A 286818-nucleotide genomic window follows, 5' to 3' on the forward strand; every position below is an offset into this window, starting at 1 on the left:
TCTCTACATTGTCTTTTTTGTTTTTTTAAGATAAATTTTTATTGATTTTTGAGAGAGGGAAGGGAGAGGACAGAGAGATAGAAACACCAATGAGAGAAACATTGATCGGCTGCTTCCTGCACACCCCGTACAGGGATCGAGTCTGCAACTCAGACATGTGTCCTGACCGGGAATCGAACTGTGACCTCCTGGTTTATAGGTTGACACTCAAACACCAAGTCACACCGGCTGGGCTAGCACAGCCTTTAGAGCCTCTCACGTATCTCATCTCCCTCAGGAGACCTTCTCTATTTAATAAGTATTGATCTTTCTCCTTCCTCACTGCTACAGCACCCGCATTTACAATATGGTGTATTAGTTTCCTCTTGCTGTTGTCACAAATTACCGCAACTGTAGTGGCTTAAAACAACACAAATCTACTATTTTACAATTCTGGAAGTGACAAATCTAAAATGAGTCGGCCCTGGCCAGATGGCTGAGTTAGTTGGAGCATTGTCCCGTACACAAAGGATGGCAGGTTCGATTCAATCTCTGATTGGGGTACGTATAGGAGGCAACTGATTGATAGTTCTCTCTCACGTCGATGTTTCTCTCTCTCTCTTTCTCCCTTCCTCTCTGTCTAAAAATCAATAAAAACATATCCTTGGGTGAGGATGGAAAATAATAATAAAGAAATACAATGAGTCGGCAAGGCTGTGTTCCTTATAGAGATTCTAGGGGAGAGTCCATTTCTTGGCCTTTTCTAGTTTCCAGGGACAGCCTACATTTTGTGGCTTGTCACCCACATCATTCCAACCTCTGCTTCTTTGGGCACCTCTGACTCTCCTGCCACCCTCTTGTACGGACCCCTGTGATTAGAGCTAGCCCACCAGAACACTCCAGGCCAACCTTCAAGACTCTTCCCTCAATCACACCTACAAAGCCTCTTTGGTCATGGGAGGTAAAGTATCTTCAGGTTCTGGGATTAGGACATGGGCCTCTTTGGGGGACCATGATTCTGCCTACCAGATATCCCTATGTTTGTGTATTTATAATGTATTTTAATCTGTAATTGTACTTAATTTCACTGTGGATTTTTAAAAAATTTATCTTTATTGTTGAAGGTATTATAGATGCCCTGCTTAGTTTCCCCCATTGATCCCCACCCCCTGGCTCCCGCCTCCTCCCACCCCCCCAGGCCTTCACCGCACATTGTCTGTGTCCATGGTGCTCTGTGTTTTTATTGTGCTTAATTATTTTGTGTGTAATTGTATTTTTCTTGCCCAAGTATTACTCCCTTAGGGGTAGATATTGTCCACAGAGCTGGGCACATGCCTTTTGGTTTTAGACTTTCATCCTCTTCATTTGGTGTAAACACAAACACCAAATCATTTTTATATTTAATTGGCTACAATATATATTTATTCCCTCTCCTTATTTCCTAGGTGTCTGAGTTCTTATCATGTAATAAAGAAATATCAACTCTTCTAATAAGCATAAGATAGAAAGCCATCTATATTAGTGCCTTTTAACCAAGTTTTCAAAGAGACTTAATGATATTTGGTTCTATTTGGTACCAGCTAATGGGATATTTGCATTATATAGCCTTTGTACAGTTTGTTTTATGTTAATCTTGTTTGATTAACATAAAAAAATTGCAACACACAGAAAAGTAGAAAGAATTGTCCAATGAATACCCATCCATATACCCACAACCTAGACTGTGCATCCTATACATATACACATGATATTTTGGCCAACCCACTTTAAGGTAAATTACAAATAAGTGATTTTTATTCAGTGTCATAAAAAAGCAATAATTCCTGTACATTTCCTCTGTTTCTTGAGACTCATCAAAATATAGTTGGAGTTGGAGAACAGCTTGTGCTATTGTAGGTTTTCTCTTTTTAAAAAATACATATGATGTGCTTCAGGTCACTGTGGACTGTGGCCCTTTTCTCACCCATGAGAACGTCTGTAAACAATTGCTTTTCTCTTTTAAAGTCATTAATTGATTTGAGCTAAATTTTATTTTAATAACCATAGCCTCCACATTCTTCTTAATTTCTTAAGTAGTTTTCTGGAAAAAAAATTGCTTAATTCCCATTTTTGGGGGGGTCAGATCTCATTCCAAATTGTACAGCAATGACTGCATGCTGGGAGACTGAAGGATAATTGCTTTGGTCTTGATGTTTTCTGAACTGTCACATTTGTTCCACATTTGTACCAGTTTTTAGCCACTTTGTTTCTTTCCCACAAAAAAGAATTTGGACCTAATTCAAGTTAATATCCACTTAGGCAGTGCCTTTACCCTTGCCTTTTCTAAGAGAATCGTGGATGCTCTTCTCTCTGTCCAAGAATTGTTGGCATCAGAACTGCCCAGTCTCAACTTTAAAAGTGATGAAAGTTTAGTTTCCAAGGAAGGAAAACATTGGTGTTTTTACTCTAACTCTCCCATTTCGAGTCATCTCTAAAACACACACATCTTTCACTTGAAAGTTTAAATTCAGCCAAAGTCTCAAAGTTAGAGACTTTATTGGTAAGTCATATATTGCTGGGTTGTCTGGATGAGCCAAGCATACTGCTCATGACAATACTTGGGAGATGGAACTGGCTGGTATTCTCCACTCTCTCCCTGTTTTTCTCCATGTCTAGGCGAAGACCCAGAGTGGTTTCACCCCATGCCTAGGGGAGAACTCTCGTGATCATTATTCTGAAATAATGATTATTTGTCTTTCTACATGTAAATCTGCTTCTATGCTTCATCCAAGACATTCTCAAACTCAGTTCCCTCTTTCTGTCTCAAGACTTGAGCTCGGCCTGGCGTGGCTCAGTGGTTGAGCATTGACCTATGAACTAGGAAGTCGGTGATTTGATTCCTGGTAAGAGCGCATGCCCCAGTGTGGGCTCAATCCCTAGTGTGGGGTGTGCAGGAGGCAGCCGATAAATGCTTCTCTCTCACCATTGATGTTTCTATCTCTCTCTCCCTCTCTCCCTCTCCCTTCTTCTCTGAAATCAATAAGAATATATTAAAAAAAGAAAAGTCTTGAAACTATTTAACCAATGATTATAGGAAAATTCTACCAGCATGGTCACTTAACATATTTTACAAAGTAATCTGAATCTTTTATTATCTCTGGTAACCCTTCTTCTTTTTAGCATATCTGTCTTTAATTAGTCTAGAAACCCTGAGTCCTTTTTGTTTCTAAGTGTCCTTGTGTTATCTCGAAAAAACCTAACCATATATATTAGCGTTTGAATCTATATTACCGTATATTGTAATCCCTTCCTTACTCTTCTCATTATTGTCACTCTGTCTCTAATACATCTTCCACATGGCAGCCAGAAAGTTAAAAACTCAAGCCTGGTCCTGTCACTCTCCTGTTGGCGGTCCTTCCCCGCCCCTGCTCTCCCTTGCACTCAGGATAGAGGTCCAACCGGCACCCCTTGCCCTGGGCTACCAGGAAGGAAGGCCCTGCATTGCCCCTCCCCACAGCCCTCCCTCCATCTACACCCCCTGGGCTCCAGCCCCACTGGCCTGCTGGCTGCTCCTTGAATTTCCTGTGCTTGTTCTGGCCTTTGTCCTGATGTGTCCCCATCTCCCCATGGCCGACTCACTCCCATCAGCCACATCTCAACTCAAACGACACCTCCTCAGAGAGTCTTCCCTGAACACCCAACCTGAGGGACTCACCCAGCAGCTAGGATTGCGTTGTCCTGTGTTACTTCTTCATGGCACCAGTTTTTCTGTTCATTTTTGAAATGCCATGTTTACTGTCTGTATCCCTGGACTGGGTATGGCATCCCCAAGAGCAGGTGCTGTCTGGGTCTTGTTCAACAGTGGCCCCCAGTGTCCGGAGCTGAGCCAACAGCTATGAGGAACTCAAGAAGTATTTGTAGAGTAAGCGAAGGGATGATTGAATGATGGTCTTGATAATGACACCTGATTCAGACAGAGATCAGGTTCCATCCCGAGTTAAAAGCGCTTGGTTGAAAAAGCACTCCAGTTAGAGCACTGACGATGGAGTTGGGAATCGATGGAATCGTATGGCCTGCCCATTTCCGGGCAGATTTTCTTTATACTGAAAGGATTGTAAAGTGACGGGTATTTCTCTCGGATATACAGGGTCTGGAACAACTCAAAGGCTGCCATAGCGCAGAGGGATGTCACAAATGACACCTCTGTGGAGCAAGACAAAGGCAGACTGTGGTGAGACCAGTTAGCCATGCGCCATAGGCAAACCACCCTGGAGAAAAGGGACCCGCCTTCCTCCTTCCTCTTTCCGTCTCTGACACACCTCGAATGTTACTTGTGAAACACGACTTTTCAGAAGCTCCAGTCCTTCCTTCCCCAGGCAGGCAGTCACCCCTTTCCTTCTGAAATTCAGTTACCTCGGCCCTAATGAGCAGCTGAGCGGAGGAGAGCTCTTGTTTACAGAACACAGGGCATGATAATGAGCCAGCATTAATTAGGATTGTTCCTGCGCATCAGAAACCTGGATCTCCACTTCGAGAGTGGGCACATTTCGGCGTTCAGACACCAGCACTCACTGGAGCATCAACTTGGAGAGAGCCTGCTGTCTTCATTGCTAGGGAACAATACCACTATCTTTCCTTTCAGAGAGGAAAGGAGGGGAAGAGAGAGATAGAAACATCAATGATAAGAGAATCATTGATCGGCTGACTCCTGCACGCCCCCTACTGGGGATTGAACCTGCAATCCCAGGCATGTGCCCTTGACTAGAATTGAACCTAGGACCTTACAGTCCACAGGCGGATGCTCTATCCCAGCTGTGGGCAAACTACGGCCCGCGGGCCGGATCTGGCTGTTCTATCCAGTTCTCTTGCTCTCTCCTCTGCTCCTTTACTTTGAATTTATGTTAGTTCACACAAACACTCCATCCATGCTTTTGTTCCGGCCCTCCGGTCCAGTTTAAGAACCCATTGTGGCCCTCGAGTCAAAAAGTTTGCCCACCCCTGCCTATCCACTGAGCTAACCGAGCCAGGGCTGTCTCTTTCCTTTCTTCTGCTGGGCCACGTCAGTGTAGCCAATCACGAGGCACTACTCTCCTGGTTGTTGCCACGACTGAATTTTCTGAAGAGACACAGGCAACCAAGTTTAACCACAATGATAAAACATATACTTTTAAATTCTGCAGGCAAGGGCCACGGCAGTGGGAGGGCTTGACACACAGATCATGCTTACCCTTTGATCATCCGTCATTCCGTTAGAAGAAAGCATATGCCCTCCTTTGCTCTGTTTTTAAAATAGATTCAGAGGAAGTGAGGAATTAATCTTAACCTTGAACACACTGAGCCCGTATTTCCTATCCAACTGGAGAATGCGCTATCTAGTTTCCTACACCTCGCCCTGGCTAAGTTTAGGTTCTCGGGGGCCAGCTGCTACGAAGAAAAAGGAGGGGTAAGGGAGCCTGGCTGTCCATGGACAAAGCATTGCGCTGGCGGCCCTCACCAGCCCTGGTGTTTCCTCCCCAGGCCACACCGCCCTCCCCAAAGGGACAGAACCAGGCAAGGCTGGAGCTGGGGACCTGGTGATTGGTCAGACGTCGGCTGCAGCCAGGGTTGGCATCACTTGCTTTCTCGCTGTGCTCCACTTGGCTGTCATGTGGTATGAACACCGGAAGTCAGCCATCGGCAGTGCGTATCTCGCCCATCTTGGTTTTCTCCGCAGAGCAACGTTTGCCTGGCTCTTTAGAAATGGTTACTAAGGAAGGAGGCTAGCGTCGTCGACTCCCCTGCTTGGCTGCAGCAACATTTGGAGAATTTGTCTTTGAAGATTTCTCTTCATTAGATGAACACTTCTACAGTGACTGACTTTGCAGACAATTCAAATAGTCAATGTTCTTCAACTCTTATTTTTAAAGTAAAATTTTTTTATTGATTTCAGAGAGGAAGGGAGAGGGAGCGAGAGCTAGAAACATCAGCGATGAGAGAGAATTATTGATCAGCTGCCTTCTGCACGCCCCACACTGGGGATCGAGCCCACAACCTGGGCATGTGCCCTGACTGGGAATCGAACTGTGACCTCCTGGTTTAGAGGTCAATGCTCAACCACTGAGCCACGCCGGGCGGGCGGGCAGCGTTCTTCAGCTTTTAAAGAGGACCAAGCTTCAGCCATCGCGGAGAGGGGCCCTTATTTATAGTGATGGCTGTGCTTAGCACTCAGATGCGGCCTGTGGTGGGTGCACAATGGAAGCGTTGTGAACTGAACTTGAATTAGTGTCTGCGTGTCCCTGGGGGTGCTGGTGGTCCCCTAGTAGGTGAGCTGAGCCCAGAGTGCAGACTTTCCCATGCACATCGGCGGAGGGGCTGCTCTGCGCTGTTTTTTTCACCCGCTTCAGCCTGCTGCCGGGTCTTCCCTCTCCCCCTGGGGCCTGGGCACCACCCCTCTTCTGCCAGGCAGGCTTCTCCTTCCACAGAAGCCCCGAGAGAGTCTGAGCAGGCTGGGCAGAAGTGCCTGGCCTCTGGGTCCCATGACTTTGAGGCATGGTGACTGAAGGGTCCCGGGTTTGATTCTGGTCAAGGGCATGTACCTCGGTTGCAGGCTCTCCCTGGCCCGGGCCCTGGTCAGGGCGTGTACAGGAGGCAACCAATCGTTGTGTTTCTCTCACATCGATATTTCTCTGTCTTTCCTTCTCTCTTCCCCTCTCTCTAAAAATCAATGGGAAAATATCCTCAGGTGAGGATTAAAAAACAAACAAAACAAACAAAGCAAACAAACAAACAGGAGCCACTATGGACTGTTTTGTAGGGATGCCCTATTTTCAGGTCCCTGGACTGGCAGTGCCAGAATGTTTCAGTTAAATGCGAGGAACGTAGCAAACAGCCTTTCTCCCAAGGCCTCGTGTCCCCCCATCAGTGGCTCGCGGCCACTTCCTTCTGCCCGATTGAATTTTTAAGCGTGTCCCCTCCTGGTGGGCCGCCTGTGGCCTTGTGTTGTTGGTCAGCCTGTCTGCCTGTGGCTCACACGCTCTGCAACTACAGATCTCCGTTGGGCGTTTGAAACCAACGAAGCTCCAGCTTTTCTTAATTGCGGTGTTTGCAGTGAATGTCCTTTTTCCCGGTGCGATGACCCATTTCCCCAGCCACAGAGCCCATGGCGGTGGGCTGCCAGGTCACGGGGGAGGATGGCTCAGAGGGGGAGTGGTGGGCAGCAACCCGCACACCCGATGGCCCGGGCCGAGCTCGCTTTTTTTGGACTTTCATTTTACAGATTGCTTTCTGAGACTGGCGCTGCTTTTGAGAAAGATAAGCTGATGTCATCTGTTTCGATTTACATGCTAATAAAATAAGCGAAATCAAGCGGAGTCCATAAACTTACCAGACCATCTCATGAAAATGACTCCTTGGCCAAATGTCGCTCCGTGGCTCGCATGAGTAATGATGAATGTGAATGAACCAGGAGAGGATGCGCCTTGTTTTTATTATGTGCATGTGCCTGTGGCTGCAGAGGGTTTCACATGCCTGTCTTTCCCCCACTTAGATGAAAACAAACTTAACAGGAAGGGTTAGAGACCTAGGGTTTAACATGAAATTCATTCAGAATATGTTTCAGATGTGCGTTCTAGCACGAGCTTCCCACGGGGTGGGGAAGCGATTGCACTGGCCCTTGGCACGTGTCCCCTCGCTCTCCTGGCTTCTCTGCGGGTTCAGCTAGTGGGGAGATGGAAGGGTGGGAAGCAGGGATAGCTGAGTGTATTAGTTTCCTATTGCCGCTGTAAGAAATGACCACAAACTTGGTGGCTTAAACAACACCAGTTTATTCTCTTACAATTCTGGAGGTCAGAAGTCTGAAATCAATCTTACGGGACTAGAACCAAGGTGTGGGCAGGGTGGCATTCCTCCCGGAGGCTCTAGGGGGAACCTGCTTCCTTCTTAGTAGCTGCCTGCATTCCTTGGCTGGTGGTCCCATTACCCTGACCTCTGCTCTGTCGTCACATTGCTCTCTCTGACTCACTCTCCTGCCTCCCTCTTCTGAGGACCCTTGAGATGACACTGATTCCATCTGAATAATCTAGGGCAGTGGTCGGCAAACTCATTAGTCAACAGAGCCAAATATCAAGAGTACAACGATTGAAATTTCTTTTGAGAGCCAAATTTTTTCAACTTAAACTCTATAGGTAGGTACATTGTTATTAACTTAATTAGGGTACTCCTAAGCTGGCCTTTGCTAAAAACTCAAGGGGCCAAAGAGCCGCATGTGGCTCGCGAGCCGCAGTTTGCTGACCACTGATCTAGGGTAATCTCTCCATCCTGAACCTAATCACTCCTGCAGAGTCCCTTTTGCCCTGGAAGGTGGCACATTCACAGGTTCCGGCGATTAGCACGTGGGCCTCTCTGGGCCCATTCTCTGCCTCCTGGGCCCTGGTATGGCTCCTGCTCCCTTGGTCCTGTGGTCAGGGGTGGCAGCGGCTCACTGTTGTTGCCTACTTCTGGGTGCCGCCGTGTCCGCAGGTTGGCTAATCAGCCTTTTTTGTCAGCTGCGTAAGAAATGTCCTGCGTCAGCTCCCCTTTGTGTGTCATACCAGAGTTAGTGTTTGGTTTGCCTGGTTTGAGCCTGACTGATGAGGGGAAGTGATATCTGGGGGATGATGGTGTCCTTGGGAGATTGGGGGGGAGGGGGGAGACATGGGATTGCCCAGAGCTTTGGGAGGGTATGTCAGGATCAGCCGAGGCCCCGTTATCCATTCGGCAAAGCCCTCTCCCTTCTGGGCCGGGATGTGCAAGCGTGGCAGAGCTGTCAGAAGGACCGCGGTGATTTGAGGTCCATGGGGCCTTGGTTAGAGCAGTTTAGCTCCTCGGGGCAGGAGTGGGTAGCTTCCCACCTGAAGATTCTGGACTAGGAAAAAGGACTCTTTAAGAGAAGCTGTCACCCTAACTGGTTTGGCTCAGTGGCTAGTGTGTCGGCCTGCGGACTGAAGGGTCCCAGGTTCGATTCCGGTCAAGGGCATGTACCTTGGTTGCGGGCACATCCCCAGTAGAGGGTGTGCAGGAGGCAGCTGATCGATGTTTTTAACTCTCTATCCCTCTCCCTTCCTCTCTGTAAAAAAAAAATCAATAAAATTAAAAAAAAAGAGAAGCTGTCAAAAGCATATGTGGGTATTTTTTCCAGTCTGAATGCTTAGCTTTACATTCTTCCACTTATTTTCGGCATGGTCTTGAACAAATCACCTTGTTTCTCAGCCTCAGTTGAATTTACTTTTACAAACATTTTTATTTACCAGTTTTATTAAATTTGTTCCCATTATTGCAGCAGTACATCCTCAATTATGGAAATGTGAAAGCTCGTAGGAAGAGAAGCCTCATAGCCCGCTTGCTCAGAGACCACTGTTAACATGGGGGATCTTGCCTTTCAGCCTGTCCTCTCTACACACTTCAGTGTCGTCGTGATTTTATCTTTCCCACAACTTCTTATCCAGCGTTCTTTCCAAGAACATTCCAACCTGCGCACTTTTCTGTTATTAAGAACTCCATCAGCATGTTTTTGTAAATGGTTACTCTAATGGAGAGAAACTTGACATTGTTAGCATACTTTTCTCTTTTGTCTTCCTCAGCCCTTGGCCTGCATCTCTTTGTCTTGGAGGGCAGGGTGACAGGGGGTTGATTAGTGTCAAGAGTAAGACTGAAGTCTTCCTGAGTTTCTGACGTGCCAGAAGAATGATGCTGCCGGAGATATGTTTGCTGGTCCTTTGGCTGGTGATGCTGGAGGATCCAGACCGGAGAGTTGTCCATGGCGTGGAGAAGAGGCTCTTAAGGGCAAAGATGAGGCTTGCTCATCTCTGGGGCATCCTCCCAGTTTTATAACTAGAGGGACTGAGAAGGCTCTGGGACGCTCCCTCCCTGCCGGGCCCTGGGCTGCGCTCACTGGCAGCGCAGAGAAGCCCACATTTGATCTCTTCAGAGTAAAAACGGCCACAGTGCTTAGCACTCAAGTGTTTGGGGAGACGGGTTTTCCTTGAAGCATCTTGAACACTGAGAAGTCATCACATCACATGATTCATCCACCTCCGAACAGGGCTGTCAACATAGTCTGAAAGTATTGCCAAGAAGAGGAGAGTACAGATTAGCCCCAAAAGAGTAAGCTTAATTTAAAAAAGGACTAAGCTATGTAAACTGCGGACATCCCTTCCACAGACTTCCCGAGCCAGAGTCAATTTCAGATTCCTTGACTCTTGCCTTGAGCACCAGTGTACTTGGCAGAGCAGCCTGGGAATGAAAGGCCCTGCCCAGTCCCGCCAGCAGCGGCCTTTTATCTTCCCAAAAGCCTGGAGCTGGAAGTAGCCCTGTAAGCTGACCGTGGGCACCCGGAGGCCGGGCGTTATTGCCCCCCCGAGGTGCTTGGGAGGATGATGACACACCTGGTTGGCAGACCGCCCTTGCCTTCCTCGAGGTGCGGAGTGGAAATCGTGTGTGAAGAAAGGGAAAGCGTAAGCCCTGGATGATTTCACTTTCAGAAATCAGAAGCTGGAGGAGATTGGAAGGGTGGGAGCATGAAGACGGACAGAAAACACCACGATGACGCTGTAGAGCAAATATCCACAGGAAGTTTCCTTGGGCTGAGGCACCTCTGGTAGGTCAAGTTCATGGGCGTGGTTTTCAGCTCGTGAACTTCATTTTTCCTTCCCTCGTTCCTCCTATGACAACGCCTCATGTTTAGTGGATGGATTGAATTCTTTATGCTTTAGTGTTTGTTAATTTCAGAATATTGAATTGTAAGATCAAATTTTAGTATCCACCAGAATTATCCAGAAGGCTTGTTTAGACACAGATAGCTGGACCCCATCCCCAGATTTGGGGCTCAGTAGGGCTGAGGTGGGTTGGAGAATGCTCAGGTCTAGCAAGTTCCCTGGTGACATGGAGGCTGCTGGTCCAGGATCCCATTTTGAGCCCTACTCTTTGGGGAAGGAAGGCTCCTTTGCCCGGAGAAAGCCTAGAAGAACGCTCTGATTTATTAATAAACAAAAGTGAGACAGGATTTTGAAATGTATTCAGGTGTTTAAGATACAATGAAGATAAAGAAAATCTAAACCAGGGGCTGCCGTCACCATCAAATAATACGAAGAGTGGAGGTAGCACTGCGCTAAGTGCTAGCTATACAAAGGAGCCCATCAGGCAGCTCCTGTCACCCTCGGGGAGGGCTGGGACCGGTGGCTGACCATCCTTCAGCTTCCTTCTCGTGGGCCTGCTTTTATTCCAGAAAACTCTTAGAAAGCATATCTGAAGCCGAGCTAGAAGTGGTCAGATATTCTGAGGTTTTCACCAAAACTATTCTGTCACTTTGGTGACATTTTAGGGCAGACGGAGGAAGTAGGCACCATCTTACCATGAGCAAAACTCCTATGACTGAGAATCAACTGACGATGAATCAGGTGGAAGTGGAGAGGAAGACCCAGGAGCTGAGTAACAGCAGCAGCGCCGTCAGGGTGGGGAACTGGATCATGTAACGAGTGTGAGAAACGGCAGGGCTTTCTGTTCGTTAGCAAAGTAGATGTCTCTCTAGAATTCTTTCCTCAGACCTCTGCAGTGTGCCGTGGCCTTCTCATCTTGATGATGGACAGCTGCCTCTGACCATGATGTCAGTGGATCAGTGGATTTTAGACAAGCCTTCCAGCTTCAGAGTGACTAACCCTCTCTGACCTTCAGGTTGCACCGTTCCTGAGGAGGCTGTTTCATGAAATATTGATAAAGACAATTACCCCAGAGCCACGCGCACAGAATGAATGGTGCTTTTTCAATGTGTTAAGCCACCTTCCTGCCTTAAAGATGGGAGGCAGAAAATAGCCATTACAATAAACCATTCTTAGAAGGACCGCTCATTTGATTGGCACTCCCACTTCAATATGCAGGACAGATTGCAGACCTCTATTCTCCCAAGTACCACTAACCCAGCTCTGCCCGTGTAACACCCCACAGCCCTGGCACTGCTGGTTGCTCTGTCGGCTGTGAGCAAGGAGAACACACCTGGATGACTGTAGTCACTGGTACCTAATGTGTCTGCCTCTGGTCGTCCTTGTCTCTCCTCCACTCTCTTCAGATCAGTTCTTTTCACCTGCTGTCCCCAGACCCAGAGGTGGACTTGAACCCATTACAGATAGCAAGCCAGATTTTTTCATATTGGGGGGGGGCAGAAGTAGGTTTACCATTGTTTGTATGGAAAATAATTCAATCATTAATAAATACTAATACAGGAATAAACTCTGTTCCCCACACTCAACTGTATACCTACTTTTACCCCACCTGGTATACTTTTTGAAGCCATTGTAAATTTTATTTTAAATTGATTTCAAAGAGGAAGGGGGAGAGGGAGAGAGAGAGAGAAACACCAGTGATGAGAGAGAATCCTTGATCGACTGCCTCCTGCACGCCCCCTACTGGGGATCAAGCCCATACCCAGGCATGTGCCCTGACCGTGAGTGGAACCTTGCTTGACCTGCTGGCTCATAGGTTGATGTTCAGCCCGTGAGCTGTGTTGGTTGGGCCGTACATTTTTTTAAAGAGTTTATAATTTTTGAACATTAAAAATTTTTATAACTGGCATTGTGCATCTTAATCTCTTCCATCCTTTTTCACCCACCTTCCCAATACCCCCTCCCATCTGGCAACCATCAGTTTTTTCTCTGTATTTATGAATTTACTTCTATTTTGTTTGTTCATTCATTTTGTTTTTTAGATTTCACAGTAAGTGAAATCATATGGCATTTGTCTTTCTCTGACTTATTTCATTTAGCACAATACCTCTAAGTCCATCCACGTTGTCATATATGGCAACTTCATTATTTTTTATTTCTACATACTATTCTATTTTATATATATATATATCTATATATATATATCTATATATGTATATATATATAGATATATATATCTATCTGTGATGCCTTTTGTATCCAATTTTCTATTGATGGGCACTGAAGTTGGTATAAAGCCAAATTTTGATTAGCAGGTGAAAAAAATTGGCTACCACTAAGTGTAACCATGGCAATAGCCTCACCAACTAACATTATATAACCCTCACTAGCTGCCAGGACTCCCAGGCCAGGAGGTCCTGGCAGCCTGTCAAGGCTGAGTCCACAGTGGGATCTTTTTTGCTGTTGTTGTTAATACTCACTCAAGGATATTTTTCCCATTGATTTTTTAGAGAGAGTGGAAGGGAGGGGAGAGATAGAGAGAGAGAAACATTGATGCGAGAGAGACACATTGACTGGCTGCCTCCCGCATGTACCCCAACCACAGTCGGAGATCGAGCCTGCAATGGAGCTATGTGCCCTTGACCGGAATCAAACATGGGACCCTTCAGTCCACAGGCCAACACTCTATCCAATGAGCCACACCAGCTAGGGCCACAGTGGCGTCTTTGAGCTGATGTCCAATAGATAATGGGCCTGTCTAGGATTGCTGTTACTTGGGAGCTGGGGTTTGTTTTAGCTTGTGACGGTTTTAAGCTAGAGACTGAAATAAAAACCACACCAAATGACCTAATGAATTATAATATCCGTGTGAGGAAAAAAGAAATAAATGCCTTGTTCACATTATAGTAGAAAGACTTGGGAGAACCCATAACACATCCCATAAAACCTTGCAAATTTATGGCAGGTTTATAATTAGGATCCTGTTCAGATGGCTCTCTGGTCTGTGTTCCAGCAAATAAAAGAGCATAATAACACGACTGTGTTTTAATGAAATCTGTCACCTTTCTCTTCATAGTTGACTATTCTTTCTCATCTGATTATTCATTCATGAATGAACGCTTATTGAATCTCTGCTTTGTGCTAGGCTCTACCTTTTACTGAGCAAATTATATTTTTATTGACCAATACAACAAAGACCCTAAAAGACGGAACAATTGCTATATGAGGTGATAACTAGCTGATTTAACTTATTTAAAAAAAAAATATTGGTCCTGGTTCCTCCTTAATTGCAAGACAAAGTCTTTAAAAATAGTGCGGTTCATGGCATTGTGTGCAATTGTGCTTCTTCCTGGATAGAAGCGAGGTCTGGGAGAAGCCAAGAAATAAAAATTACATTGGGTATGGCCAAGTCCTGGAGCCAGCGATGCCCTCTTTTCAGCTCTGATTCGGTTTTCAAGACGACTTCCTACTGCGAAACTGTTCCACTAGGGATACTGGTGTGTGAGTGTGTGTGAGTGTGTGTGTGTGTGTGTGTGAGAGAGAGAGAGAGTGTGTGTGTGTGTGTGTGTGTGTGTGTGTGTGAAGGTTGTGGGGGGGGGGGGCTATGTTCACAAGTCCATATCAAAGCCAAGATCTGAGCGATTTGTTTTTATTTCTATTTCTTGTGGGAGAGGGACGTGTTTCCTGCTAAGAACCCAGAGCTGGCAGCAGGCACTCAGCATCACGTTTTCTCTGCTAAGTTTAGTCTGTGAGGCTGAAAACTAGTCGTAACATTGAGCAGGTTACGTGTACGGCCTCCGTGCCAAGTGCTGGCACAGACGGGCTTTCTAGTCACACCAGGGAGGCCCTGGGCGCAGGCCTCTCCTCCTCTTTAAAATTAGGTCGTGACTCACTCAAGAGTTCCCCATGTTGGGTGACTGTGACTTTTCCACATTGGCTGAGGTGTGGCTCTGGGAAGGCAGGCAGCCCCAAGAACATCCTGCGGGCTATTTACAGAGAAAACAGCAAACACGGGCCGAGGACTGGCTGGCAGCTGGCTGTGCTGCGTCTGGTTGGATTTCGTGAGTGTGGATTTTGTGCGCGTGCTGAGTTTGGATTTGCTTAGAGGCCTGCTTTCCGAAGCTGTGTTTCCTAAGGACGAGGAGGCGGCTGCAGGCCCCGTGTGGCAGCCGTGTCCCCGAGGTGGGAGGCAGGACTGTAATCACAGCCGGAAAAGCCCAGCCATCTAGTGAGCGCCCCAAACAGGAAAACTGCTGCGTCCGTTCTTCCGACATCTCCTCCGGTTCTCCCTTTTGTTCCCGCAGCGATTCAGATGCAGAGCGTGAGCGTTGCTTTTCCAGCAGAGGAAGTCGCAGTCATATCCTGTGTGCACAAGCGGCAGATGCTCCTTCTCTTCCCCCCTTATCTCACATCCCGCCGCGGCCTTCGTTGTTTCTGTAACTCCCTCATTTCACTGTCCTATGGACATCTGCTAGGTTTGCAGGCACCGGGCATCATGGGCGGAGCTGGGCCTGGGAGATGAATGAGCATCATCCCTGTCTTCAGGAAGCTCACCGCTCCTTTGAGGAGACAGGCAGACAGGCTCTAGCTATCTAAGGAGGAAAATGCCTCTTTGGAGACATACCAGTAGACTATGAACAGCGGAGGGAGCAATCCCTGTATGTAGGAGGGTTAAGCAAGGCCCCGCCCAGCGTGGAGGGGCCTTTGAACTGAATGTTGGAGGAAGAGTTGAGTTTGCCAAGCCAAACAAAATCCTTTCCTCCGCAGGGGACTCCGCTATGGTAGTCATCACGTCACACAGTATGTGGTGGTGTCATGCTTTCTCTGTCTCTTAGCCAAGCATCTCTGGTTGTGGGATAGAGACCCCTGAAGCACAGGCCTTGCAGTCACAAGACTGGGCACCATGGCTCTGACCCTCCCTAGTTCCCTGACTCTAGGAAGTTTGCTTGTGCACAGCCTCTCTTTCTCCCTTAATAAAATGGGAGGCATCTCATAGGAGTGGGCTGTGGCTTTACTGAGATAATGACTGGAGTGGAGGGAGCACCTAGAAAGTCCTGCATAAACGTGACCTCCTCCCTACCTGCTTCTCCATCCACCAGGTTGTGAGGCGGGGCCGCCTGCAGAACAGTCTGTACTTGCCTCGGATGTAGCCACTAGATGGTTGGACTCGGTGGCCTCTAATTTCAGTACCTCCTCAGAGACGTAAACTTTAGAGTTTTCACAAACTGGATTACTTCACAGTAATTGAATTTATGCAACACGGACAAAAGCATAATGGATTCACTAAGCAATCAAAACAAACATATGTAGCTCATTATAGTCTTATATTACCATCAACAGGCTGCATAACTCTAAGCCGAGCTTTCACCAGTCCCGCCTCACTTGGGAGCTGGTAACTGATTAATGGCCAAGGGTAAGAAGTCTGTGTTTTAGTCCAATTCTTTGGCCTCTTAGCCTTTGGTCAACTTCTCCTCCTCTTCCTCCTCTTCTTCCTTCTCCTTCTCCTTCTTCTCCTCTTCTTTCTTCTCCTTCGATATGCCATGTTATCTTCTGATTTCATTCACTGAATTGACCATCAGTCATAACGGTATTTGTAGTCACATTAATAGGTTACTATGGCAGCAGATATTCTCTCCCATATTGCACAATCCTCATAAGCAGCTTTATTCATTCACTCATTCATTCAACCACTCTTTAAATATTGAACATATAGAAAATACCTACTGCAGGGCTGTAAATCTGGGCGACTCAGTTCCCAGCATTCCTTGCCAGCAGCAGTCTGCCTTAGGTCCGCCCAGGAGAGAGGCATTTGTGTGGGATTTGGAAGGCGGAGAGAAACAGAAGTTACTTTCCCTCCGACGATGGTAGGCACATTGTGTGAGTGTGTGTGTGTGTGTGTGTGTGTGTGTGTGTTTATAGCCACCTCCAAACATTCTCTTGCAAATCACTACCTCCATACAGCAGGTAGATCGGCTCAAGAATTTTTGCAATTTCTTAATTTTCTGAAAGATAGCGGCACATCTGAAAGCCACATGCCCTGTTCTCCACACTTTCTGATAGACTTGTGTCCGTCCCTTTGAGATCTGCCACTGCTTTGATTTCTTTGTCAATGGAAGTAGCTTGGAATGAAGCTGAACATTTAGGGTTATCCCTGAGCTTCCTGGAAGAGACTTACTTTTCTGAGTGCAAGGGAATAAGAGAGGGTCCTCAGGAGATGTGGGTGTGCCTTGAGAACCGACTTCTCATACTCAACACTTTTCCCAGGAGGTGGCCTGAATTTCCACGCCATGTGGGATCCAGGCTCCTGGGGTCCTCTATTTGCATTATGCAGGCTCTGATGGGCTAGTATGCAATGACCGCTGGTCTTTGTGATAATTTCCCTGAAGCTCTGTAAAATGTTGACGCCTCCAAAGAGATTAAAAACTCTCAGAGGCTAGATGTGAATCACACCCCCTAAAAAGTTTGTAACTTTTCAGGTGCTCCCATGCTGGACAGAGGAAGCCACGTGGCACATGGGCGGTGTGAGAAAACAGTGATAAGCTTTCCCAGGATGGCACTTGGCTTTGTTCCGTAGCAGGACGCTTATCTCTCTACATTGGTGACTCACTGGCCTTCACTGACAGCTGGGATAATAGTGGGTAGGAGAGAGAGGCCTGGCCCCCCAGCCAGAGATTAAACAGCTGGCTCAGATGATCTTCAGGGGATGTGTGAGCAAAGCGGATGACTGCTGAGTTTTTATCATCGGCTCTCGTCGGACACTCCTCTGCTGCTCCTCCGTCTGCGCTGGGACAGTGAAGCCAGCAGCTATATCGGTTGTTAGTTGTCGGCCACCACCTTGGTCGCAGTGAGGAGAACCATTTTCTATTGGGAATGGCCCCACCATGTGCAGCAGAGTCCAGGTGGACATTTCTGCGAGAAGGTGCTATTTATTTTGGGCATTTATCAACTTCAAGAGCTCCGGGCCTCGAGGATGTAGTGTTTGTGCCTGAAAAAGCAGAGACAGAGGACTTGGCGAGTTGCTTTGATCCTCACATGTCACCTTCTTTTGGATTTTCCCTTACATCTTCTCAGCTCCCTTTCCGGTGATGATACCTAAATGTGGCCAACCATTTTCAACGCTGGATTACAAATGTGTAAATACAAGTGCAGAATCTTTGGTATACAGACTTTAGGTCATGTTGGATATGTATGGTTTATCTTTGTAGCTATTTTCTTTGTGGAAGTAGTTACATGTGATTTTTTTTACTCGCCTTGGGGAGAGAACGAGGCTAATTTGTAGGCTAATTACTTGTGTTTTTTAAAAATATATTTTTGTTGATTTCAGAGAGGAAGGGATAGTGAGAGAGATAGAAACGTTAATGATGAGAGAGAATCACTGATTGGCTGCCTCCTGCATGCCCCCTACTGGGGATCGAGCCCATACCCGGGCATGTGCCCTGACTGGGAATCGAACCGTGACCTGGTTCATGGTTCAACACTCAACCACTGAGTGGCTTTCTTTTTCCATTTGAGGGTTTGTTTCTTGAACCCGAGTGTGCTCACATGTGGACGCCGCTGGCTGCGTCTGGGCTCATTGAACTGCTCCGTGTTACGTTTAAAGCGTTGTGCTGGTTTCCATGGAAATAAAGATGAGGAGCTCAGAACCGGCTAGCTTTGGATTAAATTATACTGCCGTTAGGAAAGATCGCCTGAGAGGAGACTCCAAGCCCCGGGAAGATCAGGGCCTGTTTGTCGGGAAAGGAAAAACTGGCACTTGTTGGGCACCTGCTCTGTCCCCATGGGTTTCATCAGCACTCTCTGATCGCCCCAGGTCTCCCAGGGAGAGAGGAGGGACCCCAGTCCTGTAGCTCCGCCCGGGTGTTAGGGAGCATAGAGCTACTGGGTGGGGACACCTGTGTGTGAGTGACAGTGGACGGAAAAAGACACACGTTTTCCTCTTAGTCTGATGCCCCTTTCTGCTCCATCTCAAGTCTCCTGGGGACAGGCTTCTCGCTGTCCGCATTCCAGTTCTTGGCAGAATCCCTACGCAGCTTGCATGCCTGCAGGTATTTAATGTTGGTTTCGGGTCTACTTGGGCAGAGTGCCTGCATGTGGTTATTCAAGGCCCCGCCCACTCTACTTCTGCAGGTACAGTGAGCTCTTAGTAAGTCTTAGGGGGTAATGTTTACTCTGAAGCTTTATGTTATTATAATCTTTCCCACTGCTCAGACAGGTCTTAATAGCAGGTGTAACCATATATTCTGCATTTCTGAGTCAGTCATCGATAAGGCTACTTACTTCTCAAGTTCAAGTTCTGCTTGTTACATTATTCATCCATGCACATAATCCCGAGGTAAGAAATATAAAGCACTAGTCAGTTCCTTACTTCTGTAACCAAGTTTCTGGACGGTGGGGGTGGGCGTGGGGTGGATGCACCTCTGCTGGGTAACCCAGCTCCAAGGAGGCTGTTGCTTGGCTCAGCTCTCTCTGTAGCTCTGGAAATCCAAGGTGAGACTTTTCCTGGCGTTTCACCAAGCGTGCCTGTTACTTTCTGGGCATAAGAAATTGATAAAGCTGTCCTACAAAGGGGAGAGGGGTGCTATACGTGATCCTATAAAAGGGAAATCACTCCCTGATAGGATGCTAGAAGAGCAATCATGGATGTTGCTGTATATCAAATTCTTGAGCGCACAATACCACGAAGCTCCTAAGAGCGAACAACCTGCCCACCCCCTCCTCCACCTCCTGAATGTGCGGCGTGGCAGACGCACTTCAGTAGCCTATGGTGCAGAACGTTCTTCCGTGTGGTGGAAAGACCAGTTCAGTCTCTGTGCTGCGGGATGAAGGAAGCATTGGGCAGCAGCTCTGTCCTTGCAGAAAATTTCCTTCTTTCCAGAGGTTGGTCAGAACTTAGGCTCACTCGTCCCTTTCTGGCTGACGCCAAAGGAAGCTGCCGGAGTCTTGTTTGGGGTGATTCAGCAGGAAAAAGAAGCTAATTTTACTATCTGTTAGGCGATGGGACCCGAGGGATCTGTAGCTGTCGTGTTCTCCAGGCATTCAAAGACGGCACTAAAGTAGAGTTAAAAAATTATTCCATGGATTAACAGAGAAGCCGGCCTGTAGCCCCTCCATCTGCACACTCCAAGTACATTCTTGAGCCGGAGCCTCAGGAGCCAGTGCTGAGTCTAGTTCTGACTGTTCGTTGATTTCATAGGGAGGGCACCTGGCCTGGTTCATTCTGATCCTGAGCTGTGCTGGTTAATGGTTAACTTGGCTGCACTGGAAAGCTTGTTGAATTGTTTGGGTAGCAAAAACTCTCCCTTTCTTCTCTCAGTAGGAAGTTCAAGCCTTTATTTAAAGCTTGCTTCCTGTATGTGTCAGAGACCACCTGCAGTATTCAACCTCTTTTTTTATTTTGTCTTATCCAGTTATTGCTTCTCTCATTCTTTGAACAGCTGCAGATTCAGACTTAGCCCCACACAGATCCTAATTCTTGCCCTTAACAGGAAATAGTATATTAGGAGCCACTAGCCCGGATGCCCTTTGCCCTGGTGTCAGGTGGGTCTATATCTATCTTTAATATTTCACTTCCTGGATTCAGACTCCCCACCTGTTCTTAACGTGGAAAACTGCGCCCCTATTACTAAGAACTAGCTAATTACGCCGGTATCAATCCTATTTATAGCACTGGAATCTGGTGGGCCAAGTTCTCCAGACAGTAAGAAAGATATTGTTCTTTTTTTGCTGGCTGCCATATAGAATAATCTCTCCATCTGCACGTAAAGAAATTTTCCAGGAAATTTCGTAACAGATGGAGTAAACATCGAATGCCAGACTGTGGTACTTCCATCGAATTGCGGCCATCACCCAACTGGGTTAGACATCGATGGGCAGAGCAGTTACTGTCTTACATGTCTTCGATTTTCTGTGTCCTCCTGCTCATCAGAGTTCTTTTGATTGTTTTCATTGAATGGTCCATATGTTATGCTGGGGAATAGATGCACTATTGTTCCTGAAACCTACTTATTTATACTTTGTTTTTTACTTTAATTGTTGGCTCTCAGTAGAAATATATAAGGAAAAAGCCAGGCCAGCCACATTGTAAAACATTTCTCTTCTCACAGCCTCGCCAGTTGTTGAGGATGGGGAAGTCTCCCCCTTTCCCTCTTAGCTCTCCTGGCCGGTAAAATTACTGGACTGACATGAGGTGGATTAACAGGAGAAAATCAGGTTTTAACACATACACATGGGGACTTCACATGGGCATAAAAATTTCTAAGACAGTAAGGCAAAATGAGGTGTGTATGTCATTCTGGACCAAGGGGGTGGAAGCAGGAACCTAGGTCCTCACAGGGAAGCCAGGCGAGTTTGCAGAGGATAAAAATAGGTCACATTAGTAAACACATGTTTGCTGGGCCCTCCTGAAGCAGTGGGACCAGGGAGCACTGTGGCCCAAAGGGCTTGCTAGGTCCCTCCTGTCCACCACACCTAGTTCAGATGAGACTCTAGTTATGAGGGGTGATGGTACCCGTTTTCCCCAGAGCAGGGCTTTAGGCAGTGAAGGGAAGGCCAGTTTCTCCCTGAGCTACCCGGGCATTGCTTGTTTCCAGCTTGACATAATCTGAGTGGCAGTGGCACCCTTTAGGGAGACTCATCCTGACCCCCACCTCCCCAGCTCTCCATGATCAAGCATGATCTGCCATCCTTATGAACCGGACAACCAATGGGTCTGGGCTGCCTGTCACTACTTGAGCCAATTCAGCAGAGACAGCATTTATCCCAATACTGCCAGCAGCATGGCAGTGTGGGAGAGCAGCAGCTCATCCATGGAAATCTGCTCTGCCCTCCCCCTCCCCCCCATGAACCAGCTGCTTATATTGGTTAGAAGGACAAAGATTACATGGGGAAGTAGGGTTTACAGGCATGGGGAAGTAGGCAAGGTGGGCTGGGTGGGACTCCATAGTTTGGGCAACACGGTTGTTGGGGTAGCATAGGACTACCAGCCAGGTTAAATGTCCTTTCTTTAACCAGAACAAGGCAGTCACAGTTAACAGAGCATGATTAATATTTCCCATAACCATAGCTAGTCCCCAGTATTCTATTTTTGCCCCTAATACTTATGCTGCCTGTTTTACTTATCAAATCCAAACCCAAACTGCAAAGCTTCAGTGTCACCAACGCTATAAAATATAATCTCCAGGAGAGAGGAGCCCGGTGGCTAAGGAGGTGACACTCAAAATGCCTCTTCATTGTTTGGTGCAGGAAGCTGGATGGTGCCTTTTATATGCTTACCTTTTCATATTGTATTTCTAACCAGCTAGTTTCTAAGAGGTAAAAACAAAGGAACAGCAAGAAAAGCAATAAACTCATGGGGGTGAGGAAGTGGAGCGGGGTCAGAGAGGGGGGGAAATGTTGGAAACGCAGAAGAAAAAGCCGATTGTTGCTACCGCAGCATTTTTAGAACTCCCCAAGAATTTTATGAGCAATTTCAGGAGCAGAATGTGGCTAATTTCCATTCATAACCGGAATTCAATGGGAAGGTGTGAGGCACATAATTTCGCTAAATATTTGTTTTGCAAACCAGGGGTGCTCCAGAGCAGAGCTGGTTTATGCAAATGGGGAAGTGGGCACCATTTCTGATTTCAGCTGAATCTGTGCTTTGTTTTTCAAATACCAGAGGTTGCACTTAATCTATTCCCATGCCTTGAAGTTCCTTAATGCTTTAGAACCTCAGATACCTTACCATTTATAGCAACCTTCATTGTCTTATACACAGTACTAGCCACTGGTCACACGTAGCTATTTAAATTAGTTAAAATTAAAAAAAAAATATTTCTTCGGTTACGACAGCCACATTTCAAGTGCTTAAAAGCCACATGCGGCCATGACTACCAGAGTGGACAGTGAAGATCTAGATTATCCCTGTCCACACAGTGACAGCCACATTTCAAGTGCTTAAAAGCCACACGCGGCCGTGACTACCAGAGTGGACAGTGAAGATCTAGATTACCCTGTCCTCACAGCAAGTTCTGTTGGGCAGCATGGGTACGAAATAGGTGCTCAACGACGCTGACTCACTGCCCTTCCCTTCCATCTTCTCCTCAAGGGCGTGGTTCGTAGAGGGTAACAATGCTCTTGAATTAATTTCAAGTGAACTCGTTGGGCTTATGTCCCAGCCTCCAAGGTTCACTTTCTTTTTTAAAAAAATACTTTTTTATTGATTTCAGAGAGGGAGAGAGATAGAAACATCAATGATGAGAGGGAATTATTGATCAGCTGCCTCCTGCACGCTCCCCACTGCATGCCAAGCCCAGCCCTGACGGGGATTGGAATCATGACCTCCTGGTTCATAGGTCAACGCCCAAACACTGAACCACGCCAGCCAGGCCCAAGGTTCATTTTCAACAACACCTGGAGTTAATGCGTCTTCCTTTGTTACCTCCTGAAGTTTGGAGTTTGAGGCCAGGATAAGGAGGAACTTGCTGACCCTGAGGCTGAGGAAGGGACCTGGCGGGGCGGGGGTGGGGGTGGGGGAGGTAAGGCTTCGAGGCTGCTCCTCAGGTAGAGTCATCTCCCTAATTTCATAAACAATCTTGCAAAGTCTCAGATTCACTCACTGTACATCTGCAGAGGAACTGTCCGCTCCTCTTTCATCCGTAACTGCTCTGCTCTTCCTGGCCATCCCTGCTCACTATGTGGGATGAAAAACCCAACTCACTTGTACTTTTCAGTGCTTTTCAATTTAACCTTGATCACTGAAGCAGCCCTTTAGGGAATTTTCAGTCTCTTCGGAATAATTGCTTCCTCAGTCATGTCTCCACTCCAACAGCCTCTTGGAAGGTGAACTAAGTGCACATAGCTGGTGCCTGCGCATGTTGGCAGCCAGGTGACGGCTTAGGTAAATGTAGGGTGGCACATTTCCCGAGCCTTTTATTTCCTAGATGGGACTGCTGATGTCCTAGAGGCCAGGAAGGGACAGAGCCAGGACCCAGACCCAGACCCAGACCCCCCACCATTCGTTGTCTCCGTTCATCTATTCCCTCCCCTCCTTTGATGTTCTAACTTCATCTGCTGTCCGTCCATCCCTGCACTGAGCGCGCTCTGTATGGCATCCTGAGCATGTGTGCCTCCGTACCCTGTAATTAATTATTGGCAAGCTGAGTGGGGCTTTGCAGAAACATTTCTGCTGTGCAAAAGGGTGAGTTTGAAGTGGAAAACCTGTATAGCCTTGCAATGGGGCATTCTTCGGACTTGATACACACCAGCCAAAAGACGGACATTCTTATGTTGCAGTATGAATATAAAACGCTGACCTCTTTCCCCCAGAGATGCAGCAAGAAGGCTCCCACGTGATGCCTGACCTCCTTCGAAGCCAAGGTGTGGGCCCAGTCATTCGGCTAAGTCACGAGGTCAACAGGTCAGGCCCTCCCTGCGTGTCTCCTGACCTGAGGGGCAGCGTGACTCAGCGCTGGCTGCTCTCCCTCCTGCTCCGGGGCTTCCCCAGCCTGGGGCACCGCAGGGAGACGGCTGCGACGGGAAAGCAGTCTGCTGGGGCCGCTGCCAAGTCCACCGCCTGCGTGCTCGTTCCTCTTGGCTGGTGTCCAAGCAACGGGGAAACATACAACAGATCAGGAGTGAGTGATGGGTTACTCAGGCTCTCGGAGTTTGTCTGCAGACAGACGGGAAAGATCTGGTCTGGAGGGCTCCCTGGGAGGCCCTGGGCTTCTCAGCCACTTGGGACCGTAAGCAGGACTGCTTCATTGATTCCTAGTGGAATAGATTTAATAAGGGGATTGCTTTACCCAGGCCCTTAAAGAATGGTTCAGGTCACTTAATGACTATTCAACTGCAGTGTCGCAGGCCGGCTGGCTCTGGGCGGCGAAAACGAACAGAAATTAGGGATGGCCAAGGAGGCCAGGATGCTGTTGTTACTTTCATTCCTGATAGCGGCGGCAGCAGCAATAGTAATACAGAAACGCAAGGCGGTGCACAGTGGAGGTGCCTGGGGAGACGCTCCCTCCAGAAATGCCCAAACCCACCCCTGCTCTGGATTTCAGTCGCTGCAGCCCCAGTGAGGCAAGCGCGCAGCTGGCTGGCTTTGGCGTCCACCGCGAAGGAACTGCTCAAGTGTTAGCACTGAGCTGCCCGTTCTCTCCTGTGCTCGGTCTCTCTGCTCATTTAAACTTAGCCTTCTAAAGTAGACGTGGGTTAAGAGATACCCGCGGCTGAGGCAGCGCAAGGAAAAGATGAGATGGGGCTTTAAGCGTGTGAAAGCTCTGTACTCAGCCTGGTGCTCAGACCGCGAGGCCTGCAGATGTGCATTGTCAGGAGAGGGAGAAAGGAGCTTTCAGAGGGTCACTCAGAGAGATCACTCAGGGAGAGACTCCATGTGCGTGGAGGGCGCAGAAGGGGGTGGGGGGGTGAACGATCATGTACAGGGAGGGGCAGGAGTGACAGGGGAGAGGAGGGCTTCCCTTAGACCAGTGGTCGGCAAACTCATTAGTCAACAGAGTGGCAAACCGCGGCTCGCGAGCCGCAGTTTGCCGACCACTGCCTTAGACCTTTCTGAATGCCCTGGAGAGAGGAGCTTTTCCAGTTTTGTAACTAAGGTGGAATACAGGAAACCCAACACTTGAGATGGATGGGGGCCCAGATAAGAAAGACTGTTTCCACAGTGACTCTGTGTGTGTGTGTGGAGGGGGTGGGGGGGGGGTAAATGAAATTTCCTTGCTTCAGCGTGGAAATAACAGTAAAGGTGTATTCCCAAGGCTGGATCCTATCATTTCATCAGTATCCCCGTGGGGTAAACTGATCTTTCCTCAACATTTAGACAATAACATTGCATGGAGGAGGTGTGATTTTCAAACATCAACAAAATGATGATATATGATACCTATGATTGTTGTATAATATACACTCATCGTAAATGTATACACACTTATTCATACTTTTATACCTAAGATCTAATATCTTCCTTTTTTTATAAAACAAAAAAGGAGAGAGAGGGGGAGGGAGGGAGGGAAGGAGGGAGAGAGAGAGAGGGAGAGAGGGAGAGTGGGGGGGGGGGGAGGGGGGGGGGAGAGAGAGGCGCCCAGGGAAGTTAGCAAGTAACGATGTGGCCCAGATAGCAGACCTGGCAAAGAATGCCAGGTGCCTACAATGAGGTCACACTGTCTTGCCACAGTTCCTGGAGTGATGGCTTTTTTGGCTTCCTTTTCCAGGCCTCCTTCAAAGCATGGGATAGCAGTGTTGCTCTACTTTCCCCAACCTGCAGGACTCTGAGCAGAGCCCGGCATGAAAACTTATATGTAAACCGGAAATTCAGTTCTTGCTGCAAATGCAGGGATGAGAGGAATGAGATGCTGACTTGAATTTTCTAAAGGAATCACCCTCATAAATGATAATACTTGTAATTATTCTCCCTCAAAGGAAAGAACTTAATATTTCTGGAGCCTTCCAAGACAATTCTAATTTTAACCTCTCTTTTCTTGCTGTTCGGAACAATGACCTTTCTCCATAAGGATGGTCACCTGTGAGTAATAGGAGAGGGGAACAAGGAATTCTTATAATTAATACAAACAGTCTCTAGAACCCACTTACACCTATTGCTCCTGGTTCTCCTGAGAGGAGAATGTCCTTGGCATCTCTTAAAAGAATCATGCCTACCAATCTGGCTGGATCCTATGTCCTTGTCTATGAGCCGTAATCTCTGGTTCCCAAAATACTAGTATTTTCTAAGCAAGTCTAATAAAAATCATGAAAGAGTAAACAAGAAATAGGACAATCATTTGATACTAAAATATGCACCTACTTGTCTTTTTTGTTGTTGTTAATCTTCACCCAAGGATATTTTCCCATTGATTTTTAGAGAGAGTGGAAGGGAGAGGGAGAGACACAGAGAAACATAGATGTGAGAGAGACACATCGATTGGTTGCCTCCTGCATGCACTTCGACCAGGGCTGGGGAACCTGTAGCCAAGGTACGTGCCCTTGACTGGAATTGAACCCTGGACCCTTCGGTCTACAGGTCGACGCTCTGTTCACTGAGCCAAACAGGCTAGGACCCTACCTGACTGTTTAAATGAAGGGAAATGTCCCCTGTGGACCCAGGAGGTCCTGAGCCCGTGAACCATCTCCATGGTATGTCTTTGGAATCTGGACAAGCTGAGTGCTCCCAGGGCTGAAGGACTATCATTCCTAGTTATATGTGATGTATATATTCCTCTAAACTTTGCAACACAATATAAGCACACTCTTTTAAGCTACCACGTAGCCACTGCACACTAAGGCTAGCTAATATAATGGACCAGCCCATATGCTAATGTCATTACCACCAGTAGTTCCCCATCGTATGTTGACTAGCAAGCATTTATATGGCTCTGACTAAGAGCCAAGCACTGTTTTAAGCATTTGCACGTTTATACATTGAACACTTACAACAGAACAGAGAGGTAACTTGCCTAAAGTCACATGGAGCAGGATTCACACTCAGGAAGTCTGGCTCTTAATTGCTACTCAATATTGGGTGAAGCTCTGTGGGTCTGGTTTCTATTTCTAACCTTGACTTTTTTTTTTTTTTTTAAATATATTTTACTGATTTCTTACAGAGAGGAAAGGGAGAGGATAGATAGTTAGAAACATCGGTGAGAGAGAAACATCAATCAGCTGCCTCCTGCACACCTCCCACTGGGGATGTGCCTGCAACCCAGGTACATGCCCTTGACTGGAATCGAACCCGGGACCCTTCAGTCCACAGGCCGACGCTCTATCCACTGAGCCAAACCGGTCAGGGCATTCTAACCTTGACTTTTACTAAAGCCCTCGAGTACCTGTGCTTACATGGCCCAAACAGATCTTGGCACAGAGTTGGGGGCGGGTAGGACTTTTTGCTTCTCTTTACCCACTTGCACGCACGTTGCTCTGTCACAGCCCTGTTCTTTCTTGAGAGCACAGATAAAGTCTCCTCTCTTCTTTTTTTAACATATATATACTAGTATACATATACACATATATACATATATACACGCACATATACATATATATTTTTATTGACTTCAGAGAGGAAGGGAGAGGGAGAGAGAGACAGAAATATCAGTGATGAGAGAGAATCATTGCTGGCTGCCTCCTCACACCCCCCCCCCCCCAACTGGGAATTGAGCCCACAACCTGGGCATATGGTCTGACCAGGAATTGCACTGTGACCTCCTGGTTCATAGGTCAGTGCTCAACCACTGAGCCACACCAGCCGGCCAAGTCCCCTTTCTTCTGAGACGTCTTTCTGGATTCTTCAAGCACCATTAAATTTCTCCTTTTGATAGTCCAAAAGCATTGCTAGAACCGCTGCCATTGCATCCATGGGAGTTGTTTATATTTCTGTCTTCCCAAGTAAGTGCGGTCAGTGGTGAGATGCTAGGGGACAGGGACCTTTCCTTTCTACCTCTGTAGTCCACTCATCACCAAGCACATAGTTGGCATCTGCTGTGACATGTTCTGTGGAGATTCTGCATGGATTTGTGTTGAAGCACTGGGTGGATGTGTGCTCTTCACGGCGAGGGTGGAAATGCAGAGGAAATAGCCAGTGTAATCCCATGTCCAGTGCGGAGGCCAAGGACTGCTCCAGAGATCGTCACCTTGGTCTTCGTGTAACTGCTGAAAAAAAGGAAAGAAATTTAAAGAACTCTTGGGAAACCCTAGAGGGCTTCTTGGCCATACCAGTCCTTGCTGCTTTCCTCGGTTACCCTCTGTAGTTGTGTATGTCACATTCCCCTCGTGAGCTCCTTGGAAAGGCTGTTCCTTTGTGTTCACTATGCCTAATATTGTCAGGTGCTCAAAATAGCAATGCGTAATGTTGATGTTCTGGTCATGTCAAGATGGTATCATCAAACACTGGAACACTGTGTTTATACAAATACTGATATTTATGGAAGCAATGAGTGCTTGCATGCATACCCCCGTAGACGGGGACTTAGAGATCATCTGACTGTAACTCATGATTTCATTGATGGGGAATCGGATATCCCAAGAGGTAAGGCCTGTCGGTGGTCTGATGGAGCCAGGATTCAAACCTGGGCATTTTGCTTCATCACCCATTGCACTTGATCTCAGCTACATGGTAAAATGTGGGCCTTTGGAAGGAAAGGAATGTTTCTTTTTTTTTTTTTAAATATATTTTATTGATATTTTACAGAGAGGAAGGGAGAGGGATAGAGAGCTAGAAACATCTATGAGAGAGAAACATCGATCAGTTGCCTCCTGCACACCTCCTACTGGGGATGTGCCCGCAACCAAGGTACATGCCCTTGACCGGAATCGAACCTGGGACCTTTCAGTCCACAGGCCGACGCTCTATCCACTGAGCCAAACCGGCTAGGGCAGGAATGTTTCTTTAAAAACCTATTGAATTACATAGACAATGGCGTTTTCTAGATAGGACCCCCGCCCAATCTCCCCCTCCCCTCAATTCTTCTAGCTTGCAGCCAAAAAACTTGGGGAAAATCATCAGTCCATTCCCTGCCTAAGCACTATAGTCTGAATTTAACTTAATCTTTCTTCAATAATTTAGAGTCTGGCAGTGCTGTGGGCTCATGTCAGCAAGCCCTGCTAGCAGTGTAATGGGATAGGTTTCGGAAGTCGGGTCAAATATTATCTTCCCTCACAGCAGACCTCAAGGATAAAGACAGCGGGCCCTGGTTGTTCTGTCGAGGCTTCTGCATGTTGAGAAGGTGATGGTAGCAGAGGGGTGGGAATGGGAGAGAAAGACCATATAATACAAAATACTGATGAATTGGGTTCCGACCAGTCTAAATTTTGGATGTTTCTATAATAATGTATGGCTGAATAGTCCCAGGTATAGATGCAAGTGACGTGACATAAACATAAATAGAATTTGGTAGTAGAAAGAATGGAGGTTTTGGAATCAGACAGCCTTGGCTTTGAATCCCAGCTCCACTCATCTCTGAGAGATAGGGCCGTTTATTTCACTTCTCTGAATTTCATTTTTCTTTCATAGAAGATAGAGATCATAAAAAGTATCTCATAGACTTGTGTAGGTTCCCTTCCCAAATCCTTCATCCCTTATCCTCCCAGCAAAAGAGAAGGTAGATTTGTGATGTAAATATACTACAAATCATGGTCCAAACAGAACCTGAGTTTTATATGTAACTGATGGCTGAACTAGAGTGGTAATTAGATTAATATTGCTTGGTAAAAAAGTCTTTTAAGGGAATTAGGATGACTCAGACATTTGTAGAGAAAAGACAAAATGTTAATGGGATATCTGGTTCTATTGATATTGTTATTTTTGACTACAGATGATGAATCTTACAGAATGGGAGATATTAAATAAAGTTGATTCTACGTAAGTTTCCTTTTTTTAAAAAATATTTTTATTGATTTCAGAGAGGAAGGGAGAGGGAGAGAGAGAGATAGAAACATCAATGATGAGAGAGAATCCTTGATCGACTGCCTCCTGCACGCCTCACACTGGGGATCCAGCCTGCAACCCAGGCATGTGCCCTGACCGGGAATCAAACCGTGACCTCCTGGTTCATAGGTCGATGCTCCACCACTGAGCCACGCCGGCCGGGCTCTACTTAACTTTTCTTTAGTAAATTTGAGGAACTGCCCTTGGGGTCATGTGTCAGCTGCCAGCAGAAGTCTGAGAGCAACTGCATGGAATGATAGCGATGTATACATTTACTACCACCACAGTGATCCCACCTTGCTGTGGCCCTCTGTCCGCTTCTCTTTGGGGAGATGTGGAAGGGGTAGGATTCCAGCTTGGGGCAGAAGGGGAGTCCTGGGCAGAAGGGGAGTCCGGGATCAGCCGAGTGCATTCCTCTGCGGGAGAGAGAGGAGTCCAATTTCTATGACGACCCACAGCAGCTGTGCCAAGACTGCCAGCCGGGGTGCCCAGCAGCGCTAATTGCCAGGCGGACATCCGCTCATTAGACTCTGACCTAGAATGACTGTCATCTTTCACAAGGTCAGCAATGAATCCTGGCCTTGGCCCTGGCTTGGTCTCCTTCATCCTGGTTTGATTTGGGTCAGACATGCAGCTTTGGCAGGTCATTACCCACCTTGGTCGGGAGGGAAGGGTAACTTTGAAAGCAGGCGACGGTCTTATTGGAAACAGAATATTAGCTAACAGTCCAAGAGCTCGGAGGGAACTGGCTGTAGTCCGCTGTGCCGGCAGCGGCTCTGTGATCTTGGGCAAACTGCTTGACTCCCATGAGCCAGTGGGCTCATCAGTAAAATGAGGACGACGATATTCTCACCCTCAGCGTGTCGCCCTGAGGTGTGGGCAGGGATGAGGTGGAACGGATCTCTGATACCTGTTGCATCTGGAATGAGGAAGTGAAACTCAATGAATGGAACCTCCTTGGCCAGTGCCTGAGTTCCCCTGACCCGCGGCCAGCGACCACCTGGACCATCGGTTCTCCCTACGTAGGCTGCATCCAACTGGACCATCGGTTCTCCCTACGTAGGCTGCATCCTTAGTAACTCAGTTTCTTTCCCTTCATCCTTTACCTTCCTCTGTAACCAATTAAAAGGGTTCAGTTTATGTTTTTGTGTAACTCTCATTTCAAGTTCTCATCTTACTTCTGGAATTGTAGACAGAGCGACAGAGGTTGAGTGCTTTACTTTGGTTAAGTTGAGATGGAGCAAGGTAGGAGGAGGGATGTTTGGGTGTATCCTACCTAAAGAACTAAACATTTTTAAAATCACTGATCGGCTGCCTCCTGCACGCCCCCCACCAGGGATTGAGCCCGCAACCTGGGCATGTGCCCTGACTGGGAATCGAACCGTGACCTCCTGGTTCATAGGTTGAAGCTCAACTACTGAGCCACACCAGCTGGGCAAGAACTAAACATTTATTGAGCACCTAATATGTGCCAGATTCTGACACTGGGGTTGTGAAAACATGACCTTCTATCAAGGTCACACAACAGTTGCTGAGTGAGGCCAGCTCTTCCATTTATCAGCCCGGCGCTGTCTCCTTTCTGAGCCTCATGTGTGTAATTTGCAAAATTAGACAGGGCTTGGCATAGGTTCTGGGCTCCTAGGACAGTGGTTGGCAAACTGCGGCTCGCGAGCCACATGGGGCTCTTTGGCCTCTTGAGTGTGGCTCTTCCACAAAATACCACGGTCTGGGCGAGTCTATTTTGAAGAAGTGGCGTTAGAAGAAGTTTAAGTTTAAAAAATGTGGCTCTCAAAAGAAATTTCAATCGTTGTCCTGTTGATATTTGGCTCTGTTGACTAATGAGTTTGCCGACCACTGGCCTAGGAAATAACAGCACCTGTTTTCTGAGCCAGGCACCCAGCGGAGGTCAAGTATGAAGTCACAGGGAACGAGTGCTGAGGGTCCTCCCGGGAGCGTTTCAGAGCGAGATGGGATTCAGCTCCACTCCCTTCCCATGGATCGTTTCTAAGCGGCAGCGCGATGGCAGACCAGTTTCCAAGTGGGATTTTATGGTGTAAACACAACTGGACAGTAAGCAGGGGAAAGACTCTTAGGAAGATTTTGTATTTTAAAATTTGTAGTTCCAATACCCACATGAGTTTAATCCTCCCCCTGGGGTTGCACCGTGACTTTGAATGAAATCAATTAATTCCCACTGTGTCCAGCTCAGCACCCTGTGCCCTCGATGCTGGCGTGATGCCGCCGGGCCTGACTCACTGGGAACTCGCGGGGGAGGCGTGATGCCTCCCGCATTGTTAGCTGTTGCAGATTCTGGTTTTGCTCTGTGTGCATGGCTCCTCGTCTCCTCTGAGCATGGGCATTTCCTCCTGCCCATACTCAAAACGCCTGAACATCAAATGTATTCCGCACCCCCCCCCCCGCGTTAAAAAAACACAATGATTGTCCAGCCGGGCGTGGCTCAGCAATTGAGCATCAACCTATGACCCAGGAGGTCACGGTTTGAGTCCGGGTCAGATCACGTGCCTGGGCTGCAGGCTTGATCCCCAGTGGGGGACATGCAGGAGGCAGCCAATCAATGATTCTTTCTCATCATTGATGTTTCTATCTCTCTCTCCCTCTCCCTTCCTCTCTGAAATAAAAAAATATATATATTACAAAAAAAAAAAAAAAAAGACAATGATTAACCCTCCTACCCCATTTTTTCCTGCTGGTGCTGTCTGCCTCCTGAGGACTCAGCTCCCAGGAGGGCCGGGCAGGCAGCAAGGCCCGGGTGTGCTCCCGGTTTGGGAGGGGTTCCGTGAGAGCCCTTCGGTTGCCACATCTGGGGGCGGCTGCGTGATGAAAGGTGGCAGCTGCGGTGATGAGCGAGGAGCGTTTCCGGGAGGCAGAGCCAGGCTCCTCTCTTATTCCTTCCACCTCCATCCAAATGCCATTTGTGTGAATCAGCTGCCACGGGGCCTCCAGGGATGTTGCTGCCAGATGCTCCCCTTCCCCCCTCTTGAGCCAACCCCCTCCAGCCCCAGGGTCTTCTAGGGCCGCTTGGTGGCCACACAGCCGCATGCTTCCTTCTGATGCAGAACCTGTGCAGGGCTTTGACAGTGACGCTGAAGGGCTTGGAGCTGCTCGCAGGTCGTGCCAGTGAGCACCTGGGCTACCCTTTCTCTGCAGGGTTGACACTTGCTGTGTCGGGTCTCTCTGCTGAGTGCATGATCTGTGCCACCTCCCCTCTGCTCCTGGCCACCCTCTGAGATAGATGCCAGCGTGCTCCTGTGGGCATCACCGCTGGGGAGGAGGAGGCTGGCTTTCCATCCAGGTCCACTTAGTCCTCTCCTGCGTAGACATAGACTCTAGAATGGAAGGCACTGGGATCCCGCTCTTGTAGGTCTGAGTGTGCAAGTGTAGAGGAACCAAGTGTCCCAAGGTTGGGGTCTCTGCCTAGCGGTGGAGGTCGGCGATGGTGGGATGAGTTGCTTCAGAAGGCTGCCATCTCTGGGAAAACTGCCTGGGGTGGGGGGGTGGGGTACCAAGTCCACCTGCCTGGCCCAGCTGCAGTGGCTGCCGCTCAGGGTTCTCAGCCTCGCCCATTGGCCGCCCTGAGTGACTCCAGAGGTGAGTGCACCTGGTGGGCGGACCCCACCTCATTGCTGCTCCCCTCACCTAGTGCCAGTGGTGACTCAGCTGGCCCGCGGGACTGCCCTCGCTCACCGCCACGCCTGCCACGGTGCTTCTCCTACCCTGGACCAGCACCCGACAGCCTCCGTGGGAACATGCTTGCAGAATTTCCCATGCATTCCACACCCAGCTTTGCCGCCGCCTCCTCACACCATCCTGAAGCGACTTGGAAATCCTGGTGATTTCTGTTCAAAGCTGCACACTTGGTATCTCTGGCCAAGTCCCCCTTGTCTGTCTTTCCCTTGACGTTGCCCTTCTGGTCATTAAACTCCCCTCACCAGATTTCTGAGATGCATGAACTGCGGCGCGCTATTTACGATTCTTTGGCCGTAAGCAAAAAGCCTGGCTAACTTCACACACTGGAGAAGGAGGGGAAGGGGGAGTGGGAGGGGGAAACATAGATGTGAGAGAGACACATCAGTTGGTTGCCTCCCCCATGCACCCCAACCAGGGCTGGGGATTGAACCTGCAACCTAGGTACGAGCTACGTGCCTTTGTCCAGGAATAGTGAGTGTTTTCTATGCGCCCAGCATTGTGCGAGGCTGAGGAGCTGGAGGTAGCAGGGGCTTATAAGGAGAAACGGGGCTTGTGGCATGGTGAGTTTTGGCATCTGATAGACCTGCGTTTGAATTCTGGTTCTGCTGCCCACTGGCTCGGTTGTGTGGTAGTGGGCAATGTATTGAATTGCTATAAAAAGCTTAATAAAATCCACCCTCCAGCGTGGTAGTGAACACAGTGCACATGCGTGTCTGGCATAAGGTGAGCCGGGGAAGAGAACCAGGATGAGGCGTGAAACAGTCCTGGGAGGGGGCGGGAGGAAGGAAGAGGATAGTTGAAATGGACAACACCCCATTCCCACTGGTTTCAAGGGCCCTTGTATGCTCAAGACCTTTATTTAAATAACCTTGCACTCTTTTTGGGGGGATGACTAGTCCTTGTTCTTTAGTCTTTCCTAAAGAATCATCACTTTCCAACCCTTTAGTCGTCATCATGGTTTTCCTCGGTAGCTTCAGACTTTTCTCTCTGGTTGTGGATGGTACTGGGCGTTTGGACGGTACTCTGTGCCCCTGGAGAGTGGAAGTAAGAGGGACATCACTCTTGCTCGCCCTTCTCTTTAAGTCTAGTCAAGAGAAAGAGAAGTGAACGCAGGTGACAATTTGTGTGTGTATCACTGACGAAGCCTGCTGTAGGGCGCCACTGTGATGGTGAAAGCACACACTTCTGGAGTATCTCTGTGTGCCAGGTACCTTCCAGGAACGAATGTAGGCAACCGAGGCCAAGGCTGGAAAGAGGAGAAGACGTGAAAGGATTTGATTAAGAGCAGTACCGACATGTGCTCTTCTGTTCATGCTCTGCTAAGTGATTTGACCTCTTCTCCGAATGACCTGCAACCATGTTAATTAAAAGTGTTCACAGGTAACACATGGCCGATAACCCGGGTTTTTCATGGATGATCTCCCTAGACAGGCGACTAAGCTCCTTTCAACAGCCCCGGGGGGACTTCTCTCTCTCAGACAAATCATGTAGAGGTCAGATGTGATGGAGAAAATCACCCAGCCTACACCTTGTGTCAGTGAGCTGTGACTTGGGCTTACTGAAAAGAACTCGCACTGCTATCACACACTGGTTTTAGGGCACATTTTTATTTGCTGATAATAATTGGTTACTAGTAACAAGATAGCATCCAACACCACAATTGCACTAGATAGTTTATCTTCTTTAGCACTTTTGAAATGATTTTGTTTTTAAATGGGGTGGATCGAACCATTTCCGAATTAGAGTTTTTCTCCGTCTCCAGCCACCACTACCCCCTACACCGCTCCTTCTAGGCTGTTTCTTACACTCTTCTCCAAACTTCTATTTTTTCTTTCTTTATTTTTAAAATATGTTACTTTATTTTTAAAAATAAGTATATTTTTATTGATTTCAGAGAGGAAGGGAGAGATAGAGATAGAAATATCAATGATGAGAGAGAGTCACTGATTGGCTGACTCCTGCACGCCCCACATTGGGGATTGAGCCTGCAACCCGGGCAGGTGCCCCGACCAGGAATGGAATCGTGACCTCTGGGTTCATAGGTCGATGCTCAACCACTGAGCCACACCGGCCAGGCTCTTCTCCAGACTTTTAGAGAAAACTGTTCTAATCAGGTAAAGTCTAGGCAACAGAGGGTTAAACAGGTGCAATAATGCTGGTCATATGAAAAGGTTTTGTAGCTTCAGATCAGAGAGAGCATGTGATCAATAGGTCTGAGACTGCTCATTCCTTTGTTCATTCATTCAATAAATATTTAGTGAGCTCTTGGGAATTCCAGATGAACTAGACCAGGGGTCCTCAAACTTTTTAAACAGGCGGCCAGTTCACTGTCCCTCAGACGGTTGGAGGGCCGGACTATAGTTTAAAAAAAAACTAAACAAATTCCTATGTGCACTGCGGGCCCGGGACGAGTCGGCTGCTAAGCAGGACAGGCAGCGGCACCTGGTGGGCCAGATAAATGTCCTCGGCGGGCCGCATGTGGCCCACGGGCCGTAGTTTGAGGACGCCTGAACTAGACAATGTATTTCCTTCAAGATTCTTCTTCAGACCAGTAAGAATAACTATAAAATGACCCTGGTGGGGATGGGTGGGTGGTGGTGGTGGTGGTGAAGCAACAATGAGGTTGTTTGTTAGACAGTATCAGGGAGGGCCTTCCTGAGGAGGCAGCTGTACCTGGGCTTGTGGCGTCTACTGTGGGCAGGGGAAGACACCCCGCCTAGCCGAACCCTCCCATCCACTCGTCCTCTGCATCCGCTGCAGGTCCGGCTCAGGTGAGAGCTGCATTCTTTGGCTGGGAGCACCGCAAGGCTTAGGTGGCTGATGTAGGAACTGAGGCCACGGGGCAACATTGACTTAACCGCTGCTCATTGGCCACAAGGCGCAACTTGAATGAAATGTCAGCTTTCTTCTTCACCCTGCTGCAAACTGGCCACCGCTTGGCTCGTTCATGAAAGATCCTTTGAAAAGTGGAACTCAGGGCTTTTGCATTTTCTCCAGTTTATCTGCAGAGTATGAAAATATCGTGGCAAATGTTGGGGTGGACTATTTGGAGGAAAAGACACCCAAAAAAACACAATGTATAGTTTTTATTTATTTTTTATTTATTTATTTTTTTTAAAATATATTTTATTGATTTTTTACAGAGAGGAAGGGAGAGGGATAGAGAGTTAGAAACATCGATGAGAGAGAAACATCGATCAGCTGCCTCCTGCACACCCCCTATTGGGGACGTGCCCGCAACCAAGGTACATGCCCTTGACCGGAATCGAACCTGGGACCTTTCAGTCCGCAGGCTGACGCTCTATCCACTGAGCCAAACCGGTTTCGGCGTTTTTATTTTTTTTAAAAAGTTTAAATTTTAGTTTTTAATGATAGTTTTCATTCAGTTTTACTTTGTATAGTTTCAGGTATACAGCATCATGGTTAGACAGTTAAGTAATTTATAAAGCGATCCCTCTGATAATTCAAGTACCCACCTGACACCATGCTCAGTTATTACAATACTAGAGGCCTGGTACACGAAATTCGTGCACTGGGGTGGGGTGCGGTGGGAGTGTCCCTCAGCCCGGCCTGCGCCCTCTTGCAGTTCAGGACCCCTTGGGCCCTATTCCCGGGGGATCTGGGGTCCCTTGCTCCTTACTGCCTGCCGGCTCGTTCCTTACTGCTCAGCTCGCCACTCCTTAGCGCCGCCGTGGAGGAGGCGGGAGCGGCTCCCACCTGGCTTCTGGCTGAGCGGCCCCTCCCCTGTGGGAGCGCACTGAGCACCAGGGGGAAGCTCCTGTGTTGAGCGTCTGCCCCTGGTGTCAGTGAGCATCATAGTGACCGGTCATTCCGGTTGTTCCGTCTTAACGGTCGCTTAGGCTTTTATTATATAGATCAGTGGTCGGCAAACGGCGGCTCGCGAGCCACGGTTTGCCGCTCTGTTGACTAATGAGTTTACCGACCACTGATACAGATTATTGACTATATTCCCTGTGCTGTACTTTACGTCCCCGGGACTGGTTTGTAACTGCCTATCTGTCCTTCTCAATCCCTTCACCTTTCCACCCAGTTCTCTGGCCCTTCTCCCTTCTGGCAGCCACCGCTCTGCTCTCTCTGTCTATGAGTCTGCTTCATTTCTGTTTGCTCATTTATTTTGTTCTTTCGATTCCACATTTAAGTGAAATCATATGGTGTTTGAAAAAAGACAATATCTTTAAACCCAGGTTTTCTTTGGATCAGTTTTCCCAAACAGCAAAACATTATCTATGTCTTTAAATGCAGAGACGTGGAAAGGGGTAGTTCCCTCTGACTTAAAAAATAATTAGATTTTTAAAAGACATAGAGCCTTTTCTTCACCGATGCTAGCTCTGGCTCTTCAGAGTTGAGAAATGCTTTTAAATCTAAAATGAAACTATTGCCACCTTCATAGATAGTCCTCAAGACATTATGAAAGAACAGTTTAAGTTTTCATCTCTGAATGTGAGAAGAGTGATGAGCATGAGAAAAACAATGAATAGGCAGGTGTCTGCCCTAATATGTCCAAACCGGATGGGGCCCTGAAGCAAAGACCTTTCCGATCATCCTCATTCCAGGGCCGGGGACCACTGGCTTTGGTAGCCTCACCAGAGCGGGGAGGCGGGGAGGGGGCACGGTGACCTGCCAATCACACGCAGATCACAGCAAGCAGCCGTGAAGAGAAATTTCAGCCGGCCGCCACATCTTCCCAGGCACTTGCATATAAGAGACGGTCAAAATGAAAGGCACTGATAGCCAGCCGCAGGGAAACCTCATTCACTTTGATTCAAGTAACTCGATTCCCCAGCTTGGAATAGGCTGGGGGCCAGCAGCCTGGGCTAGTATTGATCACCTGTCTTCCCAGCGGCGGTGGCAGCCCCTCACCCATGGTGTTGTGAGGAAGCTGAACCACTTAGCAGGAGCAGGGTAGCTTGGGAGATTAGTGCTGATCCTGGGAGGGGTGGGGTGGGGGTTCACTGTGAATTATGCAGGTGAGTCAGGGTTTTCAACATTTTGTAGTTCTTTAAAATATATATATATATATATTTATTGCCCTAGACTCTCGATTCCAATAATTACAGGCTGTTGTTGTTCCTTGTGATTAAGCCCCTAGCCTAGCCAGTTTGGTTCAGTGGATAGAGTGTCAGCCTGTGGACCAAAGGGTCCTGGGTTCAATTTCGGGGATATTATTCTATTGGCCTTTTAGAGAGAGTGGATGAGAGAGGGAATACATCTATGTGAGAGGAATACATTGATTGCATGTCCCCTACACGTGCCCCAACCAGAGCCCGGGCTGGGAAGGAGCCTGAACCAAGGTATGTGCCCTTGACTGGAATCGAACCTGGGATCCGTTGGTCCACAGGCCGATGCTCTATTCACTGAGCCCAACTGGCTGGAGCAGTCCCTCTCTATTTTAAAGGAAAAAGGCTGCGGCTGCCAGCTCCACAAACTCACTGCCATTTTCCTGGCGCCCTGGTTTCTGACACTTGAGTGGTTCCACATGAGCCCCCTCTGGCCACCGAGCTGTTGACTTGAAGAGCCCGGCTCTTCCTTCTCTTCTGGGCCTTCCATACAGCATTTTCCTCTGGCCCTTCCCTCCACTCGCTGGTCTACTGTATTGAGCTAGTTTTATGGTTTGAAGTTGTATTATATATATGTGTGTTATAATATAGATGGGCTGTAAGAAGTTCAGCAGCATTTATTTGGACATTGCTGCCTCTTCGGGAACTGAAAGCAGTGGGCGAATGTGAATGGAGCTCTTCCTAAGCGGTAGGCGCCCCACATGTTATGCGTTCCATTGGTGCTCCTCGGACTTTAATGCAAATCTGTGTCACGTGGGGGCCTGGTAAAAGGTAGGTTCTGATTCATTTGCTCTGGGCAGGGCCCTGGAGCTCCGTTTCTAACTGGCTCCTGGGCCAAAAGGCGGGGCCACAGGCTGCATTCTGAATAGCAAGACATTGTATCATTCGATGCTGGTGACACTGTGAGGTAACGCTTATTGTCCATTTCACATACGTGGAAGCTGAAGGTTAGAGGACTGAGATGATTTTCCCCAGGCCATGTTGCCGGACACCAGCAGAGCCTAGGGCTGCCTCCTGGGATAGTGAATGTTGTCTGGGTTGGAAATGTCCTACACGGGTGCTCTGAGGCGACCTGAAAAAGAATTGCTATGTTTAGTTAACTGTTTCTTTTCTTTTTGTTAATCCTCACCTGAGGATGGATGGATGTGGATATATATATATATATATATATATATATATATATATATATATATATATATATATATTTAGAGAGAGTGGAAGGGAGGGGGAGAGGTAGTGAGTGAGAGAGAAACATTGATGTGAGAGAGAGACAGCGGTTGGTTGCCTTCTGCACGCACCCCAACCGGGATGGGGGATCCAGCCAGCAACTGAGGTACATGCCCTTGACCAGAATTGAACCCGGGACCCTTCAATCTGCTGATGGACACTCAATCCACTGAGCCAAACTGGCTAGGGCAACCGTTTCTTGTTTTATGAAGCTTCTTTTCCAGTTTAATTCCTCTTTTTGCAGGACCTTGTGTTACATGGCGATTCAGATGTGTTGGAATTTGTTTCTAAAGATGAGATGTAGAGGGTGATGCGTTGGCCAGAATTCTAGTTTAGAAAACACCGTGTCACCGGCGCAGTCTGGACTGAGCGCAAGCGGAAATGGATGGGGAAGGGTGCCGGGGGAGGAAATCCTGGGGCTGACTGGCACTTGAACACTGGGGGCTCTCAGTGTGCTACCTCATCACAGGCCCGTGGAGGAGGCAGTCCCTGCCCACAGATCAGCGACACTTTTAAAAATAACATTTGACCTGCTTATAAAATTCATGTTTTGTAATAAAAAAATGGGAGCTGCAGAAATGTAATCATAAAACATGATCTGAAAACCAACTAGCAGGGTTTCCTATTTTACTTTTATTTTCACCTTTTAAAAAAACCTTTAAATGTAAAAGGCGGAGGACCACATGCACACAGAACACCAAGAGTTCAACGTGGCGATTTCTTGCCATAAATAATTTAACCACTATTTTTGGTTTTGAGGGGCAGTAGGAGTAAAAGGGGCAGCATTAAGACCCAACCCCCCGCCCAAGATTTAAGAAATGCCAGTGTGCAGCTTCTGGAGGCTTGTTCCAACTTTCACCGGGCGTCCCAAGGCTGGGCGGACCCTCCCCCTCCGCGCAGCTGGGGGCCGATGCTAATTGCTCTCCAACCTGGGCCCGGGTCACCGGCGCATGCGCAGTGTGGCCGCCGGGCTCCGTGGGCGTTTCGCAGGCCTATTTCTCTGGGGCAGGTTCTGTGCGGTCAGCACAAGGGCCAGGACCGCGACCGCGAGCAGCTCTGCACCTGAGCAGGGAATAGGAAGCCTCTCTAAGTGACAATCGCCTCGCGGCCGAATAGGCCCTGGGGCTGGGGGCGGGTTTCTGCAGGCGTGTGTGTACACACACACACAAACACACACGTTTACGGTGCCAAAAACATCCTCACGCGCTAGTAACTCCGAGGAAGAGCGATTACGGGCTGGGAGAGAAATTTAGGGGACAGAACGAGGAGGGGTGAGGGGTGCCCATCTCTCAAACTTTCAGCTCTGCGTCCTCCAGATGCTCTGCGCCCCGTTTGCATGTCTCTGGTGGGGGGCGGTCCGGGTGCCCCAATTCCTCCTCTGCTCTTCGCAGACCCTTTACAGAACCGCAACCGCTTTTGGGGGGGTTCCCAGTAGGAAGCCCATCGTGCCGCCGTCCCCCAAACCGGGAAGCCGCCCCGGAGACCAACCCCTGGCGCCCGGGGCTGTGCAGCTCCGCGCCCCAGGGGCCGTGGGAGGGGGGTGGGCGGAGGCGTGGGACGCCCCGAGCCGCCCCCGCGCGGCTGCTGACCCCGGGCCAGGGCGGCGCGCGCTCCAACCCGCGCCTCCGGGGACTCCGCCGCCGGCCGGGCGGCGCGCTGGGCATGCTCAGTGGCCGGGCGCCGGCTTGCGAGTCGGAAGCCTGTGCGACGCCGCCGCCGCCGCCGCTGCAGCGAGTCCCGCGCGCTCCCCGGCCGGTTCGGCGGCGGGCACGGAGCGGGGAGCGAGCCGAGCCCCGCGCGGGGCCCCGATACCCGGCCACCGCGGCGCCGGCCCCCTCGCAGGGAAGGGGCCGGCCCTACTGGCGTCGGCGGGGCGCGCAGGAACCAGAGCGGCGGCTGCAACCTCGCCGCCCGCCCCGGGCCGCGTCCCCTAGCCGTCGGGCATGGAGCCGTGGAGGCAGTGCGCCCAATGGCTCATCCACAGCAAGGTGCTGCCCGCCAACCACCGGGTGACCTGGGACTCGGCTCAGGTGTTCGACCTGGCGCAGACCCTGCGCGATGGAGTCCTCCTCTGCCAGCTGCTCAACAACCTCCGGGCGCGCTCCATCAACCTGAAGGAGATCAACCTGAGGCCGCAGATGTCCCAGGTGAGGAGGCCGGCGGGCGCCTCGGTCCCCGGCCCGCTGCTCCCATTAATCACCCGGCTAATGTCTTTGTGTGGATGCAAACCTCTAGGTGCGCCCGGCTTGCCCTGCCTCCCAGCCTCCTGCTTTGGGGACCACCTCGGCTTTTCAGACCTCGGCTGGGGAAGGTTTGGCTCTTTAGCTGAACGCTAAAGCCCAGCGTCCGGAGGTGGTAGGAGGGTTTCGGAAAGGCTTTCTGTGCGGCGGGAAACAATACTGCCGGAGGGCCCCCCTCACCTACTTTTGTGCATGTGTGTGTGCGTGCGTGTGCAACAAAAGGATTCGGAGCCAGCCCCTTTACAATAACGAAGGGGTGGGATGCACCGAGATGATGGGCTGAGTCTGCCTTCAGTGCAAGTCTCTTTGGCTTGCGTCTCGTCCCCATGTTTTCTTGAAAGAGGAACCATGACTTCGATGAGGACTCGAGGAAGTGGAGGGCGTTCCGGGACCGTTATCTGTACTGGGATGACCCTGGGCGAAGGGAGGCAAAGGGGGCACCGCAGGGAGGCGCCCCGAGAGCCCCCGAGCGCGTGGGGCCGGCTGGCGAGCGAGCGGCTCTGTTTACAGTTCTGGCTGAGCCATGTGAGAAGGAACGGGGCCAGCCTCTCTCGGCAGCGGCAGGAAGCGAGAAGTTTCGCTCGAGATTCCGCTTTCCCTCGCTCAGGGCGCTCAGGGCCGCCCGCTCTGCTGCTGCGGTGCAGGCTTGGCTCCCGCGGCTGCAGGCGCCTCTTGGTGAGGGGGGCGGGGGTGCACCCTAGAGTCAACTCGGAAGGCCCCGCTCAGAGGAACAGTGCTTTCTGGGCCCTGGCAGAAAGTGTGTGCACAGAAAGTTGGTGAACCCGACTCAGCACACCCATTTTCTCTTTCACAGTGTAAAAAACCCCTTTCAACTTAAAAGGGAGGGGAAAGAGGCCCTCCATGACACATCCTGAATGATAGGCAACCTTGGCTGCCTAGCAACCAGAGCAGTGCCTTTTACCACACATTGACTTTATATATTTACCAATTATGTGGTCATCCCTTCTTCCGGATGGCAGTGTCTTATCAGGGTCCCCCAGCACCTTGAATTCGGCTCCTTGCCTGTCTGCCTTCACCTGCTGGCTAGCTCTCCCCAAGAAAGGACAGGCGTGAAGCAGTGAGAGCCATGTGCTCTTAGAAGTGAGACCAGTTGTTTTCCACTCTGCCTAGTCCTGGGTGGTGATTGCTGACTCCTGGACCCCTTTTGAGCTGCCCCAGTTCTGGCTGTTCTGTCCAGGGGGTCAGCAGACATTTCCATTATACTGGGAGCCACCGATGCCCACTCTCCCCCGGCCTCCAGCCTCATGGAAGCAGAGCAGGTCAGGATGCCACAGCCCACCAGCAGGAAGAGCAGTGCTGAGTGCATTTCCTGAAACTCCGGTGTCCTGGAACCCCCGGGGGCTGTTCTCTAAGCTGTTCTCTGTAATCAGGTTTTCTGGACAGCTGTGGATCTCTCTTTAACTTTCTATCCCTTGTTCGAATGTCAACAATCATAGGAAATCTTTTCAAATGTGTTTTTGCTGTTCTCTTTGTAGCACATATTAGATATAATTGAATCCTTTTGAGGACTAAGGGCCGTCATTATAAGCATCACTAATGAAAATTGAGCCCTTATGATGTTCTACAAAATCTGTTCCCTGCGGGGGCGGGGAGGGGTACCACAGTGAGCACAGCAGGATCGAGCCCTAAAGGAATCATTACTGTGCCATCAGATAAGCCACCGGGCTTTAATGAGCTAAACAGCCAGTGGCCCTCCTTAGGCTGTTGTGCTTTTTGGTTCTTCAGTCTGACCCTGAGCTTCCTGGTTCCACCTTCAGTGCAGTTTCCTCTCCAGTGTCTTCCGGGCGAGGGCTTCTCCCAGAGGCGAACCCTGGAAGGCTGGCACCTGAGTGTGGTGGTCCGTTTTCTTCTTGGGTCTTGGCCTCCTTTCAGAGAGACGGTTTCTAAACAGCTGAGTGCTGGACAGGGGAGTCGGATTGTACAAGTTGTCATTAAACCCTCAAATGAGACTTCATTCAGCAAGCTGACATATTTAACACGCCTGCAGGTGTCCAGCACATACTGTGTAACTTAACAGATACTCACTACCAGCAAAATTATTAGAAATATCCCCCCCCTGCTATTGTCTTAGATTATAACAAATTTAAAGACACTTGCAAGGCTTACAGATTTTTTTGAGGGATGACATCTCCAAATATCACTGTCTTTACTCATATATCTTTCTTGGTAAAGGTTCTAGATGCTTCTGTCATAAGGTTCTTACTCTATCGGCTCTGTTCATACTCAATAGTGAATAACCTAGAAACCCTGACAGGCGTCCCAGCAGACTTACCCTTACCCTTCTGAATTTAGAGATGTCAATACTAGTACTTGTGGCTTTTGCCCTAACAGCCATTCTGTCCACCTGATTGAGGTTCTACTGAAGGTATTAATTTGAAATGGATAGAGAGCCCACGATCTTCTAATCCAGGAAATACCTGGAAGCTCTCACTTTCTAGGTTTGTGGTATTTGAGACTGCTTGAACAGATGTTGACAAATGAAATTTTGGTTGATTTTTAATTTATTTTTTTAAGATACATTTTTTTTATTGATTTCAGAGCAGAAAGGAGAGGGAGAGAGAGATAGAAACATCAATGATGAGAGAGAACCATTGATTGGTTGCCTCCTGCACACCCCCTACAGGGGACTGAGCCTGCAACCAAGGCATGTGCCCTTGACCGGAATCGAACCTGGGACCCTTCAGTCTGCAGGCTGATGCTCTATCCACTGAGCCAAACCAGCCAGGGCTGGAATTTTAGTTTATTGATGTTTGGCTTGAGCTGTGGGACATGCCCACGTGTCAAGGTTAGAGAGACAAGAACCTGGAAAGGAGTGGAGATGGAGAGGGAGAGGAGGTAGGAGGGAAACCGGTAAAATGTGTTTCCAGGAATCCAAGTGAGTGAAGTGTTTGTAGAAGGAGTGATCAGACATGTCAAATGCTGCCAATGGAGTGAGTAAAATGAATTGAGGATGGAGTATTGTATTAAGCAAAATAAAGTTCTTTGGTGACCTTGACAGACACAGATTTGGTGAGTGATGGTCAGACATCCATTTGCAGAAGAAGAGAGCTCGGGAGGAGAGGATGGAGACAGCAAGCATAGACATCTCCCTGGGAGTGATCTTGCTGTAAATAGAGCAGAAAAATGGGGCCATGGCTAGTGGGGGAAGAGGGATCGAGAAAGCATTATTTTCTGGTCACATAGAATTCATATTTTATACCTATTAAAAGAGTTCTTTTAGGTTGAGACAGAGTTTATCATGTCTACATGTGTATGTGTGGGAAAATACATATGTACACTGTATATATAAGAAAACATAGGGGAAATAAACCTGTGTTCCTAAAACTTCTCTTCCCTCACATGCTGTTCTTAAGACCATTTCCTCTCAGTCATCGATTTCCACTGATTATGCTTTTTTCATGTAATCTTTTATTCTGAGGACCAAGGGTTGTTGATGGGTAGCATTTCTAACAGAATACGCTACTGTTGTCCCCAAGATTCCCTTCCAAGCTGGGGTTGGGTTTTGATGCTGTTACTACTTAAGAAAAGTTAAAGAGAACCGTATTTCTGCTCTTCTGGTGACCTTGCTTCCGAATCTACTGAGAAAGCAGACAGAGGAGGGCTCCCACCTTCCTGCGCCTGCGCCCGCAGACAGTGCTTTCTCTCCTGTTCCGTGGGTGAATGATCAGAGCTCCTCACTCCCTCCCCGTGCTTCCTGCATCCTCAGCTCACCCCTGGATCTGCCCATGAGCATGCAATTATGTCAGTAGTCCCCTCGTTTGATTCAGGAAATGTTTCCAAGGTAGAGCCACAGACTTGCTGAGCATTGGGTGTGATGGAGAGTGACTCCTAGGGTTTACCAGAACTCCCGGGGCAGGTGTCAGCGTCAGCCTGCTTATAACTGTTTAACGGATGCCGTGGATCACGGGATGGAGTCCAGGCTCCTTCGCAAGCACGCAAGGGCCCCTGGTCTGCGCCGGTTTGTCCTCGAAGCTCTGCTCCACTCTGTGCTGCTAAAAGGCTCTGAACCTTCGCACATGCCCATTTCTCTGCTTGAGATGCCCCTTCTCATTCTTCAGGTTGAAGATTCTATTCAAGGGTCACCCCTTGCAGTGAGGGCTTCCGGACTTCTCCCCGAGGCGTGGCTGGTCTCGTGCTGCTTTGTCTGGGGCTCATGGGTGGAGCCAGCATTTCCTGCCCTATTTGGCAATATTTTCCTCATCTGTCTCCCTTCCAGGCTGTGACCTGCCTGAGGCTGCCCTAGGCGTCCTTGGTTATAATGCATCTGTAGACACTGACACAGGGACTCATCCATAGTACCCATGCATAAGTAGGCATGTACGAATCCATTGATAGTGGATTGCAAATGGAGACTCTGTATACTGCCTTTTCAAATGTACAGGGTCATTAAAAACAAAAACCACCTGTTCACTAAGTGGCATTACTACACTGCTTACCGCCAGGTGAGTGACCGAACCTGTCTCAGAAGTAGGCACAGTAAAAGAACCTCCCTCCCAGAGTGCTCCTGAGGACAGGGAATGAATCAGCCTGTGGCCCACAGGTGTAAATTTGCAATACAGGTTAACTATTTGTGTATAATTATGACTACAGCTGCTGCAGAAACAAACGAGGTTGTGTGTTCACACCCACCGTGCCTGAGCTAATGGTCACACACCGTGAGACAGGCTTTGTTATCGATCCCCATGCGTTAGATACTCTCCTGGGCTAAGCGGAGGTGGTAACTTGTACGAACACGCAGTTCTCGGTGGAGCCCAGATTAGAATCACAACATTCGAAGTGACGTGCGTTCCCATCAGCAAGGCACTGGCACCTCGAATGTGAACCGCAATGACGTTCTCTCTTTTCACTGGGTGGCTCTCTTGCCGTGCTCCCTTGGAGAATGTTCTGGTTGGTTTTGTGGCTGTCGAAAACAGCACCTCCATGCTACTTGGATATTGGGTCATAATTTTGCTTCAGGGTATTGAATGTACCAACGGGGTGATTTTATACACATCATACTATTCCGTGTAAAGTGGGAGGTAGACCTTTGACATGCATGTGATGGTTACAGGAAGTAAAACCAGATAGAAAAACTCAGAAGAGTTAATGAGAGAAAAGGACAAAATGAGTGTAACTGGTCCTCTTTGACCTTTTAATACTATGTCCCCGACAGCTGGCCTCTTCTTTTTCTTCATTTAAAATTTTATTTTTCAATTATAGTTTATATTCAGTATTATTTTGTATTAGTTACAGGTGAACAGCATAGTGGTTAGACATCATATACTTTATAAAATAACCCCCCTGATAATTCCAGCCCCACCTGGCACCAAACATAGTTATTACAATATGATTGGCTATGTTCCCTGTGCTGTACTTCACACCGGGACTGTTTTGTACCTACCACTCTACTTCTCTATCCCTTCACCTTTTACACCCAGTTCTTCAGCCCCCATCCCCTCTGCCAACCATCAATCTGGTCTCTGGATCTATGAGTCTGTTTTTGTTTGTTTGTTTGTTTGTTAATCCTCGCCAGAGGATATGTTCTCCATTGCTTTTCAGAGAGAGTGGAAGGGAGGGAGGGACAAGGGGAGAGAGAGAAACAATGATGTGCGAGAGACACATCCACTGGTTGCCTCCCGCATGCACCCTGAACCTGCAAACCAGGTTCGTGCCCTTGACCGGGAATCAACCCCTAGCCACCCCAGCCAGGGCCATGAGTCTGTTTCTTTTCTTTTTTTTTTTTTTTGCTTATTTTGCTCTTTAGATTCCACAGATGAGTGAAATCATATGGTATTTGTCTTTCTCTGTCTGACTTATTTCACTTAGCATAATACCCTCCAGGTCCATTCCAGTTATTGCAAATGGTGAGTTTTCATTATTTTTTTCTGGCTGACGAATATTGCATTGGGTATATACATCCACTCGTCATTGATGGGCTCATGGTTGCTTCCGGTGCGTGGTTGTTGTAAATAGCACATGACAGCGGCCCTTGAGCACATGGTGAGTGCTCTCTTGAGCTGGGTGGGCGGTGCCTGCATTTTCCTGGGCAGCAGGGACACTGGTGTTTTAAATGATATCCTTCAGACAGTGGTCATTTTTCTTTCCTGTATTATAACCATTCTTGTAAATTCACAGACACTTATTACTAGCTATTGTTTATTTACATATTTTAAACATTTTATCAAATTTATTGGGGCGCCATTGGTTCATAAGACCATATATGTTCCAAGTGTACAATTCTGTATATTCATCTGTATATTGCATGTTCTCACCACCCACAGACTAGTCTCCTTCCGTCACCACATACTTGACCCTCTTTACCCTCTTCTAGTCCTCCCTCCCCTGACCCATTTCCCTCTGGTAATCACCATACTGTTCTTCCTGTCTAAGTTTTTTCTTTGTTTTTGTTGTTCATTTGTTGCTTTCAGTTTTATATCCCACATATGAGTGACATCATATGGTGCTTGTCTTTTTTCCGTCTGACTTATTTCATGTAGCATGATGCTCTCCAGATCCATCCATGTTGTCGCAAATGGCAGTATGTCATCTTTGCTTAGGGCCGAGTAGTATTCCACAGTATATGTGCACCACTCTTCGTTATCCAGTCCGCTGTCACTTCGGTGTTTCCATGGCTTGACCACTGGGAGTAATGCTATGATGAACATAGAGGTACCTGTCTTAATGAATAATGTCTTCAAATTTTTCAGGTAGGTACCCAGAAGAGGCATTGCTGGGTCGTAGGTATTATTAACTGGCTGTTTAGGATACTGTAGGTCCTCACTTAATGCTGCTGATCGGTTCTGTGACCTTAAGTGAAACGACATATAAGGAAACCAGTTTTACCGTAGGCTGATAGAAATGAGCCGAGTTTCCAGGCATCTCAGCAATGGTATTTGAGGACCTGCTGTATTATTATATCCCTTTCTCCTCCATCAGCACAAACCCTGCATGGTGTTAAGACCCGTCACAAGTTTACCTCCGGCCTCTCCACAGTCTTGAGCATTTAGTGAAAGAACATTGAGCGGCAAGAGAGTAGCTACTTTGGACTTTTCTGGAAAGTTATTTAGAATTGTACCGTGTGCTGCTGTCAGACTGTGCTTTCAAAATCTGTGTTGCAAGAAGTGTAGTCAGCTTTTGAACTGCTTGCTTAACAGGAAGTCAGCAGCACATGTCGCTCACATGGGAGTTCTCTAATGGGTCAATTAATATGGAATATTTAATGAAACACTCGATACCCACCTCCCATGATTTCCAAAGTGCTTGTCTTAAAATAGATCTGAAACAGCTGCTCTAACAGACACGCATCCCACCCCTGTGCCCATGAGTGGCAGGAGCCTTCCCCGCAGTGTGGGGCAGCGTGGGGCAGGTTTAACAAAAGGCACCTAGGCTCCGGTCCCAGCTCTGAGGGACTCAGCCGGTACCTGCTTCTCGTTGTCTCTGCCTTCCATACTTACAGCTGTTCCAGCAAATACTTACATAGACAGCAGCTATAAAGAGCAGCTAATTTTTTTTTTACACGTGTTTAGTTCTCACCCGGGAGGCCTGTGGTTCCATGCAGAGTTTGGGACAAGGCAGACGTGTTGGGGTCCCATTTTACTTGTGGAGTCTCAGTATCCTCACATTATAGGCAGGAAATAGTCAAACCTTTGCAGCATCGTGGGGAGAATGAGACAGTATTTGTAAAATGCCTGGGGCATAGTAGAAATGACACAGGATTTTATTTTCTTCCTCCTCCCCCACTTCCTGGATCCTCACACGTCTAAGAGGCAGGAAAACAAGATCTTATCGCCCTTGTACAGAGGAGGAAATTGAGATGCGCACTGGCCGAAGGACGATTCTCAAGGTCACGCAGACAGGACGTGGTGAGGACAGGACTTGAGTCCAGTTGTCCTAATTCCAAATCCTGTGAGGTTCCTCGTTCCTGCCGCCAAGCTCAGTGGATAGATGGATGGTGAACGGCATGAGCAAACGGCGGGGAAGAGGCTTGGAAAAAGCAAGACCTGCTCACAGACGCTTAGCGTTTAGCGTACAGTGACCTGCATTGTTTGGCACTGAAATCGGCTGTTTAAAATAGAAACATCTGAAAGAACAAAACCCGGTTCCCTTACTATCTATCTGGTCTGATTATCTAGTCGGTGGGCGATTTGCTTTTTAGTGATCTCATCGCTGCTGTGCTTTCCGTGTGGTTCTGTCTTCGTGAGAGCCGGTGCATGTGATGTGATTGATTAATTAAATCAGCCATTTGGCTACTAAGTCTCAGCTGTCATAATGGATGCTGAGGGTTCACGGGTGGACCCTGTGTTGCCTTAGTCTACACGGCATGGATCTTACCTCCAACGTGGCCTTGCAAACAGAGCTGGGCAGGGAGATTGGAGTTGGAGTGAATGAGCTTGGTGGGTGTTGGATAGGTGGGAGATGCTTCTTTGGATGCATTGGTAAATTTCTAGATGGAAGGTATGACGCTAATGTCACAAAATGGGCTGTGTGTGTGTGTGTGTGCGTGCGCACTGTGGCTGAAGGTATTTCTGTCCTTCCAAAGACATTTATCTAGTGCCTCCTCTGTGCAGGGCACCGGAGGCATACAGATAAATCCTGTGAAGTTTCTGCTTTTGGGGGGTCAGGAACCAGACTTGACCTTGGAGGACGACTTTTGCAAGAACACAGAAGAAGTCAGTCAGTGGATGCTACAAGGCTGGTGCAGAGTGCAGGCAGCTGAGTGAGCCCGATGAGACCAGCAAGGGGACAGGCAGGCGTGGTTACTGGAGAGGAAGAAGGTTTGCGGAAGAACACGGGGTGGGGAGAGTGTGTGTGTGAGATGAGGAATGTGCAGAGACCTTCAGTCCTCAGTACTGTCCCCAACCAGACAGTCATTCTGAGCAATGATGACATTTCCTTAATAACCCGGGTGCTGGGATATGGCTGTACCCTTTGCCTTTGGCAGTGAAGATGCTAAATCACTTGTCTTTGGTGGGTGCCTGGGGCATCGGAGGATGGCCTGTTCTCTTGAGTAAGCAGTTAACTAGCAGTTAACTATGCAGCTTCACAGTTTAGAATCTACAGAGACGAAACTAATATTAACAGTAGCCGTGTCACATTCTCTCCTTAACCTGTGTCTCTGGGAGGACCTAAGTCTCATGCTCATTCTGAGCTCCAGACACCTCAGTTCCTGCTTCCCCCTCACGAGGACCAATTGCTATATTCTCCTGAATCCACGATAGTCGATGGGCAAGTACAAGATTCTGTGTCCACGTTCTCTGCCGTCAGGAAGAATCTGAAGCCAAGCATTTCTTGGGTGGCTGACTGTGCCCTGAGCTTACTAACTCTCTTAGCCAACAAATGCTTTCTTCTGTTTGAGGGTCCGCTGAGTCTACACTCTGGATTATCAATAAGCAACAGAATTATTGTAGATTCATTTTCCCTGTCGGCACTGCGTGCACGATTAAGTGAAAGTTGCGCTAGTTGAATGGTAACATCACAAGAAGAGAAAGTGAGCAGATACTGTGAGCTGGCTGCAGAGGGGACAGGTGGCCTGGGCCCTGCCGGGAACTGAAAGAGGTGACTCCAGAGCTTCTGGGTTCTTGGTGGATGCTCGCTCAGGCGTGCCAGTGGCCTCTGGAGACCACAAACCAGAGTAGCATCCAGCTTCTCAAAGTTTTCATGACACCTGGTCCTCTCTGGGACTCTAATGGACTCAATATTCCCTTCAAGACCCAGAACTCTTCGGGATGAGACAGCAAAAAAAACCAAAACCCAAAACAACAACAACAAAACAACCCCCTGTGCATTTCCCACCAGGGCCAGCTCCTTTATCTCGTGCGGTTCACTTCTGCAAGTGCGAAACTGCATTGTGCTCACCCAGAAGTAGGGTCCCTTCTTGCCCTCACTCACTCATTCAGCCAGCTTTTATTGAAACACCACATCCAAAGCTCTGGCGAGGTCCTGAGGCGTGACGCGGGACTCGGCCATAAGAGCAGTGTGCGCTGGAGGCTAACCTCACACTTCTCCGTGCTGCCCGGTGGAAGAACTTGAAGTGAAAGTCCTGGAGGTGACTAACCGGTTTGGCTCAGTGGCTAGAGCGTCGGCCTGGGGACTGAGGGGTCCCGGGTTCAATTCCAGTCAAGGGCATGTACCTTGGTTGCGGGCACATCCCCAGTGGGGGGTGTGCAGGAGGCAGCTGATTGATGTCTCTCTCTCATCGATGTTTCTAACTCTCTATCCCTCTCCCTTCCTTCCTCTCTGTGAAAAATCAATAAAGTATATTAAAAAAAAAAAAAAAAAAGAAAGAAAGTAAGTCCTGGAGGTGACTGGGCCTCTTCCCCGTCTTCTCTCAGGCCTACCTGCTTGCCCAGCGGGAGGTGGTTGTCTGGTCTCATTCCTAAGGGAGGCGCTGCAGAGCAGGTTCTGTCTTCAAGGAGGAGATGCACAGCTGACGGTTTGTTAGTTTACTTGTTTTGCTGGAGTGAGAGCCTGCATCCTCTAAGCTACATTTGCTAATATACATTAGCTCTTATCAATAAGAAGCTCCACTTTCATCTGATTCCTGTATGTGTTGTACCTATTGGGGTTCTCCATCAGTAGGAAAGGGGAGTGTTTATTACTTTGACCTTGAGGGGCTGTGAAGCATCTGCGGCCTCGCCCCCAGGCAAGTGGCTTAACCGGGCACAGTCATTTGTGCTGTGGTCTGGGCCTGAGCAAGTGCAGGGTGGCGGTCCTGGCTGGGCTTCGTGGGGGGCAGAGGCGCTGATCATTTGGGATTTGTGGGGTCAGCGTGGACAGGTGTTGTAGGTGAGGCCGAGGTTGGCCCTTTCTAGTCATTTGTGGAGGAATAGCATTTGCTGCTTTGACTGTGTTTTAGCCAAAGCTGCAGGCCGGGACTTCAGACTGCAGAGTCACCAAGATTTAAGGATCTTGTGTGTGGTTCTTCCTTTTAAATCGTGAGAATGTGGCCACGGTAGGGAATGAGAAATGGGCTTCACCACATTCAGTTCATTTCAGTTCAGGCTGAAGGAAGGCCCTGGGGGGACTAACCTCATGTGATTTTGTAGTTTATCTAAGATTTTAATAGAACACCCATCACGGGACCCACCTCCATGGACCACTCTGAGCAGACGGAGAAAGCGCCTTCTCTGCAGATGGGCGGGCCTCTGACGGGCCCTGGACTGGGCTGAGCTCCATACAGCCCTGGGACAGAGGCACGACTCGTTCTCCGGCTGAGTGTCCTCCACACTGAACATGAGTGATGTCTGCTCTGGATTTGTTGAGTATATCAGTTCCGCCCATTGGGTCATTGAACTGTGACCACCTACCGAAGAGTTGTAGAATTAAAAACTATTTCCTTCTTCAATGACAATTTACATTCAGTAGTATTTTGTGTTTGCTTCAGGTGAAGAGTTGTAGATTTTCTTAATAAGCAAATAAAAGGGAACGCAACTGTCCCAGCCAGTGTGGCTCAGTGGTTAAGCATTAATTAGCCTATGAACCAGGAGATCCCGGTTCAATTCTCCATCCCCAGTGTGGGGTGTGCAGGTGGCAGCCAATCAGTGATTCTCTCTCATCATTGATGTTTCCATCTCTCCCCCTTTCTTTTCTCTCTGAAATCAATACAAACATATATTTTTAAAAAAGGGAATGCGGCCATCCTCACCTTAAGCTGTATTCCCGGGTGGAATAGACAGTCCCCATGAGCCAGTGAAATAAATGCTTGCAAAGCCAAACATGAAGGTGATGGTTACAAAGGTCTGAGCCCCAAACCCTCTGATTAAGGAGAAACTACAGTGGTTGGAAACTCTGCCAGAGGGGACTGGCCTGGCATTGCTGGGAACTGACAGAGGTGACTCAAGAGCTTCTGGTTTCTTGGTCTTATCCGAAAAGGAACAGTTTAGAAGAGGATGAAGTAAGCTAGGACAAAGGTTGACACATCTGATGAGAGAAATGAAGGGGAAAATGAGCTCAGGCCAGAACAGAGAGAGATAGAGAGGCAGGGAGATCCCCTCCAGCGGTCCTGATAAGAGAGGGGAAGGGGCCTGGAGGAAAGGGAGTGTGATGGGTCTGAAAGGCTTCCACAGGGATCCAGAAAAGACTGCCAAGTGCTCCGTGGAAGGTGCAGCCAGAGTCTGAAAGAGGAAGAGCTGGAAATTGGGTTTTGCGTAGCTCAGGGCCGAGTGGGGGTTTGCATTTCGTGCCTTGCCTAAAGGTTTTTGCTAGTACAGGTTGAAACGCAGCTGACTTGTTTTTCCACTGTGGAACCCAGCCAGGGCTTATGTGTGCCCTGTGGGGACCCCTTCTTCTAGCATGGAGAAGCCCTCTCCCGTCCCACCGGGCTGTGGCCCTGGGAGATAGCAGTTCTAGCTGGGCACAGAACACTAGCATTGGAGAGGGATAGCCCTGAGTTTATTCGGGTGACCTTGGTTAATAAGATGATACAGGTTTCAGGGGTACAGTTCTATAATACATCATGTATATATTGTGTTGTCAGATCACAAAGGGTCTTGTTCAGGATTTCGGACGCCACCCCCAAGTCACCATGGACTACATTTGAAAAATGTTCAGTTGCGGCCTACCTATACCTTTGTAGGTGTTACAGTGATGCCTACGTTGTATGAAAGCCTCATCCTGAGTCTTTTCGAATTTTATGAGGATGTTGGATCTTCCTCTGAAAACCTTAGGATGAGTGTTCAGAGCTTTTTGGCCAGTGGATTATTATATTTTCTTTTTTTTTTAAAAATATTTTACTGATTTTTTACAGAGAGGAAGGGAAAGGGATAGAGTCAGAAACATCCATGAGAGAGAAACATCGATCAGCTGCCTCCTGCACACTCCCTGCTGGGGATGTGCCCGCAACCAAGGTACATGCCCTTGACTGGAATCGAACCTGGGACCTTTCAGTCCACAGGCCGACGCTCTATCCACTGAGCCAAACCGGTCAGGGCCATTATATACTTTCTTAGGCTTTGTGTGGACATGGTGGTCGGGAGGTAAACAGTTGTAGGCGTTCCCTACTCATTCGGCATTCAGCGTACATTTCATGAGTGCTTTCTGTGTAAATGGTGGAGGACACCATCCGTGTCAGTCTCAGCATGGCATATATGGTCCTTGTCCCCGAGAAGCCATTGAAGTCCAGCAGGAAGGAAGTGACATATAGCTGCTGTAGTCACTTCCCACATTCCTTGTGCAAAGGCCGGAGCGCTCCCCAGTCGGCATGGAGGGACCCAGTTAGTCACATGCTGGTTTCATCCCTGCCTCCAAAAGGAGGACCACCTCCAGGGTGGTGGTGGTGTTTGCTTTTTTTATTTTTGGTAAATAATCACATATATTTTGTGGTATCTGTTTTTCAAATCTCCAGACACTGTGGTTGTGTGGTCACATGCCCATTATTTATTGAAATAGGATTGTAGTGTGAATGATGGAGCTTTCTGGGGAGGGGGAAGGAGAATGGTGTGTACAGACTCTGTGTCACCCTCGCCTGGCAGCCTTTGCCCGCCTGCTTGTGAGGTGTGACCATCAGAGCTGTCCCCATGGCCTTCCCGTTTGGACAGCATTCGGAAGGCAGTGAGAGGGATGCCCTCTTGGCGTCCCTGCCTTTTAATGAATGACTGTGTACAAAGTCCCAAGATAGTTGGGGAGGGAACGCACTGGGAGGAGTGTCTATTCTGGGTGGTTAGAGGGGAGGTGCCAGCCCAGATTCCATCCTGGCAAGGCAGCGCAGGGAAGCCTGCTCCCAGGGCGTCCCTACTCTCCCACCCATTGCTTTGGCATCCTCAGCAGCCCTTGGCCCTCACACACCCAGCATTCTTCTTCAACTTGAAATTCAGGCTCCGTGCAGTAAGCCACAGCCAGGCTGTGGCTCCTCCAGGAGGTGGGCTGTGACTCATTCATGACTCACGTGGCCAGCTTCGGTTTCCTCCCCGTCAGTTCAGCAAATGAATGAAAGAATCAAAAGCCCAAAATGCAGAGTAAAGCGAAAGAAAAGGAGGATAGTGATTTGTGCACTATCTGCTGTTTCTCTAGATTGTGCTATTTGTTTTTTCAATCTGGAAGAAAAGTTTGTCAGTATTTTAGATCTCTTGTATCCTATATAATAAAGATGTAATATGCAAATGGTCATTACGCCGTGAAGTGTAACGACCGACTGCGTAACAACCGGATCACAGATCAGCAGGAGGGTGGGGCAGCGAGCTACAAGCGGGTGGTGGAGAGCTACAGGAGGAGGCAGGGCAGCAAGCTATGAGGGGGGGTGGGACAGCGGGTGGAGAGCTACTGGAGGGCGGCAGCGAGCTACTGGCGAGCTACTGGCGCACGGATTCGTGAGCAGGGCTACTAGTATAATATAAAATTGGAATTGGATTTACCTTTCTGGTTTTAATCTAATCTTACTGTGTAATGCAAATCCTGTGCACAACTAACTCAGACATTAAGTACAGAATTTTCAGTGGCGAAATGCAGTTTCCTTAAATTTAGGTCGAAGAGGTTTTTGAGTACGATTCAGAGTGTTTAAAGTTGCATTAAGGCATCAATTGATGATTCAAATTATTTTCATATTTACTTCCCAAGTATATTTTTTATTATGGCTATACTTTTAGGATATCTTATCTAGCAATTCACATTTAAAATTTTTCAGGAACTTTAATTATGTCCTTCATTAATCCCTCCCCCCCCCCGCCATAACTCATAGAATTATGGTACAGTTTCCAAGGGCACATACATGTGCCCTCAACTTGCACACATGAAAGAAACAAGTTTCTTTCATCAGTCAACCTCTTTCAGATGTAGCAACACAGAGTTCAGGTGTTGCACCTGTTCGGTGTCTCTGCTTCCTTTCTTTTCTCACGTGGGCTTCCTGCTTCTTGGTTCTCCACTCTGAGTAGAGTGACATGTTTTTTTTTTTTTCTGGAAACATTTATGTTTTTTGGTATTTCTTTCAAAAAATATTTTGTTGATTTCAGAGAGGATGGGAAAGGGAAAGAGAGAAACATCAACGATGAAAGAGAATCATTGATTGGCTGCCTCCTGCACGCCCCCTACTGGGGATTGATCCTGCGAGAATTCTACCGTGACCTCCTGGTTCACAGGAGTGACACTCAACCACTGAGCCACACCAGTCGGGCTTTTTGATATTTCTTGAGTGAAACATTTCAGGGTCCTCAGGAACACATCCAAGCTGGTTTAACTCCACAGAGTCCTGCCCACCCTTATGGGCTCCATCCCTCGCCTCCCTTCCCTACACTTGTCCCTTCCTCGACCACGACATCAGTGGGCCGTGTTTCCTTTCTTCTCCTTGTCATTGTAAACGTTATTCCTCTAACCTCCTGCCCTTTTACACCTCCCCTCTGGGCTTGTTGGTTATCTTCCCGGTGTTTATTATATGGAGGTAAAGAATGGCAAACTATTCCACTCTGTTCGGAGGGTTTTGGTCCAGATTCACATTTTCCATGATAATTTCTTAGCAGCTAAAGAACTTAGGATTCTGAGCTAAGTAGAGGTGTATCTATTTTTTGTCCTGGAGATGACATCTGAGAAAGCCTGGAGTTGTGCAATACTTACATCTAGCCATTTCAGAAGATGACTTCAGAGAGTTTGCTCTTACAAGTTTTAAAGGATATTCATATTTTTAACATGAAGTACGCCATAGAGTTCTTACCGTTCCAAGGTAAGCATATAAGGCCCTTTGAAAATTTCCCTGAGTAAATCCAAGTTTTTCTTGGATTGGAATGAAGACATAGAGCCTTCTGAGTATGGTCGTAATGATAATGTCAAAAACCATTTTGTACTCTCTGTCCAAACAAGGCTGCCCTGAGACCTGTGGTAGCGCTCTCAGATTTTAATCGGATCGCTCTGGCGAGCCAAGCTCCACTAAGGCCCAAGAAGGAAATGGAACACGTGCCCTCTTACTTAGGACTGTGGGAACATTGCTTTGTCTACAGACAGTGTGCTTTATCTTTTCCACATTTTTTCAAGCAACAAGACTCAGATTTTATGTCTCAATTAAAATTTAAAGCATTTGCAAATACAATGGCAGGAAATGGGTAGAGGAGCCTTCACTTTTTCCTCCCTCTAATCTCTGAACTCGGAAGTGAGCTAACGCATGTGAATCGATTCTGAGGACATTTGTACCCAGAATTTGACATGAACATATTTTAAGGAGAAGCGGGTCCAGGATACCCAAAACTCCTCCCAGTTGAACCCTATTACAAATGCAGGATGTTTATTTTATTTAAACATTTTTTCCAATTACAGTTTACCTTTAATATTAGTTTGCACTAGTTTCAGGCACACAGCATCGTGATTAGACAATCATATTCTTTACAAAGTGGTCCACCCCTGAAATTTCAAGTACCCACCTGGCACCAGTATGCTTATTTTCAAAAGCCATCAAATGCAAACAGAAGAGAAAGGTCACTTACAATCTCGCCTGCTCCAGATCACCCTTGCTTCCTTTCTGGGTAAAACAGGAAAGCAGAGAGCACTGTCAGTATTTCAGCAGGAAGAGGGTTAAGTGGGGAATGACACAGGGAGTGGGTATTGGAAATACCTGATACATGACTGCTGGGAGACCAGGAAGAGCCGGAATCACAGGAAGCCACCACCTATGAGCTCAGCGACCTGCAGCCCCAAAGTGGATGATTGCCAAGCCTGTCACCCGCAGCTGCGCAAACAGCCTGACATTCGTCCCCACTTCTGTCTGCCACTGTCGGGGGAGAACACTGCTTCTCCTTTTAGCCCTCTCACTGCACAGGAGCGCCTGTCGTCCACACAGCCCACACCGAAATCCCGCTGGCACGGAATCTGGGAAATGCAGTTCCCAGGCTTCCAGCTCCTGGGAAAAGTTGAAAGAGAGGCATGACAGTGAGGACTCGGCCAGGAAGTTGTTATGGAGACAGGGGTGTCCCGGGGGGCTAGGCACGAGCCCTTTTCATTTTGGAGTTCAACCCCAAACCATGCATTTACACATGAACATCCACTAATGCTTCATTCACGTTCGGTATCATTTTCGAGAGATAAGGAGCTTGGTGTGGTGGCGAAGAGCAAAATTAAATGGGAGAGCGCTGTGAGATTAAAGATTATGCCTGTAATGTTATAGTCTTCGTACTGTGTTTAAAGCAACAGCAAAAATAAAACTGCCAGTGAAATCAGATTGCAGTCTCATATCTCAGCATCTTTCTTAAAGCGACGTGACCTCAGGCCAGAGGCTTTGGCTCCCTTATCTGTAAAGTGAGGGCGATGTTATCTTTCCCCACCGGGACTGTCAATTTAGGGAACCCGAGGTAAAGCATGTGGTACACCCTCACTGGGAACCCGGCACAAAGCACGTGGTACGCCCTCACTCAACAAATGCCGACTAAGTAGTTCTAGGCTTCTGATTCTGACGGATGCTGGCACTCGCTGCATTCCCTGGGGGGGCGGGGGGGGGGGCGTGTTCTGTGTTCTGCCTGGTGCTAGACCGGGGAAGTGGACCAGGGTTGCTCTCTTCCTGCCCCACAGAGATGGGGGGGATGGACTGAGACTCTTGGAGTGGCAGCTCTTGTGGGGGATTCTCCATTTGGTTGGGTGATAAGGACAGCTTTCTGTTTCATGAATTGCATTTGAAGTCTGAATTCACGAAAGTGTCTGAGGAGTGGTAATTAGAGAGCATGAAACCAGGGTTTTCTCACCGTGAATTTCCTGAGAACCACATTGATGTTGTTACCTCCCGACGTCAGCTGGAGGAAGCAGCCCTGAGCCCTGTGCTTGATGAGAGGGTGTGGAGACCCACACGGCCTGTTATTTGCTCATTTGAGTGCTGGGAAGAGACAAAAGTATTGTTTAAGCTGTGGAGGGGAAGAAAAAAAAATCACATAATATCCTTCAAGCAGGTTGAAGCATAATATCTATGGACAATGAGCAGTGTCTCTCTGTCACAGTAATGGAATAAGAAATTACTTTTTAACTGCAGAAGAACTGAGTTAGGCTTTACGTTAGGAAGTTGCTAAAGCTGATTGAGTTAGGAGGCACCTCCGATATTTCAGGTAGTTTTTTGTTTAAGTAGCATGAACCATAGAAGCAGCACCGGTACGTTTTGAATAGGTTGGTAGGCCTGCCCAGAGGTAGAAGGCAATGTTGATAGTTTCCTTTCGTTTTTTAGGACTTTCTTTCTTTTTTTTAGGTTTATTTAGACGGGGTGAGGCCTCTGGCTTGTCATGCAGCCTTTGCTAGATACTAGATTTTGTACAAATAAGAAACCCAAAAGGTGTTTCTTACGTATATAGTTAAGGGGATATATAGGATGGTTTTCATTGAAATAGCAATTTGAAATTTAATTATAATAATTCCTACAATAATAATCACTGAGACTCGCCTGAGGAATGTAATGACAAGTTCTTGTAAGCAGTTCCTGGGACTATAGACAATATGCCATGTATTTGGATCTTTCTGTCTATATGTCTGTCTGTCTTCTTCCCTTCCTTTCCCTTCTCTCCTTCCCCTCCCTTCCTCCCTCTGTCATTAAAAACAAACAAAAGAAATTCATTGAGAGTCCTGAGCCAGGTGCTAAGCATGGAGACATGGCCTCAGTCTGACAAGACTTCCCAGTTGTAGAGCTCACTTGGACATGTGACATGTGCCGCTGGCCATTTCCAGCAGCAAGAAAAGAGGCCTCAGGACGCAACCTGTGGTTGAGAAGCTCTCGCTCCGTCGCGGCTTGTGGCCACCTTAACAATCCTTTGCGTTTCCGGAAGTGGCTGTGATGGGCTGTGATAATATCCATTCTTAAAGGGTATTAGTACGTGGCTGCAGGGTCCCTTCCCGGCCTTTGGGCATCATCAGTGCATCTCCTAGGAACGGGCACTTCATCAGAGGTGCTAGGACTTCAGGAATCAGAATATGATGAGCAACTTTAAAAAAAATATTTTTTATTAATTTTTTTTTAAAGAGAGAGGAAAGGAGAGGGAGAGCGAGAGAGAAACATTGATGTGAGAGGGAAACATCGATCGGCGCCTCCCACACACCCGCTATCAGGGATTGAGCTGTAAACCTGGGCATGTGCCCGAACCGGCAACTTTTTGGTGCATGGGCTGACGCCCAGCCAATTGAGCCACGTGGGCTAGGACACGATGAGAAACTGATCTGGGAGTTTTCCTTTTATAACATAGCAACAATCCTTAGGCGACCTCAACACCCCAGTGGCACTTTCGTCTTCAGTAAGCTCTTGACTTGTATATGAAGCAGCTTCTACACACGAGTTTTTGTCCAGTGCTTACTTGGGTGGCCATGCTTGACTTTGAATATATTTGTTAGGTTTTGGATTATTACATGAATCTTTAACCTTTTCTTCCTCGAAGGCAAAAAAGCAAGCAAGCAAACAAACAAACAAAAAAGCAAAAAAAAAAAAAAAAAAAAAAAAAAAAGGCAATACTTTATTTTTTTAATTTTTTTAAAGAAGTGGCTTCATTTTATTAAGATTATAGATTTTCTATCTTAGAAAGCAGTATTAAAAACCAGCAGCAAAACTTTAGTATTTGAAATGAAATATGAATAAGTTATTTCTTAAAATCAATAACTTTGATTTAACTGAGAAACCAATGTGCTTTATAAATATGCCTTTGAAAGTAGTTTCCATATCATCGTGGTGAGTATATTGGCTTGCAATCTGAATGCAAAGTATGCAGTTTCATTTATAAAAAAGAATTCTGGAATTTTACTTTGAAATGTCAGAGGCCGTTAGCAGCATCCTCAGTGAACAGTTATGGGCTTGCTGTATAAAGGCACTTAGGGAGGGACTGGGAGCATTGTTGTTTGAGAGCTATTTCAGTCTAGTTAGAGGTATACCCAAGGCTTTATCTAGAAAGAAAAAATACATATAAGCATACGGTAGCATATGCCAGTGGGTACCTGTATGCAACTTGGAGGCTAGAGAATTGGACGAGGGCCCTGATTTGGGGTAGGAACGCTTCATTGAGAAAATGGTGTATGACGTGAGGGCGGACCTGAGACAGGTGGCGAGGAGGAGGGTTCTAGGTAAGGCTGGCATGTCAGGTTGTGCCATACACAGGGCACTGCATTCCAGGGGTCTCATTCCATCCCCAAATCGATGTAATTTATTCTTCCTGAATGTGAAGCAAACATGATGCAATCCTCTTTAGACAAGTGGTATAGAATGGATGATGAGCAAAGTCTACGTAAGGGTGGCAAGTGTGTGGTAACAGTTCTGGGCCCATCTGTTACCCTGATAATGTCAAATGGTCGTGAACATGCAATCACAGGTAGCCTTTTTATTGCTCACATGAGCAACTTAGCTCGGAAACTAGGTCACACCTTTGGAGACCACACTCTGTTCAGTCTGCTGGCCTTGGCCTTGGAGGTTGGAATCACGGACAATCTCTGCTTACGGCACATTTAGCGCCTGTGAATTCCTCCCCATTTCACCACTGGGCCCCAACAACAACAAAACAAGTCACCCAACAGTTAATTTTAAAATTACAGTTGATGCACAGTATTAGGTTATTTCAGGCACACAACCCCGTGATTAAACATTTACATAACTTATGGAGTGATCACCCCGATAAATCTAGTACCCACCTGCTAGCATTCAGAGTTACTACAATATTATTGGCCATATTCCCTGTGCTGGACTTTACATCCTGGGGGCTATTCTGTAACTACCAAACTGTATTTCTTAATCCCTTCATCTTTTTCACCCATTTATCCCCCCAACCACCTTCCCTTCTGGCAACCATCAAAATGTTCTCTGTACCTATGAATCTAAAAACCCTAGCATTTTTGTTTTTAAGTTGTTAGTTCTAGACAACTTCATGGTTGTTTGGGGAAAAAAAAAAATACAGCCCTAACCAGTTTGGCTCAGTGGCTAGAGCATTGGCCTGCGGACTGAAGGACCCCAGGTTTGATTCTGGTCAAGGGCACATGCCTGAGTTGTGGGCATATCCCCAGTAGGGGGTGTGCAGGAGGCAACCGATCAATGATTCTCTCATCATTGATGTTTCTATCTCTCCCTCCCTCTCCCTTCCTCTCTAAAATAATAATAATAATAAAAAAGTATATATACATATATATGTTTTTAAAGAATACAGATAAATTGAAAGGAAAAAGGTTTTACTTTTAATTTCCTTCTTAAATACCCATAGCTACTTACCTGTTGGGCATGGCACAACTTCCCTCATCACTCACACACCGGCACCCCACTTCTGGTTCTGCATTGATGGACTGCTGGACTGTCTTCTAATCACAGCAGCTGTTGTGCACCAGCTTCACAGAGACAGGTCGTGGAAGGATCACTGTGCGATCTACTGTTGGAACTTCGCACTGATCTGAACCAGCGGTTTGTGTCCCGTCTGATGGGTGTGGAGTATTTCTGTGATTTTCTTGAAAATCTGAAACATCTTACAGTGTCCCTGCGTGTTTGCTCTGCTGTTCCAGGGCACGTTGGTGTGTAATTTGGGAACCACACCGTAATCTTACATCTCGTAGATCATGGGAGAGAGACTGGAGTGACTTGCCTCCTGGTCTGGGTAGTGACACAGGTCAGTTGTCAGATGCCACGGCTGGGTGCCTTGTCACAGCACCCGTGTTTATAACTGCATTTCCCCTACTGGTCTGACTTATATTTACAGCCGTCATCTTTACTGAGTCCAGCATTCTGCATTTTATAGCCAGTTGTTCGGTTTTGTGTGCAAGTGGGTGACACAGTTATTTCCGAGTCCCTGGTGTGAAGCTGATGCTTTCCATAAACCGTGTTTACCTGAAGCATACAGGGCCAGGGATACTCAGACAGCATGACGGAGCGAGTCAAGAACATGTGGACTTGCCAAAACCGGTTTGGCTCAGTGGATAGAGCGTCAGCCTGCGGACTGAAAGGTCCCAGGTTCGATTCCGGTCAAGGGCATGTAACTTGGTTGCGGGCACATCCCCAGTGGGAGGTGTGCAAGAGGCAACTGATCGATGTTTCTCTCTCATCGATGTTTCTGACTATCTATCCCTCTTCCTTCCTCTCTGTAAAAAATCAATAAAAATATATTAAAAAAAAAAAAAAAAGAACATGTGGACTATTTTCCTGGGAGCTGAGTCACACAACAACATAAATAGTGTGTGGAAGTGACAAGTCGGTCAGTCCCCAGAGGCCAGCAGGTCCCTGCCGTGATGTCGGAACCTGTGTTCCCTGAGGACGTTGGAGAGCAGCGAGGCCGACCTTATGCACATCAACTCTTTCTGTTGCAAGTGGTAGATGCCGAAGCCAAGGGCGGAGGGGCTGGTTCATCTGATAGAATCGGCCCATGTCGTTGGCCCATGTAATCTGGGAGCAGCCGGTGCTCAGACTCGGGTTTCTACATACCATTTGCAGGAAAATGGAGACAGACCTGCTTGGAGAAATGGCTGATTCCAGAACCAGAGCAGAGGAACTGGGAGGTGGGCCTGGAACAGCTTGGTTGCAGGAAACAGAGTCATGTCCAAAGGACACTGGAGGTAGTTTGAAGGCACCCCCAGTGGTCAAATTTGGGATGTTCTTTTCTGAACATCGAAAAGAATGACAGCAATTGATTATTACACAAGGAGAAAAAAAGTGTATGGAGGAGTAGAAGGGCAGAGAAGGAATGATAGAAGTAGAAAAAGCACTATTTTGTAGTCCCAAGTGGAATAATGGAGGCAAGAATTATCAACGAATGCTGTACATCCAGATGAAAAATAATTAGGAAATAGGACAGCCACATGGTTCCAGATTCTCACCCCAGGTGTTTTTGTTTTGTTTCGTTTTTTCTTTTTACTGATCTAAAGGGGGACATGCACCTTTACAACAGAGAGATGTGGTAGTATCCATCCAAACCAAGCGATCAGGTTTAGCATCAGTAATAACGGGGTAGTAGAGCATTCCGTGTGCTCGGATGAGATGAAAGAGGAAGGTCACAGTGTGAGAGTATTTCTGCCCAAAGTGTTTAACTTGTGGCCAGGGGTGGGCAAACTTTTTGACTCAAGGGCCACCATGGGTTCTTAAACTGGACCGGAGGGCCGGAACAAAAGCATGGATGGAGTGTGTGTGTGAACTAATATAAATTCAAAGTGAAGGAGCGGAGGGGAGAGCAAGAGAACCGGATAGAACAGCTGGATCCGGCCCGCGGGCCGTAGTTTGCCCACGGCTGGAGCTTTTGGTTCACAGGAAATACAAAGGATGGACGAACAGAATTTAATGATAAGACTGAAAAAGGACGTCGATTCCGGGGTGATCAAATTTGAGGAATGCCTGGAAAAGCGAGAGTGTACCAGTGACCTTTTACAAACCCAGCAAATATTTGTGGGATGCAATAGCATTGAACTAGTTAAGGGGCGAGTCAGGTGAAGACTGGTTCCAGACAGAAGGGAAGGCCTGTTTTAAAGTCCTCGCTCGTATCCTGCAATAATGGCTGCATTTCACATGTACTGTATATATTTTGCTTTCAGCGGTAAGACCTGCTTTCTGAATTAAGGGCCAGAGCACTGGGTGGAAGTCAGAGTAGCCTTTCCCACACGGGGGACGTCTGACTTGGGCGAGGACTCTTCGGGAGGGGCCGGGGCAATTACGTTTTGCTCCTGGGTGAGCGATGAGTCGGGCACTTAATTATGTCAAAAGAGCAGTTGCAGAAGCCGCAGGAGAGTCATTATTGTCCGTCTTGGCCGAATGCAAGGCTTTTAATCTGTAAGAAGTGCTTCTGTGCGGAAGGGCTCCGTGCAGAGCCACGCCGTGTGCTGAAGGTCCCCCCTGGACCTTCCAGAGTGAAAGCAGTCCCTGCGTCTGCCATGGCTGCTGCCTTCTGGGCTTCAAAGTCTGGTGCTTCCCCCGTGGCCCTAACCCCCCGCAGTCCCGCAGCACCCGACAGGGAGCCCTGCTGAAGGGGACGCATCTGGCCTGAGTTGAGCCCATGGGAAGATCTGGATGTTTCAAGCGGAGAGGAAGTAAAACGTGCCTCTTGAGAATTCAAGAACAAACCAAGATGAGACACAAAACGACCGAATGAAACATCGTCGGCGCTTAAAGAAAAGAAGCCGCGGATGCAGTCATTGGCTCAGGGGCCTCTCTTACCTTCTGGAGGTGGATAATTTTATGTCACGTGCCCCACGGCAGGTGGTATTTCCAAGCCAGATGCATTCACTCTGAGGGGGGTGCCCTTGGCTGAGGTGGGTCAGGTGTTTTCGACAACGCAGTGCAGGGAGTTCTTTTTTTTTTTTTTTTTTTTAAATATATTTTATTGATATTTTTACAGAGAGGAAGGGAGAGGGATAGAGAGCTAGAAACATCGATGAGAGAGAATCATCAATCAGCTGCCTCCTGCACACCTCCCACTGGGTATGTGCCCGCAACCAAGGTACATGCCCTTGACCAGAATCGAACCCGGGACCCTTCAGTCCACAGGCCGACGCTCTATCCACTGAGCCAAACCGGTTTCGGCACAGTGCAGGGAGTTCTGTTGGTGTTTGCAGCTGTCCGTGGCACCTGCCCACCCTCGGAGCCCAGGGGTGTTGAGCCGAGGGGGCTCTTGGCCAGGGTCAGCTTTTCCACGTGACAATTCAAGGACTCATTGGGGTGACTATCCCTCTCTCTTGCATGACTAACTTTCCCCTCTCTACCAAGTGATCCCCATCAAAATAGGGACATGTGGGAGCAGCTCCATTGTTTTTGAAAAGTCTTTCTCATCCTCTCTCTCTCTCTCTGACTACCTCGTCAATCCTCTGTTTCCTTTTGCAGCAAAATTCGAGAGTCTGTGTTTTATCTTCACCTCTTCTCTTCCCATTGTCTCCTGGACCTGCTGCCCCCGCCGCTCCTCCCCATCCCCACGTGGCACCTGCTTTTGTCTCGGTGGACCCGGGGCCTTCACACTGCCCGGCTCCGTGCACAGCGCTGGGCCGAAATCTTATTTGACCATCAGCGGCTGCTGAGCCAGTTCATCACCTCTTCCTAGAAACACGCTCTTTAGCCAAAACCGGTTTGGCTCAGTGGATAGAGCGTCGACCTGCGGACTGAAGGGTCCCGGGTTCGATTCCGGTCAAGGGCACGTACCTTGGTTCAGGCACATCCCCAGTAGGAGGTGTGCAGGAGGCAGCTGATTGATGTTTCTCTCTCATCGATGTTTCTAACTCTCTATCCCTCTCCCTTCCTCTCTGTAAAATATCAATAAAATATATTAAAAAAAATAAGATATATATACCTTGCTCATGGTGGCTTAAAAAAAAAAAAAAAAAAAACACGCTCTTTCCTTGGCTTCAGGGCAGACCTGGTCCCCAGGCTGTTCTCCTCTCTCCCTGGCCGCTCAGCTCACCTTGGCGGGTCCCTCCTCGTCTCCTGGCCTCCTAAGCTTACCTGGCCGCAGGCGCTCTCCTCTCCGCCTTCTCCCAGGCTATGTCAGACAACATCATGGCGAAAACCACGGTCGTGTACACTCTGTGTGTGGAGTGCACACCTGTACCCCGTACTCCAGACTCGTCTATCCAGTTGCCTGCTGCCCACGTCCTATGGGATGCCGAACGGGCATCTCAACTCGAACGCAGCCAAATGTAACCCTGCCTCCCCCGGTCCTCTCTTACCCGGGTCATTGCAATAGCCTCCTATCTATCAGGTTTGCCCGTCTCCCTCCTGGCTTAGCCTCTTCCACTCTACATGCAAAACAGCCTGAAAGACCCTTTAAAAATACCAGAGCGCATCCCTCCTCTGCTCCAAGGCCTCCCGTCTCAGTCGGAGTACAAACCTGTCCAACAGGGTCCTTCATCCTCCATCCCATTTCCCTGCTCACCTTCCCCCTCTCTGCGGGTCACGCAGCTGCCCGGCCATGTCGCCCCTTCCTCAGACATCCTCAGTCACTGCTGCCGCGGGGCGCAGGCCCGGGGTGGAGGCTGCGCTAGGCTCTGTCCTGGATTCCTCGTGCCTGCGCCTCACCACCTTCAGGTCCCTGCTTACCTGTCCCCTCTCTCTGACACCTTCCTTCTCTAACCATCCCATTGAAGCTCCCCCACCACCCTGATCAGCCCTCCCAAATCCTCCTCCTGGCTTTATTTCTGTTATTTTTATTTTTAAAAAATATATTTTCATTGATTTCAGAGAGGAAGGGAGAGGGGGCGAGAGAGAAAAACATCAGTGATGAGAATCATCAATCAGCTGCCTCCTGCACACCCCCTACTGGGGATCAAGCCACAATCCGGGCGTGTGCCCTTGACCGGGAATTGAACCCTGACCTCCTGGTTCATAGGTTGACACTCAACCACTGAGCTACGTGGGCTGGGCCTGGCTTTATTTTTTCTATTGCACTTATCACCACGTGAAAAGAAAAATACTAAATTTTTATTGCTGAGTTTATTCTGGTCTGTCTTCGTAGAACAGTGGTCGGCAAACTGCGGCTCGCGAGCCACATGCAGCTCTTTGGCCCCTTGCGTGTGGCTCTCCCACAAAACACCACGGCCTGGGCGAGTCTGTTTTGAAGAAGTGGCGTTAGAAGAAGTTTAAGTTTAAAAAACTTGGCTCTCAAAAGAAATTTCAGTCGTTGTCCTGTGGATATTTGGCTCTGTTGACTAAGGAGTTTGCCGACCACTGCCGTAGACCATGAGTTTCACGAGGACAGGTATCTCGTCTGCCTTGGTCACAGCACGTCCCTTGTGCCCAGGAGGGGTGGCTGCTTGGTGCATCCTGCTGCAGGGGCCGTTGAGCAGCGGCCTCAGAGACTGAGGGCTTCCTCCCGGTCGCCTTTTAGGCAGCCGGGTGTGACCGAGGACAGGCAGCGTGGGCATTCACGACATACTAATAGCTATTTCCGTCCCTCAGTTTCTCTGTTTGAAGAACATACGGACCTTCCTCACGGCCTGTTGCGAGACGTTTGGAATGAGGAAGAGCGAGCTCTTCGAGGCCTTTGACCTGTTTGATGTCCGGGACTTTGGAAAGGTAATGCTGCATTTTACTTTTTCATCTATTTTCTTTTTTAATTGGAGAACCTTTAATCAAATACTTGTTTCTTGTTGAAATAGGACATGTGACTTAAGTGGCCTACGTATCTCAATTATATAGTTGAATTTCACATTGGTGGCTTAACCAATATATATAGATCAGTAGGAATGGTCTCAATGACATTGGAATTGTTGCCTATTTCAAGCAGTATAAGAGGAACCTTTTGTGCAGAGGTAAATAACTGTTTCTCATCCTTTATAGTTGGGTGGGCCCTCATTCTGAGGACCAGTATTGTTTCCCCCAAGTCTTCTCTATACCCCAAAGACTCCACGTTTTTGGAAGTTGGGAATGTTCTCTTGCCCCTCTCTATTTTGACTTAGGTAGGTGACTTGGGGAGGAGGACACGAATGACTGAAATGTTTGAGATTGTTAAATAACTCCTTTACTAATAGCTATTTCCAAGGACATTTGTCACATGGGAAGGTTTTAATGTTACGGTTCTCGTGTGTGCCCCAAACACTTGTTTGTACCAGGTGACTGGAATCGCCCTTTCAAAAGTGATGGTCATTTATTTTGTAGTCTTTGGGCATAAAGTTAAACTTCTTACGTGTAAGAAGCCATAAAAGAGGTAATGACATGAGTCTCCATGTCCCCATCCCCATCCCCCGCCTCCAGTCCTCCTGTGAGCTCTAACCCTCCTTCCCCCCCCCCCCCCCCGCAAAGCCCCACATGCATCCCAGCAGGACGTGGGGCAACCTGTGCTTGTGTCCCACTCCCTGAGTGTCTCCCTGGGACTATGCCTGGCCTCCGGTCACAGGAAAACTCCCCCAACCCAAGGCTCCTCGGCTTGGCTTGTGGTGGGTGCAGGTGGCCTCGGGGACCTCCCTGGGCCTGGCTAGAAAGATCCTCATTGGCTAGTGCATGCCCATGGATCAGCCACTAAGACATTTCCTGTCTATTTTTACTACCCAGGATGAAGCGTTTGACATGTACATCTCTCTTCTTACAATTATCTGTTTGAACTCCCACTCTTGTTAGAAGTTTGATGTTTCTTCCTCCAAGTATTTTCCATCCTGAATTATTCAAGAGTCTCCAGGGTGTTTGTGGTCCACGGGGCCCTAATTAGCCTCACTTCCAAGCACCACGCGGCACTCCACGTTCAGCCGTGGTCTGCCAGCCGAGGCCCTTGAAGATGGGTCCTGCGTGGTTCCTTGGACGGCTCTGACGCCCCCCAGCCTTCTGTCCCCACAGCACTTTATTTAGCCTCCATGGTGACCCGGCCGGGCCACATGCCCCCAGCTCTGTGGTGAGTTCTCTTCAGGGGCTCCTGGGTTGCTTTCCTGCCAGCACACTTGGGTCCAAGTCTCATTATTTAAGCCGATCCCCTGCTGGGGATCGAGCCTGCAACCCAGACATGTGCCCTTGACTGGAATCGAACCTAGGACCCTTCAATCCACAAGGCCGATGCTATATGCAGAGTCAAACCGGCTAGGGCGGAGGTCTCCTCATTCGACCTCTATGGAGGTATCGACTCCCACTCTCCGAGCAGCATTGGGGACCTCTGGTCTCCTTCCTCCCAGAAGGCCCGGACTTTCCTGCTCATCAGCCAACTGCCAGCCTGCAGCCGGCCCAGCCCACCAGGGTCCCTAGGAGACCACCTCTGTCTGCCCACAAAGGCCGCCTTCACGCTCTCCCCCTCTGACAGGAGGGGGCTTGCCTGTATTTACATAACTAAGAGCTCTCCAGTGATTCCTTCCGGACAAAGAAAGCTTGGTCCAGGGCCTCCTTTGTGTCTGTTTAGGCGGAGAAGGGGGCAACAGCCTCTGGCCTTCCCGAACGTGGGTGTCTGGTCGGCTAACAGTGGGTGTCTGGTCGGCTAACACCATTGCGGCATCATTAACAGGCTCCTCCTTTGTTTTTGCACAGAGCGACCTTTTGAGGAACCTCTCCATCTCTTTCACTGTCTTTGCTGTGATATTTCACCCGGGGAGTTAATACCAGGCAGATTTTCCCATTCGCACTGCGTCGTACGGAACCCTAGTTCCCGAGCCATGCACGGGTCATTCTTCACACTCTAGTGATCATTCAAGTTCACGTTGGGTCTGCTTTCTAGTGGTTTTTGAGCCAGTTCACAAAACCCTTCACTGTTTTCGAACCTTAATACAGTTGAAAACTTCTAGAAGGGCATTGCCCAAGGAACCCCATTGTCTTGAGAAATATGAATAGGTAGCCTGGGAAAAAACATCCTTGTTCACATGAGTTGGGTAACCCTGCAGGCTATGTCGTCCCTCTGTGGGAGGGATATGGCACACTAAAGGCACTGATAAGTCCTGCTTAGGAGACTGAAGCAATGTGGTTGCAAACTCTGCAGCCCTTTCCCAGAGCAGCGGCAAGAGGGGCCCAGAGTGAGCGCTCATGAGGGTTGGATATGACCTGTGAAAGGCAATGAGAGAAAACGAGGAAGTAACGGAGCAGCTGCAACTTAGCGCGTTCCCCCCCTTTTAAATGAATAGAAGGAAAATCTAATGGCATTTACACTCACTCTCTGTAGATATATTTTGCATCCCAGTCAGTATTTTATGTTTCATTTTTTCAAAGGTTTTTACTATATTTGTCCATTCTTAATTTTCCCTGTATTTCATTTTTGGTGTTTTTGGCACTTGCCGATTATCATGTGGAGACTTGGTCTCTCTGGAACACTTAAAACCTTTTTTGGGGTGTGTGTGTGTGTGTGTGTGTGTGTGTGTGTTTTATTTCTTTTAAAAATGGAAATATTTATTGTTTTGTACTAGGAAACTTTCTAGGAATAGGTTTCTGTATTTTCGAGGTTACAGCAAATATATGCTGCTTAGTACACGTGTTCTTCTTCCATCTCAGCTGTGTTCAGAGACCCTCAGCCCTGTCCCAGTCCTTTTAGTGTCGTTTTTCCAGGGCACATACATACAGAGTTCACGGAGTCTAACATTCAAGGGTGAATGTGATGGTTGGGAAGTCCCCAGGGGCCTTGGTTAACTCCATTAGGTGGCATTACAGGTGATGCAAACCCTCGGCCTTCAGTCCTTCTACTGTTGTGCGTGTGTGTTTCCTGTCCACGGGCTTCTGTGGAAAAGGAGGGTGTATTTTCCGTGTTTGTTCTCCCTGTTATCTTTTGAATGGCACATGCACATCTGTAGGGCCCCGGGAGCCCTGGCACTCGCCCAGTGGGCCGAATGGAGCGGGGGCGGCACTGGATGCTGCGCTCCTCTGTGCAGGGGCAGCAGGAAGCCAGCCTCAGGAGCGTTCTGAGCACCAAGCAGCTGCAGGAAACAATTCTTGGCAGCAGCTGCAGCTGTGGGTCAGCCATGCACGCTTCCTCCGGAGAGATGCCAGCTTCTGAGTCACTTGTTTTCTACCTGCGGCACCCGTGTCTTTGGAGGATTGCAGTGGAGACATGTGGGTTGATTCTGGACCTTCCTCTGGTTAGACGGCCTTTGGGGCATGCAAGGTCCCGCTGAATCAGTGTGTCTTGAGGACTAAAGGTGTCAGGACCAGCTGGTGGATGGGGCCGTCAAAGTCATTAGGTTAGAAGGAATGGGTGGCATTTACATCTTCCAGGTGTTCTCCTGGGAACTGTGTGCGCCCAGCTTCACACTAAATGTGCTGGGTGACCCCGGCATCTGCTTTCCCTTGCTGGTCTCCTCCCGTGTTTCTGTGCAGAGGAGCTGAGGGGGGATGCTTGCTGCTTCTGAGCGAGCAGGTGCCTTATAGATCGTTTCCGCTCTGTAGCTGCCTCTCATAACGCGTCTAGAATGATCACCCTAGAGTGGTTGTATATGGATGGGAGGGTAGAGTCCACCACTGTTACTGGTCAAGTCTAGGTTAGGTTTTTTGTGTGTTAATCCTCACCAGAGGATATTTTCCCATTAATTTTTTAAGAGAGAGTGGAAGGGAGGGGGAGAGACAGAAACATCAATGTGAGGGAGACACATCGGTTGGTTGCCTCCCACATGTGCCCTGATCAGGCCCGGGGATTGAGCCTGCAACCGAGGTATGTGCCCTTGACTGGAATTGAACCCAGGACACTTCAGTCCACAGGCTGACGCTTCATCCACTGAGCAACTGGCCAGGGCAATCTAGTCAAGTTTTGAAGACGATTGATAGCACTGGGTGTGGGTTGGTAAAGTTACAAGAATGCACTGATGGTCACATCCAGGTCGGAATGAACTCTGCGGCTGCCCCTGATGTCTATGAAGCTTAACATCGCTTGAGCGAAATCACGGCTGACGGTTTTCTAGTAGCCTTTAGGGTTTTGGGAGGAAGCAGCAGAAAAACATGAACTTATTAACTCTCAGGTGATAAAGTACAATTTCTTAGAGAACTACGGCAATAAAGTACAATTTCATGGCATTGTAGATAGTGAAACTACTACAAACTGTAACAAAAGGGGGATGGTATTCATGAGCATTGCTTTTTCAAAAATTTTGTTTTCACTTGAAATTGGGTCAGTAGACTGCCCCAAGATTTCCATAAGTAAGTAGACATTTTGGTAGATAATAAGCAATCAAGCACACACATCATCTTCTCTACACCGTCTGGCCTCACAGTTGGACTCCCTTCTATAGTACTTGAAAGATTCTGAGTGATGGCACAGAATTTTCCTCTGTAGCAACAGTTCCAATTAGTGGATGGTGAATTATTTAGAAAATCATCATTAATAATCTATTTTTCTACCAGTGGACCCTGGAGCAGCATAGAATTAATTCTTAACTCTTCTATGGGACAATCCCTCAAACATGAAGATCGTTATCATGCTCTGCTAAGTCTCTTCTTCTTCAATCTTTCCATTTTGTTTATAACCTGCCCAAATCTGAGAATAACTTGAAATGTCTTATCAAGACAGCACATATAACACGAGCAGTTAAAGATTACAACATTTCAAGCTGAGGAAGAGATTAGAAGCTAAATGGAGGAAGGGGCGCTGGCATCATACCCACTCGTCTGAGGATGAAATTTATCGCCCAGTTGTCCTGAAGAGTCAAGGAAGAAACATAATTCAGAAAGCGGCTTTTGAACTAGCCGTAAAGCCTTTGTGTCCAGTAGGATTTGTACAGAACAAAATCAAAAGTCTCAGAATGAAAAAAATTACAGAAATAAACCTACAGAAATAGAAAGTCTACTATTAAAAATAGTTGTGAACATTAGACACTTGCTTTATCTGCCATTGTTATATGCACATACTTTGCTAAGAGGATTGAAACAGGTAACGTTGTATATAAGGTTTCCAGCATAATGCCTGACACATGAGAAGGTGCTAGAAAAATGGGAGGTGATAAGGTACATATTTAAACATCATTGGACAGAGGCAGTGACTTCATATAAACCCTGGTTCCCCTTTCTTTACACGAAACCTCTCTTTTCACTGCTGTTTGCATTGCACAGTGTGCATCCCTTTGCGGGCGGGGTATGAACTGAATTCCTCTGAGGAAGCAAACAAGAGCGAGATGAAAGTGTAGATAAAACAAAAGGCACGGAACATTTACTACGGATGGCTCCGTAATAATCAGTAGCCTCGCTATCACTTGTGACCCATTAGGATTATATCACATGCAGGCTGAACCACATGAAATGGCTAATATTTGACACACAGTTTTATGCGGTTTAGCCTAATATTTTGGCTCTAGATGGCTGATGAAGAAGATAAATAATTGTTTTAAAACGAGAAGAGCTGTCAGTGTGGATGATGGAATTGATATTTTCTGCATGCTTTTTGTGTGTGTGTGTGTGTGTGTGTGTGTGTGTGTGTGTGGTAAAACTGGAACCAAATGAGCATATGTTGTAGGGAGTGTTTTCCTTCAACATAAAGGGGAACTTGGAAACAGCAGCGGCACTACTTCTGTTTCTGGAATAGGAAAAGTTCTTGGAATTAGGGGACCCGGCTTTGCGTCAGAGAGAGCCCTCCAGCTCTGTCTTTAGGGTTGGTGACCTGTTCTTTGTTAAATCATCTCTTGGCTGGTCAACCAAAATGGAGTGTTGACTATTTATTTGAAAATCCAAACGGTCACAAATCTGGCTCACTTTTAGCAGGCTCTGTGTTAATTAACACAAGGTCTGTACTCATCTACCCAATTCTTTTTTAAAAAAATATATCTTTATTGATTTCAGAGAGGAAGGGAGAGGGAGAGAGAGATAGGAACATCTATGATGAGAGAGAATCATTGATCGGCTGCCTCCTGCACGCCCTCTACTGGGGATTGAGCCCGCAATCTGGGCATGTGCCCTTGACCCGAATCAAACCTGGGGCCCTTCAGTCCACTGACGCTCTATCCACTGAGCCAAACCAGGTAGGGCACCTCTACCCGATTCTTTGTGAAATTGCAATTCTGTGTTGACAAATGAATACACATTAGTACTTTCTGCTTAATATTGTTATGTCTGCCTTCCAAATTTTAATTTCCTTAAGAATAGTGAGTTTTGGTGTCAAAGATAGACAGATTTAACTTTATTTTCTAGACTTTTCTTTTGTCTGGTGAGTTTTGGTGTCAAAGATAGATTTAACTTTATTTTCTAGACTTTTCTTTTGTGTGGAAAGGAAAAGTATTCTAAGCTAGGGATTGGGCTTCAGAGCTTTGGAAAACATTGTGTGCTGCTTCCATGTCCACCGATGGTAGCACCCAAGGGGGTGGGTACCAGGCACTCCTTTTAATAGCGCTTTTGGGGATTTTGCACTTGCAGTGGCTCCACCCATCTAGCCAGTCCATTGTTTCCCAGGCAGCACCTCTCTGTGTCACCCCACCTTCACTGCCCATGCACCCATCCCCCCTTTGTTTGCTCCCTTCCCCCGTGGTCTGCTGGGAATGGGCCGGTGGCTCCCTGTGGAGTGTCCCTGGTGAAGCTGCCCAGATGACCACGCTTATTCTGTCTGGCCTCCCCTTGCCCTCTTCCTATTATAATACCAATAAACTAGCTAATTAGGATGGTAACAAGGTGAGCCAATGGAAGCAATTTCTCTGTGGTTCTCAGACTGTTATATAGCACAAGCACTGTATTGATACGGCCATGCGTTTTGTTGGTGGGTAAATTCCCGTTTGTTGAAATACCTTTAAAATGATACCTTTAAAAACACAGCTTATTTATCATCTGCTTCGTCCGGCTACATCCTGACTGGCAGGAGTTCTTTTCCAGGGCCTGCTCCCTTCGGGGGCAGCATCCTGTGGGGTCCCTTCCGTTTCCCGCTCACTTCCTGTGTATTTAAAGGGCCCTTACCGAGCACAAGTATAGCATGTGGGGTGACTTTTTTTTTCTCTCTCACAAATAAAGATGGAAATAGTCTCCTCCTGGGCCCAAGTCTCAAATGAACACAATGCTTTCCATTTAATTGGCAAGCACAATTAAAATGAAAGGTAACATGCAATTTATTACTGAAACGTACGTAAGATTTGCTTTTGTTCTTTTTCTTAGTGTTTTCCTAGATAAGATGGGCTCGGGATTATAATTGAATTAAAACGGAATAGATATGGGGGACACAGTTTCAGGGAACATCCTTTCAAGGCCAGGTGAGGCCGGCACAGAAAGTGCATGCAGGCGAAGAGTGAGCCCTCCTCTGCCTCCCTCTGCCTCCTGTCCCTGCCCTGACTTTGGGGGTGCGTGGCCGTTCCGTTTCCGGGGCAGCTGCTTCACTCCACCCCAGCTGCACCTTGCGCTTTTGCTGCCTTTGCTGCGGTCACCATCTGGAATCCTGGGGACCTCTTCTCCTCCGAGTTCCGGAGGGCGATGCCAAGGGCGCGTTTGCCTTGACGAGTGCTTCATTTCCTACTGCCCGGCTGTCCGAAAGGAAGGGCGTGTGACAGACTTTGTTAGATGTTTGGACATAGCAGGGCGAGTTCACGGTTAGGAAGAAAACCCCCAACAATGGTTGATCATTCTGATAGTTTTCTAAGTTTAAAGGAAGAAAACTTCGATAAAACTTAAAACTGAAAGGTTAACGTCGGTGGTGCGCGGGGAAGGCTAAAGAGCCATTTCAGCTGGTGGATACAGACAAACTGAATTTATTTAAGGAAAAGGGGAGGGGGCCATTGAAAGGGGAGGGCTCCCAGCACTGAGCCAAAGGGTGCTGGGTCCGTGATGGCAGCAGAAATACGCTTAGGAGAGTGCAACAAGGAAGGGCTCAGACGCAACGGAGAGCCCAGGTGAGCTGGTCAGAGAAAAGGGGGCCTTGGAGACAGGTTCGGGGGTGAGCCCGGGACGAGCTGCCACTGCCCATTGCTCCCCTGGGTGCAAGCCTCGTGGGGTCCCTTGGAGGTTAGGAGATACATGCCTGTGGGGGGAGGGGGGAAGGGAATGGCATTGGGCCCTTCGTCCTGAGAGTATCCCTTCCTGCAGGTGGAAATCTTAGGGGCGTGTCTCAACAGAAGCTTCATGAGCTTTGCGGGTGAGTTCTTTCGGGGCATGCTCCCCTGATGGGTCAGTGCTGGGGCAGGGGTCGTTAGTGTAGCGCAATTTACTTTCCTTAATTTTTTTTTAGTTTAAAAATGAACATTTAAACAATATTCATGGTTTAAATATGAACATGGAAGCATAAAGCACCTCAGAAAACATAAATCAGTTGGGAGGTCGAGAGGGGTGAGCCTCCTCGGGCGAGGTGTTAAGACCAATTGTGTTCCATCCTACGGTTGGCCAGTGGGAAGAGCTCACAAATGAGAAGAGACGTTCTTAAGTTACTAAAGCTTTGCCTCTTAAATTCTCTCCCATAAAAACGCAGTTAACGTGAGAGCCGTGAGTTTGAAAATGCTGCCGGGAAGACCCGGGAGGGGGTCTGTGGGGTGCCTCTCAGATCGCCCGCAGGCTTCCTGTGAGGGTTGGGGCTCATTCCCGACCAGAGCAGCGGGCTCGGGTCACCTGCGAAGGTGACTTCCGCGGCGTCAGGACTCACTGCCCTGCGGATGCTGCGGCGGACGCTCATCTGTTGAGTGTAGAAGCTGGAGGAGACCTGAGACAGCTTCAAGTCTAACCTTTTACTTTTCCGGAGGAGCAAACGGAGGTCCACAGACCACTGACTTCTTCCTGGCCATTCTCTTGTGCTCTTTCTGAACTGCTTCTGCTCTTAGCACCTTCTGGCATCAACTACGTGCTATCGCCCCACCCCCAACAAATTCTCCAACTCAGGTGACAGTCCCGAGTGTTGGAAGCTCAGGGTACCCACCCTTCTGTCCGTCGTGGCTACAAAGTCGAGCGTTTGCACAACCCGCTCCTCAGGGTCGATGGTTTGCTGGAAGGCTCCCAGGACTCAGGGAGGCACTTGAGGTGCTGTGACTGGGTGTTAAGGGGTGTCCTGAAGGACATGGGTGAACAGCAGATGAAGAGGTGCACCTGCGAGGTCTGGCAGGGCCCGGAGGGCAGACCCTCTGTCCCTTGGAGGGGGGGGGGGTGCCACGCTCTGATGTGTGGAAGCCCCTACCATTTGGGGGTTTTCTTTAGAAGGCTGTGTCCCGTAGGCATGACTGATAATTAACTCAGTCCCTCTCCTCTGCCCCCTGGTGGTTGGGGTGGGGCTGAAAGTTCCTAATCAAGGTTGGGCCTTTCTGGCAACCAGCTCCCACCTGAAGCTATTGAGGGGCCCAGCAAGAGTTGCCTATTAGCCCCCCAAATCCTCCTATGGCTTGAGAAACTCCCAGGGATTAAGGAGCTCAGTGTCAGGATGGGGGTCAAAGGCCAACTGTCAAAACAGAAGATGTTCCTGTCATGCCTTTCACTCAGAACACACCAGGGTTTTAGGAGCTCCGCGTCGGGAGCTGGAAGGAAGACCAAATATATGTTGTTAATTGTGTCACAGCGTCGCCCTCCGGGACTAGAGTCAGCCTCCACGGTGGCCCCATCCTCGCCAGCCTTCGCTCTGTTGTCAGGCTTCCTGCTTCGGCCCTGGGCGCCTGCCCCTGCCCCTGCCCCTGCCCCTGCCCCCAGCGCCTCTGGTTGGTTCAATGAGTCCCGTGACCCAGTTCAGTGAGCCCTTCGGGGCTGAGCAGGTGTTCCAGGCAAGGCTCAGGGGCAGGCTGCGTCAGCCACCGGCCAGGCCTCTTCCAGGAGCTTTGCCAACTGGTGGGAGATTTCAGGACCCAAATTCGGCAGAGCTGCCCACTGAATGGCGGATACAATTTTGGTTGTTGCTGCGGCTACTTAAACATACTTCTAAAACCACTTTAAATCTATTCCACGTGTGCTGGCGCCTACAATACTAGCATGATGTTGGGAGCCGAGTTACCCTGAATCTAGCGATTTAATGTGTAAGCTGTGTATCATTCTCATGTGGTAAAACCTGCCCCTGAGTGTTCAGGGAAGAACATATCTGAGTGTGCGTATTGAATAGCGTGACCAAGAGGGCTGAAAACACGAGTTTCTAGTTGGAATGAAGCCGGAGATGAGCTATGAAGGTTAGCTGTGAATGGAAGAAGGAAAGGGAAGACCATTCTGGAAGGAAAATACTGGGAATAAACTTTGGGATAAATACAGGGGAGATAATTTTTAATTATTAGCATGTATTTGCATATGAATTCTGCTTATCTTTGTTGATGTTGCATTTCAATATTTTATAGCCATCCTTTTTATCATAGGTAGTAACACAGTCAGCTCCCACCTGAAGCTATTGAGGGGCCCAGCAAGAGTTGCCTATTAGCCCCCAAAATCCTCCTATGGCTTGAGTCACTCAATTCCAGTAACCTCAAATTGGCAATATCAAGTCATTATTATTATATTGGGATCAATTTCATATACACTGAGTGGCCAGATTATTATGATCTCTGAATGCATAATAATCTGACCACTCAGTGTGTGTATGTGTGTGTATTAGAAGCCCGGTGCATGAATTGGTGCATGGGTGGGGTCCTGCCAGCCTGGTCAGGGGGAGGGGACACGGGCGGTTGGCCGGCCTGCCTGCTGGTTGAACTCCTGGTCAAGGGGACAGTTTGCGTATTAGCCTTTTATTATATAGGATGTACACTGAGTGGCCAGATTATTATGTGTTCAGAGATCATAATAATCTGGCCACTCAGTGTATAAACTTAAAAGCATTATTTTCCACTTACTGTTCATAAGAATAATTTTGAAAGCTATACTGGAAAGAAGTCCTAATACTCTTTAAAAAACCCACCTAAATTCTTTCTACCACTTACTAAGGTCTTTAGGAGCATTTGTGGTCAGGCCCTGCATCTGACTTGTACTTCCTTTGGGTAAAGATTATAAATGGAAGTTCCTGGCATTAGTTTTGAAATAAACTGGCTTTGAATTAATACAGACATGCCCTTGTGTACAGCGCAAGCCTTCCTTACTTGGGCTTGTTTTCTAAGAGCACCTAACTGAGTGTTTATTTAATTTGATCTTATTCACAAAACAGTGACCCATCTTGGGCTGGAGAAACTTTCAGGCTCCTGCGGTTGTCCGACTTCTCCAACCCTGTGTATAAAGCCCACTGACTGTTAAAAGCTAAAAGGAACGGGAGCCCCAGAGCCATCTTATTAGATGAAAGAACATTTAATACTCAACGTAACCCACTGAAAAATAATGAGCTGAGAGGTTTGAACATCAGGATAAAATCTAGAAAGTTCCCTGAATTCTTAAATTCTAGGTGTTTTTTACCATCTCGCTTATGGGAGAAAGCACCTCTTTTAACTTTTTCTAAATAGTCTTTGCCTTTGTCATGTTGGTACTCGTATACCTCCCCTCTTGATATTTGGATACAGCTTTTCTTCCCTTTTCTTTCTCTCTCTCTTTAGTTATCTATTCAATGATTCTCATCATTGATGTTTCTATCTCTCTCTCCCTCTCCCTTCCTCTCCGAAATAAATAAAAATACATGTTAAAAAGTGACCTGGCAAAATAAAATTAGAAGCCGACAGAAGCCTGCTTCTAACGTGCCGGTGTTTCCTTTGGACGTGAGGGCTGGCTGGTTCCTCCTGGTCGTACCTTCCTGTCATCTAGTGATGTCCTTGAGTGACATTCGTCCTGAAGCCCCATCCGTGGCCCAAGAGGAAGTGTTCCTGAATGGAGGCCATGATCTTCCGTGAGGGAGTGACAGGTGGTTTTGCTATATTCACATGGAGTGCGTCCATCTAAGTTTTGCTTAAATCTTAGTTCTTTCAATGAAATAAAACGTGTGCATGGTGTGTGAATAGCAGACCTCCAACCGGAGAGGCTGCGAGCTCATTCGAAAGGGCCATGGGGAAGGACCCTCATTCTGAGTGAGAGACACAGACCCCAGAACCCAGTGGCCACGGTTGCCCAGGGAGAGCTAGCCCTGCAGGGAGCAGACTTCCTGGATGGACCTCAGATCGCACAGGCGGTGAAGTTCTTAACGCTTAGCTCACCTAGATCCTTGTTCACAATACAAGGCTGTGCACATACCAGTGCCAGAGATTATATTAAATTGTATTCATTGCATTCACCTATAAAAATACAGGGAAAGCCTGTAATCTGTTTTGACATTAAATACATTCCTTAATTATATTACAAAAACTTATAAGCCATACATTGGCATTATAAAGATTTTTTTTAAGACTTAAAAATCAAGGTTTGAAATGTTTAATGTTGTGTTCCCATGTGCAGTCGATGTCTCGGGGGGTGTGTTGGGCTGAAGTAAGTGGAACTAACTTCGGTAGGTTACTTGCGACTTCAGCTGCCAATGCCACCACTTTGAGGACAAAAAAAGATGTGGTTCTTTCACAGGAAACACCGTGCAGGACTGTGGTTTATGTGAAGGAAATGCCCACCGAGAGACACAGATGCTGTTAGTAGTTAATGGCGCATTTGATGCTTGAAGTAGAGCTGAGTTGGTATAAATAACCCTCACTCCTAGGCTTTATGTTCAGAATTGATTCTAACCCTTTAGGGCTCGGTAGTGACAGTGACTGTGTTTTCACATGGCCTGTTAACAGGGTGCAGGTAGGCGAGGGGACCGCGTACAGGCTATGCAGATAATGCAGACGGGGGGTAAGGGACTTTGGTTTGACTTGGACAGTGTCACACGACGAGTCAACCCAGATTGAAAGCCCCAGTAGTGGTGTAGAGAGATTGGATAATGGCAGGGCATGTCCCTTAGAAAACCTAAGCCAGGGACCTCCAATATGTGTCATCTCGTGCAAATCTGAGCCGCTGGTCAGGGCTCTGGACCACAGTTGAGAAGGATTCGATGCCTGTGGTCAAGCAAAAGAAGGGCGATTGATCACGACTACTTTGGGACATTGGCACGACCCTGGTCATACTTCCTAGAGATGTCTCTCCAGATGCCCATCAGTTCGTTAATCATTATTTCTTGGGTGTGATTTTTCAGCCAGGTCTAAATCCATCGAAATGGCCTGCATCCCACTCGTGTTTCTTGGCTGTGTAGACGGGAGGATAGACCCCGGTCAGTGTGGTGGCAGATGGAAAGTGCGACGCACAGGGAATGCTGATTTCATGTGTAGGTCAGTTCCGTCCACTCACACCTGGGGTTAGAGAGACGGAGGGACGAAGGCAGGATGATTACGTGTCAAATGGTGCTTTTCTTTCCACTCCAAGCAAGTCTCCCCTTTACCTCTGTGCAGCTGAGTCACCGCAAGTTTGGTTTTTGCTTAGAGAAGCCTTGACTGGTTGTCCCACGGATGATTGGAGCAGAAAAGACCAGATAAAGCTAAACATATATTCATATGAAAATACTGGAGACACGACAAGGAATATATGGAAGGTTATCTATGAGAATTTATTAACTTTTAGGTCATTAATAGATTAACTTTTACTAAAGATTTTTCTAAGATGAATAGAGCAAATAGTTGCAATGAAAACGTTTTTAAGACGAAAACTAGCAAAAAGTGATCGTATTTAGTGCTTAGACACAGTTGTTATCTGCTTTAAAAATATCAGCTCAGGCAGCATTATGCCCTTTACTTTCCCTTTGTTTCCTCCCTGGTATTAATATGGCTTTCAGATCCTATCCAGACCATGGATTTGATTAAAGCCGATGCGATCTTAAAGACGTTGCCTTCGCAGTCCCGGTCCCGCTGCCTTTTGTGAGCGCCCTTGGCAGTAACGAGCTGCTGACCTGTCAGTGGAGCACCTGGAGCTTAAGTGCCCGAAGGCCTTTGGTTTCTCACTGAGACGGGAACGAGGTTCTTCCTGAGAAGTGTCCCCTAGCATCCATCAGCCGCTCTTTGCAGAGTCACGGGGCAACCGGGAAAACGACCTTGTGAGGCGTTCTCAGTGTTTCTGCACTCACACTCAGGTTATTGCCCGGAGCCACTGTGATGCCGAGGGGAGGGCGAGGGTTCTCATTCCCTCTGTTCACAGATGAAACCCAGGAGGGTTAGTGCCTCCAAGGCTGGCAAACAGTGGGGCAAGAGAAACAGCCCGCCTTACCCTGTGCGTGACAGCCACCTGGGAAAACTCTTCCCATTTCACTGACGGATGCTCCTTAGGTGAATCTAGGGAGCTCGTGAGCAACCCCCTCACCTTTCATTACGCGGAGTTCTCATCTATTGCTGGTGCTGCGGTAGGAAGAGGACCAGAAGTTTGCCTGTTATAAGATGGTTGTGAGGTATGGGCATCGTTTTCAACATCGTAGAGCAGTGTTTGGTATGTGCCCTGAGAAAGGCACAGGTCACCTGAGTCCCAGAAGGGAGGGCCAGCCGTGGCCGAGCACGGGGAGAGAGATTCGGGTAGCAGATGACTTTGAAGTGAGCTTTGATCGACCCTGGCATTTGGTGAGAACCTATCTTATTTTGATGTAAAATAAGAGCGTGCTCTTTGGACAGAGGCTTTGAGGCAGGAAAGGTCAGGATGTTTGTGGGTAGGACAGCAGACCAATTGGACAGAACGGAAGACTTCTGGGAGGAGAGGAGATATAATTATCCATGTGAGAACGAAAAGGGCCTGATTGATCTCTATCAGAGTCCTTCCACATGCCCTCCCTCACTCTGTTAAGGAGGGATAGGCTGCAGAATCCCCCAACCCCCACTAGACTATTGTCTTTGAAATGAATCATAATATTTGGTAAAGGGTAATTATGTGTATTCTTATTTTATTATCTGTTATTTCATTGTTGTTCCTTCCCACTTTTATAGTTTTTCTTAGTCCTCATCTGAGGATATGTTTTTATTGATTTTAGAGAGAGAGTAAGGGAGAGAGAGAAACATCAATGTGAGAGAGAAACATTGATCAGTTGCCTCCCGTACACACCCTGACCGGGAATCGAACCTACATCCTTTTGGTGCATAAGATGACGCTCCGACTAACTGAGCTACCCTGCCAGGGCGCATCATTTTAACATTTGTATTTCTCCTGAGGTGTCTGAAAACACTTTGTTTGCAGAACATTCTCTTCTCAGGACATAATGGCTTGAATGGTTATTTTAGGAAACTTGAATGCTAAGACCAGCAGTGCTTCTGTTAGGTCTTCATCTGAAGTCTAAAATAGAAGATTCCTTCTTTATTTTTTTATTGATTTCAGGGAGGAAAGGGGAGGGAGAGAGTGACAGAAATATCAATGATGGGAGAGAATAATTGATCAGCTGCCTCCTGCATGCCGCCTACTGGGGATTGAGCCACAACCTGGGCATGAGCCCTGACGGGGAATCGAACTGTGACCTCCTGGTTCATAGGTTGTTGCTCAACCACTGAGCCATGCCGGCCGGGTGAGAATTGCTTCTTTATATTGTACTAGAGGCCTGGTACACGAAATTCGTGCACTCGGGGTGGGGGGGTATTACTCAGCCCGGCCTGCACCCTCTCGCAGTCCGGGAGCCCTTGGGGGATGTCCGACTGATGGCTTAGACCCGCTCCTTTCCTAGAGCGGGCCTAAGCCATCAGTTGGACATCCTTAGTCCTGCTGCAGAGGCAAGAGAGGCTCCCGCCACCACCACTGCGCTTGCCAGCTGTGAGCCTGGCTCAGGGCTTCTGGTTGAGTGGTGCTCCCCCTGTGGGAATGCACTGACCACCAGGGGGCAGATCCTGTGTTGAGCGTCTCCCCCTGGTGGTCAGTGTGGGTCATAGCGAGCGGTCGTTCTGCCGTTCGGTTGATTTGCATATTAGCCTTTTATCATATAGGATTTCTCCAGAGACAGCTTCACGAGCCAGAGAGGCAACTCTCAACATGACTTCCACAGACGGTGGCGTTATCCTCCCTGCCCTTTCAGACATCGAAGTCGGCAGGCAGTTTGCCTTATGTTCTTTGTGCTGATCGGTAGGAATGAACACTTGCCCCTCATTGTCAACGAAAAGGGATAGTGACTCCTGCTTTCTAAGTGTATTGGACTGGAAAGATTTTCAAGAATCGGTCATCAGAAACATGAGGGTCAGCTATTTTTGTCTAGCAACCCCAGACATGAGGAGAGGACCAGGCATTGTTGTTCAAACTGTTGTCATAGAGTTTAATCCTGCGGTCATCACACTGCCGTGTCGATACAGCCTGAGGAAGAAGTGCCGGACGGCACAGCTATTCTCACAGGCCCTTCTGACAGCTTCGTAGCAAACTCCCCCACCCTCACTTTTTCCACTGAAAACTTAGAAGTGATATATTTCTATTATCCTGACAAGTACAATGTGAGGCAGCCACACACTCATCGCTAAGGTTTCAGAGATTGGCACTTAGATTTGTTTCATATCATTTTCTTTTTTTGTTTGGTATAAAAAATGTTTGTATGCAGCTAAAGCTTCCTTGCTACCCGTCATTTTTATTCTCTCTCTCCCCAGAGCTGAACATATGTGGACATACATTCAGTCTGTGTGCTACCAAGAGAAGAAATAGTCCCTATTTGTAAGAAGTTGCTAGTAATACATTTTGAAGGAGAAAGTGAAGTTGTTAAAGACAAACTATTTCGTTTCTTTGATGAAATATGTTTTGCTATTTCAACTCCAGCCCTGCGTCAAAGGTTCAGAAAATTTTGTAGCCTGCTTTCCTCCCCACACTTGAGTGAAAAACACAGATCACTAATATTTATGATAACAAACAGAAAAAAAAAATCTACACAGTAATAGGTGATTTCTTTCTAGCAATTCCGGTGTCATAAAATCTAGTTGAATAAAAACTCTATATATTTTGACTAAAAGAATCAAACTCCTTGGGGAAGTCAGGCACTTGAGTGGAGGCCTATAGAATAAACTTCTTATTTTTTTGCCCCAATGATGAGAATGAAATGGTAAGAGTGAGGGATCAAGAGGGAGATGAAGCCCTAACCAGTTAGGCTCAGTGGATAGAGCTTTGGCCTGCGGACTCAAGGGTCCCAGGTTCGATTCCAGTCAAGGGCATGTACCTTGGTTGCGGGCACATACCCAGTGGGGGGTGTGCAGGAGGCAGCTGATCGATGTTTCTCTTCCATTGATATTTCTAACTCTATCCCTCTCCCTCTCTGTAAAAAAAAAAAAAATCAATAAAATATAAAAAAAAAAAAGAGGGAGATGAGTAACAGCCCTGGAGATCAGGCTTCATGGGAAGATCCTTAACTTTCACCTGTGTGATTGTTTTGTGCTTTTGTGAGTCAGGAGAGGCGTGATGCACGAATTCGTGCATGTGTGGGGTCCAGTGGCCCACCCCATGAGGGATGATTGGGCTGGGCCGGCAGGAGGGAGAAGAAGCAGGAGGTTGGCCGGCTGGCCCCGCCCCTGATCGGGGCCCCAATCAGGCCGGTTGGCCGCTGCAGTGCATATCACAGCGACCGGTCGTTCCGTCATTCCAGTCGCTTGGCTTTTATATATATAGATAATTGTATTCATAAATGTCCTTTATACTGTGTGTGTCTTTTAAATACATCTGCTATTTGCAAAAATGACACAATTCAGCTTATTTTCGTTTTAAATGTTTTTGAGACGAATCTATGTGTGTGTGTTTGTATATCTATGGTGTCCCCCCCAAAATGGATACACACTCTTTGCATAATTATAAAGGCAGTGTTTATTAAAATACATTTCATTTTCAAAAGTGAGCCATCAGCTGTTACCGTGTGTATCCATTTTTTGGGGATACCTTTCAGTTCTAGTTCATTCTTTTCACTATTTTAGCTAATACCAATATGGAATGTATCATATTTTGTCTATCTAGTCTTCCTTCCGGGAAAGCAAATACACTTGAGTCTGTGGGTTCTGAGTAGTTATTGCTGAAAGCAGGACCAGCATCTTATGGTCAGACATGCTGGGGGTGCATTTCCACTGAGGCTAATTGAGGAGAATACGTTCTCGTTCTGGATGGATCCTGATTGATTGGTGTCGGCCCCGGAGACTGAGATCAAACAGGGGGGCGGATAGTCTTTCCTCCGGAGACTTTCCTTTGGGTGTGTCCCTGAGCTGCTGACTCATCACCGCATTCAGATCCCCTCTGAGGAGGGACCAGCCTGCCCCGCCCCCTCATGCCCTTGAACTTGACCCAGGTGGCAACCTGGTCACAGCCTTTGCTCAGGTCAAGAATCCCTCTGTGCCATTTAGTGACAAGTGTGGGCCTGTGATCCTTTCTGAATTAATTGCCTCCACGTGAGCGGTGCACAGAGCTTGTAGTGGTGGCCCTTGGGAATCTGGGCTCTGAAATCTCTGGATGCCTGATGAGAGTGTGGACTTGAGTCCAGAGAGCAAGCTTGGAGCAGTAAATTGCATTTTTCCCCTTCGAAAGCCATGCACCAGTATATGTATCTCTCCCTGTCCCGCCCCTTTATTTCTCTCCCTTCTTTAGTTTTTGGCCCAGGCATAACTGTAGACTTCTGGTGGCTCCGCGAGGTTCTGTCCCGCCTGTGGCCACTGCCCTCTTGGGCTCTGCCAGCCACCTGAGAGCATTCTCCGCCCCTCTCCTCAGCCTCTGCCCGTGACGGGCATCCTCTCCTGCTCTGTGGGCCATTGCTGTGGTCATTGCTAACATGCCTCCTCCATCCTCTTGTCTCCCCTCTGATCCGGCCTCCTCTGCTCTTCCTGTGCCTCCCTCCGGTGGCTCCTCCCGCTGCAGGGGAAGCTCTTACCCTCCTTCACACAGCCTGGCAGGCTCCTCCTGATCCGGCCCTCACCAGCTCGGCCAGCTTCGTGTCTTGTCTTCTCCACCCCGGGGGCCTCGCTGTGGCCGCTGTTCGCAGTTGCCCAGACCTGCCGGGCACTGGCACGCCCCCTGCCTCTCCTGCTGCCACCACCCTGGCCCCAGGTGCCCTTCTCTGCCTGTGGCCTCGGACAGCTGTTAGTGACGAGCGTTGCTGTGGGGCTTGGTGTGAGGGAGTTAACTCAGTTGCTGGACGTGCAGTGGGGAGGATTTCTTTGTGTGGCCAAATGTTTGTTAAAGGGGAGGGACTATTACAGAAAATAAGGTCTTTATACATCTGTAAACTTCTAGTGACATTTCATAATTGAAAACTTGTTGGTTTTAGTACATGTCATTTTCTAGTACCAATAAGTTATGCTACAGCTTGACTGTTACAAATTTCTCAAGTGCCCAGCTGGTGTGGCTAAGTGGTTGAGTGTTGACCTATGAACCAGGAGGCCAAGGGTCGATTCCCAGTCAGAGCACATGCTCAGGTTTTGGGCTCGATCCCCACTTGGGGGCATGCAGGAGGCAGCCCAGTGATCATTCTCTCTCATCATTGATGTTTCTCTCTCTCTCTCCCTCTCCCTTCTGCTCTCTGAAATCAATAAAAGCATATTAAAAAAATTCGCAAGTAATTTTCTTCACTGTCATGTACAAAAATAACAAGGGATTTTATAAATTATTGCTATGATGCTCACTTTCATACTGTTTGGGTCATTTGGGAAAGAAGCATAATGTGAGCGCGGGTTCGGTGTTCTAAGGCGTGTGATAAAATGGAACTTGGCCTATAAAAATGGATTGTAATCTTGATTGATTGCATAAGCTAGTGCCGCAGGGGACTGAGTTTGCTGTCATTGCTTTGGAATGTTGTTTAAATATTTTCTCTTCATTTTCAGTGCATTTTGAATGTATTTTTCTGGTTTCCCTAGTTGATAAGGTCCTTGGTTTATAAGGTTTCTTTGTTTTTCGTAATATTTAGAATGGGGTCCTGTATGTTGCACAAGCTAATCCAATGTGATCTGACGTGACTATAAATTAGAGGTGTAATGGGAACTCCAGGTCCAGATGCCACGTGGAGGGTCCTGGGGGGTGGGGGAGGGAGACACCCGGTGCTGACACAGCACCCTCCTTTCTCCCTAGAAATGGGATCCCCTGTGGTGCGGTGTTAACTGTTGATCCATTCGGTGCTCTTCTCTCTGGGAGTTACGTGAGGTCGGTTTCCCAGAAAGCGGGTTGGGCTGTGTCTGAGCACAGGAACCACAGCACATTGCTGAGCGGACAGAAGCAGTTCTAAGAAGGAACTGCAAGGCATTGCTTTAAGGGGGAGAAAAGCCACACGGCCCCTCGGACACTGTGGGAGGATCACAGGCACAAGCTGATAGTGCAGCAGCCCCTCCTCGTGGGCAGGGTCTGCCCCGCCTCAGAGCCTCGGGAACAGCTGATTTGTAGGGAAGCTATACAAAAGGAGTCCCTACAGTTTCGCAGTATACACAGGAACTTTAAAATGTTCCTGCCCTTTGGCCCAGAAACTTCACTGTTAGGACCTTACCATCAGGAAATAAATAGACACATGGGCAAATACTTATTTATCTATTTATTTGGTTTTTATCCATTTATTTGTTGACTAGAGGCCAGATGCACAAAGATTTGTGCAAGAATGGGCCTTCTTTCCCCTGGCTGCCAGCACTGCCTTCACTCCAGCCGGGAGCCACCTTTCTGCCTTCCCAAGCTGCCCAGAGGCCGCAGGCACTGGGCGCCTGCGTCTGCAAATTAACCCGCCATCTTTGTTGGGTTAATTTGCATACTCACTCCTGATTGGCTGGTGGGCATCGCGAAGGTACGGTCCATTTGCATCTTTCTCTTTTATTAGTGTAGATGGATATTGGGTTGTTTTCACCTCTTAGCCTTTGTGAGTAGTTCAGCTATGAACATGTGTGTACAGGTATTTGAGTACCTGTTTCCAATGCTTTTGGTACATACTTGGCAGTGAAATTGCTGGGTCATATGGTAATTCTGTTTAACTTTTCGAGGAACTGTCAAATTGCTTTCTTTCCACAGTAGTTGCATCCGTTCACACTCCCAATAGCAACATACAGGGGTTCCAGTTTCACTACAGCCTCACCAATTTCTCTACAGCCTCACCAATTTCTCTATACCCTCACTTTCTGAAGGAATGACAGCCATCCTAATGGGTGTGAAGTGTCTCATTGTGGTTTTGATTTGCATCTCCCTGATGACTAACAATGTTGAGCATCTTTCCTTGTGCTTAGTGGCCATTTGTACATCTTGGGAGAAGTCCCTGTTTAAGTGCCTTTGCCCATTTTTTAATTGGGTGGCTTATCTCCTTGTTGTTGAGTTGTAAGAGTTCTGTATATATTCTGGAGAGTACACCCTTATTAAATACATATTTGCAAGGATTTTCTCCCATCTCATAGGTTTTCTTTTCGCTGTCCTTACAGTGTCATTTGGAAAGGCCAGTTTATTCTTTCTTTTGCTGCTCGTGTGTTTGTGTGTCAGATCTCATTGCCAAACCGCAGGTAACAATTTACCCACATGTCGTCGTCTTGGTCTTAGCTCTTCTGTTGAGGTCCTTGATCCATTTTGAGTTCATTTTTGCGTATGGTGTGAGGTATATCCCAGACCATTTATTGAAGAGCTTACTCTTTCCCCGTTGAATGGCCTTGGCGTCCTTATGAAAATCAGTTCTTTATGTCCTTAAAGGTTTACTTCTGGACTCTTAATGATATCCCAGTGGGTGTATATGTTTATTCTGATGCCCTTACCAGTTTTGATGACTGCAGTGTTGCAGTAAGTTTTGAAATCAGGACTGTGTGTCCTCCAAACATGTTCTTTTTTAAACATTGTTTGGCTGGTTGGGGCCCCTTAATTTCCATATGAAGTTGAGGATCAGATTTTTCCATTTTGTTCAACTTGGCTCATTGTGTTCCCCACCCCATCTCCACCCTCCCAAAGCCTGCTCTGCACTCCCACATGGGCAGATATTAGATACAAAAGTAACTCTTATCACTCTCATTGTGAGAGCTGGGGAAAAGCTCGAGTATTCCACAATAGGGTATTAAAGGTAGCGCAGCCCCTAGCTCTGTGGAGTACTGTGACATTGAACGTATAGCCCTAAAAACCATGTTATATTGAAAAAAAAAAAGTGCTTTGGGTCATTGGGACAGCATGTGAGTCGGGAACAGATCTAGGGCCCCTCATGGCCTGTATATAGTGTTTTGAAATGGAGGGTGACTTGTGGGGGCAGGTGGTCATTAATGGGGGTTTGTGTCATAATGTGTGCTCACTGGGAGGTTGGAGAGCAAGGGCCAAAAGTGACCTCCAGCTGAATTAAAAAGACAGACTATTTCTTAGTTTGTACACTGAGTATAGCTTCCTTTCCCCACCTAGTAGTCATGAAAAAATTACATGCCAACAAAAATATCATACTGTCAGAAAAGAATGTGTAGCGCTGTAGCAGCAGTTTGAAAAAGGATGTGTCTGTTTGGAAGTTTGCTATTTTATGCACATTCACTGCTTTTGTCTTTTTTTTCTAATCACTTTTCAGAAAAGCACTTGCTTAGGCCTGCCGTGTTCTCGCCATTCCTATCTGTGCTTCCCCTGCTCACTAATGGGCCTGGATCGTGAGCACTTTCTCAGCATTAATGTTACTTAGCCCACATGAGGTCCACGTTTCTACCAAAGATGCACGTTTTAGCATCACAGCTTTGAGAACTCCTATGTCAGCCCCGCCTCCCAGGACAGTGGGTAAAACATCTCTATTTGGAGACCTGATTAAATATGTATGTTGAAAGCCTTTTTCTAAACAAGCCCGTGGATTCTGAGATCAATCAGCATCGTTCAAGGGTGTGAAAACAGCTAAAATTATGTCTTGCCCGATTGCGGGAGCCCTGCATGTCTGTAAGTGATTGAAGTCCGGCGCTAGCCCCTGATTTGGACACGTGCGTGCTTCTTTAGGGGGACAGCAGGGACCTGGCTCAGCTCTGTTCCTGCTGCTCCCGGACCCCGATCCGCAATCCGTTGTCCCGCTCACTAAAAGAGGAAAGAGAAAACCCAATGAGCACCTTCCGTTGCTTTTATTTTTATTTTTATTTATTTATTTTTAATCCTCACCTGAGGATATTTTCCCATTGATTTTTAGAGAGAGTGGAAGGGAGAGGGAGAGGGAGAGACAGAGAGAGACATCAATGTGAGAGACATAGATTAGTTGCCTCTTGAAGGCACCCCGACGGGCCGGGGAACCTGCAACCAAGGACTGTGCCCTTTCCCGGAATCGAACCCGGGACTCTCTAGTCCTCGGGCTGACGCTCTGTCCACTGAGCCAAACCGGCCAGGGCATCTTCTGTTGCTTTTAAAGAAACATTTCTCTAAAGTTCCACTCAGAGCTTCTTCAAGGCAGAGTCAAAGGCTGTTTCTGGGCCAGCCCCGGACTGGTGGGTCCTGCCCGACACAGGTTCAGGCAGCAGCCCTGATGGGCGACACCCGGTCGCAAGGACCTCGGAGGCTTCTCAGAGTTCTGGGTCAGCTATTGTCCCCAGGGCTGCCTGTGGTCCCCCCCGGAACAGAAGCACTTTTCTAACTGACGCCTGGATCTCACCCTTTGGCAGCCTTTGCTACACTGCGATGAGCTAGAGTCAATTCAGCAACTGAGGCAGGAACTAGAGGGTGTGGCCTAAGGCAGCGGTGGAGGGAGGGTGGGAGGAGTGGGATCTGAGGTTTCCGAGGATGAGTTGGGAGGACTTAGACCTGGGTGTGTAGGAGAAGTACAGGTCTAGGGAGTCTCCCAGCGTCTAGCCAGGTGAGGCAGAGGGAGACTGTGGGGATGGGAGGAGCAGGTAGGGAGGGGAGATGCCCTGTGGGGTCTTCAGAGGCGGAGGGCAGGGGCAGGAAGGCAGGTGGGCAGGGGAGATGCCCTGTGGGGTCTTCAGAGGCAGAGGGCAGGGGCAGGAAGGGAAGTGGGCAGGGGAGATGCCCTGTGGGGTCTTCAGAGGCAGAGGGCAGGGGAGATGCCCTTCTGGGGTCTTCAGAGGCAGAGGGCAGGGGCGGGAAGACAGGTGGGCAGGGGAGATGCCCTGTGGGGTCTTCAGAGGCAGAGGGCAGGGGCGGGAAGATAGGTGGGCAGGGGAGATGCCCTTCTGGGGTCTTCAGAGGCAGAGGGCAGGGGCGGGAAGGCAGGTGGGCAGGGGAGATGCCCTGTGGGGTCTTCAGAGGCAGAAGGCAGGGGCGGGAAGATAGGTGGGCAGGGGAGATGCCCTGTGGGGTCTTCAGAGGCAGAGGGCAGGGGCGGGAAGACAGGTGGGCAGGGGAGATGCCCTGTGGGGTCTTCAGAGGCAGAGGGCAGGGGTGGGAAGGCAGGTGGGCAGGGGAGATGCCCTGTGGGGTCTTCAGAGGCAGAGAGCAGGGGCAGGAAGGCAGGTGGGCAGGGGAGATGTCCTGTGGGGTCTTCAGAGGCAGAGGACAGGGGCGGGAAGACAGGTGGGCAGAGGAGATGCCCTGTGGGGTCTTCAGAGGCAGAGGGCAGGGGCGGGAAGGCAGACACAGCGCGACCTTGGTGCTGTGGAGATAAGTGCCCCTGAGACAAGGGCAGGTCTGTATGGTTTAGAAAAAACTTTGCTTCGTGACCTCATCTCTTAGAGCTGTAAACCAGGTCGGAAAAATATTACTCCAGAAATGGCCACTCTGAAGCTGCTCAGACTGAGCAGTGCCAGTAAGTCCGCATAGAGTGTTGGCGCCGGAGCCCGTGGGGCTGGGGCCTGGAGGGGGCCAGAGGCTGGTGTTCTGGCCCTTCAGGCGTCTGCGGACAGACAGACATGCGGACCCATGAAGATCCGGGAAGTTCCCCATCGCCCTGAGTATGCAGCCAAGGTTACCGCTTCTAAGCTGTTGGAGCCGCCCTGCTCTGTCCCTCAGGCTGAGGGGACAGCTGGCCTTGCTCTCCCTGGGCTGTGGTGGACTTGGCAGTACCAGGGGTGGGTTTCTGCCTACCACCGTAGTCTTCCCAGTGGATGGGGAGGGGGAGTTTGAGGATAGGAAGTATATAATCTCAGTTTTGTTACTTTACTGATGAAGATGATGATGATGATGATGATGATGATGGCATTAAAGGTTGTGGGCTCGATTCCCAGTCAGGGCACATACAAGAATCAACCAATGAATGCATAAAGTGAAACCACAAATCAATGGTAGGAGAATGGTTGAATCATTGTGTTATATAAATTAAATGTTGCACAACATTAAAATCAACAAAGGAGATCTGTGTGCTGACACAACTGTGTTTTTCTTGTTAAGTTTATTGATTTTAGAGAGAGAGAGGGAGAGAGAAACATTGATTTGTTGTTCTACTTATTTATGCATTCATAGGTTGATTCTTGTATGTGCCCTGACCGGGGATCGGACCTACAACCTTGGTGTATGGGATGGTGCTCTGAGCTACCCGGCCAGGGCTGTGATATATTGTTAAATGACAAAAGCAAGTTGTGGAAAAATCTGTATAATAGGAACACATTTATCTAAAATAATAATCGTAAAGAAAAGGAAAAAATTCTGCAAGGGTCACACCTGATTCTGAGCTCGGGTTCCCTGTGGGCAGCAGGTGGGAGAGGCGGGTGTAGGTGGGATCGACTCTTCTGTGTAACTGCATTATTTCATTTTGACAAAATCAACAGGAGTCCATTTGAAATATTTGAAGCAGCAAATAAAAGGTGCTAGGTGCTAGGGCAGGGCTATGTCCAGAGTCCCATGGGGACCCAAGAACCCCAATTGGAGGTCGGAGGTGGTCCAAGAAGGCTCTGGAGGAGGGATCGGCCTGGCGAGTTCAGGGTGTACCTGGTCAGCACGTGGGGGGGCCATAGAGGCTGAGAGCATCCTGCTTGGAGCATCCCCAAGGCTCTCTGGTGGCGGTGGTGGCAGGGGAGCTGGCCACCTCCCAGATTTAACAGCCTGCTCCACCCTCACCCCCCACCTCCCACCCCCCACCCCCCACCCCACCTCCGGTTGTCCTGGTCCTTCCCTCCCCAGGGCATCAGCCACTTGTCGCCTCTCAGTCTGTTCTGCTGCGGGCTCGGCTCAGACTCCCCGTTTCTCACCTGGATGATGGCGAACACCCCCCAGCGAGTCTCCTGGTGCCTTGCCTGTACCCCAGGTCCTCCTGCCTGAGTGCCTGCCCTTCACTTTGCTGAGTGATCGTCTCAGAATGCAGCTTGGACCCTGCTGTCTTCCTTCTTAACCGTTTTCCACGATCCTTCCCAGGTTCTGGGGCTCACCCCCTTTCTGGAGCCTGGAGCAGCCCGCCCACCTCCCCTGCTGCCTCCCACACGGACTCTTACTCATGTTCCCTGGAATCTTCGTCATTTCTTTACAGATGCCGCCGTTTTAACAAACACGGTGTAGACGGAGGTGAAGAAAGAGCATTGTGATGTGGGCTAGTGGTTGGTTGTTGGACTGTAATTACTTGCACATATTCTGACTAGTTACCCCCTTTTCTGGAGTTAAGACCCCAGTTTCATCTTATTTTGAGGCAGCCTTTTAGAAGTGAATACATTTCAGGGACAGCAGCGTCGTCTTGCCTGCCTTTGGCGCTATTGTGTTCCGTCAATATTCTGGAGTGGGCGCCTCCAGAGGTGGGGGGCCTGAGGTCTGGTACTCAGTACCGGGGTCACTCTGCCTTCACAGCACACATGCTGTTCTGCAAACGCGACTTGGACTAAACAGTCTCTGTTTGCTTTGGCTACACTTGGAGCTAACGGGGTGGGGTGTGTGTGTGGGGGTGCCCCGTGTATAATCAGATGGACCCAGAACCGAGAGAGGGTGCTGGGAGGTGCTCTCTAAGGCATGCTGCACAGTCTCTTGTCATGTTCCTCTCCTCCGAATCTGTATCTTTATTTTTACCACCAGCATAGCACCTAATAGCGGGAAATGCTCCTTTTAAAGAAATAACGGAGTTCGGTGCAGCTTGCTGATTTTCAGTCACGTTTGTACTTCATAAACTCATCCACTGCAGGAGGAAGGTGATGTAGTGCCGTTGTCTGGCTCCCTCTGGTGGACAATTGTATGGAAACATCAAACTCGAGTTTTGCGGGGGAGGGGGGACGGGTTGTGAATAGTTCTGCTTATTGGTAGTAAAAGGAACAGAAAATGCATCTTGTGGATGTATGGTCATTCTCATAGAAAATCTCCCCAATAGTAGCAATAGTAAAATGCTTAGCAATACTATTTTCCTTTTTTAAAAAAATATATTTTGTTCATTTTTTATAGAGAGGAAAGGAGAGGGATAGAGAGTTAGAAACATCGATGAGAGAGAAACATCAATCAGCTGCCTCCTGCACACCTCCCACTGGGGATGTGCCGGCAACCAAGGTACATGCCCTTGACCGGAATTGAACCTGGGACCTTTCAGTCTGCAGGCCGATGCTCTATCCACGGAGCCAAACCTGTTAGGGCCTATTTTCCTTTTGATTGCGTGGCGACACTGCTGAGACCACAGTGCCAAATAGGAAAATTGCAAGCTACTAATGCTACAACCATGGCTGGGTACGTCTTCTTAAGGGACCTTGAAACAGGTAGATGAGCAAGGGTAATTTAAAAAACTCTTTTTCTTGAAACACACAGAATTAGAATAAGGTGATTTTCTTAAAGTTGGGGATTTTCAAGAATGGCTACCATTTAAATATTTTGCATGTGTTAACTTTGTAATCCTTACAATAATCTAATGATTATAATAACCTATTATTGTATGCCGTATCCTGATGAAAAAAACTGCAGCCCAGAGAAATTAGGAAGTTTGTCCAAGGTTATCTGACTAACGAGTGGTAAAGCCAGGACTTGAACCTGTGGGGCCTGGCCCCCGAGCCCATGTGCTACATCACATTGCTGCGCAGCAGGCTGAGCGGTGGGACTTGCTGTGATAATGGGAAAGTTTGATGTCTGTGTGGCTATTGAGCGTTTGAGGTGGGGTCACTTCAAGACAGGGACAAAATTATACCGAAGGTGCTTGTACTGTCACTCCCAGCTCTTCCATTCTGCACCTCTTTGGCGTCCGCAGAGTCACGTGTCTGCTGCCATTGTTGATATTAGATTGTGAAACTACTCTTTTGGGAAAAGAACTTACCTTTCCGGAAATACACTTTCAACAAACACGTCCCTCTGTTCTCAGGTGATAGAAACGCTGTCGCGACTCTCCCGAACACCCATCGCGTTGGCCACAGGAATCAGGTAAGCTTGTTTCTCTGTGGCCCATGCTCAGTGTCACGATTGCTTATTGAATAGTCACTGTCTGCAAAGCGTGTTGCACGCGAGGACTGCTTCTCACTCATGCAGGCTGCCTGGTTTGTAAGTGCCAACACACGTTTGAAACTTAGCAACTAAAAACATATTCATAGAGCCGAATGAGATCCGTTGGCTAAACATGGTTCTCATTTTACTGGTGACTATCATTGATACGGTTCTTTTTTCTTCCTTCAACCTTTCTATACATGTGATTCATCAGGGCAAACACACATGCTGGTGGCATGTAAAAAAGAGTAAAACGTTGGCTCTGTAGTCTGATTTCTGTGACTTCGTTAGACATGGATTTAGAGCATTATGTGCGTGTTATCAAGAGTGGCATAGAAGCATGAGGTGAGGCAAAAAGGATGCTCATGGCTAGGAATAGGGGATCCATGACAGTGATTTCCCTTGAACGGGGGCAAAGAAAACATCCTGTTCTCCCTGAGGTCATTACCCAATGATTGAAAAACACACACAACTCAAACACCTTGAAGTCTAAGTAGAAGAATATACCAGAGTCAGTAATCATTTATTCAGGGCGCAGCATTCTTTCTTCTAGTCATCTTCATCATTAGGCTGTCACCCAGGTGTTTGTCAAGAGCGATTGTCACCCAGTTGTTTGTGAAGGGTGATTGCTACCCAGTCATTTGTCAGTCACATCAGCATCCGAAAGTGAGAAGAGCTGGTGTTGAAGGCAGGCCTGCTCTCTGCGGGGGGAGCCGAGGGGGCGCCAGGAGGTGAGCCTAGCCTGCGGATTGTGACTGGGGGGTGTGTGGGGGGAATCAGTAAGCACAGCAGCCTGTCCCCAGCTGCTCAGAGGACTGGGGTGACAGCAAACCTGCTGCTGATGCCCTGGGGTAGCAGGCGCCTGGTCTCCCCGGGGACCCCCAGACCCAGCCACACTGGGAGAAACGCCAGATGCTGTCTCAGATGTGGTGACTGACCTGCCTGCGCTGGCGGCAGGCAGGCTGACACGGTTTATGAGGCAATGCCCTGCCTGGATGTCGCTTGCTCACCTTGTTTCCTCTCCCTTCTTCTCTCCCGCCCTCCAGGCCCTTCCCAACAGAAGAGAGCATCAACGATGAGGACATCTACAAAGCCCTCCCCGACTTGATAGAGTACGTGAGCGCTCCTGCATCACTTCTGCGTCCTTTGTGGGTTGTGGGGGCGGGGGGGTGTTCGCAGAGCGCTGGGAAGGGGAAAGTGGTTGGTGGCTGAGGTGTGTAAGAATCAACCCCAGACCCGGAAGGGAAAGCGTCCGAGACTGGACTTCCACGGCTCCTGGTTGCCTTTGTGTGTCCCTCGCGTGCAGGGCTCTGAGGAGTAGAGGGCCAGACCGCCACCAAGTGAAATTTAAGCCCTTCCCAGGCGTGTAGGTGGTGGAGACAGAGGAGTGGGGCAGTGAAGGGACATTAAGCCGACACTGCACCCCTCTCCTGGAGAGGCAGGACAGACCGTGCCCGCTTGACAGGCGCAAGGAGGGTGCCCTCCGACAGGAACGTGGTCTGAAACCCACTGCACGAGATCTTGGCAGTGACAAGCCTGCAGGAAGTGAGGCCTCTGAAAGACTGCTTGTCACATCCCAGGTCCCCTTAAGCGCCCCTCTTCTCCGGAGCCTAGCCTTCCATAGTGTGAGCAGCGCATCCCGAGCGGGAGGCAGACTCTTTCAGTCCCGGCCCTGCACGCACCTGTGTCGCGGGCAAGTCCAGCACCTTGTCCTCGTGATGTTTTCATCGGGTGCTGGTGCCTGCCTGACAGCACCACCGCTGCCGGGCCTGGGGAGCCCGGGGCGCCTACTGCAGAGAGGTCACGGCCGCTCTGCGCGGTCGGGTGCTGTTGTCGTCGTCGTTGTCCCTGTTAGGAGGGACGGGCCGTCCCCTGAGCCTTCGACGCCACGAATCCCATGTCCCCTCTGGATTTCCTGCGGGAACCCAGGAAGCTGCTTCTGGCTCGTGCGTTTCCTACCAGACCGTGACCTTCCTCCTGTGCCTTCGTTCCAGCGAGACCCGCGTGGAGGACGAGGAGGGCCTGTATGACTGTGTTTACGGGGAGGACGACGGAGGAGAGGTCTACGAGGACTTAATGAAAGCGGAGGAGGCGCAGCAACCCGTAGGCACTCGCCTTGTTTGTTTGTTTGTTTGCTTTTTCTAGTTACTCAGGGTGTTTTATTGGGAAAGTGACAGTTTTAAAAACTCCATCTAATTGTTTATGTGACTTCTGCCGGGATGGCTTTTTTGTTTGTCTTCTTTCTTACCTTTGCTCGTTCTGTGTATATTTGATGCTACGTCAAATCTAAAAGAATAGTTACCTGCTTTGTAACAGAAGATTTTCTTCCGTAACAATACAATTCCATGATTCTGTGAAATTAAGTCCCATTGCTCCTCTGCTATTGTTTTGCTGGGTGACATGTCACTTACCGCTCAGATTTGGTTTCCTTACTAGTAAAATGAAAGGATTAGACGAGAGACATGGTTGTTTTGACCTGTAAAATGCCACGTTTCTATGACTGCAGTAACAAGTCATGGTTACCTAGTTATAACCAGGCCGATCTCTCGGTTAGTGTTTTATTAGAAATAGAAAGCTTCAGAAAACCAGCAATGGTTTTGATTTCTTTCTAGCTACTGCCAGAGAGATTAACACATGAATTTGATTAATTTTAATGGGATCCTTCTAATTGCAGAAATGTCCAGAGAATGACATACGAAGTTGCTGCCTCGCAGAAATTAAGCAGACGGAAGAAAAATACACAGAAACACTGGAGTCGATAGAGAAAGTAAGTGATCAGGTGTCACTCTTGAGGCCCCTCCTGCCTTACATAGTGAATGTATTGGGCTTAGAGTTTCCTCTGTGTGTGTGTGGATTCTAATTTTCAGTAGAACTTTGGGTTTACAGATCTCAAAGCAGATTTAATCCTCCCACAACTATTTATTCACTAGAGGCCCAGTGCACGAAATTCGTGCAAGGGCCTTGCCCTGGCCCCCGCCTGCTGCCGCTGCAGCCGGGGGCCTCTGCCGCGACCCCCACCCGCTGCGGCTTTGTCCAGAAGGAAGGACACCTGGAAGGATGTCCGGTCTAATTAGCATATTACGCTTTTATTATTATAGATTCATTTTAGTTTCTGTGTGCAGGGATTGAGAGTATGGCAGTGAACACAATAGAACTCTGGTTCTTGGTCATGGAAGTTATAGCATTTTATAATACATCATCTGTCTGTTCCATTGTGTGCTCACCACCCAAAGTATTTTCTGCTTTAAATGTATTAACTTGTAATATGTCTTTCTATCTCTGTTCAAGTGTATAATTTGCAAGGCAGAGAAAATAGCTTCTGCTGTTTCTTGGGCATCCATAATACTAATAAACAAGTGACTTTCAGTGAATATTTATTGTTTGTTGATGACAATCTGTTATCTAGATTAGGATGAGTTGTGCTTAATTCTTATTCTCTCTCCTCTCCGGGTAGTACTTCATGGCACCACTAAAACGATTTCTGACAGCAGCAGAATTTGATTCTGTCTTCATCAACATTCCCGTAAGTGAAAATATGCTAGCTAAGCATGGGGTACTTCTATAAAATCCTCATTGGGGTTCCAGATCCCTGTTTTAGCATTCTCTGGTATTCTTTAAGAATTTTGACTCTATTTTCTGCCTCTAGAGTTCTTATAGCTCTATTTTCAAGAAATAACTGATAAGTCATACTGTTAACCAAAAGTCACTCAGAATACATGCACAAGACACGTGGATAAGATTCATGTTGAGGGAGTCTTAGTTAAACAGTCCCTGGGCTCTGTCTGTGTCTGTGGGAGTCCCCTTCTGGCCCACTCACTGCTCCGTGGTTCCTCCAGCCCCTTGACCCCATCTTACGGACACCATCCTGACTCCTTCCATCTCCTCTGCTCCCTACCATTCCTCCACTGTCTTGGTGTCTCTTTTCTGCTTCCGGTTACTAGTATATCAACCTAACTCCCAGGCATGTGCCCTGACCAGGAATCGAACCGAACCGTGACCTCCTGGTTCATAGGTCAATGCTCAACCATCGAGCCACGCCACTGGGCTCAACAGTCTATTTTAATGCAAAAAGAGTTCCTTTTTTTTTTTTTTTATAGGTTTATGTAAGCATTTCAAGTTTCAGAGCACCTTCCAATGGTTTTTTAATCCTAAAAAAATACTTACTTGGAAGCATGAAGCCAGCCAAACGCTATGCCAACTGAAGTCATGCTGGGCAAGACTCATGTTCCGAGGCCTCTGGAGCTGGCTTTGTCTTATTGCACAGCTTTCACGTATAACACGTCAGCCTTTATGTACAGGCTTGCTTGCCTATCCTGACTGGCCCCGTCTGTTTTACTTCTGTTACGTACATTGCGGACGTGCCCCAGTCGGCTCGCTGTGGCACGTTGGTCTTGTCCTTCCTTTGGGCCCAAGGAAGACATTCTCATCCATTTGTAACATTGCAGGAAGAAAGGTCACAACTTTAGGTGAACGGTTAGGATATAACCTAGTGCACGTTCTAGGAAGATGAAGATCTTGAACCACCCAAATGCGGTCATTGTAACCGAGGACCCCATTGGACAGGTCTTACTCTTGACCTTTTCATGAGCCTCAGCCAAAGGACAGGCCCGCTCGGCCGATGTGGCTCAGTGGTTGAGCGTTGACCTATGAAAGGAGGTCACGGTTCCATTCCCGGTCAGGGCACATGCCCAGGTTGGGAGCTCGGTTTCCCAGTGTGGAGTGTGCAGGAGGCAGTGATCCATGACTCTCTCATCATTGATGTTTCTCTCTCCCCATCGCTCTTCTTCTCTGAAATCAATAAAAACATATAAACAAACAAATACTCCCTCCCTCCCTCCAAGCCAAAAGGACAGGCCCAACATGCTCCTGGTTCCTTTTGGCAGTGAGGTGGGGGTGAGGGGGGGAGTCTCAGGGCACAGGGGAGGAGATAGTGGGGGACTGGCCCCTTGGTTCCATGTCCTCATTTCCTGGCTGTGACAAGCAGGACCGTCTGACTGGAAATTACTTGCCTGTCAGGAAACAGGGGACATTCTGCCTTGTGAGGAGCTCGGGTAAGCCTCCTCATGCAATGTATGTGCTCCTCATTCTGCCCCAGTTGTCTGGTGATTTAGCCTGATTGTTGTTAGCTCAGCCCTGGGACACCACTAATTGGCCAAAGCGCAAATCTACATTTCCATGCCCCGAGGACACGATCCTCACTTATCTTGTCAATAAAACATTAAGCACTGGGGTAGTTGAATTTAAACATTTAAAGCAGTTACAAAATGAAAATGAGCTGTGCATATTTTTATACAAGGAATAAATTACCCTTTAATAACCAGTGAAATCATTTCTTTCCCACAGGACATTGGCATTTCAAGTCAGATCGCCTGTCACTCTCCTGTCCTCTTCCCTCCCCTTCCCTTTCCTCCTCTCCACTCCCTCCCCTCGCTCCCTTCCTCCCCGCCTCTCTTTAGGGATATGGATGCGAGCAGGTTTCTGTGCTGAGTGCCTTTAGTGTGTCCTGGGATGGCAATTCTAGCAACATTAGGAGTTCTGGGTTCCGGTGATTTTTTTTGTTTGTTTGTTTGTTTTGGTTCTGATTTCTAACTAACTTTGACCTTGCTTTCTTTTCTAAGGAACTTGTAAAAGTTCATCGGAACCTAATGCAAGAAATTCACGATTCCATCGTAAATAAGAACGACCAGAACTTGTATCAGATTTTCATTAACTACAAGGAAAGGTAACTTGTGAATTTAAAATTTGGGGGCTGTTCGCTGGTAATCGCAGTGAGGGTCAATGTGAACACTGCTCATAGGTAGGAATCACCACTGTTCGTGAGGACACCGTGGGGCAGCGGTTAGAACTCGGGACCGGGGGTCTCTGGTGGCAGTGAGCTCCATGTGTGTGACAGGACAGTAAGCAAAAAGGAAAGGAAGGAAAAGGAAAAACACTGCAGGCGGTTGCCCTGCACGTCAGTGCGGACTCTCCCACCCTGTCACGGAGTCCTGTGGGTTTCAGGAAGTCTCGCTAACTCGCCCGCCTTCTTCTCCCACCTGCCCGTGTCAACTGTGGGTGAGCTGCTACCCAGTGCTTTTTCCAACTCTAATACGTTATCATTCTCCATTGGGGGGTGCTTGATTCGCGCTAAAGTCAGTTTCCCTTTGTCAGTTAGAAAAAAAAATCTTCCCAACAGCCCACATGAGTTAGGAATTTAGCTTAAAATTTTACACCAAGCACAAGAGTTCCTAGCGCTGACTCAGAAGTGGCTCATCAGTTGCTTTGCATCAACTATTAGACAAACACAAACTTATCAGTAGAGTTAAAAGACACATTAAATTTCGCAGCCTCTTTGGGAAATTTCTGAGTCCTTCCGGGGCCCCTCTGTGGAGCAGGCTGAGTCCCTGCGGGCGACGCATCTACCCGCACAGTTCAGGCCCCTCGTCCCCGCTTCAGAGAATGCATTTTCCCGATTAAAAAGGAGGACGGATAGGAGGCTTATGAATGAGTGGAGTCATACGTAAAGATTACGGTACAATTGTAGCATAGCAACCTGCTTTCTGTGTGTGAGTAAACAGTAAAAAGGTGGCCTCTAATAGGCACTTCGCAGCTGACATGCGACGTTATATTAGTTTCCGGTGGACAACGTGGTGAGTAGACATTTACATAACAGGAGCTTAGCCAGAAATGTTAAATTTCGTTGGGGTGTATATTTGTACTCAGCATCTACAGTCGTCAAGCCAGTTTTTAAAATCCTCCTGCTGTAAAAATGTCCGTGCAGTGAATCCCAGTCAGATGCAGCAATAAAAGGAGTCATTTTTAATGCCATCACTGTGCGTGATCCTCCTTCGATGGCTGCCTGTGTGGTGCGTGTGAGAAAGAAGCGAGAAGGCTGAGCTGAGCGAGCCTGGGAGTGAGCCGTTTGCCGGGGTTACCGAGGCAGCGGGTGCCCACCGGCGAGGCTTGCTGTGTGTCTCCCTCGCTGTGGATTTAGAGGTGGAAGTCCTGCCTCTCCCCCTTCCATGTCCGTGCTCTGTTGTCCTAGAGATTTCCTCCTCTGCCTCGTTCCCTCCCAGGCTGGTGATTTACGGGCAGTACTGCAGCGCCGTGGAGTCGGCCATCTCCAGCTTAGACCACATCTCTAAGACGAAAGAAGACGTCAAACTGAAATTAGAGGTGCCTGTTGTTTGGTCTCTTTGTTTATGAACTAACCTAAGAGCAGGATATTCCTTTCCACGCTCAGTGCCACAGTTAACTTCCCCGTGCATTCTAAGTACAACATTCTAAGTATAATTTCACGGCCGTTCTATAAAGTGCATTAGTAGCTACCTGTACACAATATAACATGGTGGAAGTGACAGCCGTGGGACAAGCTGAGGCTGTGGCTGCCTCATGGGCTCATCTCATCAGAGCCTCCTGAGCGTGAGATAGATGTGGGTAATTTCCTGACGTTGGGGCTGAGAAAGCCTGTGACTTAGGACTGAAAGGAACTAGTTTCCTCCCAACAGTTTTCAACTGACTTCCATCACAGCGTGCATTGTAAGTGTATAATACTTCTGCTCCTAACGCCGTGTGAAGATGTCATAATATAGGAAGTGACGGATGCAACCTGTTTTAAGGAGCTGAACATGCAGAGTACGGTCACGGGGGGGACTTTACAGGGAGAGGAGACCCATCATCACCACAGAATTAACAGTTTAACCTCCCATTTGAGACCCGTGACCCAGAACGCTCTCTAATGTGTGGAAGCAAAGCAATCAACGCAATAGTTACCTTTCCAGTGACCTGCGGCAGTTGGCCAGGCCGAGCTGACATTTCTTCTTGCTTAAGATCCTCAGTCCGACACTCATTAGGCACTGCGGTCATTAGAGCTGGTGGAGCTGGCTTTACCACTTCCGGTGCTGTATCATTTTATGTTCCAGGAGAGCTAAGTGTGGCCCCAGGGAAACAAGTCAGAGCTAAGGGGTATTTCCTTGACCAAAACTCTCTCCTGAGCTCCTTCCCAATGCCTTGGTCTGGGAGGTGCAGTTGTCTGAGGATCTTGGACTTACTAAGCTGCCCACTAATAATAATATTCTTATGAGCTCTGTTTTTTAAATTGATTTTTAGAGAGAGAGGCAGAGAGGGAGAGAGAGAAACATCTACCGGCTGCCTCCTGCACGCCCCCTACTGGGGATCGAGGTCACATCCAGGGTATGTGCCCTGACCTGGAATCAAACTGGTGGGTGACCTTTGGTGCACAGGACAATGCTCAAGCAACTGAGCCATTCTTTTTGAACTACCCTATAAATAGGTGAGAAACAGTAAAGTACTAGTTTAAAATACACTTTTAAAAAAGCATAGTGTGAGGTTAAAAAAAAAAAGACACTTGAGGCTTTGGAAACATTGACTCCTGTAGTAAGTTTACACTTGAGCATATTTTTGGAGTCAATCATTTCATTTCATTCAGTTCAACAAACACTTAAGCAAATACTAGATCTTAGAGGTATGGGCGACATCTTGGGGAAGGGATTACGTACAACAAGAATGAAAAGACCCACGAGGCACGGAGAGAGAGCATCGTTTTGATTGGGGTTGTTACTAAAGGCCTGGAAGTGTGGTTCTTGAGGAGAACGCTGGGTTCTGCCAGGAACTGGACCAAGCACATGGCAGTTGGAGAGAACCAGGGTGTGTTGGTGGGGAGGCCCTTGTGGGTTGGATGGGCCGGGGCGTGGATGAGATTGGGGACAAGGCAGCGCTATCAGCCTATGAGGAGGAAGACCCAGAGGAAAGACTCCCATCTTCATACATAGAGTTTTTCTTACCGATTCATATTTAGAGCTGAAATGCTCCAAGGTTGGTTTGTTTATGGTTTTTCATTGTAGGTGCTCTCTATTTTTTAGAAAGAAGCCTTATTAAGAAGGAAAAGGAGATGTTTATCATGCCGTCACAGTTTTGTGTATGGCCTTGGCGTCTTTTTGTGTTGGCTCTATGACCCCCTTTGATAAAACTAACAGGGTTTTTAACGCACGTTTTAAAAACCACGTTTCACTAGGAGTGTTCCAAACGGGCCAACAATGGGAAGTTCACTCTCCGAGACTTGCTCGTGGTCCCAATGCAGCGCGTGTTAAAGTACCACCTTCTCCTGCAGGTACGTCACTTACAGCCCCTGCTCGTTCGTTCCTTCAAAAATGTTCATGAGGCACCCACTGTGTGCCCGATGCGCCGTGTCTGGGGCCCGATCCCCTTGCAGTTCTCAGTGATCAGTGGGGCGCGATGGGAAATCACGGCTGGAAACTGGCCTTCCTTGAAGCCAAGGTGACTCTCATTTTTCACAAGGTCACACTTCCTGTCCCTCAAACAGCTGGCTCCAGACAGGTCTAAAAATTAAATAATCAAGTCAAAACAAATATGAAGACCCCTTCGGCCAAGTCCTTTGTAGTGGTATTAATCACTTACTAGATTCTCGATATTGCTATACACCCGGATTCGGCAGGTTAATTCTGCAAGAACTTTTGCCTGATAACCATAACCTACAGAGAGTTATGTCAGATTCTGGGTTGCTTTCTGCTCTAGTAGATTATAATAAGGCTACATGTATTTTGAAGGGATTCTCGTTATAACCCCGAAGCTTATGGTTTCCACGGTTAGTCCTCTAATGAGGGTGGAGAGTCTTATAAATTTAATTTGATGGCTGTGCCAGGAGACTCATTAGTTCTGCTCCAAAGGAATGTCCTACTGCATTAGCCTATCTACTCTGCTGATGCTTGTGAAATGTTGTTTTAAACAGGTCTCCTACCTGCGTGTGAAATATGATTTGGAGTCTTCTGTGCTTTGGACCTCCTGCATATTACATTTCTTGCACTGTAGCTGCAGAATTATTAGTCATCCCTATTTTTGTTCTACTGAGAAATCAGAGAAATTCAAACCTTGATTACTTCTTTAAAACGCATTAAAACATGTATGAGACCTAAACTCAGAGCAACTTTACTCAAATTGGATTTTATGAAGAAGTAATAAGGAAGACTAAGGCGATAAGTTTCTGAGATATCGTGGAACTAAAAACCTGTCCAAAATAAGAGAATAATTTATTTAGTAACGTTGGTTACTAAATACCAATGGAAGCGTTTAGAAGGTGCAGTTTTCAGGATACATCTGTTTGTATCACAGGACTTTAGACAGACTTCTAAAAGTATAAAATGTGACTATACTTCTATGAAATTTAGCAAACTTTTTCCTAATTCCTCTTGGATTGTTTTGTACTTTAAATTTTGAAAGTATGTTTAGTCCCATGATGATGGGCACTTGGGTTGCTTCCAGATATTGGCTATTGTAAATTACACTGTAACTGAACATAGGGGAGCACATATCCTTTCAAATTAGTGATTTGGGTTTCTTCTGATATATTTCCAGAGCGGAATCGCTGAGTCTTACAAGGCAGTTCCATTTTTAATTTTTTGAGAACTTCTCTATTGTTTGTGGCTGTGCCAAACCTACATAAAGGGTTAATTTTTAAATGTTTTCTTCCTTATGTTTGGGTGTTAATTTGATGAAAACAGTACTAAACTGTGTCTTCCAAATAGGAACTGGTCAAGCATACCACCGACCCCACAGAGAAGGCGAATCTGAAACTGGCTCTGGATGCAATGAAGGTAAACGATGCGCCGTGACCTTGCTTGTGTTTGTTATTCTTGCCTAAAAACAAGAGACTGCTCTCTGCTAATCCATATGCATGGTATGCTGATCTATATATATAAAAGCCTAGGCGACCGTTTGACCGGTAGCTACGACGCGCAATGACCAACAGGGAACAGATGCTCCAACCAGTAGGTTAGGTTGCTGTTGGGGCCCTGTCAGCCCCGAATCTGCTTTACCCACACCCAGGACCCAGAGAGGAGGGAGGAGGGAACCCGATTCCTCGCGGAATCGGCTGTGGGTTAGCTTACTGCTGGGGCCCTGTTGGCCCTGAATCTGGTTCACCTGCACCAGATTCCCTTTCAATGTGCGCTAATCCATGCACTGGGCCACTAGTATATTATAATATACATAAGTATTTGTATAGTTTTGTTTTTGGTGGGGAGAGTTGAATAGTTTTTAACCGAAATACACTTGCATGAATTTAATTGTTAGACAAAAACACATAAAACCAACAGGTGAATTAAAATAACTTAAAAATATTTTTATTGATTTCAGAAAGGAAGGGAGAGGGAGAGAGAGAGCGACAGAAACATCAATGATGAGAGAAAACCATTGATCAGCTGCCTTCTGCATGCCCCACACTAGGGATCAAGTCTACATGTGCCTCAACTGGGAATCCAACTGTGACTTCCTGGTTCATAGGTCGATGCTCAACCACTGAGCCATGCCGGCTGGGCGAAAATAATTTTTGTTCCTTATGAATGTTATGACAACTTCCATAACCTCCAGGAATGAGTTCATATCGTGGTTGCCTTTGACATTCTCTGCATGGTTACTGACAGAACTCTGCCGGCTTGTATAAGCATCAGCTGGGCGGTGCCCGCGGAACACAGGTGTGACGTACTTTCTCGGCCGAGGCCTCTGCCAGGCTTCCTTCGGTGGGCTCTGAGCATCAGGGCACGCAAGGTTCAGTTTGGGTTTCTATGTTCAGGGACACCTGAAAGTCAGGAATGACAAGTAGATAGAGGCAGACTTTCTGAGCACCTGGGGGCTCTAGAAGACCCGACTTCCACACTGTGCTGGACTTTGAAAGAAATATTCGTCCCTAATTTAAAACAGAAGCAAATGTGTCCTCAGAGCAACATGCGAGGTGACAGTGAGACGGTGACGATACTTCCCCGTGTCTCTGGGCCATTTCCCAGCTGTCCGCCGCTCTGTACCCACCCCGTCAGGGCCCATCACCCAGTTACTTATTGTTATAAAAAGTCATACCCAGGGTCTAATTTTAAAGAGATCATTTATAGATACAGGCTCTGGAAAGGCAGGCTTTCATTTAGAACAAAGTTCAAAACTGCCTTTTGTCCGAGTTCGGTTCCCGCTGCTTCAGACGAACTGAAGGGAACAGAGATGATGAAAAAGACCCCAGAACACAGGAGAATCGAGAGCGCGTGCAATAAAAATAGCGGGTCACCATGTGGAAGATTCGCTACTGTTTCCTCCGAAATGGGAGCAGCCGTTTAAAAATAGGCGGCGGCACAGGGAGGAAGGCGGCCGGGGTGAACGGTGCCCTGTTTCACCGAGTTCTCTGCTCTCGCTCGCCTCCGTCCGCTCCCCTTTCAAAGGCTTGATTGAAGGCTCCCAGCAATAAAGGCGTGAACTGATGGCGGAAAACAGTCCTGCCGATTCCTTGTCTGACTTCCACTTACCTTTCCCTCCCTCGCCGAGCCCTCCGTTTTGCCCTTAGTCCCACCCGCGTGCAGTGTCCTCCTCTGAGGGTCTTGGTTAATGTGTTTGGGACGTGCATTCTCCGGACCTGTTCCCTTTCTGCTGTTCTGCGTGGGGTCACTTTTTTTTTTTTCCATCCTGTTCTTCTTAAGGGTGAGGTCAGTGACACCTCTTTGGTCTTCCAGCTGTCCTCCAGACATTTAAAAAAATACATTTCTATTGCTCTCAGAGAGGGAGGGAGAGAGAGAGAAAATCAATGGTGAGAGAGAATCATTGATCGGCTGCCTCCTGCACACCCCACACTGGGGATGGAGCCCGCATCCCGGGCACGTGCCCCGACCTGGAATGGAACCGTGACCTCCTGGTTCATAGGTCGATGCTCAACCACTGAGCCACGCCGGCCGGGCTGTCCTCCAGACATTTTAACTTGCTCGTGGTGAGCAGCTTTGATTGATTCGACTGCCATCGAAAAGCCATGGTACTTTTCTGCTCGGAAGGGAATGATGTGTTTTCTTTCGAACAGCTCTCACCTCTTCCCCGATCTCAGGGGCCTTCTTTTTGTCCTCTCCTCTTCATTCCGCAGGACTTGGCACAATATGTGAACGAGGTGAAGAGAGACAACGAGACCCTGCGTGAAATCAGGCAGTTCCAGCTCTCTATAGAAAATCTGGTAGGTCATGGTCATCCGTCCAGCTTCCCTACCCTGCCAAGTGTTGTTTTTGAAGAAAAGACACTTTACTTGCAATGTTCTAATTCTAGCTTATTTTCCCTCTTCCTGTTTGGCAGCATCCACACGGATGGCTAGTGGCACCTGGGACAGTGACTCTGCCCTCACTGTCCCCTCACCTTAATCACACAGCTTCTTCCCCCGCCATCCAGATCCTAGACCTCGGCGCCCTCACCGCCGTACATACTCATGCTGATTCCTGTGCATTCACTCATTTTACGTGTGACTATTATGCTGGGTGACTGTTATGCACCCGACCTTGAGCTTGGGGCTGGGGCTGGAACTCTGAGCCACGCGGTCTCATGGTGGAGGAGACAGGGAACAGAGAGCTTAAAGATGCTATTTTGAGATAGTGCTGTGAACAGGGCGATACAACAAGGGATAAGAAGGGGAGGCCTCGTTTAGATAGGATGGTTAGAAAAAGCCCTTCCGAGGTGGTGGCCCCTGGGACCTGAAGCCTAAGAAGAAGCCGCAGCACAGGGATTGGGGGAAAGGATTCTGGGCAGAAGCCACAGTGATACTGGTGGGGAGAGGCCCCCTACTGGGGATGGAGCCCGCAGCCCCGGGCTGTGCCCTGACCGGGAATGGAACCGTGACCTCCCGGACCGTGGGCCGGCGCTCAGACACGGAGCCGGCGGGCTAAGTCAGAACTGGTCATTCTTGAGATCTCAGATCAGGGACACCCTCCTTGACTCTTTAAACCAAAGTGGGTCCCCGGCCATCATGCTGCCCTTCATGGCAGGCGCGCATTTGTAAATACAGACTGACTTCTTTCCCCGCTGGCTAGTAGCTCCATGAGGGCCAGGTCCATGTCATTCCGCCCTATTACAGTGGCTGACAGAGTGGATGCTCAAGAAATGCTAGTTCCCGCACCTTCCTTGTGACTTGAGTTCTTAGGATGAATGCTCTCTTGTGGTAGCTGCCTTCCTCATTAGGGTTACAAGTAAAATTAGTTCATGTCCTCAGCCTGCCTCCCGGGAGGACCAAGGACAGGCTGTTTCTGAAAGTGTATCATGTAGATCTGAGCATGTTGGAGGAAGTGTGCTGAATGTGAAATGAAGTTGTAGTGTAACAGAGTAGTGGTTCTTAATACACACCCTCACTGAAGTTTTCTCTGTTTCTTTATGTGACTGTGGAACACTGAGACACGTACGTTTTCTCTTTCAGAACCAACCAGTGTTGCTCTTTGGACGGCCCCAGGGGGACGGGGAGATTCGAATCACCACTCTGGACAAGCACACGAAGCAGGAAAGGTGAGGAAGGGGAGCGTGCACTTCCCCAGCAAGTCATTCATGTCCGAGCCTGAGGAGACCTCCGAAGCAGTTCCTCCAGGCGGAGCGGGGACACGGAGGCAGAAGCCGAGGGCGAGCCAGCCTCCGTTTCCTAAATGTTCCTCGTGTACGTCCGTCAGGTGGTGTCCCCTCTGCTTGGTGTCTGTTGATTTGCCTAAGTTCTTAGGTAGGAAGTGGCAGCTGGAGGATGTCAGCGGGGTAAACCGACACTGAGAGGAGAGAGAGGCACCATAGCACGGATAACTGCCACCACTCACAGTTGTTTCATTTCTTGGGTCTACGTTTTAAAATAACAAAAATACCAAATGTCCAAAGGAAGATATTTGAGCGAGGATCACTGCGTGAGTGAGTCTTTCTGGAGGGGAATTTGTAGGTGGAGTCCTTGGAGATTAGTAAGCTTGGCCTGCTGTCCCAAACTGTATGTGATTATCACTTGGTTGAAATGGCCCTTTCCTGGAACCTTTGCAGATGAGAAAGCCAGCCAGCAGGGGGCAGCATCAGCTCTTGCTTCCACCTGATACCCAGGCTCTACAGGGAGCTTCCAGGAGACACGCATCCTTTTAGCATCTCCAGGAAAATAGGCTTTGAAAGTGATGCAAGTGTTAACGCTGCACGAATGTATCATTATCATAGTTTCAAAAATGTGTGCGTATAAATCACAGAGAGTTTTCGAAAGGTACAAGGATTGGTATTGGGTAATGGGATGATAGCTTTTCTCCCCAGTTACGTTGTTTTTAATAAGAAAGAAGGGAAACCGCAGCATGTAAGCTTAACCAGAGCTTTCTCTGGTTTGCGCTTTGCTCCGGTGCCTCTCGGGCGGTGGCTCAGGGGGCTCCTGCCTGTAACCACAAGGAGCAGCCTGCAGGCAAGAGCGCGGGGCCACAGGTGGGCCAGGTGGGAGCCCGCTCAGCACCTCCCTGGTAGCATGACCTTCAGCAGATGACTCCCCATCCTCAGTTTCCTCCACAATAAACGACAGTTCTAATGTCTGGCTCCCCAGATGGCCATGGGGTTTAAATGGTGTCCATCACCTTGGTGAAAGGCATTCGGGCTGATCCTAATAACATCAGGAGAAGTTAATTGCCTTTGTTTTCATTTATATTATTCTGTAAATGGTTAGCTTTTAAACTAAGACAAAAGTAATTTAGGTTCAAGGGCAACACTTTTTATGGCTAATCTCAATGTTTCTTTTTAAAAAATATATTTTTACTGATTTCAGAGAGAGAAAGGGAAAGGGAGAGATAAAAACATCAATAATTCATGAGAGTCATTGACTAGCTGCTCTTGCACGCCCCCTACTGGGGATCGAGCCCGCAACCCCAGGCATGTGCCCTGACTGGGAATTGAACCGTGACCTCCTGGTTCATGGGTCAACGCTCAACCACTGAACCACACTGGCCTGGCTCAGTTGTTTCTTATAGCTATGTTGAGTGTGCCTGTGGTTCTTATCAAAATGTTTCTTTCTTTTTTTTTTTTTTTTTTTGCCCTAGCTGGTTTGGCTCAGTGGATAGAGCCCTGGCCTGTGGACCAAAGGGTCCCGGGTTCTATTCTGGTCAAGGGCATGTATCTTGGTTGCAGGTTCCTCCCTAGCCCGGACCCTGGTCAGGGCTCGTGCAGGAGGCAACCAATCAATGTGACTCACATCGATGTTTCTCTCTGTCTTTCCCTCTCTCCCACTCTTCCTAAAAAATCAATGGGGAAATATCCTCAGGTGAGGATTAACAAAAAACAAAACAAAACAAAAATAACACACAAATAAAAACGTTTTTCCTGGTTTTTAAATAAGGAAACAGAGGTACAGCAAGACCACTCGTTTACTTAAGGGTAGTGAAGGGTACGATGCTCACAGGTCATTCTTCAAAGTACAGCACTGCCACTGTCTTCAACTCAAAGGAAAAATGTTTGTTTGGTTTAATTCACTTATAAGGGAAGAACTAACACATGCTTCCAAACCATTTTAAATCAGCCTCCCTCTCCCTCTTCCCCCACCCCTCTCTCTCTCTCTCTCTCTCTCTCTCTCTCTCTTTCTCTTTTTTTCTCTCAGGCACATCTTCTTATTCGACTTGGCAGTGATTGTATGTAAAAGAAAAGGTGACAACTATGAAATGAAGGAAATAATAGATCTTCAGCAGTACAAAATAGCCAACAATCCTACAACGGATAAAGAAAACAAAAAGGTGACTTCTTGGAGATTCATAACTGGTTTACTCAGGATTTTGAACATTCAAGGAAAATGGGCTCACCCATTCCCGGGAGGGGTAACGCATCGATTTAGGAGTTTCTGTTTCTGGAAGCTGATTAGGGGAAAGAGTGGGACGGTGTCACAGCTGATACGCTCATCCCAAATGCTGGTGACCAGGACAGCCCGACGCCTTTGGCATAGAAATGGTTGTAGATGTGAAGTTGACCGCGGGGATCTTGATGGGTCACAGTTTAACGTTACGAGAGGTCTGTGGATGGTTATGGTGGTGGCGCAGTGAATTTGGGAACGTGATGTTACTCATGCATGATCCGTATTAACCTGAGGAATATTAATTTTAACAGTGGTCTTATGGCTTCTACCTCATCCATACCCAAGGACACAATGGGTTAGAATTTTATTGCAAAACAAAAGATTTAAAGAAAAAATGGCTGGAACAGTTTGAAATGGCTTTGTGAGTATTCCTACTTTTAAAAGTGCTTCTTCCCTACTGCTTCCCTCTCTTATGAACAATGTGGCCCATGTGTAGAGGCTGCGGGGACACAGGCAGGAGCCCGTGCTGCTGGCTCTCTGCTTGGCCACCTCGGTCTCCGAGGACAGAGGTTTGGGCGAACTTCTTCAAGGAAAAGGAAGAGGGAGCTCTGGCCTTCTGTTTGAATTTTTCTCCTGGGCGTATCTTAATTCCTTAGCTTCCAGCACCCACGGAAAGCATTATTCTAATGACAAACTTTCAGTGTTATTACCTTGTTTTTAATATACATGCAGTTTTTAAATCGAATAGGAATTACTCCCCCCAAACACATGCACACACACATACACCCATGCACACACATATACACCCATGCACACACACATACACCCATGCACACACACATACACCCATGCACACACACATAGACCCATGCACACACACATACACCCATGCACACACACATACACCCATGCACACACACATACACCCATGCACACACACATACACCCATGCACACACACATACACCCATGCACACACACATACACCCATGCACACACACATACACCCATGCACGCATTTTGTTGTTAATAGAAAGATTGATCCCCTCCCACCTGTTTGTTTTGAACTCATTTATTGTTTGGATCCCGGAGAAACTGCTGGGCGCGTTGAATGAAGGCTTTCAGAGCGTGGCTTCTTTCAGGCTCTTTCCTTTGATTAAAGTCGCAGCTCAACAAAGAGGTGGGAGTAATTCAGACCTGTTCCCAAGGGAAGGGCGTGGGGAGATGTAATTACATAAGAACCAGCCATTCGGGGGGTGGGGGGCTCCTTCCCGTCTTGATGCTTGTGCATTGTGACCTGGCTGTGGAAACACACAGGTCACCCTGAAATGGAAACTGTTAGCAAAGGTGGAACTAAGAAAAAAGGACACCCGCACTTGCGGGATCTGCTTCATTTGTATTCTAGCATTTCTTACCATTTGCAGACAGATTCCATCAGGTTCTTTTTCTTTGCTTTGTTTTAAGAAATGCTCCTGTTTATATAAAATGGAGGTGGGATTAGATTGTTTTATTGTAGTTCTGCAGTGAGAAAATATAACTGATAGGATTGTGCAGGTAAAATATTTTAAAGCTTATAGACTATTCTGGATTCAGCGATGATCACCACCACCAGCTGGTTGCATAGTCTCAGCCAAATTACTTAATGCCTCAGAGCCTCAGTTTCCTCCTCTGTAAAGTAGGGACGAGAGTGATTTGAACTGCAGAGAGTATGGTCAGGCAGAGGGCTGGCCAGACAGCCCCACAGGCAGTGGTATCCCCCAGTAGCAGACCTGTTGTTACCACCTTATTAACATTGTTTTGTATTTAGGATCCCAGGGCTCTACCGTGAGGACTTCTAACACTAGAGGGCACCCCCCAGGACACTCCTCTAGTCCTTGCGATTTACTGTCAATCGTTTACTGCACTAATGAAACAAAAGAGGTTATAGCTGCGGGCATCCACTCAGTGGCTGTACTACAGACCCCTTTGGTTTGGGGCACAAGTGGTGACCTCAGGGACGTCTGCCCAGGCCGAGTCATAGACCTCGCGTGCTTCCTTAGAGAGGTTTCAGGTGGCAGCGGGCACCCTTATAAAGTGAATTGAAGCAGGTGGGATGGCAGTGGCGGGGTGCTGGGCTGATGTGCGAAGGCAGCACTGAGCTTGCGCCTTTACTTCTGTGGGGAAGACGCGAGGCTGTGTCTTCTCCGGGGTCTTGTGCAAACGTGCCATCGTTAGGCGAGCAGAGGGGTTTGTGGCGGCGGGTGTGGGGGGCGGGTTACGTTTCTTGCCCAGAGCAGACATAGGGACTTGTCCTGTATGCTAGGGCGGGGCTAAAGTAGGTTTACAGTTGTTCCTGTGGACAGTAATACAGTGATTAACAAACAGTAATACAAGAAGAAATCCTGGGTTTGGGTACTCACTACTGTAAGCCTCCTTTGGCCCCACCCTGTATTTTGTTCAGTTGCCGTAGGTCAAGCAGCTAAACACTGCATATAAGACTTGACAAGGTGGGTGGTTATGGCTTGGCCAGCATGGCTCAGTGGTTGAGCGTCAACCTGTGAACCAGGAGGTCATAGTTCGATTCCCGGTCAGGGCACATGCTCGGGTTGTGGGCTCGATCCCCAGTGGGGGGTGCAGGAGGCAGCCGATCAATGATTCTCTCTCATCATTGATGTTTCTATCTCTCCATCTCCCTCCCTCTCTGAAATCAACAAATACGTATCTTTAAAAAAGAAAAAGCTATTTTAAAAAGAGAGATGGGTGGTATGTTTCTCTCAGGTGAAGTCTGGGTGGGTGGATGAGGGTGGCATGGTGGCTGTCCTGGGCTCTGTCTTCCTGCTGTGCCGTGATCAGCATTTGGCTTCTAGCCCCGAGGTTGGTCACCTTGTCGTCCAAGACGGCTGCTGGAGTCCCAGCCACGGAATCCACATGCCAGGTGACAGGAGGGTCCTCACGTTTCAGATCCTTTGCAGAAATGCCACAAACTTGGCTGCATCATACTGGCCAGAACTCAGCCACGTGGCCACACCGACAAGAGAGCCTGGGAGATGTGGTCTTTATTCCAGGCGGGACCGTGCCTGGCTAAGCATCGAGGTGGTCTGACTGGGAGAAGGGAGAGAGGGGGGTAGTCGGCCTCCCTCAGTGGCTCCCACAGGTGTGTGCGGATGCGAGTATGGTGGCTTCCAGTGCTCCACCACTGGGAAGGGCTGGGCACACGCAGGGCCGCTGGGGCTCTTAGTCTGTGAGCCTTTCCCAAGCGCCTCAACAGGACTGTGAAACCTCCGTGGAAGTGGCTGCCGTTCCGAGTTCCGTGGGCCACCCAGGCAGGTGGCCAGACGGTGGACGTCTCTTTTTTTTGAGAATCGCTCAAAGGTGACCTTGAGGGCTCCTCCCTGCAGGGATTAGGCCGTGTCTGGCCAGATCACACTGCTCAGGGCTGTGTTCAAGCATCAGGATATTCCATTATTTCCTTCCCTCCCCTCTTCTTTGAAGCTCGCTCGGCAGGAAAGCCGAGCATCCCTTGGCAGGACAGCGAGACCTCGCTTGTCTAGCGCTCAGAAAAATAGAATAATCTAGTAAGTCCTGAAGCTTAAGAAGTTGCCCAGAGTTCACATTTTGCTATTTTAATCCCATTATCTATAGTTCTGGTATTTTCACTCGATAAGAATAAAAGAACGAAGGCACCCTGTCTGCTCAGGAGACCCCATGAAAAGCAGTGGGCCTTGGGGGGCTCCCCAGCCGGCTTCTCAGTCCCGGTAGCATTGACACGGGCCCCCGAGTCCTCCGAGGACATCCTGGGGTGTTGCTTTGATGCTTTGAGGAGCGGCTGCTGGGAAGGAGAGGGCGGCGTTGGGGAGGTCGGTGGGAAACCGAGGGAGGTGATACTTGAAGGCCGATGCCATGCTCGTCAGTTCTATGTAGAGAAGACGACCGTTCTGCTGTTTATAGGATGGTTGGATCGCTTTTATTTAAAAAAAAATTTGCAAATCACCTTTAAGGCGTGGCCATGGCTCTTAATTTAGAACATTGAAAAAGACCCCGGGGAGCACAGATGCCAATACACAGGAAGGACCCAGTGACACAGATCCTGTCCCCGGAGGCGACCTGAACCGCAGCCCCTGTCTCTCCAAGGACACCCTCCCTGCTCAGGCTCCACGGGCCCTGGCCTCCTTCGGCCATAACCACCTCCAGCGGTGAAATGCGCAGAGAGCGCTGGCACAGCTCCGCAGGACAGGCTGAGCAAGGGGAAAGCAGCGGCCACCGCTCGGACAGGGCAGGAGAGGGGTGCTTGGTTTTATTTTAAAAAATATTTTTATTGATTGCAGAGAGGAAGGGAGAGGGGGAGAGAGAGAGAGAAACATCAACGATGAGAGAGAATCATGGATCGGCTGCCTCTTGCACGCCCCTCACTGGGGATGGAGCCTGCAACCCGGGCCTGTGCCCTGACCGGGAATTGAACCAGGACCTCCTGGTTCATAGGTCGATGCTCAGCCACTGAGCCACACCAGCCGGGCTGCAGTTTATTTTTACTGTGGAGATTGTTGGCACAGCTACTGAGCTGAACAGCGTTTGAGAGCTGCCATCCTGGGGACCCTGCTCTAGCGACTGTTTCAGTGTTTAGGAGACGGTTGACACACGTCCCTTATTCTTGTTTCCAGATGGGCTTTTCGTCCACTCGGTGATCTGTGACATAGCTTGGCAACTATTTTTTATTAAGTTAAGCTGGTTTCCATGATGTCAGAAAAGGTGGCTGCGAGCGCCTACAGCGGTCAGTGTTCACAATACGGTTAGGAAGCTGTGGATGCGTTTTCCCGACCCCGCCTCTCCAGCGTGTTTTCATGAATTCTGTGAGCTTTAAATCAAGGGACATGGTCTTACCCCTGTGACAGCTCAGGAAGCCAGCCATCACAGGAGCGTTTCAGCACACGGCCAAGTTCAGGGCTGTGTCATTTGCGGTAGAGTTGGGGGTCTCAGGTCCTAGGCTTTTCTTTATCCACGAAGGTGTTGAAATAAGCAGCTGGCCTCCGGCCCTTTGTCTGAAAATGGAGTCAGTTTCCTTTTTCTCTTCATTGTGACGAGGAGCTAGAGCAGTGGCGTCCAACCTTTCCCGTCTCATGGCCCACATACACTGATCACTGCAGTTCTGCGGCACACCCCAGGTGCGTTCTTTGCAGATTTGACCAAAAAAGAGGTACAACGTTGACTCATTCACACTGGATGGCTATTGTTGTGTTGGCTGTTGTCATTTTTTTGCTTGACCATCTAAACCAGGGGTGGGAAATGTCTGGCCCGTGGGCCATATAAGGCCCGAGAGATTACATGGTCTGGCCCTGCCAAGGCATTAGGAGCGAGTTAATTAAATGTTTGACCAAATATAGCAGGTTAATTTTTAAGTTGATAATTTTGTATGGCCCGAGAATGATGTTATAAATATCCAAATGGCCCTTGGCAGAAAGGTTTCCCACCCTGGATTTAAGGGAAAAGAGGTCAGTGCCCTTGACTAAAGAATCAGGTATTGCATGTTTTAAAAATTCTTGTGGCACACCGCTTTAAAATCGCTGACCTAGAGCATCAGACACTTTCTTTAACTGTCCCAGAAATAAGGCAAAGTTGGGTAAAATATGAAATAAAGAAAGTGGGTAATAGAATAAGACTTTTTAAATAAAGGTTTTTTTATTGATTTTTTTAGAGAGAGAGAGAGAGAGAAGCATTGATCGGCTGCTTCCTGCACACCCCCTACTGGGGATCGAGCCCAACAGCTGGACATGTGAATTGAACCGTGACCTCCTGGCTCATGGGTTGATACTCAGTCACTGAGCCACGCCAGCCAGACTGTATAAGTACATTTAAATAGTAATTCTAACAAATGAAGGCAAGCACAAACCTTTGAATAGGTTATTGTTGGATGAAAACAAATTCTCTAACCAAAGATTTTAATATTGTGTTGTCAATATCTCTATCTCAGACACAGATGATGATGGGTGGACAGCCTACCTTCAAGGCTGTGGGGAAAAAAATCAATGGTCTTTTAAAAATTTGAGCTCTGATATTTGCCAAGTATTTCTGCTTCCAATGAGGGAAAGTGTAAGAGGAACATGCAAACAGAAAAAAATCCATCAATCTATTCCAAAAAAGAAGTGGCTCCCACAAGATAAGTCACTACAAAGCAGAACTGGATTAAATTTGACTCAGGTGGGGTCCTCACACAGGCCACAAGAATTCTCCCCAGTCTGTGCTCTGGCCCCAAGGGGGATGTTTCCTGGAGCAGTGCTGCCAACTACTGGCCGCGGGGCTCATTGCAGTTTCAGAACTGTCAGATGAAGTCACTGATTTAAAGCAGTGATTTTTAGCCTTTTTCTTCTCCTGGCACAATTAACCAATTACTACAATTCTATGGCACACCAAAAAATATATATTTTTCCAATATGCCAAAAAATAGGTATAACTTTTTGTTGTGTTGGCTGCTGTGGTTTTTTAATTTGACGATCAAGGGAAAAGAGGTCAGTGCCCATGTCTAAATGGACAGGGATTGCGTGTTTTAAACATTCTTGCTGCACACCGGGTGAAAATGGCTGGATTAAAGGAATCAATCCATTCTCTACATAACAATACTTTGGCTTATTAGGTGTTTAATAACGAAAAGCCCTCCTCGGTAAAAACTAGTCATCAGAAAGCCTCCTGGATCACACATTCTGTGTGCTTTTTGATCGAGGGTTCTCAGCCAATTCCTTTGGCTTTGTGAGACGGTATGTTCACAGATTATTCCAAAAATAATCATTTGGTGGTAATAAGTCTTAGCTTGTCTGATAAGGAAAATATACTATGCAGTGACTGAGGCTGATTTTCTGCATTAATCTCATTGTTTTTGGTCTCTAGGATGGCTTTATGTATTCTTCTATTACTAAAGACTCAAAGTACAAAGAACCCCCACAAAAGATGGTATGTTCGACTAGATGGGCATAGACTATCAATTTTATTTTTGTTATGATTTTGAATGTAAGTAATACCTTCATTATAATTATAATTAAGCTAATTTTCTGTATTATTTAATCATCATTCTACTTCCACAGATGGAATAAGGCTTATTAAATTTTCCTGATGGTTTACAGAACAGGTACACAGAATTCAAAGCGGAGCAATCACCTGTAGGGCAAGAAAGCCTTACTCTTCCCAGAGGGACCACACATACCACTGTCTGGTCTGTACATCCACACACATTCTTATAAACACACACACACACACACGCACACACACGGTAATAACTGTCTGATGTACTTTCGAGAACCCAAAGAGAAAAGCACAAGAGAAAGATGTCCTAACTGTTGGGTAGAGAGAAAGGAGACTAAACTTGCACTCTTATTTTTGTACCACAATTAGCTTCTGCACTTCCTCCAACTTCTCTTGCCATTCACAAGCCTTCCACACATTCAATAAAGAGGCTGCAAGAAAAAAAAAAAAAAAGATCACCAACATTTTCCAGCCCGCCCTTTTAACTGATGAGTGGATGCCAAGTCCCGGAGAAGGACGCAGACCTGCCTGGGTCGCGTGGGAAAGTCAGTGGTAGGACCGGGGCCCTTCCTTATCTTGGTCCCCCACACTTCGAACTCCGCGAAAACATCTTTTCCGTCTGGTTTCCTGCTCTGTTTGTGGGATGATGACTAAGGTCTACACAGTGACACCTCAGACTCTCTAAGCTTTCATTTCATCCTCGCTGCCTTCCCTTTCCTCCAGATGATCCCAGCGATTACCAGCGCTTTCCTGATCATTAGACACTTAACTCCAAACCCCTTTATAAAGTCGGGTTTATTGGCAATTTTACATAAGTGTGAGTTCTCAGTTTCCAAATGAATTTAAAACCCAATTGCAAACAGTCTGCTAATAAACATCTAAAATTAATATTTGACTATTTCCCCAACAGTCCCATATTCAGATGGTCAACCTCTCTGGTGATACATTCAAAATGGCCAGCTCTTTAAGTACTTTAAGTTAAACAGAAGCCCTGAGACCAGCTGTAGGCTCCGCTCACTCAGACTGTGTCAGTGTCCTGAGTCAGTACGAACCTCCTGCTGCAACACCCAGTCTCTTAGGCTGAAATGCCACCAAACCAGGGTTCTCTGAAAGCATCAGTGCGCTGTTGAGCCATTTTAAACCCCAATAAACTCCATCTAAGGCGAGTTTTATTGTCATTGACTATGGAATGGCCAGGTTGGGCTGTGCAACACATTCAACAATTGAACAAGCAAGGAGTTTAATTAAATTTCTAATTCGCTTTGGATTCCACTCGATCTGCAACAGCAAGGCTTCATGCCAGAATCGAGGACTCGGGATCAGGCGTGACCGGTGAAAATACACCTGTGAGGCCAAATGGCTGGTGGGCTAACGGCCTGACTCCTGATCGCCGCTGGGGAAGGCTGGGGGAGATGGCCTCTCCACCCCAAGGCCACTGGCCCCTGCACAGGGAGAGTGGAGAAAGGTAGACGCCCCGTTTTATGGGAAAGGGACCCACTCATGAGGGTAGCCCCGAGAGGAGAGAAATCATCACTCCACTACTTGCCTATCCTGCTGCTTTCGGTAAGTTCCTCTAGAGAGTGTGACCTCAGACAGCAAGGCTGAGACGGGCCCGTCCTTGGGCATCAATTCACAGCCTGCGGATTCATCTCCCCTGGACAGGGGCCGAGGTGAGGGTGGGCTTTGCCCCTGGCCTCTGCAGCTCCGAATCTAGGGTTCTCTCTGAAAGAAAACTCGGGTGAGGAGAGTCATGCCTGTGAGCGTGTTTGGTTCATGTAACTGTATGGATATACATGTGGGCATGTGCCCAACATAGGACGTCCCCACATCAGCTGTCTGTCCTGAGGGAAAGGCTCAGCAGGGACTCCTTACCCGCTCGCACAGGCTAATGCCAGAAGCAAAAAGACTGCTTAGCTACAGAACCAGCTAGAAAGGCGTTCGCAAGGCCAGGGACAACAATGCCAGCCTGAGGCCCCATGCACAGTCAGCGGGGTCCCCAAGAGTCATTTTCTTCTTTTTTAAAATAATACTTTATCATTGAAAGTATTACATGTGTTCCCCCTTTTCCCCCATTGACTTTCTCCAGCCTGCGCCCCACCCCCGGCCCCAGGCCCTCACCACCCCATTGTCTGTGTCCATAGATTATGCATACAAGGTCCTTGGTTGATTACCTCCCACCCACCCACCCTCCCCCGCCTTCCCTCTGAGATTCCCCACTCTGTTCTATGCTTCCATGTCTCTGGATCCACTCCAGTCATCAGTTTATTTTGTTCATTAGATTCCACATCTGAGTGAGATCATGTGATGCTTGTCTTTCTCTGACAGGCTTATTTCACTTAGCATCACACTCCTCCAGGTCCCTCCATGCTGTCTCAAAGGGTAAGGGGTTCTTCTTTTTTACGGCTGCATAGTATTCCATGGTAGAAATGTACCACAGCTTTTTATCCACTCATCTGCTGATGGGCACTTGGGCTGTTTCTAGTTCTTAGGTATTCTATCTAATAATCTAATAAAAGAGTAATATGCAAATTGACCATCACTCTAACACACAAGATGGCCACCTCCAGGTAGTCATAGATGGCCGCCCCCATGTGGACACAAGATGGCCGCCACAAGATGGCCAGCAGGGGAGGGCAGTTGTGGGCGATCAGGCCAGCAGGGGAGGGCAGTTAGGGGGAACCAGGCCTGCAGGGGAGGGCAGTTGGGGTGACCAGGCCAGCAGGGGAGGGCAGTTAGAGATGACCAGGCCTGCAGGGGAGGGCAGTTGGAGGTGACTAGGCCTGCAGGGGAGGACAGTTAGGGGCGACCAGGCCTGCAGGGGAGGGCAGTTAGGGGCGACCAGGCTGGCAAGGGAGGGCAGTTAGGGGTTACTGGGCCAGCAGGGGAGGGCAGTTGAGGGCAACCAGGCCTGCAGGGGAGGACAGTTAGGGGTGACCAGGTCAGCAGGGGAGGGCAGTTAGGGGCAATCAGGCCAGCAGGGGAGCAGTTAGGCGTCGATCAGGCTGTCAGGGGAGTGGTTAGGGGGTGATCAGGCTGGCAGGCAGAAGCGGTTAGGGGCAATCAGGCAGGCAGGCAGGCGAGCAGTTTGGAGTCAGCAGTCCTGGATTGTGAGAGGGATGTCCGACTGCTCGTTTAGGATTGGGCCTAAACGGGCAGTTGGACATCCCTTGAGGGGTCCCAGATTGGAGAGGGTGCAGGCTGGGCTGAGGGCACACACCACCCTCCCCCTCCCAGGCACAAATTTCGTGCACCGGGCCTCTAGTTGTAAATAATGCTGCTGTGAACATAGGGGTGCATACATTCTTTCTGATTGGTGTTTCAGGTTCCTAGAAGTGGGAGCACAGGGTCAAATGGCAGTTCCATACTTAAGTTTTTGAGGAAACTCCATACTTTATTCCATAATGGCTGCACCAATCTGCATTCCCACCAGCAGTGCACGAGGGTTCCCTTTTCTCCACATTCTCACCAATACTTGTCACTTGTTGATTTGTTGTTGGTAGCCATTCTGACAGGTGTGAGGTGATACTTCATTGTTGTTTTAGTTTGCATCTCTCTGATGATCAGTGACTTCGAGCATTTTTTTCATATGTCTCTTGGTCATCTGTATGTCCACTTTGGAGAAGTGTCTATTTAGGTCGTTTGCCCATTTTTTAATTGGATTGTCTTCTTTTGTTAAGTTGTATGAGTTCTTTATACACTTTGGATATTGACCCTTTATCAGATGTATCATTGGCTATATGTTCTCCCATACAGTGCGCTCCCTTTTTGTTTTGTTGATGGTTTCCTTTGCTGGGCAGAGGCTTTTTATTTTGATGTGGTCCCATTTGTTTACCTTCTCCTTAGTTTCCTTTGTCCTGGGAGATGTGTCCATAAACATACTGCTGTGCGAGATGTCTGAGATTGTTCTGCCTATAGTTTCTTCTAAGATTTTTATGGTTTCACGACTTAACATTTAAGTGTCTTATCCATTTTGAGTTTATTCTTGTGTATGGTGTAAGTTGGTGGCCTAGCTTCATTTTTTCTTCTTTTTTGTTTGTATGTATCTGTCCAGTTTTCCCAACACCGTCCTTTTCGTCTGGATACTCCTGGCGGGAAGGACTACAGTAGCGTCTAGTTCAGCTGTGGGCAAACTACGGCCCGCGGGCCGGATCTGGCTGTTCTATCCGGTTCTCTTGCTCTCCCCTCCGCTCCTTTACTTTGAATTTATATTAGTTCACACAAACACTCCATCCATGCTTTTGTTCCGGCCCTCCGGTCCAGTTTAAGAACCCATTGTGGCCCTCGAGTCAAAAAGTTTGCCCACCCCTGATCTAGTTCATTATGCCCAGCCTCGGTGGTGTGCAGACACTGCATGAGGTTGCTCTATGGCGTTTCTTCTAGTAAATCAAAGCCTGCAGAACAGCTCAGCTCCTTCTCAGTCTGGAAGATGGTCAGGTCACTGCGGCCCTTGAGAAACCACCCAGCCCTCAACCACAATTAAACAGGCCGGGAGAGTCCGCCTTAGGAGCCCTGACCTCGGGGCTGTTTGTTATGCATGCAACCCTCTTCCCACGCCATCGGGCTTTTAAAATGCGCCCACAGCAACCGCTTTAATTTAAAAAGCCAGGGTTCGATATGTCAAAGCTCAAATATTCTCCGAGAAGGAGCTTTAATGCGTATATATTATTAATGCGCTATCAAAGCACAGAGCCCCGAGTTGATTCCCACCAGCGAGTCATTAGTCAAAGGCTACACAGACCAGGCCTGTGCGGTAACAGATGCATTTCATTTCTGGTAGCCCTGACTGTCCGGGGAGAAGAAGGGAAGGAAGAGGCAGGAAGTCTGCCTGCAGTTTCCAGTTAGGAGAGAGAAAAACGGAGTTTAATAAAACATCGGTTTTATTCCTTCCTGGCCATGGGGGCAAGGAACTCTTTGGAGAAAAGCCTGGGAAAAGCAGGCCTTACCACGAGGCATCCGAAAGGGGCCTGGGCGGTGGGGGAGGGGGGCTCTGCTGCCCATTGGGAGCTGTGTGACCCCTTCTAAGCTTTGTGCGGATTTAATGAGACAAATAGCAAAAGTGTAGCACTGTGCTTAGACATACGATGTTCATGTCCTCGCATGCCAATTCTCTTAGAGGACTGAGGCAAGGAACTACTTAAAGAATAACGAAGCCTGGCCAGTGTGGCTCCATGGTTGAGCATCGACCTATGAACCAGGAGGTCACAGTTCGATTCCTGGTCAGGGCACATGCCTGAGTTGTGGGCTCCATCCCCAGTGGCGGGGGCTGGTTGTGCAGGAGACAGTCAATCAATGATTCTCATCACTGATGTTTCTATCCCTTCTATCTCTCCCTCTCCCTTCCTCTCAGAAATCAATAAAAATACGCATTAAAAAGAAAAAGAAGGAAAAAAATAGATCAAAGGCTCTGTTATAAAAGCTGGGGGAGACCCACACTCATTCTGAGCCCTATTATTTGCACTTCGTTTTCACCAGAGCAATGCTTACTAGTATTTGCTGATGGAAGCGGATAGGTGGCCATCCTCCCTCCTGCCTATGACTTCGCTTTCCTCATAAGCATGCTTGGGGATGCCAGAAAAATGTCAAGTAAGTATCAACTAAAACCAGAGAGAAAGGACAGGTGTGGGTCCCCCCCAGGCAACCTCAGAACAAGAATACTAAGTCGTATTTGCTAGTGCTTTGTCATGCATGACCTGCTTTTGCATGTTTCTGGATCAAAGCGGCGACTCGAAGGCTCCCTTTAATGACAGCTGAGATTTTCTGAGCACTGTCCCGTGTCCTGCTTCTGTCAGCGCTGCCAACACAAGTCCAGTTCCTACGTGACCCATACATGAGATTCAGGGGGAGAGCGGCCTGCTCAATGTGGGAGATTCCATGCGACCAGGTCAGCACCCTGAGACTCAGCTCAGCCCAGGGCGGCGGATGGCGTCCGCATGGATTTCATACCCATAAACAAGTTCTTCAGATGAAAAGCTGGCAACGAAAGCCTTTCAAGGAGAAAGAATAAAAGGTGGTTTTTAGAGCAAATCATCTCTCCAAGACACAAATATGCGTGTGGGCAAACCAGCACAGAAATGCTCTGTGGATGGTACCTTAGTAGTTATGCCCAGAAGGCGAACCAGTTTCCAAACAGACCGCAGCAGGCTTGGGACACCCCGAAAATGCCCAAGCACGTGCTGCCACAGTCAGAATGTCATCCACATGCGCCCTTCAGGAAGGCCCACGCTCGGGCCCACTCGTGACACCAGCATCGGCTCCTGTCACCTCTCCCAGGTCTCCAGGAAGGACACGTTCGGATGAAATAAGAGGCACGAGGGTCGTTACTGCCGGGAAGCGGGTGTCTCAAGAGCACGAGGAGCCGCCACTGACTGCAGAGCTATCCTCGCTGACGGGATGCTGAGAAGGAGAGCTGGCCGGGCTGTCGCTGCCGGCCTTGACTCCTTTCCTGTAACCATGTAATAAAACTTGGGGAGCCCGGCCGGCGTGGCTTGGTGGTTGAGCATTAACCTATGAACCAGGAGGTCACGTTTCTATGCCCGGGTTTTGGGCTCGATCCTCAACGTGGGGCGTACAGGAGGCAGCTGATGGATGCTTCTCTCATCATTGATGTTTCTATCTCTTTCCCTCTCCCTTCTCTGAAATCAATAAAAATATATATTTTTAAAAAACACGTAATGAAACCAGGCCCCTGGGTAGGTGCAGCCTGCTCTGGGAGCAGATGTTTGTGATATTCATTTGGACAGTACAAAAGAATGCCCCGGCAGGTCCTCCGCCCGTGGTCTGGTTTCGGTGGCGATGGGAGCATTCTGCAGCTAAAGACTCCTGATGGCCTACCCGGGAGTCAGTGCTGCTAAAAAATAATAAAACGAAGTCCCTCTGCAAAGGGCCCCCCAGCTGAGACCATGAGGGCAGCACCGCCTCCCTCCGTTCCCCAGGCCGAAGGCACCTTCCTCAGGCTGTAAGATGGGGATCCGCTAACATGACTCGTGGGTCACACATGGCTGGCCCACCCGCATGACTGGGATACATGTATGTACTACCTCTGGCTGTGTCATCACTGCCATGACAGAACTGATAGGGTGACACAGACCCAGGGTCTATGGACTCCCTGGGCGCTCACAGAAGAAGTATGCGCGCCCCCCCCCCCCCCCCCCCGCTTCCCTGTTCTAAGAGATGAAAGTTACAGCCTCCACAGACACTTATGCATATATTTGGGAAGATCCAAACAGACATTCTGATGGAGAAGATGAGGAGAAGGAGGGAGGGAGGAGGAACAGCATCATCGCCCCCACGCCGCGCCCCGCCGGCAGCCCCAGCAGCACAGCAGTGGTCTGGGTTCGCTGGAGCCTCTGACTCGGCTCTGGGCACATTGGAGCTCTCCATATGGGCCAAAGTGTAAGCAGAGTCTTTCAGGTCTGCACAGCGGAATGTCCAAGTGGCCGCCAGATCGTTGATATCATCACTAAGAGTCTCCCGTCAGTCACCAACAAAGACCCCTTTCTCTTGAGACGCCCAACCACGCGTCTTAATCTTAAATTGATGTGTAATGTGACACAGGTTTATGCTCCGGAATCCCAGGACGCTAGGGGCGGTGTGCCCTCTGGCCTGAGGCATTAAAGGTATACAAACAGCAACCACAAGCACCGAAAGGCAATTTCCTGCTTTACTTAGCATTCCAAAGAACGTTAAAGGGAACGGAGTTCAGGGTCCACAGAAGTACATATTCCCCCTTTCCTAATCACGCAGACCCCATAATTAGTCCAGGGTCTCACTCACACCAAAACCCAAGCTTGCTTTCCGATTCTCAGACCCATCAAGCCGCCTTTTGCCCTGTGCCCGAGGATGGAGAAGATGCCCTGGCTCCGGGGAGGGGTGTGGTCCTCAGCTTAGCGCCAGCCGGGGAGCCGGGTGAGAAGAAGAGGTCATCTGAGGAGACGTGTAAAGTCATCAGGAGCCCTAAGAGCGCCAACATACGTTGCCTTGTAAATGTGTGACTGACTGCTTAATTGTATTGATAATGGGGCCTAGATGAAGCAAAAGAAGTGGGAACATCTCATTGAGAAATCTGCAGGCTTCCGTCCAAGATCTCTGAAGTACACTGTCGTATATCGAAGCAAGTTACTAAACTGGGATTCTTTATGTGTATATGTGAGCCTAACCTAGTTCTGATTTATAGGAAATCCACCCCATAATAGGTCTCGCTACATCCCCTCTTGCTTCAACATGAAGAATTCTCTATAAAGTAGCCACAAAGGGTATTTTTTTTGGGAGGGCGGGCGGTTCAACTAAATATAATGTCAAACCCTCTAAGATCTCTCCTGTTTCCTTGGCCTCTGCCAACCTCTCTTTCCTCATATCTCTCATCTCCTCTCTCTATGATTGGGCTCCAGCCAAAGGGTCTTTCCTGTCCCCGCCTTATGTCCTGTGTACATGGTGGGTGTTTAATAAGCATGAAATAAACGAACGACTCTGCCTTCAGGTTTGTGAGAAGTAAATGTGAAGAAGTGGAGGGAGAGCCTAGGAATGTGCCTGGTGCATTAAGATGTGCAAGAAGTGCCACTGTGGCCATTTTAAAACAGATGTTCACTGATTTCAGAGGGGAAGGAAAAAGGAGAGAGGGAGAGAGAGTCATTGATCGGCTGCCTCCAACCCAGGCATGTGCCCTGACTGGGAATTGAACTCCTGGTTCATAGGTCGACTCTCACCCACTTGAGCCCGGCCGGCTGGGCTCGGGACCATTTGTCTTCGTGTTCGCCTGTCTGTAAATCTGTGTCCCCATCCTCTCTGTTCCAGTCTCCTTTCAACAGAAAAGCCAACTTCCTGTCTTCGGTGCTCGCATCCCCACAAGCTGTAGACCAGGCGTCCTCAAACTACGGCCCGCGGGCCACATGCGGCCCACCGAGTGCCGCTGCCTGTCCTGCTTAGCAGCCGACTCGTCCCGGGCCCGCAGTGCGCATAGGAATTTGTTCATAGTTTTTTTTAAAACTATAGTCCGGCCCTCCAACGGTCTGAGGGACAGTGAACTGGCCCCCTGTTTAAAAAGTTTGAGGACCCCTGCGTGTAGACCATGCGTGTTGACACCTCCCTTCAGTTGATGTGACTTCGTGTAATTCCGGGGACTTTTTCATACATGTCCTCCCCCGAGTGACTGCATTTCTTACCGTGCTGAAATAATTACACACGGCTTCGGTCACAAGGACACGGAGCACGTAGCAGCCTTTCTAATGGGAGTCCTCTGGGGACTCAGCCCCAAGGCTGCCAAGGGACCCTGGCCACTCAGAGCACGAGGCTGACAACATCGCTGCTATGGGGGCTGCGAGTCAGCAATTCACAAACGCTACCCAGTCCTCACCGAGCACCAGGCCTGGGCCGGGCTGCGCCCTGAGCGCTTTCATGCTTCCTCCCCTCCGGAGTCGGGTTTGATTAGTATTCCCGGGTGCTGCTTGCCCACGTGCCCGAGGTCACGCTGCCGGGTCGGGAGTTGGGATTTCGGCCCAGGTGGAGTTTCGGCCTCCTGCCCTCAGCTCTGCTTTCAGATTCCACTGTGCCCCAGAAGCCGTCGGGGTCAGAGAGTTAACTTCCACTCCCTAGCGTTTGATTTTTAAATTTTAAAAGCGATGCGCAGTTAGCGTTTTCAAGCATTTCAGCCGTTCCCCCCTGCCGTCCTGCCTGCCGCGTCTGGTCTCATCTCCCCCAGGCCAAGCACTTCTCACGACACTTGCGGGATTATTTCCTCTATTATCAGACGTTCCTTGTTAACCTCCCAGTGCGATTCTCCTCTCAGCTTTTTGCTTCGGAAAAGTCAACTTATTCCTAGTTAGTTGGCAGAAGTGTTAAGTAGAAATGGTCCAAGGTCAACTTGAATTGACCCTAAGAGAAAGGGGTTCCATTGGTTTCTAAAATGAATCCAGTTCTTCCCTCTTTGGGACCCACTGGCATGAGTTTCTGCCTGAAGGAGACCTACTTAGAGTTCGAAACTCCAGGCTGATGCATTTTTCAAGGTCCCAGGACCGCAGCTGTTATTTGACCGTTCATCTATGACTCTTACCTTAATGCACACACAGAATGAACAGCCCTTCCTGGCTGAGGAAACGGGGTTAGATGCGCCTTTCAAAGCTAACTTTATGGACTCAAGAATCAAATGTTGCCCGGCTGGTGTGGCTCAGTGGTTGAGCATTGACCTATGAACCAGGAGGTTACGGTTCGATTCCCTGGTCAGGGCACATGCTCGGGTTGCAGGCTCGATCCCCAGTAGGGGGCATGCAGCAGGCAACCCATCAATGATTCTCTCTCATCATTAATGTTCCTATCTCTCTATCCTCTCTCTTCCTTCCTCTCTGAAATCAATAAGAAAAACATGTATTTTTAAAAGAAGAATCCAGTGTTTTCTGAACAATGTGGAGAGAGCTTTGTTTCCAGATTCATGTCTTTTCTCTGCTCCCCGCTCCGTGAAGGAGAAGGCTCTGATGTGTCAGCAGCAGCACAGAAATGCCTCTGTGGAGGCGGCTGAGCTGCTCAGCATGCATGGGAATCGTCTCCCGCAGAGCGAGGTCGCCTGGAGCCCGGAGCGGAGAAATCCCAGGTGGCACTGATGCGCGATTGCATTTGTAGCACGATCCCATTCAGCCCACGGGGTGGAGGGCTGACCTCTGACCCCTCTGCCCCCGCCCCCCTCCTGCCTGCTGCTCCGATCGCCTTGGCGCATGTTTTTTCATAAGGCTCCGGCCCCTCGGAGTCTGCTGCCTGGCTGCCCGCCTGCGCTCCGCTTCCTTAGGCCCAGGCTCCGCGTGGCTGAGAGCTGCCGAGTCCATAAGGGGACATTCCAGCTCGTCAGTGTCCCACGCTGTCCCTGCAGCCCGGCAAATTGCCGTGCCACCCCAGAGAGCATCGTCTCGGCTCTCTAGGTGTAGCTCTGACTCATATCCACATTTAACGTACCCTTTTCTAATTTTTCTGCTTTTGTCTGTGAGCTGGATAAACTGCGAATACGTAAAAAGTCCTCTAGAAATGGCTAGACTTAGCGGTTTCAACGGGCCTACTAGTCACACAGGTGGAAGGATATTAAGGTGAAATTGCCTTGAGCTATAGGTTTGGTGGCGGGAAGCACAGACCGGGGCTGGAGGTCTTGGCCCTGTCATTTTCTTTGCCTTAACAGAAGCAACTGTGTCCTAGGTTGTGTACGAGTGACATCATTAGTACCCCCCAGCTAGGATCGGTGTGAAGGTCCAACACCGATGTGGTTGTCACCGTGTCCGTAAAGAGAAAATGCATCGTAAGTGTCAGTTGGCAGTAGGCTTCGTGTATTTTTGTGTGTGGGTAAATAAAATATAAAACAGCCTGGCCAGTGTGGCTCAGTGGTTGAGTGTCAACTCATGAACCAGGAGGTCACGGTTCGATTCCCAGTCAGGGCACATACATGCCTGGGTTGTGGGCTCGATCCTCAGTGGGCCGTGCCCATTGATGGTTCTCTCTCATCATTGATGTTTCTATCCCTCGCTCCCTCTCCTTTCCTCTCTGAAATCAATAAAAATACATTAAAAAAACATAAGTGATAGCATTTGTTTGTTTAGTTTTACCGGGATTGTAAGGGAAGTGAATTGTTGGTGGAGGAGGAAGTTTTTTGTTTTGATTGTTTGTTTAAGCCTGCACTAGCTGCCTCCGTCCCTCACTGAACTGCTTGCCCACCCTTGAGGAAGTTTTTAGTGATCAGACTGGTACCTTGTTTCCAAAGTTTCGTGCAATGATTTCATTCACTTTTATAGACCATCACAGCAGCCACGTACCTATGCAGGTGTGGGCTCTGCGGAGGGACCCTCTTCCCCGCCCTCGCCCCCTCCAGCTAGTTTATAGCTTAGGGCTGTGGCCAGAGACAAATGACTGTCCAGCCCGTTTTGTGTTTTCCCCGAAAGGTTGTCTTCTGTGGCTATTCTGGAAAGTTCTCTGGGAACACTTGATTCTAAGGAGGATCAGGTTCCTTAACTCCTCACGGGCTGCTGCCTCTGACACAGTGAGATTTTGGTGCATGTTTTAAGGCAAAACACACCCTTGGCTTTCAGAACCGTGTGGAATAGCCTTTTTGCTCGAATCAGATCTCCACCCCATGGGATGTTGATGAACTCACGTTTCCGATGACTGGACCGCGCCTTCCTTGTGAGACTTTCTTTAGGAAGTTCCTTCTTTCCCTTCTTCTAGATCCAACATAAGGCCAGACCATGCCGACTCCAATTTCCACGAGTTTAAGATGCACACCTTCAGCCGGGTGACCTCCTGCAAGGCCTGCCAGATGCTGCTCAGGTGAGCTCCGCGCGGCCAGGGTCCAGCCTAAGGGAGCCGGCCTCACTGCTGAGCGTTGCAGGCCCCTGACGTCCCAGCCCAGTGTTCCCAAGGGGGGATATGGGGATATTGTCTTAACATTGCACCCCACAGAGCTCTCCTGGGCCTTGAACCTGGGGTCCCCCAGGCCCCGGGAGGCCCCCTGCCTTGGCTTCGCACACAGCCCTGTGTTCCCCTGTTTTCCTTTCTCGCACTAATGATTGCGTGAAGGCAGAGCTCAGCGCCTGCTCACCCTTCTGTCTCCCACTTCACCTTGCAGAGGAACCTTTTACCAGGGCTATTTATGCTTCAAGTGTGGCGCCAGGGCACACAAAGAATGTCTGGGGAGAGTCGACAACTGCGGCCGAGTTAATTCCGCGGGTAAGTCATGTCTCTTGGGGTGATTCTGCTTCTAACTGGGACACAGAACTTGCTAAATGTAATTCAGGCCCCATTTACACTGGGGATGTGTTTATAGTAGCATCTTTGCTTTGACACTCATTGATGAGCGCAGGTTAGAGCAGGGGTGGGCAAACTTTTTGACTCGAGGGCCACCATGGGTTCTTAAACTGGACCGGAGGGCCGGAACAAAAGCATGGATGGAGTGTTTGTGTGAACTAATATAAATTCAAAGTAAAGGAGCGGAGGGGAGAGCAAGAGAACCGGATAGAACAGCCGGATCCGGCCCGCGGGCCGTAGTTTGCCCACGGCTGGGTTAGAGGATTGTTGAAAGTCATGTGACTTCTCTACACATGTGGCAGGCCGCGGGTTCAATTTCTGGAGGAGTTAGGGAGGTTTCATGTCACCCATTTCACTCACCCACCCCAACCCCCTAATCTCACTCAGGCTGGACCCATACCACCCAAACAGAAACGTGGAGTAACACAAATAAAACAAAAAATTATTCTTCATTTCTATCTTCAGTTCCTGAATTCCTCCCTTATTCTCTTAAATACTCAGCTCAGAAATGCTAATGACGCCAACAGTAAGCATCAACGCAGAAAATTCATGAGTTAACGAATTGAATACATTGTCATTTCCCAGGATGGAACAAAGAGCAATATTCTTTGGATTTTGTGAAAATATTTCCCCCTGGTTTTTAAAAATAACACCCCACGATTGTTTCACGAACCCGTCTCTAGCCGTCGGCAATCGCACATTCAGGAGCCTTTCGCCTCTCCTCCTGGGCTCTCTCTTTCTTCTCTTTCTTTCCTGGCCTCTTTATTCTTTCTCTTTCTTCTCCTTTCTCTTTGTCCCGTTCCCCTGAGTTTCTCTCTCTGTGTTTTATCAATAAGACCTTTCAAAATCAGTGAAACTTTTTGAAGAGAAGAAAGGGATCTTGAACAGTTTGAGCTCAAAAGGCAGCCATGTCAACCTTTGATTTTCCCAAAGGGAAAGGTGGACATTGAATTATTTTGGATAATGTGAAGAAGAGTGAATCTGAGGAAGAGAATAATAGCTCGTTTCCGGGCTGACTTCAGAAACCAGGCAATGTGGGAAACGGTGAACCCTATTAGAGGTCTGAGATCACAGCACACGCTTCACTTGGCTCCTTTAGCGGACATCGGCCAGGGCCCCAGGAGCCGCTCCCCATGCCGGAGACGGCGGCTGCTGGCAGAAAGTCTGCTGTCAGCTGAGCACTTGCACGGTTCCTGCCCCTTGGGCCTCTGTGTGGCGCCAGGCACACAAAGAATGTCTGTGCTGGGTCAGGGCGCTTCTGCAAATCACTTGAGCTCTGTCAAGTGAAGGCGACAAGGTTAGCACCCACTACTATGTCTGAAGGTCAAGAACAGACTACAGCCCTGCTGGCGTGGCTCAGTGGTTGAGCATCGACCTATGAACCAGGAGGTCAGGGTTTGATTCCTGGTCAGGGCATGTGCCTGGGCTTTGGACTTGATTACCAATAGGGGGCGTGCAGGAGGCAGCCGATCAATGATTCTCTCTCATCATTGATGTTTCTATCTCTCTCCCTCTCCTTCCTCTCTGAAATCAATAAAAAATATTAAAAGAACAGTGTACAAAGTTGTAAAATACAGAAGAAATAGTACATAGTGTTATGGCTATTCTTTGTCTGCCTGACACAATTGATCCCTTAAACTTTGTTGTTCATTTTCACAGGCCCCATTTTTTCATGTCTTCGGGGACAGTTCACATGTTATTTGCCCATAGAGGCTGGTGTGGTTTCCTAAGCTCTGCAGCCCTGTTTGCTGAGTCTGGGCGGAAGATAAAGGGGTTCCATGATTGAACTGGTTGGTGTGGTTCTTCGAGCCTACAGGGAATAGTAAGAGAGTAGTTGAGAGTCAAGGGGTCCCATGTTGGCATGGTTCTTCCGTTCTGTGGGGTACAGTGCGGGAGAGTAGTGGAGAGTCAAGCAGAGATTCTTTTTTAATATACTTTTATTGATTTCAGAGAGGAAGAGAGAGGAAGAGAGAATCATTGATTGGCTGCCTCCTGCACACCTTCTATTGGGGATCGAGTCCAAAACCCAGGCACGTGCCCTGACCAGGAATCAAATCCAGGACCTTTCAGTCCGCAGGCCAACTCTCTATCCACTGAGCCAAACTGGCCAGGGCTCAAGCAGAGATTCTTGAAACTCTCTGCTATTTACTAGTTACACGAGTTCGCGGAAGTTACTTAAGCATTCTGAGCTCTCCTGTATTCATCTGTAAGATGGAAGTTGGAGGGGGTTCTTGTGAGGGTCAGGGAAGTAATGTGGATGCTCAGTGCAGAGCCTGGCACAGTGGGGCTCAGTAAGGGAATCCATGGGCTGTGCTGGAAAGTCATTTTCTTTAAAGGACGGGCTTCTTCCGTAATTTCCTTCTTGTTTTGGGATGTGGAGCAAATGTGGATAGAAACATGAGCGAGCACCAAACTTAGAAGGGAGACACAAGAAGGACATTCACGGACTTCTAACATTGTAACTTCCATGTTTGAAAAAAAAAGGTCAGTAGGAAACAGTTGGGATTTCTAGTGGGGTGTTCCTAGCGTCTGTCCCTCTGTCCTTCGCTGAGCAGCTCTGTGGCGGGAGGGGGCTAGCACGTGATGGTGAGAGAGCCACCCAGTGCTGGAGTCCTGTCTGCTTGAAATCTGGCTCCACAGCTAACGTGTGGGGTGACTTAAACCCAGTTACTTCACCTTCCCTTCTCCAATAGGGATAATAATAGCACCCAGCCTTTGAAAGTTATTTAGTCATTTATTTAAGAAATATTTTTATTGATTTTAGAGAGAGAGGAAGGGAGAGGGAGAGAGAAAGAGATAGAAACATCATTCGGCTGCCTCCTGCATGCCCCCTACTGGGGATCCAGCCCGCAACCCCGGCATGTGCCTTGACTGAATTGAACCAGTGACCTCTCGTGCACGGGGCAATAACTGAGCCACACCAGCCAGGACTAAAAGTTTCTTCTTTCTTTCTTTTTAAAAAAGAAATATGTATGAAGTGTCAGGCACCGTTTAAGGACTTTACCACTGTTCCCTCATGTAGTCCTACCAAGGTCCCGTGAAGTTGGTTTCATTGCTTTCCTTGTCTCACAGACAAGAAACCGAGGGAGAGACATAAGCAGCGTGTCTAAGTTGTTTAATAACAGAACGCAGATTCAGCTCCCGGAGGGCCAGGTCCTGCATTTGTCCTGCGCTCCGGGCTGTGCTGCGAGGCTGCGGTGACACCTGCCACGTGTGTGACGGCACAGCGCCAACCCCAGCGAACGACCCTAGCAGAAGCAGGTGCTTTATCTTCTCTCGGAAAGGGAGATGTCCTCACAGGTCTTTTTAAAGCAATAACACCTTGGAATGGGGTAAGTTAGTAGCTACCAGCTGTGTGGAGGTTTAAATGTGTGGAAGTGTGAGAAATGCAGGCATCCCTGAGGGTCATGCTTGCTCTCTCTCAGGGGCTGTCTCAGAGCTGGCTGATGTAATACCTTCAGTCCTCGGCCCCTCGTGGTGAGACGAGGAAACTGAGTCATGCACCCAGGAAAACAAGGTACCTTAGGATCAGACTGTCGGTGCCCCGCAGGTTATAGATGGTACTTATGCCGCAGGGCAGCGTCCTCCCCTCAGCCGGGTTGTGGGGTTTATCAAGAAGCAGGGAAGAGGGGTTCACACCTCTTTGTGAATCCATGTTTAGAATCCTTGCTTGGCAATTCCTGTTCCCTCTCCTTGAAACACACTTTCTTTTCTCCCTCCGCTTCCAAGATCTGGCTCTTCCGTTCCTTCCTCTTCTCCAGGCTCTTTGCCAATCACTTAACCTTCCTCCACTGCCCGGTGCTGGTCTGATGTAAATCTTTCTCTCGTTAGTTTTTGTGTGGGTTTTACATATTTGCCAAAGTTAGGCAGTGTTGTGGCAACTAAACGCCCCCAGTCCCAATGGCTTTCACACGTCCCCGTTTATTTCTCACACACAGTGCTGCGGCCCTGACCCTCCGGGATAGCTCCCTTCTAGCTCATGGCTCGGGATCCACACCAGTTCCATCTGTGGCTCTGCCTCTTCCACACTCGGCCTCCAGGGTTGCTGCTCTTAAGCCCCAGGGACTGGAAGTGAGCAGTGCCGTTCAGTTTGATCACAGTCCATTGGGTAAAACTGGTCATGTGATCTCAACTGAATGACAAGGGCAGCTGGGCATTGTGGGGGAACTCATGACCAGTGTGTGGTGAGCCCTACCCTCTGACGCTTTGAATTTCCTCTGGTAGATTACATGCTCCTTCACTAAGGGAGTGTTCCTCATTTGTATCTCCCACTTAGTACCAGGTCCAAAGACAGGATGCGTAAGACCAAGTAGTTGATCCTTTCCCCCCAATAGAAATGTTTCCGCCCCACCGCAATCCTTAATATGTTGGATGTGGCTGAATACCAACCTTCAAGCGTTTGAAGTAGCTGAGTCACCTCTTTTTGTGGATGTTAAGCCTTCTCGGGGTGCTGTCTTCCCAGGGCTCAGAAACCCTTCATACTTCATGCTCCGTATCCCTTAAATTTACCTAGTCTTCATTCATCCTTGAAATAATAATTACTTGGCAAAAAATGCCGCGCATTTCTGAGTGAAGGGATTAATGCATTCTCATGAATATTCCTCTCCGACAGATTATGAACTCAAGTACACGTGAAGTATGGGGAAGGTGTTTTGATAAATGTTGGCTATTTATAAGACCAACTGTGCAGCTTGGAAACGGATCGGAAGGTTGGGGGTTAGTTTGTGTCTTCACATCTGGAAACTTGCACGGGTGTAACGAGCAGGCAGTCCCACCCGACCCTCTTTGTTACTGAACTTGAGCGGACGCCTCCCGCTCGCCATGGCAACCTCAGCGATCAACACGCAGGGATTTGGAGGTGTGCTGCCAGCACTTCCCGCTCAGTAATGACTAGGTGTGGACTCCCTTAGACGCGCGTCTCCGAACAAGCCCCTGCCAAGCTGACGTCATTGCCGAGGGGCGTCTCTCCCACAGTGTTCCCCCGGGAAGCCTGAGCCGGGACTGCGACCTCTGGGGACGTTTGTGCTTTTCCCCTCCCGTAGCATCTGGTCAAACACCCTTCGGTCTCCGTCTCGCCCTGACATGGCTCCGTACAGCTTGCTTGGCACTGCTCCCTCTAAACAAAGAAGGGGATGATGCCGGTGTAAGGCACCTTCCCGGGGAGCGGGACGCAGTCCTCAGCTGCTCTGTATTCCACTGAAGTGCTCCCCACTTGCTTCTCTGTTTAAAAACGGCTCCGGCTGCAGCCACTCCTAACGGGAGAGGGTGGCCCTCGCGGTCTAATGGCTTAACCCTGCCAGGTTGCTACCTAGAGCCTGCCTCCCACCCCCCAAATGGGCATCCGAAGTGGCTCCCTTATACAGAGGACTGCAGTATTTTCACATGCCCTAAGCCATGTGAACAGAATTTCATGTCAGCCTTCCACCATTAGGTATGTGAACTTTTCAATGAACCAAGGCTTGGTCATCGATTATATAACCCAAAACTGGCTTTGGTCCTACTTCCTATTACTTAAATCCTGTCACGTCAGTCAGTCCTCTTTTTTAACCCGTCAAGACAACTTTAGACTCAAGCCTTGCTGTGATTCCTTCCATTTGCCCGTTTGGGTCAGTTGCATGATACAGTGATAATTATTTTATTTATTTATTTATTTTTAAAAATATATTTTATTGATATTTTACAGAGAGGAAGGGAGAAGGATAGAGAGTTAGAAACATCGATGAGAGAGAAACATCGATCAGCTGCCTCCTGCACACCTCCCACTGGGGATGTGCCCGCAACCAAGGTACATGCCCTTGACTGGAATCGAACCTGGGACCTTTCAGTCCGCAGGCTGACGCTCTATCCACTGAGCCAAACCGGTTTCGGCAACAGTGATAATTACTAAAGTGAACTGGGGTCTGTTCCATGGTTGGATTCCTCTCAGAGGCCGGAAAAGACTTGAACTCAAAGCCTCTTCCCAAATATTGCTTATAGTTTTTTGTTTTCCAAGATTTTGCTGTAGATCTGAGTGGTGAGCATAGTAGCCACACAACTTCCTCCCAGACTGGTTCAGTCCCCACTGTCTTCTCACGTTACTGCTTCACAGAAATGGCCTGTTTAGCTATGATGACAAGGCACCGTCAAAAGCTCCACTAGTAATGACTTGTCTGTGTCCCCTTTTGAGACCGGTGATTGTACTGGGTGTTGAGTTGCTTGGTTTGAAGAAATAGAACTTCAGATAAGAGACCAAGCAGGTTGCATCGTAATACATGCACCGGGAGCCACGTGTATGGGACGGACACATATAGCAGGGCCGGATTTTTGTTTAAGCAAATGAATCATGGGACATGAGTATACAGCCTCGGTGGAAACCATTTCTCTCACACACCTGCCCATGGCGCCCCGGGCTGGCTGCAGGCTGGAGCCCTGCATGCCCCGCCCTCAGCCGCACCTCGGCTCTGAGCCGCACGAGCTAGTTGGGACCTGATGAAAGAACGAGAGGTCTGAACCCCTCGCGGGCCCGTGAGTCACCACCTAGAAGGGTGCTTGAAAGGGCAAGAACATTTTACAGTTTGATCCATAGGAGCCCCAGAAGTAGGCTGCAGGGGAAAGACATGTTGAGGATTAAAGACTTTTGGACAAAGTTGAAGAATTGACTTACTATCCTAGGGCAGTTCCCAGGAGAGAGACAGGGGGCTGTGTCTTCAGATCTCATCCAGCAGCCGTCCCAGCAGGTCAGAAGCAGATTCGGTGATGATCAGCCCTCGGGGTGTTAGGCCTGATGTGGGACCGTGACGCAGAGTTGTGTAGGGGTCTCAGCGCCCGTGTTGCCGTTTGGGTGCATAGCGAGAGGTGAAGGACGGCATGGCAGGCTGGAGATCCGAGCCGCGTCTCCCTAGCCCTTCACCCCAGGAGGTTCTTCCCTGGCTTCCCGGCCAGCGGGAACTCTGAGCTGGAAAACAGCCTTGCCGTTGGGTCTCCCCCCTCTCCTCCCTGTTGTTTTAGTCGAGGTTAACACGCTGTTGCATCGATACGGTGGTCAGCATTTAGCTTCTGTCTGTGAATGAGTCAGTCCACTCAGTAATTAGAAGTGTGTCAGTAAAGGGTCCTAGCTGAGAATGTCTGAACTCAGAACAGATTCTAAGCGTCCTTCCCAGCCTGTTGGCTTTGGCCCTGCTCTCAGAAAATGTCCGGAATCCTCCCACGAAATACGATGAGTAAAAGGCCTGACTTCCAGGAGCCATTGTGTACGTGATCCGCGCAGCCTGCGCAGGTCAGAGTGTGAGCGGCCTTCCGCCAATGCCAGGGAGGGAATGCGCCTCTTTCTTGGGGGGCAGAGTGCAGGGGAGGGTGGGGGCTGTGAGGACGGAGTGGCGGCGAGGTCCAGGGTCAGCCCCCCGTGCAGGACCCTGGCCTTGGCCTTGCACCCCGCCCAGAGCCCCTTTTCCATTTTCCTCTGTGGGTTACACGGGGCGGCCTGTGGAGACCAGTGAGGATGATAAGGAAAGCGGATCCTGGAAGTGGGGGCAGCAGGAAGCAGGAGGAGTGAAGGAGGAGCGGTGAGTGGGTGGTTCCCTCAGTCCAGTCTGTTCCCACTTGTGGCTGCCTGGACCTCACGCCCTTTTTCTTCATTTTTAATTTTTATTTTTTTTATTTCAACGAGAGGAAGGAATAGAAGGATAGAAACATCCATGATGAGAATCATGGATCAGCTGCCTCCAGCACACCCACACTGGGTATCGAGCCCTCCACCTGGGCATGTGCCCTGATTGGCAATCAAACCGTGACCTCCTGGTTTATAGGTGAAGGCTCAACCACTGAGCCACGCCGGCCGGGCCTCACACCCTCTTGACTTCTGTGAGAGGCTCACTCATGCAGGCGACTGGCCAGCGGGCACGCGAACCCTCTCAGGATGCAGAGAGCTTCAATGAGGGTCTTTATTTTCCCTGCACCCGTTTTCAGGGTAAAGAGGTGCACACACAGCAACCTGCCACCTGGGAGACCACGGTCTCCTCTTCCCGAGGGGCTCTCAGATGCCCGCCTGGGCGTGGAGGGTTTACGGAATACAATTAAAGCACATTGTAAAGGACCTCCTTCCCCACGACGTAAGAACCCCTCTGAGCAGAGCCAGGAACAAAAGGCTCCTCTGGAATTGACACGAAGGGGCACGCGTCGGCGGGAACAGGACCCGGGGGGGTCTGGGTTTTCCGATGGCAGAGGTCTGGCAGGATCTAGCTCTGCTCAGTCTCCGGGGAAGGCGGACTTGGACTGGACTCCCCTCCTGTTGGCTCGCTCTGCCTCACTGGTTGGAGGAGAAAGGAGCTCAGAGCTGTTTGGGCAGATGGATCTTTTTGGTCAAACCAGTGAGACAGGTATTACGACTGCTGTTAGGACCCGAGTTCACCTCGCCCGGGTCCTAAGTCTGGGCCCAGTACCCAGCCAGATGGTGCGCGTACAGACCCTCTCCCCAGCCAGCCTCGCCCAGCCTTCCCTCTGCAGCCGGCCTCTTTCTAGAGGGAGGACAAGGAGTGGAGTCGCTTCTGTCCAGGAACCCTGGGCAGAGGCCGCCTCCCACCTGACAGTTGCCTGTGAAGCCGGGGTGATGGGGGTGGAAAGCGGATCAAGGAATGCAGATGCAGCTTTTCTCAGGAAGGTGACTTTGTGCCCATGGGTTTTCCTTTCCATGAATCAGGAGCAGTCCTTCAAATGAAAGCAGAGCGAGAGCAAACCTCCTGTTCCTGCCCCAGGCGGTCATTCTGTGTGCACAACCTGTGGCCGCCAGGCGGGCTCTGAGGGACGGCGCGCCCTTGAACTCTGCTCGGTGGGGCTCCCTGGCCCACAGAGCTCGCATTTGGGCTTCCCCCCTTTCTCCTGACTTGCCCCCTCGGTTTCTTTTTCTCTTCCCAGTCCTTCTTTAGAGGATCGTGTCAGGTGGGAAAAGTACAGGCACAGGCGAGAACGGCGAGGTGTTTTCCTTCAGAGCAGAGGAGTTGGGACCTGCCCAGGCGCCCCTGGGTGTGGGGAAAGGAGCAAAAATAGCCCCCACGGGCCTCCCTGTGCAGCCGGAGCCTCTAATTACAGGGCAGCCCTTTGCTTTCCTGCCGCGTCGCTCACCTGAAGCTCCCGGGCCCTGCATACCTGCTGGTTGTTTTCAAGAACTAAAATGGAATGGACGTCATGGTTTTATATATAGACAGGCCCACTGTGGAGGAGAGGAAAAGCCGATTGGAAGCCAGCCCTCTGTTTTTATTTCCATCTTTAAATCGAAATGGATTCCCCACCCCCCCCCGAAATTAAAAATAAGTGTTGTAGCCACTTAATGCAAAAAGAATGACACGCAGTATTGTCCTGTGTTCGATCTGCGATGCTTGCAAATAGTATAGGGCCTTTGTAACCTGGTGTGTGGAGGTTCTTAAAACCAGGTGTGTTGAAAGTTTCCACCCAGCTTTCTCTTTGCACATAAATTTAGTGCAAGCCACCGTTTCAAGGAGCTTTATGGGGTTGGACTGACATTGCTCCATAAGCAATTGAAAAAGTTAAGCATAACCGAGAAGTCATTCAGCACCATGAGTCACTCTCCCGACAGCCAATAGGGCCAGGGAACCGGAGTTGCAAAACAATCCCCAGCCCAGCCTGAGGGACCCTGGAAAGTTATTGCAGGTACCAGGCAGGGCGGCAGAGAGGAGCGCCTGACCGGCCGCACACAGCCAGCGGAGGCTGCTAACCAGACGGAAAACTTTGCACTGACAATGCCAATCTTTACATTTCTTTCAGAGCCGGGGACGCTCAAAGCACCGGAGGTAAGAGGAACATTTCAGCCTTTTCAGATCACGTCTGCATGTGGGGTCGTGTGCTAACCGGCATGAGCTTTTGGCCTGTTAACTGTGCCTCTGAAAGTTGAAAACAGACGGGGGAGCAAGCCAGAGCGCATGAGTGAAACGCACGGTTTAGTCAGAGGTGTTTTCACAGTCACCTGCGGGAGGTCTCGCTGGAGGGAAAATGTGGTTAGTTAGCCTAAGCCTGGTGTGAACTGGAACTTGCAGCATCTTATTGGTTCGGGTGGGTTTCAGATGCATTGCTGTGGCACTGATGAGGGGGTGCGTTCCCCCGCCACAGAATCACAAACCCGGAGGTTTAGGACGCGCGGTGCCCCCGGAGGCATTGCCTTGGAAGGAGGAGCTTGGCCCTGTCTGTAAGAAGGAAGGGTGGCCTCCTCCCAGGAGGCTGGGGCCTGTCGCCGTCACGCAGCGGCTGCTGCCAGGTGATCACTAGCACTGAGGTTCCAGCATTGGCCACCTAGGGAGGTGCTTGCACATTGGAACACAGACGTGATTCGTATGGATCCAGTCAGAGCTGGTACCCGTTTCCTTTTGGTTTAACACAATCTCACATTGAATGGCTTAGAACTATGTGATCCCTGCCACCCCTTGGAATAAAGCTATTAAAAAAAGAAGAAAGAATGAAAAACATGGCCAGTTCCAACCATTGCCTTGGCCTTCAACCCAAAGTAACACATTTCTTACCCGCCCTCCCCCAAATAATGTCATAGCAAAGAAAATTAAAATAGAAACTATGTGTGATGGTATGTGAACCTGAAGTACATTATGGGAGAATTTCAGAATAAAAGAATGACAAAAACATGCCATGCCAAATTATTTTAACACAGTTGCATCTCATTAAGAGTGGTGTCATATTAGTATGCATTTAATAGGCTGGTGTTCATATAGTTGGTAAAAATAATGAAAAGCGCTGTAAGATGTCAATAAGAGGTAAGTTATTTTCTGCTTTTCTTTTGCAAAAGCACGTACGTTTTTTTCATCCAGGATAACAAGAGTGTGACGTGGACATTCAGGTGTGCCCCTTCAGTGTGTGAGCTGACGGTATTTTAGACTCTGGATCGAGGGGATGTGTAACAAGATAATACTGATTTTGACGTAGGCCACACAGGGTGCTCTAGGGTAAAATGAGTTACTGAGGAATTTCCTTTAGTGTTTAGCCGCCAGGTGAGATTGTCATCAGGACTGTTAGGATTGTTCCAAAGGCGCCATGAAGACCTTGGAGAGCTGCCCCCTTCTCTCCCTCGCAGGCTGGTGTCAAGGCTATCGGTACAGGTTTTGAAACCTTGCATACCCTGGACTTCATCTCAGGGCTACTTTACCTCGATCCTGTTGGATACAGACATTACTTTTCTTTCTCTGGGAAGATTATTCCACTTGATTTGATTCAAGTTATGCCAAGAAAGAAAGTGTGCAGATGAGAAGTGGTTCATAATTTTCACAGGGTGCTAAACAGCTCTCTCTGGGCATTTTGTGTGTGTGTGTGTTCTTAAAAGTTACACGTGAGCCTATCATGAAAGGAATTCATTTTCATGTTGAGTTTTTCAAAATGTAGCATCAGTGTTTCAGCGACTTGCTTATTAACTTTTGAATATAATAAGTGCAATTTTTATTTCCTGTGTGAATCTGCTAGTCATCTCTACTTTGGATGGGTAATTACAGCAAGCTCCTATACTGGCCGGTTTCTCCGGCAACTTGAGCTCGATTTAAGGGAGAATCGGATGTTAGGAAGTGTCTTTCACTCCTTCCTCCCCCCCAAGACTGATGCTGCTATGATGTTCGGGAGTCTTCCCTGAACTGAACGATGAAGGCCTCTGTAAGCTCTGGAATGCTTGTGGCTTCCCCTCTCATGAAGTTCTTTCTCTCCGTGTGCCTGCTTGTAGTCCTTGGTGGTTTCCCTTTCCAGAACCACGATTACACTTTTTACTGTTCATGTCCTACCTCATTGTCAAGGTGGGCCAGTGTTCAGTAGCCACAGGCCCCACGGGTCTCCTTAGCCTCCCCTGGGACGTGCACCTCACGTCCCGTTCTAGCATGGGCCGTCAGAGGCCACCTCCGGCTCCAGGAAGCCAGGTCATCGTTGCATCCCTACTCCATACACACCTGTTTCAAATCTGTTCCTTCACGCAGGGCTTTCTGTCTTCAAAACAGAGGGAGGAACCAAAGCCAGCTCCTTATAGCAAATGAACCCGTGCTTGTTTTGTTGGTAAAATCAACAGAATTAGGTGTGTCCCAAAAGAGGCAAGAAGAGAGAGTCTTAGAGGATCAAGATATTTCTTTTAGAGAGAGACAAGGTAAAAGGTGTAATGCATCAAGGAATAAAAGTAGGTTCTTCGATTGTTGTCCCCGCCCCAGGTAGATGAAAGGGGATGGAGAAGGCTCTGAAGGCGGACCCTCCTGATCTCCTGGGGCTGTACCTGAGCTCCAGGGATGCCCATTACATGAGTCCACCGGGCCCTGCTGGGGACAAGGTCAACTCCAGCGCGGTGCCAGGCTTTTGAGAGTTTAGGCAGGGGAGTGGAGTGTGTTTAAATATGCTCTGCTAAATATTTCCCAACAAAATACTTCTTTAGGTGCTTTTAAAGTATAATAAATCTCAGCCTCTCTAATTGCACTTGTTCTGAGCTGAAATTCCCTCTTTTTTTTTTTTCTTTTAAATTCACCAGATCATGGTTTGTTCCATTTCCCGCTCTTGCTGTAGAGAAGTTTCTGTTCTCAAGGTCACTGGTTTTCAGTGATTTTCTGGAGGAAGAACCTAAAACATAAGCAATAGGGCAATAATTTTAGTAGAAGAATTCGTCCTTTATATTAATTTAAACATTCCAAACACCATTAAGTTAATAAGGACAACAATAATAATAAGCTTTCACTTAATAATCCTTGCTATGTGTCAGGAACTGTTCCAAGCACTTAACATAAATTAACTCACTTAATTTTCACCACACATGCTATGAAGTCGGCACTATTATTACCCCCGATGGGGATATAATCCCCATTGGAAATTGGGGATCCAGACAGGCACAAAGACAGTAACTAATTCACGATCTAACAGGTGCCTGGTGGTCTGAATTTGAACTTGGGCAGTCTGATTCTACAATTCATACTCTTAAAAATTTCCCCGTGTTCCAAATTTTGATCCTAATTTCTAAGGTAATGTGGAGTTACTCTGGAAATCAAGTTTTCTTTTTCACATTCTAAGTTGATAGTTTCCTGGTTTAGGGATTCTAGGAGTAAGGCCCAAAGGCTGAATTCCTTTTTTGCCTTCCAAGCCCTTTGAGAGTAGATGGTGTAAGAGCAGTAGAAAGACAGCTCCTGTTCTACATGAAGAAGGAGGAGGGCTATGCAGGAAGCCACTAACAACGAAATATCCATCATTATACAGAAAATATTGTCAGTTGAGCTCATTTACAGAGAGAGCTCCAAAACGTTTACATAAAACTTCAGATAGAGAAGTGTCTTTCTTTGAAAGCAGCTTTCTTCCACGTGATTGCGTATGAATCTGTGACTCACCGAGCTTCTCCTTTGTGCCTGGTTGACCAGATGGCCAGGACTACACTGACTTCTCACTCCCAGCGGCTCTCTCCCTGACTCGTCTGTCCAGTACAGATAGCCATCTCGTTGGCCCGAGCTTCAGTGCCGATTGTCACGATCCCATGGGCCTTTTCACAAATCCATTTTGAAAAAGTTATACGTAAAAGATTCCTCCAATTGGCTTTCACCTGAGAACCCCGAACGTCTGCTTACCATGGCGTGGAGCCCCCTGGTGTCTGTGGGAGCCCATTTCCCCCATTTAACTCGTGAAAGGAAACAGCAGGAGGAACGCAAGGAGAAACCCATGGCGAGTGTGTGCTGAGCAAAGCTGGGTGCACCCCGAATGGAGCGCGGTCCCCAACACGTGGGAAGAACTGCGGCTGTGAAAATCGGAAGGACGTGGCCGTTATAGGCTCAGCCTTCCACCCAGATGTGTGATACGAAGCGAAATTGAGTCCTTTTTAATCCGAGGGGTTACCATAGTTATTAGGTAGGAACAAATCAATATGGAATCGAATTTGTTCCTGTGCATTTTCAAAGCTTTAAAACCTTTTGTTTTGCATCTCATCTGTAATTTTTGCAATGCACAGTTTTTCTTAGGGATTCCTTTTCTCTAATCAGAATGGGCTTTTATGGTTCACAGGCTGCATGCCTGTTGGTTTCTTGAAGAATTAAGATACAACTGACCCACAGTTAAAATACCATCCTCATTTAAGTGTTTGCTAAGGTTGGAGCTTGAGGGTCTTTGGAGCTGCGTCTTCTCCAGGCGCAGGTCTGTCTGGCCTCCGAAATCATCGAGTTCGCGTCTTGGAGATCACGTTTTTGCTGGGAGCACGTTCCTGCCGCGCTGGGCTGCCTGGGCTCCGCTCTCACCGCTCCTGCAGTCGTTCTGACTTCAGAAAAACGGGTTCTAACACCCAGCGGTGGCAGATGGAGGCCTCCTCTCGCCCACGGGGTTATAGCTACTAACAGCCAGTGGAGTGGTGTTCAGGTGCAGGACTCATTGGAGAAACACAAAGGTTAATCTGTAAAAACCAGCTTTCGAACCAAATGTTTGGATCCAATTTAGTCAAACCTTTTCCTTGTAAAAAGTATACCATTCATTGGCTTTCCAAAGTGTCACCAAGTAATATACTTTAAAAACCAATTCATTCAGTTAAATTTTTTTAATTAAAAATTTTAAACATACTTTTGAGACATGAGGATAACAAACCTGTAGATATCCATCATTGAAATGCAACATGACACTTTTATTTATTTTTAACCATTTATATTTTTAAGGTTTTACGTTTTATTCGATCCTTCACAGAGGAGTGCGCTTCACTAATACAAACTCCTTGTTTTGTCTTTCTGCACAGAAACGGACCAACGGGCTGCGGAGAACCTCCCGGCAGGTGGACGCAGGTGTGTTTGGTTGCATGTGTCTGATTGTGACTTAGCGAGTGACTAGCAACGCCTATGGGGGTTGCGGTAGAAAGTCAGGCGGCGTGTTGGCCTTTGGTCCCCGCAGTTTGGTATGTAATGTGTGACCAGGAGTCAGCATCTCATGTGTCAGTCATTCACCCGATGGTGCCACCTCGGACAGGGTCACATGGTGAGTAACCTTCAGGAGCACACTTCCCCCGATCAGCACCCGAGCCAGTTATTCGCTTTACTGAACAGCCTCTGGGGGCCTGGTTAATGCCAGTGTATCCAGCACACTCCCCCTGTTCCCAACCAGCAAACGGGGGCTTAAAATTAGCGTTTTCAACGGGGAGGGAGGGCTCATAAACTGGAGAGCTTCGGTCCCCTCCCCATTTGGAACCATGCTTTTCTCCATCCTGCATGTAAACTCTTTTATAAATGAACAGAATGGAAGGACTCTGGCTGCAGGGAACACGCAGTTGTTTTCCATGTCACATGGTGAGGTCGGCCCCGTCATTATTTTAGGGCAATTACTTCACCGTCCATTAAGCAATGCCTTCCACAGTTTACTTACCAAAGATGAGCTACCTACGTGGCCACAGTGTTGTGGGTGAAAGGCGTTCGTGGCTGAAGGATCCCAACTCCATGGAACTTGGTAATAAACCAGGTGGGACATGAAAGGATAGTCTCGCCGGGACAGAATCCGGATCGTGGGTTTGGTTTTCGCCTCATCGACAGTGTTTGCCTGGTTGTCGAGTTTAGCTTTCAAAGCTTTCTAACTTTTAACTGCAGCCACACCCATGCTGGCCACGCCAGCTTGCGAGCTGTGTGAAAGGATTTATGGGGCTTTGTTGCCTCCGGTTAGAAATTGCCTCACTGGCTTGCCGAGATCCGTTCCAGTCGTTTAACCTCAGAACAAAATGGAGGCCATTAAAAAAATAGGGGTTCTGGTTGACTCTTAATAGTTCTAACTTTCTCAAGATGTTACCCTTTCCAGAGGATTCGGCAGTAATGTGTAGAGGTGACTTCTGTTTAGTAGGAGTGTATGACTGTGAGCATAATCTTTTCCTTATTTTGTGTGAGTTGAAAAATTTTTGTTTCAAAAAATTAACCTTTATAAATGTTATTTTAGAAATATTTTCTCTTCTGGTTTTTTATTTAATCCACCCCTGCCCCCCAACAGAGAAATGCATTTCTTTATTATATCTGTAAGAACATGTTTGACTATTAACAATTTATAGCCCCAAATTTTAGGAGCTCTACATTTTAAGGCTTAGATGATTTAAAGGGAGATATAGTGAATTCACAGATTATAAATATGACAAAGTGGACCCATCATAAAATAGTTTATCCTCCTCTTTCCTAAAGGTGATGGCTTCGTAGAGGTATCACTCTTCTGATATTCCTGTTTGTCCAAAAATTTGTCCAAAGATCATGAAAGACTTCTTGAAGATTAGATTTAGAAATACAAAAGACGTAGTATTATATGTTATGCTTGTAATTTTATATATCTATATGTCTGTCTATCATCTATCTATCTATCTATCTATCTATCTATCTATCTATCTATCTATTTATCTATCTGAGATCTTTGCAGTAGGTGTAATAAGTATATGAGTGTTTTCTCATTTTTTGACATTTTTGAAAAGAGCAAATAGTTGATGGCCTTTCGTGTTACAGCTCCTAATGTGACGGCAGCCACTTCTCCCTGTAGGTGGCTTCTGACGTCAGCCTTCAGCTGCGTGTGTTAGAGTCTTTGCTGTCTTTGTCTCTTTCTGTTGCAAGTTGCAGAGCCTTGTTCAGAGCTAAGCCCGCTCGCGAACGGCCTTGCTCCGCGTCAGTCGCCACGTGACTGCTGTTTGGCAGTCACTTCAGCTGTGTGGCCTGTCTTATTCCCGAGATGTCTAAACGAGGGACCGGTAAACCCGAGGCTTCCTCCGTGTGGACAAACCGCTTCCAAGGGCATTCTTTTCTGTGCGAGCCTTTCCTGGACGTTCCTTTAAGTTCTCTTCAGCTAATTTCGTGGACTTCTCCAAGTGCGAATAGCCGGCTGTGCTCTGGGGCCTCACGGGGGGTGTTGTAGAAAAAAGTGATGAGACAGGTTGGGGCTCAGATGTAACCACTGCATCAGATCCCAGTTTCAGGGCCGTTTCAAAGGTAAATGGTGGGTCTTCTCTGGAGACCGTTTGTGTGGACAAGAACTTCTTTGTGTAGGAGGTGCCTAATAGTATTTTCCAATGAATGGAGGAGTGGATAGAATTGTTCTGCATGCCTTGGCTCTCGGGCAACATGGAATAATCTAGTTGTAGGAAGCGTGGCTCCGAGCCACATTGCCTGGGCTGGCGACCCACCTTAGCTGTTGATTGCCGTTGACTTTGGGCAACTTGTGTCCTCTCTGCGCTGTAGCTTCCTCCTTTGTCGAAGGAGACTAACGACAGAACCTGCCTTACAGAGCTGTTGTGAGCATGACACGAGCTGGTACGTGAAAGTACTTGCAACGGTGCCACGTATGCAGTAAATGCTAAGAGGTGACGATCCTGACAGGCGCTTTGAGGTAGAGCATGTTATTTCACATTGGACGTTCCGCCATGTGTTGGAGAACCAGTAACACTTGCCAGTTATTTCTTTTCAGACAGACCCAGAATTTCATGCTGAATTTCCATTGAAGCTCCAAGTTACGCAATCACAGCCATTTTCAGATTGGCCCTTTTTCTCTGCTTGTCTTACGGCCTCTGTGGCATTTTGCTTTTCTTTAAGTACAGGAGCCAGTAACATTGTTGGTCCGGAGTTTTGGGTGAAGTTAGTAGTGTTTGTGATTGCAATAAAGAAGAAAAGAAAGAAAAACTGCACAGTTTGAAAAGTTATACAGTGCCTTGTGGCGTTCTTTTCAAACGGAGGGAGAGCTGAATTGTAGATTTGCAGTGTCATTGACACACTTAAAACGTTTGCTCTTTATTAATAATGGCGGTTAATCATCATAAACAGTGTTTGCCAATGGTTTTGCTGTTTGGTTCCCATTTTCTTCTGTTCTGTGCTAAGAAGTTTACCAATTTATGATCTTGGCTGTTTTTTATAAATGTAATAACGTGGTAGATGCAGATTCTGGTAGCTCTTTTGGATTTGTTAAATATAGCGAGGTATTTTCATCAGTTTGTACTTTTCTTCCTGAGACATCAGATGTTAGATTCAGGAAAATACCACTTAGAAGAGACAGATCAATTATTTCAGGAACACGGAGGTGCTGGGCCTTTTTCAAGAACATGAGATCATAAATCTCAAGGAAGTCTGAGCCCCGGTGTGATATTTTTCACCTAAAGTGGCACTCAAGGTCAGAGCGACCAATTAAATTTTAACTGAGCTTTAAAAATGTCCTTCTGTCTAAGTATAGGAGGTGCGAGATTGAGTTGGCTTGTGGCACATCTGTATACCAGGAAATGTGTTCTTTTAATGAAATCCATGCCTTTAGACGATTGCAAAATTATCTTATATTTGCAGGACGCATAGCATCTTGGCATTCAAGTCCACAGTCATTAGCATTTAAAAGATCCCAGCCATTGTTCTGTGTTGGGCTTCCTGGAGATTAGCTGAAGCAGAGGAAATAAGTGTGCAGGTCCCTCATCTCTTTCTGATCGTAGGTTACGCATCAGATTGGTGATAACCTTGACTAGCAAACGGACAGATAATGGTTACATTGATGAGTGCTCTTTCTCGGGGTTCATCTTGATTGCGAAGCGACTGGCTTGGAAACACGGTCTCGTTCACAGAGATGTCTTACGTGTCTCAGCAGAGCCATCTGCACAGACGGCCGCCTCTGTCAGGTGCACAGCTTTGCTAGAAATGCCATTCCTGTTTCTCGTGGGAGGAAAGGGGCGCAAGGACCCTCGCTTTCATGACCAACTCTGTGTCTTAGAACCGGCAGCACCTGCAGTGCCATCCATGAGAAAACACGCTCCTCTCCGCAGGAACTTACGTTCCGCCCAAGGAAGGAGACGTAGGCAGAGGTCTTGATTTATGCATATGAGTGGACATATGAAAATACTCTTTTCCTTTCTTTTTTTTTGCTGTTGTTAATCCTCAATCAGGATATTTTTTCCACTGATTTTTAGAGTGGAAGGGAGGGGGAGAGGTACAGAGAGAGAAACATCCATTTGAGAGAGACACATCGATTGGCTGCCTCTCACGGGGGCCCCAACCAGGGCCGGGAATGGAGCCTGCAACCGAGGCATGTGCCACTGGCCGGAATGGAACCCGGGACCCTTCAGTCGGAGGGACGGCTCTCTATCCACTGAGCCAAACCGGCCAGGGCTAAGGTATTTTAATATTATATTGGTTCACTACGGTGTGGCATAGTGTCACGAAAACAATGAATGAGTAGTCTGATAAACATGTAAAAAGCTGTAATTATGTGGTAGGCACCAAAAAGCAAAAGGAATTGGAAAACAGAAGCAAGTGTGGGCTCCGATTGCTTTTAAGCTGGGTGGTTTTATATGTTCTCATCGATATCAATGAAACCTTTGCGATGCTGGTTTATAGTATTGAATTAAAATTTTCCTTAATGTTTTAATTTCAAAGGATTGAAAAACTCATTTCAAATCTAGACGGAAGCGTTGATTTCTTTAAGATGTGCTCTTAAACATACCGACAACTTGTGCAGTAGAGAAATTTCATATTTTCAGTTTCCAAAGAAAACATTACAGAGAAAAAAGACCAACCTGGGATTTTAAAAATCACCAATCTAAAAATATATTTCACCCTTTCTTTTTCTGTTTTAAGGAAACAGATGTGTATTCCTGAAGGCTTAAAGTAAATGAGCTTTTGTCTGTAATAAATAAGCAATAACGTAGCCATAGGTTACACTATTTCCATATTATCAGTCAAACCTACTTTTGTCTTTTCTGCCACCTCTAAAACTAATTTCTCATCACATGTCAATCCTAATCTAAATATTGGGAGCATAATTGTAAATGTGTAAACATACATTTCACACTGAAAGAATGAACTTGGCCTGAACGGCATGGCTCAGTGGTTGAGCATCGACCTATGAACTAGGAGGTCACGGTTCGATTCCCGGTAAGGGCAGATGCCTGGGTTGCGCTCAATCCCCAGTGTGGGGCGTGCAGGTGGCAGCAGATTGATGATTCACGCTCATCATTGATGTTTCTATCTCTCTCTCCCTCTCCCTTCTTCTCTGAAATCAATAAAAAATGCACTTAAAAAAAGAAAAGAATGAACTTGAAAAAACCGGGACAGTAGAACCCAGTGATTCTCCTTGCAGAGAAATGAAACCACGCTGTGTGGGGCCCGGGGAGCGGCTGTGGCTTCTGAACTAGGGCGTTGTTCTCAGGCTCCTGTTCACTACGGGCAGCAGGGCGAGTTCTGCACGGAGGCACTTGACCGTCCTGTGGTTATTTCCGGGGCCTCCTTTCTGATTCTCTTTGCCACGATGACCGGTTTCTGAAAGGTACATCCCGGTCCCTCGCTCACATCTTTTTTGGTTTGGGGAGGATTTATTTCTCCCTCTCAAGTCTCATTCTGAGTTCGCAAAGGGTCATATTTCTGCAGCCTGGCAGGTGTGCCCACGCCTGGCCCAGCCAGCCTTTCCCGGCGGGCGGGCCCTCCGGCCGAGGCGCGGGGCACAGGGATGCCTTCGGCGGGAAACAGTCTCAGTCATGCGATGATCGAGTAAGACATTTGCAGTGTTTTACACAGCACCCACTTCTGGGTCAGCTGTGCGCCCCTAACGCGCCCCATTTGCAGGCTCTTCTGCTTGATTGCTTTCTGGCAGCAAAAGAGGAAAATCTGGAGGGTGGAACCTAAAGGGGAAGCTGCAGGATCCCACCGAAGGGCATCCCCGCTCAGCGTTAACAGGCAGGGGCGGCCAGCAAACGCAGTTGCTCGCTTCGCCATCGCTCCTGGAACCCCGTCGTTGTCCCTCGAGTCCCCGTTTGGAGTTGGTTGGCTGTGGCAGGCACTGTGTTTGTAGGAGGAGGTGATGCCTCCCACTGTTTCCCACTCACATGCTGGTGTAGATCGTCCATCCCATTACAGAATTGAGGGAATAGGAGCCGACAGCATGTTTGGTGGAAGGAAGTGGGGAGAAAGGTGCTCCCCTCCCCGCCCTTGCTGGAAGTGTCAGGGCGGGAATGTAGGCGAACCAGAGAAGGCAGCCCTCGAGGCATAAAGTTTAAGCTACAACCTGCCTCTGTGGCAGTAAAGGAGTAACGAGGAGAGGAAGAGAAGGGAAAGCTCTTAGATTTTTTCGTCTGTATTAGGTACTTGCACTGATAGGGGACCCTTTTAACCTCAGAGGCAGCCCTGTGCAGTGGGGTCGCCGAGGGCTCTGTAGTCGGGGGATCGGGGTTCGTGTCCTGCCCCTCCACTTTCTAGATGTATAATCTCTTGCTTTATCATCTCTAAAATGAGGGCAGTAGTAGCAGACATACCGCCTCCCAGCATTGTGAAGGCTAAATGAATTAATAGAGCATTTAGCAACAAGGTTTAGTTAGCCCACAGTGAGTGACGGTTTTATTACTACTTCGTACACACTTCTGTATTCATTTTCTATTACTGTGTAACAAGTTACTGTAAATTTAGCAGCTTGAGACGGCACATGCTTATTATCTTCCAGGTTCTGTGGGTCAGAAATCTGGGTGTTGTATAGCTGGGTGCCCTGTTTCTGAGTTTCTCACAAGACCTCGCTGAAGGTGTTAGCCAGGGCTGTGTCTCATCAGAAGGCTCAACTGGGGAAGGATTCACTTTGCAAGTCATGCGAATAGTTGTGGGCAGGATTCAGTTCCTTTGGGTTGTGGAATGAGGACCTCTGCTCCAGCTTGCTGTTGGCCCAGGGCTGTCTTTAGTTCTCAGCCACATGGGCCTGCCCAGCCTGGCTACTTCTTCATCAAAGTGTGCCAGCCAAGAAGGCGACAGTCTCCTAGCCAGATGGAACGGAACATCTTTACAACACACTCATGGAATGACATCCCATCACCTTTCTGTTGACAAGAGGCAAGTCACAAGTCCCGCTCCCATTCAGGGGAGGGAATTAAACAACCTCTGAATACCGGGAGGCAGAGATTGCTGGGGTTTATCTTGGGGTCTCTCTGCTACAAACCTAAGAGGGGACACTGCTATTTTTCAGTTGTGAGAACCAAAGCTCTGAGAGGTTAGGTGACTTACCCAAGGTCACACAGCACCTGGCTGGCACCGGGACTTCATCGTTTGTTTGGCTCCCTGGACCTCGTTCTTCTAGAGGCCCTCTGGGTCCCCTTCTTAGTCCCAAGCTGTGGACAGAGGAACGCTTATTTCCTGAAGCTTGTCTGTATAGTACAGTGCGAACAGCAGTGAGTCGGATCTGTTTTGGAGGGTTCACTAGGGGCTGATGATATGAAGCAGGTTTATGGGCGATTTTATTTTATGCGTTCTTAATTTTGAAAATGTTCATCTGAAATTGCTACAGCATTTCAATTAATTTGGACGGTAAAAACTGAGCACCAGGAGATTCCCCAGCAGAAGATGAGGCAGCTAATTAGAGGTTTGAAACAAGCAACTGTAGACACCGGCCCAGAGACACGCTGGGTGGTGACAGCCAGCGGAACTCGCTCTGCTGAACAGGCTTGAGATGGAAGGAATGATTCCTGGCAGTCTCAGCATTAAACTCCAGTGCAGCTGAATGAAAAAAGCCATGTCAGGGAGTTAACTGTCTGAATTAATGTATACTTTTCAGTTCTCATGCAGTTCTGGAAACCTGCTTTCTGATTATTTTGGAAGGTTTTCTTTTGGAAAACTGGAGTAGTGGCAACAGAAACACAGTAGTTAATTGTCGTCAAAGTGTTTTTCATGTCATTGATGATATTTCATAAACTTTAAAAATATCATTTTTTTTACTATTTTTTTTCTGAGTTTAAAGGTAGGACAGCACATATTTCTTTTTTTAAAAATAACTTTAGTGATAAGTTAGAATTTTGCAGTTTGAAAAATTTATTCTAAAAAAAAAATTCAGACTCTATAAGGAAGTCTAGAAAAGATTTCTGGACAAATTGCCTATAATCAGCTCACTGATGTAACCACCTTAACCCTTTCATTTTGTTGCACATTTCCCCCCTAGTACTCTGTGTGTGTGTGTGTGTGTGTGTGTGTGTGTGTAGGCACGTGTTTATAAAACCTTTGTATTTTCAATGTGGTATCTGCTTGTATCACTTAAAGTTGTCTCATGAGCATATTTGTTTATTCACTTGTTCACTCAACCATTTGACAAGTCTGCAGGCTGCGCGTTAAGTTTACAAGGAGAAAGACGTGTTTTCCTTACACAGCACACAGGGACATGGAGCTGAGGTCAACTCAGAGCAGGGAAAACATACGGGGCTCTGCTTCAAAGGGCACAGCCTTCAGCTAAGTGACATCTGGAAGTGGCGTCTGCGCTGAAGCCCAGGGTGTGAGTAAGGGATCCACAGGATGTGAGTGGAGACAACGGTGTCAGGCAGGGGAAGCAGCCCAGCAAGGCCCTGGTCTGAGAGGGAGAGCTATGTCGGATGAGAATTTAGGGGCAGCCACACTAAGATCTTTATTCATTCACATCAAGAAATTTGAGCCCTAGCCAGTTTGGCTCAGTGGTAGAGCATTAGCCTGCGGACTGAAGGGTCCCAGGTTTGATTCCAGTCAAGGGTATATGCCCGGGTTTGATTCCGGTCAAGGGCATATGCCCGGGTTTGATTCCGGTCAAGGGCATATGCCCAGGTTGCAGGCTCTATCCCCAGTAGGGGGCATGCAGGAGGCAGCCAATCAATGATTTTTTTCTCATCATTGATGTTTCTGTCTTTCTCTCCCTCTCCCTTCCTCGCTGAAATAAATAAAAATATATTTAAAAAGAGAAAAAGAAAAAAATTCTACTTTGTGCTCATGAGCAGAGGGTGCCTCTTAACCAGAGGAAGGATAAGGTCAGCCAGGTCAGCCACAGAGGTCATCTGAGCCACCCTGCGAAGATACCTTGCATCATTCAAGTCTTCAACAAAACATGGAACAGTTTCAGCATACTTTATTGTTGGACAGGAGTCTTTCTAATTTTCATCATTATGAATACCACTTTGAGGGATTTCTAGGCATGAATATCCTTGCTCAGATGGCTGATTATTATTATTATATAAAATGGGGTCACAGAAGTGGAATTTCTGCGTCTAAACATGAATTCCTTGATAGATATATATGTAGCCACATTGCCTTTTAGAAATATTACTTTGAATTACATCCCCGCCATTATTGATGCATGAGACTGTCTTACTTGATGCTCACCAACACAGTGTAATTCTTTGTACTTCAAGTCATTCCATAACTGAAGTATATTACTGTTCATGTGGTGTCATAGAAGTTCATAACATAATATGAACTTGATTTCTAGAGATACAGATTCCTTTTAATGTGTATTGACTATTTTATTACTCGGTAAATTATCTGTTTATCCCTTTCCCATTTTTTCCTGTTCAGGATTTAGTGGTTCTATATGATGTCAACCTTATATTTGTTGAAAAATACTTCAGGTTAATGACTTGTTTCTATATAAAGTTTTAAATTTGCATATGGTCACATCCACTGGCATTTTATATATGGTCTTTCCCTCCCTGCTTTTATGCTTAGAAAGTTCTCCCCTTCTGAATTTTGTTAACTAGTGACTCCTAGTCTTATTGCTTAATTTATGTAGCACATTGACCCATGCCGTCTAACTTACTTTTATTTAAGTAGTAGGTTAAAATTCTGTGAGCAGTTGCAACATGGACATCAAAGCATTATTAAGGGTTTATAGTACAACATTCTACAAAGTGTAAATTTACCTTCTTATATGTTGTTTAACAACCCTGTTCCATGCGCACTTTTTATTTCGTGCTTTATTGCATACATATTTGGCTCAGATCATAAGTTATCTTGTATAAAATATGTCACAATGTATGTTCTGTAGAGATAGTAAGGGAATACTGTTTTAAACAAATACAAGCATTTAATGTTGAGATTTCCAGGCCTTTCTGTTTGTAAATTATGACAAACTAGGATTACTGCTCTCAGGCCTTTTGGAAGGTAGGAGGAGGAAATATTTTGTGACTATTCATTTGAGTTCCAACTATCTCCATTGCTCTCTTTTCCCCTTGCAAATATACATCGTTCTTAATTTTACCAATCTCTTCTCATCTTAATTTATGCAGCTACTCCTGGAGCCGAGACTAGACCTCTTATTTTAAAAGATCTATAGTTTTAACAATTTTTAAAAATCAAAGTAAGAAAATTATAACTTCTGCCTTATTTAAAAGATGCTGTATAGGTATGTCCTCATTTCCAAATCAGTGTGGAAATTCTGTGTTTTACAGCTTTAATCTAGGAAGCTTTATATGTTGCCGTGAAAACATTAGGTGTTCGCCCAGCCGGTATGGCGGTGTGGCTCAGTTGATTGAGCGTCGACCCACGTCCCATGCACCAGAAGGTTGCCGGTTTGATTCCAGGTCAAGAAACATGCCTGGGTTGTGGGCTTGATTCCCAGTCGGGGGCGTGCAGCAGGTGGCCAATCGATGTTTCTCTCACATCAATGATTTTATCTTTCTTTCCCCCTCCCTAACTCTCTCTGAAATAAAAAAACAACAACTGGTGTTTAATATATAGTCTTTCTTGGGGAAGCCATTGCAAACAGGTAGAATAATGGCTTTGGTGTCCTACCTGTCACATTGCTTCTGGTGATCTGTCCAGGGAACGTGCCTTCCGATGTCCAGATACCCGCAGTTTTGTTGGAGCTTCCTGTGACTTTAAATGGCCCCAAGGAGTCTCGCGATCCCTTCAGTTCAGGGCAGAACTTTCCTTCTTGAGCCTGAGAATTCTCTTCCAGTCTGTTTAGAACACATGGTTAGGATGAGAAGGATGAAGAATGAAAATATTCATAGGTTTCTCCACCGCCACCTGCTATTATAGTGCTAATATTATAGCTTTGAACTCCCAGAGGAAGTAACTTGCCATTTAAAACCTGTAATGCTATGCATTGGGCAGCCCATATTTTACAAATTATGTATCTTCCATTTTAAATTCCAGCAGCATCCAAGAAAAGAATCTGGCCAATGGTTTTGAAAAAGATAAAATGGCAACACCTTCTTGGAATCTGACTGTTCAAGGATGTTTTTTTCCTAGCAAAACAGGAAGAAATTGGGGAAAAGCATATGGACTCACATTGAGCATATGATGTATTTTCAACTTGAATTGGCACTTTACTCATATTTGTAGTGTGACCTAAAATTAATTCTGGTGGAGCAGCTAGATTTGAGAGAGAAAAAAGATCTCTATCTGGGACTAAATCAACATTTGGGGCATCTCATTAATCACTGCCTTATGTAACTGCTTTTCCCACCTAAAGAGAAGCTACTGGGATGAGAAAAGTTGATGATATTAATGCCAAGTGCAGATCTTGCCTCCAAAAAAGAGTTCATTAATCATCATCGAAGCACAAGAACAAACATACTTTGTGTCTCTTGCCAATTTTTATCAATAACACTTCTGAAAGGCAAAAAACTCCCCTATTTTCCTATTTTTTCTCTTCATCTGAAAAGGTTTTAATTTGGCTGTTATTTGATTTGGGATAATGTTATGTAAATTTAACAAGCTCTGAGAATGCCCAGGCATGATGTATTGCAGCAAAGTGTATTAGGTGCCTGAACCAGAGACAACTAGATACCCAGGTCAGCTACCGCCTGCCTGTGTGGTCATAACTACAGCGTTGTGCTTGGTACAGAGTGACTGGCCAGCACCAGGCATGGACAGAAATGGGTATCTATCAGGCAGAAAGCAGAATGGGCTTCAAGTTTGAAAGCATGGGTTTCAATCCAGGCTTCTGTGTAAATCTTTGGGCAAGGTAATAGCCTCAGTTTTCTCCCTTATAAAATGGAGGTAGAAATGGTCGCCTGACCTTTATCATAAGGTTACAATGATCATAAATGAACTAATGCTGTAATCAAGATAGAACACTGCACCTCGTCATGACGTACAAATGAGTGTAACAAGATAAACGTAAGTGGGAACTTGTGGGCTCCTCATTATTTCCATAAATCTCAGCCTCTCCAAGTTGGAATTATGTGGCGGGTTAGTTGTTTGGATGAAATTTTAGGTCAGCCATATTGTTATTTCATCACCACCATTTACTGGCAATTTTACTGCATTTTTTTGGTAACTGGGTCTTTACATCTTTTTTTTCCCTGTTTCCTAATTTAAAAATTATTTACAAATAAGAAAAATGAATGAATAACATGGCCCTTAGCCAGTAGATGAAAGCAATGACAACTAAAGAAAAGAAAAAAGAAAGGAATAATACAAACCACATGAGAGAAAACAGATGTACCAACTGAAACGGTCATAAATAGAAAAGAAATGGATGTGCAAGAAGAGGGGGCTCCTGTCTCCTTGATCTGTTGGCTGCCAAGCATCACAGATAGGGATGACTCCGTGGTGAAATTTCCAGGCACTTTGGAAAACGTGTTGATTTCTTCCTTAGCCCTATGAGAAGACACACCCTTTTTTGTTCAGTTCTGTGGTCCCCGTTAGAAGTATTGTTCAAAGCCAAAAGAACAACAAAACATTTTAAGGTCACAGTGGAAGATGCAGCTGTGAGGTTTTGGAAAATCACAGAAGACAGGTAACCAGCAGCAGTAGTGGGGGGCTCTTTGTGTACCCCATAAAGAGTCCCAGCAGCAGTAGTGGGGGGCTCTTTGTATACCCCATAAAGAGTCCCAGCAGCAGTAGTGGGGGGCTCTTTGTGTACCCCATAAAGAGTCCCAGCAGCAGTAGTGGGGGGCTCTTTGTGTACCCCATAAAGAGTCCCAGCAACAGTCGTGGGGGGCTCTTTGTGTACCCCATAAAGAATATTCGAAGTAAAACACAAAGCAAAAAGAGATTGGCCCGGCGAGTGTGGCTCAGTGGTTGAGCGGGTCGACCTGTGAACCAGGAGGTCATGGTTCGATTCCCAGTCAGGGCACAGGCCCGGGTTGCGGGCTCCATCCCCAGTGTGGGGTGTGCAGGAGGCAGCGGATCAATGATTCTCTCTCATCACTGATGTTTCAGTCTCTCTCTCCCTCTCCCTTCCTCTCTGAAATCAATAAAAATATATATTTAAAGAAGAAATCGTAAGGACACAGAGCCAGGCTTAGTTCATTTTTAGGTCAAATAGTCCAGAAAGAGGAGGTTGAGCCGAGCAGACTGAAGGGGGGTTTTGTAAGGTGAAGGAAAACTGAAGTGCAAGCGAGACTTTTTCTGTCTTCAGGTTTCAGTAACACTGACCTAACTCGCCTTTCTCTGTCTGTTCCCTGTGATCTTCTTGACCTTCTTTTTTTTTCATTTTTTTTAATTTTTTATTGCTTGACCTTCTTATCAGCTCTCGACTTTCTCCCCTGGGGCTGTTCTCTGCAGAGTCAGCACTGACTCCCTCAGAATCCCTGAGTCCCACCCCCTATTGCACAAGAGTAGGAGAGAGCTGGAACGAACACAAGGCGATGAGTCGCTTGGGAACGAACTGTCCCAGGTGCTCCTGCAACAAGACGCGGCCAGCTTCATGCGCCACCATCCCAATTGCAGGTTTCACTGAAAAATACGAAGCTAATATGAAGCCTTGGAGACTCCTACTGAGCCACCTACATTCCTTTGAGAGCAACTTTTTCTAGAATGGTCACTTTTCCTCTTTCCAGTTTGCACAAGCATCAATTCCGGGACCTTGCTGTAAGTCTCCCCTCTCACTGTAATAAGGGAGAAGTTAGTGGGTGGTTCCCTTATCTCTTATGCTATGCATTTCATGTGCATATGCCACAACTTCCAGTTCTTATAAATGACTTCATCCATTCATTGGCATGTTGAAGCAACCATGGGGTGAATACTAGGGGGATATTCATGATACTCATGGACTAGGATGAATCCTTTTTTAAAATCCTCACGAGAAGACCTGTGAGGTAGATATGCCCACTTCACAGATGAGATTGCTGCCCTCAGAGTTTAAGGCAGGAACTGAGTTCACATAAGTTATAAACACTGAAGCTGAGCTTTTAACCACAGTTTCAAAAAAAACTTACAAAAATTTAAACATTTAACCAGCGCAAGCACGAGGCCTTTAACCTGGGAGTCTTGGCACGGGGGGTGGGGGTGGGGGGGTGGGGAGGCTGTGTACGCTCACTAAACCAGTGCACTTTCCCCAGAGCTTCCTGTTGGGACCAGGGTGACCTCAGATGTGAATGGAGCCAGAGGCTCGGGGGAGGAGGGAGTGAGCGGGGTCGGCTCTAGGGAGATGCTTCTGGGCCGAGGGCACAGGAAGCAGCAGGTGGACTCGCTAATTCCTGAGGAAGGAGGCATCTGACCTGCCTGTCAGGCTCCTGGGCAACGGGTAGCTTTGTAATTGCACGAATGTCCGGGTCCTGGAGGAGAGGGTGACCCGGGAGGTGACCGGACAGCCCGGGAAGGGCTTTTCTGAAGGGCACCCCCCATCTGCAAGGGGGAGTCATAGGCAGGTCTGTGACCCCTGGAGGACCTGCCGCCCGGGTCACTGCGGGTCAGCAGGGAAGGAGCTCACTGGGTCGCTCATTAGTGCGTCTTCGTTTGCTTTTAATAGGATTAGGTAACGCAGCTGTAGCCGGCCATCAGGAAACGACCCAGGCTAATGGGAGCACGGCTGCCCTGTTTATTCCTTAAACACACGGCCTTTCCCCTCGTGCTTCATGAGGGTTTGTGTGGGAAAGGGTTTGGGCTGGCTGTGGCATCTTAAATAATTCATACACGTCGGTTATGTTTTCCCATCTCGTGCTTCACTGTTGGGCCGTCTGTGCGCGTGCAGTCATAGCAAAACCCATCGGCAGCCAAGGTCTGCAGCCCCCTGACGGGAGTGCCCCTTTAATGACCTTGTCTTCCATTTGGCACCAGAATTGCAGGCAGTTTCCCAGGCGGATCGGGAGGCCTCGTTGGCTTGTCTGGCCTGCACTGGGCCCCGGAGCAGGCCTGCCCGTAGCGCAGTGTGCGGGAGGGAAGACCGTACAAGGAGTTAAGGCTTTAGGCTTTGCAACTTCTGGTCCCGGTGGCGGAGTGCTCCCTCCTCCCATCACCACACAGAGTTGCAGCTAAATCATGGAGCAGTCGACCCGGAGAAGCATCTGAAGACCGGCTGAAGGAACTCTTAGAACTGAGGATAGAAAGAAGCAGCCACACCGAGATTGCTTTTAAATTCAAAGAAGTGAGGCTGAGTGGTTGGCGTTGCCAGCGCAGTGCTGAGCTCTGCCCCTTAGCAGTGCAGCACCGGGGAGCTGCTCAGCCCGCGCCTCCCTCTGTCCCCCCCCAAGGTAGGGGTTCACTCGGTATCCACCTCCCAGAATTGCTGTGTGAGGCTTAACGGAGAGAATGCATTTGTAGGGCGTCAGCCCAGCATCTGGCTCTGTGTATGCCCTTAAGAAACGCTCACTGTTGTCATCGCCACCATCATCAGGATTGGGGATCTGGGCGGGTGCGGGAGGCGAGCCGGAACCCGCAGAGACAGGGCCCAGGCTCCAGACGCCCGAGGCCCACGGCGATGCTGTGGTCCGTGCACGCGGCCGGCTCCCACAGGTCTAGCTTGTAATGCTTTTATGAAAATTAATGGTGCGTGGATTCCGGAGCTCGGCTGCCTTGGATCTTGATCCGGTCTCCACTGTTTACCAGTGCTGTGACTTGGCACCAGTCACTTAGCCCCTCTGAGCCCTAACTTCCTCCCCTGCAAAAGGAGGGTCATAATAGATTCACCGGATAGGATTATTGTGAGGCTTAAATGAGTTAAAATACAGGAAGCTCTCAGAACAGGGCCCGGCGCATGGTAAGCGCAAGACTAGTTTTAGCTAGCATTACTTGTTTCTATTTTTAAAAAAATTTATTTACTGATCTCAGGGAGAGAGGAAAGGAGAGAGAAACAATGGATGAGAGAGAACAACACTGAGCGGCTGCCTCCTGCACAGCCCACCGGGGATGGAGCCGCACCGGGCGTGTGCCCTGACCGGGAATTGAACCGTGACCTCCTGGTTCATAGGTCGACGCTCAGCCAGTGAGCCACACCAGCCAGGGCAAGCCAGTGTTGCTTTGTAAAGGGAAACATTTTCAGTTATCCTGAGACAATGGTAGAAGAGTGTCATCCACAGAGATAATTGCAGCATTGAAAAGGCCAGAGATAAATGTTTAAAGATGCTGACAACGAGCGGGCGGTTGGCTCAGCGGCCGCGGGGGAGAAGCCGGGCACAGCTGGGCTCAGTCCGGCGCCTCTGAAACCACTTACACCGCAGGAGGCAGCCGGTGAGGTTTCGGCCCAGCAGCTTAGGAGTGAAAGCAAGCAAGCCATTTACATTTTTTTCATCCTTTGGAAATTAAGAAAATGGGTTGTTATTGAGGCTAGCAGTCCTATTTTTTATTATATGCTTACTTTTCAGATGAGTGTATCCAAACAATGGAAATCACCATCTGTAAATATTGGTGAGTCTACACCAGTTTTGTTCATTTTCCCCCAGACTTCAACAACAGTGAATAAAAGAGACTCAACCCACAGCAACATAGAACTCAGACATGTTTATAAGGTGACATCCTGATACTTTTGGCAAGAATCTTCAAGAGAAAATCATTTGTCTCTCATATCAGCTGCTCAGAGCTAAATCGAAACAATAGGAGATTCATTTAGGATCCGTAAGAGCTGAATCGGAGCATCAGTATTTGCTCGGATTCTGGAAAGGAATTTGCTGGGACAAGAAGGCAAGGCAATCCAAGTTTTCAGCCGAAGTAAAATACTAGCACACTCTTCATTTTGCACATTGGCATTCTTCTGAAACAATTTTTTGGAAACACTCTTTTTTAGAAACACTTTTTTGGGCAATTGCCTTGAATCATATTGCATGTAATTCTGTCACTTTCTAACTTTAATATGTTTGCTGAAAGAGCTTATATAGTCATGATTTTGGTTTTTACTATTTTTTTCAATCCAAATCTAGAGTTCAAAAATCCAGAGGAAGTTCAAGCTTAGAGAGAGGTCCCAGAGGTATTTTCAAAGCCCTTCCGATGGAATATTATGCACATTTATTAAGAGTGATATTTTTTTTCTGTCAGAAATACTTGAATTAGCACAATGTATTTCTTAACTTGTTTTTATTAAAGTTTTTTTGATAAGCTAAATTTACACAATGCTGTTCAACCATGTAAAATTTACTATGTTAAAATTCCATTTGAGTAGTCACACATGGGAAGTATATTTTAAGCTATTGAATAAACTTGGCATTGGTAATTACCACCTCCCCAGAGGTTTCCAGCGAGTCCCCACTGACCAGATGCACTACAGTAACACATCTCAATGATAAATGCATTCATTGGTTTAATCAATAGTTTAAAGCAGTGATTCTCAGCTGCAAGAATGTTTAAAACATGCGATACCTGACTATGTAGTCAGGGGCCCTGACCTCTTTGTCCTTAGATTGCCAAGTAAAAAAATGACAACAGCCAACACAACAATAGCCATCCCGTGTGAATGAATCAAATCATACCTATTGTTTTGGTCAGATCGGCAAAAATATATTTTTTTGGTGTGCCACAGAATTTCAGTAATTTGTGTGCACCGTGAGTTGAAGAAGGTTGAAAATCACTCGTTTATACAGTGGCTACCGCAGATATCTTTAAAAGATGAATTCACAGCATGTATAAACATGATTAGGTTCATAGAGAACAAGAAGTGGGAACCCCAGGGAAGCTTCGGGGAGACCCAGCAGCCTTCGCAGCCTGGGCAGCTGTGTGCAGTCACTGCTGTACGTCCTGGGGGTCTCGCTCTCGAGGGGTCCCTGCATCTGATTGGCGTCTGCCGGGTTCCGAGCGCGCGCCTCCCTGCCAGCATTTTAGCTGGTAGTCGGATGAGTTAGAAACTTCCAGCTTCCTTTCCTGGCCCATGGCTCACCTGCCGCTCTGCCCTTTCCTACCCGTTAGGGGCGCAGATAACCCTCCTGTTAGCCTTCTCTCCACAGCGCAGGCTGATCTCAGAGCTTTCATCCGTTAGTAAATGTTCCTGCGAGGACCTCATCACAGAACCTGTCAGTCTGGTGGATGTGGGGCATGAGAAACGTTGACACCGGTGGCCTTGAATAAAATCCGTTCAGCTCTCGGTGCTTTGAGTAGAGTAGGAAAGATGACTGTTGGGCCCCCAAACCATGGATCATCGGGGCTCTGGGCGTGCTCAGTGGTAGCTTATGCCCCCTGACCGCATCTCTCTGGTTCCTTTTTATCACCTTATCGAAATTCTTTAAGGAAAAATCCAAATGGCAGAGAATAAAAATTGAGACGGTATTTTTCCCTGCATGTTTTTTGAGCAACTCTAATGTCTCAGCCTTAACTATAACTTTTTAAAAAAACAATTTGTCATATTTTAAAATACACTTTAAAAATGCTTTATTGATTTTTAGAGAGAGGGGGAAGGAGAGGGATAGAGAGATAGAAACATTGATGAGAGAGAAACATCATTGATCGGTTGCCTCCTGCATGCCCGCCACCTGGGATCGAGCCTGCAACCCAGGCATGTGCCCTGATTGGGAATTGAACTGGTGACCTCTTGGTTCATAGGTCGATGCTCAACCCCTGAGCCACACCGGCAGGGCACAATATAACTGGAGGAAGGGGACTAGATGCATGCGGGAATATTAATTCTCGGGCAGCCTCGTTGTTGGGGCTCAGTGCTGAAAACAGCAGCACATTTTTTAAGAAAATGACACAATCACTTTAAATACTGGGCTCTGGTTTTAAAATTTCAGGGCTACACCGTAAGGGCAGTTAGTCAGATTATGAATTTAAATTTCCCTTGCTTTCTGAGCTCTTTAATTCTTTGCTTATGGGCACATAATGACTTGAAAATTGAAACAATTATTGTTCATTTAGGAGGGAAAAACACTTCTCGCAGCCTGTCTGGAGGCTGCCAACTTTACTCTTCTTGGCAGATACATGGGGAAGTTGGTTATTTCTGAGCCCCAGAGTGTGGCAGATCCAGACGAGAACTGCAGTTGTCAGAGCCTCGAGGGGACTTGGCAGTTGGTACCTGTACACAGCAAATGGCCCAATAGGCCACTACATCAGTACGAGCAGTTAGTCAAGAAGTACATTTTGAAAAGATGTTTATAAAATTATCTTTGTAATCTTTGTTCTTCGATGATGAACATTGACACGGCCTTCCATGAACCCACCGGGCATTTATCAAGAGACTGTTGGGGACCAAGCCCCTAGGAACTGTGACAGTGGCATGATTCAAGGTCCTCGGCCTGTGCAGATTGCATTTGAGGGGGGAGGAAACAAAACAATGGCATCGGATTTATGTCCAATGCAATCATTTCTGTAGCAGTCATTCAAAGGGTCGTGGAAGCACAGTGGGACAGGGGGAAGGTCACGGTCCCCTGAGCTGTGTGCAGTGCCAGGGAAGGGCCCTCCAGCTAGCACCCCTCAGGCCTGGCCCGGAAAAGTGTCTTCCCAGAAGGAGGAGAGAAAGCCTTTTTTTTTTTTTTTAATGCATTTTTTATTGATTTCAGAGAGGGAGAGAGAGATAAAAACATCAGTGAGGAGAGAGAATCATTGATCGGCTGCCTCCTGCACGCCCCCGAGCCTGCAACCCGGGCATGTGCCCCAACCAGGAATGGAACTGTGACCTCCTGGTTGACTCTCAACCACTGAGCCACGCCGGCCGGGCGAGACAGTCTTTTCTTACACAGATGTGCCACTTGCCTGCCAAGGGTGCTCATTCTAAGTCACATGCAGGTGCGGTTGACGAGGGGCCACCCTGGTGGCCTGTGACCTGTGACCAGAATGTCACGGTAGGTGACTGCCGCGCCGTGCCTGTGTTGACGGTCGGGACAAGGAGTTTGGGATTGAATTTTGCAGAAAAACCAGGGTATCATTGAAGGGTTTGAACAACAAGAACAAAAATATGTTCCCTGAAAACTAGATAAAAGAAACATGTTAACTGTATAAAATTTAGATAAGCCAAACATTTTTCTGATGTTGCACACCTTAACAGAACTCCTATTCACAGCGGGGAGGGTGTCTTCACAGATTCGGTTTTCTTGTGTACACCACTGCTTTGTAACCTGCTTCCCCCCTTCACAACATATTTGAATAGGATTCGGCATCGGTAAGCCGTCTTCTGTAACATTATTTTTAAGTTTCAGCTCACTGTGCAGCTAGAAGGCAGTACCCTCGATTTAATTTAACCAATTCACTATTGCTATGCATTTCGATTGTTTCCAATGTTTTTCATATCATAAACGGCTGGAATGAATGAAAGATCATCCTAATTATGTTGTGTAAATTAACTTTTCATTGTTATTTAAAATTCCATAAATTTTTATAATTTTAATGAGAGCACGTTTTAAAGTCCCATTTCTTATAGAAAAACAATCTCGCCCACATCATTACACAGACGGGAGTCATGTGGCCAAGCTCGCTTCATGCCAGTGCTTTCTCCCATTGAGGTTCCCTCCCCTGCACCCTTGACAAGATTCTTCTTGCCTCATGCTCCCATAGTTCTTGCAACGTTGGTACCATAGCACTCGTGATGCTTTATAATAATTGCCTCTATATAATTTGCTTTTTCTCTGCTAGATTTTAAGGACACACTGTGGTGTTGATCACTTCCATTTTTAAGCACGAAGTAAATATTTGCAAGATTTAAAAAATGTATTTTTATTGATTTCAGAGAGGAAGGGAGAGGGAGAGAGAGAGAGAAACATCAATGATGAGAATCATTGATCGGCTGCCTCCTGCACGCCCCACACTAGAGATCGAGCCCGCAACCCGGGCCTGTGCCCTAACTGGGGATTGAACTGTGACCTCCTGGTTCATAGGTCGACACTCAACCACTGAGCCACGCCAGCTGGGCCATTTGCAATATTTAAAAAAAAATTAATAAATGCAGGAATACAAGGATGCCTTAGGAAGAGATGAAGGTACAGAAGCTAAAAGCCAAAGTACTAACAAACAAACGACCTCCCAGGGTGGCTTTGCGGCCCGAGTGGAGGGTGTGTCTCATGGGGGGCCGGCGGGTAGAGACGCAGAGTGAGCTTCGGGGCCGGAGGGAAGCGTCAGCCCTGGGTCCCGTGCGTTCCTGTCTGTCTGTGAGCGGAGACATGGCTGTCTAGGAGAACTGGCACATGAGTTAGTTTCTTTCCCAGCTCCCTTGTTCCCAAGCCAAGGGAGTTGCATCTTCCAAACGCCTTCCCACTCGTGATAATTAAGATGAAAATGACAGTTACGCAACTCAGCCCAGCAAAAAAGCCTGCGCCACGTGTAGCCCTGGGGAGGGGCGCTCCCTGGCAGTGCTGCTTTGCCAAGAGGCAGAGCCATGCGTGGATGAGGGAAAGGCACCAGGGCCAAGTCTCAGGACAAAAACGTCAGGAAGAATTCAGTTCTTGTGTCTGAAACTTACCGGTATTATTACCTGTGATCGCCAGAAAGGGGAGAAGAAAGAAAACGTAGCCCAGGAAATTTGAAATTCTGCTCGGGGGGAGGGAGGGAAAGGAAAAGGATTCTTATTTTTCGGCCATGACCCGCTAGATGTGGAATTTGCTCGTGAATGTCACCTTCGTACCACGTCGACCTCACCTTCGTTAGATGGTTTTGTTTCCCAAGCTGACGTCCTCCTTTAATTACTTGGGACATGGACATGACCGTCTTCCCTGAGAAACGTGCACTAGGAGAGGCTGAGGCTGGAGGTCTGGCCTGTATGTGGGGGGACACTGACTCATGTCCCCCTCTCCGGGGACCGTCGCTGAGGGCTTCATAGAGGGACCATGCCAGGTGGCGAGAGGAGCGGGGACAAGGCAGCCGAGGGGAGCTGGGGCAAGTTCTCTGTCCGTGGGACTCCCGTTCACTAACCGGTCAGCACTTCACTGCCATTCACTGCATTTCAGTCAGCAAATCCCGACACCGTCCAGCGATGGAGATGGAAATGAAGTTCAAAGTGGCAACGGCATGTTTCAGTGAAAACAAGTTGTCTTTGCCAACTTCCATTCACCGCAAATCACTGCTTATTCTGCGATTCTCACGGCCGTCTTGGTAAATGCAGGCTACGCCTCTTTTTATGGTCGTTGAAAACCCTTCAAAGTAGTATTTTCTTAGACAAAGAACCTTTAGATGCAGTGGAACCATCCATTTGTGAAACCTGAGCCTCCTCACTTCACTGGCATTGACCTTTGCACCTGCAGAGACCTCTGCCCCTGGCTCCCTTTCAGCCACCCCTTGGGCCTTGTCACCTCTGGGGGGGGCTCCATTTCTACAACGTCGCATCCCAGGATCTGGTTCTCTCACCGGGCCTTAGAGACCCTCTGCTGGCCATCCGCTCCCTCCTGTGTCCACTCACTTGTCGAATCAGCTTAGTTTTGTGGCCCAGCGTGTGAGTCACTCTGTTGTCCGTGTCTGAACCACCTGGCGGGGCTCAGCTGGCTGACCTGCAGAACCTGCTGGAGAAGGTCATGCAAGCACAAAGCTTTGTGCCTCTGACTGTGGGGAGGTTGAAGCCGCCTCCCTCTGTCTGGCTGAGGCCTGCTGAACTCTCATGTCCATTTCCCATGAAGTCTTCTGAGCTCCCTGGTTTAGGTGCTTATGCTGAGCACTTTCCTAGCCACCTGTTTGTCACTGTCACAGCAGCGTCACCCTGGGCGAGAGGGCGTGTTCCTCTGTCCCTGCCTCTCTGTCCCTGCCGATGCTCAGCTCTGTAAGGGAAGGCGCCTTCCTCATCTCGTGCTCGTCAGTGCATCCCGATTGCCTCTCGTATCTCACGACCCAATGAAACAACCACCGAACCTGTAGATGAATCCGTTTTAAGTACCCGGGGACTCCACAAAGCATTACACTCGTGGGAAAGTACTTACAACCTTTCAAGACATTTTCAAACTTACTGTCTCAGTTTTGTGCAATGTTGTCTCAGTTTAGTGCAAAATCGTTCTATTTGGTCTTGGTGACATTTGACAAAAACAGATGTATTCTGTAAGGATCTTTCTATTGAGGAGACAAAGAGAAAAAAACAATTTGGAAGACAATGGAAAGCTTGATAGATACAGGGTGTCACCCCGAAATGTATATACACTTTAACAGCTGATAGCTCCATTGCGAAAATAAAATGTGTTTTAGTAAAACACTGCCCTTATAATTATTCCGAGTGTGTGTATCCATTTTTCGGGACCCCCTCTAGCGTTCGCTGGAGAAGGGGCTTCTGATTTATGTGTTGGAGGAACGAGTCCCTGGGGAAATCTTAGACTCGAGGACCAATGTGCTCGTGAGCTGCTCAGGTGGACGCCCGGGCGTGTTCAGCTTGTGGTCACCAGGGCCTCGGGATGCGCCATGAACCTCGGCGGCTGAACCACAGAAGCCAAGGCCACAGCTTAGGTTCCTTAGCGGTGAAATCAAAGCGGCTTCAAGAACAAATGCCGTACATTGTTAATCCTTGGAGATAATAGGAAAAGCGTTAATTTGGTTTTATCACCTACATCTGTGTTAAAATGAACACTCAGCTCTCACAGTCAAACTTGCCCTTGAAAATGAAATCACGCGTCATTGCCAGGGTTTTATCACACGCTGAGCCCTGTGCTTGGGGTTAATAAAACGAAGATGAACGGTTTTGACAGTTTCTGCTCGAAAGAAAGAGAACATTTATGTGGCGATTTTTCGTAATGGCTAAAACATATTCTCTTCTATAAAGAGCCCAAAAAATTTGCAGAAAATAAAAAAAGAACTTTCCTGCCACAGACGATTCCCTGCAGCTTCGAAGGGCAAAGTAAGATATCCTTCCTGCTGTTGAACCCTGAGAGGGAGGCCCTGTAGCCGGGGTTTTCAGAAGAGGTGTAGCTCTGAGGCAGACGGAAGCAAGGCCGCAGCCCGTGCGTATTGGATTTATGGAACAGAGAGACGCTAATTGATCTGCTCCCCTCAGCCAAGGACCAAGTAAGATCTATGTGAAGTGTGCTTTCCCCCGAGAACGACGCCTGCTTTTTGTCATGCTTCGACTTAATCAGACCTTTCTGCTGGGGTCTCGTTAGTATTAGGTACTCAGTGCATGTATATTGAAAGACTTGTTTGGCACCTGTGAGGTTAAAGCATAGGAAATTGTGTTTGTACTTTAAAAACGGTCAACAGCAGCCCTGGCCAGCGTGGCTCCGTCGGTTGAGGGTCATCCCTTGCACTGAAAGGTCGCCGGTTCAAATCCGGTCAGGGCACATGCCCAGGTTTCGGGCTCGATTCCCAGTTGGGGGTGCCTGCAGGAGGCAGTCGATCCGTGTTTCTGTCTCACATCGATGTTTCTCTCTCTGTCCCCCTCTCCCTTCCTCTCTCTCTAAAATCAATAAAGACATAAAAAAAAGCGACCACAGCCAACAGCGGTGAACTTCTCTGATCCACGACTGCATGCGTCACCGTGCAGTGACGGGCGAGCCCTGGCCCCGCAGGGGCGGTTCTGCTCCTCGTCCTGGAGACTCTGTCTTAATTAACGAGCAGGAAACGTCCAGGGATCAGACTCTGGCCTGGAGCCCGGGGCTGGGCCTTGTCGGGCCGGCCGTCGTCCATGGCATGTGAAGTTGTGAGGCGTCAGCGCCTGGTGTTAGGATTCAGTGCCGTGCTAGCTTATGGTGCGTGGCCCGCAGGTGTGTCTGTGCCCTGTGATTGCGTGGAACCGTGGTAAGTGTCTGTGTTTTGAGAGGCGAGGCAGAGCAAAGGTCAGGCTCGGGCGCCTTTTCCATGCGTAGCCCTGTGTTTACCAGGGTCACTATCTTCCGGATGTTTCGCGACTTCTTGGCACAATTTCTTTTTTTTTTTTTTTTTTTAATATTTTTATTGATTTTTTACAGAGAGGAACGGAGAAGGATAGAGAGTTAGAAACATCGATGAGAGAGAAACATCGAACAGCTGCCTCCTGCACACTCCCTACTGGGGATGTGCCCGCAACCAAGGTACATGCCCTTGACCGGAATCGAACCTGGGACCCTTGAGTCCACAGACCGACGCTCTATCCACTGAGCCAAACCAGTTAGGGCTTGGCACAATTTCTTATTTAACATTTGTATTTTTCTTTGTAGTCAGCAGTTTACATTTCTATAATCATGACTTTCATATTTTTTATTATACCCCTGGGATGTAGGCTCCATTTCATTTTATTATTTTTCAGATAATTAGAAGCAATGGTATGTCTAACCATTTAAGTAGTGTTTGATGCTAAATCTAAACATGTTGAAACCATAGCATAATTTTTATATTTAAGATTATGAAAGAAGTTTTTGTAGGAATAAAAGATAGGAAACAAAGTTTGGGGAGAGAATAAGGCTTAGGCTGTACTTAAGGAAGTAAGAACAGAAAGATAAAAAGACCAGGAAGAGTGGTAACATTTTTTTTTTAATTGATAGGAGATGGAGGAAAAAATAGTTAAAAACAATTACTATTCCTAAAGTCAATATTCTGCATGCATTTCAAATATTTTAAATTGAAAAATTATAGAGGACAACAGCTTAATAGGCTAATACCTTATTATTATTATTTTTTTTAGCATTCCCAGTTAATGGACAGGAAGGAGGAGGTATACATATTCCCACTATGATAACCCCGGGGCTGTGTAGAGATTTTTGAAACAAAATCTCTGACCTTACTTTCGGAGTCCGAAGGGTCTGTTGTTACTTATAAAGCACTCATTCCCACTGGGAGATCTGGGACCTGCTTCTTCCCACCTTCCTTGGGAAAGAGTCAGATTCCATTAAGTATGAAGATCTGAACAATCAGGCGTGGCCTTCTCATAACCTTTCCTTTTTCCTGCTCAACCCAGTATTCTGTTCTCACTGGGTGACAGCTTGGTGCTGGGAAGAACACCTTTTACTTAGCTAATTTTTGCTTATAGCCAGCTACAAACAACTGGACACGAATTGTTTCACATGGAAAGGAAATGTTTGACTAAATTACCCCAAGAGCCATCTTTGATAGAGGCGCTGCTCCACCCGGATGCGTACACCGGCTTTCATGGCCAGAACAGTGTTATCTCAAAACCATCCACACCTCCGTGTGGCTCCTCTCCCCGTTACCGTGTGAGACGGACTGTTCCTGAGCGGGACACGGTCTTCCGCTTCGGTGTAATCTTAGGGGCGTTCGTTGGTTGTGGCTCCACAGTGGAGGGGATGGAAACACACATTTTACCACGTTAGAAAGGAGATAAATACGCAGCTGGCGTCCTCCTGTGAAACATGGCTGGAGTTGGGCAATAATTATCACTCGCTTGATTTCAAATGGATACATTCATGCACTCGGTCTGCCCACATCGAATCCGTAAGATTGTAACTGACCGGTCCTATCTGACTTGAGTTACTTTTTATTTCAGAAAAACCTTAAGGAGGAAAACGAATCAGGGTAAACAGCAGGGGAGGGACTCGGCCTCACCCGGGACACTGAGGCTGGGTCCTCGGGCTTGGAAAGGGGCTCCTGAAAGTGCATGCGGACGGCGGGTTGGAAGTGCTCCCACATCAGTCGTGTCAGTGCCATTTGTAAAGAGGAGGCGGCTCTTCGCTGTCCCCTTGGTCCTGTTTGGAAGTTTATTCTGGAAGAATGTTCCAGGGAATGGTGGACGAGGGTGTTTGGTTTACATGCGTTTCTATGGAGACACCTGGGTCCTGGGGCTCTGACCCAGGGCTGGCTCCCCGGCTTCTTAGAAAACCAGCACATCAACCTGATGGGCCGAGTGCGTGGCCTCCCCGAAGCTTCTGCCAGGGGTACCCAGAGCGACTCCTCACTCCCCCGCACAGATCAATGAGCCGGGTCGCACATGGAGCCTTTGGGGCACGCCGGAGGCTCTCAGCAGGTGCATCGCGGGAGGGGAGGTCAAGGGCAGAGAGAGTGGAGAGCGAGGCGGTAAGAGGCCTGGAGCAGACTCCGCAGAAGCATCAGCTACTCTCGTGCCGGCACTTGGGGTATTTTTTTCGCCGACTCGGCAATGGAGTGTATGGAATCATCTTTCCCCATAAATGATGCAGCTCACCTCATTTAAAGGCTGTTCAGGATGAGTGTAAATTAGTAAGAGAGCCATTCTTAAGGGCTTTTGAGAAATATATTAGCAATTTTGCACATTACAAATAATTTTATTTCCCGCAAAATTTCAGTTACATGGGGCTTATTGATAGTTATAGGTAGAAGCACAAATAAATACAAACCGTGTGAAAGCAAGTCAGAACTAATGGTGACATGGTGGCTGTCCAGTAAAACCTGAGTATTTTTATTACTGAAAGCGACATTTGGTCATGAAAGTAATAAAGGGTTAACATGCAAATTTATACAGTACTAATGTACAGAAAAGGAAAGGTGGGGAGGCCAGTGGGAAGCAAACAACTATAGGAATGACAAGCTGAAGGTCGTAACACAGACTGTCTTGGCTCCCCCCTCCCCCCCCTCCCCCCTTGCTCAGGGCGTTTAAGCGACGACAGAGAAGTCAGAATGACGAAAGACAGTGAGCGACTGTGAGCTTGGAGCAAGGTGAGATGGAGAGTCACGGGGGCTAGAAAATAGATGGTTTTGGAGGCTGTGGCCAGGAATTCAGATATCATTCTAAGCGGAGTAGGAAGGATTTTAAATAGGAGAACACTATTATAGAATTTATATACTTATTTTTAACTTTTTAATTTTGTAGTTACAGTTGGCATATAATACGAGTTTTGGCACACGACATAGGGACTAGGCATCTATATGACTCGCGAAGAGATGGGATCGCATGTTAAAGGAACAGGCAGCCTGACAGAAGTGTAGGGGAAGCTCTTCAGGCATTTGCAGAGTGCAGGTCGGCTCACACTCCACGGAGAAGAGCCGCCGACTGTTGTTTCTGGGCAAGACAAAGTCTGCTGTTGGTGTGAGGGCCGCCTCCTAGCATCTGGCGGGGCCGTGTGCCAAGAAGGACATGGGAGTACAGTCCTCCCCCTCCTCCGCGCCCGGTCCTGGGGCACCTGAGGCCACGGGCGGGCGTGGCAATGCGAACGTGTCCCAGCAGTTCCGGCAGCTGAACTGGGCTGAAGGGCGCCTGCTTCTCTGCCCTCTGTCTCTCCCTGATCGGATGGATAAGGTCGTGGCGAAAACCTGCTTTCTCCCCTTCGGGCTGGTTGTGGGGAAGGGAGTTTGGAAGACTTTTTTAAATGTTTGCTGGAACATTCCATGGGGCTGTGGGGTCTTTTCTAGGTAACTTGGCCATCAGCAACTCAATGTCAGTCATCTTCCTTTCTGTGGTCAGTGCAGCCTTTTCTGCTAGTGACAGTTTCACCACAGCCCAGCATTAGCATAAAAAGTTCTGAAGTGCTGCCCGGCCGGCGTGGCTCGGTGGTTGAGCGTCAACCTAGGAACCAAGAGGTCATTGGTTCGATTCCCGGTCAGGGCGTATGCCCGGGTCGTGGGCTCCATCCCCAGTGTGGGGCGTGCAGGAGGCCGCCGATCAATGATTCTCTCTCATCATTGATGTTTCTATCTCTCCCTTCTTCTCTGAAATGAATAAAAATAGATTAAAAATGAAAGTTTTGGAGTGCCGTTAGCAATGGCTTAAGTCCACGAAGGTTCCACAGCCACATGCTCATGGTCCTGTGTAGGGGGCAGCAGTGTCACCCCCAAATGCAAAGGTGGCTGTGCGGTGACATTACCGGTGCAATTAGGTCCTTGTGCGGTTGAAGCGCTCAGCAAGGGAACCTGCACGAAGACGTGCTTCGCACATCCAGGAAACCTGGAGACCAGGAGGCAGCTGGACCCCTAGCCTTTGTTGGCGCTATTGGCTTCGGCACGTCCCCTGCCCTGGCTCTGTTTGGCAAGCCTGCATCTGAGCCTGAAGAATTTCTCCACGTAAATGTCTCCAGTCTGGCTCCGGCACATCCATCACCGCTTTGCTTTTGAATCACAAAGTTAACCTTAAGACGCGGGCATCCCGTGGGCACCGCGCTGCATGCAGACGGGGAGCCGCCTGCGTGGGGAGAGCAGGGAGTGCCAGGAGGAAGGGAAGAGCAGAGAGGATCGAGTGGATGAAAAAACGGTTCTTTCCCCTTAAACGGGACCTGATGTGTTTTTCATGAAGCAGGCATCAGCTGAAAGAAATATTTTCTCACCCCCAGACAGGCTGATGGCGAGGGCGAGGGCACGTGTGGAGGGGATGGGGGCATGCGGCCGGGTCTTACCGCATCAGCATCTCAAATGGTGAGAAGGCTGGAACACAAACCGTGGCGGTGGCTGCAGATGTTTACGCGGGTGCCGGCTAGGAACCCTTTCTCGTGCTGGTGATGGCTCTGGGTTTTGTTAAAAAGCACCCGTGGACTTGCCGCGTTCTTCTCTCCTCCGTCTTCAACGCTGTGCTGCTTCTTTGCAGGTTTGCCAAAGATGCAGGTCATCAGGAACTACGCCGGGACGCCACCCCCCGCGCCCCACGAAGGGCCCCCGCTCCACATCCAGGCCGGGGACACGGTGGAACTTCTGCGGGGAGACGCACACAGCCTGTTCTGGCAGGTACGACCCCAAGGGCGCCCTGTGGACCTAAGGAGTGGCCGGTCTCCGCTTCGAGCGCAAAGCTCGTGTCTTTAGAAACTGCAGGTTTCAGCTCCAGAAATTTTACACGATGTGGGGGAAACTAGTTCCCACTAACCTTCCTCACATCGACTCATGCCACCGGCAGGGAACGTTAGCACACGCCGGCCACGCTCCCGAAGGTGAGGCGCCGGGCCCAGGGCGCTGGATCCGCGGGGGATCCCTGGTCAGGCCCCGCTCTGTGGGCCGTGACTCCGTGTCCTCGCCTGGCTGCCTCTCCCGTCTCGGGGCCAGCTTGTCCCGTGTCCTCCCCTCTTACGATCCAGGGAGGGGTGCTGATTTTTCAATCTGTTCGGCTCCTTACTTGTTAGGGCGGAATGATGACTTCCCATCCTCTTACACGCGGGACTGGAGGCCGCAGCCTCTGATACCACATGGTGCTTCTGTCTTCTCCTTCTTAGACATTATTACCTGTCACTCCTCTCAGCAGATGGGAGCACGAAGCTGTCCTGCTCTGATGGTAGAATGATGGCTTGGAAGCTCTCAGGAGGAATGCAGACTGGTCGATGACAGCGCGTGCGTGTCTGAGGGGGGAGGATATGTGATAGGAACAAGGGCAGCTCATGTCAGGACAGAGAAAAACAATTAGCACGTTTATTTCAGGCCAGCGAGGGTGTATTGAGTGTCAGCCCTGTCTTCACCGCTCAGACACGGCTCGCACTCCGTTACCGACTCCGACGGCTGCTTTGACATCGGGTCTCCTGTCTTTGGAAGGACCGTTCATGCTTGCTGGCGCCAGCGATGTGTTTGAATTTTCAGAGACGTGTTAAAAGTTCTTGTGCGTTTCCGGCAAAGAGGTGGCACGAGTGGGAATTGTCCCACGGTTCCCTCTAAGCCAGTCGGAGGAATCGGCTCAAACAGGTGCTCTTCTTTGCTCTTGATCGAAAGGAGCCGGGGAAGAGGAAGGACAGCGGGTTCAGGCCAGGCCTCTGCAGCCGCTCAGCTGTGGGTGGGGAGGGGGGGACTCACGCCCGCGCGGCTCACTGTCTTCATTTGCTACACCAGGAGGCCTGGCGCCCAGCAGTGCTCACAGCCCCGCTGACCCCGCTGGGGCCTTTGCAAATGTCAACACATAAGGCCCTTCCAGGGAGTAGGCTGCAGTTGGTCCGGCTGAAGCCAGGCGAGGATAATGTGTATAGAACCCCAGATACATTTAATGTGAGCCACTGACTAGATGACAAAGCCATTGGTAAGGTCCCATGGTAGTTATGGCCATTAGCCCCAGCTCACCAGTTAGTCAGTCATTGGTAATAAACCAGCTTATTAAGCATATCTACAAAACGTGGTGTTACAATAAACACAATGCTTTGGCTCTGATAATTACCAAATAAAGGGTGCATTTTCAAAGAACTAGGATGCAATTAAAGTGTACTTGCCACAGCCTTCATACTGAACTTGACTGACTTGTTTTCTTGGATTCACAAGGCACATTGAGGCCTTGCAATGCTCCTAGGCCAGGGGTGGGCAAACTTTTTGACTCGAGGGCCACAATGGGTTCTTAAACTGGACTGGAGGGCCGGAACAAAAGCATGGATGGAGTGTTTGTGTGAACTAATATAAATTCAACGTAAAGGAGCGGAGGGGAGACCAAGAGAACCGGATAGAACAGCCGGATCTGGCCCGCGGGCCATAGTTTGCCCACGGCTGTCCTAGGCTGTCATGATACAGAATCAGATTTTGTTCTGTGGTCGGTACCTGTGGCAGGCACCTGTAGGAAACTGGCCTGAGTGTGGTCTTACCAATGGAATGATCTAGAATGATGGACTCTTTCCTCCTGAGTGGAGAACGTTGCTGGTTGGACCCTTTGGAGTCACGTGAGTCTGTAGGGACGTTCACGGTGGACCCACACGCATCATTTTGCCAGTTTCATGGTCACAGAAGACAGGGGCTTCCTGGTCTGCCTCCTCCAGGGGCGACTCCTGCACCGGGCTCTTTAAAACTGGCTTTTGAGCAGGTAGTTCTCAGCACCTCTCTCGGCTGCTGCCCAGGTCGTTCGTCCTCATTTGAGGTTGCACGGAATCTCCACCAGAGGAGCAGGTGGAGGCTTGTCTTCCTGGCCTGGAAGGAGGGGAGCGCAGCCCACTTTGCTGAGGGTTAGTCACTGACTCTGCCATCGACTAGCAGAATAACGTTCAGGAGATGATGAAACCACTGGGGGCCTCGGTTTTATCATCTGGAAAAGGCAGAAGAAAATAAATGTGTGCTCATGATTGCATATGGAATAAAAGCTATCGTGGGCACAAGAGTTCTATCGCAGTGCTCTTAAACGAAGCTCCTCTCTGTCAGTCCACCTGTCATCCATCCAGACACTAATAACATGCCTACTATGTGTCCAACTCTGTGTTCGTACTGGCAGGACCCCCATCAAGACAACTGGTCTCTAACCTCATGGTCTTAACGCTCTGAGGAATGATCAGAGCTCACAGTGATGAGATTTGTTTCTGTTCTAAGTTTTCTGGTAGGGTGTTTGTCAATGACATTGTCACCGTATATCTAGTGGTAAACCTGTGGAGAAGAATCTAGATTAGTTATTGGGATGGTACAGCGGCTTCTCATTGGAATTTAAACATGGCTTTCGTCCTGGTCACGTGCTTTGGCTTATTTGGAAATGTTCAAGAAATGATGCTTTGCTAACTAAACTGTTCTCTCCTCTGTTTTTTTCAAGTGAGTCACTTTCCACATTAGTGTAGAAAGTCGGATATTGTTGTAGACAGGCACGTTTTCTGAATACTCTGTCCAAAGAATGCAAATCGTCCTCCTCTGTCTATCAGGAACTTCCTCTGAATAGCTATTAATCTCGTCTTATTATTATAACCACAGTAATTTCCAATGCTATTGAAGTGGGTGGGCTATCTGCAGTTTTATTGTAACTTCTTTCAAACAATGAGTTGCCAATTAGCTGTAAAAATGGTCTCTGTTACATCCTTGCATTGAGGAGACTTACTTGGCAACGTTTTCTTTCTTCTTTGTTCTCTTTCCTTGAAAGTTCTGTGAAATTATCTTCAAGTGAAGTGAGTAGAGGATAGGAGATTGGCCAGTTAGGGCAGTTGCCCAGTTCAGGCGTGAGGCATCCTTTGGATTGAGTGTGACAACATGTAGAACAATTCTGATCATGTCACTGACTGAGGATAAACCTGTTGCTTTCAAGTTGTTCACAAGGCCTTAGTAATGAAGGAGAACGTGCTTCATGATGAAAGAGATTGTTCAGATAAGAAACTTTATTTTCCCAGGAAAAAAATAAAAATACAGATTATTGGGGGCGGGGAAGCAGGGGTGAGGGGAGAGAGAGAGAGAGAGAGAGAGAGAGAGAGAGAGAGAGAGAGAGACGGGCAAATGTAAAATCATGCCATGTCATATATGATTTCTATACAGAAGAGTGCTTCGTATGTGTTTTCTTCTTAGAATTAAGCTTGCAAACAGTGAGGGGTTTTATTTGCTCCACTGTCATTTATGAATGCCCAGTGTTCCACAGGGAGAATTTTGTAGTCTAATTGGAACCAAAAGGCAATTATAAGCGGTAGAACTGTAATCATGGTGCCAAAAAATATATTTTTATCTACAATGAAAGTTAAATAACCTACAAAATAGTCGTGATACTTCACACTTGCAGACCAGGCATCCACATGGTCTTGAATCGAAGAAGTGAACATGTGTTTGCACACATTCTGATTAATGCACAGACACCCCCATACAGAGGGTAGATTCGCTCTGTGGGTTCCAGGGGCCAAGTGCATCCATCTATTGGATGGCATTCGCAGAATTAGAATCAGGCTCTCCCGCGGACTTCCGGTCCCCTCCCTTCATCCCAGGTGTTAGGCTGTCCTCCTTTGCCTAGGAGGGTTGTTCATAATGGTTGGCACGTCTGAGGACAGCACATCTTCCCAGCAGTCTCGTTCTGCTTTGGTAGAACAACCAGGAATCAGAACCTTGCTTTATGTAGCAGTGTTTGGCTTTAAACATTTTTGTAAGTCTTTGCCTGAAAGAAAAGAATGAAAAGTCAGGAAATAGGTTGAGCTTTTGAAGAGTCTCAGGAGGAAGGACGCACCCTGCCCACACTGACTCCAGCAGCCAGGAGCCCGGTGGGTGGGGGGGGGGGGGCGTGGGGGGGCAGCTCTTGCTTTGGTCCAGGCAACAAGGTGTTAAACTCCGCTTTCCCATGTCTTCGCCCACAAGACACTGTGTCCCCAGTGCAGCAAGGTGACCCTTGTCTTCCGTCACCTTGTCAAGGATTTCTGCTTCCCACATGACTGCTGTATTTCATGTTCAAACAAACAGCAATGCAGACTTTTTTTTTTTTTTTTTAATAGATGTGTTTTTCTCACTTTAACCCGGGGGGGAAAATGAAGGGTTCAGTGGGAGGAATCTTTTTCAGAAGAGGTATGTTTTCTCAGTCCTTCAATCATGGATGTATATTTTACCTCCTGTCTGAAATGTCCTTCTACCTGTATTCTCTCAGCTGCATCCTTCTTTATCATTGAGGCTCAGCTCAGGTCTGCACCTTCTCTGAGCCATAAGGGCTTCCATCAGACCCCCCACCGTGCTGTACCCCCGCGGCCTGTTCACCCTTCTCCCTGCCTGGTTAGAGGACTCCAGAGAGCTGAGACCCGAGCTTCCGTCTCTCTATTTCTAGTCCTTAGACCAGCCGTGGGCAAACTACGGCCCGTGGGCCGGATCCGGCTGTTCTATACGGTTCTCTTGCTCTCCCCTCCGCTCCTTTACTTTGAATTTATATTAGTTCACACAAACACTCCATCCATGCTTTTGTTCCGGCCCTCCGGTCCAGTTTAAGAACCCATGTGGCCCTCGAGTCAAAAAGTTTGCCCACCCCTGCCTTAGACGAAAATAGGCATCCAGTCCACGGGCTTAGAACCGATAACTGTTCAGAGCTGCTCTTTTCAGAACATGTTATTCACAGGTTTTCACACTCACTGTTTATTAACTTGAGTTGCTCTCGATGTTGTTATTTGAGAGACCATTAAAATATCCATCCATCTCATCAGATCCAAATGCGTCTCTGTTCCCTCGGCATAGTCTTAAAGCTATTTAACCTTGTGGCCTCAAATTCCTTCCCAATAAAATGGGGATTTGAACACTTCAGTGACGCACAAGGGTGGTGTAAGAAATCATAGGAAGTAAACTTGAAAGAAAACGGAAGAGGAGAAAAAGTAGATGTCGGTGTGATAGTTGGTGACTTTGAAAGCTACGCTTCATTTTCCGGAAGTGGGAAAAGGATTGCCAGGTTGGTTTTTAATTTTTTTAAAATTTCATCTTGCCATTTATAATTCCAAGAGTTTCACACACATAAGGGCTCACAGAAGACCACCCTCCCCTCCCTATTCCTGTACTCAATTCTTGAAATTCTTTGATCGGCATTAAATGTTCTTTCTTAGAAGCAGACATAAAAGCACAAGCGACACATTCCTAAGGAAGCAGCTGTAAACAAACAGGCTGAAATCATGGGCGCTGGCCTCAGCCCTTGGTGGGGAGGCCCGGGCCTCACGGACCGTGAAGGAGAAAGGGGGGACAGAAGGACAGACAGGTTTACAGGAAGCAAACTGCCCAGGGAATGGTTTGCCGACTTGTGGACTCAACTGTGGGAACTGTTGGTGTTTTGTGTGGGAGCTTTAAGGAACCAGACCCCCACGCGGGTCCTGACCCAGCCCCTCCTGGGGGCCGGGAAGGGAGGTGCAGTGGGGTGGAGTGAGTGGGTCCTTCCTCGCAGGATCTCTCTCTGCAACCTTCGTAGTCAAGTCACATCCAAGGATTCTTTGCTTTGCCCTTGATCCAGAGCAGACCTTTCTAGTCCCTTCTGGACCACGCAAGACTATAAGCTACAATACAGTCTTCTAAGACTCTGTAATTGTTTTCTCCTGATCTAAAATTCAGGTGTCCGGCTGCACCATAGTCAGCGGCAAATAAAAACACGAGAGAAATAGCTTTACAAAGGTCAGATTCCTCCCGCAGAAACAGGTTCCTGCCCCGGCACACGCCTCGCTGCGGCTTTATCAGGGAGTGAGCATCTCCGGGAACCGAACTTCCCCAGCTCGCATTCCTGCCCAGGGCATTTCTTTGTGAAATCCTGAGCTTGGCTTTTGCTGGAGCACAGTTTCAAGGTGCTCCTCAGTTGGCCTTGGCTTTGCTTCTGCACTGCCTCTCACCACTTGCCCGCCTCTTGTGTAAAATCGGAGGCACCAGGGCAGCTGGGGTGGTGGCTGCGGGGTGAGCAGCTCTGGGAAAAGGCTCCCCTGGCATCCAGACGTGCTGTTCATCACGAGACCTTCGTTTGACCAGGCGTTTACCTGAAACACTCGCGTTACATCAGGGCCCCGTTACAGGGAAGGAGAGGAAGGCAGAGGGTGGCTGCGTTAGGACAAGGGCCGGGAGAGAGGCTTACGGGAGATGATAGACGGTAGGAAAGGCCTGCAGGGAACATTTTCCCGGGGTGATTGCCAACTGGCTCTGATGGAATAGATCCTAAATGGAGCTGGTGGGAATGTTTCCAAGTGGACAGACGGTATGTTTTCCGGGACTTGGCGAGGCTCCCGACAAAGTGGGCGAGGTCCTAATTGTTTACCCTCAAGATGGACCTTTCTGGTTAACAATTCTTACTGGTACTTTTCCTGTGTGTGGTCCAGGGCACAACGCAGGTCCTCATGTACCTGGAGGAGGACAGTGCCCTCTAAGTCAGACAGTGACTATCACCTACCTCTTCGTTTCCCAGCAGAGAGGAGCATTGTTAAGGGGAAGTGCTGAGGAATTCGGTGGTGGTCCCTTTTCTTCCCTTATTTTATCACCGTGGACGCTAGGGCATGCCCTGATTATTAAAAGTTTGCGTCCAGCCAAAACCGGTTTGGCTCAGTGGATAGAGCGTCGGCCTGCGGACTCAAGGGTCCCGGGTTCGATTCCGGTCAAGGGCATGTGCCTTGGTTGCGAGCACATCCCCGGTAGGGGGCGTGCAGGAGGCAGCTGATTGATGTTTCTCTCTCATCGATGTTTCTAACTCTCTATCCCTCTCCCTTCCTCTCTTCCTCTCTGTAAAAAATCAATAAAATATATTAAAAAAAAAAAAAGTTTGCGTCCATCACAGATCCCTTCACTGGGCCATCGGTCTGCCGTTGCAGCTAGCATGACTATTGATTTGATACCACAGTGGTTTCAGTAGAGTGTGCACCTCCCCTTAGAGGCGTTGTACAAAATAATTGATCAAATTATAACGTCCACTGACTTTCAGTGATTCATGGTCATTTGATTTCCTGAAGAATGAAGGAATGGATGTAATTCCTAACAAGTCAGACCCTATGTGTCCCGGAAAATAGAGGACTTCACACGGAGTGAAAATGAAGGTCATCAAGGACCTGAAATATCCTTACCTTCTATAAAGAAGTGCACCCAGATTAAATCACTGACACACACTGTCCCTCATTAAGGATGTGTGGATCAGATGCTTCTCGGTAGCAGGAACTTGCCTGTAGGGCTTGGGGAAAATGCTCAGATAAGCAAAGAACTTTGGTGGTAAGAGAGACCTCAGAAATGCTTGGGTGTCCAGCTGTCATTTCACAGCTGAGGACGCTGAAGCCAAGAAGGTTAAGTGACTGTCCCGAGGACAGAGGGCCAGGAGTAAGAACCCCATGCTCTCTACTTGCCATCCTTATCTGATGATTCCTCATCAGACTTTTCCGACCCCAAATTCTGTAACAAACTATGAAGATAACCAAAGCAAAAGCCAGTCAAGGAAGTGGCATTGTCTGAGTGAGATCCTTGAAGACAGTAGCCAGGTCTATTCATTTTTAATCCGCTGGTCTATAGCTTAGTGTCTCAGCCACACTGGGAAGTCAGTACACTTTGCATTAAAGCACCAATTCTGTTCTTGGTAGAAGATCAAATCCTTTACCCTTGTCTGATGTTGCATGAGCATAATGTGTGTTGAGCTGTTCCTCAGAATATTTGCTCTGTGATCACGATGATTAAAGCCACCAAATATGCCTGTCTGGCACAGCTCAGTGGTTGAGTGTCAGCCTATGAACCAGGAGGTCATGGTTTGATTCCCGGTCAGGGCACATGCCTGGGTTGTGGGCTCCGTTCCCGGTGGGGGAGGGGGGGGCATGCAGGAGGCAGTCATCAATGATTCTCTCTCATCATTGATTTTTCTCCCTCTTCCTTCCTCTCTGAAATCAATAAAAATATATTTTAAAAACAAACAAACAAAAAACATACCTCCAAGTATAAGAAAACATTCATTAGCTGTTTGCCAGGATTAGAATACCAGATTTCTATATTTCAGACTTTTGTGAAGCCCCGTTTATTTGGTGTTACATGGCCTCTCTCCAAACAGGATTTCTTCCAAGATGTGGTAGAACCTTGCTCTGCTTTCCAGATTGGTGTTAAGTAACCATGTGGGTTTGGGTTTACCTACACGCAGAGGGGCTTGCGCTTGCTGAGTTGTTGGTCTTCCCCCCTCTGGTTAACAATCAAAGTTATTCCCACCAGGAAAACACAGTTTTAAGATTGGGATTTAGGATCGCGTCCTGGACAGTATCTTACCCAGCGAGTTCCTTCCCTGCGGGGGAAGTCCAGGAACACATTTTTGGATAATAAGGAGAATGTTCCACGGAGTTTCACTCTGCTGTGACCTTCATCTCACATCTCGTACGTGTGGAAATACAGCTTATGGCTCTCTCGTGTGTTTTCCTTAGTGTGCATTTCACAACTTTACTTTTTTTTTTGAGTTTTTGACACTTACGTCTGCCAAAACTTCAGAGATGTGATCAACACAAACAATTGTGTGTTCGTTGGAAGAACCTTCCAGTATCATTGAGGGATTAGTCCTATATTTCGATGACTTGATATAATTATAATCCCTTACAAATTAAAGATACATTTAATTTCAAAGATGTTAGACAGAGATGCAAGTGTCTTTTTCTCTTCGTCATTCAGAATGCTAAGCCGAGACAGCCCCTTCACCACAAATGAACTAGACTGGCACTATGACTGCCACACCTCATGCGTGTTTACTGTTTTCAGTATTGGACAAAAGTTAAAGATCCTATTCTCATCTGAGGAAGAGGCGATGAAAGCTCAACGGCTTACAGCTTTGTTCTTCTGTGTGTGCGCATGAATATTTTGGAATTCATTGTAATGACCATTCAGTGTAACCATATGCAATTGTGCTTGGCACATTTTCAAGGTAATCGCTGGTGGAAAAATGCACATCTCACTTATCACAGAAGAAGCAATTACGATGGAGGAATGGGCCTACATGCGAGGAAGCATTAGGGCATTTGAGATAAAGAAATGGCCTATTTGGAATGCAGTATTTCCTGTTCAGGAGAAAATTCTGAGAGTCTCTGTTACTCCTGGCTCAGCAAAGTTGCCTAAAAGTAAGGAAGATGGTGGACTATACACAGGAGCCGGCATTTCTGTTTTAGAAACACGAACAGGCCAACTAAAAAATGAAAATTCAGAAGTGAAGCAATCCATTGAGAGTAATTAAGAAGCGTATTGTCGGAATAAGGGGAAAGAGGGATTTTTAGCGTTTACCGAGTGTTTTCACACCTGTTACCTCTTTGACGCTGTTGCCCTGGTGAGGCATGCGTGGCAGGTCTTGTCATTACCCTTGTCTGAGGTTGCGCCATGTTTTAGGCAGAGCTGGGAGTAGAATGAGCAATTCTGATGGACCTCCCCACCGTCCGATACTGCCTTCCCATGCTTTCCAGGACCCAGCACTGACAGACATCTAGCAGCACTGACAGACATCTAGCTGATGACAGCGGGGCCATGTGGCTGCAGCTGTAGCCACAGATCACTCTTTACCAACGACCATTACAGACAGTGACTGTCCGGTCCTTTCTCCTTTGCCTGTCCTTTGGTTCTGTCCCATGTACTCACAAAACCTATGAGAGTAATTCCAAAAATAGTGCTTGCTGCAAGCTATCCATCCATCCATCCACCCCCCCCCACCTCCCTATCCATCCATCCACTGCATCTAATCTATCTACTATCTATCTATCTATCTATCTATCTATCTATCTATCTATCTATGTATCTATCTCTCCCTACCTATCCATCCAGTCAGTAAGCTCATTTGTATATCTGCCTCTGTTCCCATAATTCAGGGCCACCCTGTATGTCTTGTTCCCCACACGCTCCCACTGTGTCTTTCTGGCATTTTGAGAGTGACGGGCAGGGTGACAGTAGCTCTGGCCATTACCCAGTGAGATAAATTGCTCAGTAATCTCCCCAGCACCATCGTGCATACGTTGAGAGTGTTTAGGGCATTGTAACTTGGGGGAATTTCCGATCTTTCATAAATAACCATGCATCTGTCCCTTTAATCATGCAGCTTCCCACGTCTGTTTCCAATTGCTCAGCGCTGTTCCAGGAGTGCATTAGAGCCCGGCCCCGGGGGTATTATGGGGATAAATGAGCCACGGGGAAAAGCCGCTGTATTTTTCTTAAAGCAATTCTGTCCCCTTTCTACAGTCAGGAGCGAAGCAATTTGCGATTAAGATTTCTGTAGGATAGTCTCTGTTATGGAAAGCCATCCCTGTCTGCGGGTTTTAAAAGTGCAGTTTTTGTACATTAATACTTTTCTCTGTACAGGTGGATTATAAATATCACTTCTACCAGCAAATTCAAAATAGTGTTAATTCATTATGATTCACCGTGGGTTCTTATAGAAGAAAAATGAAAAGTAGTTATAACCTGAGTTCAGTTAGAAATAATTAAGTGTCTGATATGCATTTATATTGATGAGGTTCAGGAATTCAGGGAAAATTGTCAATAATTTTAGTTTGATATGCTTTTTTTTAAAAAATGTATTTTATTGATTTTTTACAGAGAGGAAGAGAGAGGGATAGAGAGTTAGAAACATCGATGAGAGAGAAACATCAATCAGCTGCCTCCTGCACACCTCCTACTGGGGATGTGCCCACAACCAAGGTACATGCCCTTGACCGGAATCGAACCCAGGACCCCTCAGTCCGCAGGCCGATGCTCTATCCACTGAGCCAAACTGGTTAGGGCTGATAAGCTTTTCTACAGGAAACAATTTCCTTTTCAGGGGAAAATGGCATTTTTTAATGAATTCTAAGTTAAGATTATTTTGTTTCCTTTCTGTTCCCATGTGTTTAATGAAGATTATGAAGTCACATCTTTTTTCTCATATTACGGCTCATAACCCAGTTTCTCGGGTTCTTTCCCAAAGAAAATATTTCCACAGGAATGACCCAACCTATGCTGCTCCGTTTTACACAAGTGCCATCACTATAATCTAGAGAACGCCCTGCAGAATAAACACACAAAGACAGCGCCGTGGGGGACATCAGATGACACGTCATGGCAAGGAGACATGTGTTCACGCTGACCTTGAGGTTGCTCAGGGACTCGCAAGAACAAACATCAGATAGGAGGGTAGCTGCGAGGGGTCTCGGGCGTTGGGAGTCGGAGTAGAGGGAATGGCCAGCGGGTTGTCAGACCCAGAAGGAAATGCCCGCACAGGAGTGCAAAGGGGAGGGAGACGCAGCTGCCCGTGTCCCGCTGCACTCCGAGCCCAGTCCCGGGCACACAGGGCCGCTGCTTCTAGGGAGATGGTCTCTGGGCACGGGGTCTCGCTTTTCTGTGTGAAAAGCAATAGAGCACGCAGCCTCCAGTCACGGCGTGTGACTCACCCGGGGCTCTGAGCAACAGCGGTGGTTCAATAGCACAGCCACAGAAGCCCAGTTTCCTGAGACCTGTTTGATGGCCCGTTCCGATGGTGGTAGTCTGCTTTGAGTAGAGTTTGCATTTCTGGAAAAGAAAAACAATCTCAAGGTTAGCGCCATGAGATTATTATTATTTTTAAAAAAATATATTTTACTGATTTTTTTTACAGAGAGGAAAGGAGAGGGATAGAGAGTTAGAAACATCGATGAGAGAGAAACATCGATCAGCTGCCTCCTGCACACCTCCTACCGGGGATGTGCCCACAACCAAGGTACGTGCCCTTGACCGGAATCGAACCCGGGACCCTTCAGTCCGCAGGCCGACGCTCTATCCACTGAGCCAAACCGGTTTTGGCGCCATGAGATTATTTTCAAAAGAGGAATTCGATCAACGGTCTCCAAGAATAAATTCTGAAGTATTTTATTTTGTCTACTTTGTGCGTCCGTTTTCCTTATTCAGCTGTTTCTCTCCTCTTTCCTCATTTACGGTGCTGTTTGGGTTAAGATCCTCCCCTCCAGTGTCATCACTGTTCTCTTCCCTCAATCAGCAGCCTCCTCCCTTTTCCTAAATCTGAAAATCATCGGAAACCTCACCTTATGCTGTGCTTTCCGTTTCTACACATCTTGAGCTGTCTCTTGTCCTGGGGGAATGTTCTCATGAGTTCTGTTAGCAACGCCCATAATAACCACGTAAATCGAATCCCTAATTACCTATGGAGCCTGCACAAAATCAATATGATCTGCTTGAATTAATGACTATGAAACTGAAAAATAGAATATAGCTTATTGTCCCCGGGTAGGATTGAGGAATGTAAAGTTAACAAAACCGAATGGTAGTTTGGAGAGTCAAGCTTGAATCCTTAGTTTATAATCGTGTTCTGAAACCATGTGTAGGGCTTAACAGTCTTAAAAGCTCTCTCCTCTTTGCTTCCGTTCCTGAGCCAGAGTGAGTTCCCTGGATAGGATGCACCAGGCATTGAGGACCCCGAGTAACGGCCGTGTACCTAGTGTTACAGGGTTACCATTTGTGGTAAATTTGTTCTAAATGGGCATTTTTCTCCTAATCCAGGGTAGAAATGTAGCCTCTGGAGAGGTTGGATTTTTTCCAAGTGACGCTGTCAAGCCTTGCCCATGCGTAAGTAAGAGTATTTTATTCTTCTGTTTTGTTTTGATGTTGTAATTAATTGTGCAAGGATGTGCAATGGATGCCGACCTGGTTGCTCATTAATTTTGCCAGTATTTCTGGAGCGAGCATCTTATTGCGTGTGAGTGCTTTGGCCAGTGCTATTTAAATTCCCCAATCGTTACGATTTCATTGTCAGAAAATATTTTTTAAAGGTAGGAAAGTGTGGCAAGAAGAAAATTTAACTTAGTGGAATTTATAAAGTTAAATTGTCTACAAGGTTTTAGGAGGATTCACCAAAGCTACAGATCAGCTGAACTGTACTGGTTTCTCTCTCTCTCCCCCCCGAGGCGAGATGGGGATCTAATCTAGTCCCAATCACGCTGGGTTCCAGAGAGATGTTACACTTGAACTAGTGTGTTGGAAAGCATGGAAGTTGAAAGTTCTCCAGTCAAATCTCTAAATACATTTTCCTGTGCTTTAACTTGTCATTACTGTTCACTTAATGTTATAATGACATTCTACAAAATCATCAAACACATTAGGTTGATACAAGGAGAATGCATGAGTATTTACTCAAATATTATTACGGACCACTGTAACATAACATGTACTGTCTAGTGTTTTATGAGATTTATAAATTTCTGTTTAGGGGTGACATTATTTTATCATCATAATTTGCTGTTTAGGGTGGGTTTTTCTGTGGAACATTTAAAGTTCTTGACTCCAGGTGAATAAATGTTTTTACTAAAATAACGGAGTTGATAGTTTGGGAAAAACAAAACCACCCTTAATCTGTCGTAGTTGCCGTATTTCAGTCCTTCTTGGATCTCTATACTGGAGCATCTTTTTAAAAAAAAAATATTTTTATTGATTTCAGAGGGAAAGGGAGAGGGAGAGAGAGATAGAAATATTATAAAGAGAAAGAATCACTGATCGGCTGCCTCCTGTACGCCCCACACTGGGGATCGAGCCTGCAACCCAGGCAGGTGCCCTGACCAGAATCGAACCATGACCTCCTGGTTCATAGGTCCGCGCTCAACCATTGAGCCACACCGGCAGGCTGGAGCATCTTTTTCATGTTACACACGTGAACGGCTGCCATCTTTGATTTCAGAATGTCACCTGTAGAATCATTCACTCCACTCACTCCTGCTTAATTAATTTCAAAAGCAGAGGGAATCCGGAAGCATGTGCTGTTCTGTTGATTCTGTGATCGAATTCACATATTTTTTATCTTCTGCCATAATCTTGGAAATCTGTTGAAGTTCACTCATCTAATCAGATAAGCAAAAGTGATTGTTTAGCTCGTTTTCTGCCATTTACAGAAACAGGGTTCAGGCTTCCTGTGCCGAGAGCAGTGGTTTCTGCATGAGGGCAGGTAGCGGGAGGTTGTGTGTTCTCACCTGAGGATGTTGGGAACCTACAGTCATCAGATGGCGGATACTAAGCATGTCATAGTCCAAGTCCACACCATTTCATTTCCCTTCTAATCCGTACCCGAGTGAATGCTGAGGGAAGTTCTGAGGTCATCAGAAGGGAAACTGCTGAAGATCGATTCCTATTTGTGAAACAAAGGGCGTAAGAAAAGGTTCACAGGATTTGAAGGGGGGTAACTTCCTTCCGGTATTTTTGTGATGCATCGAGATTTTAGAGGTGGTAAGGTTAGAAATGGAATTCACTGGGTCACAATATTTAAACGTTGATAGTTTTAGAGACGTTCGACTCTTCATCTGAAAGGACAAAAGGGTAACAGCCTGTTATGAAGCCAGGCATGTTCACATTGGCCACACCTCTGAAATAACGATGGCTTTTACTGTTAAAAATGATGCTAACAATATTTTCAGTCACTGGATGTTAAAAGGCCCAGGAATATACCTTGGTGCGTACATGTCACAGAGTCACATGATTCATTTAAAAATTCTGAACAAGAGACAACCTGTCTGCGCTCCTGGGTTTATCAGCTTTGCCCATCTGCATAGCGTGTCTTTTATTTGTTACTTCATGAGTACTCTACCTGCACTGGCTTTGTTCATTGTCTAGTTCCCATAAGCAACCAGAGGGATTTTTCCTTCTTTTTCTTTCGTTGTGAGCTTAGAAAATGTAGTATTTTTTCTCTTTTTCAAAAAGAGGAAAAATGCATCTTTTCCATGACTTTTTCCTGAAAATCAGAGTTTAGACTTTGTGTTACAAATGAAGAGGCTACCCGCAGGACATACTGTTTTGCTGGGCCTGTTGCCAAATGTCTGGAGGAAGCGGGGTGCTGTTTGGTTACCCTAACATTTTCCTTTTAATTTTCCAAGGTAAGACTAAGCTGCCTTGGTAATAAATACCCCAAGTTTCCAGTTCATATTTCTCCTGTTATCTCTCCCCTTGGAAGCCCAGTGGCAGCAAAGTGAATAAAGGATGGATTAAAGCCGGATGAATTACGCTCTGTTTCCCTGACACAGACCGAGATTCACTGTGTATGAAATGGCCGGTGGATAGACCTGGGGCTGTGCTACTTAGGGGTTTCTAGCTGAGTCAGCTGAACAGAATTAGTGATTGATTCCTAAAAGCTTCCCTTAAGTAAACTTAATCTATTTTGGCTTTTTTATATCCTAGGTGCCCAAGCCGGTAGATTATTCTTGCCAGCCTTGGTAAGTATTAAAAATGTCTGTGCAGCCAAGTTGAAATGCCATACCCGTAGTTCAAGGGCGCCTTAAAGGAGGGGGTGCCAAACCACATTCCATGTCCATTAGATGGATGGAGGCGTTTTCAAAGGCAACAACAAAAAAACTTTTAAAGACATATTTTACTCGGTACTACTAGTTGCTTAAGAAAATTGCTTTTAGCCAATATGTGGGCTAACAGTTAATCTTATATCCAAAAATTAGTTTAAAAAATAACTTAAATTGTTATTAGAGTTTTCTTGAGAAAGATGCTCAAAGTAGATTTCATTTCATAGTGTACATAGGAAAGGTGAAGTTTTGGTGTTGTGTGTGTGTGTGTACATTTGTGTGTGTGTGTGTGTGTGTGTGTGTGTGTGTGTATAAGTGTGTGTCTTCCCTAAACTCCCTACAGCTCTCTCTAACCTGGTACCTACTAGCTCCTCTCCTTGTCTCATTCAGTTATCTGATAAATATTTACTGTGTATTAAGCATGGTCCATTTTACTCTTGTTAGCTTTGTAGAGCACTTGTGTTTGGAAGAACTAAAGGATGTCTCTGCATTATTCCTCTTGAAGCGATGGCATTAGTTGGCACAGAAGTCAGGAGAGCTCAGATCTGCCACGAAGTTAAAATCCTGGCAGGTGCTTACTTGTAGCCTCTGCTCTTTTCCGGGCACATCGCACAGATGCCTCTCCTGTCTCCTACAGGTACGCTGGGGCGATGGAGAGACTGCAGGCAGAGACCGAACTTATTAACAGGCTGAACAGCACTTACCTGGTGAGGCTCCGGACCAAAGAGTCGGGCGAATATGCAATTAGCATTAAGTAAGTAGGACAAACACTTTTACAGAAATAGGGCTCCGCTGCAGAACCGCGCAGACCCTCCGACATGTGGGGCCCTGCAGTGGAAAACCAGGGATCTGATTACAGCAGGAATAACGCTTCTATCCAGACAGGTCATTGCCACTCGGAAACAGCCCTTAGAAAAACACCGTGAATGGTAAAGGCTGCTAATTGGCATGTTAGCTCTCGTCATAACATTGTATTTGGGTGACTTGACGTGTGGATGTTTTTGGTAAATTCTAAGAGTATAAATGACTAGATCTTGTTTTATTTTGTTTTTCTATATTCTCCAGTGGGACTTACTAAACACATTGAGCATAATGATTGGTCAAATCTAATTTCCCTTCTCCCTTCAAAGATTGGTTGTATCTTCAACCGACCTAGTAAATATATTTGGTAAATTAGTTGTCACCACTGTATTGGCACAGGTATATATTTTGTCTTCTGAATTAATTCCTATAGCGTTATTAGGGCATGCCCTCTGGCCATTATTGATTTCTTCTGATTAAAACCACATTTATATTCATAAGTTATTCATTGCCCACAGGTACAATAATGAAGCAAAGCATATCAAGATTGTAACAAGAGATGGCTTATTTCACATTGCAGAAAATAGAAAATTTAAAAGTTTAATGGTAAGCATTGATTAGTTCATTTCAATCTGTGGGTCTTATTTTTCTCTTATTGGGAAGGTCAGTTTTAATTCTATAGTTTCATGGAAACTCTGCTCACTGAGAAGTTGTTTGAAGAGAATCATTTTGCAGCAGATCCTGAAAATTCTAATTTTGAGAATTCCAGTTGTTTTATAGTGCCCTCCCTGGCCATGGTTTTCATTGTAAAGCAAGTTTTAGACAGTATTTCAGAGTCTACACTCCTTATGAGTCAGAGTGATAGACAAATTCAAATATAGTGACCTTTCAGTTCTCGGTGTGACTTTTGCCTTGTGTTGGATGAAAACCAGCAAATGTTGAATATTCACCTCTGTCCTCCCCTTCCTTCCTCCACGTCTACCTCCTCATTCAGGTGAAGGAAGGTATTTTAAATTATAGCACAAAAAATCGTCATTGTAATCAGTGAAACAATTCTCACATTCAGGTTCATTTCATATAAAATGCAATATACTGTCACATAGAAACACTTTTTGTATTTTCTGCTATTTTTTAAAATATATTTTTATTGATTTCAGAGAGGAAGGGAGAGGGAGAGATAGAAATATCAAAGATGAAAGAGAACCATTGATTGGCTGCCTCCTGCACGCCCCCTATTAGAGATCGAGCCCACAACCCCAGCATGTGCCCTGACCGGGAATCAATCCGTGACCTCCAGGTTCATAGGTTGACACTCAATCACTTAGCCACGCCGGCTGGGCTGTTTTCTGCTATTTTAAATGATCTGTGTTCTCCTTTATGACCTTGCACAATTATACATGAACAAGGTACCATTTTTCCCATACAAGGATCTCATGGGAACTTTACATTTAAATTGAAATAGTATATATATGCAAAAGTTGCTTTACAAGAAAAAAGATTACTTAGTAAAATATACAATTTTAATTAATTTAATACAGTTACTTAATAAAATATTCAATTTAAATAATTACAACCTAATAATTGTATCAGCGGCTAAGACTATTATGTATATGCCATATAGACAATGCCTATACCTCACTATACTGAATATGCATTGCTGGTAGTAAGAGTTCATGTTGCCTTAAGAGTGGTCTCGGGTCTGTTTCTCGGGTTGAGGGCATTTCCTGAGATGATGACAATTTGGACCCAGGATGTGCGATGCGTGGGGAGTGGCCTCCCCGGCACGTTGAGTAGCATCAGGAAGGACCACCTTCTGATCGGGCCATCAATCCAGCGATCCAGGCTGCAGCCTTCCGGAAAACACCTCAAAACACTTCGCAGATGTTAACATCAGAGCTAGAGCGGAGAGTAAGAGAGCCTCCATGCAGGCAGCTAGCAGGCCTTCTCTAAAAACCTGGGCCGGCGCCACGGCGGGAACGGGGTTTCCCCGAAAGGGCAGCACCCCGAGTCAAAAGGAAAGTCAGAAACCTCTCTACATGGAAACCTCGCCATCCCCGTTCAAACGCGAAGACAGGCAGCCAGATCGCGTCCCAGGAAGTGGACTCTGCTCCAGGCCCCGGCACCCCTGTGGGCTGTGACTTGCGTCCTGTCGGCCCCCGCAGGCTGTGCGCAGAGAGGAGTGGCCTGAGGAGCACCCTCCCGCCCGAGGACCTGGGACGCACAGATGCCGAGTGATGGCCCAGCCCAGACATGACCAAAGTGTGCGGAGGGCGCGGGTATCTCCTCGCCCCTGCAGGGCACGCCAGCTCGAGTCTGCACCTGCACGGCTCCGGGGATGGGAACGAGGCTGCTCCACGTGTCGCAGTTACTAGCAGGCTTCAAACTGCTGTGGGGCCAACGATGAGTTCCAGCCCTGCCGACTCGGAAAGTAACAGCAACAGCAAAACCCCCATCAGAGGAGCCGAGCAGACTGGAGGGAAGGAAGAGTCACGGGAAAGGGTTGAGCAGTGTAGCTCTGTGCCACCCAGTTCTGCTCCAGAAAGTTCTTCAGCAGTTGCGGTCCGATGGGAAACGCCAGTGATACCGCAGAGACTGGGTTAGTGACAGAGGTCCTTGGCTGGAGAAAAGCAGCAGAGACCCAGGGCTCCAATAGTTTGCACAGAGAGCAGTGCCCTCTTCCGCAGCGATCTTCCGGAAAGGGGTTAAGAGTACCTGTCCCAGAGCTAACATGAGCAACCCTCGTCCGACAGGTGCAATGCCACTGCCAGAGACACATGGGTATGATTTCCTCCATATCCGGGATCTTCTGTAAGGCAGGCAGCACAGTCAGTGCAAGGGAGGGGATTAAGGATTAAAGCAAAACCACGCTGAAACTACAAAACATTAGCAAAGGATATACATTCGTACCACGGACGGAACTCTGTTTCGTTCCGTCAGTGACAGACGGCATCTATGACGGTGGTCCTGTAAGATTAAAATGGAGCTGAAGCCCGAGCTGGTTTGGCTCTGTGGTTAGGGCTTTGGCCCACGGACTGAAGGGTCTTGGGTTTGATTCCAGTCAAGGGCACATACCTCGGTTGTAGGCTTGACCCCCAGCCCTGGTTGGGGTGGGTGTGGGAGGCAACCGATCGATGTGCCTCTCTATCACATCGATGTCACTCTCCCCTTCTCTCTCTTTCTCTCCTCCCCCCCCCCCCCGGTTCACTCTAAAAATCCATAGAAAAGTCCTCCAGTGAGAATTAACAACAACAACAAAAAAATGGTGCTGAAAAATTCCTATCGCCTGGTGACACGGTAGGGTAACACCTGACCCCGTGTCTGTGGTGGTGCTGGTGTGCAGACCTACTGCGCTCCAGGCCTCTAAAACGCATGGGACACACGTAATACTCAATGAGGACAGTAAACAACTGTGTGACTAGTTTATGTATTGACTATACAATACATTTTTTTTTATATTGTTATTGACTTCAGACAGGAAGGGAGAGGGAGAGAGAGAAACATCATTGATGAGAGAGAACATTGATCTGCTGCCTCCTGCACGCCCCCCACTGGGGATTGAGCCTGCAACCCAGGCATGTGCCCTTGACTGGAATCGAACCTGGGACCCTTCAGTCCACAGGCCGATGCTCTATCCATTGAGCCAAACCGACTAGGGCTTGACTATACTTTTAAACATTATTTTAGAGCGTACTCTTTCAGCTTATAAAAAATAGTTGGCTGTAAAACAGTATCCCGGGTTACACCTTATCCATAGACTCTCTCTACGGCATCATTATCTCTTGTGCTTGATTCAGTCTCGTGTGATTTTTCTCATGGTGTCCCCTACACGTTAGCATGATGAAATCGCCTAAGGATGCCTTTCTGAGAACCATCCCCGTCATTACTCCTGACAGTAATTGTAAAAGGAATGAGAGATAAGGAGCTGATAAGTCTGAGGAAAACACTTTGGCCCGTTGAGCACCTGACTGTAAAAAATGACGATGAGATAGCTGAGCGTGTCTGGCGCTGCCCCGCTCTGGGCTACAGTTCTTGTTGCACACATTCGCATCGAGTCCTCACTGTGTGAAGCCGCCGTGTGTTTGCAGGATTCAGAAAGGACACCACTGTGTTCTAAAGATGCTTTCAAGTCAGCACATCCACCTGGTACCAAGAACCTCAGCACAGTACTGTCCTTGGACCCTGAAGTAAGAAATACTACGAGGACCCGAGATCAGGGGGGACGGCTCCTGCCAGGAACTGGCCCCTTGGGAAGGCGGGGGAGGCTAATAGGCACCATCACTCTGGCAATGTGGGGGCCTCTCTGACCCGGGACCACACAGCTTCATGGCGTTTCCTGTTATCCTGTTGGTGTCCAATAGCACAGTTCCCATATGAGTGGGGTCTGTGCTTTTGAGTTGTCTCTTCAGAATAGTTCACTATCCTCCCATCTTGGTGGCCAAGTTCTGTTCTCCTACTCCAGAAGCTGCTCAGGGCCTGGGATGAGATTTTAATCTGGACTAGGATGTAAAGCCCCGCCAGCCTCCAGGACCGGTGTTCAGTGAGCCCGTTCCCCAAAGAGAAGCTGGGCCTCCGGGGGCTGGGACCTCACTTGTTCCCCTTGGGCTTCCGTAACTCGGTGAATCAAGATTTTTGGTGTTTGTCTCCTCATTAAATTCAAATTCTAAATGAATCTCTGCCTCCAGATTACAAGGCATTAATTTTGTTCTAATTGTCGTGTGTGCCAGACCATCCAGGGCCAAATGCTGTTTATAAATCATCCCCAGTGCCTGTTGCCTGGGTAACCGGAGTGACGGCGCTCATTATTTCTGAGAGAGACTGGAGTTGCAGACGCCTCTGTGTGAGTGTGAGATAAGGGAAGCTTAGCCATTGCTTTTGTTTAGAGTCGTCTTATTTACTTGTAGTACCTGAAGGTCAATGACTGTAAGAAGGGGCGGATTAGCTGAAAGGCAGGAAGCAGAAAGGCGTCCATGGGCAAAGATCCAGGCGGCACTATTTAATTCTACCTGCTTAGGAACGTGTAGGAAGGCGCGCCCTCCTAAGACTGTAAAAATGGAGCTAGAATGTATCCCGTGCTTAGTGAAGTGATAAAGAAGCGTTTTGCAGCTTACTCATTCGCATAACTCTAGGGCTTGGAAAATCCATTTTTCTTCCCTAAAACGTGGAGGTGGGTAGGTATGAAATGATCCCCAAGTCCTTCTCAGTACGATCACTCGAGCCAACTTCACATAAACTAAATTCATACTAATCTATATATATAAAAGCCTAAGCGACCACTATGGCTGAATGACCGGTTGCGATGATGCGCACTGAGCAGGCAGGCAGGCAGGCAGGCGAGCAGTTAGGGGCCAGCCGTCCCAGGTTGCGAGAGGGATGTCCGACTGCCGGTTTAGGCCCGATCCCTAAACCGGCAGTTGGACATCTCCTGAGGGGTCCTGGGTTGCGAGAGGGTGCAGGCCGGATTGAGGGACCCCTCCTGGCGTGCCTCCCCCCTCCCCCCCCCGTGCACTGGGCCTCTATCCAGAATTTCATGCATTGGGCCTCTAGTTTATAATAAAATACATAAAATGTGTATTACCTGTAACCAAATCACATTGAAGTTCACAGTTACTGGCTTATTCCTTTCAGGTTTATTTTCGTATTTGTTACGTTTTACCCAGTTTAAATAAGGAGCCTAAAAGAACAGCCCTCTGGGGTCATTTGAGTCATCCTCATAGTATATGTGAGCACCGCTCTTTCAGAGCCCTGGCAGGATTTCCCCTTTTTATGTACAAAACTTACATAGTAATATCCATCTCTAGAATTTAATTCCAGACTTGGCCTTTGCAGACCATGTTAAAAATCACTGTAATGCAAATTCTGATCATTGAAACCATTTTGAGGATATAAATTTCTGTCTGATATTTTGTCTCTCTCCTCCTCCTCCTCCTCCTCCTTCTCCTCTTTCTTCTTGTCAGATTACAAATTCCTTTTCTTCATCAAGAATCCCTGTAATCTGGATCCAAGAAGAAATATATATATATATGTTTTTATTGATTTCGGAGAGAGGAAGGGAGAGGGAGAGAGGGAGAGAAACATCAACGATGAGAGAGAATCATTGATCGGTTGCCTCCTGCACACCCCACACAGGGATCACGCCCACAACCCAGGCATGTGCTCTGACCGGGTACTGAACCTTGACCTTCTGGTTCATAGGTCGGTGCTCAACCACTGAGCAACACCAACTGGGCAGATACATATATTTTTCAAGTTACAGATAGATTGTGTGTAAGAGCCTAGCATCTCAGGTCTACGCAAATAAAGTTCCTGGTCCATCACGGGCTCTTAGCAAGTGCTCCTTCCCCGTAGCCTCCCTTTGTGTGGGCTTACCTTTGCCAGGTACCGCTTCCTCATGCGTGATGCGGGTGGGAGCACAGCTCTGGAGGCAGACACCAGCTCTGTGACCTTGCACACGTGGGAGAAGCTCCTGGACTTGCGCACCCCTGGGGACAAGGCCCACCTCTCGTGTCTTGTGTGAAGATTGTGAGAAACTATGTAAGCGCCTGGTCGGGGCATGGTGGCAACTGTTATGATCCTCACATGTGCCTGGCACGTCATATACTCTTTACTATCCTCCGTGAAATTGGCTCTTATCCCCATTTTACAGATGTGAGAGTTGGAAAATCTCTGTTTGCTTTATCCAGTGCTCAGCCCGCCACGCTGCCTGTCGTCTGTGAGTGTGGTCTTTATCACCTCGTGTCTGTTCCCAGCCTGAAGGCTCTACTTAAAACAATCCGCTCGGCCGGCATGGCTCAGTGATTGAACGTTAACCTATGAACCAGGAGGTCAAGGTTCGATTCCCGGTCAGGGCACATGCCCGGGTTGCAGCTTGTCCACCAATGGAACGTGCAGGAGGCAGCTGATCTCTGATTCTCTCTCATTATTAATGTTTCTCTCTCTCCCTTCCTCTTTGAAATCAATAAAAATATATTAAAAAATAAAATAAAACAATCCTTTCCTCCTTCCTGGCTTTTGAAGTTGTACATGTTCTTCAATTTAAGCCAGGCTGTATCATGAACTCTTCTCTCATCCTCCAAAAAGGACTCACAAAAGGAAGTTCTCTGTCTCGCCTTCGGACTCCCATAATCCCTCACTTTCCTTCAAGGGCGAGAACCCCTGGAGGGCAGGGCCTTATCTCCATAATCTTTGTGACCCGGGAACTCGCCACTCAGTGATTTTCCACCACTCCTCGGAGTTAGGTCGTAAATGATTCATAGAGCATTGCGGATTCTCCTTTTCTTCTTCCGGGAGGTTTTTGGCCCGATTGATTTGTTTGGGGAACTTGGAACATAACCTACGGAATGGAGATACTGAGTTGACACCATTGTGATTGTTAGAAGCCACGGGTAGGTTCTACGCTGGTTTTCAGCGACTGCGCTGCAGTCGAAGCAACAAATAATTGCGTTAAAAGGGATGTTGCTTTTATTTTCGTTTCAGCTGTTTGTAAGAGATGTTATAGCTCCGGTAGTCATCGGATCATAATGTGCATGTTCCCATTATGAATTCTTTACTATGTAATTTCTGTCTAAAGTCGGGGGATTTGGATTTGTGTGGAATCCATGCAACCAGCATCTCATAAGAAATTTCCTGAACTTTTAGTGTGAAAGCAGATGGGAGGTGATTACCTTGGGCTGGGGTGGATTTCGGGCCAGTGCGGTATTAGAGAAGATTGGGAGGAGCCACGTCAGTGACCTGTGTAAGCGCCAGAGGCCGCGCAGAGTGGGAGATGGGCATCTGTGGACACTTCCTCGTCAGCCACACGCAGCGCCAAGCGGCACTGGTTCACCGTGGAGAAGTACATCGACGATCAAGTTTGCTCTTTGTGACGTTGGAAGGAAATGCAGGAAACTAGAAATTGCTCTATATTCAGCAGACAGCTGTTCCCTTTGTTTTTGTTGAGAAAAGCAAGTATCTCATAAATAGGAGCAATAATTACTGTTCTGAGATGGACGCTGAGTATGGTTTCTTTTCATGGAGTGTGGCCTCTCCTGCGTCTGACGGAAGACTCACAGGGTGCTCTCTATCCCTGGGTGACAATAGGGACAACTCCCATTACAAGGGGCCCGAGCAACCAAGACAACCGCTGGGCAGGTGTCCCGTACAGGCAGGGAGCTCTGTTACTTACTTCTCCAGAGGCTTATGGGAAACTGCACACCGAATGGCCCACCCTCATACATGCATCAGCATATGTGAAGGAGTCCATGCGTGTGAGAACTGGCCTGGCCTTACTAACGATGACCTTTTATTCTTTCTGCCCTCAGGAACTTGTGGAGTATTACAAGCATCACTCCCTGAAGGAAGGCTTCAGGAGCTTGGATACCACCCTCCAGTTTCCGTACAAGGAGCCGGAGCCCGCAGCCGGACAGAGGGGCAGCCGGGTGGGCAGCAGCTGTGAGTACTGCCCTCCACCGGGTGGGGGCACAAGGACGTCCAACTTCTTTCTTCCAAAGTTTGAGATATAAAGCAGTTCACATGCTAATGCCTTTAGCAAGGCGGGCGCGGGGGGGGGGGGGGGTGTTCCAGCTAAGCAATCAGACAGATCAACAGGTTTATTAAAATGTTTCCAGATACGGTTGTTCGTGCCAAGTTAAAAATCACGTTTGTATTCAGAGCTCCATAAAAAATGTAAAGGGTATGTTAATATGTAAGTTTTGTACTTTTCAATGACTTTTACATCAGCCAAACTTTTTTTTTAAATCCCTCAACAGGGGATATGTTTATTAATTTTTTTTTTTTTTTTAAGAGAGAGCGGAATGGGGAGAGAGCAAAACAGAGAGAGAGAGAGAAACATCCATCGGCTGCCTCCCATAAATGCCCAACCTGGAATCAAACTTGCAACCTGGGTAGGTGCCGTGACCAGGAATGGAACCTGTGACCCTTTAGTATACGGGATGGTGCTCCAACCAAGCGAGCCACATGGGCCAGGGCAGCCAACCTCTTTTTATTTGACACATGTCTGTGGTCACAGTGCCATTTGGGTAGCAGTATTTCAGCAAGGCGCATGCCCAGCTCTCTCATCTCCTGTGATCCTGTTTAAAGATTACTTCCGGGTCACGTTTCCTCTGTGGCCAGTACTGCTGAAAGCCCCTGTCTTTTGGATCAAGCACTGGTCATCAAAGATTAGCGCGCAGACTGGAAGCAGGTTCTGGTTGGATGTGAGCTCAGGACGGACACTTTGTCTTATCACCGCTTGATCATATGATCTTCCTGGAGGTAGACAGAGCTGGTAGAGAGACCGTGGTGATAAAAAATGTTGGGAGTAAAGCGTGATTCCATTCTCTTAGTTTGATATCTTTTTAAAAAAAAACATGAGGCTGTTTTGAAGGCTAACTGAATGCAGTTTTATTACTCCCAGAATGCTTAGCCTAAGCAAAACTGGAATTTCCAGAGGTATTTCAAAAAAGAATTTGCATCTGTGTAATAGAACTTCAACTCCCCCGACCCCCAAAAGCAGAACCTGAAGGAGAAATAGGTAACGTCAGGTTCTAACAGCGTCCGCAGAATGTCACACGCATCCCATAAGCAAACGTTGAAGGGATTGGTCACACGCAGTGATGGGCTTGGTGTTTATTTGAATAACTTAATAGCTATTCTCTTCGGAAGGCTTCCTGACAAATGGCCAGTCAGGGTAGGCACAGCACACTCAAGACTGAAACTTCACACACCTATTGGAAGTTATCTTTCTATTGTTTAGCCCAATGTTACCCAGGTATCTTAGATTCTCAGAGGTGGAGGAGTTTTATATCTTTCTATCGGGTGATCAGAGAGGAGGCCACTCATTAAGTGACCGGAAAGAAGCGAGTTAGTACTTCATTCAGTTGGAATGCACCATGGTCTACACTCCAAGACCATTTGATCGTTCCCATGTCACAGGATTATAACCTTCACGCAAATCTGTGACTCTGCCCCAGTGCTTTATTTATTTATTTATTTGAGGGTGTTTTTTTTTTTGTTTGTTTGATTTTTGTTAATCCTCACCCAAGGATATTTTTCCACTGATTTTTAGAGAGAGTGGAAGGGAGAGGGAGAGACGGAGAGAAACATCGATGTGAGAGAGACACATTGATTGGTTGCCTCCTGCACACACCCCGACCAGGGCCAGGGAACCTGCAACCGAGGTATGTGCCCTTGACCGGAATTGAACCCAAGACGGTCAGTGCGAGGGCGGATGCTCTGTCCTCGGAGCCCACCGGCTAGGGCTGCCCCGTGCTTTACTTACCTGACGCTGACGCTGACTCTGGCTGCAGCAGTGGCCGTGTGGGAGCTCTGCTGGCCTGCGGGTTGGCCCAGGTGTTAGGACGGAGTGTTCAGCGCGGCGCCCGCACGTGCTCACACCCAGGAGACGCCGGCCGCGACTCTCTCCACCTCTTCAGCTTTTACTGCTACTGCGAACTCCTCCTCTCACACAGAAACAGCTCCCCGTGTTTGTAAGAGTTGGGTAGAATTACTGACTTTAACTCACAGCAATTTACCGCTTTGCCTTTATGATTTTTAGATAGAGCTTGCTTATCCAAGTTCTGGCGAAGGGTAACCCTGAGTTAAAGCCCTGCCTCTGTGTGGGGGTGTAGCCCTTCGGGGCTGGCCCAGCAATGGCAGTGGGGGGGCTCTAGGTATCCCGTATGGGACGTGTGTGCGGGATGTGTGTTCTCACCTCTGCTCAGGAGCACCAAACAGTAGCTTTCACCAGGAAGGATTGCCGGGGACAGTGGGTGGGGCAGTGACCCAGGGCAAGGACACACCATTGCTTCCAAAAGGCCACAGAGCAGGCAAGCTGCAGCCGAGAGCCACCCTGTGGCGGGGAGGCTGGACAGAAGTTCCCGCCGCTGAGACGGGCTGCTGGTTCTCCTTCGGTTCGGCTGGAACAGGAAGGTCCCTGGCGTGTGGCCGAGGCTGCTCGCTTTCCGCACTGTCCAGGTTGGAATGCTCTTACCAACGAGATTTCCAACTCGTTTTCAAGTCAGTGAAATATGATGCGGTTATGACAGAAGTCCCTCATGCCAATGCAAAAAAAGAAAAAAAAACAAAACACAACCAGAAAACACCTTGTAAAAATACAGGGGTTAGAATTACACAGGAGGCCAGAGGGGCATCCAGCACTTCACGCTGGGAGCCCATTGTCCACAGGGCTATGCGACTTCATGGCACTGGAATGACTTGTGTTTCCGAGGGAGAAGGAGAGAGGAAGGAGGAGGCGAGAATGGGGGGGACTCAGGCAGACGGGGAGCCGTCTGCTTCCCTGGAGCCCGCAGTGCCTCCGCGGGAGACCCCCTGCCCGGTGCTGTGGGCCGGTGAGCTCGCCTTTCCGTCCCACAGCGGTCCCAGCAAACCCGCCCGAGGCCGCGGCCGTGCCCGAGGCTTGTGTGTTTGGAGGGCACCGGACTGCCTTTGCCTGTCTTGCTCCTCCGTGAGCACTTACGGCTGTTCAGGTCGGACCTTCGGCAAGTGACTTAGCCCGTCGGGCCTCGGCGCTCTCCTCCGAGGAGGGAGGGAAGCGATTAGAGATGTTATCACGCGCTTTTAAAGAGAGCGTCTGGTTGCTTTCTCCGCGCACATGCGAGGAGGAGGTGAAGAGGAATGTTAATGGACCAGTTACACCGGGAAGAGTTGTACCAGGAGCGATTTCATCACCACCAGCAGACCTCCGACATTTGGCCGAGTTCTGCGTTAATTGGACCACAGGGTAGAATTGGCTAATTAAAAAAAAATGTTGGTTATCGTTATTTAGATAATATCAAAGGATCTTCTCACAGGAACATATTAGTTGGAAAAGTTGGAAAAATACAAACCATTTAATCAAGTGATCAGAGTTAACATCAATAATGGGACAGACAGGTGTGATGCACCCCCGAATGTGAGTCCCCCAAAACACAGCCCCACCTCAGTGGTCTGTTTCCAAGAGCATCACCGGAGTCTAACCGTGAGGAAACACCAGACAAGGCCGAACGGAAGAGGCCCGTTATCCTGCAGTTAGGAAGTGCACACGGAAGCACTTAGAACAAAGGGGCATCGTGTCTGCCGTGTATCTAACATGGTTTAAAAACCACAAACACTGGGAGAGGAAGGTCTGCATAGCAAGGTCAGGACCGGAGACAGCAGCTGTTCAAGTGCTGTGTGTCCCTGACGTGTGAAAAAGCGTGGGGAGATGGGTGGGCTCGCAAACGAAATAGAGATTAGCACTGTCCTCTGATGTGGTGACAACTATTAGAGCCGTCCTTCAAGCACTGACCAAGGTGGCCTGGGGCGTTGGGACCAGACCAGTGACCGTGCAGGAAAAGGTGAAAGTCGGAGCCAGGGCTGGGCACGGCCGGTGCAAGGGAAGGACGCAGAGGAGCGGTGGCCGGAGCACAGGGGACGGCGACAGCAGCAGGGCAACGCTGGAGCCCTAAGTGGGGCCAGGCACTGAGGCCTGATGGGACTTGACTCTGGAAGCAGTGGGAAGCCTTGGAGGGACTGGAGCAAAGGAGAGACGTGGTCCCACTTAAGGTTTTCCAGGCTTCCTCTGGCTTCTCTGTTGAAATCAGGACCATGGGGAGAGGTAGAAAGATGGAGACCAGTTGCTACTGAGCAATCCAGTGACAGATGGTGCCAGCTTGGGTCACCGAGGGCCACTCAGGTGCTATATTTGGAAGGTGAGCCAGCAGGGCGTTCTCACACATCCCAGGTGAGCTAGAACAGCAAGAGACGGTTTGAGAAGGACTAAGGTTTTTGGCCTGAGTGACTGGAAGGTTGGAGGTTTCTTTTAAAAAATAGATATTTTTATTGATTTCAGAGAGGAAGGGAGAGGGGGAGAGAGAGAGAAACATCAATGATGAGAGAGAATCATTGATTGGCTGCCTCCTGCACACCCAACACTGGGGATCGAGCCTGCAACCCGGGCATGTGCCCTGAGCGGGAATCAAACCGTGACCTCCTGGTTCATAGGTCGATGCTCAGCCACTGAGCCACGCCGGCCAGGCAGGTTGGAGGGTTTTTCAGGGAGGGACTCAACTGGAGCCCAAAGGCTAGTCAGAGCATTCTCGATGCAGAACGAACAGTCTCCACTTCTCTCTCGTTTCCGTGTGCCTGTCTCTTCGCTGATTTGTAAGCTCCTGTGAGGTCAGACGCTGTCTTACTTGTCGTATCTCCTGTAGCTCTGAACACAGCACTTTACAAGTTTGTAGTTATCTGATAAACGTCTGCCAGTTCTTTTCGGAGAGTAAGGATTTAGAATCCATAAACTTGATGCCTCTAAATAATCTGAAACCCTTAGAAATGTCAAGTGATCGAATTTTCCATATTAATAGGAAAGGCCTCAGACCTCCTGGTTTTTCTCGTGAATGGCCTCAGATGTTCAGCACTGCATACAAAGCAGTTGTTCACTTTTTCTAATAATTCCAGATATACGTTGTTCTTGTTATATTTGAATTTCATGTGAAAGGAGATTTGACCACTTACGTCCCCCCCATTCAATGAAATGAAACCAATCTGAATTATCCCTCATTTTTTTTTCAGTGACAATATATAAAATATACGGTAAACCCTGAGCCAGGGGTGTTCAGTTTGTTTCATGGAGGGAGGTGGGAGCAGATACCGAATGCTGCTGGGGTCTAAGACGCCGCCCACGCTCTGAAACCACGCCAGGTTAGGGGTTCCCGTTCCGATGAAACATTCACCCAGCATGTTCCCTGCTGCGGGGCCATCTGTAGACAGGAGGACAGAGAACCTCCCGGACGGCACATCGAAGTGCCCACTTAGCATCCCGGTTCTCCGGAAAACCTCTCGGCCACTGCCGGGCGGCAGACTCCCAGGGATCCCCGCGCTGATGGCAGGACCATCGGCCCAATTGCCTGACATTTTAACGAACAGCTTTTTATTACAAATGAGTGGACACACGTGGTTGCCTCAACTCGGAGCTGAGTGTTAGGCAGTGTGTATCCCAGAGAGCAGCGGGCAGGTGTGAGGGCTGTGGTCACTTACACACGTCATGGAAGATCAGGTGACAGTTCGGAAACGCTGTGGGGCTTGCTCACAGGGCCTGAGGGACAGTGTGATTGGACTCGGTCTCCACCGTGTGCACACCTTACGCGTCACTGAAAATTGAATAGATTTTTGTTTGCTTATGAACATGAGCTGCCTAATCAAGGCAGAGCTTATTAATTAAGGCAGTGATTAATTAGCCTTAACAGCTCTAACCGGTGTTGCTCAGTGGTTAGAGCCTCAGCCTGTGCACCAAAGGGTCACAGGTTCGATTCCCCCCAGTCAAGGGCAATGTACTTGGGTTGCAGGTCCAATCCCTAACCCAGTCAGGGCATGGGCGGGAGACGACGAATTGGTGTGTCTCTCTCACGTCGATGTAGTTTTCTCTCCCTCTCTCCCCCTCCCTCACTCCCTCCTTCCATTTCACTCTCTCTAAAAAAATCAATGGAAAAAAATATCCTCTGGTAAGGATTAACAACAAAAACAACAAAATTAGCCTTGACAACGAAAGTAAGGCGGCAGGCCGTCGTCATTGCGTTTCTGTTCTGTAAGCGCGGTGCTCGTACTGTAATGGGAGGGCGTCTGTGCTGTGTGGCTCCCTTTCTTGGCCAAGTCTCAGAACTGAACAGCATTCCGTAATGAGTTGCCCATTAGTCGATTATGGCTAAGCTGATAGATTCGATTCCCAGTGTATTTGCTCAGCAGATGACTTCCGTTTCCGTTAGAGAGTCGCAGGACTTCAACTTTCGTTTGTTTAACTTGGAAATCATATTTGATTCTATTCTTAGAGAAACGGTGTCACTAGACAATGGGCCACTTTGTTGCCAACGCTCCATGAATGTGAGTGTACAAGGCACCGGGCGTGTGGAAAGTCAGTGGGGACACCCACCTGGATGTGGGGGTCTCGCCCAGCCGGTTCTCCTGTCTGCGAACAGGAGTGAGACATGTTTGAGGAAGGAAGGGAGGCCCCACCAGAGCATGCAGTTTGCAAATGACGACAAACATCTGCACGTTGATTCGCTCTAGGTGGTCTAGGTGGGTACAGTTACGAATAGGAGACTTCTTTTTTGCAAGAAGGGTCCCAGAATGACGTGATGCCCAGCAGGCAGAATGCGTGCAGTGTTAGGTGGTGACGTGCATGCCGGGCCGGGAAGATGCGTGTTGGTAGAGGAGGTGGGTATGTTCCCAGTGTGGGTAGAAAGACGGTCTGCAGGCTGAACCATGCTCCGCAATAGCTGTATCAGCACCTCATTCTGACATTGCTCCTGTCTAGATCTAACCCACACTTCCTAGGAAAACGTGTTATCTGGTACTCCTGTCGCCAGAGGCGCCAGGCATTTGCAGGCTGTGTTGCCAGCTTGAGAGAATTAAGGACCCGAAGGCAGTGCAAATGGATGTCTAGGGAGAGTGGCGCCGATACGTCATGCGACGCTGCGTAAAAAGGGGAAAGCGTCCCGACCAGCCCTCACTCCGTCTGTCTGCCGGAGCTCTACCCGGGTGGCCGGAGAAACGGGTGAGCGCTTCCCTCTCGGGCACGCAGTGTGGTGCCTGCCAGGACACCTCCGGCTGTCACAGCGGCCAGCAGCGCAGGAACAATCCGGTTACTGCGGGAGCATCATTGGTAGGTGCAGGCTGCCAGGGACCCGGGGCGTGAAACCCAGCGGAACGGCCTTCTGCCCGGTGGGTCACGCTGGCTTTTGTTGTAAGTCCTTACTGAGCAGCTAACGTGGGCAGGTGAGCGAAGTGAACAGGAGGAGGAGCGGGAGCTGCAGAATCAAAGACCCCGCTGAGAGACCTGTCCACTCAGCAACGTAGGTTGGGCAGCCCTGGGCCCCATCCCGCATCCAGTGGCGATGCAGAAGCAATAGGAGCTGGTCCCCGCTCCTCAGAATAACGGCCCATTGGGGATCCACACAGGAGCACGCGGGGTCAATGGCAGAGCCGGGAGGGCCGTGACTAAGGGCCCAGCAGATGGCCGGGAAGGACGGGGGAGGGGACAGGTGTCTGGCTTGATCAGGGCAGGCTCGAGGAAGGGACCCGAGCTGGGCATCGGAGACAAGGAGCAGGGTTAGCAGAGGAGGGGGACGGAGCAACGTTACAGAGTGAGCGACGCTTCGAGTGAGAATCCAGCCGAGGGCCGCAGGGGTGCTGGGAACGGGCCTGGGTGAAGGGAGTGGGGCAGTGGCAGGGCCTGGGTGAGGGGAATGGGGGCAATGGCAGGGTCTGGGTGAAGGGAGTGGGGGCAGTGGCAGGGCCTGGGTGAGGGGAATGGGGGCAATGGCAGGGTCTGGGTGAAGGGAGTGGGGGCAATGGCGGTCTGGGTGAAGGGAGTGGGGGCAATGGCAGGGTCTGGGTGAAGGGAGTGGGGGCAATGGCAGGGTCTGGGTGAAGGGAGTGGGGCAATGGCAGGGTCTGGGTGAAGGGAGTGGGGCAGTGGCAGGGCCTGGGTGAAGGGAATGGGGGCAGTGGCAGGGCCTGGGTGAAGGGAATGGGGGCAATGGCAGGGCCTGGGTGAAGGGAGTGGGGGCAGTGGCAGGGCCTGGGTGAAGGGAATGGGGGCAGTGGCAGGGCCTGGGTGAAGGGAGTGGAGGCAATGGCAGGGCCTGGGTGAAGGGAATGGGGGCAGTGGCAGGGCCTGGGTGAAGGGAGTGGGGGCAGTGGTAGGGCCTGGGTGAAGGGAATGGGGCAATGGCAGGGTCTGGGTGAAGGGAATGGGGCAATGGCAGGGCTTGGGTGAAGGGAGTGGGGGCAATGGCAGGGCCTGGGTGAAGGGAGTGGGGGCAACGGCAGGGCCTCGGTGAAGGGAGTGGGGGCAATGGCAGGGCCTGGGTGAAGCGAGTGGGGGCAACGGCAGGGCCTCGGTGAAGGGAATGGGGGCAATGGCAGGGCCTCGGTGAAGGGAATGGGGGCAATGGCAGGGCCTGGGTGAAGGGAGTGGGGGCAATGGCAGGGCCTGGGTGAAGGGAGTGGGGGCAGTGGCAGGGCCTGGGTGAAGGGAGTGGGGGCAATGGCAGGGCCTGGGTGAAGGGAATGGGGCAATGGCAGGGCCTGGGTGAAGGGAGTGGGGGCAGTGGCAGGGCCTGGGTGAAGGGGATGGGGCAATGGCAGGGTCTGGTAGGGAGCAGGGCCGGGCAGGCGGTGACTCGCCATGGGTTCCCGGTGAAGAGTCGGATCTCACAGCGGAGAACACGGTGCGTGTTGACGGTGTGTAGCCAAGAAGCAGCATTTAGGACAGGAAGGAAGAAAGTCCGAAGCAGAAAGGCCAGTTGGGGGCCGCACACTGGTTTGCTAGGATGGTTTGCAAAGAACCCAGACGTCGTATCGAAAAAGGACAGAAACGTGGGAGATTGAGCGAGATGCCTGGGAGGAAATGGCGTTTCAGGGTGAGTTTGGTTTCAGACGAGGAAAATCGGAGCTAATGGTCGTACCTCCCGGCAGCGTCATGAAGCTGTTTGAGCTCACAGAGTGGGATCCAGGTGAGGGCAAAGGTACATCCAACCATCTGTTCCACTCATTGGGGGAAAGTTCAGTTTAGAGTGAAGCTAAGGCCTCACCCTGGGGAAATAACTCCCTTAAGATTGTATTTTATTTAAAAAAATATATTTCTGTTGATTTCAGAGAGGAAGGGAGAGGGAGAGAGATAGAAACATCAATGGTGAGAGAGAATCATTGATTGACTGCCTCCTGCATGCCCCCCACTGGGGACCGAGCCCGCAACCTGGGCATTGCCCTTAACCAGAATCAAACCCAGGACACTTTGGTCCGCAGGCTGACACTCTATCCACTGAGCCAAACTGGCCAGGGCTTAAGATGATAATCCTATCTAATAAAGAGGGAATATGCTAATTGACCATCACTCCGTCACAAAGATGGCTGCACCCACAGCTGAAGCCAGGTTCCCATAAGGAGCCTTAGTGAGCAATCAGCAGGGACCTGAGGCTATGCCCTCCCCTGCCCCGGGGGAGCTTGACAGGGGACCTCAGGCCACACCTCCTGCCCCAGTGCCAGGCCAGGGGACCTGAGGCCACGCCCCCCCACCCGGCGGGGCTGGATGGGGGACCTCAAGGTGCACTTCCTGTCCTGGTGCTGGGCTAGGGGACCTCAGGCTGCCCTCCTCCCCCCCCCAGCCCCAGTGCCAGGCCGGGGGACCTCAGGCCACACCCCCCACCAGGTGGGGCTTGACAGGGGACCTCACGCCGTGCCCCCAGCACCAGGCCAGGGGACCTGAGCCTTCTTCCCCCTGCCTGGCTGGGCTTGATGGGGGACCTCAGGCCATGCCCCCCACCCAGCGGGGCTTGACAGGGGATCTCAGGCCGTGTCCCCCACCTGGTGGGGCTTGACGGAGGACCTCAAGGCATGCCCCCCACCCCAGTCTGGGCTGGGGGACCTCAGACCACCCCCCTCCCGTCCTGGCACTGGGCCAGAGGACCTGAGGCTATGTCCCCTGCCCAGCAGGGCTTGACAAGGGTGGGACTGGCCGGGTCTGGATCTAGCCCAATGGGGAGGGGGGATGGCCAGGTCTGGGTCTCACGCGATTTTTAGGTGCATGTGGGTGGGCGGGGACTTGACTCTGGGTCCCGTGGTGAGCCCTAGACCAGGGGTGGGCAAACTTTTTGACTTGAGGGCCACAATGGGTTCTTAAACTGGACCGGAGGGCCGGAACAAAAGCATGGATGGAATGTTTGTGTGAACTAATATAAATTCAAAGTAAAGGAGCAGAGGGGAGAGCAAGAGAACCGGATAGAACAGCCGGATCCGGCCTGCGGGCCGTAGTTTGCCCAAGGCTGCCCTAGACTCTGACAGGAGGAAGGTTTTCATATACATTTCACTAATTTTCTTTCATCTCTGACACTTCTATTATAGAGAAAGGGCAAATAGCAATATTAAACTATTTCCTCTAATTAATCCCCTTTTAATGTGCACGAATTTTGTGCACCGGGTCACTAGTGTTGTAGGTAAGGTTTAAGAAGATCCTAATTGTAGCCACTTGGCACGAATGCCAATGCCGATGGCTCTGAAAAGCCTTTCTTTTGAGCATCCAGTTGTTTTAACGCTTCTCTACCTCCCTGCCACTTTGTGGGGAATATTTCCTTTCCCTTCCAGATGTGGTAAGATTCAGAGCGGTTTCTGTTTCATTTCTGGAAAAAAGCCAGCATGTGCATGCGTAGTTGGGCCTGGGGGGCGGGTCCTAACACACCTGGACACGTGAGTGGATGTCTTGAATCTTCGAAAGGCCATGCACGTGGCGTTGACTCCACCCTGCAGGCTCTTCAGAAGTTTTGGTGGGAAGGATGTTTTATACGGAGAATGTGCAGGCTCCCCTTTTCCCGGAGGTGACAAGGCGGGGACCCTACCACGTCCAGAGGAGATGGCCACCCTTGGAGGGAAGGGTTCCAGGTGGCAACATGGAGTGGGGTGCTGTGCTCACCGCAACAGGACAGACAGCCCCGAATTGCAGAACGCATGTCAATCAACATGGAAAAGGGTCTTCATTTAGAAACAATGCTAAGAGGCAAAGTGAGCGTGAGCGAAGGCTGGGGTCCCAGCTGTGGTGCGACGGTTTTCCTGTGCTCATAGACGATGGGGTAGTTGTGTTGAGATGTATTGTTTTCTTTTGCCGACACCTGAATGTTCTTTTTGCTTCTCTCTCTCTCAGCCCCCTCTCTGTTCTGTGGGTTTTCTCTTGTCCCTCCTCCAGACGTCAGCTTTGTCCCCCCTTCCTCCACTCCTTTCTGGTCAGGTACTGCTCCACTGCTCGTCTGTGTCGTCTCCATTTGCTTCTGTTTGCAGAGAAGACAGTTTGCCTTCTCCGTGTGGCTTCTCATGTAGATGCATCTCCTCCCACACAGCCCAGGTTACATCCGCACCCGCACCTCCCTCCCCTCTGTCGCAGAGTCACTGCTCGCCATGGCCTTCCACTCCTCCGGTGCGTGCGTGTGTGCATGTGTATGCGTGTGCGCGTGCGTGGCATTCCACTTCTCCGGTGCGTGTGCGTGTGCGTGTGTGTGTGTGTGTGTGTGTGTACGAGCTCCCGTTCTGTATTTCAGCAAGACAGTTTTGATTCAACCCGTGGGGAGAGGCGAGGGAGGGATGAGGGCCGAGCGGATAAAGGAGGGCGTGGAATACCCTATAAAACCGTCAGTTTCTTTAAGGATCGGAAATTTTAGTTGAGAAAAGCCAGTGTTTAGAAAATACATAGAACACAAATCCCAACCGGGTCTCCAAATGTAAGATGAAACTCAGCACAGATGGCTCCAAGGGTGATTGTGCCCATCGTTTTGTGTCTGGGTATTTTTGTCTCAGTTTCTGTCATTAGCCAGAGAATTGAATGGTTATTTATGGGGCATCAAGGAGAGTACGTTATGGCTAGATATAAAGGACGTTTCCTTACAGATTTTAAAAAATAACTTCTAAGTCCCAGCAGAACCACTTAGAACTAGGAGGGCCTTAGAAGTCAGTCATCTAGTACAGTGGTCGGCAAACTCATTAGTCAGTAGAGCCAAATATCAATAGTACAATGATTGAAATTTCTTTTTGAGAGCCGAAAACCGACTTCTGCGCATGGGCCATGAAGTTCAGTCGCACTGTACGTGCACGCCCGCACATGGTATTTTGTGGAAGAGCCACACTCAAGGGGCCAAAGAGCCGCATGTGGCTCGCTAGCCACAGTTTGCCGACCACTGATCTAGTACACACCTCTCGTTTCACAGGCGAGAAAAATGTGGCCTCCAGAACCTCAGAGATGCAGGCCAGGCCTCGCGGCTCAGTCGATAATGGGCTTTCCCATCACGGGTGTTTTTATGTGCGTGCCCCGTAACTCAGTAAGAAAATGACTCAAGTGGGTTTTGTCTGCACAGTAAAATAAAACGACCCGTTTTTACTCCCTTTACACTTCTGAGATCTGCAGCATTGCTATTTGTTTATCTTATGATTGACAGCTGCAGACTAAAAATATTTCTGTCGTTGCCAAGCCACCAATGCCAGGCCAGCGAGCCTGTGTCCCTGTGCGTAGGCGCTGCCGGGCAGCACAGACCGCCATCGCCGTTACAAACACAGACAGACGGTGTTTCCTGTTTGTTTCTTTTTCTCCTCCTTCAGTTCCTTCCATCCCAGGTGAGTGATTCTCAGAATCACTGAACATATAATTGAAACACTTTATAACCCCAAAGAGCAACAGGTAGAGAAGTGAATATAACAATGTGTTATGAAACACTAGATGCGAGCAGCTCGAATGCGTTTTCCTTTCAAGACAGGTTTGGGCAGGGAGTAAGGGAGCTCCTGATAAAACAACGTGTCAGCGTCAACCATTACAACAATCTGAATAAAGGAGAGGAACACGCTGACGTCGTTTTGAAAAGAAATAGGTTTTTATTGATTTTTAGAGCGAGGAAAGGAGAGGGAGTGAGAGAGGGGTAGAAACATCAATAATGAGAGAGACTCTTTGATCGGCTGCCTCCTGCACGCTCCCTGCTGGGGATCGAGCCCACAACTGGGCATATGCCCTGAACAGGAATCGAACCGCGACCTCCTGGTTCATATGTTGACACTCAATCACTGAGCCACACTGACCTAGCTGACACCATTTTTTTTTTTAAAATATATTTTATTGATATTTTACAGAGAGGAAGGGAGAGGGATAGAGAGCTAGAAACATCGATGAGAGAGAAACATCGATCAGCTGCCTCCCGCACACCCCCCACTGGGGATGTGCCCGCAACCACAGTACATGCCCTTGACCGGAATCGAACCTGGGACCCCTGAGTCCGCAGGCCGACGCTCTATCCACTGAGCCAAACCGGTTTCGGCGCTGACACCATTTTTAATTACATACTTCAGTGAGGGTTTTCGGTGAGGCAGGATTCCTTGGAGAGAAAAGATAAATTGTGTTTGTGGAAACCTGACTTAAGCTTCTTCGCATAAGTGGAATTGTATATAAAACAATAACTTTTTGGTTAGTCCCAAGTAAGTTTAGCAATAACAACCAAGAGGCCTGCTGGGGGAGGAAGTGCCGTTTAACTGGAAGCGATGAACTGGACTCCGCAGGAGACTTTCTGAGCAAAACCAAATTGGTTGTTTTGAGTCTCAGTCCTAAAAGGTTACAGCCAAAACGGAAAGCTCTCTACCTGCGCGGTTCTAGTTAGAAGCAGAGTATGTGGCATCAGTAGGAAGTGAGTGCTAGTTCTTTCTCCTTAGATAGGAACCTTTTTTAAAAAAAATAAACGAAAAGGAGTCCCTGTTTTGTCGTTCTGAAGAACGTGAAAACAGAACTGTGGCCTTTAGACTTCAGGAAGTGACCTTGACCCCCGATTACCCCGAAAGCCATCCTGCTGCTCGCTCCCGGGCTGCCTGCCATTGTCGCTAGTCCGTCTGAAGTCACACCTCCGCATTGTGACAGCATCACTGACGCTCACCCGCGTAGCTCCTCGGGTCCTCACACCGCAAATCAGCGGCTCCCCGTCCTGTCTCCACAGTGTTGAGCCCCAAGGTGCTGGGCATCGCCGTGGCGCGCTACGACTTCTGTGCGAGAGACATGCGCGAGCTGTCCCTGCTGAAGGGGGATGTGGTGAAGATTTACACCAAGATGAGTGGCAACGGCTGGTGGCGAGGAGAGGCGAACGGCAAGGTGAGTTCTCCCTCTCGTGTGCTCTGCCTGTGAAGGAAGGTCATGGCAGCTGTAGGCCCCCCTTGAGCTGCTGGGGAGCAGCCCTCACCTCCCAGAACTCCGGCTCCGGGCCCTGCTGCTGTTTCGTACCCACAGCAGGCCCGCAAGAAACATGCACCGAGGGAATGTGGTGGTGGCATAAGCGAAGGTCACCTGTGCAAGCGCGTGGCTTCTCATTGGGACGAGGGTTGAGGAGCATTTCAGCGTTAGTCCCTCGGCCTCGGGGTAGAAACTTGATGTGCAGAACAGACGGTCTCTCCGGGCCGCTGATCTCAGTTGGGAGGAATGGGACCCAGGACCTCTGTCTTCATGCCCCGCTCCGGTCTGTGGCAGAAAGAGGAACCATTCAATACTAGAGCCGGTGCCTCCTTCATTTGCATATTCATTTGTGTGCCAGCCAATGGGAGCTCTGTCCCCCTCCAGGAGCCCGTAAACCCGCCTTACTGGCCTGCACTGGGTCTCACACTCCAGCTTCATGGGGTGTCAGGGAAACCGCATGCTGTGGGTGGACCCCGTGAGGGGCAGACGTGAAGTCACGTGGCTCAGTGGTTGCTTCTCTCCTGTAGGTGGGCTGGTTTCCGTCCACGTACGTGGAGATGGATGAGTAGGTGCCGATCCAGCGTGGCTCCGCCCCAGACACTCCGAGACGGGACAGACGGAAGCCTGCACAGCGCTGTGAATGAACCCATGTGTTTCAAAAGCTGCATTTCCGGCTATTCCACGCCCTCCCTCCTAAGTCTTAATCCTGGGGTCTGAAAATGCTGGTGCTGACGGACAGCTGGGCAAGGGACAGCGACCAGTGGGTCATCGTCGGGGGCCAGGGCAAAGCCCGAGCTTGTTTTTCTCCCCCCAAGAGCCCAGCAAACACAGGCTCACCTTTCCACTTCCTTCATCCAGTCCGACCCACGATGCCACCATCAGGAAATGCTTCCCGCTGGTTTCTTCTCAGTGCCATTCGCCAGAATCTTATGGTCCAAGTTCAACGTTGCCCTTCCCAGCACAGAGCCCAGGAGAGCTCCGCTGCCGGGCAGCTGATGGAGGGTCCAGGGTGACGCCTCGTCTTAAAGGGCCTCGCAGGGGGCTCGTGCGAACACTTCTGTTCAGTTCCTTATCTGTTGCCCTGGTCACAGTTGCGAGTCACTGTATACAGAGAAAGAAAGGACATAAAAGCGAGCGTCTCCCTGTGAGACCCTCCCGCCCGGTGACCTCCTAGGGTTGTTTTGGAGACCTGGTCTCTCACTTGTGAAGTCACCTTGGCTGGTAGGGGACAGGCGGTTGCAAGGAACCTGAGTGAGGACGCATTGTTTACAGAAACAGATTAAGGGCTATAATGTCTATGAAGTCATTGGACAGGAGCAACATCTATTAACATGGGCCTTTTTTTCTCCCCTGTCCCCCCCCCCCCCCCAAAAAAAAAAGACCTAGGTAGGACGGAGTCGCCAGTTCCCCTCCTCCTGGAGTATTGACAGTAGCACAAGCACAAACCAGTTTGCTGAGGGTTTTGGAAGGAAAGCACAGCGGGGTCCTGCCTGCATTTCTGGGACCGGAGCGTCCCTAGGCATTTCCGGGCTTCCTCAGCGTGGCCCCCAGCTTCTCACCGAGGGTCTCCCCACCCATCAGCAGCCCCTTTTGGGGGGTGTGACCCAGTGGGAAGAGCAGTTTCTGCAGTGGATTGATTTGACCAAACCTTCGCTCTTATGTGACATCTTCTCTGTGATGCACAGAGGCCGGCCAAGGCATCCGGTGTAGACACTAACTGGCCCTCTCCCGATGAACTGGTTTTCTGCAGCACAAAGTGACGTCCACGTGAGACCAGGGATGTGTTGGGTTTGAAGAAAACCCAACCTGAGACGCATTAGCTTAAGGAGCCAGACTGGACGCGCTCGGTCGGAGGTTTTGGGTCAGGTCTGACATGAGGGAGGTGCCACCTGCTTGCTCCCCAACCCTCTTGAGTTCCAGAACCTAATGTTTGGTGACCGCCTCCCCCTGTAGAGACCCCCGGGGCTAGGCCTTCTCAGATAGGATAGAGTCGGGACCTTTACCTCAGAATTATGTAAACTGTGATTGTGTTTTAGAGAAATTACTATTTGCGGAAACCAGTTCAAGTTGTGTGTGTGTGTGCGTGTGCGTGTGTGTAAGTGATCATGGAAACGAATTTTATGAAATGTCTGACCTGTAAGGTTGTGCCCTCACGGTGTGTCCCCGTCTTACCTGCCGCTGTGAGTCGGAGGAGGTGTCGTCTGTCACTGGCCACGGAAGCAGCAGCGTCACGCACGCTGAAACGCTCTGTGCGGGTGCAGCAGCGGGTGTGTTGTTGTGTTGTGATTTCAGCCACCAGACGCCTTCTCACCGGTGGTGTTGGTCTTCCTGTTGCATTTCATGGACCTGGGGCGGTTCCTAGCAGAGGCGGTCGGAGCCCCTTTCATGATGTTACCCAGGCATCTTCGTCTACGTGTAACGCTCCGTACTGGACACGTTCAATGCCGCGGATTTGTGTAGATTTCTAATGCCAAAGACAGAAGTAAATGTTTCCCACATACTTTGTCTTGCCTGTATGCAGCCTTGTGTAACAGTGGGTTAGAGTGCTATTTCATTTTGTAGTATTTTGTAAATATGTCAATACAATAAATAGTTACTACATGCAATAAATTGATGTCTCAAGAGCTGAAGAGTCTTTCCATTGAATGATTCCCTAAATTCGACATACAGCAGCCCCCCTTATCCATGGGGATATATCCGAAGACCCCCAGCCCCTCTATGTATTACCATTTTTCCTATACATACATTCCTGTGATAAAGTTTAGTTTGTGAATTAGGCACAGTAAGAGATGGACACTAATAACTGATAGTAAAATGGGACAATTAAAGTGATACACTGAGATCAAAGTTATGTGACCGCAGCCTCATTGTGTAAAATAAGGGCGACTTGAACACGAGCATTGTGATACTGCGACAGGTGGTCTGGTCGCCCTGACGGCCACTAAGACTGGCAGGCGGGCAGCAGCGTTGACAGTGTGAGGCGCTGGGCAAAGGCTGAGCCGTAGCCCGACCAGACGAGCAGAGCGGGGTGGCGTTCCCTCATGCTACGCGGAATGGCGCCCTTTAAAACTTACCAATTGATGACTTCCGGGATTTTCCATTTATTTTCATACTGTGGGTGACTGTGGGTAACTGCTACCATGGAAAGCGGGGGGACCTCGGAATCCCAACCTTATAGTGAACATGCGAGTAGAAGCCCTAATTTTAATCGGGTAGCTCCTGGTTTGTGGCTGTCACATGGCGCTCTCCCTTTGTCCAAATCCCCTCTTTATAAAGGTGCCAGCCGTGTCGGATTAGGGTCCCATCCTTCCGCAGTATGATTTCATCTTAATTAGGTGCATTTGCCACAACCCTATTTCCAAATAAGGTCACATTTTGAGGGGCTGGGGATAAGGATTTCAACTTATGAATTTTGGGGGGACACAAAACCTCTAGCGGGTCTCTCCCTTACACTCTCAGGTTATTAGCTTCCTAGAAATACAACAGCTTCAGCAGTGTTGCTCAGTGGTTGGCGTCGTACCACGCACCAGGAGGTCACTGGTTCGATTCTCAGTCAGGGCACGTGCCCAGGTTGCGGGCTCGATCCCCAGTGGGGGCTGTGCGGGAGGCAGCCGATCGATGCTTCTCTCTCATCGATGTTTCTCTCTCTCCTCCCTCCCTCTCCCTTCCATTTTCTGAAATCAATAAAAATACATTTGAACAAACAAAGACCCACAAAGACCAGCAGGGATGGGGCGATGTGTACGTGGGAAGAGATGTGTGCGCGGGAGAGGCTGAGCCGCATGTCTGCACAGGACATGCCCGGGTCTGTCCAGCTCGGCCTCGGGTGCGAGTCAAGGACAGACTTTGGTAGACATGAAAGTTGCCAATGGAAACAGTGCACTTCTCCACGGCGTTTCTCAGCCTCTCGTGCCATGGGCCCCACGTGAACCGCCCCCCCCCCCCCGCCCCGGTTTTCTCACCGTCTGTGTCGGGATCACACATCTTCTCACCAGGAGAGCGAAGCGCTTAACCACCTTCCTGGGATGAGCTCATTAGGAACAAGCAACCTACTTAAGTGAATTAATGAAACGCTCCCGGATTCTGTGCATAATATGGCGAAGGGAGGAGAAGTGGGAAGAGGAGCGATGCCCTCGGCATTTATCACACTTGACGGCGAGGTATTCTTGCCTGGGTGGTTTCCGTTCGTGGCCTGGGATGCGATGAATCTACGTTAGTGCAAACGCAGTGGTTTTTCATTTTCAGTCTGTCTGGTCTACGAATGCTACTCAGTTCATTTTGCATTTTCCCGTTGGACATACTCCTATTTTTAAGTCTTGCCTCAGAGATGACACTGAGTAGACACCAGTGTGTGTGGTGGGGGGTACATGAAGGCAAGCGGAGGATCAACCCTAAATGAACAACCCTGGGTGCCAAGTTCAAAGCCATTGAACAGAAAGACCCAAGCAAACATCTGATGTACTCTCCTGGGACTTCTCAGCACAGCCCCAAATACAATTAAAATGGTGCAAGAAGCCAAAGTTAAACTTGTAATCACATAGCAAGTTATTTTTAAAACAATTAGCAGCTTCAAAATTCTCACGATGCTAGAGCTCATACATTTTTCCCAGGACCATTTTGCAGCACAGCCAGTGGGCCAGTGGAAAGAGCCCGGAAGTGGGACTAAGAGCAGATGCCAGTCTTGGCTACTTCCACTTAGAAGCCAGGACTCTGAGGGGCCCCTCTAGTCTCCCCGAGGCTCAGTTTCCTCGTAGGTAGGATGAAGGCATCAAAGTCCATCCCTTCTGGGCCTACTTCCATTTGTCACATTCTCTCAATCTGCACCAAGACATTTATTGGCTAAGTATTTAGCTGGCGAATCGAGTTTGGAAACAGCACAGATAGAGAACTGAGGCTCAAGCAAGATTAACATCTCCACTCCCTCTACCTTACTCCCACGTCAGCCTCATCGCACCTGGGCCAGAGCCCCACCAGGCACCTCTACTCCCGGTTTTGCTCCCGGCCACGCTCCCGGCCACGCTCCCAGCCACATGGGATCCTGTCATTTTCCAGAACTCTGCAACCGCTTCTGTTTGTTCAGTGCGTGGACTGAGGGCTGACGCACATGCTCGGGTGCTGGAGACACGTGATGGACAAAGCAGACAGTTTTCTGCCCTGATGGAGCCTGCTTTATGGAGGGAGACAGACCGTAAATGATGCACGTGGCGGAGTACACACAGGAAGTGGGGAATGCAACGAAGGAAGTGAAGCGGAGGAAGGCTGTGGAGGACGGGGCCAATTTAGACACGGTAGCTGTGGCAGGCCTCTGGGGACTATGGGCACAGGGACCGGAGAAGCGTGGGGAGGAGTCATGTGACTCTCGGAGTGCTGACCTGCAGGTCGGGGGAAGGGCTTGTGCAGAATCCTGGGGTGGGTGAGCTTGGCTTGTTCTTCTGAGCATCAGCCTGTGGGTCTGTGTTTGCAGAACAGAGCGAACAAAGCAACGGCTGGCAGGTGACGAGGGAGAGAGCTCATTTTGGGATCAGAGCATGTAGGTCCTTACAGGTAATGGCAAGGACTTTAGGGTTTATTTTTGGAAAAAAGCCACTGGAGAGTGTTGAGCAGACTCATGGCGTTTTCAACGACTCATGTGGGCTCGTTGGCGGACTGTCACTGACGGAGAGCAGACGTGGGGCGGAGAAACCGTGAGAGCGAGGTGCATAGCGCAGGCGAGGAGTGGAGATGGCCCACGCTGGGATGCCACCGCGGGGTGTGAAAAGCACTGGGGTTCGGGGTAGATTTTGAAGTCGTGTGGCCTTGCTGATGGCTTGAATATGGAGTGACGAGAAGAAGGGCACCATGAAGGCTGATGCCAGCATCTGGCGTACATGGTGTTTGAGCACCTGCGTGGTGTTCGTTACACAGGCCCGGTGGAGGGTGAGCGCGGGTTTGGGAAGAGAAAGCAGCTGCTCAGTTCTGGACGCATGCAACCTAAGGTGCCCAGGGCCAGCTCCCCGGTAAGCACAGGTGCCAGGGAGGTCGTTGGCGATGAGTCTGTCCTTTGAGGAGCGGTGGGGGCAGGAGAAGCACATGCAGAAATGAGCAGCTGTTGGAGGTCCTGGGCCTGACAGAGACCATCTTGGCAAATGAAGGGAGCAGGGGAAGGGAGCCAGCGAGCCCGGCTCTCCAGAGTGAGTAATCTGGGAAGAGCAGCGGAGATACATCAGAGCAGACCTTCCCCACCTTCCCCACCTTCCCCACCGCACCTGCTCACCGGTGCACCTGCTCACCTGAGCGCACCTGTGCCAACACCCTCCCTCCTGTCCAGAGCCACCCATTGACTTGCACGTAGACGCTCATTCCTTCTCCTGTCCTTGGGGACATTGCTCCAGGCAGTATGCCCTCTCCATCCTGCAAATTTAAACTTCATCTCCTTACCAGACTCTTCTCACCAGGACACGAAGATCCTTCTTAAAAGTTAAAAGGAAAGAAAAGGAGAAAGCTCCTTCTCCCCATCCCCCCCACCCCCACCCCGGCCCAACTGCGGTTCATTTTATGATCTCACAACCAGATTTTCTCACGACAAACATCCCACTGAGTTGGGGGTTTTCCTGCGACGTTGTTAGGCGTCGGAAGGGAGACAGGACGTGGAAAGCTTCGTTGGCACCAGCGTCAGACCCCGGACCGCTCCGCTCCCCGGCAGAGTCGTCATGGAAAGTCAGGGACAGAGCAAGCAACCCCCTCGCCGGGCACCCGCTCTTCTCTGTGGGATGCCTGCTGATGCAATGACTTCCTTGCTCGTGAATGTCAGATGACTGTTCTCGACTCTTCGGCCCCTGCCCCCCAACAGCAATGCCCTTGGCCTCCGAAGAGGGGAAGCACGTGCTCATTGTCGGTCCCTTGGTGGGAGAACGGGAAGGACCCCAGGCCAGGAGCAGAATGACTCATTTTATCGACAAGAAGAGGCCTCTCCGAAAGACAGGGAAGCCATTTTCAAAACCCACGTGAGTCCTCGGCGGGCCCAGGGCTTAGCCTGTGAGGGTGGGGGAAGGGCAGCGAGTGCTCCTGGGCCCCCTGTGGAGTGCCATCGCCTGCCGCTTGGAGGCACCTCACGAGCGGCACGTGTCATGATCCCAGCGGGCAACACGTGGCACGGGGTCATGAGAGCTGAGCGGGGGTCATGAGAGCTGAGCGGGGTCATGAGGGCTGAGCGGGGGTCATGAGAGCTGAGCGGGGTCATGAGGGCTGAGCGGGGGTCATGAGGGCTGAGCGGGGTCATGAGGGCTGAGCGGGGGTCATGAGGACTGAGCGGGGGTCATGAGAGCTGAGCGGGGGTCATGAGAGCTGAGCGGGGGTCATGAGAGCTGAGCGGGGGTCATGAGGGCTGAGCGGGGGTCATGAGGGCTGAGCAGGGGTCATGAGGGCTGAGCGGGGGTCATGAGAGCTGAGCGGGGGTCATGAGGGCTGAGCGGGGGTCGTGAGGGCTGAGCGGGGGTCATGAGAGCTGAGTGGGCAGACAGTTCGCAGAGCTCGGGGCAGGGGGACAGGGGAGCAGGGGGACAGGAGCCAGCGCCAGGGGGAGCAGGGCCCCAGGCCCCGAGGGGCTGCTGGGGTGAGTGTCTCGGGAGCCTGGGGAGCTGGAGGACGCTGAGGAGGCGGCCTGGCATGCGTCAGGGCCAAGCCCACAGCCCGGAATCAGGGGTCTGGCCCAGGACCTGGGAAACTGGGTCTTGGCACCGGGGTCAGAGCAGGTCTGCTGAGATCCCCGATGTCCACACCACGGATGCGGCTTCTTTTTATTTATTTAGTTTTTACTTATTTCAGGGAGAAAGAGAGAGAGAAACATCCATGATGACAGAGAATCATGGATCGGCTGCCTCCTGCACACCCCACACTGGGGATCGAGCCCACAACCCGGGCATGTGCCCTGGACCGGGAATCCAACCGTGACCTCCTGGTTCCTAGGTCAACATTGAACCCCTGAGCCACACCGGCCGGGTGCACGTGGCTTCTTCATAAACGCAGCCTGCACCCGCCCAACAAACTTCCGGGCCATGGACATTCGATTTTCCCACGAGGCAAACGGGACTGGGGTCAGGACCGGAGCGCTGTTCTTGGCTCTGCTACTTCCTCACTGTGACCTTGACCAAGTACGTTTACCCCTCAGGACTCAGGGTCTTCATCAGAAGAAAGGAGGGTCTAGGAAAGGCGTCCTTTCAAGGTCACGCGTCAGTGAGGCAAAGTGGTCGGAGGTTTCCACGCAAACGCAATCGTCACGCCGCCGAAGATCAGCCCCGCGAGGGCTTTACTTCGGGTGCAGCTTTTTAACGCGCCCTCTGATACGCGTGCCCGAGGGCACAACGCCTACACTGTGCCCGGTGTAACCGCAGAAGAGCAACGTCCAGGGTGTATTGTAAACCGACCCCGATGGTGATTGCTGATCGTCCATCTTATCTGACCCGTACATCGGCCATTCTATGATTCCACCCACTAGTGTCATTAAAATGCAAAATTTTCAAACGTGTCGTGTTTGAATTGAACATCAGCAGATTAGGAAAAAGCTGAGAATTTCTTGTTTTTCCTGACTTTACACACGGATGCCACAAACCCTCAGATCTCTCTCCCCCTCTCTCTCTCCTCTCTCTCTCTCTCTTTTGGTGGGGGTGGTGGAAGAGAATGATACTAGCATTTTCCAATTTCGTTAAAAGACAAGAAGATGCCTACACTCCCTCCTCCTCTTGCCAGACGTCCTCTCGGGGCCTTCTCCCCCGCACAGCGGAGGCTGCAAGTGGCGAGCTGAGCTTGGGCATCCTCGCTGGGCGGGCTCGGTGGGCACCTGGACGCCGGACGGCTTCCCTGCTGCGTCCTTCAATCCAGTTCTTCAGCGGAGGAGGCATAAGACCTGCGTGTGTCCACAGTGCCGGTCATGTTAGAACAGCAAGTGCGGCGCTGGGCCCCGCCGAAATGTGTGTGACATCACGTCACCCCGACTCCTGGGAGAGCTGGACTTGGACTGCCCACTCGACCGACGAGGAGACAGGCACATTCGGTGTCTTTACTTGCTCACATCACCGGGCCAGGACCCCAGCCTCTCTGCACCCTCACATGCCGCTGCCTCTCTGCTTAGGCTTCCACACACATGATTAGAATGTCATGGTTGCAGGCACATCCCCCAAGGCGTCCTCAGGACAAGGTCACGGTCACCTACAGTCACAGACAAGTTACCAGACGAACCTGACTATGAACACTCAGCTGTTCAGTCACAGCCCCACGTGTCCCTGTGTCCCCGCGCAGGGCTGGAGGGGTGGCGCCTGCACCCGCAGTAGGTGGCCATGTCCAGGTTGCGGGAGGCAAGTGTGTTTTCCAGGAGTAACTTCTCTCTGAGAGGCTCATGCCTTACTCCAGGCGTGTCTCCAGGACCCTCGCTACCGATTGGAATCTACTTGAACCATTTCAACAGTTTGTCAAGGTTTAGATGGATAAGGGAGGATCATGCTACTTAATAAATTTGTCAATACATTCCTCCATCTATTCTAGTGCATCACTGGGCTGTCTGCTCTAGATGAGAGCATTTTGAAGCAGTAACCCTGTAACGGGTCCACAGGTAAGTGCATGCTATTGTCTGCGAGGCCCCCCTTTGAAGCGCTCTCTCCCTGCTTCCTTCCTTCCGCCTTCCCTGAAGGGTTTGGGAGTCACACCAGGCTGGTTCTTTGATGGGCACTCTGGTCCTCATCTTGGGAAAATCACAAAACCCCAACCTCCACTCCAAACGACAACAGCAAGCAAGGCGCCGTGCCCGACTGTCCCAGAAATCCACCTGCTCCAGGAGTCCCTCCGGAGGGACCAGCCACTCGGATGGAGATGCTAAACTTGCCATCGCCCCGGGCTCTGTCACAAGAGCCTGCCATGGGTGACGGACGGGGGTAGAACTTGGCCATGCTCCTGGGATGCGCTCTTGAGGCTGAGACATGTGCGCACGTTTCCCCTTAGTGAGCGAGAGATCGGGAGGCAGTGCGCTCAGCCCTTCAGCTCGTAGACCAGAAGCAGAACTTCCGTGTTTCAGCGGGTTGGGGGTGTGGTCGTTGTTCTCCAGTTAACTCAGAGGGCAGCCAGCACCTGCCCCCAGTGGCCCGCAGAGGTTCTCATCGCACCTCGCTGGGCGGGGGGTCCCCATCCCGCCCAGCAGCGGCTCCACTTCTCTCGGAGCCAAGGCCGGGAGGCCCTTCGGATGCTACCCTTGGGGGCGGGGCACAATGACTTGAAAACATGCCCACGGTGACCCCTGTGCCTCCTCTCTGCACACGGAGCCCTCTCCCGGCCCCATCCGGAGTGCTTGGCTCAGGGTGACAGAGGCACAGATTCCTAGCAGATGGTTTATCGGAAGACCTGGCACACGGTGCGGCCAAGAAAACCTCATCCGATACCTCTGGATTTGGGAAGCGTTGGCGTGAAGGGGGGCTCCAGGCCTTCGGCACCACCAGGAATGTTTTGCTTGTTAGCTTTTTGAAACGATGCTCAGAGTAAACATGGAGACAGCCGCAGATCCGGGGATCGGGTGCCGCAGACGGTACCACCCGAAGGTCTCCCCTCCGACCGGTTTTACGCCATCTCGACAGTCTGGGGAGGGCCAGGGCCCTGCGCCTGAAAGGAATGAGGCTAACCCTAAAAGACAGCGGGCATTTTGACAAGCGCCGTTTTAATGAAAACGCGCAACGCTGAGCAGCAGGACATGCCTTGAATGTCTAACGGGCTGCTTTGCGTTAATAGGTTCCAACCGACGCCTTCCACGCCTTCCCCATCTCGGGTAATCGCCTTCCCCATCTCGGGTAATGACAGTCCCCTCTTTCCCAGCGCTCAGGCCAAGAGCCATTAGCATCATGGCCGGTCCCTCTCTCCCACAGCACCATCCGGTTCATCCAGATGTCGCGTCCGCTCTGCCTTCGAAGCGTCACCAGTCACCGTTCCTGCCAGGTCGGCGGGGCCTGGTCCCGGACCAGGTGGCTGCAGGTGCCTCCTGCCTGGCCCTTTGGTTCCCATCTTTGCTCCTTTACTCCAGACTGTGCCCACACGGCATTCCGAGGGACCGGCAGGCACTCGGGCGGCGTCCCGTTGCGCACAGGGAGAGCTCCCCCAGCTCGCGGTAGAGGGCGGGGCGTGGCCTAGAGCCAGTGTGAATAGGACTCGCGTGGATTGGGTGGTTAGGGGGTAAGAAGGGTCAGAGGGGAACCCCGGTTCTGCCTGGAACCGCAGGTGTCTGCCGTTCCCTGAGAGGTGTACCCAAGCCAGTGGGGTCTGGGAGGCAGAGTGGTGAGAGTGAGAAAGGGGAGAAGGCGTGAGTCAGCTCTGACACCCTGAGTGTGACACACACAGTGAGTGTGACACACACAGAGGCCCCACCCCGGTGGTGCTATCCCTGTGGAGGGGCCGGTCTGAGCAGGAGCTGCAGATCAGGAGCCCCCGACCTTGATGCAACTGTTCGCTGTACCCTTTCCATCCCTTCTTCACCTCGGAAGCAGGAGTTGAGGGAAACAGGTGCCTGGGACCACTGGGCTCCAGCGGTAGGATGGTGAGAAGTGGGGATCAGAAAAGCGGGGAATGCAGGAATGCAACAGGATTGGGGGAGCGAGGGGATCATGAATTGCATTTCTTAGCATGCTTTTAAAAATATCTTTTATTGATTTCAGAGAGGAAGGGAGAGGGAGAGAGAGAGAGAAACATCAATGATGAGAGAGAATCACTGATCAGCTGTCTCCTGCATGCCTCCCACTGGGGATCAAGCCCACAACCTGGGCATATGCCCCCAACTGGAATCGAACCCGGGACCCTTCAGTCCACAGGCCAACGCTCCATCCTCTGAGCCAAACCAGCCAGGGCCAATTTCTTAACATGTTGAGTCAAGATGCTTATGAGACACCGGGTGAAGGAAATCAGTCCACTGCTGGGGCTCTGGCCTGGAACACAGCCTGCTCGCTGGGGAGGGAGCTGTGGGTTGAAGGTGGATATTTATAAATTATCCACATGTAGGCGGTGACTGCAGCCGGAAGAAAGACTACGTAGAGGGGGCGGAGCGACGGGTGAGCGCATGCTCTGAGGAACACCTGCATGGACCCCGCAGCAGAACATCTCGCCAAGAAGACGGGAAGGAAGGAGGGAGGAGCTGGCGGTGCCGCGAAGACTGAGAGGGGAGCGCGTTGAGGGTCAGGGACGAGTCCTCAGGACCCCGCGTTGCATCGATCAGGTAACACGGTACCTAGAAGAGAGGCCCCAGGGCGCCTTCCTGAGGGGCCTCAGCGGCAGTGACCCCCCAGAGCTGCAGGGGCTGCGGCCTCAGGGGAGCACCGGGTGGAAGCAGTAGGGAACGTTCTCTGACTCTCCCCCAAGACTCAAGGCTCCCCTCCGTGTTCACAAGTCTAATGAGGACGCTGGGGGAGACGACTACGTTTCTTCTGGCTCTGAAATCATGATTCCCCGATCGTCCCCCAGAACAAGTGCCAGCCACGAGGCACCGCCTCCCCCGGGCTGTCCCGAGGCTGGCTCCCCGAGGCTGGCTCCCTGAGGCTGGCTCCCCGAGGCTGGCTCCCCGAGGCAGCCATATCCACGGCCTAAAGCCAAGAGCTCTGGTCCCACCGCCAATCTCTGCTGTGGATCAAGGGTGTGTAAAGACACTTCCACCACAGCCCTCGCTGTGTGGCTCAGTGGATAGAGCTCCGGCCTCGGAGTGAAGGGTTCCAGGTTCGAGTCCAGTCAAGGGCACATGCCGGGGTTGCAGGTTCGATCCCCAGTAGGGGGCGTGCAGGAGGCAGCCGGTCCATGGTTCTCTCTCATCATGGATGTTTCTCTCTCCCTTCCTCTCTGAAATTAACACAAATTTATTATTATTATTTTAAAAGACACTTCTGGCCCTGGACCCACGGCACTGCCCTCTGCCCTCCATGGGCCGGTCCCTGGAAGCACAGGGCCCCCAGGGAGCCTTCCCAGACCCCGCCCCCTCCCCACGGAGCCGCTGCTGAGGCTGTGTGACTGCTCGTCCAACAAGGCGATGTGGAACCTCAGGCAGCTGGTGGCAGCTGGCCGAGATGATCTTACTCTTGGATGCTTCTGGGGAAGCCCCATTCCTGTCACTAAACTGGTGGGGACTCCCCTGGGGATTGCGTTGGGAAAGACTTGCGGGCTGTTCCCATGCGGGGGCCCCTCGGCCGGCCCCCTCCCTTGCTCATAGCTTCGCTCACCCCCAGGAGCCGTGCACATGTGCGCCGGGTCAGCCCTTCGACCGTGCACCTGGGAGATGCCTGTGTCTCCCGAGGCAGCCAGGGCCACAGGGAAGGCCGGGGTGTGCAGCATGGAGAAGTCTGGGACCCGCCATCCCAGGCGGTGGGCGGGGGGGGGGGGGGGGGGGGGCGGGGCGCGGCTGAGTGGCAGCTGGGAACGGAGTCAAAGCAGCAGACGTGTCCCACCCCGGCCTGTGGATGGTCATGGGCACCAACAGCCGGGCCAGGGCAGGAGGCCCGGGCCACCAGCACGGTCATGGCCACCTGGACCCCCAATCTTGCCGGGGCTGCTGCTTACCGGGGAACCCACAGGCCCGGCTCCCAGGGGCCCGTGGAGTCCGTGTCGTTTCTGCGAACTTGCTCTTTTCTCCTGAATCACCAACGCCCTCCCCCCGGTCCACTCCCACCCCCGGAATCTTCTCTCATCACAACCCCGAGCCCCGAAACAGCGCCGGCACCTGCCTGGGCTCATGCGCCTGCTCCCCTTCCTGCTGGACCACGAGGGGGAGCCGCTGAGGCGTCATCCGTGCGGGAGGGAGGGAGGGAGGGAGGGCGGGGGGAGGGGGGAGGGGGTAGCTATGACTTGGATGGAGGCTCCTCTGTGATGTGTGACACCCTCGCTGTGAGGCCAGGAAGCCAGGTGCGTGGCCACCTTCTCAGGGGAAATAGAAGCGGAGGCCCTGAGCGCCCTGAGCGCCCTGAGCAGGTGGCCCGGGCAGGCTCGGCCCTCGGCACTGTCCGCAGGCTGCTTCATGCTTCTGTTTGTTTCTTTATTTGTTAATCCTCACCCGAGGGTATTTCCCATTGATTTTAATTTTTTTAATTTTTAAATATATTTTATTAATTTTTTACAGAGAGGAAGGGAGAGGGACAGAGAGTTAGAAACATCGATGAGAGAGAAACATCCATCAGCTGCCTCCTGCACACCCCCCACTGGGGATGTGCCCGCAACCAAGGTACATGCCCTTGACCGGAATCGAACCCAGGACCCTCTTCCCACTGAGCCACACCGGCCAGGGCTGCTTTGTGGTTCTTGCTTTCTCTGTTTGTCTGTTTGTCTGTTTTTTCCTGTAATTTTACATCCTTTTGAGCTTTAGCTTTTTGGACCAGCCCAGCCCGGCTCAGCTGTGCGCAGGATGGCCAGTGATGGATGGACGGAAGATTCTGTCCCCACTTGTGCCGGAGCCCTGGGGGGCGGGGGCAGGGGGAGGGGTGGGGCAGGTGGCAGAGGAGTTTCCTGCGAGCAAGTCCCTTGGCTCACCGGGCGAATGACTCCGCCCTGGCTGGAGTGTCACGCTCCGGGGAGGAAAGCTCGATGCTTAACCAGGGAGGCGGTCGCAGCCACGGGGCCTCAGCCTGAGGTCTGGCCCCACGCGCCCGGCCACGCTCCACCGCAGCCCGGAGAGCCGCCTTTGTGCGCGTCCCGGAGGACTGGCCCGTGACCAGGTGTGACGACGTCTCCCGGGGTCATTATGAATTCGCACAGGAATTACGTGTCCTCTCCGTTTGTAAGAACAGTCAGAGAAAGGCAGCTCCGCCTGCTCTCCGCGAGGTTAATTCTTACCGCCCTCCGATACGCGATGGGCTTTCCCGCAGCCCAGGCCGCTGAGCGGTCCCGCCCTGCACATGTGCTCCTTCCCGGGTCGGCTGGGAGCGATGGCTTGTCTGGAGCCGCCTTTGTCATGGCTGCTGCTTCCTGCGCCCCTACCGAGCGGCTCTGCCCCTGTCAGCCACTGGCCAGGGAGCAGGTAGGAACAATGAACCTTCAATCACTTTCTCCCCTCCCCTCCCCTCCCCTCCCCTCCCCTGCCCTGCTTTCTCTTCCCCTCCCCTCCCCTCCCCTTCCCTTTCCTCTCCTCCTCACCCCTCCCCTCCCCTCCCCTTGCCCTCCCCTGCCCTCCCCTCTCCTCCTCTCTCCTCCCCTCCCCTCCCCTCTCCTCCTCTCTCCTCCCCTCCCCTCCCCTCTCCTCCTCTCTCCTCCCCTCCCCTCCCCTCCCCTCCCCTCTCCTCCTCTCTCCTCCCCTCCTCTTCCCTCCCCTCCCCTCCCCTCCCCTCGCACACAAAACCTCCGCCCAGCTGCTGATGACTGACGGACACGAACCATCTGCTTTACCCATCCTCTCCAAACGGGCAGGTCACTGGGGCCGCAAGTGGAGAAAACAGGTCGGACTCCTCTTCCCTTTAGCGGTCGGCCTGCTGCTGCACGAGTAACTCCTCCTCCTCCGTGGATAGAGCGTCAGCCTGAGGGCTGAAGGGTCCCGGGTTCGATTCTGGTCAAGGGCACATGCCCAGGTTGCAGGCTCGATCCCCAGTAGGGGGCGTGCAAGAGGCAGCTGATCCATGATTCTCGCTCATCAGTGATGTCTCCATCTCTGTCTCCCGCTCCCTTCCTCTCTGAAATAAAAAACTCCTCTGGCAGGGTATTCCGCGTGGAGCGTGCAGCGTGGAGCGTGCAGCGTGGAGCGTGGAGCGTGGAGCGTGCAGCGTGGAGCGTGCAGCGTGGAGCGTGCAGCGTGCAGCGTGGAGCGTGCAGCGTGCAGCGTGCAGCGTGGAGCGTGGAGCGTGCAGCGTGGAGCGTGGAGCGTGCAGCGTGCAGCGTGGAGCGTGGAGCGTGCAGCGTGCAGCGTGCAGCGTGCAGCGTGCAGCGTGCAGCGTGCAGCGTGCAGCGTGGAGCGTGCAGCGTGGAGCGTGGAGACGTGCAGCGTGCAGCGTGGAGCGTGCAGCGTGCAGCGTGCAGCGTGCAGCGTGCAGCGTGCAGCGTGGAGCGTGCAGCGTGCAGCGTGCAGTGTGGAGACGTGCAGCGTGGAGCGTGCAGCGTGCAGCGTGAGCCCGGTCTGCGGAGCAGGGCCCCGGGAGTCCTGTGTGACACGGGACCCGTCTGCCACGGGGCCTGCGGGTACGCGAGGCTGGGATGCAGCCGTTCGTTGGACAGACAGACACTGAGCACTCACTGTGCGGGCGCGAGGACCCCGGTGGGCAGCACAACGCCTTGCCACGTGGAGTGTAGCCTCCGGCGGGAAGATGCGGGTCTGACGAGTCAACAGTGAGATGCACGTTATGGGGGGGCGGGGGGAGCCCGGGAAGCGTGCCCACCGCTGTGACCATCCGTGTGACGGTGAGGGCCCCTCCTGAGGAGGAGGAATGTCAGACACCACCCCAAGGGGGGCAGGGCGCACATGGATGGAGGCGGAGGCCGTGGAGGAAGGAGAAAGCATGCGTGTACGCCGCGGCAGGAGGGACAGGGGACGTTGAGGGAACGGAATGAGGGGATCATGGCTGGAGTCCGACGCGGCCCCCAAAAGAAGAATGCAATCTCACCATTGGCAGCGACGCGAATGGACCGAGAAGGTGTGGTGCTCCGTGAAAAACGTCAGACGGGGCGAGACAGGGGCTGCGGGATTCTCGGCGGAACCTGGAAACACACCAAGGAGGACAGGAGCAGGCTCGCAGGCTCACAGTCGGCAAAGGGATGGCTTAGTGACTCCATTAGTGCCCAGCAGCTTTCTGACATTTTTTTAAAAATATATTTTATTGATAAATTACAGAGAGGAAGGGAGAGGGATAGAGAGCTAGAAACATCGATCAGCTGCCTCCTGCACACCTCCCACTGGGGATGTGCCCGCAACCAAGGTACATGCCCTTGACTGGAATCGAACCTGGGACCCTTCAGTCCACAGGCCGACGCTCTATCCACTGAGCCAATCCGGTGAGGGCAGCTTTCTGACATTCTTAACGTTTTCGTTGTTAAAGCATTCGAGCTACGGAAGCGTTGCAAAGAGAGTGTCGAGGATTCCCGGTGCGCTCCCCTCATTCAGTGTGGGATCTAGCCACGTGACCGTCCACCGGAGCCTCACTTCCCTCGTCTGCAAATGGGACAAGATGGGCATCTACTCGCCAGGGCTGCTGTGGGATGCGATGAGGCGACTCCCATAAAGTCACGGAACTCGCCTGCCCCGGAGCTCTGAGGGCTGACCTCCAAGCAGAGACAGTGTGGGGAGCAGAGACAGTGTGGGGAGCAGAGACAGTGTGGGGAGCAGAGAGGGCTGACCTCCAAGCAGAGACAGTGTGGGGAGCAGAGAGGGCTGACCTCCAAGCAGAGACAGTGCGGGGAGCAGAGAGGGCTGACCTCCAAGCAGAGACAGTGGGAGCAGAGAGGGCTGACCTCCAAGCAGAGACAGTGTGGGGAGCAGGGAGGGCTGACCTCCAAGCAGAGACAGTGTGGGGAGCAGGGAGGGCTGATCTCCAAGCAGAGACAGTGTGGGGAGCAGAGACAGTGTGGGGAGCAGGGAGGGCTGACCTCCAAGCAGAGACAGTGTGGGGAGCAGGGAGGGCTGACCTCCAAGCAGAGACAGTGTGGGGAGCAGAGACAGTGTGGGGAGCAGAGAGGGCTGACCTCCAAGCAGAGACAGTGTGGGGAGCAGAGACAGTGTGGGGAGCAGAGAGGGCTGACCTCCAAGCACAGACAGTGTGGGGAGCAGAGACAGTGGGAGCAGAGAGGGCTGACCTCCAAGCAGAGACAGTGTGGGGAGCAGAGACAGTGTGGGGAGCAGAGACAGTGTGGGGAGCAGAGACAGTGTGGGGAGCAGAGACAGTGTGGGGAGCAGGGAGGGCTGACCTCCAAGCAGAGACAGTGTGGGGAGCAGAGAGGGCTGACCTCCAAGCAGAGACAGTGTGGGGAGCAGAGACAGTGTGGGGAGCAGGGAGGGCTGACCTCCAAGCAGAGACAGTGTGGGGAGCAGAGACAGTGTGGGGAGCAGAGACAGTGTGGGGAGCAGAGACAGTGTGGGGAGCAGAGACAGTGTGGGGAGCAGGGAGGGCTGACCTCCAAGCAGAGACAGTGTGGGGAGCAGGGAGGGCTGACCTCCAAGCAGAGACAGTGTGGGGAGCAGAGACAGTGTGGGGAGCAGAGACAGTGTGGGGAGCAGAGAGGGCTGACCTCCAAGCACAGACAGTGTGGGGAGCAGAGACAGTGGGAGCAGAGAGGGCTGACCTCCAAGCAGAGACAGTGTGGGGAGCAGAGAGGGCTGACCTCCAAGCAGAGACAGTGTGGGGAGCAGAGAGGGCTGACCTCCAAGCAGAGACAGTGTGGGGAGCAGGGAGGGCTGACCTCCAAGCAGAGACAGTGTGGGGAGCAGAGACAGTGTGGGGAGCAGAGAGGGCTGACCTCCAAGCACAGACAGTGTGGGGAGCAGAGACAGTGGGAGCAGAGAGGGCTGACCTCCAAGCAGAGACAGTGTGGGGAGCAGAGAGGGCTGACCTCCAAGCAGAGACAGTGCGGGGAGCAGGGAGGGCTGACCTCCAAGCAGAGACAGTGCAGGGAGCAGGGAGGGCTGACCTCCAAGCAGAGACAGTGTGGGGAGCAGGGAGGGCTGACCTACAAGCAGAGACAGTGTGGGGAGCAGAGAGGGCTGACCTCCAAGCAGAGACAGTGTGGGGAGCAGGGAGGGCTGACCTCCAAGCAGAGACAGTGTGGGGAGCAGGGAGGGCTGACCTCCAAGCAGAGACAGTGTGGGGAGCAGGGAGGGCTGACCTCCAAGCAGAGACAGTGTGGGGAGCAGGGAGGGCTGACCTCCAAGCAGAGACAGTGTGGGGAGCAGGGAGGGCTGACCTCCAAGCAGAGACAGTGTGGGGAGCAGAGACAGTGTGGGGAGCAGAGAGGGCTGACCTCCAAGCAGAGACAGTGTGGGGAGCAGAGACAGTGTGGGGAGCAGGGAGGGCTAACCTCCAAGCAGAGACAGTGTGGGGAGCAGGGAGGGCTGACCTCCAAGCAGAGACAGTGTGGGGAGCAGAGAGGGCTGACCTCCAAGCAGAGACAGTGCGGGGAGCAGAGAGGGCTGACCTCCAAGCAGAGACAGTGTGAGCAGAGAGGGCTGACCTCCAAGCAGAGACAGTGTGGGGAGCAGAGAGGGCTGACCTCCAAGCAGAGACAGTGCGGGGAGCAGAGACGGCTGACCTCCAAGCAGAGACAGTGTGGGGAGCAGAGAGGGCTGACCTCCAAGCAGAGACAGTGCGGGGAGCAGAGAGGGCTGACCTCCAAGCAGAGACAGTGGGAGCAGAGAGGGCTGACCTCCAAGCAGAGACAGTGTGGGGAGCAGGGAGGGCTGCCCTCCAAGCAGAGACAGTGTGGGGAGCAGGGAGGGCTGACCTCCAAGCAGAGACAGTGTGGGGAGCAGGGAGGGCTGACCTCCAAGCAGAGACAGTGTGGGGAGCAGGGAGGGCTGACCTCCAAGCAGAGACAGTGTGGGGAGCAGAGACAGTGTGGGGAGCAGAGACAGTGTGGGGAGCAGGGAGGGCTGACCTCCAAGCAGAGACAGTGTGGGGAGCAGAGAGGGCTGACCTCCAAGCAGAGACAGTGTGAGCAGAGAGGGCTGACCTCCAAGCAGAGACAGTGTGGGGAGCAGAGAGGGCTGACCTCCAAGCAGAGACAGTGTGAGCAGAGAGGGCTGCCCTCCAAGCAGAGACAGTGTGAGCAGAGAGGGCTGACCTCTAAGCAGAGACAGTGGGAGCAGAGAGGGCTGCCCTCCAAGCAGAGACAGTGTGGGGAGCAGAGACAGTGTGGGGAGCAGAGACAGTGTCGGAGCAGAGACCTCAGGAGCAAGCGCACAGGCGGAGTGTGGAGGGTTTGTGTTCTGAACCCTCCTTCCTCTCATCTCCCTTCTGGCCGCGAGCGGCTCTTTTCTCTCCCGCGTTAGGCCTTCTCGTTGTGGGATGAAGACTCACAGCGAGGCCCGTGGCCCTCGCTCGCTCTGGTTTTCACCCCCGTCCCCGGCCCCGTCACTTGGGCATCCGTCAGCTTGCCCTCTGAGGGGAGGCGGAGAGGGGGCGCCGAGGGGAGGCGGGAGAGGGGGCGCGGAGCATCCTCGAGCCATGACCTCCTGCGGCCCGTCCTGTCGGCTCTGTCCCGCTGCCCTCCCCCCACTCACCCCAACCTGCACCCGCCAGCCCCCCTCTCCCCGAGCCTCGACGCTCCCGGAGCCCTGGCAGGCCGCGGGGAGACCTCTGCGCCCGGGAGGGAAGGGATGCCTCCTGGACGGTCAGGTGAGGGAGCCCTTGGTGGCGAGGAGCTCGTCCGAGAGGCGGCTTCACCCCGTGCCGCTCCGGGCTCTGTCCTGCTTCCACCTGATCTGAGCCAGTTATTTGTCGGGCTCTTTTATTCATTATTATTATTATTATTATTATTATTATTATTTATTGATCTCAGAGAGGAAGGGAGAGGGAGAGGGAGACATCCATGATGAGAGGGAATCACGGATCGGCTGCCTCCTGCACGCCCCGCACTGAGGATGAGCCCGCAGCCTGGGTGGTGCCCTGACTGGAATCGAGCCCCGGCCCTTCAGTCCGTGGGCTGATGCTCTGTTCACTGAGCCACACGGTGAGGGCCCAAGGCCCTTGACCTCTGAGAGAGAAAGAGACAGCCAGGTGGCCGCCTCCTGCCGGGACTCCTCCCCGGGCAGCTCCACCGCCGCCCTGCGCACGGGGGACACGGGGACACGGGGGGCCATGGGGGGCCAAGGGGAGCCACACGGGGACACAGGGGGACACGGGGGGACACGGGGGGACACGGGGACACGGGGGGACTCGGGAGGACACAGGGGGACTCGGGAGGACACAGGGGGACACGGGGACACAGGGGTACACGGGGGGGATACGGGGAGACACGGGAGGACACGGGGACACGGGGGGACTCGGGAGGACACAAGGGGACACAGGGCCAGGCAGGCGCCACTGGGACACATCTGGCCGGGAACCAACCAAACAGCCCCAGGGCGGAAGCCAGGAGCTCGGCCTCTCCGTGGTTCTGTCTGGGGCTCCGTGCAGAGGCCACCCCAGTGTGGGGGGCTCAGAGCGGCCGCTGTGCCTCCATCCGCTGTGCCTCCATCCACTGCTCCCCAGGATCCAACCTGTTTTTCCAGAAAGCGAATCGATGGTTCTTTCTTTAAGGGCAGAGACAGCAGCCGCCTCTGGCTGATTTCTCAGTCCCCCCCCAGCCCCCCGTGGTTGGCCCCTCCTCCCCAGCCCCAGGCACCCCCACTTCTCACTCCTGCCTGGGAAGGCGCTCTCTTTCTGAAGAACTCTGCTGGGTGCTGTTTCTGCCGCTGGGCGCGTCCTCCTTCTGGTTCCAATGAGGGGAGAGAAAGGTGGGGAGTGGAGGAGACAGGGTGGCTGTGGCTGTGGCTGTGGCTGCGCTGTGGCTGTGGCTGTGCTGTGGCTGTGGCTGCGCTGTGGCTGCGCTGTGGCTGTGCTGTGGCTGTGGCTGTGCTGTGGCTGTGGCTGTGGCTGTGGGTGTGGCTGCGCTGTGGCTGTGGCTGCGCTGTGGCTGCGCTGTGGCTGTGCTGTGGCTGTGGCTGTGCTGTGGCTGTGGCTGTGGCTGTGGGTGTGGCTGTGCTGTGGCTGTGGCTGCGCTGTGGCTGCGCTGTGGCTGCGCTGTGGCTGTGGCTGTGGCTGCGCTGTGGCGGTTTAGGTAAAAGCTGCGGGGGCGGCCTTGCCCGCCGTGACCTGTGAAGGAAACGCCCTTTCCTTTCAGGTCACCGCCGAGGCTACCCTGTCATTTCAGGCCGAAAGAGAGGGGGTGGCAGGGTAGCTGATGCCCCTGTGGCCTCTTCCTCGGGTCAGGGCCACACATCATTGGCAGCGTCCGCCGCTGGAGACAGTGCACCTTTCCCTGGGAGTCGGTGCCTCTGGGTCTTCTGTGTTCCACGTCCGCACCCGGCTCGCCGGCCACACCAGCTGGGTCCTCCGCCTGTACCACCTCCTCACCTGGGTGACACACGGGCGGGGCTGTGGGTGCCGGGTCATGGGGTCCAAGGCAGTGACCGTCTTGGTCAGTCGGGCGTGTTCCTCCCTGCGCCCTGGCTGGTGTGGCTCGGTCGGTTGGGCACCGTCCAGACCCTGAAAGGTTGCCGGTTCGGTTCCTGGTTGGAACACATGGCTGAGTTGCAGGCTTGACCCCCGGTAGGGCGCGTGCAGGAGGCAGCGGATGGACATCTTGCTCTCACACTGATGTTCCTCTCCCTCTCCCTTCCTCTTTCTCCAAAAAATAATCAATTAAAAAATCTTAAAGAGAGAATATTCCTCCCTTGGAAACACCTAGAAATATCTCCTGATCCTATTCCCAGCAGCGAGAGCATATTCCGTTCCCCACTCATGAAATTCCCAAGCGAAGCCAAGGCCAGGTCTCTGTGCCGTTTACCGTCTGTCCCCAGCCAGCGTCTGTCCCCAGCCAGCTCCCGGCCCCCGGAAGTGATGCCGGAGTTGCCGTCATCGATTTCTCCAGGCCGTCCCAGCTCAGCCATGAACTTGCTGTGAGCTCAGAGACAAGTTGCAGCCTCTCTGTGCCGGTCTCTGTACTTTCTTTGAAGAGACACGAATACCAGTCTTCCGACGTGGGCCCCGCGTGCGGTGGGCGAGGGGACCAGGTTCAGGCAGAGCGATGCTGCGTGAGCCAGGACATGGTAACGACCCGGATGTGTCTGGGAGGCCCCGCGGCCCCCGATCAGGGCACGTCCCTGCGTCTGCGCGATGCTAAGCTCCTCAGAGCCAGTCATTCCCCAGGACGAGCGGCGGCTTCCCCAGGTCTCCCGGGGACTTGGCGAGAACATGGGCCACGCGCTGTCCGGAGTGTGCTCTTCTCGGTGGCGTGACTGCCCATGATGTCCGCGTAATGACGACGACACGGTCATCTGTCGGGTAATTACACAGCACTCTCACTTTACGGCCTCTCGTAATGTCCCCAATAACCGCGTGGAATAAATATTATTTCTCCTCTTTTATAGATGGAGAGCCCGAGGTTCAGAGAGGTTAACGATGCATTAAAGGATGCCCAGCTGCTCTGGCGTGGCGTTGGGAGACCAGGCCGGCCGTTCTGCTTCACGGCTAATCCTATTCCCATCTTCCAACGGTTCTCAGGGTCTTCCCTCCCCGGACTGGGACCTGGGAGACATCCCAGGGGCCTGGATGCTAGCCCGGTGTAGCTCAATCCCCTCCCCGAGGCAACCAAGTCCCTATTTTCTTTTCTGTTTTACGTGGACAGGCTCCCCCACTCTGTGGTTTTGAACAAGATGTTTCTAGGGCCCCACCACAAAGATCACAAGGCACACCTCTCTACCGTGGGTGTGGGCATGAAACCTTTATCAGTCCCCCAGGTAGTCCTCGAGCATTCTTGGCTCTTGGTTCCAACAATGCCAGCTTGACACCCCCTCTCCCAGGGGAGCTGGCCGCGGGCACTCTGCCACGTCCAGAAGCCACGTGCCGAGTCGGTGGGTCTTCACGGGAGGCGTGTCCAGTTGACACCAAGCCAGATGTTGTGCAGCCGGGACCGAGGCCCCATCCTTTCCCGCCCGCCGTCCCGCTCGCCTCCAAAACATACAAAGAAAAGGCTAGTTCCCCTTTGAACGAGATGAACTAATTGCGTGTCACACGTCTCCTAAGCAGGTTTGTATTTGCTGTCACTGTAACGACCACATCAGCATTCGGAGAAGCCACCCGGCGGCCGGGTACAGACGTTGGGTCTCTGAGGCTGTCATGTTCTTGGTGGCCACAAGGTGTCAGGCAGATAAGGCCCGGGAGGTAGGTGCGCGAAGGTGGCTTGGCTCTGAAAATGCTATTGATGAGTTCATTAGCTGATTCAAACCCTTCCAGTGAGCTTGTTAGAGGAGGGCTGGGGGAGGCTGTGAGAGGTGCCATACTGTTACCCTGCTGATGGAGGTGCCGGACACCAGGGCCTGGAAATCAGATTAAGATGAGCAAATATTGATTGTCCACGCGGGCGTGATTAAGTCCTGAATAATTAAAGGCCGCCGAGTTCCCCAGCTCTTGCTCCAGCGTGCGTTACCATCAGCAACGGATGCTACATTGACAGAGTCCCCGGAGCGGACGTGACTGAGAGAAGAAACAGGATCGGTTAGGGAGGCGTTTGAAGACCCGAGGAGATCAAGAAATGGGTCTCAGCCCCGATCCTATAATTGTGACACATGTCCTAACTCGAAATACGTTACATTGAATAAAGCCGTGTGTCTGAACGTGCGCGTGCATCTAATGTAGATTTGCGTACTCAACGATGGATCTGAAGGATCGGTCGTCATTAGCAGCAAACCTGAAACTCCACCCTCACTATTCTCTTAGTCTCCTGAGCGGCTTTCTTGGGATGGGACAGAAGGAAGCATCTGTAGGTGATTTTGTCCTTGTGTGGACATCATAGAACATACCTACCCAAACCTACAAGGGATAGCCTAGCGCTCCCAGGCCTTAGGCAGATGTTCCAACAAAACCTTATTTGCAAGAACAGGCAACAAGCTGGGATTGGTCCATGGGTCACAGCTGGCTTGCACCCCTCCCTGCCTATCTCTTTGTCCATGGAATCTTTCTCCAAAGAGGAGTCAGTACTGTTGATGTTTTTCCTACTAAATCTCCATGATGTTCACGTTTACCCGCCCCGAGTTTGCACCCAGGCAAATCTAATGGGAATTTGGGGTGTTTCTAAAGCTACAAGCCACAGAGAACCTCTTGGTTTATTGGCAGGGGGGCGGGGCGGGGTGGGGGGTGGGGGGGCTCGTCGCTCAGCTAGTTGGAATTCCACAAGCTGCGTCCTCAGAAGCCAATCTTATTTCTCTCCCAAATCCGGAGCAGCAACTCAACAGGGACATGTGGTAATGTGGGTGTGGTGGAAAATGATCAGGGTTCGGGGGCGACACAAACAAAACAAAACTGAACTCTAAACCCAAGGTCGCTGCCCAGCACCCCCCATGAGAGCAGCAAGCATGACCTTGTGGAGCAGGGAGAGGCGCTGACTTAGTCTCGGCGTGGAAGCCAGGATCTGCGTCCGTGTGTGGCTGAATCTCCACACTTCATTAAGCACACGGTGGTGAGCAGTGTCTGCTTCTCACCTGAGTGACGAGGGGGATGTGGCCAGAAATAGCCCTCCGACATCTGTGAGTGGCAGCTGGCTCTGCCAGGCTTGGCAGGCAGATTCAGGGAAAGGTTGACTCCGAGGTCCCTCGTCGGCACGGCAGCTGTCTGACGCCTTGGAGGCCCTCCCGCGGCCGATGGCTCGCCTACGACATCCTTCTGCCCCCGAACCCCAGCCCTGTGGGGGTCAACCACACCCTCTTCTCTGTAACTCTTGCTCTAATCATGGCGCATCCATTGATGCCTCGTCCTCGGCCTCTTTTAATTTTTTTTGCAATATATTTCTTTATTGATTTCAGAGAGGAAGGGAGAGGGAGAGAGAGATAGCAACATCAACAATGAGAGAGAATCATTGATCGGCTGCCTCCTGCACGCCCCCTACTGGGGATCGAGCCCACAACCCAGGCATGTGCCCTTGACCGGAATCGAACCTGGGACCCTCCCGTCCGCAGGCTGACGCTCTATCCACTGAGCCAAGCCGGTCTCTTTTGATACAACAATTAGTTTGAATCTTTCCACCGAGCACAGGGCCTGGCTCTTGACAGTCTATCAACAGTTGAAAAGGGAAAGAAAGCTTCTCAGTACCACTTTTCTGCCCATCCTTGTTCTTTGTACACTCTCCCCGGGCAACGGGTGGGGGTAACCGTCACCTCTTCTTTCCCTCTGCCCGCGTGGTCTGTGCCCTGTTTGTCCCTGGTGGACGCACGTCTCCGCATGGAGTGTGCCACGTGTCAGGCAGTGCACACTGCAGCCCTTTCCATCTCCTCGACCCGCTCGACACCCGGCCGCCGCCAGCGCTGGAGCGGACAGTGTGGGTGTGGACTGCATTCCCCACCACGGAGCTGGAGACCCGCCATGCCCCACCCTCCCGGACCCTGCGGTCACCAGGGAAATGATAGTGTCCAGCTCATAGGTCTCAGAAACTTTAAATGAGATGAGACATGGGAGGTGCCTGGCACGGAGTCCGAGCTCCATGGATTTGCAGCTCTTCCTGTTACACGTGAGAGATGATCAATGTTCGCAAACGAGGGTCTGTTTGCCTTTCAGAGGTTTAATGCGGGAGGATTATTTATGTAGCATCCACTCCTGTCAATGGAGCCGGGAACGCACGCCACAGACTTGTTCCAGGGGGGCCACGACTAGACGGAGCCGGACCTGGGGGGCCAGAGAGACCTCAAGGAAAACGGGGAGAGGAACAAGAGCAGGCCTCCCTGCGAACAAGGAGAGAGAAAGATGCTGTTTGCACCATTCTCACCGCCAAGCGTGGTCGTGACCGGCTAAGAAGGGGGTTTGGATCCTCTCTGGTAGTGGATCATGGGACCTTCCAGATGTACCGGCAAGGTGACAGAGGCCTTAGGTGGTCCAGCAGCTGATCGGTAGTGATTTATTGTGAGCCCAGCAAAGCGCCCTCCTGAAAGCAGATGCCCCCCTCCCCCCAAAAAGGGTCACCTCCAGCTTTGTTGGGAAGCTAGCAAAGGCGGACTGGGACGTGACCTCCAGGCACTTCAGCAAGAGACGGGCTCCTGCCAGCAGCGACCCCAAGGTGTGGTTCATGGGCACGAGGCGGACTGTGGAGAGGAGATGCTGACAAGGGTAAGACATTTCGCCACACGGAGGCCGCCTGACACCTACCGTTCAAATGGCAATGAAAACCATGACCAATGAGAGAAAATGGAATCCTCTCCATCCTCTCCCCGGCAAGACCCGTGCCGCACGCGGGGTACGGCAGCGACACCGGAAGTGATGGAGACCACCCTCTGCACCAGCCTCTGCACCGCCCCGCCTGCTCCCCTGTTGTCCCAGTTAAAGAATTCAGTCCTCAGCCTCCAGCACATGCAGGAGGCCAGCGCGGAGAGGGGCAGTGAGAGCACACAAGGCGTTTTTGATCGGTAATGAGAGAAAATCTCACACGCCACACACACACACACACACACACACACACACACACGCACACATGCACACGCACACACATGCACACACACCTACTGGACACACACACATGCACACATGCATGCACACGCACACACACCTACTGGACACACATGCACACGCACACACATGCACACACATGCCTAATGGACACACACATGCACACACACATGCACACACACACACACACGCCTAATGGACACATAAATGGAAAAATCTGTGCATTAACTGTGGTTGTTTCTCAGCAGGGGCATCTTGGGCGACTTTAACTTTCTACCTTTTCGTTCATCAGTATTTTCTCTTTTTTCCCCTCCCGGGGTGTGTGTGTGTGTGTGTGTGTATATATTTATTGATTTCAGAGAGGAAGGGAGAGGGAGAGAGATAGAAACATCAATGATGAGAGAGCATCACTGATTGGCTGCCTCCTGCACACCCACTACCAGGGACTGAGTCCGAAACCCGGCATGTGCCCTGACCGGGAATTGAACCGTGACCTCCTGGTTCATAGGACAGTGCTCAACTGCTGAGCCACGCCAGTGGGGGTTCCAGTGATAGTTTTAACCTCTGTCGTTGTAGAATCCAAAAGAGTAACTTTTTTCAAAAAAGAATTTGGGGTAAACTGCCGATTCATTACTAACTTCTCATGCCCGTCCGAGTGACCCACGCCATCGTCACGGCCGGGAAGGGAACCCTGGAAGACTGCGGTGAGCCTGCAGGGTGCACGGTGTGGTCCCAGGCTAAGTGTATTGGCTTGAAGGTAATCTATGCGATTCTGAGACACGGTGATTTATGGACTAATTAATGGCACACAACAAAAATACTTATAGAAACCGGCTCTACCCCCAACCTGAAAAGCCTCCCAACAACAGGGAAATGGGTTTTGCACGTTAGGAAATTAAATTCAATATATATTTATGAGGCCATTCAAAACGCGGAGTCCTTTCCTACACGTCCCGAGTAAGCAGAAATGTCCATGTATCAAAACCTAATTGTGCCAGGGCCCACGGCTTGGGGAATAAATTAAGCCTTAAGCTACCGAAGACATCGGACATTAATTTTCAGGCTTATTATAGCTCTGATGAGACGGGCGTTAATAAACGCAGCAGGGAGAAAAAGAAGGCACACACGACAAGGATGACACACCTATTGGTTTTCCTCGGCCAGGTGTTGATTGTCGATAATTCATTTAAAGCGACAGAGGTATGTCCACGTCGAGGCGTCATTGCCCCAGCAGCTTGTTAACAGGGCCCGAACAGGGTGCTGAGTATTTCAGAGGTTTTGAGGGGTTCGTGTCTTGTTTCTGAGGTGGGAAGGGAATGGGGAGGATTTCATGGGATGTAGTAAGACAGTCAACGTTCATCCCGCAAACCTTTTCTGAGCCCTTTGGCTGATGAAGTGGTGTTGTAGGCCACGGGTGGAATTTGATGGGCATTCAGAGGAGGGAGCCCGTGTTTGGGCTAGAAAGAGAATCGTCTGTAGAACTGGCCTTTGAAATGTCGGCAGGACTGAAAAATACAAGCGTGTGGTTAGGACAGTGGTCGGCAAACTCATTAGCCAACAGAGCCCAATATCAACAGGATAACGATTGAAATTTCTTTGGAGAGCCACATTTTTTAAACTTAAACTTCTTCTAATGCCACTTCTTCAAAATAGACTTGCCCAGGCTGTGGTATTTTGTGGAAGAGCCACACTCAAGGGGCCAAAGAGCCGCACGTGGCTCGCAAGCCGCGGTTGGCGACCCCTGGGTTAGGACATGGTAGCAGGAAGGCTGGGACTTCCAGGATTCGGAGGCTGTGGGGACAAAGACACAGGACGGGCAATGTGGGGCAGGTCATGGAGAGCATAAGTCACGTGATTATGTGGCAAAACAGGTTCGTGAGGGAATAATGGTCATAACACGGGCGAGATCACAGGGGCCAGATGGTGGACCAACCAAAACGCTTGCTCGTATGTGGCAGACAGCACCATGACGAAGTGACCTTCACGGAGCACCTATAGATGGTGGCCCTGGGCATGAGATGTGCTCTTCATTCTCCAGATCGCAGTGTTTGGGGGATAATGTCACAATGCAAAAGCGAACTTCAGTACAAAATGAAAAATGTGTGGTAATAAAGTAAATGCAGGCTCTATGCAGATACATTACTGGGGCAGCTACTATCGTCGTGGGGAGGGAGAGGGGGCTCAGAAAAGGTTCATTGGACAGATGACCTGAGCTCTGAGTCCTGAGAATTTAAGCAAGCTTATAGGAAAGAAAGTCACCCTGTGTTTGGGAAAACCGGAACTATATCAGGAAGGCTGGGGCTTCGGTTGAACGCATCAAGCCGTCCCTTCATGTTGAATTTTCCACCCGACGTACTTTTGCTAAGAGCATCTGTGCTGGGCTGGCGAGCATTGACGAAGAGACGTCAGTTAAGCCGGTATCTTGAACAGTGTCACTCTGAATGGAAAATAGGCCATTTTCTCGCTAACAGAGTTAAGAGTTATAATTCTCTGGCGGGTGGCATTGATAACGCCCCCCATGGATGGCCCGAGACCTGCAGCCGAGTATGTCTCCCTTTCCTGTGTAAGTTTACAGCTCCTTCAGGACCGAGCAATCATTTTTTCGGAGTAAATAAGAAATTCGGCAGCAGCATGGAAGTGTTTAAGTTGGCCCCTTAATATATAACTATCTGCTACCTACCGACTCTAGTTCCATTAATTATTTATTCAAGTGTTTTGCATGATCCGTATTCATGCGCTGCTATTCATAAGAATTCGCTTCAGCAGAATGTCTCGGGGGTGGAAGAATGAGGACTGTACCTTTCTTTATTTCATGGAGTTTTAAAGAGACTCGCACTTAAGCCGTTGAACATTTCCATTGGCCTGGCTAATGCGTTGTGCGGATGGCCCACTGGGAGGCTGGCATGCAAGAACTCGACCCTCCAATGCAAAATGAATCACTTAGCCCTAGCCCAGGGGTCGGCAAACCGCGGCTCGCGAGCCACATGCGGCTCTTTGGCCCCTTGAGTGTGGCTCTTCCACAAAATACCACAGCCTGGGCGAGTCTATTTTGAAGAAGTGGCATGAGAAGAAGTTTAAGTTTAAAACATGTGGCTCTCAAAAGAAATTTCAGTCGTTGTACTGTTGAAAGGTGGCTCTGTTGACTAATGAGTTTGCCGACCACTGCCCTAGCCGGTATGGCTCAGTGGATAGAGCGTCGGCCTGTGGACTGAAGGGTGCAGGGTTTGATTCTGGTCAAAGGCACACACCTAGGTTGCAGGCTAGATCCCTGCCCCTGGTCAGAGTGCATGCGGAAGGCAACCAATCAATGTGTCTCTCTCACATTCATGTTTTTCTCCCTCTGCCTCTCCCCCTCCCTTCCATTCTCTCTAAAAATCAATGGGAAAAATATCCTGGGGGTGAGGATTAACAAAAACAAACAAACAAACAAATGACAGCAACAGAAAACCCCAAAATGAATCATTGTACTTTCAGGCCAAACTCGGGAAGAAGTGGTCAGTGAGGTTGGAAGGGCAGAGGGGGAGACCCGGGAAGGGCTGGGGCCCAGCAAGAAAAGGCAAGAGGAGAGGAAGCCATTTTATAATTTATCAAATATTCAAAACTCAAGCATAGATCTTCCCATCCACTGGAGTCTCTGTGGCCCATAAACACCACCGCACCCCCAAAATCTGCTCCTGCAGTGGGAGAGCTGAGAACGCCCTCATTTCAAGATTTTATGGTCAAATGATTCCAACTCCTGTTGACTCCCAGAAAGAGCAGGCCCCGTGCCAGGCCTGTGCGGGCTGATTCCCTTCTTGTCCAGGAGATCAGACGACCTGGAAGGCAGGCCGACCTTTTCCTCTTGCTCTTTCCACTTGGCAAGGGGGCGGTGGTGGGACATCACTCAGCCTAGACCAGGGGTGGGCAAACTTTTTGACTCGAGGGCCACAATGGGTTCTTAAACTGGACCGGAGGGCCAGAACAAAAGCATGGATGGAGTGTTTGTGTGAACTAATATAAATTCAAAGTAAACATCATTACATAAAAGGGTACGGTCTTTTTTTTATTATTTCAATAGTTTTATTCATTTCAAACATTTTAACAAGAAGAATGTAAACACTAATTATTATAATTTGAAACTTCAAAAAATGGAGGAATCATAGCACAATAACATACCTTATGTTGAAGATGGCAAAGGCAAAATAAAATTGCCTAACAAAGGAAAGGTACAAAAGCCTTTCAAATTAAACTTAAATATAATAAAATAATTTAAAACTAAAACAAATAGAAAAGAACAAAATGTGTAAACAGTAAATTAAACATTTTCTTTAGTGCAACTTCCAATTTATGCCTGGGACGTAGACGTAGATGGCAATGTAGACTGGGTTGAAAGGTTTTTGGTCTTTAAAACATCACCTTCAGTGGGAACAGTGTTGTTGGTCCCCTTTTTAGCTAATGCTCTGATACTGTGCTCTCCAGGGGCGTGTCTCCCTACATCACCACGATAACGTGTCTCCGCATTCCCAGGGTGATGTCGGGGGACGCGTCCGCGGGCATTACAAGGAGCCTCTGGAAGATTGAGAGGTTGTTCCTTCTACTGATTTATATCCGCCCACTCAGAAGAAGGAGCTGCGGCCGTGTTTCCCGACGTTGCCATGTTAACACTGCTGCTGGTGAAGGAGTGGAGGGGAGAGCAAGAGAACCCTCTGCTCTTTTGGCTCCGTGGGCCGGATAGAACTGCCGAACGGGCCGGATCCGGTCCACGGGCCATAGTTTGCCCACGGCTGGCCTAGACTGTCCAGGACCCTCTTCTCCGGCTCCCCCTGCCTCCCTGCAGGTGGTTCTGCCTTGTCCGGAGAGTGTATGTATCTGCATTGGAGGTGAGGTGCTGAGCCCGGGTGTCCCAGGCAGTTCCTCGAGAGCGCTGGTGAGATCAGGGGCCCACAGCTGCTGGGGGCGGCGGCAGGGAGAGAAGGTAGGAAGGGAACTGACTGGCGATCAGACAAACAGAGCCCAAGGTTGTGTCTGGAGGCCACGCGTGAGCAACAGGGCGCCGAAGACCCAACCCCCAAAGTGGCGCATGTGTGTGGAACAAACACCCAATTCATGTGTTCTGGTGAAACACCCGTCCGGGGAGTCTAATTAGCAAACACGTTAATTAGGGTTCTTGCTTACTTCTCCACTGTCCACACTGGTTTGTGTGAGCTGACCTCTTCCACCTCATGAAAGCGAAGCGGCACCCATCAGCCCAGGAAAACGTGCCTGCGTTTCATTAAGACGCCGAGGACCCAGACAGAGTTCCCCTTTCTCTCACGTCGCCCGACAGCAGAACCGCCTTCCTATCTCAGGTGTGTCCAAACGATGTTAGAACATTCAACCGTGATCCCAAGACACGCCAGACCTGCTCACCACAGTGCCGAGTCCCCCCATTAGCCTGGCGTCAGGATCCAGGGGGAACTCCCCTGGCGCTCGGTCCATCCAGTGACGGATTGTTCCCTGGAATGCGTCTCATTCCATGTGCTGATGATTTCATTGCACCGGGTAGAATGAACCGTCCTTACATACGCAAACCGTTAGGAGAGGCCATTCCGAAAGAATTCAAATGTTTCTCCTCTTTATGTCAAGTGGGGACGGTGATTTCTCTTAATGTTTGTACGTGGACAGTGTGTTAATTTGCTAAGGCTGCCATAACAAAATGCCCAAGATGGGGGCAGAGCTTAGAACAACAACAAAATGATTTTCTCCCAGTTCTGGAGGCTGGGAGGCCAAGATCAAGGTCCTGGCAGGGCTGGTGTCTCTGAGGCCGCCCCTTAGCCTGCAGGAAGCCACGCTTTCACCGTGTCCTCACGTGCCTTTTTTCCGTGTGTGTGTGTGTGATCCTGGTGTCTCTTTTCTCCTAAGGCCGTGGCCGGCAAACTGTGGCTCGTGAGTCACATGCGGCTCTTTGGCCCCTTGAGTGTGGCTCTTCCACAAAATACCACGGCCTGGGCGAGTCTATTTTGAAGAAGTGGCGTTAGAAGAAGTTTAAGTTTAAAAAATGTGGCTCTCCAAAGAAATTTCAGTCGTTGTCCTGTTGATATTTGGTTCTGTTGACTAAGGAGTTTGCCGACCACTGTCCTCAGGACAGGCCACAGGGAGTCTCCCGTGCCTGCAAACACCTCATCACGCTTGATTCCATTCAGGTTCATCTAAACTCGCCATCGTGCAGCCGTTCCTAATCAGTCCTCCTGGCGTGATGCCTTATTCGTGACGTTAATTGTTACGAACTATCCGAGCTGCTGTCTGCAACACACAACCCAAGGAAGCTCTGTATTCCCTGCGTCGCGGACCTCGGGCTTTTAATCGTGAGTGTAACTGTCTCGTCCCCCAATGCCCATTATATCGGCCTCCCCAAAGCGGGGCAGGTGTTTGACTTCTGGAAGCCTCTCGCTTCTAGGGGACAGAGTGGCCTGGGGCTTGGACATTCCCCCCCTGAATTTACCATCTCTCTCTCTTTTAAAAAAATCATTCATATTGATTTCAGAGAGGAAGAGAGAGGGAGAGAGTGATAGAAACATCCATGATGAGAGAATCATGGGCCAGCTGCCTCCTACACGTAGGGGATAGAGTCTGCAACCTGGGCATGTGCTCTTGACTTGACTCGAACTCGGGACCCTTCAGTCCACAGGCCGATGCTCTATCCACTGAGCAAACTGGCTAGGGCTGAATTTACCACCTCCTTTTCCCTTTTCAGGGGCACAAAAGCCCTTCCCCGCCTTGAAGAGGAGACCCCCCATTCTGTATGCTTGCGGAGGCGATGTCAGGAGGGCCCTGGCGAGGTGGGCAAGGACGCAGGCCTGATCGCTCTCCCCCGCCCTCGTCTCCAGGCCGCCATCAATCCCAGCTCGTTTAGGCCGATCCAATACGGCCCGTAAGCCATTTCCATGTTCTTTGCACCCCCCTGGGAATCACTGCAAAGTCCAGGGCAGGCTGCCGACTGAGCGCCGGGTGGTTAGCGACAGGCGCCCTTCTTCTCGGGGTGCGTCCTGCCTGCGAAACTCCGACCTCCAGCCCTCGGATCGGCTGGCGGGGCTGCGCACGCTCTCTGCCCGGCCAGCCGCCCGCACCCCAGGGCTCTCCGCACGGGCTTCGCAAGTCGTTTCTGATCACGGATCCCGTGCATTCGCCCGTCTCGTGGGTTAGAGAGACAGCAGGAGCGAGGCCGCGAGGAGTGAGAGGACTGGCTGGGCTTGACCGCGTGGGGTCCTGCGGAGTCTTTGCTCTTCCGCGTGGGAGCCGCCAGCAGGAGCCCCGGAGACACCGCACCCGCGGATGGATCTGTCTCTCTTCCTCTCCGCGTCCGGACGCAGCTGGTGGCGGCCCTATGCCTCCGCTTAGGAAACCCACAGGTTCCAGGCGAGGGACACGCAGGCGACCCGGGAGCTCTGATGGCATCGCTGAACGCGGGGAGGCAACGGGCCCCCGACCTGCCAGGGCCCTGTGCGCGCGGCCAGCTCGCTCTCTCGCAGCAGAACCCCGAGGCCTGTGTAAGCTGCCGCCTGAGATCTGGTCACGTGGTCCTGAGATGTGGTCACGTGGTCCTGAGATGTGGCCACGTGGTCCTGCGATCTGGTCACGGGTCGGGAAAGCGCCGAGTTTGGGGACCAGCGTTTCTAAGGGGCCAGGGTCGCCCGGTGGGGAGCTGATGAAGCAGCGCCTCCGCCTTGGATTCCGGCCTCTTGGACCCTGGGGCTCTCCGCGCGCATCTCTGGAATGGGGGCCTCGGAGCAGACGGCCGTGCGCATGACCTCGTTCTGTTCTCCCCGAACCCCGCAGGGGCAGCTCCCGGCCCCCTCCTTGTGTGAGGAATGCCGCCCGGCAGGGATTTCGGGGGAAGCAGGGAGGGTTTTAATGCACCTGAGCCGACGGCAGCATCAGCCTCACCTGGGAGCTCCTTGCAAATCCAGCCCTCAAGCTCCACCCCAGACCCACGGAGTCAGACCCCCGGGCGGGCCCTCGGGCCGGGTTACCCTCCGCTCGGTCTGAGAAAGGCTCGCTCACGGCGTAGCACGACGAGGACGGAGGAACACGGATGGAGGAACACGGATGGAGGAACACGGAAAGGCGGGACCTGCCGTTGGAACAGGTGAGCCGGCGCGTTGATGACGTTAGGAAGGCAGCATTTAACATGCGATTCGGCCTGCAAACCTCTCATGCACACACATGTTCTCTTACAGGATCCAGGTGGTTGTAGTTCTTCTTTATTAATATTTCATTCTTCAGGTATAATAAGAGGCACACACCCCCGAACTTGTATTACACCCCGTTGCTCTGATTATTTAGAGCCCGCACATAGGGGTGTTCAGTAAACATTGGAGCACGAATGTATAGGGCCCTGTTATATGCAAGGTCCTGTGTGTGTGTGTGTGTGTGTGTGTGTGTGTGTGATGTTAGCATTAACAATCACACTCTAGTAGGAGAGGTAACAAGTAAATCAGAATAAATCACACCCAGGGGTGAGGCTGCTGACCAGGGTTCTTGGAGCGGCGGCGCTGCACCGGGGTAAGGTTTTTTTTTTGGTGAAGAATGTTGAGAGGCACTCCAGATTTTAGAAAGACCGAACTAAAGTCAAGGCGATGGTCACCTGCGGGGCATTTTCAGGCTTTTTGGGTGGAGGGGCGTTCGGGGCCAGCGTGACGGTGGGTCTTGCGTCCAGGGCTGGGGGTGAGCAGTTCGTCTTGACAGATGGTTGGGTGGAGGGCAAACAGAACTGTTACCTGGCGGAAGTCGTCCTTCGGCAGGTATGACCCAACTGCAGAAACCCTAACCCCTTCCGCATCGCAACACTCTGCCGGGGTCACCCAGCCGCCCCACTCGGCCGCCCCACCTTCGGGCCTGTCCACTGAATCGCTGCCGGAAGCCACATTTGCCACCTTCCATTCATTGTAGACACACACAAGGTATCAGAAGCATGCAAGTTCACAGACAGAAAAACAGGAGCCCACCCCGTGCTCGGAGCTGCAGTGTGGCAGGCACCTAAAACCTGAACTAGCAGGCTCGTTAGGGCTGGTGAGCAGGGTTCCTGAAGGTGTGTGTTCAGGAATGGACAAATTCGTGTGCCCGTTCTGACGTACGTAGACAGGTTTATAGAAGTGAAAGTAGGTATGTCTGAAAAGTTTGATTTCACAAACAGTGGTCTGGATGTATTACCGTCATTTTAAACGGACACCGAACAGGTCTAGTACACGCAGGCAGGCATTCACCGTCACCTGATGAGCAGAAGGGGGCGGCTGGGGCAGGGCTTAGCGCACGTGGGAACATGGGCTGCACCTGTTCCACCTGCTGCAGAAGTCCCGCCACGTGACGGCAGGCCCGATCAACCCATTACCGCTGGTGACCGGCGTGGTCACGTGCTCATCATTCCGCAAACATTGTTTACAAGCAGTGATTCTTGGATTTAAACGTCGACTATAGTTGTAGGCATGTAATATGTAGCTATGGTGGCGAAATTACTACAGTGTTTTTTTTTCAACATATGGCCTGTTCGCTAACATTTGTTAAAAACAACAGTGAATTAATAACAAAAAATAACCTGTCAATGTAATTATAAGCAAATCCTGGTTAAAAGCACTTGAAAATGAGCAGGTGTTTATGTTCACATGTGACATAGGGCCTGAAAATGTTGTCCATTAACCCGAGGTCCGCGAAGTCGAGGTCTGCAAAGTTGAGGGTTTACTGTGTTGAGAATCAAGATGGTGAAAGTACTTTCTTACCCCCGTCCCTGGGCCCGAGGCTGTTAAGTCGACCAGTGTCTGCTGTTACTTATTACCTCTCAGCACTGGCGTCCCCCTTGTTGACACTGTTGCTGATGTGAGCTGGGCAGGTCCGCCTCACGTTCATCGCCGGGAGCACGTTTAGAGAGAGTCATGGCAAGACCGCTGGCTGAAAATTTCCAGAAAAATCTGAAAGGTGGAGCTGGAGCTGGAGCTTGGGAATATCGCCACGATGATCGCCATCGTGGTCATCAGCACTTTATATTTTACCCAGGAAGTTCATGGTCATTCCCTCCATCGGATTTCCCCATGAACTCTGGAGAATGACTACTGTTACCCCCATTTTACAGATGGGAACATGGGGTGCCTAGAGCGGTGTTGTTCAACGGGCAATATAACGTGAGCCACACGTGTAATTATAAATGATCTCCGGGAGCATCATTAGAAAGGCAAAAGGAAACCGTTAAAATCTTTCTGCTAATGTGCTTTATTTAACCCCATGTATTCACAAGACTGTCATCCCAACGTCTAGCCAATGTGAGAATGACTGCGGCGGTAATTCATACCCATTTCTTGTCTGTTTTGTACCAGGACTTGGGCATCTTCTGGTGAATCTCTTACATTCCCAGGACTTGTCCGTCTCGATTAACCACAGTCAAGGGCTCAATAGCCATAGGTGGCCAGCGGCCACCGACTGGGACAGGGCAGATCGAGGGGACAGACAGACATAAGTGCCCTGAATAGTAAGAAAAGTGCCCACCATATAAGGAACCAGGAAGACAGTTAGAAACCTAGACCTCTTCTCTTGATCTTGTGCTTATGACCCCGAGGACCATACAAAGGAAACACAGCCGCTCCCCGAAACGACTTGGTGCTGTTCCATCCAAGGGTAGTCCCCTGTCACACACTTCAGTTTTCAAACGTCTTGTGACGAGTGTGGGAAAGAAACTGTTTGAACCCTTTCTAGCAACGTGTCTGTGACCCGGAAAACAGTGGGTGCTGCTTCTCTCGGACTTGCGAACACACTCGGAGTCCACCTCCGTCTGGCTGGTCAGGGTGAGATTGTGTTTCGGTGACAGAATCTGACGAATGGGGAGGCACTGAAATCTCTGTGGTCACAGCCTCTCATTGGTCTGTCCCCAGTTAACCCGGTGCTGTCTGCCTTGAATTGGAGGTATCCCTCGCTCCTGTCCCATAACCCAGGCATGTGATTGCAAGCGAAAACCCTGTGTGTGTGACAGTGAGAATGTACATGGACGTTGGTACATATTCAGGTTAAATGAAAAAATGACGTACTTCCAAGTTGCCAATTTCATTTCTGTGATTGAATTGGAGCTGATGATGAGGTCTGAGGCTTTTTTTTGTTGCTGGTCAATCCTCACCTCAGGATGTTTTTTCCATCGACTGATTGCCTCCCTGTGCACTCGCCCTGCTCGGGGGCCGGGGCTCGAACCTGCCACCCGGCTGCATGCCCTCGCCGGGGAATCGAACCCGAGACCCTCTGGTGCGTGGACCAACGCTCTAACCACTGAGGACACCGGCCAGGGCTGAGGCATGAGGCTTTTATTATCAAAATATTAATGCAACTATTTAAATGATTCAGAAACAGAGATTCTCTCAAGAGCTTCATATGGGGCCCCTTACCGGAACCAACATCCTTCCAGCAAACCCTGAAGGAAGGTTGAGGCAGGGCCCCAGCGCACGGAGTCTCCCCGGCCCTCCACGCTGCCACGGGCAATCCACCAAAGCTGCCAAGACATTTATTTGTCACTTGGCGCTCACACCGCGCTCCTGATCTGGGCCATTGCCACTTTGCTTCATGCTTGGTTTCCAGAACAACCAGGGGCGTAGTAAACACACATCTCCCGCAGGGACGCGGTGCCCCGGGCAGCTTCGGGGAGAGGAGGTCAGTGGGGAACGAACAAGCCGATTACTGGGGAACATGCGCTTTCAAACACCTGCACGCTATTCTCACACCGTCCGCAATTTATTATTTAAAGGGACCTCCCGCAGCTGGGGTAAACCTTAATCTTAGGTTGTAGAGCAGTCATCCTTACATTTTTAGGCCTTTTAGAAGTTAAAAAAATACATAGAATAGCCCCGGCCGGTGTGGCTCGGTTGAGCATCGCCCGGCACCAGGAGGTCACGGGTCAGGGCACTTGCGGGTCTTTGGACTCGATCCCTGTAGGGGGCGTGCAGGAGGCAGCCGAGTGAGGTTTCTCTTTCTCATGGATGTTTCTCTCTCTCTCTCTCTCTCCTGCTCCCTTCCTGTCTCTCTAAAAATCAATAAAAACATTAAAAAATAGAGTATAATAGAGCCTCTGCCCAGAAAAAAAACAAGATATGTATCCACAGAGCCTTCCACGTGACTTAAAGCACTTCTTTGCCAGAATTCCCACGGCCCCCCCTGATCGGGTTTGAAGGGTAGGCGAGGAAGGCGCATTTTAAAGGGGCACTTACTGTGCGGTTGGGTCTGGGTGGCCGAGTGAGAACCACCGAAGAGGACGCGTCAGACCGTTCTCCCCGGTAGGGTGGTGACTGCCCAGGGCGTCCACGCGTGGGTAAGGCTGGCAGAACTGGTAGGCTCATAAGCGAGCCGTGTGGCCGGGGTCTTCATAACCAGGCACCGCCGACTGAAGGCTCTCCTCGCGGCGTCGGCATCCTCTCTTTGGAGACCTTATTTTTTCCAAAGGGGGAGAGACGACGGGACGGAGAGGGAGGGCACCCACCTCGCTGCCTCCAGGTGTTTGTTGCCCCACGGGAGCCACCACAATGACCCGGGGCTCCGTGGGGGGCGCGGGGCTGAGAAACGGCAAAAGGCTCTTTCCCCGGGGAGTGTGTGTTTGCCGGGTGTCCCGCGGGCAGAGGGAAAACCAGGCCCGCACGGGACGGCCCTCCTGCAGCGCTCCCTCCCCGGGAGCCGAAGTGACAGCGTGTTCTCACCTCCCGGGCCGGGAGAGTTCGCCTCCTGTTGGCGGGACTCCAGGTGTGGGACTTCCTGCCATCTCCCTCCGTTTATTAGATTAGAACAGTGGTCGGCAAACTCATTAGTCCACAGAGCCAAATGTCAACAGGACAACGATTGAAATTTCTTTAGAGAGCCAATTTTTTTTTTAATATATTTTATTGATATTTTATAGAGAGGAAGGGAGAGGGATAGAGAGAAACATCGATGAGAGAGAAACATCGATCAGCTGCCTCCTGCACACCTCCCTAATGGGGATGTGCCCGCAACCAAGGTACGTGCCCTTGATCGGAATCGAACCTGGGACCTTTCAGTCCGCAGGCCGACACTCTATCCACTGAGCCACACCGGTAGCGGTGAGAGCCAAATTTTTTAAACTTAAACTTCTTCTAACGCCACTTTTTCAAAATAGACTCGCCCAGGCCGTGGTATTTTGTGGAAGAGCCACCCTCAAGGGGCCAAAGAGCCGCATGTGGCTCGCGAGCCGCAGTTTGCCGACCACAGGATTAGAATGACTGCCCCTCGGAAGGGCAAAGCCATCGGCGCTGCTCTCCAGGCAGGGCGGCGGGAGGGGACACGCCGTGTGCAGCCTGTGTGCGAGGAAACGGGACGCATTGGCACGGTGGAGTCTGCGTCTGTTCGGACAGGGGCAGGAGGGTGGTAATCGCTGTCTCTCTCCCAGCTTCCCTTCCCATCGAACGCGTAGCTCTCGCACTAAATACTGGTTACCGGGGCCGCCTCGGAGAAAGGGGCCGCGGAAATGGGCGCTGTCTTGGCTGCAGTCCTCGGGTGCCGTAGCCCGCTTCCCTGCCCCCTGCCCCTCAGCGCTCACATGGGGAGGCCTCGCCGCGCAGTGGCCCGTTTGACCAGCTACCGGTTTGGATGAATAAACACATCACATCGTCTTCGCTGTTCCCACTGCATTTGAACGCACCCGTCAGTTACAAGAGCTCTTGGGCGGTGGGAGGAAATACTGGGGGAATCTCGGCATTTGTTAAAGAAATGCTCAAGTATAGAAATCGTATCAACACGTCCTAAAATCATGGAGGTCTTCTTGTTTTAGGACCGACGTTAAAAACGTTTCAGGGGCAGGACTGTTCTGCCAAAATAGATCTTGAATAGCCGCAGGTTTCAATGTTCATAGGTTTTCGTAGATGGTAGTGTCTCACTTCCAGTTAAATGCAATAATGCTTTTTTGTTGTTGTTAGTCCTCACCCGAGGATATTTTTCCATTGATTTCAGAGAGACTGGAAGGGAGGGAGGGAGAGGCAGAGAAACATCGGTTGGTTGCCTCTTGCATGCGCCTTGACCGGACCGGGGATCAAACCTGCAACCCACATGCATTCCCTTGACCGGCACCTGAACCCAAGACCCTGGTGCTGGGCCAGCGCACTAACCACTTAGCCACACTGGCCAGGGCTGCAGTCATGATTTATAGAAGATATATGTCTTATTTCTTAGTTATTTGATTTTTCAGAAGCAAAAGGAAGAAGGTAACACGTGGGTCACGCCCTACCAGGTGTTGTAAAGAGTTCTCCCCCTAAGATTGTTGGCGAAAATTCAAAATATGATAGTTGGCCTTCTTAATTCTTCCGGACATCAGATTATGATTATGGGCAGTTTATGTGGAATTTGTTGGCATCTGTTTTAGGTAACTAAAGGGAAGAACTACTTGTAGTGTAAAAAAAAAGTTAAAATACAGTTACACGTGACATGTTCTCTTATATGGAAATGGTCAGAATTGTCGCAATATTGGCGCCGATGAACAGTGGATTCTTCTTAGGGAGAAAATCGAGCAGAAATGAGTCCTGATTTCCGGAGACAAAGAATTGTTCGCAACCAGATATTTGGGTCAAAACTCTGGGGGTGTGCCTTATCTGTATTTTTCATTCCCATGTCTGGCTAAGGTTGTCCCATTGGGTTTGCTAAAAAAAAAAAACACCTAGAGTTTTACCTGGTGATTCATATTGCGCTACTTATCAGCCTCATTGCTACCACTCTTGCCGTCCTTGTCGATAGAGCCTGGGGGTAAAAATGGAGGGGAAAAAACGCTAGTTCAGTTTCGGGAACCGCAGCTTTGAATTGGGCCAGGTCAGACACACAGAGTCCCATCTGTAAGTACAAGGAAGGCAGAGCTCAAAGCTCCACAGAGTCTGTGTCATTCTGCGAGCAGAGAAACTGCCGAACGGGGACTTTATTCAGCAGCTGACAGCGGGTGAATACACCAGCCCGTTTCCCATCTGACACAGAGCTTCCCACTTCAGAATGTGGGGACTTGACATCCCAGTGATACTGGGTTATTGACTTGATGGTGGGGAGCAAAGGTGATGAGACAAAAGACCCGATTTCAGGGTTTCCTCACGGCTGCCCCAGGCCACTCAGAAGTCCCCATATTCCACCCAGTGAGGCCACCTGCCTTCTCCCAACCGGTAACTTTTTGAAGTTTATTTTTACATGTTTTTATTAATTTTAGAGAGGGAGGGAGAGAGAGAAACATCAATGATGAGAGAGAATCTTTGATCTGCTGCCTCCTGCACGCCCCCTACTGGGGAATTGAGCCTACAACCCGGGAATGCCAGAAAGCAGCAGACAAATGAAACCCACCGAGATGGGGTTTCTTCGAGGGAGCACCCCCTTTAGACTCTTAACGTTGAGAGGAATCCGAGGATCCAGATGAAAAAGAGCATCTCATTTCACACTGGCTCCACACCCCAGAGTGAATTTTTATTAAAAGCAGATCACATCGCTGCAGGAAATTCAGAAAGCTGTCTCTCAACACACGGGCGCAAGCTATTCCTTCCCCAGTTAGATCCGTAGAGCCTCCTGGAGATAAAATGCAGATGGAGCGATGCCCATCAGGCCTTCATTAAATTTTAGAATTAGCTCGCGGCCTCCCGGGTATGGAAACGTGCAGACTGGCCCCTGAGCCTCGTGACGAAGCCACGAGCGGGTAATGACAAAGTGCGTCGTGACCGGAAATAGCAGGGCCTGCCTGTGGTTCGTGCTTATCAACTCGAAGGCGCCCGACACCCCAATTTTAACCCGGGAAACCCGCCTCCTCCTGAGCCGTCTCCGAGTCTGGGAGCTATGGGCAGTTCAGGAGGGTTTCTGGTCTAGAATTTGCTGCGGATGCTTCTCATGTAAATGGCCAGTTTCGGACTGGCCACGCTGGCTCTAATTCATGTCCATCTTCCCTTATTCGTGCATCCAGAGAGACCGTGGGTTTGAATAACAAACATTCAATCGACTTAGACGCGGGGCGGCAGGCAGAGCGGGCGTCACCTGTTTACCTTTGATTGCCTTCTTCGAATTGGCTTTTTCTGGGAACAAAACCAATAAGACACACTGTTCCCTCATCGGGTGTTATTTATCAGCAGACGATCTCCACCCCCCCCCAGTGTCGCAGGGAGTGGGGGGTTCGGGGTCAGGGATTCAGACAGAGACCAGGCTTCCAGCCCAGCCCTGTCTTAGCGCATCGTGGGACCCAGTGCTGGAGGACTTCGCTGTTGTGAGGTCCCTGGCGGGGGCTGATGTTTCTGAGGGCAGCGGAGGCGGCTGCCGCCACATTTGTCACCTGTGCTGGGAGTGTGGCACGCGCGCTGGTCCGGCCGCTGGGACCCTCGGCCGCGTTTGCCCCCACCGGCCTCCCTCCCCTCGCTGTCTCCACCGGTAACTGGCCTAATAAAAGGCAGAAACAAGAATCGATCACACCTGGGGCGGTACTTAAACTTTATTCTCAGGACCAGCAGTCACGTCTACTCACTGCTGGAGAGTTGATAGTTCTTCTAGAGAAGTTTGAATATATTCAGAGTCCAATTGCGAACACTCCATTCCCTGCCACTTCCCTGGGTCCCCAGGCCGCCCCCACGACACCTCCCTGTAAACACTGTGTTTGGAAAGACACACGGATCAGCATCCCTCCCTGGAGTCGCACGGTCACCTCCATCTGTGAAAATAGCATGGCTGAAAAATAAAAGTCTCTTCGTACTCTGCCAACAGGCTTTGGCATAAGCTTGGCAATCGCTTAGAGTTGTTTATTTTTTTCCTGTTGTCGTTTTCCCCGAGCGGAAACAGTCTCAGGTTTATGCAGAAGGTGTCCAAGCCAGCGCACGTCCGTCCTCTGCCTTCCTGGGCACTGACTCGGCCGGCCGCCCGTGGTCGGGCCCCACAGCCTCTTCCAGAAAGCGCACCACGAAATCCTGGGGTCACGTAGGCAGGAACGTTCTACGCGTTAACTCTCCCCGCGTTAAAGCGAACAGGAAAACGGAATGTCCTTTGGTGGAATCTTATTACACTTGCTATATATGTAAACGGATATTCTTTGATGCCGGGGCGCGCCTTGCCCTTACAGAGAAATCCCACAACAGAACGGGAGAGGACAAAGCAAGACGCCAGTCTCGGCCGCGTCCAACGGGGAAACGTGAACAGATTGGTAACACAAATCGGCAAGAATACAAAAAATCTACATATTACAGTATTTCAAGAAAAATAACTTCATTTGAATACAAAAGGATAGATACACTTTCTCCTTCCCCGACGGCCACCCTTGGACAGCGGCGTGCTCCCTGGCACTGGGCCCCGGGAGGGAGGCCGGCCGGCCGGGGCGGCGGAGGGGCAGACAGGTGTGCATGGACTGACATCAGACAGAAACCTTCCAACCAACGAGGGCGACAGAGCCACGTCCACTAAAGCACGGGTGGGTGGGAGGGGGCTCGGGGGCCGAGGCGGGCCCCGCGGGCAGCTCGCCAGGTGCCCTGACACCCACGGTCACGGTGCCCCGCCGGCAAAGATCGCTCCTGTGTGGTGGGGCCACGCGCGCTGGGCGCAGTGGTGTTGGGGCGCATGGGGAGCGCACCAACCTTTGCAGGTCGGTTCGTTCTGTCTGTCCTGTGCGGAGGGGCCGTCGCAGCCTTTCCCACGGGCGCTGGGCTCTGCAGCTGGCATTGGGATGGTCAGCGATGCCACCGCAGCTGCCCGCTCCCGAGTCAGGAATGAGCAGAGCTGACTCGGATGCGCTGTCCACGGCTGAGAAATATGGCTTCGTTCAGTCGGGCCTCCCGGGGGCGGTGGCTGCGTGGGCGCGGGGGTCGGTGCGTTTCCAGGTCAGGAGCGAGTACGTGGGCGGGCGGCGTGGGCTTCCCCGGGACTCGGGCCGGCTGGTGCTGGGGCGCCGCCTAGATGGCGAGCAGCGCGGTCGGGGTCGCGGGTGGCAGCAGCAGAGGCGGCAGCAGCAGCAGCAGCAGCAGCGCCGCGTGGCCGCGCGGGGGCGCCCCCTGGCCCGAGCGCGCCCCGCAGCCGCCCGCCTCCTCGCAGCGCCGCTTCTCGCACAGGACGCCGGTGTAGGCGGCGGGGCACAGGCAGCGCGCGTGGTTGTGGCAGGTGCCCCCGTTCTGGCAGTGCAGCAGCTCGTTGTCGCACACGTTGGCTGCAGGGCGAGGGGGAGGGGGGAGGGGGGAGGGGGCGCGGGAGGGGGGGAAGGGGGCGCGGGGGGGGGGAGAAGCAGAATCAGTGTCAGTGCATCGGGTACATCATGTTTGCAGGTTCAAAAATCGCAATTGATGGACTGATCTCGCGCTCCCCAGCCCCCTCCCATCCCCCCACCCCGTCCCCCCGCCCCCGCAAACGAAGCACGAGACTCCAATTTCCAAACACAAGTAGTTTGCTGCCTCCCCTCCCCCGCATCCCATCGGTTCTTTTCCTATCGATTTCTGCTGCAACCTGGGACAGCATCCTCGTCCGCGTTAGGCTATCCAGCGAGAGGTAGCATCATACCCCTGGTCTCTCCAGGGGACCTGCGGTGGCCTTCCAGGCTTTTTTTTTTTTTAAAGGACAAGTAACTCATGCAAGAATGCGGAGCTTTAAAGGCAGGTGATGCTAATTAGAATGCAAAGCAGGGTTGTTAAATGACCAGGAACCTCCAAGGGGGTGACATTCTCCCTACAGGCGATGCCCGTGCCACATGCATGAGGACAGAAGCCAAGGGAAGGGAAGGGAAGGGGGGGGGCAGGGGCGCAGGGGCGCAGGGGCAGGCGGCATGCGCAGGTAGGGGCAGCCACGTGGGGAGAGGAAGCTGTTTCATGGAGGAGTGTGAGGGAGAGCAGTCACTCCTGCCCGTGGCAGCCCGTGGAGGCATTGATCCTCGTGTAAGCTGAGGAAGCAGAGGCCAAGGTTGCCTTGGTTTCCGAGGATCATAGGAAATGCCACGGATGAGCAAAAATCCCACTCTGTTCCACGGTGGATCACATCTGTTGGAGCCAGTCAAGACCAGCACATGCCAGAGATGGGAATTCATGGGAGGGCCCTGCCAGGCAGCTTCCAATCCCCAATCATTTATTTCTTCGGCATTCTGGGTAGTCTCACGAAGGCCACGTGATCCTTATTCTTCTAGATAATCAAGGTTTCACTGGTTTAGCGGGATGTTAACTAGAACCCGGGGAAATTCAGACAGCAGCACAGGACAGGCGCCAAGAACACTTCCCAGCAGCATATGCCGCTGAAGCACTTAATATGTAGGGACTCTGGGATGGGCGTGGGGCAGAGCAGAAAAAGGAGTTTTTTTAAAATAAATTGTAACATTTTCCTTTTTTTTTTTTAAATGCCATGGTTAAATTTCCCCAGGGGTACCACGTGAATTACACACACACACACACACACACACACACACACACACACTCTCAATATCAACTGAAAAGTATGTAAAAAAAATACCTCCCCCCCTCCACCGCCAAGTACTAGTCAACAGAGAATGCTGCCCTGTCCTTACTCCTGGTCAGTGGCCATGTCACCTTGCGGAGAAGCTTCTTACGGACAGGCGAGTGCTCTGTGTGCAGGTGAGCCGAGAGAGACGGCTGCTGGACGCTCTCAAGGTTAATCACGAACTGGCCTACGCAGGGCCCCGTGCTACCACCGCCCACAGCTCCTGGGCCACCCCCGGCGACGCGTGGGTGAGGTGTGGGTGTAATTTTCCAATGTGCTCGCGCCTGCTGTCTGTAAGCGATACAGGCGACGTCTGCAGCCCACTGAACCCTTCAGCTCCAAGTCTTGATAGACAAGGGGGCGTTCCATCTACAAGAAATGGCCGAGGAGCGTACAGGTGACCTCTCATTGGGCGGCGTGGACGCGTGAGGGTCACACCCACATCATAGCGTTTTGTGAGTCATGGTTAAAAACATCCAGAGTGGTAGTCAAGGCCCAGCCTACCAGAGGCAAGAGGTGAGATCGGGGCCAACGCCTTCGATTTTCTTTCTTTTCTTTTCTTTTTTTTTTGGTGGTGGTGAGTTTGGAGAGCATGCATGGGTTTTCGGGATTTTGTTTTGCTTCCACTTCAGGAAATACCTGTTTCATTGGGGAAACATGGAATAAACAGATCCAAGTAGCTGTTTCCATTTCAAGGTAAAGATTCTTAGCAGCTTTGTCCCAGCCAGCAGATGGCTGGATGGGACACTTCCTCTCACTGGGGCCCCGGAGCTAGGGAAATAATCTGTCCCATCAATGTCGATAATTGCTTGCCTTGAATAATTGAGAAGAAATCAATAGTTAATTAAATATCACGCCCCCTTTAAAAAAAGAAAAAGCGATTTTGCTTCTTCTTGGGCCCGAACGTAGGTCAGGTGTTGAAGAGAGGTTTATTTATTTCAAGAAGTTGGTGGTTAAGTTAAACTTCAGTGCCTTCCCTATGTTTACCTAATCTACTGATGGATGTTGATCATTGTGAGAAATTTAATAAACATACGAAGAACAGATGTAACCTCATGGAGGGGGGGGATATGTTTTCTGTAAGAGAGATACAGGGGGAAAAAGAGACCTAGAATATGTTTCATTACTTTAGAATTCACTACAAGAGGTACCACGTTGGGTCTCTTGACTGGGCTATTCTTTCAACAAAGACACAACTTGAATATCCGCACAGCACACACCGTTGGGATCGTGTGATAGAAGCACATCCACACCTACCTACACATCTCACTGCTAGTCATACACTTATGCTCCGTCTTTGTGTCACTCTGAATGAAAATCAAGGCGCTTAATGAATAAACGAGGCGGGTCACAGCTCTCCTTGGCTCTACGCCAGCACAGGAAACCGTGCACTAAACTCCACGGAGAAAGCCGAGAAATCGAACACTCTGCTCTTGAGGCGTTCGCGTCTGGTTGGGAAGATAAAATACATACGCGAAAGGATCTCATATGAATTTCGTGAAACGACCCTTATCAACTCCGTCCAGCTCAGCCAGCATCTCCGCCGCGTGCGTGGCACCCTGCTAGGTTTAAGAGCTGTTGCCCTACCTGCCCTAAAGGGGCTCACCGTTTGGCAGAAAACAAATGAGCATGAACTGAAATAATTATGATACAAAAGTATATATATATATAAACAAACAGACTCTAAAGGAAGTATTTGCAAACTGCAGGGGACCTCAGCTGCTGGTGCGAAGGATGATTTGGGGAGACAGAGAAGAGGAAAGGAAGGAGATTGTGTTGGAATAGAGGCGTGAACCAGGCAGCCGTGGGGGGAAAGAGCGTTATGGATGGGAAATGAGCAGTAAGGGCCCAGAGACTGAGCAACTGTCTCTGGATCCTGAACCCACCCGTCCCTGCGGACGTTGAGGCTGGAACCCGGCGGCCTGTCTCCTGGCTTCCACCACTCGGGGCGCTGGAGGGGGCAGGGAGGAAGGGGGAGGGGGATTCCCTTTTCCTGCACATGGCTCTTCCCAACAGGGTCACCCCAGCACCCCCCTCCTCCCGACCAGCGTTGGATTTCAGGGTTCAGCATTGTCGGAGCCTCTTCACGTCCCCGGAGAGGTTCCTGCCCCAACCCGCAGTCTCCCTGCTCTAGAGGTTTGAGCTCCTAGGGCCCTGCCCAGCCGGGCGGGCGGCACCAGCGGCAGCCGGGCGGGCGTCGCCCCTCCTCAGCCTGCGGGTCCCGGGCTGTGGGGCCTCCTCCAGACTTCCAGCTTCTCCGAGCCCGTCCTCTCTCCTGTGACCCTCACCCAGGCGTGGGCACGGCTTCCTGCGTACAGTCACCATCTCAGAGGGACGTCACCGTCTCCTCTTTTCATGTTTAAATCCTGAAACACCTGTTTGACCTCCACTGCCTTCTCCCGGCTAAACTACCTACTGTGGTTTCAGCGGGGCCTGGGGGAGCCGCATGCGAGGAGTGAGTGAGTGAGGAGCGGGCAGGTGTGGCTGCAAAGACGGAGACGAGAAAGGTAAGCCCTGGCCCAGGTGCGGGTTCGGCATGGAGCACCGCGGAGTCCAGGTGATGGGCAGTGCGGGCGGGCGGAGCCTGTGAGCGGGGCAGTGCTTTAGAGGGGGAGAAGGTGAGGCTAGACCAGAGCAAGGGCCGGCTGGAGGCCGGATGCCTCCAGAGACTGTCTGGGCTGAGTTAGAGCAGCCGGCGCAGGGGAGGGACAGGTCTGGAGGCAGGTCACTGAAACGCAGAAGAGAGGTTCTGAGGTTCCCGCTTTGGTATTTGGGTGCATCGCAGTTTAACTGATGAGGAAACGAAGACGGGAGGCAGAGTCTGGTGAGGGAAGAAAGTGGACCTTTTTTGGGCGGAGATCTGTGGACCTTGAGGGTGTAGGCTCCTTGGCCAGGGTCTTGTTATTCGCGGAATCAGCTGGTTAACGGCCCAGGAGATGCCGATTTGGAGCAGGGCTGAGGGTGGTCATCGGTACGAGGGGTGAAGCTGTGGGAATAGAAGACCTACTCCTGGTGGAATAGAGGTGACGTCGACATGACGGTGCAGGCAGAACACCCAAGAATGGCAGTGTTTAAGCCAGCCGTGGGCAAACTACGGCCCGCGGGCCGGATCCGGCTGTTCTATCCGGTTCTCTTGCTCTCCCCTCCGCTCCTTTACTTTGAATTTATATTAGTTCACACAAACACTCCATCCATGCTTTTGTTCCGGCCCTCCGGTCCAGTTTAAGAACCCATTGTGGCCCTCGAGTCAAAAAGTTTGCCCACCCCTGGTTTAAGCCATAGCAAGAGAAACACGGCTATGAAGGATGCCGAGAGGAAAAGGTATTAAAATGCAGTGAGGGGTGCAGCCGGTGTGGCTCAGTGGTTGAGTGTCGACCTATAAATCAGGAGGTCAGGGTTCGATTCCTGGTCAGGAAGGTTCGATTCCGTGCATGCCCGGGGGTTGCAGGCTCGATCCCCCGTGGGGGGCGTGCGGGAGGTGGACGATAGATAATTCTCTCTCGTCATTGATGTCTCTCTCTCCCTCCTCTCTGAAATCAAGAAAAATATGTTTTAAAAAAATGTGACGAGGGAATGAAACGGACCACAGAGGGCCTCCCGCTGCGCTTGACTGTGTCTGAGGACCGGAAGGGCTGGGGGAAGGGCACTTGGAGTCGGGGGAAGGGAATATGCAAATGAGCATGGCATGTTCTCGGCTGAACCTGACAGAGGGCTTTGGGAATAACTGGGAGGAGGACTGGAGCGATTGGAGGCAGTAACGTCGAATGGAGGTCGTTGGCTGTCCATCTAAAGCCGTGGTCGGCAAACTGCGGCTCGCGAGCCACATGCGGCTCTTTGGCCCCTTGAGTGTGGCTCTTCCACAAAATACCACGGCCTGGGCGAGTCTATTTTGAAGAAGTGGCATTAGAAGAAGTTTAAGTTTAAAAAAATGTGGCTCTCAAAAGAAATGTCAATTGTTGTCCTGTTGCTATTTGGCTCTGTGGACCCATGAGTTTGCCGACCACTGCTCTAAAGTGATGCTTTTCGACAGAGGACCTTGGGCAGTGTCTGGAGGCGTTTGGTTGGTTGTCACGGCTCCGGAAAGGGCAGGCCAGTGGGTCGAGGCCAGAGAGGCCACTAAATACCTTGCCATGCCCAGGACCCCCCGCCAGGAAGGGTCGCCCCTCGGTTAACGTCAGAGATCCGATGAGGAAGGCCTGGGGCAGGTGTCAGCACAGCCACGGAGAGGGACCGCTGTCCTTGCGGAGCGCGGAGAGGGAAGGGAGGCGCCTTGGCGACTCCGGCTCAGAGACGGCGAGTTTTCAGTGCGGAGCCCGGGAATTCGAGGTGATCGGAAGTGCTAGATGCTGAGATGAAAGAGCCGGGTTACCTCCCTGGGCGTGTAAATACATGAAGACTGAGATCCAAGGCAGACCCCGGAGTGCCGCTCACAGGGTACGTGGAACCAACACCATGCGCGTGGAATCTGTTCTCCTCGGCGCTGGTGGAAAGGAGACGACCAAGAGCGTGAGGGTAATTCGGGAACTACAGCAGGAAGCCGAGGTCAGCGTGGAAGCAGATCTAGAACCCAGGTCTCCGGGAAGGAGGAAAGCGGCTGCACAGCGCTGTACTCCGTGCCCCTCCGGACGCCGGCGATCCATCTGCAGATCCGCAGTCAAATCTCAGCTGCGCTGACCGGCTGGGCTGCTCCCTGTCACCCCGCACTGTGACCAGGCCAGGTCTTTGTGAGGGGCACCCCGTGTCACACCTGCTAGAGTCCCACCGCGTCCTGGCAGCGCTGCAAACACAGATCGGCTCACACACCAAATACGACCCCGACGGCGAAGGTCCGGGTTGGGAATGGCGAATGCGCCGTATGCGCTCGTTTTCCCCTCCTCGGTATGTAGAAGACACAGCGACTTCACCAGCGCGCTCCCCCACCGAGCCTCACAATCCCTCTCAGCGCAGGGGTTCGGGCATCTACCACCAGCGGGCAGGACCGGCACCGGGGCACGCACCAGCCTGGCATCACCTCCATGTTATCGTGGGTGCAGATGCGGATGGAACATCTACTGGGAAGGCTTTCTGTCCCACGTGCACCCGGCAGCCAGCCCTCCGCACGGGGCGCCTGTCTGTGCGCCTCCGTCTTACACGGAGCGCTCTTCACGCGTTCTGTGAAGTGTGGGCATGAAGCATGTCCTGCTTCCCTCCTCGCGGCCTGGAGGCTGCCGTCTCGGTAAACACAGAGGGCTCGCTTTCAAACGCCCTGCAGCACTCACACTGGTCCCGGCGGCTCACACCGCGTCCTCCGTGTGATGCTACCATGGGACCGCTCCACACGCCAAGCTAATGCTGCTTCCACCGCGGCCTGACTACTTCCTAAAGGACCGTCTCACCCGTGGTAAAAGGAGTTCATTTGTGGCGCGTCCACGGTCACACCACAGAACCTGCACCCCCTGATGGGTGGGGTGCTCTCAGATGGGGTGGCCAGGATAACCCGTGGCCTCTGGGGGAAGAGGGGGCAGCATTCCCGTGGGACCCAAACACGGATGAAGGGTGTGGTCCTGACGGAAGGGCTCGGGTTAGCCTCGTGCTGTAAGACCTCTGATCCCGGCAGCCGTAACCAAGCGCAGCAGCAGGTAAACAACCTCCCACCGTCACCTCCCACGCGAGGCTAAGAAAACGCTCAGAATTTTCCCAGGGAGAGGACAGGAGCAAGGAACATCTCTCCCTCCCTCTTTCACATCTGTTTTTAAAAAAATACATTTTTATGGATTCCAAAGAGTAAAGGGAGAGGGGGGGGAGAGAGAGAAACATCAATGAGGAGAGAGCATCGTGGCTTGGCTGCCTCCTGCACGCCCCACCCTGGGGATGGAGCTTGCAATCGGGGCCTGTGCCCTGGACCGGAATGGAACCCGGGACCCTCCCTCCGGTTCGCAGGCCGATGCTCTCGCCACGGAGGCAAACGGGCGAGGGCCACATCTTCTTACTTGACCTGTAGCTTGGACAAGGGGAGTCACGGGGCCGTAGCCAAGTTACTCAGCTCTTTGACTTGATTTTGGTGGGTCTCTTGACTGTCATTCCCATTTCCTCTTCCCGGACCTCGATCTGTCGTCAGTCGTCGATGAGGAGACTGATCCGTGTTCCCTCTACCAGTCCCTTCTGGCAGGAACGGGAATCGGGCCGAGGGAGGGCAGCAGCCGGGACTTGTGACTGCTGCTGTCTCCTTCCTTCCCTCTGTGGCCTGCAGGGTCACTGATCCCCATTATGGCCACGGCGCTGCATTACACGCCCCCCAAGCCGGTTTTCTTTCCTCTTTCCCGTGCGGGTCTTGTTCTCAGCTCTGCATCTCGGCCGGCCTCGCCAGGGAGCCGTCTGCTTGAGCAATGCTCGGTCTGTATTTATAGACTTGAAAGTTTCTCTTTTTGGCTTTGTCTCCCGCACTTCAAGGAACGGACGGCGATGCGTTACCATGGCAGCCTTCCTGGACGGTCGTGTTAATAAAGTGACCTCTCCCTCCCGCACCTGGAAGGGGCCCAGGATTGCCGCGGGAGCGATGTTCCAAATGGTTCCCGTCCTTTCCAAAGGCGCGTGGGAGAATGAGCAACCCCCGCCACGCAGGCGAACAACGGGCACGAGCGTTGGAGGGAGCGCGGCCGCGAGAGGAAGAGCTGGGACGATGGCCCGCTCACTCGGCCGTGGCCGTGGCTGTGGCGGCTGTCTCACCGAGTTGAGAGATGGGAGCTAGAAAACGGAACCTGCAGGCGCGCTCCCGGGGACTGGAAGAAACTTCACAGAACCGTGTCCAATGGCCTGTGGGGGGATTCTAGGGACACGGCATGCATCCCCCCATCTTTTCTCACGAATGTCCGGCCACGACGGGCGGTGATGTGGTGCAGTGGAAAAAAGATAGACCCCGGCCGGCGTGGCTCAGGGGTTGAGCATCGACCTGTGAACCAGGAGGTCACGGTTCCATGCCTGGTCAGGGCGCATGCCCCGGTTGCGGGCTCAGTGCATGCAGGAGGCAGCCCATCAGTGATTCTCTCTCATCATTGATGTTGCGATCTCTCCCTCCTTCTCCCTTCCTCTCTGAAATCAATAAAAAAACCCACATATATAAAAAAGAACAAGGTAGGTTAGGAGACAGGAAACCCGAGTTCAAGTTCTGAGTAGCCATCACTTTGCTGTGAGGCCTCAGACGCACCAGGAAACCACTTAGCGACACTGGTCCGTTCATCCCTCTTCCATCCAACCAGCGACCCTTCCACACGATGGCCGCGTTGTGGTAGCAGATGAACGATACAGCGTCGTCTTTGGCGTTCACGTTCTAGTGACAACCAGAAAGTCAGGGAAGAGTTTGAAGTAGGTGTTTGCAGAGTTCTCTTGGACTTGACGATGGGCATGAATATATATATATATTTTTAATATATTTTATTGATATTTTACAGAGAGGAAGGGAGAGGGATAGAGAGCTAGAAACATCGATGAGAGAGAAACATCGATCAGCTGCCTCCTGCACACCTCCCACTGGAGATGTGCCCGCAACCAAGGTACATGCCCTTGACCGGAATCGAACCCGGGACCCTTCAGTCCGCAGGCCGACGCTCCTTCCACTGAGCCAAACCGGTTTCGGCGAGCATGAATATTTTTCATGGAAAGCCTAGCATCTTAAAAGGCCAGGAGTGGCGAATCTTCCTCTTTATGATAAAATCCGTGATGGCTGTGGGACTTCCGGCCCCACACCACGAGTCCTGGTGGTGACTCGGTGGCTCTCTTTGCCTGTCAGTCTCCTGATGGGACAGGGAGAGGTTTTTTGTACTGAAAGCCTGGGAAGAGAGTTGGGCGAAGAACTTGTGATTCAAGTCTGGTCTCTGCGGTTAATGGGCTGGGTGAACTTGGGAAAATCGTTTGGCCTCGTTGTGACTCTGTCTTCGCTCCTAAAGCAAGGATACAAACACTTGTCCTAGCCACCCCCCTCCCAGTGTTGGGAGCCCCAAGATGAATGACGGGGGGGGGGTGCTTTAAAAAGTCTGGAACCTACCTACCTATACGTTGCTTAGGGTTTGATACCTTCCCCAAGGCCCCCTCGTGCTGGAAGGCTGAAGGCTTATTCCTCTCTCTGTCCCAGTAATGAGTTCCTTGTCCCCTTCCCCCCTCACCCCCGCCTCCTCAAGGTGCTTGAAGTGACAAGCCAGTGTCCTCCCTCGAGGCCAGCCTGTGTATGTGTCCCCTGCGGGCATGGAATGGGGACAGCGTGGGCCAAGCACACAGCTCCTCAGTGTTGGTCTCCAACTGCTGTGTCCCCCCCACAGCCCTGCAGGGTCGGCTTGGAAGGGAGAGCCATTTTCTCAAAGGTGATTGGTCCGCTCTTGTTCACCGTGCATCCTCCTGAACCAATCAGAGTGCATGGTGTGTTTTCAGAAGAGCAGGGAGGGGCCGAGCTGCAGGCATCCACCTACTTCCACTGCCCCAGGGCCCGCCTTTGGCCTCTGCAACCATGGGGCTGGGGCAGCGAGATGCACACAGTATCTATTCTAGACTGACCCCCGGCGGCATCGAGGGGCGGCCTCCTTGCTTTCCGGCGCTCGGTCTCCACCTCCGTCTGTGTCTGTAGCCGTCGGAGCACGGGGTGCGGGTGGCATGGTCCCGGGTGACGCTCCCAGCCTGCTTGCTTTCAGTGCAGTGAGGTGGAGGGACAGAGCTGAAGGGCCGACAGGAAACATGGAAGCTGTCAGTGGGTGTCAGACGCATCCGGGGACTCAGCCGGCAGGTTCTGACCTTGAGAGCAGCGTTCTTTTTTTTTTTTTTTCTCCCACTGACCTCCCCCTGGCCTCCCCCACCCCCTGGCACATGCCCTCACCCTCCCAGTGTCTGTGTCCATCGGTGATGCTTATGTGCATGCACACAAGTCCTTCGGGTGACCTCTAACCCCCCCCCCCCCCAGGCCTCCCCTGCCTTCCCGCTGGAGCTTGACAGTCTGTTCGACGCTTCTTGGTCTCTCTCTTCTTACTCATCTGCCACAGGCACCGCTTATGGGAGCGACGCCTGCTCTCGTCCAGACAAAGGGGACACTGCTCACCACGCCGCTAAAAAGCCACGTTCCTCGGGAGGAGCCTGTGTCTGAGGGGTGCGCGGTGACCCAGCTCAGAGACCGCCAGGGGACTCCGGCGCAGGGGCGGGAGGCGCCCCACGCACCCCAGGAGTTCCCGGCGTTTGCAACCCGTTCAAAGCCTCTGTTGACGCGGAGAAAGAATTAGTTCCCCGAGAATCCCCGGGGCCGCGGGCTGGGCCCCTTCCCCAAAGCAGCCATTGAGGGTGTGTTGACATCCTATGTAGGTCAACACCTTCAGAGCCGGGCCGGGCCAGGTGCCCATAAAGCCGCCGCCCGGCACGCACAGGCTTCTCCGCAGGTGCCGGGACCCCTGTCTGGCTTCATAAACGGGGGCAGCCTCTCCCCTCGGGCCCACGGTGAGAGATCCCGCTGGGAGGCAGGGTCACACACACCGGCAGTGCACGGCAGGCGGGAAACCTCTTCTCCCAGTCCGTGATGCTGTGTCAGGAGGAAAACAGCACCCCGGTTTAGGCAGGGGGAGCCCCGAGAATTCCAGCACACACCCGGCCGCTGCCCTCCGTAGCGGGAGCCGCAGAAAAGGTACTGGGACCAGTTACACCCACCTGTGACCAGGCTGACCCCCGGCTGGTAGGACGTTAAGGGATTTTGTTACTCTAATTTCTGTCTTTCTAAATTTTGCTCTGTCCAAATCACCTAGAATAAACGTCCATTCCTCGGATGCTCCTAACATGTCCACAACAGGGACCGTTCCTCGAGTCAAGACAAGTGTCTTCCACTGAGATGCTAAGGTAATCTGTGTGCGCAGTGAACCCTGTGGCCCCATTTTGTCATATTTCAGTATTTGTGTTATTAACCCACATAGTTCCAGTCAAAGGACCGGTTATCCTAAATGTCTACAAATATGATCTCAAGAAAAGCATGCGCTCCTGCACGATCCCCTAAGCACCCCAGGGCCCCGACACGGGATTCCCTGCCTCGCAAAGACCGCAGAGCCTCCGGCGGCCCTGGAGCCAGCACAGCCCCTGAGCTGCTGCTCCCTGGTGCAAAGCGAGGGATGCTTTCACCTGCGAACATCCAGCCGCAGCGACGACCGTGATCGGGTCTCCCACCGCCTGCCCAGCCGAGGGGCCCACAGTCAGATTTCACTTAACGAAAACGTATCACCTGCCACTTGCGTGTGGGGGCGACTCGCATACGGGCCCGCGTGTACACGTCTACACCACCCGTGTGACCGCACATTGTGGTTCTATCCCGCGTCTTCCCGTTGTTCCCGGCACCGAATAGGTGCCCAGTCAACACGGAGCAAGTACATACAGGTTGTCTTTTCTCCGCCGCTTTCTGGGGCGGGGGTGGTGGTGGATAGATATCTCCTGTGCGTAGATAGATGATGGATGGATAGACACGTTCAGCGGGAGGAGCCTGTGTCTGAGGGGTGTGTCTGATGGAGACAGATGGGTAGAAAGCGCGTGGGTTGGAGAGCAGGAAGTGAACGTGCCTGAGGAAGAAGGAGATAACTGGATCCTCAGTTCACATGTGTGGGTTTGATTTGTTGTGTGTTTTTTTGAGACAGGATGTTTCTGAGCACTTTGTAAAGCTAAAATATCCTTTGAGGGTCCTGTTTGTCGAGTTCTAACCCAGTGTCTCCTTAGAGCAGTGGTTCTCAACCTTCCTAATGCCGCGGCCCTTTAATACAATTCCTCGTGTTGTGGGGACCCCCAACCATAAAGTTATTTTCGTTGCTACTTCATAACTGTGATTTTGCTATGGTGATGAATCGTCATGTAAATATCTGTGTTTTCCGATGGTCTTAGGCGACCCTGCTAGCGGCTCTCAACCTGTGGGTTGCGGCATGAGAAAGGTTGAGAACCGCTGCCTTAGAGACTTCATCTTTCCTCCGTGGACTTGGCAGGAGGGTCCTAAACATGGACTAGGCCCTCGTAGGATTTTTCAAGGGCAGGGATACTTAAGTATGAAAAGTAACTTCTAAAATCTCACAACAGTCACTTTTCTTAAGGGTTCCCTCCCCCCACCCTCCACCCCCCTCCGGAATCGCTGTCATTCACTCTTGTCTGCTGTGGTCTTGCTGTCCCCATAACCACCTCCTGCCAATGTCAAGCCAAGTCTGGGGAGGCTATTTTATAACATCAGAACGAATCAAAACCGTTTCCTTGGCAACGCCAATGCCAAGGCCAAGCGCACTGGTGTCGATACATCCGAGGCGAGGACGACAGCATCACGGAGTCACAAGCAGGTGCCACACGATGCCAGGGGGCCTGTAGGGAGGCTGAGCTCCGCATGCAAATGATGGCTCATCTTCAGAACTGCCCTGGGCCGCCGGGGCCAGATGTGTGAGGGACCCAGAGTACATCCGCGAGGTTAGGGCAGGACAGAGGGCCACGGTGACAGACAGGTCATCGGCGTACCTTCTCAGTCAAGTCAGCGCTGACCACTGCAACTCGCACTGTCCCTTCCCGTCGGTAGATTTCTGAGCCACTCGGAAGACGAGGGCGAAGGGTGGTATCTCCTCGGTTTTCATTGTGCTGCTGTCCAAAAATCTCACCTGTTTGATCAGGCAAACGCCTCGGTGCTGCTGATGTTGTTGGTTATCAGTCTTTCTGCTCGTCAAATCTACCCACAGCTAGCCTGTGGCCGCCTGGCGTGAACAAGACAGGGCCGAGCTGCTCACTCACAGATTGCAAAGAGAGAAAGGACTCACGGAGTGGGGGCGGGGGGCGGAGGAGATGCTGCCCTGCTGATGCTGAGTGGGAGGAAGAGACACACAAGTCAAAGGATGTTAAGTTGAAGGTTAGTCTCTTACTTCAAACTCCAATAGCGAAGCCTTTACCCTGTTGTAACTAATTGCCTTCCTGTTTCCAGTATGGTGATTAGAGGCCCTTTTTTTTTTAGCCTAGGAAGAAAGTATATAATTTCAACATAACCCCAAGTCTCCCAAAATCCATCAAAATGAAAATGTATCTGGAAATGAATACATTGCATTTGGTCATCTTCAGAGTTACTAAAGATTACTCATGTTTACGGTCAAGAATGGTTAAGAACTATCCTATATAATAAAAGCTTAATATGCTAAGTGTCCAGTCATCTGGATGGCCATTCAACCAAAGAGTAATATGCTAATGATAAGCTAAGGTCACTCAATCGCTCGCTATGACGTGCACTGACCACCAGGGGGCAGATGCTTTGACCGGTAGGTTAGCTTGCTGCTGGGGTACCGCCGATTGGGACTGAGTAAGATGGGCCAGACACGCCCTGGAGCCCTCCCACAGTCCCTCCCCGGCTGGCCAACCTCCTGTGTCCCTCCCTGGCCTGGTGGGGTCCCTCATCCTGGCCTGCACCCTCTCACAATATGGGGCCCCTCAGGGGATGTCGGAGAGCCGATTTCAGCCCGATCCCGCAGGCCAGGCCAAGAGACTCCACTGGTGCACGAATTCATGCACCGGGCCTCTAGTAATTTAACAAACACATGGAAGTGACTCCTAAGGACATAATCCGGGTCCTTACACCGGCCAGGGAGCAAACCGTTTGAAAATATCTTGCCAAACACAAGTACCTTTTAATTCTTGACAATGTTCCCATGAGACCGGTGACGCAGTCCCTACGTACCGCCTTCCTCTGCCTCATCTCAGAAGCCTCCCTCTCGCTCACATGCCTGCCCACGCTTTTCTCTGAACTGGCCCGGCTCCCTCCTGCCCCTGGCTTGGCTGGAGGTGTCTCCCCTGGAATACTCATCCGCCAGAACTTCCCCCGAGGGGTGGGGTGGCTCCGCCCACAACGGGCACGTCCTTTGTCTCCCGTCGCCCTCTGACCAGCGTGTGAGCCGGAGAGCAGGTCTCCGCGGGTCTTCTTGGCGCCACGCGCTCGGTTCTCCGTACCCGGAGCGGCGCCTGGCCCAGACTTCCTGCGCAGCACCTGCTGCTCGAATAAATGAAGCTCCTTCGTTTCTGGGCCTGACGGCTGGGCAGGGGCACTAGGTTTTGTGGCCACGCTCCGGGCTGGGATGGGTCTTCGTTGTCCTCGACCCCGGGATTAGATAAACTCTTCTGACCTCTGGGGCTTTAAGACGCGATGGTGCCTGGCCGGCGTGGCTCAGTAGTTGAGAGTTGACCTATGAACCAGGAGGTCACGGTTCGATTCCCTATCCGGGCACATGCCCGGGTTGCGGGCTTGATCCCGGGGGGTGGAGGAGGTGGGGGGGCGTGCAGGAGGCAGCTGATCAATGATCCTTTCTCGTCATTGATATTTCTCTCTGTCTCTTCCTCTCTCTCTCTCCCTCCCTCTCCCCCTTCATCTCTGAATCAATTAAAACGTATATACAAAGGATGGGATGGTAAGTACAGGGCACAGTTCGCGCCCGGGCATTGGGCGGCCAGGCCTCCAGAGCTAACTGTCCCGGAGGGAGGGACCCGTGTCAGCGGGCTTTGTCTGTGCAGCTTTGCCCGGGGGCACACCATGAACTTGGCAACCAGCAGGAGGCCTCCCTGGATGGCCAGCCCGCTCCTCTGGCGGAGGGACAGATGCCAACAACAGTTCCGCCGCGTGGCTGCCTCCTCGTGTCCAGTTGGCAGAAAAGGGGAAGCGGAAGGAAGGATGCGCTGTGGCCCCAGAAGAGCCCGTCGGATACTGACAGCCATGACTCCCACGGAACCCTCCCCCACCCATCCCGGCCGCTCAGGAGCTAGGAATGGAGATACTCTTACCGAGTGGGTATGAAACCGCGGCCACTGAGGGAAACCTTTCTTTCTCTTTTGTGAATCCTCCCCCGAGGATATTTTCCCATTGACTTTTAAGGGGAGGGGAGGAGAGAGGGAGAGACGGAGAGAAACATCCATGTGAGAGAAACACATCCATTGGTTGCCTCCTGCGTGTGCCCCGACCAGAGCCCAGGCCGGGGAGGAGCCGGCAACCGAGGTACGTGCCCTTGGCCGGAATCGAACGGGAGACCCTTCGGTCCGCGGGCCGGCGCTCTGTCCACTGAGCCACACCGGCCAGGGCTCAGAGGAAATAACTTCTATCCCGAACAGAAACCATCGATTTCTTCGTGAGACTTAATTGCCACAGTCACTCCGATGGTGAAGTCTGGCATCAGCTCGGCGCTTTAGGTGGGTGTGAAGGGGCAGGGGAGCCCGTCACCCCGAGGGGCTGCTGAGGCCCGAGGGCGCACTCCGGGGGGGCCCTCAGCTGCCACAGTGCAGGGTCCGCCCCGGGCGGCCTTGGGGCGTCAGGCCGGCGTCAGGAGGAGCAGGGAGCGGCCACGCCCGATTCTGACCTGGGTCTCGGCTTGCCGCCGAGCTTTGAGGTTTTCCTCCCCCGACACGTGGAGTTGTGTCCTCATCTCGGCGTTCCCAAGGGCAGACAAGAGCAAAGAGTGACGTTGGGAGGGACGGCCAAGACCAGACTGACCTCGGCTGCTGCTCTGCCTTCCCTCCCGGGCATCCGACCAGCTGGGGAGCGGAGGCTGGTCTGTGACTGAAAATCGCCCCCTGGTGAGCCCACCGGCCAGGCCTTCGCTCCGGGAGCCCCCGCCGGGCTGGGCTGCGTGTGAAAAGGCTCCCCGTCAGCGCCCCCCCCCACCCCGGGGCCGGGCGCAGCTCCTCCGGGCCGGGTTCTGGGTTAAAGCTCTCCATTCGGATGATGCTCCAACCGACTCGCCCGCGGCCTCCCACCGGCCTCGCTGCCCAATGGCTTCCGGGTCAGGAGAAAGGAAGAAAGGGGAGGTGGGGTGCTCAGGCCTCTCCCCGCCTGGAAGGAACCATCGCTCTTTACTGCGAATAATCCCGAAGGACCCGCCTGAATAGGAGTAACCTCAGGTTCGAAATGCAGGGTTTTTCTCCCTGTGACTTCTGTTCTACGCCTGCCTGCCTTGCTCTGCCCAGGCTCCCCCCGCCCCCTCGCCCCCCGCCGTTCCCGTTTGCAGGCTGACACCTATGTACCCCGGGGAGGGGCTTTCCAAGGCGCTCTAGCCGCAGTGCCTGCGGAGGATGGAAAGTGCGCGTTCTATTTTGAGGCGGAATGAATGGCATCACCGGAGCCAGAGGCCTCGGGGCGAGGAAAACAAAACCCCACATCACAGCACCTGGGTTTTACCAAGGACGCAGGAATGGAGTTATCGGAGGTTTAAGACGCAGGCGACTGAATTCAGTTCCTCTCTCTCCTCTTGAGCATGTTCATACGTCTTTGCAAAGTTGCCAAAGGAGAAAAAAGCAATGAACCGCTCTCATTTTTTTCCCTCTTTGATACATTCCAGGTGATAATACATAGTGTGAACCAATGCTATATAAAAATCCAGTACCGACTTTTTTTTTTTTTCTTTTGCAGAGGGAAAGGGATGAATAAAAGTAAATAAAACACATCCTGTGTATGGAAAGTGACTTTAAAACAGCAACCCGCCCAACTCCCTAAGCTCTTTGGACGGTGCCTGCTGAGGTTTAGGGAGAACAAACCCAGGCAGACGCCGAATTACATTCTTCCCCCGGGGCTAGCTAGCACGTGCAGCTCGAAAAGGAAGTTACGGCCCGCAGTCGGGGTTCCACGTGTGGGAAACTACGGGAATTGGAAGAGTCGGGCCCACGGGTTGTTGGCATGCAAAATGGTTACGCGAGGGCCCGGGTGGACAATGGTAACTCCCGCAGCGGGAACGGTAACCAGGCGTCCTCAAACTATGGCCCGCGGGCCACATGTGGCCCGCCGAGGACATCTATCCGGCCCGCCGGGTGCCGCTGCCTGTCCTGCTTAGCAGCCGATGCGTCCCGGGCCCGCAGTGCGCATAGGAATTTGTTCATAGTTTTTTTTTTTAACTATAGTCCGGCCCTCCAACGGTCTGAGGGACAGTGAACTGGCCCCCTGTTTAAAAAGTTGGAGGACCCCTGGAAGACATTCCACACTTCCTTTTGCTGCTCTGGGTGATGCAACTTCACAAAGGCCACCGGGCTGTCTGTCCAGTAAGTGTGTCGTGGAGACTGGTAATGTGTGAGTTAACTGAGTTCACAGGCCTTTCCGACGGCAGCTGGGAGCACAGTGCTCATTTCTGCCCACGTCGCAAACGGTATCTATTTTTCAGAGCCAAATGGTGGTGGTGGTGGTGGTGGTGGTGGTGGTGGTGATGGTGATGGTGGTGGTGGTGGTGGTGGTGGTGATGGTGATGGTGGTGGTGGTGGTGGTGATGGTGGTGGTGGTGGTGGTGGTGGTGGTGGTGGTGGTGATGGTGGTGGTGGTGGTGGTGATGGTGGTGGTGGTAATGGTGGTGGTGGTGGTGGTGGTGATGGTGGTGGTGGTGACGGTGGTGGTGGTGGTGGTGGTGGTGGTGGTGGTGGTGATGGTGGTGGTGGTGGTGGTGGTGGTGTTGGCGGTGGTGGGGGGGAGGCCAAGGGGTGTGTGAAGGCGGTGACCTGCATAACAGCCATTGTAACGACCTACTTTTCTGTCCCTGACATGGAAGCTTCACGGACAGTAATCTTGTCTCTCGGTTTATTTATGGCACCAAGCGCTGTTCACCCTGTGAACATAGACCGCGGGGCCGCACAGGGTGGCTGGGGGCTCCTTCCACGGCCTGGCGGCTTCAGAGGAGGTGCGTGACACTTCAGAGGGTGCAGTCTGCTTCCCTGGAGGGGCAGGGCCTCCTTTTAGAAGACTGTCCCCGGGCGGGGACAACGGTGGGACTCCCTGTCGCCCTGCTAATCTGACTGACTGACGGCAAGTGAAGGGATTTTTAGCCACCTTTCTGCTGTGTTGTGCTTTTTCTCAGGTGACATTAGACCTGTGGCAGAGAACACGCCCAAACATTCAGATGAGAGCATGTCGGGACGGGATGTCTGCACTTGGACTATCAGAGCACCCGGGGTTCACTTTTAACGGGAAACCGAGTCTTCTCCTAGAATGTTATGGATAAAGAAGACCATCCCAAGGATGGGTTAATTTCTGATATCTCTGACGGAGGAGTCTGGGATATAGCAATAAAAAAACTTCCTTTACTCATAACACAAAACGCCAAAAAAAGAATGTTCTGTTTCTTAGATATTCCGGCGAAGTATTCGAGTCGTCGTTTTCTGCTACTTTAGGAGGGAAACAGCCTCGTACTCCGGACTCCTAAGTCTAACGATACAAATAATGTATGTCTGACCCAAACGGCAATATTTATAAAAGGATCCTGCAATTCTCCTGCTACAAAGAAATCTTAATAAAAAATGAGTTATTATTGGATCAGCCACCAAACGGAAGATCTGTTGGCCGCTTAGGACGTATTTCCGTCAGCGAGGACCACGTAGGTGTGCCCGCCGTTCAATTCACGCGGGGACCCAGAGCGCTCCTGGGCGTGCGGGGGGGCTGTTCCTTCACCTGTTCCTTCGGTGCATAAGTCCCTGGCTCCGTGGTCGGCAAACTGCGGCTCGCGAGCCACATGCGGCCCATGGCTCTTCCACAAAATACCACGGCCTGGGCGAGTCTATTTTGAAGAAGTGGCATTAGAAGAAGTTTAAGTTTAAAAAATGTGGCTCTCCAAAGAAATTTCAGTCGCTGTGCTGTTGATATTGGGCTCTGTGGACGAATGAGTTTGCCGACCCCTGGTCTGGCTGCAAGGCCTCGCGCTTCAGGGCGGCCTCAGGGAGAACGGTGTCAGGGCGGCGTCTCTGAGGACTCACAGCACAAAGGTCCCCCGTCGGGGGTTGATGTCGTGCATCCTGTGATGTGAGCCATTCGTATCGCATCGCGTAGCCAGACTGAGGTACGTGCGGACCAACACGAAACCACGTGGGCCCTCGAACCCTGGGCTACAGGGCTTCTCGGTTGGTGTGAGACACAGGGTCTGGGGCTGGCATTGCACGCTCTGTCTCCTTCGAATGCTAACACCCCCTTCTCTCCGCTAACACCCCGGCCTGACACGAGACGCCGCGTCTCCACGGTGCTTGCACGAGAAGCAGGCCGCTCCTCGGGGGGCACCGGGACCGTGACCTGGGGAGCTGGGTCCGGGGAGCCTGGCTGGACGCGTGGTTGACGGGAGTACATTCGCTGCGCGTGGAGGGCAGGGAGGCACGTCGGCTCCTATTGTCAGAGGTGAGGGGACAGGGAGAGGGTCCCTGGCCTCTGTCGGTCCCTGCTCGTCTCCACCCGGAAGGCCCTTTCTCTGGCGTGGGGCGTGCTTGTGTCCACGAACACCCCGAGGAGTGAGCGCGGAGCTCGCTTCCCTCTCGCCGGGAGCAAGCGGACCCCGGCGCTGGGCGCGGCTCCAACACTAGACACCGCAGGCTGCTCCTACCCGCCGGGCTCGGAGGAGGATTGAGCTAAAGCGGGCCTAGCTGGGACCCATGGCCGTGAGTGTGTGTGGCAAGTGGGACTAAGAGGCAGATCTGTATCCTGGTTTCATAACAGCTCTGTCGCCTGCTGGCTGTTGGCTTCGAACCCGTTACACTCCCTGAGCCCCAGGTCCCTCCTCTCTCAAATGGGGTCAGCCCGGCTGGCGTGGCTCAGGGGTTGAGCATCCACCTATGAACCGGGAGGTCATGGTTTGATTCCCGGTCAGGACACATGCCCGGGTTGCGGGCTCGGTCCCCAGTGTGGGGCGGTGCAAGAGGCAGCAATCAATGATTCTCTCTCATCGTTGATGTTTCTCTCTCTCCCTCTCCCTCCCTCTCTGAAATCAGTGAAGATACATTTGAAAATAAATACATAGAAGGGGTATAGTAGCGTTAGTTTGCAGGGTTACTGGGAAGAATCGATGTAATAAGATGTGCGAAGCCCCCAAACATGCTTATGGTGCATGGCACGTTTATTACACAAACATGTTTGAATGCAGTCGGATTCATGAAGTGTTGACAGTATGGGCTTCTGTATCTGTCAGACACCAGCCTGTTCCCCTCGATGCTATTCATCTTTCCTGCGTATGAAAGTCGCGGCCATTTGTCAAGAAAGACACCGTCAGCGGGAAAAGCTTAAGTCCGTTGGAGGGAAAGAATGGGGCCGAGCCTGGACTGCAGGGACCCCTGGGGGTTCAGTCATGATCGCTGCTGTGTTTCCAAAAGCATTTGCCAGCGAGGGATGTCGGCTTTTGTACTGGAAACGAGGCACCTGCTGAGGGGAAGAAAAGACCCCGGGAACGCCCGTCTGCTTTGCAGAGAGACGTGTTCTCCGTGTCGGTCTGGACTCTCGGCACGGGGAATGGTGCTTCTGTCATCCACGCTCGAAAGAAACACTATTTTCTGCGTTCCTGTTGCATTTGGAGCCCGGGACCGGCAGGGCCTCGCCTTCTTAGAGGGAAATGGAAGACCGCCTTTCCCTTCAGGTGTGTTGACGAACTTGCTGTTTCACCAACCAATACCATTACTCCTCATTTGGAATTGGACCCAAGAAGACTCTCCCTTCCCCTGTACCATCGGCTAATGCTGACCACCGTCGGGTGGCACGAAGCTCATGTCAGGGAGACGGGCCCCATCTCCTCTCACTCAGAGAACCCCAGGGAAGCGGTCAGGAAGCCTGAGCCAGGCGGGGGGACTCGGGCTGGCCTTCGTCACCTTCCAAGGACCGGGAGCAGGCCTGAGGGCCCCCACTGAATTTCAGAGCATCAGGAAATCCAGATGGAGGCGTTCGTCCACCCCCCGAGACTTCCCACTTTCCCCCACGGGCTTCTGGGCGCACAGGATGAACTGTCTTGTCCAAGATTGCTTGAACCCCAACGTTCACACCCCCGTCTGCGGGTTGAACAGCTCATGGACACTCGCAGGTCCTCCTGAGCGCCCCTTCATCCAGGTTCGGTGCTGCCTGTAGGCTCTGCTCCTAGGGGAGCCGCACCGATGACGGTGGCCGCTCACGGAGCTCGCTGTCCCTGTGCGCCGGGCGCTACACCGTTTCCCTGCGTCCCCCAACCGCTCCGCCAGGTGGAAGCGCTCTGAGTAGATACGGAGGAGGCACAGCTTGGGGTGGAGAGGTTCTAGATCAGCCGTGGGCAAACTACGGCCCGCAGGCCGGATCCGGCTGTTCTATCCGGTTCTCTTGCTCTCCCCTCGGCTCCTTTACTTTGAATTTATATTAGTTCACACAAACACTCCATCCATGCTTTTGTTCCAGCCCTCCGGTCCAGTTTAAGAACCCATTGTGGCCCTCGAGTCAAAAAGTTTGCCCACCCCTGTTCTAGATCTTGCTCCACAGGACGCAGAGTGAGAGGCAAGGCCAGGATTACAAGCCCTCCGCTAAACGAGAGAGCGCGACTCAGCAGGCAGACCGGAGAGTGTCCGGTTCCCTTTCACCACCAGGGCCCGTGGGAGAGCCCAGGTACTCCGGACAGGACGCTCCCATTTCCGTCGCGATTCACATGCTTTAACCCAGTCTCCTCGAGGTGGGGAACGTCCCGAAGGCTCAGGCTTTGAACCGGTTTTACATCTTCCATAGCACCTCTCACGGTGGGTGGGTCACAGCCAATGGCCAATAAGTACTTGGTTATTTTTTCTTTTTTTAAAAAATGTATTTTTGTTGATTTCAGAGAGGAATGGAGAGAGAGAGATAGAAACATCAAGGATGAGAGTGATTGATTGGCTGCCTCCTGCATACCCCCCACTGGGGATTGAGCCTCCCCAACCCGGGCATGTGCCCTGACTGGGAATCGAACCATGACCTCCTGGTTCATAGGTCGATGCTCAACCACTGAGCCACGCCGGCTGGGTGGTTATTAATGAGTCCCTCAACCCACGGTCTCTTGTTCCGCCCTGCTCCTTCTTACCCCATTTGTCCTTTGATGATTCCTTACTCCATATGCAGTTATAATGACATTCATGTTAGAAGATACTATGCCAGGATCATGTGCAGAGAGAAGGCACATATCAAATGCACAGACTAAAGCGAGGCTGGCTGCCCGTGACAGTGAACCCCACGCCGGCCTGCGGCTGGTGGCCGTCACACTTCCCTCTCACTCTCCTCGCTCTTCACAGGGTATGGCTCCTCCTCATCGTCACAGTTCGAGGTGACATGGCTGGGGCTCCAGGAGGATGAACGCCGCCTCTGGGGCTCGGTGCCCTCTGGTTCCCCATGAACCTCGGCCTCACTTCTTCCAGGGCAGCATGGCGTGGGGTCCAACTGTTCCTCCTCCTCCTCCTCTGTCTCATCTTCTGCAGGAAAACACAACCTCATTCCATGCAACGCGAGAGTCTCGCTCCATTGGAGTCTCTTTTTGGTATCAGAGGAGGAATCTGGACTTTGCTGAAAAATAGCACCTAGCATGAACTTGCTAAGAATAGCCAAATTACCCCGTGGAAAGGCTCCCGAGTTATGAAAAAAAATAAAATAAAAAAGAGGGAGCTGAAGGCATGTCTGACATACCAATCCCCCAGGGTGTCGATAGTCGCCAAGCTAAAAATAGCCACCGCCACCAGGTCCGAGGGGGACGCGATGGGTGGGGCTGTCCAGGTGTCGTTCCTGGGGAGCTGCTTTACGTCCACACGCAGAACCCGGTCGGGCTGTTGGTTTGTTAAGGGGTCACCATAACTCAAGACCCGGCTAGCAGGCAGGGGTTTGAGTATTACGGGGTAATTTCCAAGATTTAAGATGACCCTAAAATTGATGAAGAAGTGCTGCTAAGGTTAGGGAGAAGTTAATGGGGAGAAGCTCAGTGTAACAGCTTTATTTCCTATTTGGAAGCTGGGAAGCTCAAAGGCACTGATTTTAGAGACAAAAATCTTAAATTCTGCAGTTACAGATCGCAATTACAACGCGAACCAACCAAAACTGGGATGCAGGAAGGACCAGAGCCCATTCCTTTCTAAGTCATTCTTTCAGGAAGCGACTCTGACTTGCATTGATCATGTCCTGTGTGACTTGATTGCTTTCTTAAGCTCGTTGATACAGTCGCCACCATTTTCAATGAAACTTTGAGGGCAGGCAGGAATCATCACTTATGGTTGTATCTCACCTCACGCCCTTACTGTGCGGTAGGAACCGGGCTAAAGAACGTGTTATTATTTAATTCTCGCAGATTAAATGAGATGGGTCCAATTCTTATTTTCATTTCACCTGAGCAAATTAAGGTGAAGGGGGACCAGGGTACACTAAATATTTGATTGAGTCTATAAGGATCAAGGCACATGACGTAGGTTGCAAATACTATATTTTGCTCCATTATCTTTAATTTTCTGTCATTGTCCATAATGTTCTTACTTTCCATCCCATGATTCCAAAATGAACAGGTGTTCATGTTTTTTAATAACCCCATTTATTTCTAAGGATATAATTGAGTATAAACATAGTTTTTTGGAGAGAAAGGAGGATAAAGCTATGAACAGAAATAAAGCGGCCATATTTGTATCTTTATACATTTGCCTTCCCTCTCTCTTAGAAAATATATTTTTTAATATATTTTATTGAGTTTTTTTACAGAGAGGGAGAGAGAGCGTTAGAAACATCGATGAGAGAGAAACATCGATCAGCCGCCTCCTGCACACCTCCCACTGGGGATGTGCCCGCAACCAAGGTACATGCCCTTGACCGGAATCGAACCCGGGACCCTTCAGTCCGCAGGCTGACGCTCTACCCACTGAGCCAAACCTGTTAGGGCAAGAAAATATTTTATCAAGACAAGTGTGCAATGAGGAAGTGGATTTTAAAATATGGTAATTGGGCACCTGGTGAAATATATTTCCCAGCAATGCTAATCATGTGTGTCAAGATAAAAGGAAATTAAGGAGGCTTAAGTTTTCAGTTCTCTTCAGAAAAATCAATTACAAAGCAGTTACGCTGCTGACACTAAACAACAAATCCCGGGATTTAGTTAATAAAAAAGCTTCCACTTTTTGAAGGTTTGTTTTTCCACCCAACAGAAGAAACGGGGAACGCTGAGTGTTTTGAGGAAGAAGGGGCTGTTTACAGCAGGTAGCCTGAAATCCAGGCGGATTCTAGATCTTAGCCGTTCGGCTCAGAAATGGCTCGCCATCCAGGGCATACGTCTTCCTAAAGCTGTCCCTGGCCTGCAGCGCGCCCCCAACCTCCGACTCTAACTAGGGGGGCCTTGCTGGAGCTCGGCTGGCATCTCACTTGGGGTTCAGAACATCAGGACTCAAATTCACAGTTGGATGAAATCGCTCTGATGATGTACAATGTGGTCCTCAGTTTTGGCTGCGTATCATCATTGCCTGGGGAGTTTTTTGTTGTTTTTTTTTAAATATGTT

General features: G+C 50.1%; 2 protein-coding genes across 11 annotated transcripts in view; one reads left to right on the top strand and one right to left on the bottom strand.

The window, feature by feature from the left end:
- The first annotated feature begins 41730 nt into the window (after positions 1-41730).
- Positions 41731-219762, top strand: VAV3 (vav guanine nucleotide exchange factor 3). Of its 3 annotated transcripts, none has more exons than XM_080648159.1 (28): positions 41731-42190; positions 69048-69164; positions 97321-97379; positions 98486-98551; positions 99434-99542; positions 100114-100206; positions 100894-100962; positions 103058-103161; positions 104495-104594; positions 106453-106548; positions 107981-108049; positions 110344-110430; positions 111655-111740; positions 113824-113956; positions 114324-114433; positions 133188-133289; positions 133588-133688; positions 143523-143548; positions 148474-148519; positions 177888-178024; positions 190871-190936; positions 193529-193563; positions 194282-194398; positions 194964-195051; positions 202743-202872; positions 214094-214177; positions 216909-217060; positions 217666-219762. In XM_080648159.1, exons 1-28 carry the CDS (start codon positions 41987-41989, stop codon positions 217705-217707), a joined length of 2628 nt encoding a protein of 875 aa, XP_080504285.1. In that variant the 5' UTR covers positions 41731-41986; the 3' UTR covers positions 217708-219762. The 3 variants fall into 3 exon arrangements, with proteins under 3 accessions (XP_080504285.1, XP_080504286.1, XP_080504287.1); XM_080648160.1 differs by having other exon boundaries at positions 214136-214177; XM_080648161.1 differs by lacking the exon at positions 214094-214177.
- A 40868-nt stretch (positions 219763-260630) lies between these two features.
- The window catches only part of NTNG1 (netrin G1), a 248577-nt gene continuing 222389 nt past the window's right edge, over positions 260631-286818 (bottom strand). For all 8 annotated transcript variants that reach the window (XM_080649321.1, XM_080649320.1, XM_080649326.1 and 5 more), the window contains one exon: positions 260631-262339. In XM_080649321.1, coding sequence (XP_080505447.1) covers positions 262089-262339 — 251 coding nt within the window. In that variant the 3' untranslated portion in view covers positions 260631-262088. The remainder of the gene's footprint in view (positions 262340-286818) is intronic.

This window comes from Plecotus auritus (genome assembly GCF_963455305.1).
Source record: "Plecotus auritus genome assembly, chromosome: 12".
Lineage (NCBI taxonomy): Eukaryota > Metazoa > Chordata > Mammalia > Chiroptera > Vespertilionidae > Plecotus > Plecotus auritus.

What these genes read in the sequence shown, in the direction of transcription:
- VAV3 (XM_080648159.1), top strand. Translation starts at nt 41,987, where the DNA reads ATGGAGCCGTGGAGGCAGTGCGCCCAATGGCTCATCCACAGCAAGGTG. An exon ending in CGGCCGAGTTAATTCCGCGG is followed by an intron (nt 133,689 to 143,522) that starts GTAAGTCATGTC and finishes CATTTCTTTCAG; the next exon opens with AGCCGGGGACGCTCAAAGCA. An exon ending in GAATATGCAATTAGCATTAA is followed by an intron (nt 194,399 to 194,963) that starts GTAAGTAGGACA and finishes CATTGCCCACAG; the next exon opens with GTACAATAATGAAGCAAAGC.